The following is a 288,358-nucleotide window of genomic DNA, read 5'->3' as shown; positions in this document are numbered from 1 at the left end:
ACAGGAATCTCACCCAGCTTGGGCTGTTTCCTTGTCATGGGGTGTAGTTAACCTGTGCTCCCTGAGCCTAAGTGGGAGACCTGGGTTAGCTCCTTTAGCCACGGTACTCTAGCAACAAGTGCTGAAGAACTTGTCAGATGACCTGAGAATCCCATTGTGACCAGTCCTTCAACACTGAGTTAACTTTTGGCAAGTTTGATTAACTGGTCATCACTTGTGAGGTCAGGCTGTTTCTAATCCCAAATGAACGCACTGCCAACCGGGCAATTAGAAGGAGAGCCAAAATAACCAGGTATCCATTATTCTTATATTCATGAATCAGAATCTTGTTCTTTTAGACACACCTCCTAAACTGACATTTTCCTGTAAAATAAGAAGATTCTACAGACCGCAGTGGTCCCAGGGTTTTCCAATAACTCGGCTGAATAAGTCAAAAACTGAGAAATTCTCTATGTGTGGAATAGGAGAGTGATATAAATCCAATTATGATTTCTCTCTTTTACATAAATTTTCAGTGTTATGCTTAGCTTCAAACTGACATGTTCTCTTCTATTACCCTCACCTCTTCCAAAGAACATTTGTTTAGTGTTCATAATTCATAACTGCAAAATAATAAATAATTTTAATAAAATGATATTTTGGATCAAAACCAATAGATTTATCTTTGGTCATCATTGGTTTCTAACTAGTCATTTAAGCAGGTAGATCTAGTCCTGCTCAACGAGAATTTGCTGTTATGTCAAAGGATGGTCTAATCCCAGTGGACAAGTAAAACATGTGTGTTTTCTTTTAGGTTAATCTTTACGAAAAGTTGCAAAAACACAGCCCTGTAGCTCTTCAGATATACAAAGACGTGTCAAGGTTGTTTATAGCAATTGAGCTCTCAAGATCTTTTAATGACTATTTCAAGGGATTTAGCTTCTTGTCCCTTGACATTTATTATTTGTATATTCAACTTTAGTAACTCATTTGATTTACTCTGACTGGAGGCAATCCCTGTACTCCCAAACTGAATTATTTTCTGAATATCTAGTCAACAACAGGTCTCTATTGCAGAGAAAACTATGTCTTTTCTGACTCTAATTGAAAAAAATGGAATGTGCCCAGTAAATATGAGGAAACAAAACAATGTAGAGCGTACAAGTGATATTTTAAAATAATAAACTGGAGGAAAATAAAATGTTTATTCATTGTACTCCCACAAAGCCCATCTTTGCTCTAGAAAAAAAGAAAATCCTTTCATCTCCACTACTAAGTTGAGTAAAAGGCAGGGTTTCCTAGCAACATTCATTGTTGACCTTTCCTCCAATGTGAGAGTACAAATACGGTTCTGAAACTCATAAACATACATCATCCAGCCCAGTCCATTTCCCTGCCCAGGAAACACATTGGGAGAAACAGCCACCAGAACCACAGCTCTAAGAAAATAAACAAATCATCATCAATTGTATTTACTGAACACTTATTGTGTGCAGAACACTGCTAGAAGCACTTGGGAGAGTACACCACAAACACATCCCCCCAAAAGTCTAAACATTTTGATAAAAACTAAGGCATTTAAAATCAAACCCCAACCAATTTTGATTTCTAAGAAGCACTCTAACATACATCTAGCCAAGTTACAGATATTTTGGAGATCATTTATATTTTGAGAATCATATAGTTCCTGAATTTGGCTAGCCGCAACACAGGGTGAAAAATGTATACCGATCTTTCCAAGAGAGGTTTATTTGTTTAAATTTGGAAAGTCCCTGGAAAAACATTCAATCTCGAAGCCAGGCCGAGTAATCTTCTAAGCCATTATTACTTTGATAATGCTAAATCACTAGTCTATCCTGGCACAAATGGCTCACTGAATTCCAAATCGCGTCCATTGCCATCTTCTGTAAATAGTGATAGCAGGGCATCTATGCAAATCACTTCCATCTCTGTAACTTTGTTGCACTGTCAATTTCCATATGGTAAACACTTTGGCAACATTCCAGCAGAGTCAAGAAAACTACATTTTCAGAGTGTTTTCTTTGCAGAAAGGAAAAAAAAAGCCTTGCCCTGTTGCCTCGTGCATTGAGCAAGCAGTCTTATTTTCTAGCGTGTTCAATGAACTAGCGCCAATGTGCATTTTCTCCACTTCTATCCAGTAAATTCCTCCAAACGTTCATGTTTTGTGTGTCACCAGCACAGATGCTGGGTTTACTGAGTCTTGCTTATGCAAAATGAAAATAATTATAGGGAGGCTTTTAAGCCAGATGTTGAAAATCGTTAGAGACTTGTTTGGGTCAGCATGTTTGACAGAGTTTACAGAAGTGGCTACTTCAACTGGCAATTGACTGTGCAGTGGACAATTAGCAATATATCTTCCTTGTTTGCTAAGTATATATTTCTTTCATTTTAAATAATTGTGTCTGAGGCTAAGATGGCAATGAGAGTGATAAATTTTCTACTTCAAACCTTCTCTTTAGCAGGCCTTGTATATTAGAGAGAAGCTTAGTCAAAACAGTCACTCTGTAAGAAGAAAAAAAATAGAGATTTTATTCTCTCATCCATATCACATTTGCTTTGTTTACAAGTCCAGAGGATAATTTTTCCAACCACTAAATCTTCGATCCCAACCTGAGGGTTAACATTTCAGCTGTGTTTTGGATGATTCTCACTGCATTATCATGAGTAGTGAAGATTTGCTAGTGAGAGCCCAGCTGAAAACTTGGGTTTTTGAGATAATCAGCTGAACAGAATCCAGCTTGCTCTTCCAAGTTTCCACTGGCTCCACATGCCTCCCATTAATACCGGTAAATAAATTGGTCTTTGTATTGTTGCAGATTTCGGTCCTAGACAGTGTTTGGGGATTGAAAGCTACAGTGAAAAAAAAAGGGATTTGTCCAGACTGTTTCATTTCTCATTTCAGAATTTAGTTGTGAACTTGAGTACACCAAACTCACCAATAATTTTGACATAGCAAATGAAGCCAATCAACAACACTACCTGTTTTTTTTTCCTCTTGAAAATTCCCTCATCAGAAGAATTCTGCTTCATGGACTATTAAAGCATTTACAAATCTTCTAAAGCTTCTGAAGATTTCCCCACTGTCCTCCATCAGCAGATTTCCCTCCTCTGTTGCTTTGACAGCTAACAAAGAGCTAACAGCGTGAAGGGACAGTTTATGAATCTAGATATCTCTCCTGCCCTGGAAAACCAGGATTTTGGTCATAGCTAGGCTACTCTCTCTAGAGTCAACTGGAAATGTATGAGAATGTGTCTGATGATCTGGATGGGGATTACACAAATTCTGGTTTAGATGGAAAACGGCAGACTAAAGAGGTGTCGGGATTAAGAGTAGGTATCCTACCTAGAGCATGAGGTGGAAAGAGGAAAGGCCTTGGGGTGAGGAAGAATGTGGCTGTTTCTCGAGGCAGAGATTTTGTCTGTGAATTGTACTCTCCAAAGTGTCTGTACAGTGTTCTGTACCAAGTAAGTGCTCAATATATACCACCAACTGATTGATCGATGTGACCATAGGTCAGAAATACAAACAGTCCTTCACTCAGTTCATTGCCAGGGTATCTCAGCTGTGAGCTCTGGTAGTAACTAGGTAGGGAAGCCACGTGCTTGAGAGAACAAAAGTAGCACCCTTCATGAGTCTTCTCCCTTCCCTGGGGAAGTGTGAGGGCCAAAACATTTCAGTTCTGTGATCTATTATTCATCCTCCTGCCAATGGCTGGGCCTCTAAGAAATTTACTTTTCAATGAATTAACACCATGCTGCATTCATCATGTCCTACAGAACAGTTCCACTCCCATCATCCTACTGTATAGTCCTCTCCTGAGCAATAACTTACTGGTCTGGGTAAAGCTGGAAGAAGATTGATTCTACATTAGATAGAAAACATCACCTGGAGATCATAGTCAACTAGAAGTTGTACAAGAGATAACAAAAGAGTGGTATTGGATCTGGGCTAAAATAAGGAAGGACTAAGGCAGAATTCTTTCTCTACACGCTGCAGAGGTCACGCCCTTATTGAAGACTGCATTTTGGCCCCTTCTTCTAGATCAAATCAAGGGATTCTACAGGAAACAGCATAGACCAAATAGAGTGTCACCTTCCTAACATTGACCCAGGTATCATAACACATCAAATAATCAGGGTATGTTTAAATTCTTGGTGGCCTTCTGCTTTGTTATAGAATATTTCCAAGGAATATCTCTGCCCCCCCCAAGCCATTTCTACCCTAAAATGATAGAGTTTTAAATTAAACTTTTTTAAACAATGGAAATTGATATTTTGGGTCATAATAATAATCTTGGGCCAACTGTTCAATCTGTCTAATATTACCACGTGACCATATTGAACCATGGGAAAGATGATCCCATTTATGACCCATATCTTGTTCCCAATCAACTATTAGATATATGGTATCAGATTTAACTGTAAAGACTCTAGCTTCTTCCTTCTTTGGAAGCCAGAGTGAGCCGGAAATGGCTTATTATTATCATTGTTATTGCAGGCAAAAATGGTTTATGTGTAATGTGAATAAGAAATCTGGGCATCTTAATATTTTCAAATTCTTACTCTGCATTATCACTCAGTAGGAAAAGCAGCAGTTTCCAGAAGCAAATTCTACCGAGAGGCATAACAATTACTGTTATATATCTTAGCAATCTTCTAATAAATAATATGAGTCTTGTTTGCATTTATCAAAGTGATCCTTGAGCAAATATCCATGTGAGAAGGAAACCTTGCATATTTATAACAATGAATTTACATATAACTACACATAAAATATGCCATTCTTTTATAAAATACTTCTTTGTAATTTCCATTAAAATCATCACGTAATTATCACAGATACAAACCTAGAAAATTTTTTCCCTCCCTGTAAAAGGGAGTGCTTAACGAGGCAGAGCTATCTGTACTAATGTCATTTTTGAGTTTCAATTTCTGCTTCAGGGGAAAATAGAGGGAGGGTCGTCATGGGGCAGCATGGCCTAGTGGATAGAGCAAGGGTCTGAGAATCAGAAGGTCATGGGTTCTAATCCCAGCTCAGCCCCTTGTCTGCTGTGTGGCCTTGAGCAAGTCACTTCACTTCTCTGTGCCTCAATTACCTGATCTGTAAAATGGGGATTAAGACAGTGAACCCTTTTGTGGGACAGGGACCTATGTCCAACCCGATTTGCTTATATCCCCCCTGGGGCTTAGTACAATCCCTGGCACGTAATAAGTGCTTAACAAATACTATAATTATTACTATAATTTGTTATCATTGCTAAAGAATGCCTCATGTTCCACAAACATCTGTAACATAAGTATCAAAGTGTTTCACCCAACATTACATTTTAAGAGCCAAAAAATAATGAAAAAAGGAAAAAAGTGGTGTTTTAGTCTAAAAAATGGGAGTAGTGAAGTACCAGATTTGTCTATTGTGTCATTTGAAAAGAAACAAGATGCTAGTTTTTAAGGAACTCACTGCTCACTACAATGTAGAGGAACTATTAATAGTAATTATTAATTGCCCAATGCGTTCGATGCATTGTACTAAGTACTTGGAAAGTACAAAACAAAGAAAGCACAGGTGGTCTGGCCACAAGCACTTAGTACAGTGTTTGGCACAGAATAAGTGCTTAACAATTATTATTATCATTATTATTATTATTATCAGTATCATTAAGTAGCCACACTCTAACAGGGGAAGCAGAGTTGAGAAATAGAGAAGCAAAGATAAATAACTGAATACAATTAAATAAACATATATGCAGAAGTTCTGAAGGTGGGTATACTGATGATTAGAACAGGCTGAAGGGTGATGATGATGATGAAGATTATGGTATTTAAGTACTTACTATGTGTCCAGCACTGTTCAAAGCACTGAGGTAGCTATAAATTAATCTAACTGGACACAGTCCCTATCCCACATGGGGCTCACAGTCTTATTCCCCATTTTACAGGTGAGGTAAAGGAGGCACCTCATCTGAGAGTTGTGACTTGCCCAAAATTACACAGCAGACAAGTGGCAGATCAGGATTAGAACCCAGGTCCTTCTGACTCCCAGGCCTGTGCTCTATTCACTAGACCTTGCTGCTTCCCCATTGCACAGAGCCTGTGGCAGTTATGATTGAAGTCTGCATGGTTTAGTAGAAATGAGCACGGGCTTGGGACTCAGAGGGTGTGGGTTCTAATCTTGAGTCCACCACTTGTCAGCTGTGTGACTGTGGGCAAGTCACTTAACCTCTCTGTGCCTTAGTTACCTCATCTGAAAAATGGGGATTAAGACTGTGAGCCTCACGTGGGACAACCTGATTACCCTGTCTCTACCCCAGAGCTTAGAACAGTGCTCTGCACATAGTAAGCACTCAACAAATACCAACATTATTATTATTGTCTCCTCCCCTTTCCATTTTATTAAAGGATCCCTAAGCCCCTCCAAACTTCTCACTGAGCAAAGATCCTAAGCCTTCTCTTGCAAACAGAGGAAATCAAAGCTTTAAAGGCAAACAAAAAGTTAGTAGCTGTCCCTGACAATTCCTTTTTCCTCAACCACAATGGCTCCTAGGGATAACCCCTAATGATTCCCATTTACCTGAGGTGGATGGGAGAATAGCATGATGGTGACCCAGAGGAGACATCTCTAGTCACTGTAGAGACAAACCTTCAGAAAGCCCAGCAAGTCAGAGACTTCCTGAGGTGATGCTCCCAGAGAAACTCCAGGACAGAGAGGATCCTGAGAAGGCTTGTTATCTACCTACAGCCCAGTATAGTCCAATGAGAGTCACTCAGCTGAATCTTGGTGCCTGATTGCACTTTTGGAGATTTGACCCAGCCTGTAGTTGCTTTCCCTGGGTGATACCAGACTCAAGATTTCACCAATGACTTTCACAGTTTTTCTTGATCCATTTCTGTCAGCCTTCATGTTGGCTCACCAAAAGAGGAGCCTAAAAGTCGGCTGTAAGCTGGTTGCCTGGCTGGCTTTTGGCAGCTACAATTATCCTAATTTTACAGGTCAGGAAGGAATGGGCAGATAGAAATGGAAATGATATCTGCTGGGAATTAGGCTCTACTATATTAAATCAAGGCTAGGATGTGATTGGCATATTGCTAGTTGTGGTATTTGTTAAGCACTTACTACATGTCAAGTGCTGGGGTAGTTGCGATATTGAAATATCAAAATAATCAGATCAGACACAGTGCTTCTTCCACATGGGGGCTTGAGGTCTAAGAGAAAGGAAAGACAAGTGCATAATCCCTGTAATATAAATGGGGAAACTGAGGTATGGAGAAGTCCAAGGTCACTCAGCAGGCAAGTGATGGTACTGGGATTCTAACTCGGGTTTCCCAGGCATATCAGTGAGCATAGTGATGGGGTCAATAGCCCAAAAGAGCTACCCCTCTATCTCCACTTCAGCCAAGCCTATCCACTTTCCCATTTTCATGACTGCTAACCCACAATCTAGAGGAGCCTGTGAGGACAAGCCCCACAGTTTGCAACATTCACAAAGCCTTGATATCTCAATTAACAGCAAACAGAAAAAAAAAACAACCCCTGAAACATCTATTTAAGCACTGGCAGCAGAGCTATTCCGCTAAGCAAAAAAAGTGTGTGTGTGGGGGGGGGGGGGGTACCTTAGGGAAATATGGTACACTGGACAAAATTCAGAAAACATTTGGGAGATTAAAACCTTACAGGCTATAATTATACACATACACTGACAGGAAATCTAAGCACAAACAACAGCACTAACCATTATTCTTCACTTGCAATTAAAGGCAATTTAAAAACTTCATATCATTACTGAGCAAAAGGCAAGAGTACCAACTTCAATTTCAGCTTCATTATCAATAGTGTATAACACATTGTCAAACAAATGCACTCATCGTGCTGAGCAGTCTGCTCTCCCAATGGCACTTGGCAGTCAGAGCGCAGAGACGCAATCGAACTTCTCCATTTCCTAAACACAACAAAAGGAGAGCTCGCTTTTGTCGCTGCTCAGCAAAAATGCAGCATGCAGGAAGACCGGGGCCTTCTTCCTATTCTTAACCCTTCGTTACTGCTCAGATAAGGGGCATATACAACCCCTCTGGTTCCACAGACTTTTCCAATTCTTCTCCAAAATATCTTATTTTAGGTCAACTTACCCTCAGCAAAAAAGAAGGTGCCTGAAAATCGGTGCCACATTTCCTAGTGGTTTCTAAAACACCCTCTGATGTTAGCTCCTAGAGGCCATGTCTACTTTCTCTATCGTATTCTCCCAAGCATTTAGTACAGTGCTCTACACAGAGTAACTGTTTAATAAATATGACTGATTGATTGTACATCCTTTTAAGGGACAAGTTTGACCTTTGCTCCTTTAGTACATTATTTAGTATATCACTCTGCACACCATAAATGTTCAATAAGTATTGGTGATTTATGATTGATTAATTGGCCCATATCAAAAACAACCAGGATTCCCTTCCCACATAAATGCATAGAGGAAAATGAGTCCAAATAAACCCCAGGGGATGCATCAGCTAGCTTTTCCACACTTACTGTTACCTTGATGCCCTCAGAGGAATCATCCCTCTAGATTCCCTTTAAATGTAAAAGCAAACAAAACTGTATATTAATACAGAACATTTTTTCTCTCAAGCTTCAAGAACTGCAGTGTTTCTCCCATCCTTCTTGGGAATAGAAAAAGAGTTGACTATATTACCCAGTTCACCAAGTCAATCAGTTCTGGAAAGAGAATGTGGAGTTCTTGATTCCTAGATTGGGTCTTTAGAAAGGCCATTTGTTATTCCATTTATTTTCATTTTCATTCTCTTATATTTAGGGATCTGCATTCCTGTTCTAAACAATGCTTGTCCACATGCACACAGGTTATTCCCAGCCCAACAGGCACCACCAATCTAAGGAAGCATTTAGTACAGTGCTAGGTACAGTAACCACTCAATAAATACCTCTGACTGACAGATAATGGAGAAGAAATACTAAACAGCCTATAGGACTGATTCTTGTTTTCTAGACAATGGATGATTTAAAGGATGTAATGTTCAAGTACCCTTCATTTCAGACCACACTGTGGCATGGCAGAGACAAAGTCAAAAAGCTAAACTAATAGAATCCTATGCACAGCACCAAACTAAAGAGCGTTCTATAGCTGGAAGTCAGGTTATCCTCGCAATGTGGAAAATTTGGACTTGTCCAGTGTGTGGATGAAGGAGGTTAAGGAAAAACAGATTTAAGGAAAAGGTCAGTTGGAGTAGAATGTGCAGAATGGGTTTTCATGACCTGAGTGATCTCAACTGACTGCTTATTTGATCCAGATTCATCAGAATTTGTTGTGGAGCTCTAACCAAAGACTCCTCTTTGTTTATATTTGTGTTCATATCCCCACAGGCTCACATTGTCAGCTGCATTTAATAATAATGATAATAATCGTGTGGGTATTTGTTAAGCACTTACTATGTGCAGAGCACTGTTCTAAGTGCTGGGGGGGATACAGGGTAATCAGGTTGCCCCACATGAGGCTCACAGTCTTAATCCCCATTTTACAGATGAGGGAACTGAGGCACAGAGAAGTTAAGTGACTTGCCCACCGTCACACAGCTAAGTGGCAGATCTGGGATTCGAACCCATGACCTCTGACTCCCAGGACCGGGCTCTTTCCATTGAGCCATGCTTTATATGGGAACACACACCTAAAAGTAAAAGACACTGCCCTGACCCTCAGTGAGCTTAAATCTAATGAGAGACCAGCAAGAGAATGGCCAAACATATACAAACTAAAAGACTAAGAAAGTAGAAACCGTTGATGAGTAAAGGTGAGGAATGAACTGATTAATTAATTAGCAAATCCACAGAACCAGAAATAGCACTCCCTATAAAAATCTTTGCCCTAATGAAGTTATTACCTGTACTCTTTCTGAACCTTGCCAATTCTTGGCTCTCTCTGGGACACTGGGAAAATTCAGAAGTTTGGAAGACTTAATAAAAATAATTACAGCATTGCATTCTTTATGTCAATATGTGTTTTCCATCTGCTTTGGAATAGATTTTAATTCTGTGTTAACTTCTATTGATTTGGAGAGTTTCAGAAGCCATCTAAAACTGGCTGGAAACAGGAATATTTATTTTTGATTCTAATAAAAAAGTAGGATATCTAAACTAGGACAAAAATGTGAAATATTTCAAATACAATTCTACAGGCAAAAGGTTAAGAAGCCTAAAGGACTGCTGAATTCAACAGTTTTAATGTTTTATGGCTAATGCTTTTTAATCTTTAGACATGACACATTATTATTGCAGAAAAGGAAAACATAGACTTGGTATTTATCAATTCTCTCTATCTAATTCTGATTCTGAGAACTAAACATTATATTAGGATGTCAAAATTCAAGGAAATAAAGAGGCAGCTTTAAGAGCATTTGGATAACTTATCTAAAAGTAGCTACTGTTGAAACTACCAGGATTCCGGGATTTTTTTTTTCAAGTTGCTAGATTTTTTTGCACTTTACTATCTTTTCAGGTTTCACATAAGTATATAAGTGAGAAAAAAGAACTATCCATTACAGATCCTCTCAAAAAAATCATGTTTTGTTCATCTGCCAGACTTTCTCAGCAAATGTGTCCAAAATGAATTTCTCTCTCTCTACCGCTCCCCATCTCTCTGCTCTCTCTCCTTCGCTTTCTGAGAAAATACTGTTGGAGGATTGGCCTGAAAAATATTCCTTCATGTGCTGAGAGATCTGGAAGGCCAGATGAGACATACGTATCACTACTTAAACTGTGTGGGAAGAAGAAAATTCAGAAGAGGGTGACATTTCATTAAGACCAAAATATTAAATTTGCTTTCATTATTTTTCTAATCATTCCTTGTAATTATTGGGATACTTTCACAGATTCTCTTCACGGCCCTTTTTTAGTATACATTGGTATGTACATAATCATCTTCTGGGAATGAAAATAAACCTCTCTCAACTATCTCTCAGACACTTTCAAAGACTTGGATGCTTTGGGTCAGCAGAGCATAAGACTGTTGATCAGAAAATGTGAGTGACTGCTCCTTTTTTAGTCCTCTCTGCAGTCAAACATACATAGGACAAATATCATATGTAATCAGGCAAACTGCAGAATTGTTTGAAAATACTAAGGAGAGTTTCAGCAGATACCACCAACTGTTTAATGGTCTTGACATTCTCAGCATCATTTTGTGTTCAGTGAAAGGGGAATTGGTTTACATTCCTCAATACCTGATTCCTGGAATCATGTTTAATTAATAACTAATGACTGGAGGAGCCGGTAGTCCTGCCTTTATCTCTTCCACCTTCCTAGCCTCAACCACCCTGCCTCTGGGGCACAATCTGGACCTCGCAAAATGTTTTATAAGCTCTTGAGGGCAAAATCCAGGACTTTTATTGTTACTGTTGTCTCCAAAGTGATCTGCACAGAGTGGTCACTCAATCAATTTGAATGAATGAATGAATGAATGATGAGGGGTCAAAGGCCATATGAGCCAACAGCGTGGTGCTGGAGATTGGTATGGAGAAGTGGCAAAACCTGATATGGTCTTTTACTGATGACTGAATTCTTAGGGTGGGTGTGTAAACAGGGATAATATTATGAGCTTGCATATGTGATCCAAACACATGGGCATCTGGTGCCCCAGATGTAATTATGGATAAAATGTAACATTCTCCTGAAAAACTCAGGTGGGAATAATACGACTGCCTGGGAAAGACATGTTAAAAAAGAGGTAGAGGGTTAGTGAAATGGGACTGTGTATAGACAGCCAATTTAAAACAAAAGTATGGAAAGATGGCCAATAATAATAATCTTGGTTTTTGTTAAGCGCACACTATGTGCCGAGCACTGTTCTAAGCGCTGGGGTAGATACAGGGTAATCAGGTTGTCCCATGTGAGGCTCACAGTCTTAATCCCCGTTTTACAGATGAGGTAACTGAGGCACCAAGAAGTTAAGTGACTTGCCCAAAGTCACACAGCTGACAGGTGGCAGAGCCAGGATTAGAACCCATGACCCCTGACTCTTAAGCCTGTGCTCTTTCACTGTGCCACGCTGCTTCTCTGAGAGGTTTTTGTCTGGACTGGCAGTGATACGACTCAGTCCAACTTCATCAACACTTCCCTTTGCCAGTCCTTGATTTTGCTTTCTGCATGAGGATCTGGCTTATGTTTGAGGAATGTTTAAAATCAGCTAGATCTCCATGAAATGGGAGATAGAGGCCTAAGAGAAATCCTTGCATGTTGGGTTCCTCAATGGTAAGACAAAGGGATAATGCTAACTCTCCTAAGGACATTCTAGTTTTAGATTTGGTGTCCTCTCAGTTCAGGGTCTCCTCTGAAACTTCTCCCATTATGAAATATGGGAAATAGAAGGAGGATCGGAAGTTGTACCTCTCAATTGTCTTCTGCCTTGTTCTACAGACTGCACACGATCAGGAAGAGTTTGACCCCTGAATATGACTCGGCCTCATAGGTTTCTGAGCACATTTGCAAAACAGAAAAGCACTTATGGTTTAAAATAAAATTCCTAAACATCACTCGCATTTGTTATGTTGAATTCATCAACAGAGGGAAAAAAATCAGTCTCTTGCATCGAAAAGGAAGTATCTAAGCTAAATGTCTTTGGTCCCCTGCCAGATTTATCCACAGAAGGTCCCAACTATAAACAAACAGCTACTTACACATGTATGACCCTGGAAAGATGAATTGTTTTCGCCTGAGAGGGCACAAAAATGTTTCTCTTTGAGATTCTGCTTCAGTCATGGCAGTGGCAATCACAGTTCCCATCGCAACTTTGTTGGAGATTTCTGCCCTGGCTCTCTGGTCTAATATAGGACACATTAGACCCATCAGGTGTGGGAAAGAACCCTTGAAAGTGTGACATTCCACCATGTTTGGGACATCTGATCACCTTAAAACAGGTCTAGTGATTTCTGCAAGGCCCTCTTTAGAAAGGGTGGGCTTCCTTATCATGCTGATAAGCAAAACGAACCTCAGATCTCTGGATCACACTCAAATGTGTCTTTTCTTTGAATATACCCAGGGACCAGTTGCACCAACAATTAGCCAATAACCAGAGTAATTATTGTCCGCATCTTGTTTTCCCCTCCAAGCAAAACAACAAAACACTGTCTGCCCTAGGATATCCTTGTTGTTTTAACCCACCTGAGAATTCCATAATAATCATAGATGTCTGCAAATGAACTCTAAGTGACTTGGATTTGAAGGTGAATAGAAACTCTATTGGAACTCCTTATTTCATATGGCAGATTCCTATCAGGCTACGTGCAGCCTGAAGCCTGGAAAAGAGGGCTTTGAACTTCTTTTTTGCATCTCATCTGTAAAATGAGTCTTAATTGTCTGTTCTTCCTGCTTAGACTGTGAGCCCCTTGTGGGACAGGGATTATGTCCAACCTGATTATGCTGCATTTACCCCAGATCTTGGAACATTGCTTGGGAAGACTTAACATACTATTAATATTATTAATATTAATAATAAGTGGTATTTATTGAGCACTTACTGTGTGCAGAGCATTGTACTAAATACTGGGAGGGTACAATACAGCAGAGTTTGTAAACATGTTCTCTGCCCACACTCAAGAAAGGTAAAATATTAAAAACATTCAAAGTTGTCCAGGGAAAAGGGCCCAAAGGCAAACCTACTCTATAAAGGAGAGCATTGTTTTAATTAGGTGACCACCACCTAAATAACCAGACTCTGAAGAAGACTACAGAAGTTAAAGAATACAAAATAGGCAGCACGTTATTTGGGCTGGGGTTTTTCAGGGCTGGCAGCCGCAAGCTTGTCAGGCTACAGTCCTGGTATTTCTAACAATAATAACAATTATAACTGCAGTATTTGTTAAATACATACTATGTGCCACTCACTGGGCTAATCACTAGGGTAGATGCAAGATAATGGGGTCTTGAATTAAACTCTGACCCTGACTGCTGTAGCCCCAGTACTTACAGACTTAAGAACCAGCAAGTTAACTACTGTTAGCTCCTTGTGGGCGGGGAATGTTATCTGCTATCTCTGTTGTACAGTATTCTTCCAAGTGCTTAGTACAGTGCTCTGCGTATAGTAGGCACTCAATAAGTACAACTGATAATTGATAATTATGATGTTGATGCTATTTTCATCAGTTCCGGCAAGTCTTTCGCTAAAATTCAGGACCTAGCTAAGGGTGCAATTGACGTGAGCAAACTCTCGGAGCATATTCTAGGACATCAGCAGTTGAACTCCACTGTTTTAGGGGGGCAGTGTCAAATCTATGGGGAGAGAAAAGGAGTGGGGAGAAAGGAGAATAAAAATGTTAGGGGAGAGAGAAGAGGAGGAAGGAAATGGTAAGAATTTCGGCCTTTCTTTTGTAAGGTAAAGGTCTCAAGTATTTTCCTCCCAGATCTTCCTCAGGGGGTGGTTCGGTGGGAAAAATTCCAGAAAAAGGAATTATGGAAAGGTATGGCTCTCTCCCATGCTTGAGTTCACCCGCACCTGGAGACAATAGAGGCCAGGTCGTGGGCAATGAACTGTCAAGGATCTGTGTTGACTGTTGACATTTACCAAGCATCTCCTGCGAGCTTTTCAACTCAATAACAAAGGCACAGGAATACCATTCCAGGACATTCTTACAAAAAAAAGAGAAAAAAATCTCTGCTTATACATCCAATCAGGAGCAATTATTGGCTCAACAGTTTTGTCAAATTGTTCATTCTTTCTGGATGACCACTTAGTTGCCCCTGTTGAGAAGTCTCATTCTCTAGCTAAAGAAGCAAAATAAGATGACTAAGGATATTCTGTTAGTTACAGAGACTGGATTTCAATGGCTAGCACCCAGGAATCTTGTTGTGGCTACCAAATAAATACAAAAAGCTAAGTTGTTTTCATCCTTTTTGCCTTTTACTTTCCTGGCTTTCCCTCTAGGTTGTTCTTAGATGGCAAAACCAAAGAAAAGCAACATTCCAATCTCTCAGCCTGGATCTGGGCGAGTGGCTATTTGCAGGTTCGGTTATGGAATTCATGCTGTCATCTCAAAGATTGACTGTTTTTATACCCAATGAGTTTCTTCAAAGTTTTCTCTTTTCTGTTTTCGATACCAGACAGAAAAATTTTCAAATATAAGATTTAAGAACACCTTCAAAACACTTGAAATTTTAAAAAAAAGATGCAGATTTAAAAGAAAGGACATTCTTGTTTTTTGGAGAGAACAATTGCTAGCTTTGAAACTTCTGTTATGAAGATGAGATCGTTTCAGACTAAGGCAGACTTCTTATATGTGTTTCTTTCCTTAGAAATATAATAAGAAACCAGTTTGGAATTACTTTAATTGTGAATCTAGTGTGTTGTGACAGTACTATGAAGCTGATTTTTAAAGGATCTATTTTTATTATATTATCTGACCTTGATATAATAATTCTTTGAACTTGAAATGTGAGAACCCTAACCTGAACTCTGAATGGAAGAGAATGCAAGATCAGAGTTTCCTTTATGGTTCTGTCATAAAAGAAGGAGTGAAAACCATCACCAATTTCATATATGTTTCTGAAGAGGGATGATATACAATGACTTCACTTGGAAGCTAGCTAAATACAATTATTTTTGGAAAAACAAAAGGGCAAAAGCTTTTGAAGCAATTGTTTTATAGATAAAAATAACATACGAGAAGCTTTCCTGAATGACCAATTATATGAAATGGAAAGAAAGGAAATGAAGAGGCTCAGGAGCTTTATATACCATTTTTCTGCATCCTATGTCTATGTCTATAATATTTCTAAGATAATAGTGCTGCACTTTTAAAGGTATCACCGATTTATCTTTACAGCAAATCAGATTTGCTGTTTCAACCGTTGCAAGACATTTGATGGAGGTATCAGAAGATTGTACATGATGGAGAAAAACATATATGTGGGCACATCTTTGGAGAGGTTATCAAGATTAAACAGAAATCATTGTTTAGGCTGAATCTTTGAGGAACAACTTGTTCAGAGACCCACCCTAGCTCCACAATATAATAATGTTGGTATTTGTTAAGCGCTTACTATGTGCCGAGCACTGTTCTAAGCGCTGGGGTAGACATAGGGGAATCAGGTTGTCCCACGTGGGGCTCACAGTCTTAATCCCCATTTTACAGATGAGGGAACTGAGGCACGGAGAAGTTAAGTGACTTGCCCACAGTCACACAGCCGACAAGTGGCAGAGCTGGGATTCGAACTCATGAGCCCTGACTCCAAAGCCCGTGCTCTTTCCACTGAGCCACGCAATATGGAGCCCCTGCGTTTGTATTTTATGCACCTCGTCACGCTGAAGCTTTTCTATGCTTTAGGCAGAATGCTGGGGAACAACACTGCTTATTTTAGTTGACACCACTTTGATTTTCTAGGCCTCCCTCTTCCTAACGCAGAGGAGTACCTGTGCTTTCGACATCTTCCCTGCCTAACCATTCATTTTGGGTATTCATTTTGAAATACATATCATCAAGATCTCAGAGGAGGAAAGGGAGTACTTACAGCCAAAATTCAGGTCTTGCAAATGAAAGCTCATTCCTCACAGGCTTCGCTCTCTGTCCAATGCTTGCAATTCTCTAGAGCAGAGTATCGAGGCACATCTTGGTAAAACATATACGGCATTTATGTCAATTGCTCTAACTGCTTTATTTGGGATGTTACCACAGTACTAGTCAGAGGAGGGTCAGTACTTTAGTCTTATTGACTTGATATGGAGCTATTTCTAAAATCTGGACCCAAAACTGGGCTTCTATCAAATCATCTGGTAAGAAGTCACATTCTCATTAAATTAATGTGCCTCCTAGTAAAAAGTGGGTGCAGTTTTCTAAAAGAAGCAGAGATAAGCCTCTCCATCCTGACAGCAGCAAGTTCTGGATCTTTGGAACAGAACTGCCAGTTTCTAATTTTGAGTGTGGGGCAAGAAGTGAGCAGGAATTTGGGGGGATATGAGGACTAGGAGTAGACAGAGCTAATAGGCCAGAAAGACATCATTTTGAGTCATCTCAACTCTGACTGGGAATGCTCAGATCCTTTAATAGATCTGGGATGATCAAGTCGAGGAGTCTATCTAAAAAAACTAAGGGGGAAATCACCCCCATTTTCCCTGTAGAGTGGTCATCTTGAATTTAGAATAATAATAGTACTCTTAAATCATTTGTTGAGCACCCCTAACTTGATGAAGTGTACTAAGCACGTTGGAAATACAAAACAAAAAAGTGGCAGGCTGCCTTCCCTTGAGGGGCTTACACTTTAATGTGGAGACAGAAATAATTTTTTATACAAATAGACCTTGGTCAAGTCACTTAACTTCTCTGTACCTCAGTTATCATTTGTAAAATGGAGATTCAAAACCTGTTCTCCCTCCTTTCATAGATTGATATGAACATAATGTGAGAGACAGTAAATGCTGCACCTTTGAATATATCCACTGGACATCTGGCATCTGGGAGGGAGGATCAGTAGGTGAGTTGGAGCTGTCAGAAAAACTGGGACATTAACAAGAAAGACATTGATATTATCACAGATCCCTGCCATCTAACTCTGTCAGTCAGAACCGACATTCTGGAAACAGTTAGACTGTTTGATTGAACTTTGGATGCAAAAAAAAAATCTTTGTTAACCAAAATAGTTGTGAACTATTTTATAGAACTCTTGCAGGAAATAGGATTGTGAAATATTCTGGGACAAATTTTAACCAGGAGAATTCCATTTTGCATTAGTGATGCTATCAGTGTCAAAAGATACTGAATGTCATATTAATTTCCTTTTATCCATATTTCTTGCCCATGTTTATTGAATCTACAAGACAATGAACAAAATCCAGAATTGAACCATGCTTGTCCCATAGTTTTTAATCTAATGCACATTCCTCATATTTATTTCAAACCCTCCCATTCAATTGTCTGCACCCAAAATGGGATTAAAGAAGCAGCGTGGCTCAGTGGAAAGAGCTTCGGCTTGGGAGTCAGAGGGCATGGGTTCGAATCCCGGCTCTGCCCCTTGTCAGCTGTGTGACTGTGAGCAAGTCACTTCACTTCTCTGTGCCTCAGTGACCTCATCTGTAAAATGGGGATTAAGACTGTGAGCCTCACAAGGGACAACCTGATGACCCTGTATCTGCCCCAGCACTTAGAACAGTGCTCTTCACATAGTAAGCGCTTAACAAATACCAACATTATTATTTTTTTCTGTGTTTTTGGTTCTATGAAACAAGGGTCATGGTCACCTTTAAATTATGAGATAAGAAATGATTGCAATATATTTTAATCTGTCTGCGTCTAGAAAACATTCTCCAATTTATTTCCTCTACCTCTAGTTATCTCAACAGTTACCTTAGCACTTATGGAATTTATTGAGTGTTCAGAGTACTATTTTATCAGTAATGACAACATTGGTGAATTGTTCCTTAAATATGATAGTGATGGACCATGTGTTGAATACTCTGAATGGTTTGGGTATATTTTGTTATGTACAATTTTGTATTTTGTCATTCAGAAATTCTAGTTTTTGGGTGGTCATCTGAAATCTAGGGATATCTGGGTTTCAGAAATATTATTCAGTGCAGTTGAGTGAGCGGGTAATTTTTTGTCAAAATACTTGCCATTCTGTGGAGCACAGAGAACTTTAGATAAGTGAAGCTAAGAATTAGGAGATCACTCCAATCTTCTGTGGCAAATAGGGTGCAGGTGAGAGGAAGGTTTGGAACTGTTATTTTAAATGAGTAAAGTGCTGGTGAAAGGGACCACATCAACAACTCTGGTGTGTGAAAACTATTTACCCGGCAAGAAGACTTTCTGAAAGAATAACCACCCCGTGAGTCTTTCCACAGGAAGCCAAGAAATCATGACAAAACACTCCTCAATCCTCTATCTAACCTTCAGCTAAATCAGCTGGCTAGGTGTGCAACCATGTCCCTAAGCCTATCCTGGGCATATGTGCACCTGAGGGGCTCACAACATTTTGTTTGAACTGAGAGCTAAATGAGAATTGTGCTTTTAGGGGCCATTTCCTGGGCAGAACCCATGCTAAACATTTCCGGAGCCTCGGGGATTTGAGGAACAGAATGTTGGCCAATTTCTAATGGACACTCAGTAATTCTTTGCCTTGACTTTTGGAAAATGTGCTAGGTATCTTTAAAGAGTTCCTATCTTTGAAACTGCTGGAGTCTGGTCATTTCCCATGAGACACATCTCTCATTTTTTAACATTTTGAAGACTCTTCCTTTAGTTTTGTATCCCCATTTCTCCTGTTTTTTTTCCCATTTGATAACACATTAGTGGAAAATACCAGTTTTTCTATTCTGAAACCAAATCGTATTAGGGTACTTCAGTACAGATATTTAAGAAAGTCAGAAAGGGGGGTTAGGTAAATACATCAGCAGCTTGTTAAAAAAAAAGAGTTTCTCAAAACATTTGAAACCTGCACTTCTCAGATGACATATTACTAAATGCCTTTCTGAAAGAAAGTGGTCTGTATTTCAGAGGTAGCATACACAACATGCAATTTGGTAGTTGCCATAGTAACTATATATATTTTTTTATTGAACAGAAGAATAAATAGAGGTACACACTCTTTGTGATTTATTGAGCCAGTAATTTACAGCTGCTTTGAAGGGAGAGTACCTTTTCCCCAAAAAATTCAACTTGAAACAAATTTTTTTTCACTATTTAGTGAGTACAAATGCTCCTTTTTCCTGTCTTTCTTTGCCTACCCAACAGCTTTGGGAAACCCTGGAAATCCTTTCTGAGCAAACTGGGGAAAGAAAAGGTTAAGCAGAGCAAAACATCATTGAAATTCATTTCTCTTGCTTGATTTATGGCATTTGTTAAGCACTTACTATGTGTCAAACACTGTTCTTAGCTCTGGGGTAGATACAAGCTTATCAGTTTGGACAGAGTCCAATTAATTAGGGTAGGAATTAATTCCCATTTTACACTGAGGAAACTGAGGCGCAGAGAAGTGAAGTGATTTGCCTAAAGTCACAGAACAAGCAATTGGCAGAGTCAGGATTGGAACCCAGGCCCTCTGATTCCCAGGCCTGTGCTCCTTCCACTAAGCCATGCTGCTTCTCTTCTATAGAAGGGAACTGATTGCAGGCATATCTTGAGATGCGTTGGCAATTCAAGGTTAAGTTGCCATTTCCCCTTCAGGTTTTTCACAATCAAGTGACTGGGTGATCTTCCTTCAGAACCAGACTCACTGCAGGCTAACCCCAGAAGGGGAAGCTGAGAGGGGGAAAGGAAAAGGCCCCAGATCGCACTCTAAGCTTAACCCCCAATTCAGGCTGTGTGCCTAGGAGAAGTGTCCAACCCCCTCCCTCCAGGGTCACCCACCAACCCTGCCCCACTATACTATTGGTCCTATGTGTCTGCAGTCCCCCATTTCCACCATGAAAATAGCAGATTTAAATGTTTATCGGTCTAATCTACATGAAAGCCTCACGTTCCCTATTCCAGTTCAAAACAGGAGGGATGTAATGGCAATTGCTCTCAGGTAGAATGAAAATATATGACAATAATAACTGTGGTATGTGTTAAGGGCTCACTTTGTTCCAGGCATTGTACTAAGCACTGGGGTGGATACAAGAAAATCGGGTTGGATACAGTCCCTGTCCTAAATGGGGCTCACTGTCTTAATCCCCATTTTACAGATGAAGTAACCGAAGACCAAAGAAGTTAAGCGACTTGCTCAAGGTCACACAGCAGACAAGTGGCAGAGTGGAGTTAGAATGCAGGTCCTACTGACTCCCAGGCCTGCATTTTATCCACTAAGCCATGCTGACTCTGAAGAGTCACTGAAATATCATCATCACCATCACCATCATCATCTGCCTCTTCATGCTCGTCTTCACCTCCCTCATCGTCAATAACACGTGCTGACAGCCTTCTGTGGGCACAGCATTCCACTGAATCACTCAGACACTTGAGAGTCACACTGAAGGAAACAGAGCCAATCCCTGGTCTTGCAGAGTTTACAGTGTAGGACAGCGGACAGATATAAAATGATGACTAGATGGTAGTTCAAAGAACATGATGAATTAAATATTCCAAAGGATAACAATCAAACATCCGAGCTAGCCCTTTCCCTTCTCTGGTTCCATTCCCAGTTCACCTAGTTGTCTTAAGCGGCTAAAGAGGCTTACCGCTCTTGCATGGGCAAGGGGAGGGGGAGGATGCTTGAAGGTTTACTGAGGTGGCACATCTGGGATGGGGGCTGACACCAAGGGTCTCACATTTATTGACCACTTACTGTGTGCAGAGCACTGTACTGCTTGGGAGAGTACAGAAAACAGAGTTGGCAGACACGTTTCCTCTCTAAAGTCTTAATTTTCACATGAACTGCATGTCGACATGTCTCACCATATATTTTGATTACCCGAAGCCTCTCCCAAGTCTGGAGTCTTGAACCATCAAAATCCTTTCCCAGACCATGTCTTTCTAAAAGTGATGCATCTGTTTTAACTGAGTCTTGGAAAGCTGAATTGGGGTTTTGTGCTGTTTTCATGGTATTTCTTAAGCACTTATTATGGGCCAGGCACTGTATTTATAAGCAGGTTAGATACAAGCTAATCACGTTGGACACAGTCCATATCTCACAAGGGGTTCTCAGTCTTAATTCCTATTTTACAGATGAGGTAACTGAGGTATAGAGAATTTAAGCGACTTGCCCAAGGTCAAACAGCCAACAAGTGGCAGGGGTGGGATTAGAACCCAAGTCTTTCTCACTCCCAGGCCCATGCTCAATCCACCAGGCCATGCTGCTTCTGTTGCTAAGTTGTTACTAAGTAGCTCTGTATGTTATCCATTCCTGCTTCTAATATTTTTACCTCTAAGCAGTCTTCTTCCAAACATCTCATGTGTGTGAATCAATAGCAAACCAGGCAGTAAACACTTATCTGTGCAGCCTGCTGCTTTTCAACTTCTTATTTCTTGTTTCTTTGCTCTCACCACTCGCTTCTTCCCACTACCGTCTCTTCCCTTTTTTGACTGCCTTTTTCACTTTTTCCCCTCAGAATGGTCATTCTGTCTCTTTCTGTATTTCCAGGTGTATTTTGCACCTGATTTCTCTTTTCTTCTGTCACAAACTCTTCCCACTTACATATTCTTTTCTCTGTATTTTTCATTCTCCTTTGTTCCCTTTTATTTTCTTCTCTCACTTTCCTCTCACTTTCTTGTTTCATTGATACTCTTTTCCTCAGGCATGGAGCTGAACTGCTACAGGTCAAGACCTTGTAACAAGAGAGAAAGAGAAAACCCTAGAGAAGTCATTTTTCTTCTGAGTCAGCATCCCTTGAAATAACAGAATCATTTTTTCTCCAATAAAAAAAACCCATTCTTCCTCTTCCAAAATGCCTTCTTGACCCTTCTCCCCTCAAACCTTTCTGTTCTGTAGGTTCCCCATAAATTATTGGTTTGGCAACTTCCATTTTGGGACACTCCTGAACCTCTACTTTCTACTTCAAATTCTTCATGCCATTTCTTCACCTGAAAGTCCTGGCTCTCACGTGAAAGAACTCTCCCTCATCTGGGAGTAGATTTCATACACAGATGGGGACAGAAAAATGTACCTGAGGAAAATCTTGTTGATATTATGGCACCATATCTAGAAATGAGTTGAAAAGAAATACTGTACAATAATCTGAAATCATTTAACCATTAGGTTTTAGGGTAGGTCTGAGAAATGTCATGGGAAACTCATTCTGACATTCTGGATCAAGGCAACCTAATGGAATGAAAGGGGTCTCCTGGATCAGTTTCTGCTGTGCTCAGCACCAGGGCCTGAATGAGTCCATGTTTCCCATGGACAAAGGAATTCTGGGATCACGGATAAGAAGAGAGACAGGCAAGCAGTCCATAACAGATAGTCCCCAGCAGCAGGTCCTTCAGGGATCTCAGCATTTCTTCACTTCGTCCCTGCCAACACATAATCAGGTGAATAATTCTCACCCTTGCCTTGGGCTGTGGCCACCTAGGCAAATGTCCTCAATAGCACCTGTGCCAGCTGCTATAAAGCCAGGAAACTGTTGGCTTTTGGGTACTTCAAAAGACCTGGAATTGGTGTCATTGTTGAATTGAGAATCTGCAGGCACAAATATAATAAAGAGCTTTTAATCTTTACTTCTTTTCTAAAGAATGCATTCATTATTGAAGTAAGGCAGCATAGCCTAGTTGAAAGACCAAGGAACTGGGAGACAGAAATAATCTTACTGGGTGATCTTGGGCCTCAGTTTCCCCTCATCTGTTAGTACAGTGCTCTGCACCCAGTAAGTGCTCAATAAATGACTGAATGATTTCCTTATCTCTTAGGCTGTGATCCTCATAAAAGGCAAGGATCCATGTCTTATTTGATTATCCTGTATCCATTTTAGCATTTAGAACAGCACATTGACACATAGTAAGTGCTTAATAAAGCCTACAATTATTATTAATATTCAGATCTCTCTACTGGGCACTTAACGAGACATGTAGGGGAAGTAAAACAATATGCCTGTCCTTAAGAAACTCATTATCTAGTGGGGAAGACAAGATGACCTAAATAGAGACTACATAAATATTAAACATAACTGGAAAAGAAATCAACAACAAATGAATAAGTAGGTAAATACTGAAATGACTGAGGGAAGAGGTTGGGATTAATAAGGGAAGACCACAGGGAGGAAGTGGCTTTGTAGAAGGCCTTTGAAGGAGAGAAGACCAGAGGAAAGATTCTATAAATGGCACTTCATGTAAGGTGAATAGCAGCTTTTATTGTATCAGTGATCAGCATCCTGAATTCCTGACCATCTTCTGGAGGAAAGGTGAAGGGTTTTTTTTTTTTTATGGTACTTATCAAGCCCTCACTATATGCCAAGCACTATTTTGTATGGTGGGGTTTTGCTTTCACTTGCAAGGCTGGTTTGAGTTGGCTTTCCTCCATCAGGATGGTTTGGGTCCATCAGAGGTCGAAGGTTAAGTCCTCGGCCAATCTGACTGAGCCACTCCATTGGCCATGAGAAAAAAATTTCCAGGTAAAAAGTATGGTTTAGTGTCAGGAAGGGTGATGCTTTCTCTCTGATAAAGGTTGCCATTTCAGCACTCGCAGGTTTTCTTAGAGAAAATGCTGACAACTGTTCACAGCAGGCAGAGTCTGACTCGGGGATTGATTTTTCGCAATCTGAATTGATCCTCTTGTTGACGATCTTAAAACGTCCTGCTGTCCTGGACTTTTCAACTCCCGTCACAGAAGAGCAACAAGAATACTTTGCACCAACACCACTCACCAACTAATATCTTCTATAATCTTAGCACTGCTTCCATGTTCCTGTCACTAACAAATCACCAGGATTTGGGCAAAGCAGCAGACTCTCGATGCTTTACTCTCTAGCCAGGAGTCAATGTCAGCCCAAAATGCCTCGTCTGGGCTCATGTAGTCAACATAAAAACATGTCAAATGTTGAAATAAGGATCCAGTTACTTTGGACTTTGTAATTTTGTGCTATTAATAGACATCAGAGGGGTATGAAAGAAGCCATCTAGTGACTGCCCAGTTCGTTGTGGGCATGGAATGTGTCTATTGTTATATTGTCCTCTTCCAAGTGCTTAGTGCAGAGCTCTGCATACAGTAAGTGCTCAATAGATACGACTGAATTAATGAATGGATGAATGAATGAAAGAAAGAAAATACATAGATCAGGAGCCTTAATTGCATCTCCCATTTGTCACGTGCCTCTTTCTCACATTTTACTTGCCCATTCATAGTAACTGCCACCTCAGGAGGAACTGTCTGGAGCTGTTTGCAACAAGAGGAGAGGAAGAAGGAAAAGAAACAAGGGAAAAAATGGAGAGGAAAAGAGGAAGACTCCATTCCATTTTCCAGCAAATGTCCTTGGATAGGGCAGAATCCAAATGATTAAGAATAGGGAAAAGAATTGCAGATCCAGAGGGAAGTAACAATATGTTTAAGAGACTCTGGGTAAATTCATTAATAACTAGATTATAAGATCCTTGAGGGTACTTACAACTCTATTGTATTATATTTTATCAAAAGTTTAGTACAGTGCTCTGCACACAGTAAGTACTCAATAAATACCATTGATTGATTGATTGAAGAGTTTCTGTTGCCACTGTTGGAGACAGAATACTCAATTTAATGCATCATCGGTCTCACCCTGTTTGGTCCAGTATTCTTAGATATTCATGATATTTACTCTGTTACACTCTCTCCCTCAGGGTGGAATCTCATCTGCTCCCTCAGCTTCAGTTATCTCTTGGGTGTGGATGACTCCCAAATTTACTTCACTAGCGTTAATCTGCATCTTCACTACAATCTCATATTTTCTCCAGGATCTCTGCCTGGATCTACCACCAACATCACAATTTCAATATGTCTAAAACTGAACTCCTCATCTTCATCTTCCCAATCAAATCATCTCCTCCACCTCACTTACTCATCACAGTTGACAACACTACTATCTTCCCCTCCTTGCCTCTAAAGCCCTTATGTTGCCATTTCCCTTGATTTCTCCCTCTTTCAAGCTCCCTTCTTCAAATAAATCCATAGCACGTTCACAATTACTTGTCCAAGGGCACACAGTCAGTAGCTCTGCTGGTTTTGGAATCCAGTGTTCGGTCTACCAGGCCTCCCAGTTTTCATAGACTCTCTGAAAGAAAATTCTGATTGGTGGACACAGAATCATTTGTCTTGGACCTTTCCTAGCTTAAATGAAATCAAAAGCCTACCAGCAAGGAAAGAGCTATTTGACATCAAAACGTGCGTGTGGTTAAGACAGTGGTCTGCACACAGTTAAGCTCTCAATAAATACGATTGAATGAATGAATGAATGAATGAACAGACACATAAACCATTGAGGAGAGAAATGTTTATTCTCAAAGAGGATCTGGTGCCTTAGTTCTGCATCATGATAGACTCAAATGTCTTCTTATGAGAAAAGTTGTCCTCAGCAATGAATGTCCATGGTTTCACTGTGTTTAAAGGCAGACCTGTAGTATAATGGTTTAGTATAATGGTTTCATGTTGTTTCATTTTATTTTTTAAAATGAATTTGTCCTGAAATGGTAAAAAAATTGGAAACAGCTGTGTAAGACACTACTTTCTCTTCCATTTATAGCTTTGTCGACCAATATAAACTTCATCATTTCAGTGGCATTTCTCCCCCACATCCAGATGTTATGGATTTCTCAATAATCCTCAGCAAAATTGCCAAAACCAACAAGAAGTTTTAACATGTAAATTCAACATATTGTTTCATGCTCATCAGCCCTGTCCTCATCAGATTTCAGATGCTCTGCAGTTGACACAGCTTCAAGTAAGGGACTCTGAGTCATCATCTTATTGTGGGATGAGATCTTTTTAAATGTGTGGGGTTTTTTTTTTGTCTGATTCATGAACTGCTTTTTGAAATTCTAAAAATGGTTCATGAATTGCTTTGGAGCTAGCAAAAATTAATAATAATGAGCCCATTTGCAGTACACTGAAATGAACTGATTATCATTGCAAGCTGGGACTAATTTTGATTCCTGATGGCAGATAGGGTGGCATGAAGGTCCTTGGGCTCTCAACAGAGCTGATTTTATTGTATGAGAGAGAAAATATTTTAATGTCCTTCCTCCTCATTAGGTACGTGGAAAATTCAGGAGTCAGGTTATTATCATATTAGATCAGACCACTAATCTTCTTTGCTCAATGTCGTTTAGCAGTTGCAACTTCATTTTAAGCAGAAAATGCAGGCATGAAGAGTGGAATTCTTTGCTGATAAAGAACAGCGAGGGGATCGAACAACAAGGGAATCGTGTCCTGAAGAACAGTCCTGATAATCCTGACCTATTATCCAAACTAGAGTCTGACGCTGCCATCGTTGTTGGATTAGGGGCTACTCATACAGTTGAAGCCATACGATTGCTTCCCCTTATGGCTTCTTATCACTTCAACCCTAGGTAACAGTAGGGGACATTGTATGTTACCATAAAGAGTGAGTTATTTGGTCACACTTCATGGAAAAATATATATACAAGGACATGGAATAATGGTGCAGAGGACTTTTGATTCCTTTTTATTTTCATATAGACCTTCACTGTCCCCTGAAGTATCCCAAAAACCTAGGACCATTCTAGAAAATAGAGGTGATTTTTTATAGGCATTTTAAATATTCATACATCTATGTACATTTTTATTTTTCTAGTTCATGAGAAAGCAATAGACACATTCACACACCCCTAACAGACACACACACACACACACACACATGCACACACTGATAGATTCTTGCTTTCTCATGAGCTGGGGTAACCTGTGATACCCTTTTTCCTTTAGTTTTAGAAAACCACATATCTTATCCCCATGTTTCATGTTACCAAATCTGTTGGGTGAATGTTTGAAAGCAATACTCTGTGAAAAGGAAATTATTTTGATGGACAAAGTTTGACCTCATATAGCTGAGCACACAATAGGATGAAATTACTTGAATCTAAAGTTGGATTAGCATGTCCATAATGCTCCAAATAATGAAATCATCTTAATACTTAGAAAAATTATATGTATCCTTTGACATGCCATGGACTAAGGGAAATTTAAGAAAGCTTCTCCCTCAAACTATCTTTTACAAAGATAACTTGAGTTTGGTGGAGATCCCTTTCAGGATTGGAAGGTTTCCATTTAATGATGCATTCAGAGGGCTGCTCCCTCCTCCTGTAAGGCAAATATTCACTGATGTGCATTGTTCTCTGTGGAGTTGCATTTAGATGATTTATTCTTTTAGAACCAAAGCCAACAAATACACAGTTGCTCCAGAAGTTTCAAAATTTCAACTTCTCACTTGCCATGCTATAAGATAGCCGTGATTTAGTCAAAGCTTTTTAATTTTCATAAACGATCAGTGGCATGGAAATGCTCAATTATCACAGGAAGAAAAACAAGAACAACAATATAAGCAAGGAAATGGAAGACTGTCAAAAATAGAGCTGGGTGGAAAGGGGAGAAGGCAGACTTTGGAATGGCAATGGCTCCATTATTGATGGTGTGAAAAAATAGATGAAGGAGACTTAGTTTAGGCAAAGACATTCAACTCTTTCCTATTTTTTCTAGTTGTTGCCTACAGATTAAGAACCAGAAAATATCTTGAAAATGACAAGTTAGAGCAAGGAGTGATGTTAAGTCACTCTTTTTGGAAATGCATAGAATTCATAAATGCCAAATCTTACAACATTTAAAGGCCCCAAACTCACATAACAGTCAATGGGAGGTGTAAAATGTGAACTGAGACCAGAAATATCACATCATATAAAAGGAATTTTTTTTAAAATAGCAAAAAGTGAACTCCATACTGTTAGAAAAAAAGAACAGAAATCAAATCAAACAAAGCAGGCTCAGTGCATGCTATAGCAGAGTCTCATTGGGATGAGGACACTGCATCCTCTGGGTTGGGGTTTGGGGGAAGAAATTGAGAAGTCAACAATAGTACTTAATGATCCGGTAGGAATTCCAAGATCACGGCCCTCTTTGATAGACCATTGGATCAATGAAGAGGTGGACAGCTCTTCCAGCCCCTTCCTGATGGAGTAACTGAAGCAAGCCCACCTTGCCCCTCCCACTGTGTCATCTCCTGAATCCCCAGCAGGGTCATCGAAGCTGGAACTGGAGTGTCACTTCCATGAGGAAAACTGGAATGGTGTCCCCAGAACACCAAGATCTCTGGAGCCATGCCACAGTTCCCCTATAAAGTTACATGTCTACCAAGAAGATGAGAAGCAGCATATCTTAGTGGGAAGAACCGGGACCTGAGAATCAGAGGACCTGGGTTCTAATCCCTGCTCTGCCACTTATCTGCTGTGAGACCTTGGGCAAATCACTTCATTTCTCTGTGTCACAGTTATGTCATCTGTAAAATGGGGATTAAAATTGTGAGTCCCATGTGGGAAATAGATTGTTTCCAACCTGATTAGCTTGTATCTACCCAGTGCTTAATACAGTGCCTGGCACATAGTAAGGGCTTAACAAGTGTCTTTTAAAGAAAAAAAAAGAGGGTGCTTGGTTAGAGAATTTGTAATTATTCAGCCTGGAAATTCAAAGGCTGAAGATATCACAGTAATGATGATTAAAATAACAGATATTCATGAAACATTTATTTTTTGCTAAGTACTATGCTAAGCACTGGAGCACACAGTCCCTGTCCCACATGAAGAATAAGGGGGCAGGAAAATAGGCATATAATCCCCATTTTACAGATGAGGAAACTGAGGCACAGAGCAGTGTAAAGACCTGTCCAAGGTTAAAGAACAGACAAGTGGTGGAAGTAGAGTTAGAATAATACTGAACATCATCATCAGTTGTTCTCCATTTCTTTTATGAATGGAACCACATAAACGGGACTGAAATGCGGCAATGTCTAGGTGGATTGTCTAATGGAAGCTTCTCAGAGGAAGGTAGTACTACTTATTAAATGCTGACCATAAACCACATATACTGTGCTAAAATACAGAATAATCTGATCAGACACAATCCCTGTCTCTCGTGGGGCTTCCAGTCTAAGACTTAGAGAAAGCAGGAATTCTATCCACGTTTTCCAGACGAGGAAGTTTAGACACAAAGCGGTTAAGCGAATTGCTCATATAGCAGAATACTGGCAGTGCTGGAACAAGAACCCAGATATCCTGAGGAAGGTACTAAGGAGTGCTCTGACTCACCTCTCAAGTCTACTGTTGGCTCAAAACTGAACCCGATAATTGTGGTTTTGTAAAACGGATAGCACGACTCACCTTTTCCATAAGACAGCACCAAAGATCTTTTCCTGTAATAATCTGGAACTTTACACTCCACTAGGTGTATGCAAAATGCTCTTAACATTACCTCGTTCACACATAGATTGGGACCAAGCATAAACATTGGCCTTATGGGTCAATTTGGTTGGCTTGTTTGGTATCCCGGTAACAAGAAAGAGTCAGCTACGACAAAATGATTTTCTGCATTGGATTTCTCTAAGTAATTCAGGGAGAAAAGAAGCCTCAACTATCACCACTTAGTTATGTTCTGTGAGTTGTGTTCTGTAATTACTTTACTGGGCCTTGACATTTCAAGACCTAACAGGAATTTAAACAACAGCAGAAACTCAGATATATTTAAGTCTACCAAGGCTACAAAGAAATTTCTACACAGTTAGTCCGTGGAATAGACTTACTGACATTGCAAAAGAACAAAAAAGCCTTCACTCACCTATCGGACATTCTGGGAGTCTGTACTTATCTGTCAGTACATGCAGAGGAGCTGGGAGTAAAATTGGAAATATTATTTTTTATGGTATTTGTTGAGTGCTTATTATGTGCCAAACACTACTTTAAGTGCTGGGATAGATACAAATTAATCAGGTCAGACACAGTCCCTGTCCTTCTTCAGGCTCTCAGTCTAAATAGGAGGGAAAACAGGTATTTAATACCTATTTTACAGTTGATGAAACTGAGGCACAGACCAGGGAATGTGTCTGTTTATTGTTAATTTGTACTATCCCAAGTACTTTGTACAGTGCTCTGCACACTGCAAATGCTCAATATATTCGATTGAGTGAAAGTTAAGTGACCTGCCCAAGGTCACACAACGAGCAAGTGGTAGAACTGGGATTGAAATCCAGGGTGTTCTGACTTTCAGGCTTAGGTCTTTCCAGGAGGCAACTCAACTTCTCTATCAATTTATTGTTTTATTGCACTCTCCCAAGAGTTTAGTACAGTGCTCTGCACACAATCGCCTTGATTCTATTTAGTTGCCATTGTTTTTATGAGATGTTCTTCCCCTTGACGCTGTTTAGTGCCATTGTTCTTGTCTGTCTGTCTCCCCCGATTAGACTGTAAGCCCGTCAAATGGCAGGGACTGTCTCTATCTGTTGCCGACTTGTTCATCCCAAGCGCTTAGTACAGTGCTCTGCACATAGTAAGCGCTCAATAAATACTATTGAATGAATGAACAATAAGTGCTCAATAAATACAGCTGGATGAATGAATGAATGAATGAATATCATTTTAGACTACATGGGTAGGATATGGAATTTTAGGGTTTGGCCCAGTTTTTACTCACTCAACTTTCTTTTTAACTAAGACTAAATCAATATGCCCTCCATGCTATAATTCATGAAGAAAGTTTAGTTTTCCTCAAAATGTCATCCCCATTCTGCATTTTGGAATGGGAAATTGAGTGGCCAAATGGAAAGAGCAAGGAACTGGAAGTCAGGTGACAGGAGTCAGGTTCTAGTCCCCATTCTGTCACCTGCCAGCCATGTGACATGAGACAAGACATTTAATTGCTCTGTACCTCAATTTCCTCATATTTAAAATGGAGGTCAAATACCTCCTTATCTTCCCTGTAGAAGCAGTAGTCGTTACAGAAGTAGCACTGGAATCAACACGTGAAAAATTTGAGAAGCCCATATCAAGCAAGTGATACAGTCTCTGTCCACAAGGATCTTATACTCTGGTAGAGAAAAAACATATAAAAGCATATACCAAAAAGTAACCAAAATAAATAATTGAATGTACAATTAAACGAATAAGAGCTAAGGATGGAGGCAAGTAGATAAATAAATATTAATGTACTTTGTGTGGGTCAGAGACTATTTCCAATCTGTCTATTTTATAACTACACCAGTGTTTGGCACACAGCAAACATTTAATAAATCCTTATTGAGTACTAGTATTATTTTATCATTATTATTATTATTAATGGATTGTTTACAAAGAACGGTCATCTTAAAATGTGTGGTAAACAGCTTTTCTGGTATGGGATTTCCTTTCCAGCACTCTCTGAAGAGTCAGGAGTTTCCTTGGTAACTGGCTTCCTTTTCCACCTTCTTTATTTGCTCCTCATTTTTCTGCACTAATCAACTCACCCGGCTTGTTTCATCTCCTCTGCTATGTAGCTATGTCAGTGTTTATGCTTTGGTGGGCTTGATGTTCATTATATCAAACTTCTATGAATGAGGCCTGGGAGCTCTTACGTGCATAAGCATTCTGGGCATTGAACACCTAAAGTAAGTAAATAAATAAATAAGTAAATAAATAAATAAAGGGTATGGTCTTTGACGGTCTGAAGGACCGAAATGCTCATTAACTGCAAGGCACTCCACCCACCATGTAGCAGCATCTAAAGAAGGAAAAAAAGGTGTTAACGAGGGTAATTAGAGTAAGTTTGATGTAGTTAGTAGCTGAGGGACAGTAGTCCTCGTGCAGGAATTAATGTTGAAACAGGGCTGGCTTATAATGAAGTTAGCGTGGGTGATGGAAATTTTTAGAAGTGCAAAAATAGAAAGGGCACCTATAGTCAAGTAGAATTGACAAAACTGAAAATAGATGACATATCCCAACTTAAATAAGTTTTTGAAAAATTTAGATACCTATGTCCCTAACTACTTTTATTCTTCCAAACAAATTTGGAAACTTGTATATGTACATTTCCATTCTGGATGTAGATGACTTGGTGTTAAATTGAAAAGACGTAAATCAAAAGTGACAAATGGTGATCAGAAGATGGCTACCTACCTACTTTAGGTTCAAATATTTTCAAATACAGAAGAAACAAATGGAAGATAAATAATGTTGTAATATTACAGGATATGCAGTGTATGTATTTGTGTGTCTGTCTGTGGGTGTGTATGTATATGGTGCATGTGTGCATTTCTGAAAAGAGATTTCAAAATTTTAGGAATGATTTAATGTGACTGAGTTGGTTCTTCTTTAAAATATTTCAAATTAGACAAATATTTATAGATGAATAAAAAAAGAAATGCAATTTTAATTCTGGAGAAAGATGGAGGGTAATAAAATTGGGAAAACACACAGATACACATGCACAGACACACACACTCCCCTCTAAATATTAAGCCTTGCTCCTAAAAGCTCATAAGCTCATCAGAATTGTGCCTAATGTAATGAAGACCTCATCATCATTAGAGTGCAAGTCAGTTGGTGAGGATTTGCATACTTGTTTTGTAAATGTTACATGGGTGAAATTATTAATTAGCATCTAATTAATATTTGTGTTGCTGAGAATGTATTTTTTAAATCCTGGAACCAAGGATATATAGAACAGTTAATTATCCACCTCTGATCTTTAAAATTCCTAGTTGCCAAATGTATCTAATACAAGGCATACATTAATAAGGCTAGACCTTAAAGAATTTCACTTTTATTTAAATCAGCTCAGTTTGATTCTTTTCATTTTGAAACTTTGCTTCTCTGCTCTAGGTTTTTGTCATCACAGCAATTCTAACTCAGACAGATTATCTGCTTCTGGGCCTGTCCTGCATGTTGGACAAAAGTGAAAAAAAAAATCACTATTCAGTTGTCCAGTGCAATGTAATGCTCTACAATGTATATATTGAACTAATGGGGGTTAGGGGAAGGGGAAAGGGCAATATGGGCCCACTCCTTCTGTTATTGCTTGAAGTAAACAAATCCTTACTTCAGGAGAGGAATCACATCCCCGATGACAACAGTATATACTGTTGCCTTCTCCACATCTCCTCCAGGTAAATGATGAATTAAAGGGCCCAGGAGTAATGTTATAGCTGAGAACCACGCAACCCATCACCCAACAGGACTCAACAACCAAACAGGACTCTTAGTCTAAAAGGGAGGGAGAATGGGTACTGAATCTTAATTTTACAGATGAAGAAACTGAGGCACAGAGAAGTTCAGTGACTTGCCCAAGGTCCCAAAGCAGACAAGTGGCAGAGCCGGGAATAGAACCCCTGATACTCTGACTCCCAGACCCATACTCTTTCCACTAGGCCATTGCTGCTTCCCTAAAAACTCATTAAAATCACATCTCCTCCAAGAGCCCTTCCTTGATTAATCCTTCCTTTCCCCCTTTTCCTTCTTCCTTTTGTGTCATCTCTGCACTTGAATCTGTACTCTTTAAGCACTTGATATAATAATAATGGTATTTGTTATGCACTTACTATGTGCCAAGCACTGTTCTGAGCACTGGGGTAGATACGAGATAATCAGGTTGTCCCACATGGGACTCACAGCCTTAATCCCCATTTTACAGATGAGGTAACTGAGGAACAGAGAAGTGAAGTGATTTGCCTAAGGTCACACAGCAGACAAGTGGCAGAGCCAGGATTAGAACCCATGACCTTTTGACTCCCAGACCCGAGCTCTCTCCACTACGCCATGCTGCTTCTCCATCTTCACCCCTCCCTCAAGCCCACAACACTTACGTACACATCCTTAAGTCATTTATTTATATTAATGTCTGTCTCCTGCTCAAGACTGTGAGCTCCTTGTGGGCAAGGAGCATGTCTCACAACTCTGTTGTATTGTACTCTCCAAAGTGCTTAGTACAGTATTCTGCACACAGTAAGTGCTCAGTAAACACCACTGATTGATTGATTGATACTTGATTGATTGATACTACAGGACAAGTTTGCCTCAACGTAGAAGCACAGTTGCTTCACTGGGATGCAGAGGAATGTCAGCTGGATTGACTGTACAATCACCAGGGGCAAACCTCAGCAATCCCATTTCCAACCCTCTTAGCCCCATCCTTAAATATTTACTTTCCCCAAAAACTTGCTCCCCCGCCTCAAGACTGTAAACTCTTGGAAGGCAGGAGTCAAGTTTACTAACTCTATTGTACTTTCCCAACCACTCAGTAAAGTGCTTTGCCCATCTAAATGCTCGCTAAATACCACTGACGGAATGATTGAATGACTGATTCCTATGGGGCGTATTTGCACTCAACAATATTTATTAATACCGATGTCATGGATGAGAGACTTACTGAAATATGTAGTACAGTGACTAGAACGCAGTGTGCAGAATAGAGTTTGGAGGTATCTCTCTATTAGTAGTAGTGAGAGCAGCAACAGCAATTATTGAGCACCTACTGTAAGCAGAGCACTGTACTAGGTGTGTGGGAACTGTGCACTAGAAATCAAAGAGAAGGCCCCTGCCCATGAAGAAATTACAATCTAAATAATCCCTCAATCCTGCTTTGAGCCTCATACTCAATTTTATAGTCAAAGCAAAGAGTTGGGCATCCCTGGAAAGGGATATTACGGGAAATTTGGCTAAGGTCGGTGTAAATTCTGTGCCCTGAATGGAACCCTTTGCAACCACATGATTTTCCAAAGCTATCTTCAAGGCAGTGATAGGTCTCTTTAGATTAAAATCAACCACTTCAATGGTGTAAGTAGCACTGTTGAAAGGTAGCATTGTCCTATGGCCTCATAAGATTAATTGCCTCTTAGCTTCTGAAAAGCACGTTGGATGAAAAAGGGAAAACCTGATTGGTTATACGTATATATCTTCTTACTTTACCGGTTCCGAGAGGAAACCTAGATGCAAAAACCTAGCAAAAACCTAGATGCTTTGTTAAGATCAAATTCATTCAAGTCTCAACAGGACTGTTCTACATCACATGTAAAGAAAGTGTTTCTGCTATGAAAACTGCAGTATAGAGTGTATTTCAGGGAGCTCTACTACTGGTAAATATGTTGTTGCTGCATTATTTTAGATAACTCTACTTTATTCTTGAAGACATAACCCTAGAGGTAATCCCCAGTTCTCCTTTCTGCCTTGGGAAATGTGATCCCTTGGCAAAATTGCTGTTTTTCATTTGGTATTTACAGCTTGAAGCCACTGTAGAGAAACAACTTTGGAAAACAACTGACCTTTGGACACTCTCTGAGCTTATGTTTGTTAATGATAAAGAGGGCTTTGCAAAACAAATAGGGGATTGCCAGCAAACTTTGATTTCGTTTGCCAATCAAATGATAGTTATAAGGACACATGGCCAGCCTCTTACTGACAAGAGACAAGAAAATTATTCAAGAAATCTCCAAACTCCATTGCCAGATTCCTAAAAATGCTTTGTATTTAAACCTGAAATCCTGAAAGCAATGTTGTTTATAACACATGCAGAATAAAAGTATTCTTAATTTTTAAAAATGACAATTTTTTTTAGCTAAACCATGTCACATTTATGACAACAGACAAACTACTTATTTTGGCAGTTTATGACTTAATGAAGCATTTAAGTATCAATACAAGGCTTTATTAAATAGAAACATATGGCAAACGATACCATTATTTAGATATTCAAATGTTTAAGAACTGTTATAGTTTAACAATGTAAATAATACCTAGTTGATTTAGCACTTCATTGCTAAATTTCAGAAAATATTTAATAGATCATTGAACATCTTGTCATTGTATTTACAACCAAGATCACAATTTCACTTTGCTGGGGGTCACAGATTTCTCATGTAAAAGTTTCAGTATATGCGGAGCTCACTTGAAATCTGAAACTAATCTCAAGTGAAAGTGAGTTTTGTTGACTTGTTTTCTGGGTAATCAGAGGTTGTCCAGAAGTAAAACTCCTTCACAGTTCACTTCAATTAGCAGTTCCTGATCTCTAAGATAGGTAGGTACAATCGCTAATCCATTTTCAATAGACTTCAATATCAATAATGTTATCAGTGTCACCACCATTTAATGAGCCCAAAGCACTTGAGAAGCATACAAAAACACTCCAAGAGGCAGTTCATGCAGTCAAGGAATTTATAATCTGTGGGAGAAAACAGTAGACAGAAATCACCAAATATACCGTTGCTAAGAATGAGAAACTAGATATAGGTGTTATCAAGGCAATCAACTTAAGTGCTAAATGGATTTCTTCAATGTTGCCTCCATGGAAAAAGTATGGTACCGAGAACCAGGGGATTTGGGTTCTGATCCCAGTTCTGCCATTTGCTTGCTGTTTGGTCTTGGACAAGTCGCTTGATTTGTCTGTGCCTCAGTTTCCTCATTTGAAAAATGGGAATAAAAGACCTGTTTTTCCCTCTTAGACTATGAACCACAAGTGGGTCAGGGACTGTATCCAGTGTATCTTGTACCTAGTTTTTTGGCTTTTATTAGAAGCTCTTAATAAATACCACCAACCATAACCAATACGTAAGCGGATGAATACAGAAAGGCTAAGATGGTGATGGGATGGTAAGACTGAAAGCAGAGGAGATTCATCAGGGAAGTCCTGGAGGGAGTGTCTGTGTGCTTTGATATTTAAAAGTCCTGTAGTTAAGGTCCCTTGAATTTTTCTAACTTTCGGTGCCAGATCAGATTATTTGGTTCCAGATTCTCAAATCTGGTTCCGAGACACATTAGCGGAGCCATGTAGGTTCTTTGCAGAATTCCTGTACCCAACTCTTGCCAGTCATTCAGTTTCTCATCACCATGAGCCCCTGCTTTACCAATGAAAAATTTTAAAATAGTATTTTAAAAAATGTTTTGGTACAATGAAGGCAAATTATTTTCAAGATATAGACCTCTCCATGATTGCCAAATTCTTCACATATATGGTAATAGCATGTCTACACAATGTCCTTTTCCACTCTACTCACACTTTTTAAATCTTAACTAAACAATATTATATGATATAGTCATTAATAATGCTGAGCCTCTTTTAGACAAGCTATATACAAAAGTGTAAGAAATCTTGGATGAGGTCCAGAGTGAAGTGATTCTGCTCTAAGTAGTGGCTTATAACATTCAGTCTCATTTTATTTTGTATACTATCTTTCATACAAACTGTACTAAAACACGTTCCAGAGTTACTGTAAATAATTCAATTACCAAGCTCAATAATGGATGATAGCAGAGAGAAAGAAATTAAGAGGCAGAGGAGGTTGGAGAGACGTGTTTTCAGCTGAGAGGTGAAATGAGATAATCGTGAAGCAGTGTGGAGTTACTGACACTGACAACCCTAGTGGATACGGGACAGGAAGACACATGTGGCGTGATGTGTGATAGAAAGAACACAGTGGATATTGTGATGATGTCATACCCCCCATTTTGTGGTAGCCTGCCTGAGGGTCGTGGGAACCTAGAGCCTTAGGGAGCGACTCCTTAGCTCCCACTTCTCCAGCTTCCCCTGGTAGACAGGGAGATAGGACACACAAGAAAAAGAACTACTTTCAATGGGAGCAGTGTAAAATTCAGCATTCAAGAATTAAGAACATTAAATAAGGAGGTAAACAGCACATTGACGAAGCCAACAGGCCTTGATTAGGAATGGTCTCAGGCACCAGAACATTCTTCCAATCAGGAAGCCAGACTCCGGGTCGATCAGCACTCCAGTGGAAGGTCAGGCTACTCTCCTTCAATGTCAGAAGGACACGTGAATGCTCTCTCAGCCATCCCCTGAGGACCATAAAGCTCACAGTGGAGAAGTGAGACCTGGATTGCCTTCTGCTCCTGCAGAGAATGGGTCAGTCCAGAAAGAATTCATATACAATCTGAAGCCAAGATAGTCTAAAGCTGAGCCCCAGAGTGTGGGATTTACATCTGGCTCTTCACCTAACCGACCCAACTCAATGAGGAACTCCAAGGTCACGGACGCAGAAGGGACCTGCGTACATGAAGCATCTCTCATAGGCAGTCAGTCATCACTCACTTTCTTTTTTTTAAGTATCTGTTAAGCACTTATGTGTCAGACACTTCACTAAGCATTGAGGTAGATACAAACCAAGCAGCTTGGACACAGTCTATGCCCCATATAGGGCTCACAGTCTTCCTCCCCATTTGACAGATGAGGTAACTGCTGCACAGAGAAGATAGGTGACTTGTGTACGTTGTACGCTGTACAGCTCATGTACGCTGTACATGAGAAGCAGCGTGGCTCAGTGGAAAGAGCACGGGCTTTGGAGTCAGGGCTCATGAGTTCGAATCCCAGCTCTGCCACTTGTCGGCTGTGTGACTGTGGGCGAGTCACTTAACTTCTCTGGGCCTCAGTTCCCTCATCTGTAAAATGGGGATTAAGATTGTGAGCCCCACGTGGGACAACCTGATTCCCCTATGTCTACCCCAGCGCTTAGAACAGTGCTCGGCACATAGTAAGCGCTTAACAAATACCAACATTATTATTATTATTATTACGTTCACACAGCTGAAAGGTAGCAGAGCTAGGATTAGAACCAGGTCCTTCTGACTCCCAGCCCAGTTAGGCAAAGCTCTGGGGTTTCCATTAGGCAACACTGCTTCGCCAATCGCCTGGGAGCGACTTGTGGTCCTAGGAAATTCCCGGGGTCTTCCAAACATGTGAGGTGTTATGAAGTTGTATAGCAGGTTTAGAATCCCAAGGTTTGGAAGGAACTTTGGACCCTCTGGCCTGATAAGTCTTAACTGGGGAACTGAGGGAATGGTAGTATTCATCCACCTAGAAACCTCTGTGCAGCTCTGCCTGTCCTTATTCAGTCCTGCCCTCTCTAGGTTTTCAGGCTTAGAGAGGGGGGTGGTTCTGCAGTTTTGGTCAGGGGATGCACCTCAGGAAGACAGAGTGATATAGATATGGCCAGTTTTGGAGAGGGTTAAGATCAGGCAGGAAAGAAGGAAGGAACAGAGGAGAAAGTACAAGGTCAGTTGAGGTGACAGTAGGAGCCCCAGTGGGCAGTGTGGTTGCTGAAGAAGGGGAAGAAGAGAAAGATAATAATAATTAGGGCATTTGTTAAGCGCTTACTATGTGCAGAGCACTGTTCTAAGCACTGGGGTAGATATAGGGGAATCAGATTGTCCCTTGTGGGGCTCACATTTTTTAATCCCATTTTTACAGACGAGGTAACTGAGGCACAGAGAAGTTAAGTGACTTGCCCAAGGTCACACAGTAGACAAATGGCGGAGCCAGGATTAGAACCCACGACCTCTGACTCCCAAGCCTGTGCTCTTTCCACTAAGCCACACTGCTTCTCTAGGCTGGTGACTTCCCCTCCACTTGTCCATATTCCTGCTGCTAGGCTGCTGCTGGGGCTACTGACTTTCCAACCCCTCCTGACACCCTTTCACGGGACTTCAGAAAACAGGAACTACAAAAAGCGTAGACTAACCTATGTAAAATGGGGTGACTGAACCAAACTGAATACCCATTTTTACTTTTCAGAATCTCCTCTCTTACCCTGTCCCACAGTCCCCACTCCAACATCGTTGCCTTTAGATCTCTTGAAGTTCCTGGTTCTTTAATCGCTTTGCAAAAGTTAGTGCATAATTTGGCAAGAACTACCTGCCTTTAGTTGTTTAGCGTTCGCTAAATCAAACAGCAATTATTTTTCACCAAGCATGCGTCAGTCTCTCATTAGCAGCATGTCTTCAGCAATCCATAATTACAGATTGTGTATCTATTAAAGGTTTGATGGATGATTAATAGACTCATCTGCCAACAGGTTTACGGTCCAGGGTTTGCTTTGAAATGAGAGCAAATTTGAAAAACTGAAGCAAAATTCAAAATTCAGCTGTTTCCTACAGTCTTCCAGCTATTTTCTGTGAAGGCTGACTTTCAATTGCCTTCTCCAAAATGCTCTGTAAAATTATTTGAGTTTCTCAAATTATTCTACAGAGGAACACAGACTTGAAAGGCAGATCCCCAAATGCATACATGTATACACACACGTGCATAAACACACACAAACACACACACACACTCACATGCTCTTCCCAGCTGAGAAAACATTTATCACCTTCTGCTTTGGAGCACCCACGCTCTCCCGTTTTCTAAAGTGGGTTCTCTTCTTCTGAGGGATGTTTCTTCCCCCAAAGATGGGAAGATGGAGTGAAGAATATAGTTTGCTATAAAAATGTCATTTTGTAAACCTGGCAACACCTTCAATTTTTCCAGGCAGGCCTTCATTGTCAAACAAAAGGCTGGAAATTATGGCTGTCTGCAAATCTAAGATCGAGAGTATTAGTATGCAAACTGCTGGGTTATAAATAAAAGAGGCATTATACAGTACATAAGCAACGGGGCCATAACACAACATATAAAACCTCAGTTTTTCACTATTTAGTGGTCTGTCACGTAATATCATATGACACCAATGTCTCCCTTTCTGTCTTCCACTCCCAATACGGTATTTCTGTAACCCAGAACTATAAGGCTAAATTAAGCACATGCCCTAACTTTCATAAAAAAAGATCATGGTTAATGATCACCATTTCAGCATATTGTGATACCAAAGAAATACAGCTACAATTCATCCATTGTCTTCTTTGAAATCCTTGGCTTTGAATGTGTTCTCTGCTCTTGGATTTCCGCCTCTTCTACTGTTTATCTCAATCAGAGCATCTTCATGTTCCAAACCATCTCCCACCCAGTGTCCTTCAGCCCCCACAACTCATTACAGAACTACCATTTTAGCAGGAGGAAAACAAATCTTTATTTCTTTGGGTGGTTCCAATTGGAACGCTTTCTTTGTCAAGCTCAAAAGGAAAGTTCTAATACAAAAATGATGGAGGTGCCAAAGAGCTATCCCACCTCATCATTTAGGTTGTTTATTCTGAACAGGACACGACAGACAGAACTCCAGAAACAACCAAACATATAGCAAATGAGCAAGACTCTTTTCTCTAGCAAAGGATAGGTAGTTATTTAAAATTTAAACATCAGGATCTGGCTATGAATTTAACATTAGGCAGCAACTGATTCTTAACACAAGAAGAAATATCTATTCCTCTCTTGCAATAGGGTTGTTGTAAAGGAAGACTGGGGTCAAGTCACCTTGGGGAAGAAAGAGGTAATATCCACTGAAGGTGTTATTATCTTACCATACTTAGCGGTTGAGAATAGCCCAGTTTTTAGCTGTCTATTGAATTAATTTTCTGGACTCTGTTCCCTGACAATTCTGACTTGCGTCCCCCTATCTTGGTTCAGACTTTGGCAGCCAGTGAGAGAAAAAGAAATTTGCTTTACAAGAATTTCAGGCAGAGGAAGTCAGGAAATTGCTGGGTGAACAGGCTTGACGGACATTCCTTTTATACCTTTTGCAAAACTCCACAGAGCCTCCCACAGTGCTTTGCACACAGTGAGATCTCAGCATATATTGTTGGCTGACATTTTCCATTGGGAAGGAATTTGTCACCAGCTGCACAAGCCAGGTCTGAAATATTTTATTCTGTCCCACCACAGTGGGGAGAAAGCTAACATGTAAGCAGGTGCTATCGCTCATTCAGACCCTCAGACTAGAGAGCATCAGATTTGCTAACCCTTAATCTCCAACAACATGAATTCAGAGGCATCCTATTTCGTTCCAGATAATAAGGGCCAGATCCTGCCCTAATCATTGGTCTAATGTATCCTGACTTTTCCCCCTAAATCTTCTGGGTTGTCAGGATGCTGCCAAAGTCACTGAACACTATACCGTCTTCTACTGTGTAGCCAGTGAGCAGACATTATAGGGAGCTTATTCCACCAGCTGGAAACCTGAAGAGCATCTTTGGGTAATGATATTACAGAAAATTTCGTCACTGTCCAAGCACGCTCATGTTGAGATATTGGAGGTGGCTACGGTTTCTTAAACTGAAAGTGGGACAGAGGTCTGGTCTTCCAAGGCCTGGGTTTCCAGGAGGAAGAGCTTCAAGGGGAGGGTTCAAAGTGCCAACACAGTCAGGAAGAAAAAAACAAGAAAGGAAGACAAACTGGAGACCGAGAGACGAGACCGATAGACAGATGGTTACAGAAAGGACAGAGCTACAGACAGGGATGGACACAGAAGGAAGGATCAGAGGCAGAAATGAGCAAACAGAGGCAGTGGCAGACAGAATTAGAGGGACAGTCACACAGAAGGGGCGGCAGGTCCACTCACACACACACGTAAACACACATGCACATAACATGCACAAAGAAGTTACATCCTCACTGAGTTGTTGTCCTTGGCCCTTGGCAAGAAAGAGCAATAGGAGCTGAGAAAGGAAAACTGTAGCAGTGGGATGTGGCTTCACTGACTTCCAACATTTACCATCTCTAGGAAGCAATTCCCGGCCTTAGCTGACATATGACGGAAAAGGCAAGATCTGGCAGAGGTTGGCATAATAGTGGAATGCAGGAAGCACTAAAATGGTTATCACTTCACTATACTTGCTCCTGCATCTCTCTTTGTCCCAGGCTAGGTTTTCTGTCTCTGCCAACCATACCCCTCCATGCTATTCCTGCTGCAGCCAGACTTTGAAATATAAAAATGATTGTGACATTTGTTCACTATGTGCCAAGCACTGTACTATGTGCTGGGGTAGAAATGAGATAATCAGGTCAGACACAGTCCCTGTCCCACATGGGCCTCATGGTCTAAAGGGGAGGGAGAAAGGTCACGTTTTGTGGTCTGGCGAAGCTGAGCAAGGAAGCCATTGTAGGCCAAGGGAAGGGCATGAACAGTGGATGGAAAGTTGGAGGACTGAGGCTGGCTTGGGAGGAGCAAAGAACACAAATGAGAGGGTAGTGGGAGAAGAGAGCAGAACAATAGCAGGAGGTGAACTGATGGGGAATCTGTAAGCTAGTATTCAAGATTTTTGTTTTTCTACTTGGAGCAATCGGGTGCTATTGAAGATTTCTTGAACTCTTAGAATCTCTTTATTAGTGAATTATTCTCTGAATTTATTAGCCTGTGGGCAAAATCACTGTGTCTACCTCAAGCACAGTCAGGTTGGGATATTCAAGGTGGCTAAGCGCTTGGCAGATACCACAATTTTGATCCCCTGGGCTCTGAGTCCTAAAACTGATCAGATTGTATAGGTACCCTAGTGTTTGGTAAAATGCTCGGCACAGGATGTGTTAACAAATACCACAGTTATTAGTAAGAGTACTATTACTATTATTAAGTTCCCTGAGGGCAGGGATAGTGTCTACCTACTCGACCATTCATATTGATTGTTCAATAAATATCACTGATTGATTGAATTCCAATTATCTTTACCACAGCACTCAAATCACCCAGACGAGGAATTTCCCCATCCACATCCCCGTCTTCCTATGGTTCTGAAAATGTTTCTAGTCACAGGAGAAGGCACTGAGCGCAGAGCAGAGAGAACAATAAACAACCGGGACTTCGTGTTCCTCGTTTAAAAGTAAAAAAAGAAATTCTGAAATACCTGGCAGGGGCCGGGAAACAGCTCTGCTAAAGTTCTTATTCTATTTTGCATTCCCCAGGGTGTTGATTTTATGAAACAAAGTGACGGGATGATTTCTATCATTTGAGAAACTGTGTTAAAAAATTTGATGCATTGGCAACAGCAGAAATGTTATGGTAGGAATCAAATTGGTGCTTCCATGCTGGAAATGAGTGGAGTACTAGTGCCTGTCATTTCATTTCTGAGCCGTGCATTTCAAACTTTAATTTTTCAGGCTAATGGAGATCAGAGCTCCATGGTAGAAGAGGGACAGCACCTGAACTGTTGCTTATTTCTTTCCCGGGGGAAGAAAATCAGTTCTAGTCAGTGATTGTACTAATTAGGAAATCTGAGATAAATGGAATTTCAAAACTGAGTTCTATCAAAGAAAAATAATGTTTTAATACCAGTCCCTGATACTGTTAAATGAAAATATTAAGCTGAAAAATAAACAAAAACTTTCAAATAACTTTCAAAAATATCCCAGGCACCCATCTCTGTCAGTTCAAACATTCCAGTTCACAGTTGAGCTATTCCTTGTGAGGAACATCTGTCCCTTTTTTGGCCTCAAAATAATCTTTCTCAGGGAGAGAATCAATCAATCAATCCATCAATCAATGGTATCAGTTTAGTGCTTACTGTGTGCAGAACACTTCACTGTATTATTATTATTAAGCTATTGAGAGATTTCTCTGTCCTGTAAACTCACTGAGGGTAGGGAATGAGTCTACCCACTCTGATGCACTGTACTCTCCTAAGTGCTTAGCACAATGCTCTGCACTCAGTTCGTGCTCAATAAATGCCACTGATGGTAATGATTTGATAAATTAAGTAGACAGGATTCCTACCTTCAAGGAGTTTGCAGTCTGAAGGGGAATATGCATTCTTCACCTTTCAACCATTTCAGGGGCTGTTAAAGGAAAGACTGGAAAAGCAATTCAAGATTTAAAAGTTCCACTAGGTTAAGAAAGGGAGAAATGGTGGCAATTGGTGGGCTACCCAGTGTAAGAGCTTAAATTGGGTTCTCCACTAAATATGCAGATTTTATGACATTGTAAAGCCATCTTCAATACTGCTTATTATTTTGCAATTCAGATTCATTCTGGGCTTCGATCACTTCATCTCTTTCTTCAATGTTCCTTTGGGCTGAACATTTCTATCCTTGATGTCTATCCAACGATGGGGTAACAGGAGGCAGAGAAAGTACAGTGAGTTCTGGAAGAGGCAAAACAGATATAGGCTATGAATGGATTTTTAGGAGGCTGAAGCCAGAGGCTAAAACAGCATGGGGTCTAAACTGGGTGTTCTTCCAGAGTCTTTCCATGGGGCTCCAATTCAATAAGCAATCTCCCCTCCCTGGAACGACTAAAACAACAAACGATTGCAATATCAAATGTGAGACTGGACGATGTAAGCATTTGCCACTGCTTGCCTGGGGACTTGGGCTACCTTTCCCATGGCAGAGGCGAGAGCAGACCTCCGTGGAGGAGCTCCAGATGTGCAGGGCTGGTGAGCTTTCTCCACTTGCAAAGCCACTCCGTCCACCCATGCGTTCCCCTCACTTCAGCCTGCTGGGATTTATTCCTCAACTCTTTCTTTTCACATTAAACTCCTAACTATTCACTCTAATGTGCACTACCAGCTGTCTGACTACAACCTACCCACTTTCTTCTCCTGTGACAGGCCAACTTGTACTCTCTGCTCCTCCCAAACTAATGCTCTAAATACACTCCGCTAGCCATCCTCCCAACTGTATATCAATAGGGAGTCAGACCATCATCAGGTTTTATATTCGATCTCCGACAGAGGTAAGAGGCTGCTGGGAGGAACCACATAATGACTGACCTTCACAATGGGCTGCAGTATTAGGGCTAGATCACCTAATATCCATAAGCTGTTCCTCTCCTTTCCTAAATCTACTAGTAATTAATGTTGGTATTTGTTAAGCGCTTACTATGTGCCGAGCACTGTTCTAAGCGCTGGGGTAGACATAGGGGAATCAGGTTGTCCCACGTGGGGCTCACAATCTTTATCCCCATTTTACAGATGAGGGAACTGAGGCACAGAGAAGTTAAGTGACTTGCCCACAGTCACACAGCTGACAAGTGGCAGAGCTGGGATTCGAACTCATGAACGCTGACTCCAAAGCCCGCGCTCTTTCCACTGAGCCACGCTGCTTCTCCCATGGATTGCTCTCCTATGAACTTCAACTTGCACAGTTTGCTGAAGTAACGCCTTCCATATGCTTGCCGTCTGATATCTGAATAAGTATTTCCTTTAGTTTTGCTTAGTTTTAGTTTTTGTGCCTACATCTTCAAACATCTCTTCCGTTTTCCATCCTGAAGGATCCCAGCCTTTTGGTGATATTCATGTCCCTTTTCTGTAGTTTCTCCAGCTCTATTATGTCCTTCACAATGTGTGTCACCACAGTATTGTAGGTGTCAGGGTGCCATGGTTCTCTCTGCTTTTCCTTTGTTTTCATCATGCTTCCTGAGGCTGAATTTTATTGGCTTCTTTGGTTGATGAAGCAGGCATATATTGAACATGCTTAGAGAACAGTAAAAATGACTTCAAGATTCTTTTCTGAGCTGTGACTGGTAGTTCAGAGCTCAGGATTATGTATTATTATTATTATTATTATTATTAGCATATGTTGAGCATTTCTGCCAAGTTATATACTAAATATTGGATAAAAATACAAGGATATCATTTAGCCATGGTCTCTGACCTACTGGTTAGTAGTGGGGAATAATAACAGACACACAAAGAGGCAGGATAAATAGAGCAGAAATAATAAATCAGCAATAATAATAAAGAATAAGTGTGGCCTAGTGAAAAGAGTAGAGGAATGGAAGCCAGGAGGCCTGGGTTCTAATTCTAGCTCTAGTACCTACCTCTTATGTGATTTTGGGCAAGTCCCTTAGCCTCTCTAGGCCTCAGTTTTTTCATCTGTAAAATGAGGATTGAATAACTGTTCTCCCTCTCCCATATAATTGTGAACCCCATGTGGGATTGGGACTGTGTCTGATCTCATTGTATTATATCTACCACAGCTCTTAGCACAGTGCTTGGCACACAGTAGGTGCCTAATAAGTAAAATAATTATAATAATAATGGTTATTTTATGATGATCATTATTAATAACAAAAACACTAACGGAAAGAGCTGGCATATATTACTCTGAAGGGAAGTTTGCAGTTTTCTCACGGTGCCGACGAGGTCGTCCCCAGTCCAAACACACTCATAATCGTTCCAAGGGACAGCTACTGCTTGCCCCCTTACCACTGGGTAAGACTTCTCAGTCTGGTGATTACCTATTTCTCAGTGGACACTGAAGACTCAGAGAGGAAAGACTCCCGGGCTTTATGGCTGAAGCTCCAGCTTCCTGGACATTCAGATCATCTTTCATCTGTACCCGATGCTTTCTGGCTTATTTACGTTGTTCAAAGAGATCTTTCTCCAGTTTACTTCTATTAGCAAAGCATTTCACCACCCAGAAAAGTTGTCTGCAAATCTGGAGAACCTTTTCATCTCCAGTTCACTTATAAATATGTTAAACAAAGCTGGACCTAGCACTGATCCCTGAGGAAGCAACATGGTCCAGTGAGTAAAGCATGGACCTGGGAACAAGAAGACATGGGTTCTAATAGTGGCCCTGCCACCTTTCTGCTGTATGACCTCAGGCAAGTCACTTCACTTCTCTGTGCCTCAGTTACCTCATCTGTAAAATTCAGAATAAAACTGTGAACCTCATGTGGGACATGGATGTTTTATTTTTTTCTTATCATATTGGTTAAGCACTTACTATGTACTAGGCACTGTATTAAAGCTAATCAGGATGTACACAGTCCATGTCCCATGTGGAACTCACAGTCTTAATCCCTATTTTACATATGATGTAACTGAGGCACAGAGAAGTTATGATTTGCCCAAAGCAGTAATAATAAGCCAAGCCAGGATTAGAACCCAGATCCTGCTGACTTCCAGACTTGAGCTCTATCCATTAGGCCATGTTGTTTCTCAACTTGTGTCCAACCTTATGAGCTTTATCTACCCCAGAATTTAGTATAGCACCTGGCACATAGTAAGCATTTTACATATTTCGTAAGAAAAATAAACCCACCTGTAACCCTTCTCCATCTTGAAAAGCGGTAGTTTATCCTTATCCTCGGTTTTCTAGCTCTTATCCAGCTTTCTATCAATGGCAGAACATTCTTTTCCAATCCATGATTACTCATTATTTAAGCCTTTGGCGTGAACCTTTATAAAAAGCCATTTGAAAATGTAAATATATATTCCCACTGATTTCCCTCTATTCATATGTTTTAACCCCCTCAAAGAGCTCCAGTAGATTAATGAGGCATATTTCCTTTTTCCGGAATCATGCTGTCTTCCCTCCGGCAGGCTGTTTATGTAAGTACTATTTATCTTAAACTTCTATAGAATGCTAGATTTCCAGGTTTAGAAGTAGAATTCACTGGCCTATAACTCTCCAGTCACCACTCAGACCCTTCTTAGAAATGATAGGAACAAGGGTCTCTCTCTGGAAACCGGGACAAGCTCTAGTCTGCACGACTGAGGAGATTCTATCCTTTCCTACATTCTGCCACCTGGGGCAGGAGAGGAAAAAACACCCACGGTGGGAGACCTCCACAAAACCCTGGGAAGGCTGGTGGCTGCTGAAGTGGTTGCTGTAGCTACAGCTGTGTCTTGGACACTGGCGTCTGAAATTCTTCTTCTCTACTGGTTTTTTGGCTTATTTTGTATCTTTCCCCTTTTATTTCCAGATATTTCACTGTTTAATTGTGCATCTGTCCTTAAGGATCTGTCATCAGTCTCCTTATATTCTTACATTTTTGAGACACTTGAGCACCAAGAGCTATGTCTAATTTCCATTTGTTTATTCTTTCCCAGAATTTAGTTTAGTGCGGTCAGTGCTTAATAAATCTTATTATTATTATAACTACTAATACTACTACAGTATGGCTCATGGAAAGATCACGGACTTGGGAGTCAGAGGTCATGGGTTCTAATTCAGCCTCCGCCGCTTGTCAGCTTTGTGACTTTGGGCAAGTCATTTCACTTCTCTGGGCCTCAGTTACCTCACCTGGAAAATGGGGATGAAGACTGTGAGCCCCACATGGGACAACCTGATCACCTTGTATCCCCCCCAGTGCTTAGAACAGTGCTTGGCACATAGTAAGAGCTTAACAAATACCACCATTATCATTATTATTATCTGCCAGTCTTCCAGTACAATGGTGATTTGTAGTGACTGGTCACATATTCGTGTTCTCTGACTTCCCTTAATTCAACTAATCAATCAGTGAGGAATATTCACTGAGCACCTCCTGAATACAGATGATGTACTAAGTGCTTGGAAGAGCATAATAGAGTTAGCAGGCATTTCCTGCCAGGTGTCCTTGGTTAAGTCACTTAACTTCTCTGGTGTCAGTTTCCCCATCTGTAAAGTGGGAATTAAATACCTGGCCTCCCTCCTACTTAGACTATGCACTCCGTGAGGGACAGTGGCTGAGACTGATTGGCATATACTGTATCTTCCTCAGCGGTTAGTACAGTGCTTAGCACATAGTAAGTGCTTAACCAATACCACAATTATTATAATTGCTATTATCATCATTATTTCTAGTATTACAATATAGAGGGATAGAAAGATACTAAAATAAATTATGGATAGGAGGAGGAATTGGAGAGTGCTCTCTGGTCCCAGTGATGCCTGTGGGATTCTGGTCCGGTTCTTCTGACCAGATCATCAGTTATTTGAGGGGGGGGCCAGAACAAATGCACAAGCACCCCCCCCATCCACACACACACACAAAACACAGACACACACACATGCATGAAGTTCTAAGCGATTCCAAATTATAAAGCATAAATTCATAAGAGGTCTAAATTAATAGGTACTGGAAGACTCCACAAGACTAGGATAAATATTAGCTTCATTTGTCTTGGGGGATTCAACAAAGAAAGATGAGGCCCACACAAAGCCCTAATCAATGCTCCCGGTTGGTAATGAGAGCGAACATGGTGTCAGACTATTATTATCAGGGTGTCCGTTGCTGTCACACGTCCACTCTAATTCCTTGGCTGGAGAAAACAGGCCATAGTTGGTAGAAGATTGCAGACACTCTGCTCCCAGGCAGAAATTGAGTGTTAGAGAGTCGCGTGTGGCAGTCCCGGCTATTAAAATCCCTAGTTACGGATAATCATGCAAAGCCCCCGAGCAGTAGAGAAGCAAGCAAAATAGCATTCGTTCTATAGCATGGCTCTGATATGGATGCGCCAAGGATTCCCGAACATGTGGCTTCTCCTTGGGGTGTGCGATGAAACCCTGAAATTTGAAATCTGGAGAGGGTTGGGAGGGGAGAGTGAGCCCCATAGAATGGTACTGCCTTGGAGATGAAAATTCTAGGTTTTCTTGCCTGGCTTAAAATGCACACAGGCAGCCAGCTCCCTGCTTGTTAAAAACTCTAATTGGTGTTTTTTCAACTTGCTGCTGAGCTGGTTTTTCTTTATTGATTGCATTTTGGGGGTTTGTAGGCTGCCATCAGAGCCCTTTGCCCAGTTTGTTTGGAAGCTGGTTTTCCATGAAAATGCTTTGACGAAAAAGGGTATTGCACCACCCTGCCGATTTTGCTCAAATAAGCCTGCCCTGTTGGCAGTGATTTCCCACCGCTTTGGTGCCCTCTGTCTCAGTTGCTAAGGGGAACCCTGTGCTACCTTGGCAGCGTGACAAAGGGTGGGTAAAGGATGAACGCGCTTTGTTGCATTAGAAATGTCTGAGGAGACAAAAGGCAAGCGCAGTGCTCGGTGAGGCCGCCCCAGGCGACAAGGAAACACAAACCAGATCCGTGATGGGAGCTTCATCCGCTGTCCTCTACAATTCCAATTCCAATTCCAATTTCAATCTCACTAATGCCAAAAATTCACCTTCCTTTCTTCTTCACCTTCAGCCGCCAACGCAAGGGGGGAATCTCTTTTGAAGCACTAGTTTTGGGAAGAGCTTAAACCATCGTTGCTGAGAAACGTCACAGGAAACTTGCAGCAGAGGAAGGGGGAGCACTTTCCTTCAGTTTCCTTCAGAGACCAGGGCAACCAGAGGATAGGGACTGGTTCATTTATCCCGAGCTATGTTATCCCAGCTGCCATGCCTCCACTCACACCCAGTTTTGATGCCAGTTTAATGTCTCCTCTTTAACCGGGAAGATAATTCCAAATGGAGAAGCAGCATGGCATAGTAGATAGAGGACAGGCCTGGAAGTCAGAAGGTCATGGGTTCTAATCCCAGCTCCACCACTTGTCTGCTGCATGACCCTTGGGCAAGTGACAACTTCTCTGTGCCTCAGTTACCTCATCTGTAAAATGGGGATTGAGACTCTGAGCCCCATGTGGGACAGGGACTGTGTCCAACCCGATTTGCTTGTATCTACCCCAGCGCTTACTACAGTGCTTCACACATAGTATGTGCTTAGTAATAATAATAATAATAATAATAATAATAGTAATAATAATGTTACTATTTGTTAAGTGCTTACTATGTGCCCAGCACTGTTCTAAGTGCCGGGATAGATACAGGGTAATCAGGTTGTCTCTAGTAAGGCTCAGTGTCTTAATCCCCATTTTACAGATGAGGCAACTGAGGCACCGAGAAGTTAAGTGATTTGCCCAAAGTCACACAACTGACAGGTGGCAGAGCTGGGATTAGAACCCATGACCTTTGATTCCTAAGCCCGTGCTCTTTCCACCGAGCCACGCTGCTTATTATTAATAGTATTTATGGAGTGCTTACTCTGTAAACACCATACCTAAGAGTTAGGGCAGGGTATGAAATATGGCATGAAGGGTCAAGTTGATATATTTAGTTTTTGTACCAGGACAGTCTTTGAAAATCTCCACATCCACTTCAAACTTTCTGCTTTCAATTCCAAGAATATCCTTAGCTTCCTTCCAAGAGGATCTTGGGAACTAAATGGAAAAGGTCTTTCTTTTTCCTTGATGAAAGGTTTGATATAAAGGGAAAGCATTGTTAAATTGCCAACAGAGTAATAAAAATAGCACATGACAACCTTGAATTACCATTATCCACCCTCTAAAAATGAAAAAATGAACATCAAAGACCCATTTTAAAAACTTTAGATTCAAAGGCATTAAAACCTGAAGGTAAGAAAAGCAGGTTGGGGAGACTGCTGGTACAACCTCTGTTCAAAATAAACAGATCCAAAGAACACACGTAAATGACCTACTGGAACACAAACTACATTGAAAAAGCAAAGCAACCCGATCAAGTAGCTTATGGGTAAATAACAATGCAAAATGTGGGGCGAGGTTTAAAGAAAAATAAAACCCATTCAACATTATTTTCAATTTATAGACAAAGTTAAAAAGAGACATCAAAAAAGTGAAGTATTTTCTCATCAATATTTAAGTTCTATACAAAAGAAACTGAAAACAAAGCCCAATCTTGTGAATTTTTACAAGCAATATTTCTCCCTCTCATTCTCCCTTCTACTTCGACGGTGAGCCCCATGTGGGCCAAGGACTGTATCTGGCCCGATTAACTTGTATCTAACTCAGTCTTTCAAACAGTGCTTGACACACAGTAAGTGCTTGATTAATAATATATAATTAACCTGTAGATGGCAAACAGAAGGTAACCTGTGCTATGAACACTCATGATAGGAGATAATATAATTCATTTTTATGTCGTACTAACACTAATGATAAATAACACAGCCCAATAAAGCTCTCATTTACGCACGTATGATTTGACCAGAACTGTGAGTCCTGTATTGGTCTTTTTACACACACACACACACACACACACACACACACACACCCTCCCCCCACCATAGATGAACTTCGCCAACAGAAGCATCATCTCTGGATAGGAAGAACAACTACACAGCTATTAATAATACAACTTCGGAAGAAATTATGTAAGTGGACAGATTCAAGGTCCATGTAAATGCCTGGGATGTATCGTAAAATGCACCAGCTAACCGTTGTCTGCAAAGATACCCCAGCATGGTTTTCAGCAATCAGATATTTTAGGATGGCTATTCTAGGGATGAAATTTTGGGAGCTTAATTTTCAAGAAATACAGTAGATGAGGGCACATTTCCACAGGTAAATGTGATGTGTGCATACTGTGGAAGGAACAGTTTTAGTCAGGGTTACAATAACCACTTTCCTGAAGGCTTGTAGGAGGACTGCAGAGAAGTCCCAGAGAAGGTGGGAAGCAGCAGCACCTTCTCCTAGCCCCTCCCTAATGCGGTCATTTCAAAAGTCACCAAACACCAAAAGCTTCAAAGCTCTGCTTAGTGGCCTGGCATCCTCGGAATTTAGCAGGCCTGACCCTTCTCCGGTGTCCACTTTTGTCCCCAGGTGTAGATCTGTTTATGTGTTATTTATTCATTTGATTGCTTTTGTTTTATCATCCATGTCTGTGCTCTCATTCTTTGTATACTTGGAAACTTGTGTCTGCTTGTCTCTCTCCACTTGGGTTGTCAGATCCCAAGTGTCTAGTATAGTGTTCTGCCAAGAGGAAATGCTGCTGATGAGAAGCTGCATGACCCAGTCGATAAAGCACAGGCCTTGGAGGCAGAGGACGTAGGTTTTAACCATGGCTCTGTTGCTGGCCTGTCGGGTGACCTTGGGCAAGATACTTTAACTTCTTTGTGTCTCAGTCTCCTTATCTTTAAAATGGGGATTCAATATCTATTATCCCTCTGGGTATCCTGTATAACAAACAGAATTGTTCTTTGACACCATTTTAGAGTTTCCATTTCCAATAATTATGGAAGAACCAGGAAGGGACTGTGAGATGGCACATTGAGGGCAGCACTATGACTTCCCCTCCTTCCTCAGGTCTCGATTATTTCATCAGTTTACTCACTGTACCTGCCTTCAAGCTGCTTTCATACCAGCTGAGAGTCTGCCTTTGGATACGTGCTGTGAGTCGAACTGCAGATGAGGATATAATCTCTTGCAGCCCAGACTCTTGCTTTGGACTCAGGGACTGCTGAGGTTTATGTTGGACTCTTCTGTGCTGAAGCAAAAATTCCAAAGTAGGCACAGTAATCTGTTCCAAAAGATAAAATCCTAAAGGCAAAGCATGAACATTAGACACCCCATCCCAAATAATAATTCCAAAGAATTGAATAAGGAACTGTACAGTAAGCTCCGTTACATTTGTAAGTTTCTCTAGGGTGGTTATCATGTTTCCTTACTCTATCGTACTCTTCAAGTGCTTAGTATAGCTCTCTGCACATGGCAGACATTCAATAAATACCATTAATTAATCAATTGATCAAATGACTTCCTTATAATTTTGTTAAAAGTCATTTTTCCTTTTGTAACTATGTAAATGCAGCTGAAATGTAAAGTTAAACCACATTATGATGAAGTAATAATAATAATAATAATAATGGTGGCACTTGTTAAGCACTTACTATGTGCCAGGCACTGTACTAAGTACTGGGGCAAATACAAGCAGATTGGTTTGGGCACAGTCCCTGTCACACGTGGGGCTCACAGTCTTAATCCCCATTTTATAGATGAGGGAACTGAGGCCCAGAGAAGTAAACTAACTTGCCCTAGGTACACAGCAGACAAGTGGCAGAGCTGGGACTAGAACCCATGACCTTCTGACCCACACCTGTGCTCTCTGTCTGTCCTTTGCTCTGCTTTATTGTGTTCTAATACTGACTTTGAGCTTGTGCGACTTTCTTTCATTGTAGCCGGACTGTCTCTTCCCCGTGTCTCTGACTCAGTACCTGGGAAAGTGGTGTAGCGTTTCAATCAATAAAGAAAAGTGCTGCATCTTGACATGCTGACCGAGCACCACAGAAGCCAGGCCAACTGAGAGTAGCAGCTTGAGAATTTAGAAATTTCCTTCCCACTGGTAAAACATATTCAAAATGAGGGATCCTTTTCTGGCATCAGAGGGCAGAGTGATAAACAGGACACTGCAGAGGCTGAGTTTTAAGCCAGGATATTTGGGCTTATTAATAGAACGGTAATTTAATTATCTATTTGTGGTTAGAAATATAACAACTCCAGGTAGTAGAGTTTGATTTTTCTAAAAAACAACTGCTAGACTACAAAATTTTCTCAGGTCTTGGGTTTTGCATGCTGTTCTTCTGAAGGTCGGCCAGTTTCGTATCCTCCTTGTCACTGTCACTATCATCATTATTATTACTTGACTGAGTGCTGTCTGTGCACAGTATTGTGTTAAGGCCCTTAGGGGACATACAGACAACGTCTTCCCTCAAGGAGCTTCTGACCTAAAGGACAAGGTAAGGCGTTACCATTTGGCAAAAAAACACTGTTGTTTATGAGTAGAAAAGTAAATGTAAACAATAAACATTGTAGGATAAAGAAATTTGTAATAAATAATAATAGATAACAAAGAAGCAGCGTAGGAGTGTCTGGGGGGCTGGGAAAAGATGGTAAACAACCAGAAAATGTCTTCTGGAACAGGTGACTTTTGAGATAGTTTTGCAGGCTGGCTAGTGGAAAGAGTATAGCGCTGGGAGTCATATGACCAGGGTTCTAATCCTGGCTCTGCCACTTGCCTGTGCGTGACTGTCGGTAAATCATGTAGCTTCTCTGTGCCTCACTTTCCTCATGTGTAAAATGGGAATTAAATAACCATTCTCTCTCCATTTAGTCTATGAGCCCCATGTGGGAGAGGGATTGTCTGACCTGATGAACTCGTATCTACCCAAGAGCTTAGTTCGGTGCTTGGAATCTAGTAAATGTTTAACAAATACCACAACTGCTATTGTGTTTGGAAGGAGGGGGGGATTGGTGAAACCTAGATGCTCTCAGCAGGAGGTGAGGGGGTGCGAATCAGCAGGGAGCAATGGGGATAACCACTGGAAGTGTTTGAATGGTGTGCTCTGTCAGACCGGTGTTGGAGCAAAATGATCTATATAGTTGTTTGTCAAACAGATTGAAGAAGGAGTGGCTGGCCAGCGAGATCAATTAGGAGACTATTAGAGTGATTTTATTGGTCAGTGACAGCAGCAGGTCTGGCTCGAAACTACACCTGTCAGTCAAGGTAGGGAAAGACTTGATCTTTGCACTGGTTCCTTCACCTAAATGATTTTGAACGCCTTGTAGGAAGTCTAATATGAGTGAAACGGAAACAGATTAGATTAGTGAAATCTCTTCTACCGGAGTGGGCTATTTCAATATCATATGGGTCGTCCAGGTGATTGAAAATGAAGGGCTTTCTTAGAACATATCAGAAATACCCCAGATTTTACAAACCTTTTGACAGTGTGGCTAATCTAAGGTTGATATCCTTTCTAGGACTACTGACATTTGGTTATGGGGACCACTACTGGCATTTGAGAATATCGGATACTGATAAGCATGTGACATCACACCTGTTACTCTTGGTGAGAGGGTTTCCCCTCTTCTCTCAGCTTGCACCAGGGCCACTGTATTCCCTTCACAGGTCCCTTCCAGCACCACTTCTGATCCACAGAACTCCATGTCAAGAGTCCAGGTGAAGTGAGGCTGGTCATTAAAAAAACACAATTTAAACACAATTTAAACACCAGACATTGTCATCTGAAGTTGTATCCATACTAGACAGGGCACAGAACAGCTTAAAACCCAACTGTCCATTAAAAGTCCTTTGGGAGGCTGTTAATAGTAGGTTATTCTACCTTTGGCAGAGTCCACCATTTACCACAACATAAAACTGGCCTCCTGCTGTCATTTTGGATTCCCAGATCTGCCTCATTATGAGCCTGGTTCTATGACCTCCTTCTTACACTTAAAAAGCTAATTTATCCCAATCTCCTATTGCTCTTCTTCACTTTCATTTCCATGAAGTCATTGTGTAAGGCCTTTTTTGTTCTTTCATTTCCATTCTGGGTTTCACCATCTACTTGAAGCTTCCCATTTTTTTTTTAGATTGAGCACTGTAGCTTTGGACATTAAAACTTCCACATTATCATTTTGAATCATAGAGCTGTTTTATTGGCCTGCTTTACAGGATAAATAAGTGTCTGTTGATCCTCATTAGTTTCAAACCCATGATTTGAGATTCTTTTAAATGTGCTAAAATTAACAAGTCTTAACAATGTGGTACAGAAAGCAACAATGCAAAATAATAAGGCATGCTGGGAATTGGACATCTGACAGAGCTTCAATTTTGAATCTGGCCTCCCCGATTTGGGAGATTCTACTTTGAGGCAACAGATCTGAAAATATTTGCTTGTCAATGAATCTAGGCAGTTTCTCCACTACCGCAGACCTGGGTAGCCTGGAATTTGGAAGGTAATGCCAAGTCAGAAGAATAGATAGGAAGAATATGATTTGATTTTCTAAACCGTCGATTGATTTGCTAATTGTAGTTTATATTGGCAACTAAATTCAAGATGGCACTGTTCTGTACCCCATTGAGGTCAGTGATTTCTTTATTATAATTATCTGGGGTATCTTTCCAGAACGTCTGGAGGAGCGTGCTATATCTTGATAGCTACAAAGTTTTTGGATAGCTAAATTTATATAGATATTTATATAGATGTCCAAACGCACACAAGCACTCGTCTCTGTGGAATTCACCAGTGCAGTACACTGCCCCTCATTCCCAGTGGGATCTGAACCAGTTACTAAAAAACATTTTTAACCAAGCCTCTCTGAATCTTATTGTTGATTTAGCCTAAACCCCAGCTCACCCAACTTTGCAACAATAAGAAAATAAATCTTTTTTTTAAAGTACAAAACATTTTTTAACTTTCAAAACTTTTATTTTATTTATAGAATAAAGCATACTAAAACTATCACCACAAACCTTGTGATTAATGTTTTCCATATGTGAGGAAAGAGCATGGGCTTTGGAGTCAGAGGTCATGAGTTCGAATCCCAGCTCTGCCACTTGTCAGCTGTGTGACTGTGGGCAAGTCACTTAACTTCTCTGGGCCTCAGTTACCTCATCTGTAAAATGGGGATTAAGACTGTGAGCCCCATGTGGGACAACCTGATTCCCCCGTGTCTCCCCCAGCACTTAGAACAGTGCTCTGCACATAGTAAGCGCTTAACAAATACCAACATTATTATTATTATTATCTTAATTTTCAAATCTTTTTAGCCTCCAATTCTCAATATCAGCCCAAAAAGGACCATGTGAAGCAAAACCAGGTTGCTGCATTATATCTTTGACCATCTTAGTCTTGTCTCTAGGATGTGTCGATTGTGATGGCTTATCTAGATGAAATGGGAAATCAGTGTGTTTATCAAATACATTCACTGAGTGTTTACTGTGTGCAGAACACTGTACTAAGTGCTTGGGAGAATATAATAGAGTAGGTAGACATGATCCCTTCTCTCGTGGGTGAAGCACATTAAAATACGAAGAGGGGAAGCAATAGGATATCTCCGTATCCTTGTATTACCAGTTGTACCTTTATTTTTCATTTTACTTGCACTGCACGCATTAAGTTTATATCGATTTGCCAACTAGATTGAAAGCCTCTCAAGGGCAGGGAATCGTATCTTTTACTTCTCCAGGAGTCTCCCGGGGCTTAGTACAGGATGTTTTGCTCACAAAACTTGTTAAATAAATTCTACTGAATGAATGAATGAATGAGTGCAATATCCACAATAACTTTGCTGCCCTTTCCAAGTGGGTCAGGAAATCAGGCTATGGTCATTCTGTCCCTGATTGCTGATCGATCCCAACCCCTCCTAGTTGATTCTAACCCACTGGCTGATTGCAGTCTTTATCCTCTCACTTTTGCCAGCAAAACTCTGATGGAACTATGAATCCCCATCAAATTATAAACCCCTAGAAAGCAGGGACCCTATCATTTGCTTCTGTTACTCACTTCTAGAATCTCAGATCAGTTTGGTTTTATTTCTATTTTACAGAACCTAATCGAGAAGGCTAACAAATCCTCCTGGAGGCTGTCAAAGAGTGTGGAGGCAGTGTGGTGTCAGGTTTCAGGGCAAATGAAAGGTCAGGAGAGCTGGGGCGCTATCCAACCTTCTCTGTGGCCATAAAAGCCAGGCTTCCCCTAGTTGTTACATCCAACTACTTGAGCTGTTCCACCCGCATCATTTACGAGCTTCTTTCAACATCGAGTGGCAAATACGGTAATAAAAAATGAAGTTCTAGAAGGAAGTCAGTCTCTTAGCATTGAAGCTATTTTCACAGCAACACTACTGTGCTGGATGTGACATTTGAGGAGAATGGATGACAGCAGGACACCCAAGCAGCTGTTGTACGGTGAAATGAAATTGGGAACTGAAAGCAAGGATGGCAGAGGAAACGATACAGTAAAACAAAGTCTCAGACCATGTGGCATCTCGTGTCCACTACAGGGCTCAGCAGATAGTGGTCATTCAGTGTGCAGTTCTTGAATGCAGCTGGTCACTCTCTGTGGCTCTCTGCACATAGATACTGTTGAAACCCATTATAATGTTCTGCATTCACTAAGTGTTCAGTACACTGCTTTGCACAAGTAGGCACTCAATAAATACTTATGATGATGATGATGACAACTATGGTGATATTAAGTCTGAGCCCGATAAAACCCCAATCCACTCATCCTAAAAATATGTGCAAAAATGGCCTGGATTTAATCTTTCAATAGATTGCCAGTGCTTCTTTTCACTCCCATCTTAGATAACATATATTGGAAAAAAAACACACACCTGCCATTCTAATGCCTAATTCATGTTATAGAATTTACATCCATATTTTGAAAGGTGTGGATGCCAACAGGGATTGGGGAGGGGACTGAAAACATAGGGAGAAGTCAAAAGTGGGTCATTTTGCCTAGTGATTTTTCTAAGCTGAGAGAGTGCTGCTCTCCTCACGGTTTTAGCTGTTGTTCCTCCTACTCATTGTTCTTTTATATAGTGTAATTATTTCCATTAGTTAGTCTTTTCTTGCTAGTGACAGTTGCCTTCTGCCAGCTGGTGCAAGTAGAAGTCCCTTGGAGTTCCTAATGTTGACAAAAAATCCCTTTAATGTCACACAGGTTTAGGTTGTATGAAGGGCTTATTGTCCCCACTACCTCCATCTTTCACAGGAAGGAATTCAGGCTTGAGTGGAAGCACATTACTTCTTCCGGGCCACTAGGGAACCATTTAGTTCACAGCTGCAGGAGTGATCAAGCAACACCTACTGCTCTGGAAGAGTGATGCACTTCAAGTGATAATGAGTTAGTCTGTTCTAAAGCAGGGGTACTATGACCTTAAAGAACCTCACAGTAAAGATAACTTGCATCTGGGTGCTCACGCTATGCTATGGTCTGTGCTTGCCAAAACCATGTCTCCTGACAGCTCATCATGATGTATCCAGATGGATGCACACTGTCAGAAGAACATTTCCTAGTTCTGCAATAGAAGATTTTTCAACAGCCTTTAGTTTCCCCCATAAATCACAGATAAAGGCACTGTCCAGTTACAAAGATCTCAAGATGAAGAACCTGCACCAAAGAATGGATTCTAGAGTTAATAGTTTGCATGATGCCACTCGCGTTCTCTTACCCCTATCAGGTGTGTTCCCAAAGGAGGGTGGGGGCCAGCACAAAATCCACTCCTATAAGTCACTGAGTATTGGCCGGGTAGGCCTGGAAGCAGCCCAGCTTTTCTGAGATCTCTTCAAATGGGGAGCCTCTAATAACTCCCTTCTCAGGGTTGCACCTGGAGGGTTTCCAGTACTCTACCAGTCCCGACTACGGGAGGAAGAGTCAAGCGGAGGCCTATCCATTCCATTCCTAGCTTGCGCAGTGGCTAGAGAGTGGAAGGCAATCTGCTACAAGTCAAAGCTCACCTGTGCCGGGCAGCAGCGGCATGGGAGACAGTCAAGGGCGGAGACTCAAGTTTACTGTGTGGAAGGAGGCAGTGATAAACTACTTTGGGATTTTTACCAAGAAAACTCTATGGATACACTACCAGATTGAATGCAGATGGAGGTGGGGCATTCTGGGAGAGATGTTTCCATGATGTCACTATGGGTTGGACACGACTCGATAGCGTAAGACAACAACAACCAACTCAGTTGTATTTTTTCCCTAGTACTTAGTACATTGCTCAGCACACAGTAAACCTCCAATAAAAACCACTGATTGATCATTTGATTAAGCCAACCAAGCCTAGAACAGACTTTAAGGTAGGCTGCTAGTTGGATTGCACTTCCAGCCTTGGGGAGACGTTCAAGAGAAGCCCAGTGGAGCAGTATCCACAATCTACTTGAATAGATCTACTGGAAATATCAATCTAAAGAACTGTTATAACCATGACTCTATTCAATTTTCTCTTTGACCCAGGGGAGAGAACTTGCATTAAGCAGTGCCATCTGTAAGGTGAATTTGTAAGGTGCATCATGCCATTTAGCCAAACCCCAACTTTCTCTGGAAGAAAGAAAATACTTGGGATCAGAAAGATGTGAATTTGGATAGACCTAGTCCATTCTATCTAAATTATTGATATTGATATCATTTAAAATTTTTCTATTCCTGATTGCTGCAGTTTAGCTAAACATACGTCTTAATTTCTTTAGCAATCAACCAACCTAATCTTATTTATAATCCATGCATCCCTTTCAAGTTTGACTCTCAAATCACTTACTATCTTGAGATTTGCACATTTTCATAATAATATATTGAACTTAAAGACAGTGCTGTTACTTTTTCCAAAGCACTTTCACATTGCTTAATTCATTTTGTTCTCATAGGGTCTGTCAAGTAGGGAGAGGCAGGCACTGTACTTCCAGGGCAGTTGCGACTTCTTTTTTAATGGTATTTGTTAAGCACTTACTATGTGACAGGCACTGTTCTAAACCCTGGGGTAGATCAAGGTAATCAGGTTGGACAAAGTCCCTGTCCCACACTTGGGACTCACAGTCGTAATCCTCATTCTACAGATGAGAGAACCGAGGCAGAGAGAAGTGAAATAACTTGCCCAAGGTCACACAGCAGACAAGTGGAGTAGCCGGGATTAGAAACCAGGTCCTTCTGACTCCCACACCTGTGCTCTATTCACTAGCCATATTGCTTCTCGACTTGCCTCAGGTCAGAGAGCAGGCCAGCAACAGAGCTGTCTGTATACCAGATCTGTACTCTTTTCATTAGACTATACTGCCTCTCCTCTCTAACATACCAATAAGATTTGCGATTGAGTTCTACCTGAAATAATGAAAATCATGTAAATAGGATAATAATAGAAAATGTTCACTATAATAATGCTTCACTTCTCTGTACCTCAGTTTCCTCATCTGTAAAATGAGAATTAATACGTCTTTTCCCTTCTTCTTAGACTATGAGCCTCTTGTGGGGCAGGGACTGCATATGACCTGATGAGGGCTTAGTACAATGTTTGACACATAGTAAATATCACAATTATTATTATTACGAGCATCGTTACTATCGGTTTGTAATCATTCCATCTGGCTTTCGTATTAATGAAAGACATTTTTTAAATGATGGAGAACTGATAGTCTGAGAACTCATGGACATCTGACTCGATAAAGAATAATAATGATGGTATTTGTTAAGCACTTACTATGTGCCAAGCACTGTGGACAGTTTTCATGAATGTTATGAATGAGCCAGGTGACCTTATGTGTGTTACTCTTCTTAGCAGACATTCCCACCATCTTAACCAGGCCGCATTTGTAGCCATCCACACCAACAGAACACAAACTAAAGTTCCTATGTAGTCAGTATTTGTAGTTACACCAATGTTATGGTTACCCAAGGTGGAAGAGAAACCATAGGTCAAGTCAAAGTCAAAGTCAACAATAAGGGCTAGTGGTTTTTTTCCATTCACCTCCTCCTTCTGCTTCCCCATTTTCTATAGTGTCTGCAAGAAGGAGAACATTCCAGAAAGTAACAGATGATGGGCTACATGGGTTCAGCTGTACATATTGCAATATTAGAAAAATAAACAGGGGAATAAATATCAAGACAAAAGGATCAGTAATGATACATCCTAGATTGTGCTTTGTTTTCTGTGGGAGCCATTTTGTTAAAAATTAGCTATCTCCTCTCCCCCTCCCTGCCATGAAATAAAAAAAAGAAGGATTCCAACACCCAAAAATCATTTGAAAAGCATCATTTCCAGATAATTTCCCCCTATCTGGCAGTAGAGTTCAGAGGCGTGAGATACCATGAGAAATTATCATCTGGTCAATGAATCAAAATTATATATTCACAAAAACTCAGTCCCACACGGGTAAACGGACTCCTCACATTGTCACTTGGATGCCATGGATCCAATATACCAGCCAAAGAAGATGGTCTCTTAATTTTTCCCTTGGTAACAGAGCTCAGCAAGAGGAGGGAGGGAACAAGTATCTGAAAGCCCTTCATATTGAGCCATTCCCCATTTGTAATTCCCAGACAAGCTGTCTTAGTCACCAGACTGCCTGAGCCCCCCCAGAGAAAATTACACTTTTTTTTCTGAAGTCTCTCACATGCCCCAAATAAAATTTACAGCCACAAAATACAATAGGTGCTAACTAACTAAGCCAGTGATGTATCTTCTGTGGAACTGCAATTGAAATTCTAGACCTGAGGTGCAAGCCTTGAATGTGAAGGCACTTGAGAGCCTCACATAGTCCTCGAGATATTTAGAATCAATATCCTAGATGGAGAAATCAAGCAATTTATGATCCTTACTAAACCTGTAAATTAAAAACATTAACATCTTCCTTGGCACCACATGGTTTTCAAATCTATATGACATCGCTTGGCTCCAGTTTTAGTCAGCATAATTTTGGCTTCTCTTTTTAACTGGACTGCAGCCAACTTCATTTGCTTCCATGTCCAATCCTAGCATCTTTGTTTAGTTCCTCGACTAAGTTTCTGTTTGAAATGGCTTGCGACGTAACTGTAAAGAGAGATAATTTTTTTCCCAGCATTCGGAGGTCTCTCTGTCAAATCAAATCGCTCTCATTTTGAGCTGTGTTTTCCTTTCCACCATTTAAGCAGGGAGGCTTTCACTCTATAACTTACTTGAAAGTTCCTCTGCGAGCCTGCTCTGTAAATTGCTTTGATTCATATCATTTTCTCGGCTGTTTTCTCTACTCCCATTCTATGCCCTCTTTGATGAGTGAAAATAGTGACTAGGTATGTCCCAAGGGTTAAACTTTTCTGCCTTTTCAGTAGCAAATAGCTTTTAAAGTTGGATTTTTTTATACATGGCAGAACATCACTAATAGAGGAGCACTAATTTCCTTGTCTAAACATTTAGCATTTTATGCCCAAAGACTTGAGGTTATTGTACTGAAGTCTTCTGCTAATAATGCCTCCAAGCATTTCCTGATATCTTTTGAGATGGATTTCACTCCACTCTGACCATCTAGGTCTTGGTGGCTCTGTTTTTTTTTTTTACTCTAACAGCTGATTTACTCTGTTTTATTTCATGTCCTTATCCAGGCAGAATTTTGCCAGTGAATCTCATTTTACTGCATAATGCTAAAGAGGCTTCTGTTTAATGTATTTCTGTATATTTTCAAAATCTCTATCATACTCTCTGAATATTTTTTGGTAAATTGAAAAATGATGACAGATGGAACATCTTCTGAATTTTGATGACTTTTTTTTCTTTGTCTAAATATTCAACAATTTAGCAAAAGTTTATTTATAATACAGTGCGATATTCAGCTGTAGATACCAAAGAACTGAATAAACGCTGCACAGAGGGTCTCACAGATCAGGGCACAAACTGAAATTCAGTCTATTATTTAAATCGCAGGATCTCTAAGTATATTTTACAATACTATTTGGCATAAAAGGGCTTTTTTTCCTCCTTCATTCCTGGGGAGAGGCAAGTCTCTACTACCTCAACGTGTATCTATCTAAGCCCTTAGAACAGTGTTTGATGCATAGTAAGCACTTAACAAATCCCATAATTATTATTATTGTTGTTCTCATCCACTCTATTCCGTCAGCTCATTGTGGGCAGGAAACATATCTGCCAACTCAGTTATATTGTAGAGTATAAAGATATATACTTAGATGTTACAAGGGGTTGTGTCACCTAAGTGGCACAGAAATGCTGAAATGGTATTTGGGGGGATATTGGTGGGTAATTTAGAAGGCCTCCTGGAGGAGGTATGATTTCAGTAAGGCTTCGAAGATGGGAAAGCAGCGGTTTGTTATTTGTGAAGGGGGAAAGAATTCCAAGCAGGAGGAAAGGTGTGAGCAAAAAGTAGGCAATGAGAGAAAGAACAAATAACAATGAGTAGACTATTTCACTTATTTTGTATTTACGCCAGGACTTACACAGCTCTTAGTAATTGCTTAATAAATATGGATATTGCTACTACTCAAATTCCATGATGGATCTCAATGAGCTGTAAAAAGAAAGAACTCATTAATTTTATTCTTATTTGTGGGATGGGAGTAGTTACTTTTTTGTTCTCCAAAAATGTCTCTGGATCCTCATCTCCTTTGGTTCATCATTAGGAGTAGAGAAAGGAGTAAGTTTGAACATACGAAGTGAAATTCATAGTCTGTGTCAGTCTCAGTAGGTAAAGCATCAAGAGAATGCATCTTCAGAGAACTGATCCAGTAAAGCCTCCTTATGTTGTCCATACAACAAACATTTCATGTGAAACCCAACATCCCATGTTTCAGAATGCCTTTTAGGCCTCCTACCTTGCCTGATTCTACTTTCACACTTCACAGTTCTCCTGAAGTGGAATCAAACATTTCTTGCTTGATGTCACACTGTCTTAGGGGACATTGTATAATTGAAATGAAGTTGGATTATCAAAGATTTGTACCATAGTCAATGCACAGGTCTTCTTTCCACCCCACTCCTACCCAAAGCTCTTCAATCATAATCTATCTGTAGCAATAGGGTCACTGATTCCTTTAGAAATTAATAGATATAAAAAGTAAATTCCTTCTGATGAGACTTCAAATGATCATTTTCCATCAAACTGACATACTGTCAACAGTAATATGACTGTTTTTCGATATGAAATGTAAACTGAAAACATCCCAATACAAATATTCCATTTAAAATTTTATTTTAATGATAGCTGAAGGTGCCTGAGTGACAACCAGCCTCTAACTGCTGAATAGATAAAGTACTGAAAATTGTGCCTTCCTCCTCTTATTATGCCTCCTTTCTGTGATATCCTGGAATGCTAAATTTCCATTCATTCATCATTTCTCAAGTAAGACCCTGTAAGTAGATTATGGGCAGGGGAACGTATCCTGTTCAATGAAAAGTAGAAGTGAAAAATAAAATAATAGCATTTATTAAGTGCTTCCTGTATGACTGAGCATTGTGCTAGGATAGAAGCGAGATAATCAGGTAGACCTCATCCCTGCCTCACTTGGGGCTCAATATCTACGAGAGAGCAAGGGAGAGCAGGTATTTTATCCATATAAAGATGAAGATACTGAGTAATAACAATAATAAAGGTATTTGTTAAGAGCTTACTATGTGTCAAGCACTGTTCTAAGCACTGGCAGAGATAAGTTAAGTGATTTGCCCAAGGTCACACAGCAGGCTAGTGGCAGGGCTAGGATTGCCAACCACTCTGACTTTTAAACCAAACTTATCACCAATATATTCACTCATACTTTCACACATCCACACAAGCCTTCATCAGGACCAAAGTCTAAAATGGCTGAAGGTAAACAGATGGTCAACTAGACCAGAGATAGGGGTATCTTGGTGAATAGGTCCCTTCCTTAGAGAATGGGATGCCCCAGTGTGGTGGTGGGAAGAAGATATTGGCGAGTCAAATGGATTCCCTTCCCCTTGACTGGCCAACATTATTTTCCTCTACATAGGTGCATTTTACATCTGGGCATGATCAGGAGGAAGGGAACTTGTTCCCTTTGCCTAAAAATAAATGAAACAACATCAGTGTTTATAAGCAAGTCTTCTATTGGGTTCTTTTCCCAAACCAATCCACCATGGTCTCTAGTCACTCTGGGAAATCTTATTTGTGTTTTCCATCCTTGAGCACCAGGATTCCACTTTTCATACTTGTCATGGGCTTCATCACATGAAATAGTGTGCAATAACAGATACAACAACTGGGAAAAGTTAGGAGTCATAAAATAAATCTCTGATCCATGGGTGAGCCATCGATTGCTTTTATACTCCCTAGATTCATATCTAGGCCCGAAAACAGATCCATTTAAGACTCGGATTTTCTCAGATGTTAGGCTCAGTAAATGCTGAGTATTTCACACTTAAAATGACCAAATAGAAATATTGTCCAGGGTTGGTCAGGAAGGAAGCCTCAGACCTGACTGTCAGAATAGGCTTCTCTGGGAGAAAGGTAGGCTGCTCTGATCGCTGAAGTTTGCCTTTTCTTGTTTGAAAAAGCTGATGGACAGGTGGCAGGAGTGATGCCAATTAACATTTCGAGGGGAAAAGAGCACCAGTGTGCCCGGCAAATCATGACATAACGTGAGAAACATGAGGTACAGTCACAGCTATTCAATAATTTCTTCTTCCGTTCTTCTTCCCCTCAATACGACCATAATAAACCTAATGCTGATTGACCTGGAATTGATCAGGAAGAATTCCGGTTCACACATCCCAGATGGTCTCAAAATTTCTCTGCCACCGTCTTGCTGATATTCCGTCAAGGAACCAGAGTGTTTCCATTATTTGGAAAAAGCATATAAGTGAGACTTTGGGTAGAATCATGGCTAGGAAAAAGGAAAGAAGGTTGAAATCGAAGAGAAGATGTGGGGAAAGAAAATAAGAGGAGGAGAATTACAACACGATAATTCAAAAAAGCTAACAAATGGAATTTTACTCTTGATGCTGGTAACCAGATGCGTTTAAAGATTAAGTTCAATTGTTTCTATTGGAAAGTTGTTTGTAAAACGCTAAGCTTTCCTGGATGTTGATGGCTGAAACACGACAGCTCATATGTACTTTTGAATGCTCTGACAGCATGAAAAAAATTCACTGGCTCTTGGATGTTTTAGCTTAATGTACCTACAAGTGCCACATTATATTACAGTTTCTTCACCCTTAAAAGGTTTTTCATTGTTGTATGGGACAGTTCTGTCTGGTTTCACCTTATGATTTCCTCATTGGGGATTTTACCTCCATCAATGAAGTCAATTATTTTTAGACTAAGCAGTCAAAATTACAGCCTTTTCATCAGCGTAGATACATGGAGTGATGTATTTTTATCTATCCATTTGGTTTACTGCAGCTATTTAAATGAAGAAGTTAAAATACTATTGTAACCATTAAAGGTTTCTTCGAGTTGTTTCTTTATGGAAGTGAAGTATGAAGTTTTTCCTACTGACACCTCCTTGCAAGAGGAAAGGTTTTCGAGATTCTGTGACTCAGATAAGATGGGTTGAGATAGCACCCGTCATCTTCCCTCTCCCCATTGATCGAACTTCCTGCTATTCTTTTTCCAAAGCCCAACTCCTCCCGCTAAGAAATGATTCTGGAGAACACAATGGAATGTAGGATGACACAGAAAAGCATCTGGCCTTTTGCATTCTTTTCCATTTTAGAATTTGGCAATAGGACCTTAGTAGGCAAATGTAATAATTAAATTCTGATATATAGTCCCCACCCCTCCTCAACTTACTGCCTAGAATGCATGAATGGGCTGGCACACGGGCAGATAAATAAAGATCTTTGGTTGTCTAGCACCAGTCTCAGCGCGTCTGAAAGAATGCAGAGGCACTTTCCTTCTAAGCAATCTCATCCTATGTGTGATGGCAAATAAGAGGCGACAACTCCTCAGCCTGAAAAATGGCATTTCCTTCAGCTGTTTCTTTTTACAGGTTGCTGCACGGATTCTATTTCTAAGACCTCTCTCCATATTTCCCCTTTCCAAACCTCCACAATCCTCAAGAACGCAGATGAAAGGAATTCATTATGTAGCGCCACGTTAATCAATCCTCCAGAGAGGAGGAAAAAAATATGTCAGCCACACAAACTTAATTTCAGTCACTTTATTTGAGGTGTTTTGCCACAGTACTATAATCACTTTCAGAGTACCTGACTTTATTCTTAAAGCATGTTTTTAAATTTGTTCTTTCTAGTGGCACTAGCAGCTTCTTTAAAAGAAAGTATTTGTTAATGGGGAAAATGATGACATTTTCCTTGAGATTTCCAGAACTCAGTCAGAGACTGGGTGAGAACCATTTTAATGGAGGTCAAAGCTACCCTTACCTAGGAAGAAAGATGCTGGGGTAGGGAGTCATAACGTTTTGGGTTAATCCTTTGCCTCTTGTCACTGGGAGATACCATTAAGCAGAGGTGTCTTGTCCAATCTGAAGCTCTACAGGGAGAGAGGAGAAAGAGTTGTTTAGTTGAATGTGGAGGTCTCTGTTGTAACCTTCCAAGGGCCTGAAATATGGAAATGCGATTGAGAGTATACATTTTGTGTTTGCCTCTCTCCTCTAATAACTTGTAAGCTCTTTCAAACGTGTCTTTGTGTCCCCAATCCTAAAAAAACCCTGTCTTGACTCCATGGCTCCCTTCAGTTATCACCCCATCTCCCTCCTACCGTTTCTTTCCAAACCCCTTAGCCAGTTGTCTACACCTGCTGTCTCAAGTCCCTCTCCTCCAATTCTCTCCTTGACCCACTCCAATCTGGCTTCTATCCCCTTTAATCCACAGAAACTCTTTTCCATCCTAATCCTCCTTGATCTCTCGGCTGTCTTTGCACTGTCATACTTCCCCTTCTGGAAACATTTTCCAATCTCGGCTTCACTGACACAGTCCTCTCCTGGTTCTCCTCCTATCTCTCTGACTACTCAGTCTCAATCTCTTTCACAGGCTCTTCCTTTGCTTCCCACCTCCTAACTGTGGGTGTCCCTCAGGGTTCAGTTCTGGGTCCCCTTCTATTCTCCATCTACACCCACTCCCTTGGAGAACTCATTCACTCCCATATCTTCAACTACCACCTCTATGCAGCTGTTTCTCAAATCTATGTCTCCAGTCCTGAGCTCTCTCCCTTTCTGCAGTCTCGCATTTCCACTACCTTAAAGACACATGTACTTGGATGTCCTGAGGTCACCTCAAATTTAACATGTCCAAAATAGAAATCCTCATCTTCCCAACAAAACCCCATCTTCCCCTGACTTTCCCATCACCGTAGACAACACCACCATCCTTTCTATCTCACAATCCCACACCCTTGGCGTTATCCTTGACTCGTCTCTCTCATTCAACCCACATCGTCAATCTATCACTAAATCCTGTCAGTTCAACCTCCATGACATTGTTAAAATCTGTCTTTTCCTCTCCATCAAAACTGCTACTATGTTAATCTCAAAATTTATCCTATCCCACCTTGATTACAGTATCACTCTCCTTGGTGACCTCCCTGCCATCTGTCTCTCCCATACTTTACTTTGGTTTCTGGATCATTTTTCTACAAAACCTGTCAGTCCACCTTTCTCCACTACTCAAGAACCTCCAGTGGTTGCTCATCCACCTCCGCATCAAGAAAAAACTCCTTACCATTGGCTTTAAAGCAATCACCTTGCCCCTATTTACCTCACCTCGCTATTCTCCTATCACAACCCAGACCACACACTTTGCTCCTCTAATCCCAACCCACTTGTTGTACTGTGATCTTGTCTATCTAGCTACCAACCTCTCACCCATGTCCTGTCTCTGGTCTGGAATGTCCTCCCTTTTCATATCCAACAGATAATTACTCTCCTCACCTTTGAAGCTTTATTGAGGTCACATCTCCTACAAGAGGCCTTCCCTGTCAAAACCCTCATTTCCTCTTTTTCCACTCCCTTCGGTGTTGCCCTAACCTGGTCCTTTTATTCACTCTCCTCACCCCACCCCACCCCCACAGCACTTATGTACATACCTGTAATTCATTTATTTATTCATTTATATTTATTTATTCATTCATTATATTAATGCCTCTATCTCCCTCTAGACTGCAAGCTTATTGTGGAAAGAGAATGTGTCTGTTATATTGTATCCTTCCACAAATTAGTGCTCAATAAATACTATTGATTGACTGATTCATAAGTAGCAGAATTGATGACCACATTCACAAACTCCTTACAATTTTCAGTGACATCAGTGCAGAGGTTATGCAATCAGGAAAGTTGCCATTTTCTGGTTCCTTTTGTTTAGTGTGTGAAGGGTAATTGTATGCTTTATTGTTGTTCTCCATTGTTTTTCATTGTTTTTTTTTCCTTCTTCCCTGTTTTTTTTTTTTTTCAATAAAATGGCTTACTGAGGCACTTCAGTTGTTCTACTCAACAATGGCTTAGGTAGTAGGGGAAGTCTGATATATATGAATTCTCAGATATTCAGCTTCATGAACACAGACTGCTAGGTATCTTGTGATTTGTGACACTCAGCACAGGGAAACTGGGTTTGAGAGTGGGAATGCCTCAGGGCAAGCCATCACTCCTGTAAAAACAACACAAGTGCATATCCTGCTGGCAGTAGGAAATACTTTTTCTCTATTCACAATTGCTGTCTGATCAATGGTCACCTGGCACAGTCAGAGACCTGAAAAATTGCACTATTTACTATACGATTCATGGGCTCAGAGTTCAAGTATATAGAAAATACTCTTTCAATGATGCTCACACTCCTGGACATAATCTCAGAGTCAGCATTACTATCTTCAGTTTCAAACTGAAGGGACAACTTCAATTTATGGCCCCATAAAAATCATGAATTTCTGAAAGCCTCCACTTCTCTAGAAGTAAAACCTCTGAAGAGTGGATCTTGGTTGATAAGATTAACCAATAAAATTTCCTAAGCAAAAGCAAGTCTTTGGTAAAGGCAAAGACAAAGACAAAGGAAGAGGCAACATTGCCCAATGGTTAGAGCCCAGGCCGGGAATCAGAAAATGATGGGTTCTACCATATTTGTGTACATAGCCAGGCATGAAGGCCAGAATTCTAATCCCAATTCTACCACTTGTCTGTAGTGTGACCTTGGGCAAGCCACTTAACTTCTCTGTGACTCAGTGATCTCATCTGTAAAATGGGGATTAAGATCGTAGTCCAATGTGGAATATGGACTGTGTCTAATCTGATTACTCTGTATCTACTCCAGTGCTTAGAACAGTGCCTGGCAAATAGTAAGTGCTTAATAAATACCATACAAAAATGTTATCACATAGCGCTTGTCTTAAGCAGGCTTAGGAACATTTGTGCCATTTAAATCATCCTCTTTTTTTATAATAGCCTAGTGATTGTCTTTCTTTTTTTCCCCAATCTTCCCTTGGAATTTTACATTAAAATAAACTGGTGTGATCATTGTATATATATCCACAGATAATCAACTCAAGTATAATACATACCTAAGGCCAGAAAACTTTGATCATTTCTTAAAAGTTATTCTTGTCTGCCACTATTTAAGAAAACAATGCATTTTTAGAAACCGCTGTGGATTTTTAAAAGCCGTAAAATAAGTATGATTTTCAAACTGTTTTAGAACTAATTAAAGTGATGCACTCATATCCAGAGTTAACAATGATAAAAGTTACAATTAAAAAGCTAATCTATTTAATATAATGAATTATGAAGCACTAAAATGAAATAAAAACAATAAACATTAGGGGGGATACATCCAGTACTGTGGGAGGGTTTTCATGTTGAGCTCCTGGGAGAAGCAGGAAAGAATGCTGTTGGGAAATTGTCTGTATCTTGAATTGGAGACAGCGCTGTATGACATCTTGCTAATGGTTCTGGAGTCAAATGGTATTCACCTACCACTGTGTACTGTACTTTATCAAGACAAGAGAAAAGCATTCCCTTATTTGTAAATGCCATTGTACCAAAGGTTTATTGGATGGATGCACTGGCAAATTGAGAAAAACCTGTATGTCCATTTCCCCTGGAAGAAATTGGGCTCTGTCTGAACAGTGGTTAATGTCTTCTGGCTCAAAGACAGTGTTCAAATTTTCTCTCAGCAGCTGCCAAGGTAATTGAGTATTTCACTAGCAGGGCATGGCCCTAACTTCTTTCACCTCCACATCACCAAAAACAGCTAAAATATTACAAGACTTGAATCTTTAAAACAAGCTTTTAAATGCCTTGTGCACAATATGCTTTTTGATTATTTTAGTATTTTGCCTCTCTGCTGACCTGTGTTAAAGTTTATATAATCTAAGAGAGATTTTACAAAGGTACCATACTGCATATGTTAAAAAAATTCTACAGATATTTCCTAGAATTTGTTTCAAATAATTTCCAATTTTTTGTATAGGCACAAACCAATAATTGAAGGCAAAACTGGGGAGAAACCTGCCCTGGGTAAACTGTATTTGAAATTTCAGGTGTGATCCCTTGTTTTTTTTAGAATCCAAAATAAGCTGCCATGTGCGTGCATGGACTCTACTGTAATATTTTGCTTTATCTGAACCTTTAAAGTCAGAGCAAAAAATGTATTGAAACATGACTCATAATAAAGTGAGTAGAAAAATGGATACAAACTAAGCATTTGTCTCAAGAGAAGACTAGGAAGTAGTCTATATATCAAGGAACTGAAGGACAGGCTTTGGGACATTAGATCTTTTGCAATATGCTGCAAAAGGGATAGCAGTAAAGTGCTAAGGAAATCTGATCCTAAGTTTATTAATAAAGGTGAAGTACAGGCTGGCTCTCTAACTCATAAGGCTTTCTAAGAGAGTCTTAATCTTCTCAGGGCATCAGTATTGCTGCTTTAGTCCAGCCAGTAATATCATCCCATCTCTCCTCCTATTAGGTTTGAGCAGGGAACTTTAGGAAACACTAATAAAAGCTGGATCTCAGAGTAGTGGGGCCTATTTTAAAACCTGATAAAGAGCTGGAAGGCTCATTTTGAGCTGGACTCTGACATTAACTAGTTTACTAATAATTTTCCTTAGGTGCTGAATCTCAGGCGTATTTTCACTATTTGAAGACTGGATATAACTTCTGCTGAAGGTCACTGAGTCTCCATCTGGAATAGGGACTGGACACAATCTTATCATTCATTCAATTGTATTTATTAAGCACTTTCTGTGTGTAAAGCACTGCATTAAGCACTTGGGAAAGTACAATGCAACAATAAACTGTAACATTCCCTTCCCACAATGAGCTTAGTGGAAAGAGCCCAGGCTTGGGAGTCAGAGGTAGTGGGTTCTAATCCCGGCTCCACCACTATCAGCTCTGTGATGTTGGGGAAGTCACTTAACTTCTCTGGGCCTCAGTTACCTCATCTGTAAAATGGGGATTAAGACTGTGAGGCCCATGTGGGAAAACCTGATTACCTTGTATCTGCCTCAGCGCTTAGAACAGTGCTTGGCATATAGTAAGCGCTTAACAAATACCATAATTATCATTATTATTGTTAATAAATATACCCCAATGCTTTGTACATAGTAAGTGCTTAACAAATACCATAATTATTCATAAATGTGACTCCAAAAAATATTAGGTGCAATTCTTTCTTTACTTATTGATAACAACAACATCCCAGTAGATACAAACTGCCAGGATTTCTTAAAACATGAATTAAGAGCAAAGAGCACTTGTTTTTACCGGAGAGAGAGAGGATATAAATGGGACTTTGTATTTCATGGGGTCACTTTGGTTCATTCATCTTCCTCTCCCCTCACCCCCCTCCCGGCCTTCACTAGATTGTGAGCTCCTAAGGGGAAGAGAATGTATATCTTCTTTTTTTTTTTTACTTTCCCAAGTGCTTAGTGCAGTGTTTTGCAGTAAGTAAACTCTCAATAAATGACAATGATGGAATGATTCATCAATCCACACAACATCTGATTGAGCTAGGTTAAAATGAATGTTCTCCTTTATCATCAAAATAAGAGAGACACACAGTTAAGCAACATGGTCTGGTCAGTCAGCTGTTTCAATAGTACAAGCAAGCCTGAAATTCTAAGTTCTAGGAGAAGGCCACGAGCAGATTGGCTTTTCAACATTGACAGCAGCTGTGGTTGATGTTTCCCAAACTCTTGCCTCTTCCACAGGCCATCCAACATCTCTACACAAATCCCCGGTCTTCCATACAGTGAAAATTGTTTTTCCAAAATAGATGTGTGGAGTCAGTCTATCAAACCTCTTATCCACTAGGTGGAGTAAAAGATTAATGCCACTGTGTTTAAATTTTATCAACCAAAGTTCACATTCTGAAATCTTTTTGATTCATCATTGATCAACCCAATCCTTTTAAGTGAGTAAGTTATTATCTAAGAGTTAGAATCAGGCAATTTAAAAAGGGCAATCATTTGTTCAGGCCCTAGAGGACCACATAATTTACTATAGCTGCCACACAGCACTTGCTTATATACAAACGTATCGATAATTATATTGTCTGCTTACTTGTTTTCATATGTATATATCTATAATTCTATTTATTTGCAATGATGCTATTAATACCTGTTGACATGTTCTGATGTGTGTCTCCCCCTTTTAGACTGTGAGCCCAGTTTGGGCAGGGATTGTCTCTGCTGCTGAATTGTACTTTCCAAGTGCTTAGTACAGTGCTCTGCACACAGTAAGCACTCAATAAATACGATTGAATGAATGCTAGACATCTCCAGAATATTTTGAAATAGTGAATACCCGTCCCAGAGGGTCTAATTTATTCCCAGGGAATGAATGACTGAGAGCACTGAGAGCCCAAGGTGCTCAACACTTTACAACATGAAAAAGGCATGCAATCCTGCCTACAAGAAGTTTCTCATCCACCTGACCGCAGTGAAAGATGAAAGGTAGACAAGGAAAATGTGGTTAAATAGGAGCTTATATCTAAGTCCAAGAAAGCAATCATTTCTGTCAGATAAGTTGACATGCCTTTAGAGAGTCATGTGAGAAGCTTGAATGGCCTCTTCCTGCATTATGCCTGGTTTTTTAGCTGCTCAGTTTCAGAATAGAATCTGCTGTTCCATAGAGTCTTTCATAATTAACTCTGGAGAGTCCAAAACAACAAAGTGCCCGATGGCTTAGATGCCTGGTTATGTAGGCAAATATGGTAACACGATAGCCTGTTTGGTCAAGAAAAGGAGAGTTTGTTGGGACCCAGGGGCTATATCCCCTGCTTTTGAATTCTGAGAATATTTTATGTCCCACTATTGGTTTCCTGAAAAGTAATCATTTAGCTTTTGAATTCCAAAGTGTCTTTTTTTTTCAGACGAAATACTCTTGCTTAAAATGAGCATCTTTGACCCGACAACAGTGATCAAATCAGTTGGAAATATGAGGTTAAATTTTCAGCCCAGCTCATGAGAAATCAGATACCCCACCTTGCTCTATTCCTAATGGGGCTTGGGAGCCTAAATCTCTACACACCATTAACAATTTACTGCAGAGGGAGGGAGCCCAGGTGGATTGAATGCTGCAGACATTACTCTTTATTGTTTTATTCCAAACTTTCTGCAATTTAATTCCATGGAAATGGGAGGTGAAGGGAGACAGATTCTCCTGAGTATAAAGCCCTTGGGGTCTCTGTCAGACCGGCTGATAAACGTGTTTCAGAAGTGCAATGCAACAATGAACAGTTATACCGACGAATACCGACTTTGCTTAGCTAATAAGTGTCACATGCTTAATGAGCCCAAGGTTCATTCTTAAAAGGATAAATCCGTTTTCAGGAACAGATTTGACTGTTCCTTCAAAACAGTGCACAGCTGCAGTGTGGTAGACGTGCTTCTACTTCCTGGGATCCCCAAACTCTCCGGAGAAGATTTCACTTTCTCATAATCTTATGTATAGATAGCAATTCCATTTTGACAAGCTTTTTTAATGTTGAGAGCTCCCTTCTCCCCCATATTAATGTGTACATGCATTCTCTCTCGAAAACTAGATAGCCTAACCTGGCAATAATATAATGAACGCCAGCATGCAATTTGTTTAAATTAGGCATTTTCAATTTCAGGAAACTCACATGGCCCCACTTGATCTGTTTTGGAACTCTAAAGAGAGGAACCAGGAACTGCTAGCAAAATGCTAAATTAAATGTTTAAAAATAGGTTTGCTGAATTTTGCTTTGAAATACCTGCATGTGTACTTTAAAAGATGTCTAAATGATGTGTCATGTTATGTTGAGTATCTTCTTTCAAAATAAATCCTGCCCCTCAAGGATATCTATATCCAAAGTAGCTATGCCGTAATGTAGACTATAATAGTCCTTCTGTGTTAAGAAGAACAGGGATAGAAATAGATACTGTATGACTAAATGCTGATTGACAGTTCCATCACAGGTTGGTTCTTCTTTAACTAAACTGCAATAAAAGACTTCATATCACACTATTCAACAGATAATAAAATAGTGTAAACAGATGTAACCTTGTGGAAGAAAAATTTTCTACTCGATTATAATGATAACACACTGAACAGTTATTTTTCAAACATGTTAGGCAAAGATCACTGAAATAAATGTCTATTCACAAGGCAATTCAATTACCCATTAAAATGTTGTTTCTCACAGAACAGTGCACTAAAGTCTGTTACTGTGTAAATACTTAACAGACAAATATTTTCTTAGTTCATAGAAAAGTTTTTTGGGGTTTAGGCTTTTTTTTTTTTTTAAGTACAGAGACACTGATTGAAATGTCTTCCAGGTTCACTAATAAGACAGCTTAAAAGCTCTTATGAAATGAAACCTAGCTTTTGAAGCTGTCAAAGTTTACAGCATTGGTACATTATTGCAAAAATCTTAAGAATTCCTTGTCATCAAAAGTTCTCTAAGAAATAGCAGTTTATCACAAGCAAAGAGCTGCACTCTTAGAGGTTCCTGGTTTGCCATCACACACGACAAAGAACGGCATCATTCCTGGTAATAACAGATGAGGACTGAAACCAGAGCCCCCCCAGACAACCAGAAGCTAGATATGACTCAGTTATACTACCTGGACTCTTTCTATTCCATTCAGATTGCTGGATGATCAATGGTTGTTGTTCCTGAATTCGCCATAGAAAAAAACCTCTTTTTAAAAAAATGTCCAAGAATGGTTTAAAGAATATTGTTTCTCCAGACACATCTGTGAGACTCAGCCTGAAGGCAGTTTAGTGTGAGAATGCAGACATCTACAGAGTCCTACAGGACATATAAGGATTTATGAGTCTTCAGCTATAGGAGGGAAGCCAAGACTTTGACTGGAAGTCCTAAGATTTGTAAATCTTAAGCCAGTTTATTCAGCAAATTGTATTGAAAACTTGCTGAGCTTTTCATTTCTTATTTCGAAATGGACTTGTCTGTAGCCCAGGAAAGAGACCTCATACTTAGGACTAAGAGGAGGAGGAGGAGAAAGAAGAGAAAGAGGAACCTACTCATGGCTCTCAAAATTAGTGATTTTTTAGTAATGTCCTGAAATTTTCCCTTTAGCAGCCCATTTCAGATCTCACTCATGGATCCAGCCAAATGTTTCCTGAAGTAATTGACAGCTTCTGTCTGCACATCTTCCTGTAGAAATGGGCTTCATTCGCTTACCATTTGCTCAGAAAAAAAGTTTTCCTTTGGTTTGTGTTGGTGAATTAAAATTTCAGCTCCACCCTTTTTTTACCCTTCATGGTTTTGTAAACTTTCCTTACCCTCTGGATTTCCAGATTTTTTTTAATCATGTGGAAGCTTCTCCATTTTCTGATAATATTAGTTTCCCTTCTAGTTACTCTCTGTAGCTCTGTTGTACAGTTTTGTGAGGCCCAGTAGTCATAACTGCAGGTGGAATTCCAAATGTAGATATAGCCTAGTTTTAGGAGGAAGAGAAGGAGAAGGAAGAGGAGGAGGAGAAGAAAGAGGAGGAGGAGCATACTGATGATTCCCAGCATTTGACTAACCATTTCTACTGCCTTCACCTGTTGGACCCACAGTTTGAGGGAGGAGTTAGCAATTACTTGAAATCTCTTGCCTGAGTCATGCCTGGCAGCTCAACAGCTCCTATTCCTCTACTGTTGATCAGTGCTCTGCCTATTGGTGGTGATGATGATAAAGATTTCCAGCATTTGATTGGCCATTTTGACAGCTTTCACACATTGTACCCATAATTTCAGGGAACAGTTTCTCTTTCCTGAATGATGATTGGTAGCACGGAGAACAGCATCATGTATTTACCATTTGGATTATTTTTCCCAAGGCACATTACCATACCTTCAGTGATGGTTAGCAACAACATTTCCACCCACTCCCTCCATTCTTCCTGCAGTTTATCCCTGTCTGCATGGCATTTTCCACCTGAAAGAGCAGTGTCATCTGAACACCTGAAGATTTCACTCATTCCTTCTTCCTAAATTTGCATTTAGTTTTCTTTAAAAAAAATCAACCAAGAAAAATTATAGAGATTATCAATTTCCTACTTTTCCCATTTCCTGCACCTAGATAAGAGGAACTGGGTAGAGAGCACAAAGATTAGCCCCATGTTTTTTCACCATAAAACCTCAATCTATGTAAACCACCCAAGCCTGCTTAATTGGTGCTGTATCATCAATCTACCAGGGATATTTATTGAACAACTTCTGCATGCAGAGCAATGTTTGAAGCACCTGGGACTAAAGTTACGTGTTTGGAAACTTTATGTAGTCTAGAATTTACTATCTCGACTTTATCCTTTTCACTTTCAGAAGGAAGGATTGTTTCGAAATGAAACGCTTTTCCCCATCTTCTTCTTGCTTTATGGTTATATTATTGTGAAATGCAGGCTGGTCCCTCAGCATTCCGTGTATCATTCCAAAAACAGTACAGGAAACTGCCTGGACAACTACCAACCACATAATTGTCTGAACTATGTCCCAGAATGTATAGTTCAGGATATAAACTGGAGCATGATCAGTCTGGGCCTCAGGACTAACTTTACAGTGGATCTGGGCTTACTTCAGAATCATTAGTGTTCAGCCAGGAAAGCTGCCAGTCTTTATCTGATAGAACTGAAAATATTCTAGCTGTAAGAGTAGCAAGACAACCACCTGGGCAAGAATTTTCATTTTCATCTATAATAATAACTTCAATAATTTAACTTATAATTATAGGTTCTGGAGGAGACAGACAGGATGCTGGCAAAGCCTGGCCCACTAATAATAATAACTGTGATATCTGTTAAGTGATTACTAGATGCCAGACACCACACTAAACATTGAGGTAGGTTCAAGCAAATCAAGTTGGACACAGTCCCTGTCCCTCACTGGGCTCATAGTCTCAATGTCCATTTTTACAGATGAGATAATTAAGGCACAGAATAATAATAATAGTATTTGTTAAGTACTTACTGTATGCCAAGCACTGTTCTAAGCACTGGGGTAGATACAAGGTAATCAAGTTGTCCCACATGGGGCTCACAGTCTTAATCCTCATTTTACAGATTAGGTAACTGAGGTACAAAAAAGTGAAGTGACTTGCCCAGGCCACATAAAAGACAAGTGGAGGAGCCGGTATTAGAACCCAAGTCCTGATTCCCAGGTCAACACCAAACCACACTGATACCCACATTGACAGAAACACTCTGTCGGTACCTTACTTGGTTTCTCAAAGCCTTTCACTTCTGTGGCTTGTAGAATTTCTAGGAGAACGATAGAAAAGGCAAAAAGTTTCTGTGGCACAAGAATTCTAGTAAAACAGAGAATGGAGACTGGGCCCATGAAGTACCATCCCTGTCTTGTCCTGGGTCACTGCTATTTCCCACCCATCAATCACAGCCAAGTATAGGGGTAACCAGAACAGAGTCGAACCTGGACTAAATCCCATACTATCTCTGAGAAGAAGTCCCAAAGATTGCAAATCTGTCCCACAAAAAGGCGAACAAGAGTCATTTGCAAAGAAAGGGCCCAAAGAGGTCCGGGATTTCCCACAAAGTGCCTGCTGGTAGCTGCTTCAGGGAGCAGTAGAATATTTCTTAGCTGCAAACAAGTCTAACAGGTCTTCCCAGTCCCCAAGCAATCAATTAGTGGTATTTACTGAGCACTTACTGTGAGCAAAGCACTGTGCTAAATGCTTGGAGAGTATAACAGAGTTAGTTGACATGACCCCTGCCCTCAAGAAGTTTACAATCTGGTGGGGAGACACATTAAAATACATTACAGAGAGGGGAAGCAACAGAATGTAAGGCTATACCTATAAGTGTCTCTCTCCCCACTTAAGTTGGGAGCACAGAGTCTGATTCTCTTAAGGTCTTCCCGTTGAGCACTTCACAGTGACTTCTCCCTCCAAGAGAATCCTCCTGGCTCAGACTTGTCAGCTGCAGTTTCTCGATAACTTCCCACTGAGGCTCCTGCCATGGTAGCTGGCAATGCTTTATCCAGGCCATTAATTCTGTGTTTACTCAAGTCAACAGTCATGACCTGCCTAAACCTTTTCTTTTGGACCCTGAGCCTTTCCTTTGGGGGGGAACCGGGGCGGGGGGGGCTCTAAATCCTCCTCAGGCAGTCATAGGGAGCAAGGAAAATGTTCAAGGAGAAACCTAAAGAAGGGTTAAACTCTGACCCCTGGATGGTTTGAAAACTCTGCCCACTTCCAGACTCACACAGAGAAAAACGTGGAACTTAAGGGATAGCATTTGATATAACTTCTTCTTGTTTGGTCATGCGCAAGGATAGATTAGAGCTAAATATGGCCTGGATCAATCAGAAGCCTAGGGCACTGAAAACTCATCTTTGGGAGATTGGTGTTGCTAATAGGAAAAAAAAAAAATCCATGATTCGAGAAACATGCTGGAAAAAAAGATAAGGAAGAAGGTGCCAGTAACATGATGTTGAGACCCAGAGGTATTAACTGGGGTCATGAGGGAGGAGACAGTGATAAAGGGGGAGGAAACATCACTATAGATATTTGAAGAATTTTCAGTGACCTCGTATCAGAGCAGAAACAACTTCTTCTTCTGTTTGGTCTCTAATCTTTTCCAGTTTGCCCCCAAGGAACCTGCTGAAATCATCCATATCCCATCCAATGTGTCTTTTAGTTTCCAATTATAGTTTGCATAGCAACTGAGAGTAAAGGATAATTGTTTAACATCAAGCCCAGTAAACAACAACAATAATAACTGTGGCATTTGCTATGTGTAATGACCACACTGTACTTCCTCTGGCCTACATGGAAAACTAATTTCCTTGCTCACTTATGTTGTCTTGGCAGGTGTTACATGACGAAAGCAGCCAGCTCTTCATTTGCAAAATGTAGCCAGTGCTACCTCAGGGCTACTTCCAATGCTTTCTCCAAGACTAACACCAGTACATCCAGTTCTATCTATTCACTGAAAGAATGACTGACTGCACCGTTTGGGAATCTCCCATTCCTGTCTGAAAGTCAAAGTAATAGTGCAGTGTTATGCACATGGTGAGCACCAAATAAATACTGATGATTGACTAATAGAATCTCTGCTTAGTGCTTTGTCCATGTGACCTCCTCATCCTGAATAATCCTTGCTCCCTAAGTATTAAGACAATGCTTTTTGAATTCCAGCAAACTCTCCCAACCAAGAGCCCGGAAGCCATGTCTCAGCCTTCTGCAAATGTAAACATTCATCTTTGAGTTTATCTGGTGTCATATGAGTAAATAAGGAATGTGTTCATCCATCTATTTACATTGGCAGCTCAAAAAAAATCACATCAGCGATGACTAATCTTTCTATTCAGCTGATGGTAAAAGAGTATCCAATTTCTTTCTCGACTAAAGATGGATTACACATATTCTTCAAATTTGGACATGAACCAAGAAGTATAGCATAAGTTTTCACACATCAAAAAACCCAGAGAATATTTTTAAGGAAAACACGTATACTGAACTTATCCTAAAATAGCCAAGGCAAGGAATGAGTGTTAAGTTGCACAACTGAAATGCCTTCCATAATCAGTTCTGCATTTTTTTTTTTTGTTTTGTTTTTTGGAGGTTTTTGAATGTGGCTTCTAGAAACCATTTTCCAACAGCTCAGCACAGTACTTGAGCTTATGACAAATGCTTCCATTGGGAATTAGTATTTTTGAATCTGGAGTAGACAAATGAAAAGATTTCCAGCAAACATGCTTGTATTTTCAGTTCATTTCTGGGTTTACTCGACAATTTGTAATTTTCACGTATCTATTTGTGGATCATTTTCTCTTGTCATTATTATGGACAGAAAACCTCATCTTCATAAAATCACCTCTAGCAGTTTTCTACATGTACAGTAAACTATTTCAGGAATCAATTCACTCAAGCTCTTTGTTAAAATTTGCAAATTATCTATTAAAATTCCACAGCTTTTGTCAGGCAATGTTCTTAGCAACCTAATAAGCGTTTCTGGAGATATGTGTGTAACTTGTCAAAAGAGACAAAAAGTGTACAAAACTGTAAAATGTCAGCAATCACGAGATTTAACAGATTTTGATCAATTTACAAAGGAGGAATAGAAAAATTTTATATTCATACATTGTACTCCAAAAAGTGAAAGGAAGAGAATAATAGTGATTTTTTATTTTCAGAAATGATTTAGAAATATAATGAAAAGTATATTAAATTGATTATAGATAATGTATGAAATTTAGGCATATTAATTCATAAAGGAAATCAAATGCCCATATATCATTTTATTGGTTTAATTTAACGACAGAGAAGAAAGTTAAAATATATATTCCTTTGAAATAATCCAAATAAGTAATGTAAATTTCTTCATGGAAATCTCAAGAAGTTGGTAGATTAATTTCCCATGTAAGTACTGTAGCAGAGGATGAGATATATTCTCCGGAAATCTCAAATTCTAGAATTTAATTGTCAAGAATATACCTCAAGTAATTTAAATACTGGCACCAATTCCCTCCCACTCCTGCAACCTTATGCAACTCTGCGTTAACGGAAGGTCTATACTTAGAAAAGAGTAGCGGGGGATAAAAACTGAGGAGGTGAGTTTCCCTTAAGAGTGAAGAGAATTCTTGAACTGATATAAAATTAAACCAAAGGACCACTTGTAAAACATAACATTTTGACAAATAGATTTCCTTCTCCCCATCATTTTTTTTTGCTGGTTGAAGGGGAGATGCAAATGATCAGTGATGTAAAGATATAACGTCCTTTTATTCAAAATATTCTATTTGCACTGTCATAACCATCTTGTGTCACATCTGAACTGTAATTTCAGCTGTAAGCTTGTCTTTTTTTAATGTCTATTCTCCCGAAGAAAATTAAGCTGCAGTCATATAAGAATAGAAGGGAGAGAAAGTTCAAACTCCAGAAAACCTTACTTACTGTGTTTTTGAGAAAGGGTCTTCAAATGAATCTTCAGTACAAGGTCAGAAGTAACTTATGAAAAAAGTGATACCAGCTAACTAGAGAAGGCTCATAGAGAAAATAAAATTGGATCATTTTATGTAGGGAACTCTAAATTTTATGTCTTCAAAACTCATTACTACCTTGATACCTGTTATTGGTGTCTCAATTTTTTTAAATTTGTCTAGTACCTTGGTAGTCCTGATTAAACCATCCTTAGATAAGTAGAATTCCTCTGCTGTTCATGTTTGAGAAGAATAATATTCAATAGTATTTATTGAGTGGTTACTATGTGCAGAGCACTGTACTAAGCGCTTGGAATGTACAATCTTAGGTATATAAAGTACCTTTCAGTAAAAGAATCCAATAGTAACCTTAATCGATTCTCATTTCTCAGAACTTCCTAAGCCATCAAAAATATTTTTGATTCTGAGTCAAGGTGCCAAATTATCTTCGGGAAATGCTATTAATTCTCCCCCTACACCACTAGATTATAGCTTCTGTGAGGTCAGGGATAGAGTTATCGACTCAACTGTATTATACTCTGCTAAGCACTTAAACAGTGCTCAGCAGACAGTAAACATTCAGTAAATATCATTGACTGACTGATTGATTGATCTTTTTCCCTTTGAGCTTTCCTGCCTAAAGTTTGCCTTTAACTCCAGTTTCTTCTTTTCTGGCTCCAAACTCACCCAAGTCTCTCATACTGAAAAAAATAGTCTTCGTATCCTCCACCTCCAAGATCTTTTATCTCTTCTACTTTCTTCATTTCTTTTCTGTACTCACTGACCTTAGTAAAGACATCCATAGCTTCTCCTTCTCCTCCTCAAACTCTCTTCTGGCTTCTTTCCATTGTGAATTTCCCCCTCCTCAGTCTCCTGAGACAGCATTTCCCAAGGCATCCAGTCATCTTTTTTTGGCAAAATGGATGGACTCTTCTCTGTTCTAATCCTTGACCCTTCCACAGCTGTTGGTACTGTGAGGTTGGGACCACAAACAAGTAAGGAGGCATGGGAGGACCAAATTAGCTCTGGGAGAGGTGGTTTAAGGATGAGAAATTCCCTTGAACATCCCCCCAGATTCAGCTTCAGATTCAGAGGGGTGGAGATGTCAAGGCAAGTGTACATTAAGAATGCTTCCACTCAACCAATTCCATCTACTGCCAGGCCAAAGGTGTATGAGTTTAAACCACATAGAACTCTAAGTACTCAAGAAGTTGATTTATGGTTTGCTGATAAGAAACCTTCTGTGAGAAGCAGCGTGGCGCAGTGGAAAGAGCACGGGCTTTGGAGTCAGGGCTCATGAGTTCGAATCCCAGCTCTGCCACTTGTCAGCTGTGTGACTGTGGGCAAGTCACTTAACTTCTCTGTGCCTCAGTACCTTCATCTGTAAAATGGGGATTAAGGCTGTGAGCCCCACGTGGGACAACCTGATTCCCCTGTGTTTACCCCAGTGCTTAGAACAGTGCTCTGCACATAGTAAGCGCTTAAAAAATACCAACATTATTATTATTAAATGAGCAGGACACTCCTCTGGCTTTACTAGTGATTTGGATCAACACAATCAACACAACACATAAACTATATTGGGTTATTTTGGTTATCATAAATAATGAGGGTGAAATGATTTTCCAGGATTAAAATCTGAACAAAGATTATATAACATAAAGGGAGAATTTGAAAACAATGGAAAGGGTTGTTGAAAAGGGACAGATGTAATTACCATGAACAATCTGAAAGGAATGAAGACATCTGCTACTAAACTAGAACAAAAGTCTTGCAACAAGAATCTCCTCGGGCTTTTTAGGGGCCTCCTCTTGTTCCAAGACAGTTACTTGCCATTCTCTGGAATGGGGGCAAAGCCCAAGTTTTATCAAGAAGAAAGTGCAGCCATATCCAGAGGGATGGGATATTTAAGGGGATTTCTTGATGAACCATCGGTAACAGGATTAGGAGGCTTTAAAAGTTCCAAACCTCATTATCTAAGTGTATTTGTGTTAAATCAGTGTAGAAACAGCCTGGATTAATAAACTTGATGAATAGAGAACCTCAGAACAAGCCTGATCAACACTTAATTACTTCTGGTAACTAACAAGTTATCTCGATATGTCAAAACCGACTAATTGTTATTCCTGTTCAGATGAACATTAATTTCTTCAAAAGAAATTGGGTTAATCCTTTAGATATGTGTCTTCAAGTGGGTTGCATTACTCAGTGCAAATCCTTTGCTTCTCCTAAGAATTATTTAATAAAACTTCCATGATCAAGGATATTGATAATTTGGTAACTACCATTAGCTTAAATCTGATCATTATCTGATATTCTCGTTACCATTTTCAGAATTATGAAACCACCATTAACAAATGATCATTTTCAAAGTAAGTATGGAATGAGTCATTGTGGAGCAAACTATGAAGCCGATAATTTCCTCAGCTCAGCTAAATTCATTCATTCAATAGTATTTATTGAGCGCTTACTATGTGCAGAGCACTGTACTAAGCGCTTGGGATGAACAAGTCGGCAACAGATAGAGACAGTCCCTGCCGTTTGACGGGCTTACAGTCTAATCGGGGGAGACGGACAGACAAGAACAATGGCACTAAACAGTGTCAAGGGGAAGAACATCTCGTAAAAACAATGGCAACTAAATAGAATCAAGGCGATGTACAATTCATTAACAAAATAAATAGGGTAACGAAAATATATACAGTTGAGCGGACGAGTACAGTGCTGTGGGGATGGGAAGGGAGAGGTGGAGGAGCAGAGGGAAAAGGGGAAAATGAGGCTTTAGCTGCGGAGAGGTAAAGGGGGGATGGCAGAGGGAGTAGAGGGGGAAGAGGAGCTCAGTCTGGGAAGGCCTCTTGGAGGAGGTGATTTTTAAGTAGGGTTTTGAAGAGGGAAAGAGAATCAGTTTGGCGGAGGTGAGGAGGGAGGGTGTTCCAGGACCGCGGGAGGACATGACCCAGGGGTCGACGGCAGGATAGGCGAGACCGAGGGACGGCGAGGAGGTGGGCGGCAGAGGAGCGGAGCGTGCGGGGTGGGCAGTAGAAAGAGAGAAGGGAGGAGAGGTAGGAAGGGGCAAGGTGATGGAGAGCCTTGAAGCCTAGAGTGAGGAGTTTTTGTTTGGAACGGAGGTCGATAGGCAACCACTGGAGTTGTTTAAGAAGGGGAGTGACATGCCCAGATCGTTTCTGCAGGAAGATGAGCCGGGCAGCAGAGTGAAGAATAGACCGGAGCGGGGCGAGAGAGGAGGAAGGGAGGTCAGAGAGAAGGCTGACACGGTAGTCTAGCCGGGATATAACGAGAGCCCGTAATAGTAAGGTAGCCGTTTGGGTGGAGAGGAAAGGGCGGATCTTGGCGATATTGTAGAGGTGAAACCGGCAGGTCTTGGTAACGGATAGGATGTGTGGGGTGAACGAGAGAGACGAGTCAAGGATGACACCGAGATTGCGGGCCTGCGGGACGGGAAGGATGGTCGTGCCATCCACGGTGATGGAGAAGTCTGGGAGCGGACCGGGCTTGGGAGGGAAGATGAGGAGCTCAGTCTTGCTCATGTTGAGTTTTAGGTGGCGGGCCGACATCCAGGTGGAGACATCCCGGAGGCAGGAGGAGATGCGAGCCTGAAGGGAGGGGGAGAGGACAGGGGCGGAGATGTAGATCTGCGTGTCATCTGCGTAGAGATGGTAGTCAAAGCCGTGAGAGCGGATGAGTTCACCGAGGGAGTGAGTGTAAATGGAGAACAGAAGAGGGCCAAGAACTGACCCTTGAGGAACTCCAACAGTTAAAGGATGGGAGGGGGAGGAGGCTCCAGCGTAGGAGACTGAGAATGATCGGCCAGAGAGGTAAGAGGAGAACCAGGAGAGGACAGAGTCCGTGAAGCCAAGGTGAGATAAATCCCCCTAAACAGATTTTTTATAATTAATAGAGTGCAATTCAATTACAGATACCATAGAATCTTAGCTAAAGCAGCTAAACAGAGTGGCATCATAGACTGGCAGGCGGTTGCCAGGGTAGCTGCCTCAGTAGCCACTGTGGTCTTCACTGCCCACGTTAGCTAGCTATTTTCAGGATTCCCGCTAAGCCTGTCCCACTAGGCAAGATGCCTTAGACTGTTGTTTGGTTAGAAATATTCACTAGCAATGGACTAGCCCCAGCAGGCATTCCCCTGCTCCCAGGTTGTCCTCCCCAACCCAAAGTTGCAATGAGGTGGGGGTCTGACTTGTTAAGGGAAAGTACCACAAAGGAAACATTGAAACAATGGAAATAACACTGAACTGCAGTCACTTCAACCCTAAAAGTGTTTTGCAATTAAAGTCATTGCATGAAATTTGCATTGTCCTGCTCCCCTGATGGCCTGCTCACTTGTTGCATCCAATAACTCGGTGGGCACACAACTGGCAGGGGGGAGAGTGTGAGTGGTGTTGCTCAAACGATTAGCTCTGTAACCATTTCCTTTGTACAAGTCCTCATTAAATACTAGTTTGCCTGGACTTCAGACTTCATGACTGGTTCATCATCAGTTACAGAGGGAGTCTCTATCATCATCAAGCACTGCTATAAACCCAGTCAGTCCTCTGACTTGCTCCCTTTATTCATTCATTCATTCATTCATTCATTCATTCGGTTGTATTTACTGAGCGATTACTGTGTGCAGACCATTGTTCTAAGTGCTTGGAAAGTACAATTCAGCAACAAATAGAGACCATCCCTGCCTACAACGGGTTCAGAGTCTAGAAGGGGGAGTCATATCAAAACAAGTAAACAGGCATCAATAGCATCAATATAAATAAGTAGAAGTATAGCTATAGTCACATCATTAATAAAAATAGAATTATAATTATAAATATGTACTTGTATAAACAAGCGCTGTGGGGTGGGGAGAGGGGTAGAGCAAAGGGAGCGAGTCAGGGCAGTGGGGAGAGGAGAGGGAGCAGAGGAAAGGGGGGGCTTAGTCTGGGAAGGTCTCCTGGAGGAGGTGAGCTTTCAGTAGGGATGATAATGATGGTATTTGTTAAGCGTTAGCTATGTGCCAAGCACTATTCTAAGGGTTGGGGTAGATACAAGGTAATCAGGTTGTCCCACGTGGGGCTCAGAGTCTTAATCCCCTTTTACAGATGAGGTCACTGAGGCCCAGAGAAGTTAAGTGATTTGTCCAAAGTCACAGAGCTGACAAGTGGCAGAGCCGGGATTAGAACCCACGACCTCTGACTCAAAAGCTCAAGCTCTTTCCACTAAGCCATGGTGCTTCCCCCAGCCCCACAACACTTATGTACATATTAGTAATTTGTTTATATTAATTGTCTGTCTCTCCCCTCTACACTGTAAGCTCATGTGTCTGTTTATTGTTATATTGTATTTTCCCAAGTGCTTAGTACAGTGCTCTGCACATGGTAAGCTCTCAATAAACATTATTGACTGACTGTAAAAATGAATTAATGATGATGATAGTGATAATCAGTCAATCAATCAATGGTATTTGTTAGAGAAACAGCGTGGCTCAGTGGAAAGAGCCCGGGCTTGGGAGTCAGAGGTCATGAGTTCGAATCCCAGCTCTGCCACTTGGCAGCTGTGTGACTATGGGCAAGTCACTTAACTTCTCTGTGCCTCAGTTCCCTCATCTGTAAAATGGGGATTAAGACTGTGAGCCCCACGTGGGACAACCTGATTCCCCTATGTCTACCCCAGCGCTTAGAACAGTGCTCGGCACATAGTAAGCACTTAACAAATACAAACATTATTACATTATTATTGAGCAAATACTGTCTGCAGAGCACTGTACTAAGAGTTTGGGAGAGTATAATACAATAGAGTAGGTAGAAGTGATCCTCACCCTCAAGGAGTTTACAAAACTTTCTATTTTCTTGACTATTCATATTTCAAAGGTGCTGTCATAGTTCTTAGTTAACATGACATTTGCTCTCAGAAATCATGGCCAAATTATTTCACTGCTTTATCTAAATAAGGATGTTAATGTAATATTACATTATTTGCATTTATATAGCTCTCCTAATTTTCCCTTCTCTCATTTTGCCTTCCTGATATCTCTGGGAAGAAGGAGAAGTAGAGTGGCTCAGTGGAAAGAGCACAGGCTTGGGAGTCAGAGGTCATGGGTTCTAATCGTGGCTCCGCCACTTGTCAGCTGTGTGACTTTGGGCAAGTCACTTAAATTCTCTGTGCCTCAGTCACCTCATCTGGAAAATGGGGATTAAGATTGCGAACCCCTCGTGAGTCAACCCGATTACCTTGTATCCCCCCCAGCGCTTAGAATAGTGCTTGGCACATAGTAAGTGCTTAACAAATGCCATCATCATCATCATTATTATTATTATTGGTTATCCACATTCCAAAAAGTAATGAATTTGACAAAGGTCACACAAAAGGGCCAGTGACAGAGTTGGGACTAGAACTGGGATTGCCTATCTGCTAGACCTATACCCTTTTCATTCAACCATGAAGCAGCGTGGCTCAGTGGAAAGAGCCCGGGCTTGGGAGTCAGAAGTCATGGGTTCGAATCCCGCCTCTGCCACTTGTCAGCTGCGTGACTGTGGGCAAGTCACTTAACTTCTCTGTGCCTCAGTTACCTCATCTATAAAATGGGGATTAACTGTGAGCCTCACGTGGGACAACCTGATTACCCTGTATCTACCCCAGCGCTTACATTATTATTATTATCCCATACCACAGCCCTTTCATCACCTGTCATTCTGGCAGGATGAGTTGGGTCCCCTACTTTAGCAGTTCTTTTTGGTGCCTAGATTGAACCCACAACCAGAAACCCAAGACAGTGATTGGTGTTTAGCTGTCCTCAACATACAAGTCTACCCTAAAACAGGATTTAGAGGAATTTCAGCAGGATTTCTGGAATGAATCCCATATTCCCTGTTATCACAAAGCAAGAAGCTCAATTCCATAGTTACAAACCCAGAATAGACGATACAGTTTCCCAGTTATCCTTCAAGTGCCTGCCCAGAAAAAGCTCACCCTCCAGCTGTTGACAGCTATGGAAATGTTCTCTAAGTAGCTCTTCCTTTCTCAAGAGACACATCCAACTTTCTGCACTAGCAGCTAGGATCAGAGGGGCAAGTCCCCATTCCTCCCTATTGAATTTGGTGCTATCCCTGACACAAGCAGTTCTTTGCACAATTATTCCAGGCGTGAATTTTAAACCAATGCCTGAAGGCTACTGGAACTATTATCCTGAGGCTGTATATTGTTCACATGGGGCCTACAGTTATCTTTCCCTGGAAAAAGTCCTGTTACCCTGCTATCATCACATTTTTCCTTGATATCAAATTTAGACTTCAAGCCCCACCAAACAGGTCCTCATCTAAGTTCCCTTTCTGTAGATAAGTTAATCAGGCAGTCGATTCATAGCACTCACTGAATACATACTGTGTGCAGTCCATTAAGCTCACTCAGGAGAGAACAATAGAGTTAGGAAACACAATCCTTGCCCTCAAGAAGCTGACAGTCTAGCATAGAATATCAGCACAGAGTTGGCATATGTTCAATAAATGAACATAAGATTATACATGGATTCATCACTTTGACAACAAGACATCACAGGGAGAAAAACAGATTATCTGAAAACAGGTGTTGCCACCTAGCTGATCTGCACATTGGAAATAAACAAAGGAAGGATTCTTTTAAATTAAATTCCACTAGCTGGAGTAGCCTAAACCGCTGATTGGCCATGCTGGGTGAATTCCTTTGAACTGTATGGGCTTGTGTCAGAAATATGCGGTGTGGGCTGAATATCAAGCCTTATATTAAGTTGTTTTGTGAACACACTAGATTCCCTAATTTATTTTGCTTTCAGCTTTATTTCTTTGAAGATCTAATTTCAGCTATCGGATAACAAATGCTATCAAGCTATTGATCCTTTCAACTTCCAAGTCTCAACATTTGTTCTTCTGTTGTTTCTTTGTCACTGGTAGCTATTAGGGCTGTCATAGCACAGTTCTACTCTGATACCCTTATGAAGTGGTGGGTATAAAGGAAGGTATTGTTTAAAGGAATACAGCTCAGACTGGTTGGCCCAAATTGTGACTCCTCCACTCTCTTAAAACTGTTTGTCAAGTCCATGCGACTCTCATGAACCTTTCATTTAGTTTTCAAAGTGAATGTCTTGGTTTTCTTTTAATTAATGTTCTAAGCCCAACCTCTTGATTGACCCTTCATTTTACAGAATCAAACAAATTGAAAAAAGAAGGAAGAAAATTTTACAATTTAGGTGTCGGGTAGTTTACCTCAATCTAAAATTGAATATAAAATATATTTTTATGCAGCATTCCTTTCTGTCCTGATTTTTAATGAATCAAAGTCAGAAATATGATTAGTTTTCAATCATCATCATTATCAACAATTTTGAAGATTAAGAACCTTCATTTGCTAGCTTATATCTAAATTAACCAAGTTTTCACAGGTTTAGAAAGTCATTGTCTTGATGGCCAAAAATAGAAAACTTATTACTGAAGCATATTCCTGTGTCCCCCGCTAGATTACAAAATCCTTTAGATCAGGGCTCATGTCTACTAACTTTACTGTTCTCCCCTAAGCTCTTAATATGGTGCTCTGCACAGAATAAGCTCTCCATAAATAGTAATAATAATAATGATAATAGTTAAGCACTTACTATGTGTGAGGCACTGTAGATACTCTGGAGTAGATATAAGCAAATCGAGTTGGACACAGTCCCTGTCCCACGTGGGGCTCACAGTCTCAATCCTCATTTTACAGATGAATTGATTTTTTCTCATCCTTCCCATGGGGGCCAAGACTCCCTCAATTCATTCATTCATTCAATCATATTTATTGAGCACTTACTGTGCGCAGAGCACTGTATTAAGTGCTTGGAAAGTACAATCCAGCAATATAGACAATCCCTGCCCACACCAGGTTTACTGTCTAGAAGTGGGGAGTGGGGGGAGTCTGAAGTCCTTGTTCCATATGGGGCTCACAGTCTAAGAGGGAGAGAGAATTATTTAAATTCCATTTAACAGATGAGGAAACTGAGGCACCGAGAAGTTAAGCTATTCATCCAAAGTGACAAGTGGCAGAGCCAGGTTTAGAGGCCAAATCTTCTGTCTCTTCGCCCTGTGTTCTTCCCACTTATAAAGGATGTATTTTGAGGATCGATCAGTGAACAAAAGCACTAACAAAGACTAAACAGTTTATCTTAGTTTGTCATGAAACACTATTAATCATAGAAATTCAGAATTTCCAAGAATGCTATGACAAACTAACTTTTGTAAATTCTGAGAAAATACACTTTGCATAAAGTGCTCCTTTTAAGGTGTTTTCAAGAACATTATCCTTTTAAATGGAAATTCTCACCTCTCTAGACAAGTCAATGTATATTCTATACCTAAGCTCCTGGTGGGCAGGAAATATTTCTACCTTCTCTGCTGTATTGTACTCTCCCAATCACTTAGTACAGAGCTCTGCACATGGTAAGTCCTCAATAAATACCAATAAGTGATTGATAAAATCAGAAATGAATACTGACAGTAAGATTTCTAAGATGTATCAAAAAAAGTATTTCCTGCTTTCAACCATGTATTTACATTAAATTTTCCTTTTTCTTTTAGAAATTCATTTAGGACCCTAGATTTTACATCTTAACTGAACAGCTTTATTAGTAAGAACAATAAGTGATATTTAGTACCGATATATTCATTTTCAAAATGTCCTACTAAGGATAGTGGGGAAAATGGCAGGAGACTCAGGCAACTCCTGTAAGGTGCACTGCAAGCTGAAAAGATAGTATAATTAGTTTTAAAACACTGCCACTGAAGACACTGAAAAATAGCAAAGTGGGAGATCTTGCAGCAGGGCAGACTAGCCTGGTGAACAACGCTTGGAAGAGGAACTGCCCTCCTAGAGGGCAGAATTTCCAAAGGTCAGAATGCCAAGAAGCAGATTTGAAGCAGATCCTGAAGGTAACAAAGGCATCAATACAGCAATAGGTTATCTTTACATATGCACAGTGCTGTCTGCTAAGGTCTGGCTGTCATTTATTGGACTTTTCAGCCACCCCTGGAGGGGCAATGTAGCCTTGTAGAAAGCTCATGGACCTAGAAGTCAGAGGAACTGGCTTCTAATACTGACTCTGTCACTTGCCTGTTGTGTGATATTAGGAAATCACCTAACTTATTGTGTCTCAGTTTTTTCATCTGTAAAGTGGAAATTAAACTGTTCACCCTCCTACTTAGACTGTGAGCCTTATGAGGGACAGAAACCGTGTCTGATGTGATTATCTTGATTATAACCCAGGGCTTAGTATGCCCCTTGGCACATAGTAAGTCCATAATAAATATTAATTCATTCAATTGTATTTATTGAGCACTTACTGTGTGCAAAGCACTGTACTGAGGGCTTGGGAGGGTACAATATAACAATAATACCATAATTATTACTAGTGCAGTTCTCGGCACTCAATAAATACCATTGATTGATATTATTGAATTATATGCATGGATAGGACTTCAACATCAATACCATCATCTTTTGAAAATGAGGAGCAGTTACTCACATATAATTTATAATGTTGACTAATGATTCATCTCCTCAGCTTCCTTGTTAGGCAGTTAAACATTGCTTTTCTCATGTTCTACATATCCAACTTTTAAGGGGGGAAAAAAATCTATTGGTGTTGTTATGGACAATTGGTTAAAGACCCATTATTTAGAAGTTGCATTATTTAATCTATAGAGGGTGACAGCTGTGTATTACATGAATATATAGTTATGGACTTTAGAACATTTATTATTTGCTTGAGAGTCTATAATGGCTCTGAATGGTCTACTATGTAAGTATATATTTAGTCATTTTGAAAAATGCATATTATTTACTTAGGAAACCCTGTACCAAAGCATGAGAGAACAGATATTGTTTACTCAGTACCATTCTGAGGCAGTGGCAAGTTTTCATAAGTGATTCTAAAACATATATTATTTACCAGTACTAGGTCTGGAGGTTGGTATAAGTGTTTTTAAATGTGAATTACTGCCCTAGCCCTATTTCTTTACAAAAGACTTGCTGGCAACATTAGAACACAATTTACTCCATTAGCTTCCTACTCTTCAGATACTAACTGTACCTTAGAATACACCCTTTAACCTCTTAGTTCTCAGAAGTTCATCTTGACATTGGATGATTATTTCATTTTTGCCATATTTCCTTCTAATTTCTCTCAGCTACTACAATAGCCTTGCTCCATATCTACCTTTGACCTCCTCCCTTACAGTTTAGCCTCCCGAAGTCTCGGCTTGCTATTTGTAGGTTTTTTGGACTCTAGAGTGGGTAAGAATTTCCTAGTGTCTACTATTTATCAGGCTAAATACAAGGAAACTGTTATTAGCAAATTTTTTGGAATAACATTTCCCAGAATCTAAACGTCCATTTGTAGAAATGGGTTGCTATTGATTTGTTTCCATGGAGAAATGAAAGATGATGAATAGGGTAAAATATATTTCAATTCTATTTCATTTTCTCATTTTTAAATACAAGGCAATTTGAAATAGGTTTTTATAGTGAAAACAATGTCAAATCCTTCTCTCTGGCTTAATTATTACATTAAAGTGGCCACTGTGATCACACAAAGTTGTCATATTACTAATATAGACTTTCTCACAGTTAAAGTAAATTACTATGATGTTGATGGTACTGGCAAGACTAAATATACTTCTCACTAAAAAAACCCTGACTTTTCTATTAATTTCAATGTGTAACTGTATATAATTAACTGAGAATCAAATTTCACATTTATATCTTGACAAATTAGTTTAATGCTGCTAAGGAGATAATATAAACACAGCAGTTTGATTCTGTGTTGCCTTCTCAAATATAACTATATAAACTAGCATTTACTAAAGGCACTGGAAATTCACTTTACTCCTGAACACTCCTCTCAAGTAAAAGTTCTGGAATTTAAGAAGCACTTAGTTACTGCATTAGGCCATTTAGGATGCTTCCACATCTCAATTGACTGTAATTCCAATCTGCTCAAGTGCCCTGCTAATGACCTTCCATCTCCAAGCGAGCTGAGGAATTTGGTGTTTATACTTTTTTTACTATACCACAAACAGACAGAAGGACAGGCTCCTTTCATTCTAGCTGTACCACGATAGAAGGATGTAAACTGTTACCACTTCTTCAAGTGAAAAAGCCTAACATTCGTACCTCCCAATGAAAGCCCTCATTGACAAAATGAAATCCACTGACACAGGTAGAAGGGAGCCACTTAAGTGTTTTCCATTCCTTATTGTCCAACACCCGGTAATGATATTCACAGGAACTAAACAAGTAGTAAGGTTTACCTACATTTACACACTTTAACTTTGGTAACGTACGATATTACTCCAGGAAGAGATGAGATTTTCCTGGAAGATTCTATATCACTTTATGTGTGTGCATGTTTTGTGTGTGCGTATGTGCGGATTCAGATATATGAACGAATATGTTGGGGTCAAAACAGTTTTACCTATTGATTCATTAAATGATTCCCTTTTTGTTCATTCACTGAAATTATCAACCCATATCATAAGATTTTCCATTTTGCCAGAAAACCTGCGTAGTCGATCCAGTGCTTATCCCTGGTCATTGTTGCATCAGCCCAACAAAAATGGTGACAAAATGTACTTCCACTTTTCCTAAGTAGGGTAAACAGATGACTGTTGGGTATTGAAATTTTGTGTAGAGCGCTATTGTGTTTCAGAATCAGGTTGAGTTACTAAATTTAATATAAATCTCAAATGTCAAGCTCCAGGCACAAGTGTCATCTTTCTTCATAAACCTCAAAGAAAAGCATTAGTGTTTCCTAACATATTTACTCTGAAAATCTTTTGTTGCCAGCAGGAGCCAAAATGAGCTATTCAATTTTCCAGTCTGTAAGAAAATGAACCAACTGTCTTTAGAAGACAGCAATTTCAGTGCTCAAAAGAGAAAACCTCTGATGAAAAACACTGCAGAGTGGAAAGAGCATTGGAATGGAGACAGGAAACACACATTATAGAGCCTGAGTCCCATCTTCCACACATTTTGCTGTGGGGCCTCGGCCAAGTCACTGAACTTCCCTGTGCTTCAGTTTCCTCAACTGTAAAATTAGAATGAAATAAATACCTAGACTCATGGCCTTTTAGTCCTTATGGTACAGGGGCTATGTCCGATCTGATCACTTTGAATATACCCCATGCTTGGCACACAGTAAGTCCTTTACAAATATTATTATTTTATTATCACTATTATAAAAGTCCAAACTCAGCAATGTGGTATACTTAAATAGCTCAGAAATGTTACCATTTTTTATAGTTTCAATATTTGGTGAAGGAAAGGAATTATCAATTGATTTCACATTAAAAGAGGACCTGAAAGATTTTATTTAATTCTCAGGTTTTCAGGATTCCCCACACTCCCCACTACTCTGCAGGCACCTTTAACCCAACAGAAATGAAGCTGACAACCTGTTAAAAAACCATCATTTGAACTGTAGGCTTTTTCAGCAAAATTACCACATCGATTCATCAGCACCCAAGTCTTTCTTAGATCTCCCTCTGAGAGCTCCATCCCAGTTCATGTCTCTGCTTTCTCTACTGTCTTTCTGAATTATTATGGACCACTCCATGGAGGAACTCAGTCTTTATAGAGACATGAACAAAGGCTTGCTAATATTGGGTTTGCCCTCCTCTTTCCCATAGTCTCTCTGGTCCATCTATCTCCCCACCCTTTCTTTTCTCAGGTTTGATTTGTGGATCAACTAAGTATGATGAACCAGAGCCAGAGTGGGATTCATCACTTGAAGAAAGGGAAGAGCATCTTCAGAAACAGGCTTCTCAATAAGGGAGGCAGATTTTAAAGTAGACTCTTAGGGAATAATTATATTTTGTATTTTATCTATTCTCAGCATATAGGATTTTCATTTGTATTTTCAATCGCTCTAAGACTGTAAACCTGTTGTGGGCAGGGAATATGTCTTAGAATTCTGCTGTACTCTTCCAAGAGCTTAATTAAGTGCTCTGTACACATTAAGTGCTCACTTAGTATAATGGTTGATTGATAGACAAATCATCTATTCTGCTACTATCTTGATGCACTTAAATTGTTTTCCATTATGTCTTCTAATGCACATTATTTGTAAGTAATTTTTGTTCTTTACTTTTCTTTCTTTAGACTGTGGAATCCTTGAGGGTAGTGATCCTGTGTGTTTCTTCTCTTGTACTCTCCCAACCCCTTAGTACAATGCTTTGTGCCCCAAAACCAATGACATTGATGATCATAATAATAATAATAATGTTGGTATTTAAGCGCTTACTATGTGTCGTGCACTGTTCTAACCGCTGAGGTAGATACAGGGTAATTAGGTTGTCCCATGTGAGGCTCACAATCTTAATCCCCATTTTACAGAAGAGGTAACTGAGGCACCTCAGTTAAGTGACTTGCCCAAAGTCACACAGTTGACAGGCGGCAGAATTGGGATTAGAACGCATGACCTCTGACTCCTAAACCCGTGCTCCTTCCACTGAGCCACGCATGATGTTGATCGACTAATTAGAACAAATACATTCACAGGGAAATGATATTTGCACGGTTCTAGGAAGGTACCCAGGAAGAAGAAGAGAAACAGAGTAGCCTAGTGGGTGGAACACAGGCCTGGGAGTCAGAAGGACCTGAGTTCTAATGCTGGTTCTGCCACGTCTGTTGGATGACCTTGGGCAAGGCACATAATAATGTTAGTATTTGTTATTTGTTAAGTGCTTACTATATGCAGAGCACTGTTCTAAGCGCTGGGGTAGACACAGGGGAATCAGGTTGTCCCACATGGGGCTCACAGTCTTCATCCCCATTTTCCAGATGAGGGAACTGAGGCACAGAGAAGTTAAGTGACTTGCCCACAGTCACACAGCTGACAAGTGGCAGACCTGGCATTCGAACTCATGACCTCTGACTCCAAAGCTCGTGCTCTTTCCACTGAGTCATGCTGCTTCTCTCTGTGCCTGTTAGCTCATCTGTATAATGGGGATTAAGACTGTGAGTTCCATGTGGGACATATCTCATGAGGGACAAGGACTATGTCCAACTTGATTAACTTGCATCTACCTGGCACATAATAAGCACTTACCAAACACCTTTAAAAAAAAAGCGGGGGGGAAAGTAACCTAGAATGGACTTGGGAAATTCTAGTATGCCTGGCAACAAAATAAAGAGGAAAACAGAAGAGCTATCTCTCGATTACCTGAAATGTTCGTACAAATGTGGAATAAGGATGGGGAAACGGGCATGAGTGTCAAGGGGAATCTGGCTGAGGACCTCCTTGATATGCTGAGGTGGAGTGTGTTAGCTTTCTTAGCTGCTGTCCTCCACTAGAAGATTTAAACTGTGTAGGAAAAGTAGGAAGGAGGAAAAGGGAGGTGGGGTACATACCCTGCCCTCAAGGAACTCAATACCCAGCTCAAATGCCTAGAACAGGAGAGTAATGATGATAATGGTATTTGATAAGTGCTCACTATGTGCCAAGCCCTGTGGTGGGTACTTGGAATTGACACTTAAATGTGTCACATGGGCACAGTCTAAGGGGGAGGAATAAAAGGCATTTAATCTCTATTTTACAGATGAAGAAACTGAGGCACATAGTAACTAAAGTCACAGAGAAAACTAGTGGTATAACCAGGATTAGAATCCAGATCTTCTGACTTTCAGGCCTGTGCTCTCTCCAGTAGGCTAACCTTCCCAAAAATGCTATCCACCTCAGAGTGGATGAATGTCTGGAAAATAAGTGAGGTTTTTGAAATGATTTCTTTGTAAATGAAGAATCCATTTATGGCAAGGTGGATAGAGCACGGGCCTGGGAGTCAGAAGGCCATGGGTTCTAATTCAGGATCCTCCACTTATCTGCTGTGACCCTGAGGCATGTCACTTCACTTCTCTGGGTTTCAGTGACCTGATCTGTAGAATGGGGATTAGGACTGTGAGCCCCACGTGGGACAGGGACTGTGTCCAATCTGATCTGCTCGTATACACCCCAGAGTTTAGTACAGTACCTGCCACATAGTTAAGCTCTTAACAAATACCATAATTATTATTTTGGCCAGAATCTGCACAGAAAAATGAAATCTCTGGCACCAAACAACTGGATGGATAACCTCTTGCAGACCAGAGAGCCATTTCCTTACCCAACCTTGGTATCCTATATTGATTAGGGTAGGCCTGCTTTCCCCTTTCTATCTTTTGTTAAATCCTCCAGGACTTTCACCTCAGAGTAGGGAAAATGATCAAAATGTGAAGTTATAAAGAAACCTCTAAGACACAGGGAAAATATGAGGAACATGAGCTTTCTCTCGAGAGGTAGAAGGCCAGAAGGCGCTTTAGAAGCCCCTGGGGCAAAGAAAATCTGGAGCACCACAGGGAATAGAATTTATCAAAAATGTAAATTAGAGACCAATCCACTTTTCCCATTCTGAAGGATACTGCCCTGTGGCCACCCACAGTGCTTCTCTTGAAAGGTAATACTGTAGCTTTTAACTGTTCTATTCTAAAGCTACAGAATCTCAGTGTAACAAAATAGTCACCATGGTGAATGTAGAAAAAAGTCTCAAGTTTTCCAGCCCTTTTTGTTCTAAGGAAGGATGGGAGGCTGGAAGAAATAGATGTGAAGTGACAATCAGACAGACTTTCACGCCAATCAAGAGTCAGACTAGAGAATGTAGCCAGAGGGGAAAGACCCTTCTTCCTGGGCTCAAGCAAACAGGTTTCAGAGAAACCCAGGAATATGAAAACAAGAGAAGTATCTACAAATGCTCCTGCCACATGATTGAACCTGAGACGGAAAATGTCAGTGCAATTAAAACCACTGTGAAATTGTGCTTTGTTGTTTTGTTCTGGTTTTTTAATGAAAATAGATATTACTCATACAGACTGGGATCAATGTGAAAACTGTAAATAACATAGACATTGATAATTCTAGGAGTCTCCGACCAGGAGCAGAATTTTTTCCCAGATTTTCACCAGTATTGATTGAGACATAAATTAGCAAATGTAAAAAAAAAGAGGGAGTCAACCATTATAAATCATAGACGTATGGAATAAATAACAAATAAATACATTAATGAATAATTATTATTACCATTATTATCATGGTATTTGTTAAGCGCTTATTATGTGCAAGCACGGATCTAAGAGCTGGGATAGACACAAGGTAATGAGGTTGTCCCACATCGGGCTCTCAGTCTTAATCTCCATTTTACAGATGAGGTAACTGAGGTACAGAGAAGTTAAGTGGCTTGCCTAAGGTCACACAGCAGACAATTGGTGGAGCAGGGATTAGAACCCATGTCCTCTGACTCTTAAGCCTGTGCCCTTTCCACTAAGCTAGGCTGCTTCTGGATGGCATGACAGGAAAAGAATTGGAAGGAGCATGGCCTAGTGGAAAGCTTGGCCTGCAGTTTGATGATAAATAAGTCACTTCTCTGTGTTTCAGGGTCCTCATATGTAAAATGGGGATAAAATATCTACCTCTCCCTTCCTGTGTTTGTATCTTTTATGATTATCTTGTATCTACCCCAGCTCCTGACACAGTGCTCAGCACATAGTAACTACTCAATAAATGCTATTATAATAATAGTCATCATCAGGAAATGAATGTCTCCTGGAAGAGAGGGAATTTTAAGAGAGCTCTGAATGGAGGATGCTGTTGATGATTTAGGGGAAGGGGAAGGGTCATTAGTTGATTGGCTATATTTACCGGCATATTTGGGAGGTCTGAGACTAACGATTACAATTCGGTTCCCCAAAAGTATCATTTTCAGTGAACAAAATTTTTGCTTCATCACTACAGGTCTTTGTTTTAAATCTCTGTTCTACTGTTAACTCAATCAGTCACTCTCCTAGATCCTTTAAATCTCTCTGAGCCTTTCCTTCTCCTATGGATGGAGTAAATAATAGCAGCTCTGTACATTACTCAAGTCTTCATTTATTGTCTAACAGTAATGAGTAACAGCCCATCGTTTAAGTTTGAAAGAAGAATCCCTACCCAGATGAAACTAGCTGTAGTTGGAAACCAGTTTCCTACTTCTTTTTTAGATATGATCTTTGTCCACATGTTGGTTAGGTATTGCAGTCTTCCTGCTCTACTTGTTTCTGTTGCTGGATTAAGTGCCACCATTTTTCCCATGACTCATTGCCCTTCTATTTCTCCTTCTTGTACCACATGTGATAGTAAGATTCAGTTGAGTAAGCAGGAGACAAAAAGACATCCACGAGTCCTAATCAGTCCATCAATCAGCGAATCCGTCAGTGATATATATTGAATGCTTATTTTGTGCAGAACACTATACTAAGCACATGGAAGAGTTCAATGCAATAGTCTTGGTAGGCACGATCCCTGCTTACAAGGAATCTATGGTCTACAGGGTGAGATAGACATTAAAATAACTTTCGGGTGTGGGAAAGAGGGGAGAATATGTATTTGTACATAAGTGCCACAGAACTGATGGTGGGATGAATATCAATTTCTTAAGGGGTACAGATCTGAGTACATAGGTGATGTATAAGGGAGGGCGAATCAGAGAAGTGAGAGCTAAATCAGGGAAGGCCTCTTGGAAGAGAAGGCTTTGAAGGTGCTGAGAGAGGTCATCTGTCAGATATGAAATGCGATGGAATTCCAGGCCAGAGAGAGGATATAGGCATATCCTCTCGTATATATAGGCATATATATGTTTTTCTTTCCCTATGAATTTGAAGAGCAGCTCCTAAAGCTTTCATCTAATTTTAGCCTTAAAGAGTTATTTGTCACTGTTAAGACAAGAGCTTAAACCGTGACTATTCTCCTAAGGTATCTAAATAAACAGTGAACCAAACACATTTTCTGTACCATGGATATAGTCTGTAGCGAGTTTTGATCTACTTTGCATGCCTTTGCTCTTTTTAATGTCTGTAGCAGAGATCAGTTTAGCTTCTTATGTTTCTTCTTTCAACTATCCAGCAATCTCCTAAGCGACCACTTCAGCGTGATAAACAACTTAATCCCAGTCATTCCAAGTATGTAGTGCAGCACTTTTCTCTGTTTATTTTTTTCTTTTTTATGTACAAAACAATTCAGATGACATGAAAAAGTAGATACTTAGAGTAAATTTGTTGGGGGAAGCATAATTAGTTTTTCTTCAACTTGTACAGCTGAAGTAAAAACCGTGCAAAGAAATTTTAGGAGAGTGAACGGAATATGACTTTAATCAATCAATCATCAATGGTTTTTTTGAGCACTCTCTGAGTGCAGAGCACTCTACTAAGCACTTGGGAGAGTACAATTCAACAGAAATGGTAGTAGATACAATCCCAGAAATTGAGTCTCCATCTCAAAAATGACCAATAACTTTTCACTGAAATTCAACATTAGGCTTAAAGACTTTTAAAAAAAGGATCTTCAGCTGCCCCAAAATGATATACTTAATAGATGGATGCTTAGCCTACAGTCTTAAAAATGGCTTACTTTTATTGGGGAACCCAATGTCACAGGCTATGGCAGGGCAGTTTCTTAAAGACAAAGATACTTGCCATTTTGAAATAGGCTCAATACTATGACATTTGCATTCTTGGAAATCCTTGCATAAAGGAAAATTAGGGTTGCAAAATTGGGATTACCATTTTCCCCTTATGCTAGGACTACACAGCATAAAGTGATGGATTGACAATTATTTATGAGGGCAGTCAACCTAATAGTCTAAGTCCCAAAGTGGCCTTCAGGATCTAAAGGTTGTCATCTGTCTACCCTGCCCAAATTTGCAAGATAATTTTGGCTTCTTCATTGTTTCTCTGCAGGCACATGACCTACAAAGTCCTCCACTATCCAGGAACAGTAAGGCAAAATGTAGGTAACAGTGTTGCATATGTTGAGTGACCTCAGAAGACAACACAACAAGGGAAGGATGTATAACTTGAAGTTAAATTATGTACACAAATGGCCGACAGAAGTTCACCTTTCATAAATGATATCATCCTATAGAGAAGAACTATATATTTTCCTTTCTTTGCCAGTCTGTTTTGGCACACAGTTTGAAGGACTAGCCCTTTTCATTACATTGGAGAGGAAATCATTATGACCCTGTGGAGTCTTTGCTATGTTTACAGAGTGAAAGGCAAGCTGCATATTAAATATAGTTTGGAAATTGCATCAACATTCTTTAAACAGCTGTAAACGCACATCACTATTACAAGAACATTAAATATAACCAAAATGATCACCATGTATACAAATACATAAATGCCAAAACCAGAGGCTTTTCTTCTAAAATTTGTTACTAAAAATATGCAGCAAAATGAAAGGAAATTAATATTGTGGAAAATTCTTTGAAAACTAAAATCTCAGTTCCATGGTAACAATGTATTATAACGTTAGGCAGCAATCACATGTATAATTAGAGTGGTAATTATATGCATATTTATAACATCAATATATGTTCCTCAATTTGTTTATCATAAAACAGATAACATCCTGAAAATGATTAATTCAAAATTTTCTCATTTAATACTGAGCTAGAAGACCCCAAAATTGTGATTGGTAATTTTTAAATGGAAAAAGTATTTGGTAGTGGAGAGTGTTTCAGAGAACATAAAATATTAACTTTGCTTTATTTCCAACGATTTGAGGGAATGAAGCATTGGCATTTGAATGTGAAAATTACCCATAATTTTAGGCTTTTAAATAAAAAACTGAAAAAGAGAGAATGCAAACTTGAAGAAGTATCCACAGGAACTGAAATGCCTCTTTATATTTTGACCTTTTCTGCACCCAACATCAGCACAACCAAGTCAGGAGCTGGGGTGCTAATGTGAATCCTAGTCTTTGACCTTGACACCTGGGTCACGTGATCTAGAAATGGGGACAGGAACGGCAGGGTTCAAGTTGTCTTCCTCTAGAAATGGGAAACACCATCCCCTTCCCCCCCTCCAATGATGAAAGCAATACAAGGCTAATTAAAACTCCGGTTCATCTCCAGCATTACATCAGAACTCGAGGAGAAGGTTCAAAGGGAAGAGAAGCTAAAAAATTGGATTAGGATTTTGATATAGTCTCTTCTTCCATTATTGTTATATTTGACTCTTCCAAGTGCTTAGTAAGTGCTCAATAAATTTGACTGAATGAGAATAATTCAGGCTTCCAGAGATCCAAGTCCAGAGTTTAGCACAGTGCCTGGCACATAGTAAGTGCTTAACAAATACCATAATCATTATTATTATTATTATTATTCTAGCTCTACTAAGGGTCTGCTATGTAACCTTAGGTATATCATTTAACCTCTATGAGTTTCAGATTCATCATCTGTAAGAATGGGGATAAAATAGAGTGTAAGCCCCATGTGGGAAGGGGCTATACCCAATCTAATAATCTTGTATCCAGTCCAGTGCTTAACACATAGTAGGTGCTTAATAATTACCAAAATTATTATTTCGAATAGCCTGGTGAAGCTGTCCTGTGACTTGTATTCCCAACCTGGGTGGTCTCTGCATTCATATATTGACTCTAGTAACATTTCTGTTGCTTAGTGGCATCTGATGGGCTCATTGTTGTATTTTTCATCCTCTCGATAATAATAATAATAATAATGTTGATGGCATTTGTTAAGCACTTACTATGTGCCAAGCACTGTTCTAAATTTTGGGTGGGGGATACAAGGTAATCAGGTTGTCCCACGTGGGGGTCACAGACTTAATCCCATTTTGCATATGAGATAAATGAGGACAGAGAAGTTAAGTGACTTACCCAAAGTCTCACAGCTGAAAAGTGGCCAGAGTCGGGATTAGAACTCATGAACTCTGACTCCCAAGCCCGGGCTCTTTCCACTGGGCCACAGGTGTGATTTATGAAATTCAGATTTCCCTAGGGGAGAGTTCTGGATGGATTTAGGGTTTTTTCCTAAGGATTTAAAGGTTCAACACAGGCATGTTTTCTCTGTGAATGGGAGACACAATATTCGTTACTTGGTTGCACGTATTTCTGAGTATTTCACTGTGATCCGAGATCTGTTGTTTATGGTGTTATTGATTATGAAGTTAGAAAGGAATTCAGGCAGAGATCCAACTGTTGAGCTAATTGTTCTGGCTTGGGTGGTCATCACTGGTCAGTCTCTGTAACTGGGAAATAAGAATGTCTACTACCTAATGGCTCTGGGGTTCTGGATGATGGACTCAGAATTCAGGATTATATTGGTGTGGATACAGAGAAGCAGCATGATCTAATGGAAAGAACGTGGGAGTCAGGGGACCTAGGTTCTAGCCTGGGCTCCTCCATTTGCCTGCTGCATGGCCTTGGGTAAATCACATAACCTCTGTTTTCTTATTTGAAAAGTGGAGCTACAGAGTCTATTCTCCCTCCCTCTTAGACTGTGAGTCGTTCTCTGCCAGGATTTTCAAGTATTTAGCTTCCAATAGCTCAGGTAAGAACAATTTTCTGGACAGCAAAATTCCAATATCTTCATCATTGATTACATTTCAAAATGCATTCAAGGGATTCATCTATACCCCAATTTACTGCTATACTTGTTGTTTGGCCTCAAGCATTTCTGTAGAAAACAATTTCTCAGAAGACTTGTATTTCATCCCTTAGATCTTTTTGTTAATTCTAATTCATTTCAGAAAATGTCTAAAGTCTTTAATGAAGTACTATCTTAATATATTAGTACACTATAATTTGGTGAACTTTAGCAGTTGAAAGTGGAAGGATGACATAATCAATTATAATTGTTTTAGAAATGTTTTTGTCTTATAAGAAAAAAGCTCCAAGGTAATGATAGACTTTTCATCTGCAAAGAGACTTACAAACATGAACTAATAAGCGGAAAAGGAGTGTTCTCTGGTGGATAACCAGAGGCAGAGACCGTGCCTCTATGAGAATGTTTTTATGCATCCATTGCTTTGGATACATTACTCTGGTCATGATATTTCAGGATGAAGAACCTGGCAAAGGAATTTCTTATAGTGGAAGTGTCATACACAGTGACACTCACATTCTCTTGTACCAGTCCTCCATGTTACTGCCGGGGTACAGAGAAAGCAACCAAGTGAGTGGACATACAGAACCCATTTATGGGCAGGTTGACCACTGTGTAACACTGATGCTAAAGCAATAGTATCATAATCCAGTAGGTAATCTTCTCCAATAGATTGTTCTCCCCTACTAGCCCACAAGTTCTTTTAGGGCAGGGATCCTGTCTACCAAAGCTATTGTATTATGCTCTCATAAGCATTTACTACAGTGCCCTGCCCGCATTAAGTGCTCACTGAATACCACTGATTAATTGATTGATTGATAGCTTCTGCTTTCTTCACACCCATATTAGCCCAACACTTTTCAGAAATCATGCTGGGCCTGTCTACCTTCCAGAATGTCTTAGATGGTTCTTCAGTCAGAAATCTGCACCCCTTGATTGGTATAGTCCTGGATGGTATTCCTCTACTTGCAGAACTGTAACTAAAACTGAGGACTGGTTCTCAGAATACCTTTTCAATATCTTCTACTTTACCTTAATTCCTAGTCTTCATTCTTCTCAAGGTAACCTACTCGCTGTTCTGCATTCTCATCCTGGAGCTATTTGCTCTGATATAAATCCAATAATGCTGCCAGATATAATCATTCTCCAAGATTTTAACATCATACCATTAAAATTGGGTGCAAACCACTTTAGATACACTGCTTGACTTGATGTCATTTGGAGAGTATTAAGTGGTGGCCAGCCAATCAGTCAAATAAGTGATGATTACTGGAGCACGTATTGTGTACAACTCACTGTACTAAGTTTTCAGGATGGGAAAACAGAAGATGAGGTTAGTGAAAGAGGTGGTAATTATGACCTTACTTTATTCCACAAACAGGACTAAGAGTTGTAGCTGATTCTTCAGCTACAATGAGTATCATTGCACGTATCAGCGAACAGATCAAAGGTTCCTCCCCAAACAAATGAAGCAGGTCTCATAACTTGAATGAGAGGGCTGTAGCTGCAACTGAAACCCCAGAATGATTGAAAACAACAAAAAGCATCACTAGATGAACAATCAAAGCAGAAAGAACATCTTCTGCACATCTGAAAACAGCTGAGATTAAACTAAAAAGACAGTACTGTAAGATGAGCTCAACAACAGATGTTCTGGTCTCCAACTGTTCTTCTGAGGAAATGACAGGCTGAGTGATAGGAAGAGAATGCAGAAGGCCAGAAATCCAAGATAGTAAAACCCAACTAGAATAAAACTCTGACTCTTATCCTGACTCTTCAGTGTTCAGATGCCTAGAATGAAAAATAAAATGGAAAGTTTCAAAAATATGGGACCTGGAAAATCAGTCTGGTCTTCACAAACAACCCTAGCTTACTTTGCTTCATAGGGTATAGGAATGGGACATTTTCATCATTCGTAAGAGCTGTACCCTTATACTTAGATTTGGGCCCTTTTTACACCCTCCAGCACTTATGTACCTATCCAAAATTTATTTAGTTACTTAATATCTGTGTCCTCTCTCTACTATAAGCTTGTTGTGTGCAGGGAAGGATCCTACTCTTTTATATTGTACTCTCCCAAGCTCTTAGTATAGAGTTCTGCACACAGTAAGTGCTCAGTAAATACAATTGACTGATTGATTTCAGGCCAGTGAGAGTAAATTGTCACTAGGAAATACCATACATTCAAATAATAGTGTTAATGGGGGCCTTAGCCACATAAGAGAAAATATTATTAGGCTGGAATGAATGTTGTAAGAATCATAATGGTGCCTCTCTTCTGTCAAAATATGGTTTTTAAGTAACTGCATATTAGCAAACTTTAAAAAGTAGAATGGAAATAACGCAGTATACCCAGGAAAGAGCCCAGGACTAGGAGTCAGGAGACCTGGGTTCTAGTCCCAACTCTACCACTGGCCTGTGGTATGGCCTTTGGGCAAATCATCTTACCTCTCATGTTCTTCATCTCTAAAATGGGGATAAATTAGATTAAGTAGGATAGGGCATGTGTCTGAGTGAGTAATCTGGTTTTGATCCCAGTGCTTAGCACACAGTCATTGTTTAATAAATGTCATAGTTATTATTAGAGGACTGGTAATATACCTATCTTCTCTATGAAGAAACTGAGGAAGAATCTGGACAAGTGACTAGTCCCAAATCACTCAGCTAATTTGGATAGGATTCAGGGCTAGGATCAGGAAGCATGGACTGGCTAAGGGAAAAAAAAGAAATTGGAATTTCCGATTGAAAATAAATAATAATAAATGGTGTTTGTTAAGCACTTACTATGTGCCAAACACTGTTCTAAGCACTGGGATAGATAACGGTTATCAGGTTGTCACTCTGGGTCTCACAGTCTTTATCTCCATTTTCCAGATGAGGTAACTGAGGCACAGAGAAGTTAAGTGATTTGCCGAAAGTCACACAGCTGACAAGAGTCAGAGTCGGGATTAGAACCCAAGACCTCTGACTACCAAGCCCGTGCTCTTTCCACTAAGCCACTCTGCTTCTCCAACTAGGAATTATATTTTCACTGAGCGATGACCCAACTGATAGTCTGTGGTATTTCCCAGAGAAGGAGCAGAGGAGTGGTAAAAGAAGAGTTTTAACGGAAATACTGAAACACTAGGCCGTATCGCTTTAAAAAAATCTATTTAAGGGAAGCAGTGAAGTAATCTGTGTGGATTAAAGAATATATATTAGAAGTTAAAGGGACAGGAGTAGGTGTTTGGTTGGATCTTGAAACAGGGGCAATCAATGCACTCCAATTTAGAAGAGAGCCCATTTAATTTAGTCTTATAAGATTTCCAGAAGAACAAGACAAATATGGTTAGGCTAGAGTAGCAAAAAGTGTAAAAACAGTGAACAAAAATATGCTAAATAAAATCTGTTATTTATATTAACACTTAAACAAGGAAAAAATTGTTTTACTAATAAAGACAAAGGTAACAATGCATTTGTGACAATCAAGTTTTCGATATGATTTTCCACCATTTTAAATGCCATTCATCTAGAGCCCCATTAAGATGAATGTAAAGGTAAACTAGCAAAAATAAGGGCAGTAAGCCAGCAGAGAAGACAGGGATTGGGTTCTGAGTTCAGAATTTAGCTCAGTCGCTCAGCGTGGTTCAATGGAAAGAGGCCGGGCTTGGGAGTCAGAGGTCATGGGTTCTAATCCCGGCTCCGCCGCTTGTCAGCTGTGACATTCGGCAAGTCACTTCACTTCTCTGTGTCTCAGTTACCTCGTTTGTAAAATGCTGATGAAGACTGTGAGACCCACGTGGGACAACCTGATCACCTTGCATCCCCCCAGCGCTTAGAACAGTGCTTTGCACATAGTAAGCACTTAACAAATACCATCGTTATAATTATTAATTTACTGTGTAACATGGGACCCAGTAAGATGATCTCCTTGGTACCTCGGTTAACCATCACTAAAGCAAAACTAACAACTCTTTTTTTTCTTTTTTCATTGCATTTGTTAAGCACTTACTATGTATCAACACTGTTCTAAGCACTGGGGAAGGTACAAGTTAATGAGGTCAGACAGTCCCTGTCCCCTATGGGGCTCACTGTAGAAATAGGAGGGAGAACGGGTATCCTCATTTTGCAGTTGAGGAAACCAAGACACAGAGAAGTTAAGTGACTTGGCCAAGACCACATAGCAAGCAATTGGCAGAACCGGAATTAGAACCCAGGTCCTTCTGACTCCCAGGCTCCTGCTCTCTCCTCTAGGCCATGCTGCTTCTCACTCCTTATTCTTTCATTAGTTGTTACTAAAGTGCGTTGAGCCTATCCATTAATGTTCTACTAGGCACTTAGGAATGTAATAATTAAATTCATTTATTTTAGTGCCTGTCCCCACCGCTAGATTGTAAGCTTCCTGAGAGCAGGGATCATGTCTACACACCCTTCTGTACTCTCCTGAGTGCTTGGTACAGTGTTCTGCACAGAGTGATTACTTAATCAATATTCTTGCTTGAGTGACCATAATCACTGAAGTGCAGTCACCAATGGTACGATACGACTGTGGATGTTGGGGGTCCACTGACACAAACCAGCCTTGGTTCCACTGAAACAGACAAAGCAGCCTGGTGGCAGTAATCAGAAGAGGGGTGGCCCTCTTTGAGCAAAGGCTTCGAGAAGATGGGCCTACCGAGAGGCAGGCGGAAAAGTGAAGACAGGGCCTATCTGAAGCAAAGGCATTAATGCAACAAGATTCTGTTCTTAAGAGGAAACAGCAGACCAAAATTTGTCAATCCCTCCAGTCTTGTCAGCCCCACTTGCACACATGAATAGGATCTTATCATCATTAGCATCGGCTTTTGAAATGATGATCGGCCCTAGGTTTTATGTCGATCTAGTGGAAAGAGCATAGCTTGGAGAATCAGGCAAGATTCCAGCAGACTACTCCTAGCGCCATCCCCTTGATCCAAACAGTCACAACCTTCCCAGTTGAGGATTTGACCAGTAGGATTGCTTTTGCTAATCACTTCAGCTCTGCTGATCATCTTGGGCAAGCCCACCAATGACTGAGCAGGTGAGTAGTCAGTTAATTGTATTTATTGAACACTTACTGAGTGCAGAATACTGTACTAAACTCTTGGGAGAGTATAGTATACCAGTACACCAGACACATTCTCTGCCCACAACAAGTTTACAGTCTAGAATGGGTGAAGAGGACCTGGAGCAGAGAAATCTGAGGTTGGCAAGTCGGCTCACGATGCACCAAACACTGCACTAAACACTGGATGGATATGAGGTAAACTTTTCTTGTCCCATTCAAGACACAATCTAGGAGGCAGGAAAAATACACATTCTATCCCCATTTTCTAAATGAGGAAACAGAGACAGAGAAGTTAAGTGACTTATTCAAGGTCACACAGTAGGCAAGTCACCAACCTGAGAATAGAAACCAGGTCTCTTGATTCCCTGTCCTGTATTCTCTCCACTAGGCCATACTTTCTTCTATTCACCCAAGATAAATCCTAATCTCCACTCGTAGGGCCTCCTACACTTTCCCTATGCCTATCTTGATCTCCCGATTCACACCTGACAACTTCACATCTCTTCCTCCAATGTCACCAACATTAAAGAAGATATCTAGGAGGGAGGTGGAACTATTATGGTTGCCTTAACTAACCCACCTTGCCCTGGTTCTAAACCTGTCCTGGCCACTCCCAGGATTTAGGGATCCCAGATGCCACAGTTAGCAAGGGAACCTTTATGAAGGCAAGACTACTATATATATATTTATTGTTAAAAGTCAGAGCAGATTCTGATTTCAGGTCACGGAACTAACCTGATGGAGAGGATTTTGGGATAGAGAGGGTGAGTCAGCTTAATGGTGGATCAAGGAGACATAGGAGCTGGGGGGAGGAGGGAATGGGTAGATTGGGGACGAGGGTGGACAGCAGGCTAGTCTTATATTGGATGATCCAATTTTCAGCTAATCTGCTCCCTGTCCAAAATGAATTTGATGACTGATTGATTGAATTTGGTACTGGCTGCCAATATTTTTATTAAAAACTCCCAAATTCCCTCCTCTACAGCTCCCATGTCTGGGTTTGGCAGGTCAGTGTGGCCAGGAAAGGGAAGACATCTTGTCTCTCCAGTTTCCACCCGCTCACTCACACTCACCCTCGGGCTGCTGTGGATTACTCAGTAGGAAATCTTTGTCAAACTGCAGATTTGAATTTGCAGAAAATAGCCCAGAGAGTAATAACAGCATCACCTTCAAATACAGAGGGTAATGTTATATATGTATGTATATATGGTATTATGTATGAATAACTAAGCATTGCTGATTGTCCTTTATAATGTATAAATGCAGTCAATGCATATTTGCATAAGGCACCAAGCTGTTTAGAGAGGCATGAATTCTATGCGGGTTTGGAATATGCTGTGTATTCCCTGGAAGGAGTTCATATGCCCTTCAGGGACAAACCCTAGTTTGGAAGATAAGAACCGAGAAACAGTGAAAATCCATTTTTAATGCAATGAACTATTCAAGCATTTACATTCCAGGTCCATAAACATGCTAGAAGAGAGGAGATATTCTGGCTGGCATCAAAGTGTTAACTAATCATTGAACATGGGAATGTTGCATCACCACCTAGGGCTGTTGGTGACATGATTAATCACTTTGTTTAATGATGTCACCCACCTGCTCTGGGGGCAGAAAATGAACACTTTTGTAAAGTTGTGCTTTTAAAAGAATCAGAATTGGAGGAGAAAGCACAGAGAAATATTTTGAAGACTGTATTTTGGATGGCATCCTTTGCTAGCCCTTTACATTTCATACATTAAGGGAGGAATCTGGGCCTTAGCCACTGACTCACATTGCTTTTCACCAAATGAATATAAGATTTAGCTGAATATAAGATTTAGTTGAGTGCAGAAGTGCTCTATCTTGTGCATAACCAACCGATTCCCTTGAACACCTGAAGAATCCCTAGTTAATAATTGTGGCATTTTTTACGTGCCTACATATTTTTATGTGCTTACAGATTGCCAAGCACTGTACTAAACTCTGAAGTAATAATAATTATGATATTTGCTAAGCACTTACTATGCAACAAACACTGTACTCAGCACTAGGGAAGACAGAAGATAATCAGATAGGACACAGTCCTAGTCTCATATGGGGCTCGCAGTCTTAAAGAGGAAGGAGAATGTTAGTTAATCTCCATTTCCCAGATGAGGAAACGGAGTCACAGAGAGGTTAAGTGACTGCCCAATTCACAGAGCAGGCAAATGGCAGAGCCAAGATTGGAACCCAGGTCCTCTGACTCCCCCTATATTCTTTCCACCAGGAAAAGATGCGGCTCGAGGTTGATGTAGTATAAGCAAATTGCACATTTATTTGGGGGGTTTGCATCACTCAAAGCTCAAGCATTTAATCCCCCACATAGCTGCTTGAGAGATTAAACATGGAAGGCCTCCTAGATTTCTCAAGAGCCTTGGAAATGTGGAGAGCTCTGTTTACCAGATACATTTTCCTCTGATAACAAAGTTCACTTTAAGGATGAAAGATTCAGTACTCAAAGAATAGTTTCTCTTACTAAATTATCATATTCCTCCTTGGTCAAAATGGTATCCTGAGGAAAAGACTTTCCCAAAATACCTGCCTGCCCTACAAGAATAGCTTAACCTTGGGTTACAGATAGACATTGGGTCAAAGTGAGGAAGCAGATATATGCGGGAGTGACTCAATTAGCATGATGGGAAAAGCCTTAGTGAGCTGATAGTTTTCCTTCTCACCTTCATTTTCCTGTGATCCTTGTTCTGATGTCAACTCTTTGGAGAGTACTGCCTGCGTTGTTTAAAATTATACATTCAATGTCAGCTTTATGCTCTGAGGAATATTTAATGGGAGACATCATTCACTTTGCATAGAAATTAGTTCTGCAGTGTGAAAACTGACTTCAGGTGAATTCTACTTAAAATCTGCACATAAGAGCAGAAAGAACATGAAAGCAAACAATATCACCATGAGGAAAGTGTCTAACCCACATCATGAGAGTGTATTTACTAAACTGCAATGAGTGTGGGTCATGAGAAAAGAAATCTTTGAAACCCATGGGAAACCCATGAGCTCTATTTCTGATTTTTTTTTCTTTTAAATCAGCACCTAATGAATGCCAACTGTGAACAAACCACTGTATATAAAGCAGTTGGGACATAAAATATCTGTAGAAAACCCAGTCCCTGCCCTCAAGGAGTGTCGATCTAATGGGAGAGACAAAGCGGATGTACAGTGCAGATCACACCCTTACATGAAAGAGTAATGCAAATGATAAAAAGCACAAGCAATTAAAGGAATAGGGAATAATTGAATGAACAGAAATTCATTTGAGGGCTAGGGCAGCTAATGAGGTGTGATATATCCAGGAAGCTGGAAAATTAGCCTGGAAAGGTAATCTGGAGAAGGTAGCTTTCTAGGTTGGCTTTGAAGGTTGCAGGGAAGGTGGTTTGGCAGACCTGAATAAGAAAGGGATTCCATCTAGGAGAGGGAGCATGAGCAACTGATCTGAAACATGAAGGTCACAAGCAAGGTCCAGATAGAGTAATTCGTCAAGGCAGAGAGTGTGTTAGGATGTAGCAGGAAGAGAGAAGGAATAGATGAAAGAAAAACAGCTGGTTAAAGCCTTGAAACCAGTGGCTAGGAGTTGTTTTTGGCAAGAGACAGTGACTAGCCACTGGAGGATTTTGTAGAGGGGAGTGATCTATTAAGAATAGTACTTTAAAAGGATGATGGATGCAACTGTACATAGGTGACACTAAAGCAGGTAACAGCTTGAGGCCGGGTATTCATTCATTCATTCAATAGTATTTATTGAGCGCTTACTATGTGCAGAGCACTGTACTAAGCGCTTGGGATGAACAAGTCGGCAACAGATAGAGACAGTCCCTGCCGTTTGACGGGCTTACAGTCTAATCGGGGGAGACGGACAGACAAGAACAATGGCACTAAACAGCGTCAAGGGGAAGAACATCTCGTAAAAACAATGGCAACTAAATAGAATCAAGGCGATGTACAATTCATTAACAAAATAAATAGGGTAACGAAAATATATACAGTTGAGCGGACGAGTACAGTGCTGTGGGGATGGGAAGGGAGAGGTGGAGGAGCAGAGGGAAAAGGGGAAAATGAGGCTTTAGCTGCGGAGAGGTAAAGGGGGGATGGCAGAGGGAGTAGAGGGGGAAGAGGAGCTCAGTCTGGGAAGGCCTCTTGGAGGAGGTGATTTTTAAGTAAGGTTTTGAAGAGGGAAAGAGAATCAGTTTGGCGGAGGTGAGGAGGGAGGGCGTTCCAGGACCGCGGGAGGACGTGACCCAGGGGTCGACGGCGGGATAGGCGAGACCGAGGGACGGCGAGGAGGTGGGCGGCAGAGGAGCGGAGCGTGCGGGGTGGGCGGTAGAAAGAGAGAAGGGAGGAGAGGTAGGAAGGGGCAAGGTGATGGAGAGCCTTGAAGCCTAGAGTGAGGAGTTTTTGTTAATGAGTTTGGGTAATGAGTATACAGAATGTTGCAGTAAGTAATCCAGTGGGTAAGTCAATAGGGTGGTGAGGTAGTAAGGACAGAGAGGAAGGGGAATGTCTGGAAGGTATTATAACTGAAGAATCAGCAGGATTTAGAGGCCAACTGATGTAGGAGGTAATTGACAGATAGAGACACACTGATCTTTCAAATAAGAGCATGCCTGCAAGACATCTCCCTCTGGCCCCAGCTGCCAGAGGAGAATAGAGATTCAGCAGAGAAAAATGTCAACATGGTATCTATTTGCTTCTGCCACACCTCACATGGCCCACTTCATGCTGTGCCTCTCTGGAGAAGCAGGAAGAGTAGTTGGGAGAGAAACTGCCAGGCATCAGAGCCCCGACCTTGTCCTTGGTGGGAGGAATAGTTCAGTTCTTCACACATAAAATGTCTCTGAAATTGGCAGTCATTTTAGGGGGGAAATTGGCTCTCTAAGATTTACGTGGAGTCTTCTTTTTTTATTCTTCTCCTTATGAGAAGGTTACTTATTTAACCCAGTGTTCTGCATGGACACAAAGAGGTTGCAGAGCAGTCAGTGAACATCCAACAAGTTAAGAGCCTGGAAAATAGGAGCTATAAGGAAAGGTGAAAAGCTCTGAGATCATTTCACCTGGAGTAAAGAAGGTGAAGAAGAAATTTAGCTAAAAAGGGCATTAGCTCTTCAAGGATACGAAGTTCAGCTATAAAATTGTAAGCTCTTTGAGGGCAGGGATCATGTCTTTTCCCTCTGTTGTATTTGCTCAAATGCTGATTACATACTCAACTCTCCATACATGTTCAACAAGTCTGCTAATGGAGTGATTAGAGGATAGTGACCAAGCTCTTACTGACAACACAGCAGTAGAGGACACATGCAGTTGCATAAAAGACTAAAGGGAGATCTAAAGGAAAAATTTCCTCATGGCAAATGGATGTTGGAGAGAGTGTGGGGAATTTCTTCTTCTGAAGGGTTTTAAAAAGTAGAAGTTTTGACAGGGTTGAATTATAATTAGTATTAGCAGTAGTACTCATAATAGTAGTAATGGTAAGCACTTAACTACTATAATTATTGTTACTAAGCATTATTATATATAATACAGTTATTTATTATTGATATTATTAAAGTGTTATCAATAATCAAAATAATTAATATATTACCAATAATAATTATTAAAATAATAATAATAGTAGATGTTAAGGGTTTACTATATGCCAAGCATTGGGGTAGATACAAGATAATCAGGTCCCACATGGGGTTCACTGTCCAAGTAGGAGAGAGAATAGATATTGAATTCCCATTTTGCAGAGGAGGAAACTGAGACACAAAGAAGTTAAATCACTTGCCCAAAGTCACACAACAGACAAAGTGGTGGAGCTGGGATTAGAACCTAGGTCTTTGGACTCCCAAGTCCATGCTCTTACCAATAGGTCATGCTGCTTCACCCATAAATTTGGAGAGGAATTTGGAGAGGACTTCCCTATAAAGTTCGCTAGGGTGAATTTTCTGTGCAAAGCTACACCGACAGTTCCACTAAAAAGTTTTATCTAACTCTAATAAAGCAAGCAACAAAAGAAATAACCCACACCCTTTTTTTCCCCAGTGGGACCTTTTGGGAGGTTCTTACTTGGATGAGGCAACTGTACTTATGTTACCTAAAAGTTTTCTGAAGTGAGACTGGGAGGATGTGATTGCTATATGGTGCTTTGGAAATGTGGGGCAGGAGGCAGCAGTGGAAGAACTCATGGCTAGGAATCATAGAAAGGGGTTTAGCTCCTACATTCTGGACACTTTTAGCTGTATGATTTTCCCCAAGGTCCTTCACATTTCTGGGTCTCAGTTTCCCCATCCCATTCTTAAAGGAATAATGTGAGGATAAAAGAGATGGTTTGTATCCAAGTATTTTTAAAATAGTGGCACAACATTAGAATAAATTATCATTGTTATTAAAAATGCCAATTAAAATCATTGTTACAAAATTACTGTTATCTTTTTTGTTTGAATTGCATTGTTTTAGTGTAAAAATTGTAAATTTGCCCAGAACCCTAACAGCTTCATAAAATAATTAGTAAATAAATAAATCTCTCAGAGATAACAGAAGCAGATAAGAGAAGAAGAGAGAAACCCGAGAAAGGAAATGAGGGAAAGATAAAATTGAATATGGAGCTTTGATAAACTGACAGTAAGGTGAACAGTTGTGCATGTAGCAGGTAAGTACATAAGTGGATGTTTCCCGTACTACAGAACTGCTAGCAATGGTTTGACCAGAAATGCAAAGGGGAATGGAAACACTTTTTAACCAAAAGATCTACTCAGGAATAAAGGAAGCTCCACAAAGATATAATGGCAATAAAACCAGGGATTATTTTTATATGATGCATATAGAAAGACAGAGACTTTTAACCCCATTTTGCAGATGAGGAAACGGAGGAACAGTTAAGTGACTTGCCCACGGGCACATGGGAGGCGGTTATCAGGGCTTGGATTCAAACGTGGGTCCTCTGGCTACCAAATTGGTGCTCTCCCACCCCACTCTGCTGCTTCCCCTGATAAATGCCTTTCAGCTAAAGGCTTGCCTCCCTCTGTGATGGAGCAACACTGGATCCATACTGGTGGACAATTGAAGGAAACCACTAATATCTCTGATCCTTCCTTTTACTACCTGCCAGGAAAGAAAAAGAGAAAAAATAAAACAAAAATACTGAAGGTGCAACAGGAGGGGCCCTGTGGAAGCTGCAGCCCCTCTCTTCAGTGACTAAACAGACAAAGGATCCACAAGAAGGTTAGGAATTTGTGGAGGTTAGGGATCAGAAGGGAATTTGGAGACTTTTACTCAAGCACAGAAGTTTGTGAAATCTGTAGGATAGACAATAGAGGAGAGTTATTGCAAAGTTGTCATTTGGTGGCATTGAGTCATAACTGCAGGAGCTATTGGTTCAGGAATAATAATAATAATAATAGTCACCTACATATATATAAAACAATAATAGTAGGAAAATTGCCACCATCGCCCATCATTAACCATTTACAGTTTAACCCGGAAAAGAACCTCTGGGGAAGCCAGGAGCAGGCTTCACTCAATCAATTCCTCGTATTTCTTAAATGCTTATTCTGTGCAGAGCGCTCTATTAAATGCTTGGTAGGGTACAATACAATAGAGTTGGTAGATGTGATCCCTGCCCTCTAGAAGCTTCCTTGGAGTCCTGGAAAGAAGAGCCCAATGTCCCTCATCATCTCTCCCTCTCAAGCAAAGATCAGCTTGTCCACTCTGGACACACAGCGTATTTCTTTCCCCACACCTAAAATGTATAAATGAATCAGATTTAACTCATGAGATGTTATGAAGCTTGTAACTGAGGCTATAATTTTATCAAAATACCCACTTGGGATTCAGACTGTTTTGAATCCTAATGCCATGTTGGTGTCACATTCTCTCTTTGAATCCTCCAAGGGACACACTAGCTTTCCCAGATCTGATTCCTGACATCTTTATTGTCCTTACATCATCAGACAATGAGCTATCTAAGTAGCGAAATTCAGTGAGATCATTCAACTCTGCTTCAACCAATGTTGATTCTTAACTCTGTTTGGTTTTGCCAGTTGGAGATTGGCACATAATCTTGGTCTTCTTCAAATTCATCATTGATCCAAAGCACTTTTTGGTTCTGAGAAACAGGTCACAATCATCTGCCTATCTTTTGTACCTGTGGGCTCCCGGAATGCAGTCATCTGTGAATAGGAGCCCCTGTTTGAGTAACTCAGAAACTTCTAATGATGCTCTCAACCTGCTGAAGGATTGAAACTGGATCCTGACAAATACAAGAGGACTTCTGGTACACAGCCACATTTTTGAACAGGCCTGGCCCCAGACTGGCCCTGATGGTGAGGTTGTGGTGTGGTTGCTTTGAGTCACAAATTGGTCTTATTAGTTACCCACCAGCACTAATGAAAGCTCAGCTTTTAGAGTCATTTTCCTATATGGATAGTTATATCATTATTGTTATGATTGTTGTTTTCATTCATTCTTTCAGGATTTAGAATCCCAAGAACTATCAGCTCTGGTATTTAAAAATCTGTCTTCGTGTCTTTCTTGAAAATTAAGTTTAATAAGGCTAGCTCTAAAATGACTTGAAAGCACAAAAGGACATGAACCAAAAAAAATCTTTCCATCAATTCTTGTTCATTTTCTTTGCACATTTATTTAATTTTAAATGAATCTTGACAAGAGCTCAAAATTGGGGGCACCGCTAAGATACTTTCATTTTCCACTGGGGCCTCTCTCTGGGTTCATGTGCCACTTTTAACCATGGCAGCATGGGGGGAAAATCCTGCATTCCTGGAAAGAAGGGTTTTAAGCAAATCACTTTTTTTTCTTAATTCCTTTTTTCTGGCTATTTCCTTAATGTCCTTACTGATGTAATGCAGGATAATGTAGCTTGTAAGCCCTGAACAGGTAGTTATGGACTGATCATTTCAAAGGTCAGAACATTCGGGGAGAACACTCATTAGACTGTGCCCATCATATTTTATAATTTCTAATAGATCTATACATCTATCTACACACTAAAGGCAGTTGCTGCTCTCTGCAGAGATTCAAGGAAATCTCCATTATAATACCTTGCCTTCTTTGCAAATGCTCTACTGTGCCAGAAGTCTTCACTGTATTAGCTGAAGGCATCCCAAGGAAATTTAGCCTTGTCTAAACTGCTCTTGCAACGACACCAGTATGAAAAGACACATCATAAGGAGCACTTATTAATATCTAACAATAATTAGATAAAACATTGTTTTGTCTGGAAGATGGCATTGTTTGAAAAACTGCCCTACCATATTAACTGAATTTCAACATGTTCTATACTTTCAAGAATATATTTTGAAAGGAAAGCTAGTTAACTCTTTTCAATGGTTTTGAAAAGTGGCTTAGCAATTGTCATATATTACCAACCAAGCTTCTACATGACTCTGTTTTTATAAATGTAGATCCAACTGAGCCCAAAATTTCAACTGGAAAATGAATATTAATTAGAATGAATGGAGTCCTTCTGTTTCCCTATAGCCAACGCATATAGTGCTTGGCACATAGTAAGCGCTTAACAAATACCATCATTATTTATGAAGTGGAAAATCTTTCCAATATGGTCCCAGGATGGAAGGACAGAAGAGGAGGAACTTCATCACAGTTTCTGGAGAAGATGCGAACATAGAACAACAGGGGATTAAATAGAGAAACCCAGAAACTCAGATCTAGCAAGATGGCACAGCAGAGGAGAGGATTCAAGGTAGAAAAATTGCTTAACCAAGCAGAGAAATTGGATTAAATCAATGGGGTCATGGTAGTGGGAGAAAAGGAGCATAGAATTGCACTGTCCACATGAAGGTGAAAATACCCAGATAGTTTTAAAATCAAGTGGGGGAAAGTGCCTTGAATCACTGAATGAGATTAACACAGAGTTTTTCTTTTGCCATGGGAAAAGATAAACAGGATGCTCTGTGATGAGAATAACAGTATTGGCTTTAAAATGAGTAAAACCTCTGTTGCATTTTAGCAAACCAAATATGGAATTAACATTGCAGCTCCGTTAAGAAGCCACATGGAATGGCTACCACCTTCCTCTGTAAAGATTTTCCCTCCACCAAATGAAGAAGCATAGACTGTATGTAGGTTCCCAGTTATAGAATCGCTTTTCATTTGAGACATCCTGTTTGAATAGAAAGGGTGTAAACAGAAACGGCTGAGCTACATAGACAGAAGCACACCTTTACACATGAAATAAACCACAGATCATTTCTGAGTCGCCCAAGATTCCAGAACTAACCCAGCCTAGTCATGATTCAGTGGATTTCCAAAAGCTGTGAATTCACAAATTTATTTGAGGATATAAAATGAGTTGAAACCATTTTAAGTTAAAGAAACAATATTAATTGACATGTATTGCACCACTCTATAGAGTGTAAGGTGAAGAGTTACACTAAGTGTCTGTGAATTCATTTGTCAGTCCTGTCACTTCCGTTTTAAGATGTGTTATATGCTATGATTTACAGGTACAAAGGGACCAAAAAGGAAGACATCACCATTTCACACCAAGAAATGTTCCAATTATACCCTGTTACCTGTATTAGCAATTGACTATTGCAGATACGCAAAGGAATGGGTCTATATTTCTATGGCACTAATTTATATATGTGTGAATATGCTAATACAATTCACAATTTTTAAGATTCTTAATGAGGGCTGGGGCTCCAATACTTATTAATTGTTTATATCTAGCAACTACTTTGAAATAAGTTAGTAGATCTTAAGCTGGTACTTTGATCATGTAAATATGGTTTCCTTTATGGTTCCTACACTGTAAACAGTATTTAGCTCTTGGCTACATATGTCAAAATGAAGCAATAAAAACAAACAGTACAGAGTAGCCAAATGAATTAAAGTGATCTATGGGAAAAATAATCAAATATAATGGCATGTCATCACTCATTCATCAAGTGTTTCTTTCCCTTTTTACAATGCAATAGCCACAGAAATTCTGAAGCAAATGTTACCATTCCGTGGCTCTCTATCCTTTAAGGCCAAATTTTCAGTGCTATTTTAAAATATCAAAAGCAGTGGAAAAAGTCTCCATTTAAGGAAAAAGTACTGACATAAATTCCCCTTCATCATTTAAAATGAGGAATCAGGCCGAAGCTGTTTTTAGTTAATAGTTTCATGTTTTCTCCTCTTAAGAGTGTTAAGCTCCTTTGTGGCAGGAAAGTTGTCACTTCTTTATTCTGTACTTCTTTATTCTGTATTTTATTAGTAGCAATAATAGTAGTAACAGATTCAATATTTGTTGCTGCTTCCGTTACTACTATTATCGCTACTAATAATAATGGCTTTTTAAACTTTATAGAAAATGGAAATTATCACTCTTTATTTGGAGGGTGTAAACATTCCTTTAAGTCAGTCATTTCCCATTTTAATAAAGTCAGTGTGGAAGTAGCAATGGAACATGACACACTGGGATAAGCTCATTTCTATTTTTGAGTATTTCATAGAGCCATATAAATCACTGGTGGTTTGATTCCCAAAAGGATATAAATTGTGACTTTCCCCAAAGCTTTCTATTTCAGTAGAAAGTATTGGTCACTGGAAAGATCATTTTCTTTATAACTAAAACCTGGTAACGTTCTCCAGAATCTTTAACAGTGCCAGACTTCTTTAAAGTGCTCTGTAGAGAGACTATGTTGACCATCTTGAGTTGCAGTAAATAATTCGATTTTAAATTGCTTTGCAACTGTCATTAGCAAATTAGGCAGGCATGAGATGAAGGGAAAGTTTTAGTACAATAAAGTCTCATTCAATGCTAGAAGTACTCTGATCTTTTACCATTAGAAAAATATTTAACCTGATATTAACATTAGTTACTTAAAGTCAAATGATTTATTTTCTTTGGTAAATTGCCTGACAACAGATATATGGTCACTGTTTTTATAACAGAAGAATTTGTGGTGGGGGGTTGGGGTGGAGGGGACTCTGCATGTGAAACCTATTGATGATAATTCTAACGTTTACCCCACTCTTACAGTGAACTATTTCCCGGAGGCCCTCCAAAGATCTAGCAGAATTACTGGGATTATATAAATCATCTTCTTCTGCTTCAGAAGAGAGAGGTCAGAGAGAAAATAAAATGGCTATAAAATCACTTGCACAGCAAGTGGTTATGGAAGGAGGGAGACAAATGAGGGAATATTTTCTGTTGATATGTTCAAGTCTCTCATTTGAAGAAAAAACATTTTATATTAATTGGAAAAGAAGTTGCTGAAAGGACACTATAGATTACTTAGTGATTGTCAGACACATGGATAGATGTTTTCATGATCTTTAAAGCTAACTACTAGTGAGTTTAACAGGAAATAGAACAGTCTATTTATTAGCCTAACTAGCATAGACATTTCAGGAAGTTGTAGAGGCTCAAAGTATCAGTAGGTTCTAGAAAGGTTGAGTTACAGTTATGGACAAGTGGTCCATAATGGTTACCAGAGGGAACGTTAGTGATGAGGGAATGTTAGGGGCATTAGATAATCCATCCGTAACCATTAGAATGGTTGCCAAGGAAGCCAACCATTGCATACTTATTCCAAAGATCCCATTGCATAGGAGACAGAATATTCGACTGGATAGACTGCTGACTTGACAACAACTGTCGTGGTCTTGTGTTCTTAAAATAACTAGACTTAAGGAAATCAGTGACAATGACAATGACAGTGACAATGAAAATTCTTAAATTCTTAAATTTAAATTGCTTCAATTTCTTAAATTAGCAAATGCATGATCAAAGAAGAAAGCTGCTTAGTAGAGTGTAATAATAGTAGTGGTAGCATTTATTGAATGCCTACTTAGTATGGTGCACTGTATTAGATGCTTGGAAACTACAGAATGGCCAAGTAATGCACTTTCTGCCCACAAAGAGTTTACACTCTCTCTAACAGGGGAAGATAAGAATAACAATATACACAATTCCGTCAAGATAACTAAATTAATCAGACATATACACAGGAATGCTAAAGAGGGTATAAATCATAGAACAGAGTCTATGTGGGCAGGAAGACTCCCTGAGGGAGAATATGGCCAGGATTAGGCAGGGGGAATGAGGACAGCCTTTGCCCATTGGCTCCATGCATCAGTGGAAGCAGTGACTACATTCCTTTACCACGTCTGGCCTTCAGAGACTAACCATTAAGATGATCAGAATCCTGGTCACCTTAGGTGGGGAAGTTGCAAAGCCAAATGTGAGTTGCCTAAAAGTAAGGGAATCAAAGAGACACAAACAGAAGAAAGGAAGATGGCGATAAGGAGGAAGAGAGGGAAAGAGGTGGAAGGGCAAATGGTTGAAGAAGACCAAGATGATCCAGGTCTCCAAGAGTTAATGCAGCTCAGGGTACAGAGTCCATGAACCTGGCCCAGGGGAACCAGCCCATCTTAGACAAGGGCTCTCAGGCTGTTAGGGTGACCGCTTTACAGCTTGGTAAAGATTCAAATATCATCTGTCCATCAGGCATGGGGTCCTGATATCAGAGTTCCCAGGACAACCACTTAGAGAAGATAATGGTCTGTGATTCCCAAAATAGTCTCTCCTCCCAGAATGATCTCCACAAAAGTTAGTTTTGCCCCAGTAATTAGCTTTGCCTCATGTCAGAAGAAAATTTTCACATCGCTTGAAAATTCCTTTCTAAAAATATGCCTGGCCTCAACCCAGCCAAAGTCATCAAGTCATTCTTATTTTAAATTTTGAGTCTTCAAGCTTCAACCATTAGACCACATAGACATCTCGATTTGAATGTCATCTTAATGAAATAATCAGTGTTGCTTACTCATTATTTTCATGTTTCTTATTGATATTTATCATGAAATTTTGGTGCCCGAAAAGATATATATATATATATATTCAGGCACCAGGTATATATATATATACCTGCATGTTTATATAGAATAGTGTGGAGAAGGGCTACGTGTGTTGAATATACAATGATGCAATGGAAAGCAGCATAATCAAACCCTAGTCATTTCAGTCTCAACCACGTGTATGGCTAGGATCTCACCATCAGCAACAATATCTCAAGTATGAAGAACTACAATGCTTTCATTCGACTGAAATAATACATCTATAATTTACTTCAATATCTGCCTTCCCCCTAGACTGTAAGTTCCTGGGGGCAAGGATCATGTCTACCAACTCTATTTCATTGAACTCTCCCAAGTATTTTGTAAAGTGCCATGCACCCAAGAAGTACTCAGTATATACCATAGCTGATGACTGATGAAAGCTTGAGTTCACTGGACACCTACTATGTGCAGACCATTGTACTAAGTGCTTGAGAAAGTATGGTAGATTTAGTTAGACATGATCCTCAGCCCCAAGAAGCTAACCTCCTAATTCATTAATTTAGCCTCACTTAATTCAAAGGTGTTGGTTTCTTTCAAATATTCAGGACAAAGAGAAATGCTGAGAAGTATAGTGGCCTAGTGGAAAGAGAGTGAGCCTGGGAGTCAGAATTCTAATCCAGGCTCTACTATTTGCCTCCTAAATTAATCTTGGGCAAGTCACTTAAGTTCTCGGTCCCTCAATTTCCTCATCTGTAAAATGGGCATAAAATATCCTGTCTTTCTTCCTCCCTAGACTGTGAGCTGGAGGGACAGGGATTGGGTCTTTTATTGTCTTGCATCTAATCCAGTGTTTTGTACAGTACTTGACACAAGGTCAGCACTTTCCAATAATAATAATGGTTGTTGTTGTTATCATATCATTATTATCCACCTCAGCCCCAAAACATTTATGGTGTCTATCTATAAATTATATAGATATTATATTATACAGTGCTGTTCCCACAATAAGCACTCAATGAATAGCCCTGATAATGATTAATGATAACGTTAACTCATAAACAGAAGTTGAGGAGGCTCAAAATTGCACAAATAAACATTACTAAAAGGATGGAAAACAGGTCAAAGGAGGAAAGCTAAAGAATTTAGGTTTTAGTTCAGAAAAGGACATGGAAAACTAATAACAATAATAATGCAAAGGGATTTTATGGGGAGGATACCAAATAGTTATTGTGATCTAATGAGGAATAAGTAAGCTTCAACCAATGTATCAGAATTATTTATTGAGTGTTTACAGTATGCAGAATGCTTAAATAAGCTCTTGGAAGAATACCATAGAGTTAGAAGACATGATTCCTTCCCTCAAGAAACCACCATATAATGGGGAAGAATGAATGTAAGAGAGTTTTCAGTTGGGCACAAGGAATAACTTGACTGTCAGAGTGATCAAACACTGGACATGCTACCAAGAGAGAAAGAGAATAATAACAACAATAATAATAATAATGGTATTTGTTAAGCACTCACTATGTGCCAAGCGCTGTTCCAAGCGCTGGGTAGATACAAGGTCATCAGGTTGTCCCACATGGGGCTCAGTGTCTCAATCCCATTTTACAAATGAGGTAAATGAGGCACAGAGAAGTGAAGTGAACTGCCCGAGGTCACAAAGCAGATGAGTGGCAGAGCTGGGATTAGAACCCACGTCCCTTGACTTCCAGGCTCGGGTTCTTGCCACTAGGCCATGCTGCTTCTCATAGCATTTGTTAAGCACTTACTATGTGCCAGATACTGTACTAAGTGCTGGGGTGGATGCAAGCAAATTGGGTTGGACACAGTCCCTGTTCCATGTGGAGCTCACTGTCTCAATCCCATTTTAGAGATGAAGCAACCGAGGCTCAGAGAAGTGAAGTGAGTTGCCCAAGGTCACAGAGCAGACAAGTGGCCAAGCTGGGATTAGAACCCAAGACCTTCTGACTCCCAGGCTCCCAGACTCCCAGGCCTCTTCTCTACCCACTAAGCCATGCTGTTTCCCAGGAGAGAAGTGTCTCTATTCCTGTAGTCCTTTAAGATAAAGACAATAGACATCTATCGGTTATAGATGGTCTACCTATTCACTTTTCTAGAGGAAGGGGGCTTTGTCAGATGATCTCTCAGGGACCTTCTAGACTGAAAGATCGAATGAGTCTCCAGAAGTCCATATGTCTTCAGTATATGAATCTGCCAATATACTGAATTGCCACTTTTACTCATAAGCAAAGAGTCTGATCAAATGCCTGAACTCCATCACCAACTCTGTGAAAATTCATATTTCAACCATGCTTCCAAGTCCTAATCCCAAATACCATACCAACTCTTGGGCAGACATGGCCACTGCCTCTCTCTTTCTCTAATTTTCCATTCTATCTTGACAACCAAGACACCACCTTTAGGGCTTTGCCCTACTTCTGTTCTGATCCCCGACTTCAGCAATCTCACTTCAAGCACTAGGTTCTTGGGGAATCTGCTCCAACCCATATTGACCCACGGGGTGAAGAGAATTCTCATTTAATGTCTTGAATATTTCCCTGTTCTCTCACTGATCCTTCCTGTCCACTATCTGACTTCATTCTTGCCTTCCACCTTAAGACTTCTGTTTTTCATTACCTTTCTCTCTGGGTGTCATCTGAGAGAGAAATGTCATAATAATATTCTCAAAAAGACAGTTAACAGTCACCCCTGTACCTACGTAAAATAGATGTGAATTTTTCCTTGTATAATACATTTCATTTTTTCCTCATCTTTTCCTAAAAGACTGAAAAATTGCTTATTGACTGACAGAGAAATATATATTAATTCGATTAGGATGGTTAGCTGATGGTTCAGGAGCTTTTTTCTTCTACTAAAGCTTGCTTTCCTCAAAAGATTGCAGGCAACATACAGAATTGAAGCAAATCTTATGATAAAATTACCTCTAAATATCTTTGAGCAAACAGTACTCACTGTGACTTCATGTTTTCTCTTCCTTCTGTGTCCACAGACAGCAGGAAGCCCTCTTGTTGTCTATGACAGTGTTTGATAATAACCTTTCTCTCCTCCTTGTATTTCTTGGAGTGCACATCGTTTGAGATGTATAATGTGTTGGGAAGCTCCCACAGTCCACCTCAATTGGCCGGCACCATACCATCCACATCCTCTCTGCACGCCATTTTCTAAAATCCAATTTTCCAGCTGAGTAGATTGAAGCACACACTATTTTCTGGTATCCCATGAATTTTCATCTATGGAACGAGCAGAAAAGTGTGTCCTGACCTGCATTGCTCCCTTTCCTCAGTTAGGGGAAAGATGAAACATCTTCATTGTAGATTACATTTTCCTCCATGCCCCCACCATCCCAAAACACTTCAGAAAGCTAAAATGACACCTGTGAAATAATGGAAATAAAAATAGAGAGAAAAGCCAAAGAAACCAGAAAGGAAATTTAGAAGCAAAAGTCTCAGAAGGACACTCTTTTAAGATGCAATTTACGGGACTAGTGGATGGATGAAATATTCTGTCGTTGGTGGGTACAGTGCTGAAATCTGCATATTAAGACTAATGAATTTTATGAAGAGAAAGGAAAGAGCACAGTTTTTGGAAAGCAGGTGGATGGCTAGGGCAATATGAAGAAATTAAATCCAAACCCTGGAATTGAGTCAAAAAAATAAGTGGGATGATTTGACACGAGGACAGTAACCGATTACAACAACCCAAGTGCAGATCCTGTTAAAGATAGCAAAACCTAAAAAAGTCCTATGAGAATAGGTGATTCAGAGAGTGAGGCAAGAGCAGCATTTTTGGTAGCATCCTGGATGACTGAGCAATTCTATTTGGGTGAGCAAATGGAGATGGGGAGGCTTAGAAAAGAGAGCACAAGCCTGAGAGGCAAGAAACCTGGGGTCCTAACTAAGCTCTGCTTCTTGCTTGCTGTGTGTGACCTTGGACAAGTCACTTAACTTCTCTGCGACCGTTTCCTCATCTGTAAAATGGAGATTAAATATCTGTTCCCCTCTCACTTAGGCTGTGAGATCTATATGGATCAAGGACTTTGTCTGATCTGATTGTATTCTCTCTACCCCAGCACTTAGTACAGTGCTTGGCACATAGTAAATGCTTAACAAATACCATAATTATTATTGCTATTACTTCTATTATTGTTGTTGAAATTATGTCACTGGGGACACTTCAAGCAGCCAAACAGGTTTGTTTCCAAGAGGATTATTCTGAGATCAAAGAGTTACTTACCACAAAGCAAATCCTACTCCCTCACAGTCCAGTTGAGCCTCATATGAGACTGGTACTGCATCCAACCTGGTAACTTTGCAACGTCCCCAGTGCTTAGAACAGGGCTTAGCACATAATAAGTGCTTAACAAATACCACAAATGTTAATGATTAATATACACATATATGTATATATATAATTTTAATTCCAGGGACAACTAAATATAATTAACACTTAACAAACCCCAATCACAGTAATTATCCTAACATCCCTATTTTCCATTGTATCAAGTCTCTCTGCCCAAAGCAGCTTACCCACTATTTACTAACCCAACCAGTCAGGTAAAATCTGTCCGATATTAATTGGGTAATGTCAGAAAGGCATGGTGAAGATAAAGCTGCTGATGAAAGTGACAGTAATATCACAATTAACAGCTCCAAACAGATTTGCACTGCCCTGGAGTCAATGTTCTTTTCCTCTTCATTCTGATAGGCAGATTCACTACCACTTGAGCAACCACCTCATTTCCCCAAGGTGTATAATTATGGTCTCTGACAGCCATGACCCTCTCATTAATGAGCAAGTCAAGGAAGTGAACAGGTCCCAAACATTCCTATTAGAATTTGATAGTATGCTTACATTGAGAGGGAAGAATACTTTAGTGGCGACTAGACCCAGTAATCATGTGTCTTGGGTGAGTTAAGCAGATAGTCATTCATTCAATCATATTGATTGAGTGCTTACTGTGTGCAGAGCACTGTACTAAGGGCTTGATGTTAAATGAAAAGCTAGTCTCCATAAAGAAGTACTCCAATACAAACATTCTTTTATCGTCAGTGAATCTCAGAATCATCCTTGATTCCCTTTCCTTGTCTCTTCATGCCAAATCCTGTCTAATCTGTAAGCAAGTAATCCTTTCTGGACCACATGTATATCTGTTTCTTTTTTGTCATTCCCAGGGCAGATTCTTCATGTTGATTTCTACATCTTATATTGACTTTACTGCTGCAAACTACTTTTCCAAGCCTTCCCAAGTCAAAAATATTTCAAACAAGATATTCAGCATCAGAATGATATCTTGCATGTGTGGAACACTTTAATTTTTTTCAAGTGCTTTCGGCATTTTATTTTCCCAACATTTCTGTGACAAAGTGGCACCTAGTTATTTTGATTTACAGATTAAGAAATGGAGTCACAACAAGGTTAAGCATCTTGTCCAAAGTCACACAGCAGGCTAGAGAGCAAGTTGAGACAAAACCTTATATCTTCTGATAAAGATTCGGTCTCTTTCCTCAAGACCATGTTGTTGCTTTTGAATATCCTTTTGTCTTACCCCTCCTCAAATCAAACATGCTCGACTTCAAGTCTCATCACCCGCCTCTATTTATTAACTTTTTCTTGCTCATACCTCCTTAGTCTTCTACTCAAAGGTATTAAACAATCATTAGGGTTCAAAGATGCTCTGAACATGGAAATTTTTAACTGGATATGTGGGGTTGTGGACTGAAAATCTGTATCACATTCATATAAAGATTATTCCCTGTTACACTATTGCACTTATAACCTACAATGCTAGTTTTCACTTCTTCTTCTTTGTGGCAATCTGCTAAAATCATCTGCTGTAGAGAGTTACCCCATTTCCCAATTTCTGGATCTGTCTACCCCTCATTTATTCTGCTCAAAAAAGGTGTGGTTCGGTGAGCATTGATTCCTTCAAGTAAATGCCATTATAGCATTTTGTTGTATTGCTGCTCCTCCTCCATCATAGTTTCACTCAGGACAACCATTTGTCAGTATTCACAAAACTATCATGGCTTCGTAGTCCACCTCCTCTCAGTAGTCTTCTGAATCATCCCATTCTGAGGTCAGTGGGGGAAGGTACAGGACAACATGAGTGGGGAGTGAGTCGTCTACTTTTTGCAATGGAAAACAGTCTTTACTCCATCATCTGCTAACTCCCCTCTCTCCCCTTGACACCGGGACTATATGCTTCCCTCTCAGCCTTGGTTTTGGCCCAGTGTTTAGAGCACTGCTCTAGTCTCCATTCTGCCTGGGTTGGCTAGCAGGGCTGAAGACAATATAAACAGTTTACAAAAGCAATGGATTGGGGGCAGGGGACGTGTCTACCAACTCCGTTGTTGGCTCTTTGCTGGTTGCTTTAATTGATTCCTCTATGCAGTTTCTCCATCCTAAAGTCTCAGAACCAAAGCTCATCAATCATTTCTGATGGTCAATTCCATCTGCAGTTGTAGCTTGTCCTCATTTCTGCTCTCTATTGGTCAACCATGTTGCCTCCCGGGGATCTCTCACCATCTCTCTTCCATGTTATTCACAAGCCTCCATCCCATGCTTCCTTGCAGCACCCAAAGGAAAAGAGAAAAACAGACACTGCAAGGGGCTTCCACAAAAGCTTGGGAAGATGGATGGCTGCTGTAATTGTTGCTGTGGCTATAACTTGGTCTCTGATAGTGAGTTTAGAATTTTGCTCCTCTTGCCACAGTTCCCTATTGATTTTTCTTTCTATTTTGTGTATTTCTCTTTGACTTTTATGTTATTGTAGTGTTTTATTATTTCCTTACTTACATGTCTGACACTAGTCTCTCCCTCATATTCTTAGATTATCTCCTTCAAGACCGGGGACTGTGCCTAATTCCCATTTGTGTAGTCTTTCTCAGCCTTCAGTACAGTGTTCTACATATTAAACTTTAATAAATAGTAGCAATAATTATTACTACTGCTAATACTTAGCATTTAAATTCTGAAAAAGCAGAGATGTTTGAAAGGATTCTAATTTCATTCATTCATTCAGTTATATTTGAGTGTTTTCTGTGTGCAAAACACTGTACTAAGCACTTGGGAGAGTATAGTATAACAATAAACAGACATATTCCCTGCCCACAACAAGATCCAAAATATTGTCCCCTTATGGATGTTGGAGACAAATGAGTACTGACTAGCCTGGGACTAGAATACAGAGGAATGACCTTAATCTTATTCCTCAGGTCACTTATAGAGCTAAACAAAGAAAAGCACTACCATTCTGGAAGAAGCAAGTGGGAAGAAATGCTGAGAATTCAAAGAGAAACAGAGTTGGTTAGAAAAAATTCTGAGCAAGAAAAGGCTTGGACTCATATAACAATTTGGGAAAAAAAAAGTCTCTTCTGGAAAAAAAAAGTAAAGAAATCTGTGCAATTGAATCTTCCCCACAGAGGTATTGAGCACTAATTGAGGGAAAGAAAGAGACAGAGAAAACAGCAGAGAGAATCATGAAGAGGAAAAGTTAAGTGCTACTTTTGGCATAGTTTTAGTTATTCAGGTAATTTCTAGGTCAGAATAAGTAGGTTGTAATGTATAAATCTTAAAGATCCTTAGTCCTTATTGAGGTAACATATTTGACATAAAGGAAGACCAAAATTCAACTATTTATGTCCTGTTCTTCCTGAAATAAGGTTTCTTTCCTTTTAGTTTAAAATTGTCTCACGCTTCTTCTTTACAGTTTTAAAATTTAGTCTCCACAAATAATATTGTATCAAATATCCCACTTCCATACTATTAAAAGTAACATCATTTCATCTAGATAGTAAAGACTTTAATCTTTATTGGTGTTACTCTATATTTTCATGTCTTAAGCTATTGAAATTTAAAAAGATTATGATTCTGATAACTCCAGTTTCCATTTCTCTTTCCACATGAAACTGATTCAGAGCCTCTTCTCTTTTCCTTATCGACATGATATTTTCCTCCACGTATGAACTGCAGCCCCGTACACGCTATCTGCCAGTTTCAGTCTCCGCTCACACATATTCCCTCAGCTGCCTTCTTTGAAATGCCATTCAATTGATGTGAACACTCTGAGTATTAACAATTTGGCTCTCTCCTTCCGTGTTGATGTGTTTGCTATTTGTTTGTTGCTACTGAAATTTGGCTGTTACAAGACAGAACAATAACCCTTAAGCCTTAGTTCAAGAGGTTATTCATTTTTGTCCTCTCAATTAAATTGGATGGAAGAGAATGAGCCAGTTGTTAATGCCGCACTGATATTTTCACTGTAAAATATGATTTCCCCCATAAGTTCCTTTTGCAAATTCTCCTCATTTGAGCGTTCTAGTTTAATCTTTTCTATCAGTCACAAAAGCTCTTGTTCGGAATATTGTGATGTAATGTTTTGAGAATGCCTGCAGTGTGCTATTAGCATAGAGAAACTACTTCTTCCTCATTTTGATCCCACCATCCTTGCTGTCACTCTCCACTAACTCTTAGTCAATCAATCAAACCATTATATTTAAGGGAATTATATTTAATTCCCTCATAGGCCCATTTCTACCTAATTCCATTCTCACATAGAAAACTGTGTGCTACCAGGAAAATAGACTGCATCCAACCTGATTATTCACTCATTCATTCAATAGTATTTATTGAGCACTTACTATGTGCAGAGCAGTGTACTAAGCGCTTGGAATGTTTGTAATAATAATGTTGGTATTTATTAAGTGCTTACTATGTGCAGAGCACTGTTCTAAGCGCTGGGGTATGCAAGGTAATCAGGTTGTCCCACATGAGGCTCACAATCTTCATCCCCATTTTACAGATAAGGTAACTGAGTCACAGAGAAGTTAAGTGACTTGCCCACAGCCACACAGCTGACAAGTGGCAGAGCTTGGATTCGAACCCATGACCTCTGGCTCCCAAGCCCATGCTCTTTCCACTGAGCCGTGCTGCTTCTCTGGTATCCACTTTATCTGCTATCCACCCCAGTATTTAGTATGGTGTTTGGCACATTTGTTATTATTAACTGCTGACCAAAAAACACAACTACAATTATTACTGTTGTCATCACTGTTATTATTATTATTGCTACTGAAATCACAATATACCCTCACATCAAAGTACAGCACGGCAGATACGATCTTTGAAGTGTAATAATAATAATGGCATTTGTTAAGTGCTTATTTTGTGCTAAGCACTGTACTAAGTACACGAATAGATACAAGATAATCAGGTCCCAAATGGGGCTCATATTCTAAATAGGAAGGAGCACGGTTATTGAATCCCCATTTTGAAGATGAGGGAACTGAGCCACAGAGAAGTCAAGTGACTTGACCAAGATCACACAGCAGGTAAGTGGCAGAGTTGAGATTATATCCTAGCTCCTCTGACTCCCAGGCCCATCTTCTTTCCTCTAGGACATGCAACTTCCCAGTAGGTATGAAAACAGTGCAGATACACACTGAGATGCCTGTGCTGAAGTCATTGCTCTTACAAAGACAATTGATATCATCATCATTCCCAGGATCTGGAAATTGCTGAATTAATTCAGCTGTCCCAAGACGTTCACCAAGATCCTCGGGCTACAACACGGCAGAAAAACTGGTAGGGTTGTTTGGAGCTGAAGGTGCCACATCTGATCCTTTCCCAGCCACAACTCAAGTGAAGCATCGCTATATAGGGGGCCAATCCCATTCAACCTACTTTATGCTCGAAGATGCAGCAACAGATCTATAAATGGGAATCAAAGTGCACTCATTCATTCATATGAACACTTACAGTGTGCAGAGCACTGTACTAAGTGCTTGGAAGAGTACAATAGAACAATAAACAGACATATTCCTTTCCCACAACAAGCTTATAATTTAGCTTTCCACTGAGAAATCTTCCCAACTCAATATGCTACGGGCAACTTCAAAGGACTCTCATATAGGGTTTTACACAGATAAACTGTGCTTTAGGGGTTCTCACACATGAAGACATTAATAAATCCTTTTAAAGGTGCAGCATAGTGTCTGACTGGACAATAAGTGTGAATAAACAGAAGTTATATACCAGCTTGGGTGTTCTCAAGGAGAGGAGTGGGAGAGGGGGTGGATCCTGTTCTCAGTCCCCCAAACAATTGTCCTCTGCCATCTCACTTGCACTCCACTGCTCTTTGGAACCTTGCAACAGGGGTGGTAAAACCCGGGCTCCCTCATGCCTATGCCCATGAAAGATGCCACCCTCATTATTCCCTTTGTCCCAATTCTGAAGAACAGTTATGAGTCCCCTGACTTGGTATTGCGAGTGCAGAAACCACTTCAGTAATGATGCCAGCAGCCTTTCATATACACAACCTCAACATTGGGTATTTCCAGCTTATGAGTACCCTCCACCTAGTTGTGCCAGTTCTTAAGAAACAACAGGAGCAGTTTTTTCCATAGAAAGGATAAATGAAAGTAAATTATTAAAACTCTAAAACATTTAATCACTTGGATATTTGGGCATTGTCTTTTTATTGGCACTTTCTTAGATGAAGGCTTATGAGTGATGGTGGTTGAAAAATAAGTACAATAATGACCACTGAATTTTTTGTTCCACCCTGTGGGAATTGAGGGGTTTTGAAAGAAATCAAAGCAATCTGCATTACAATACCTTGCATCCCGTGGGGGGAAACTCACAGAAAAATAATCTTTATCCACCCTTACCACAGTATGGAAGAGTATATATACAGTAGATGAACAAAGTAGTTTGAGTCTAAATCATTAGCCTGCTATTTCTGGAAAACAAAAAAAAAACCCTCTTTCTAATTATTATGGATAAAGCAGGGATCATACAAATGAATTATAATAGGGTCATTTTAACTTAAGAAGTGAATTTTTTTGTCATTTGCTCTTTTTTTCCCCTAAGGAAAATACATGCAAGTTCTCATTACAATCCATTTTAGTTGAATGTCTGACTTCTTTCTGTTTGTATAATTGCGTTGTTCCAAATTCTAATAGTATCTCCTAATCCCAAATGACATATGCAATGGGTGCACTTCATCAGCATTAACCAGCGTGGAAGCGTTCTCATGTGGGCAGCAAGAAACTGCATGCAGTTGGAGATTGTGTTATCTGGAAATTTCGTATCATTTATTGGCCCTCTCTGAAGATAATAAAAACGAGTCAAAGGATTGAAACAACATTCTGGCTAAATAGCCCAAACAAGTAAGTCTGGGTCCAGATGATCCGGATTGGTTGCTTCTCTTGAACAAACTCACCAGATAATGAATCAGTCAATCTCATTTATTGGACACTTACTGTGTACAGGCCTCTGTACTAAGCACTTGCAAGAATACAGAATAACAGAGTTGGTAAACCCTTTCCCTGCCTACGATGACCTTACAGTCTAGATGGGAAGACAAACATTAATATAAATAAATGAATTATGGATAAGTACGCAAGTGCTGTGGGGCTGAAGGAGGGGTGAATAAAGGGTGCAAATCCAAGTATAAGGGCAAACCAGGAGGATTGGAAGAAGAAGAAATGAGAGAATAGTCAGGGTAGAGCTTTTGGAGGAGATGTTCCTCCAATAAGGCTTTTAGGTGGAGTGATCATCCGTCAAATATGAAGAGGGAGGGTGTTCCAGGCCAGTAGTAGGATGAGGGTGAGAGGTTGGTGGTGAGACAGACAAGATCAAGGTATAGTGCGTGGAGTGAAGTGTGTGGGCTGGATTATAGTAGGAAATCAGGGAGGTAAGGTAGGAGGGGGCAAGGTGTTTGAGTACTTTAAAGCCGATAATAAGGAGTTTCTGTTTTATGTGGAGGAGGATGTGCAACCATTGGAGGTTCTTGAGGAGTGGGGAAACATGGACTGAACAGTTACGTGGACCAAACGTTTTTGTAGAAAAATAATCCAGGCAGCAGAGTGAAGTATGAACTGGAGTGGAGAGAGACAGGAGGCAGGGAGGTCAACAAGGAGGCTGAAACAGTAATCAAGGCAGGATAGGATAAATGCTTGGATTAATGTGGTAGCAGTTTGAATGGAGGGGAAAGAGTGGATTTTAGCAACGTTTTGAAAGTAGGACTGACTGGATTTGGCGAAAGATTGAATATGTGGGTTGAATAAGAGAAATGAGTTGAGGAAAATGTCAAGGTTATGGGCTTGTGAGACAGGGAGGGAGGATGGTAATGCTTTCTGAAATGACAGTAAATTCAGGAGGAAGACAGTTCAACTTTGGTTCTCTTTTTCTGGTTTAACATGGGGAAAATGGCCTTACGGTCACAGAGGAAGGGAGGGTAAGGCTGGGTCTTTCACTCTCTTTTGGTTTAAGGGCTTAACATCATGAACTTAAAGGCCTTAGAGAGCACCAAATATTCATTTCTTACCTTGACTGTGGCTATATCAGATACCCCAACATTTCATTTCTACAGAGAAGAAATTTGAGATTCAGTGATCCTTGTTTCAACACCACTGCCCATGACCCAAATTCCAGGCAAAGATCTAGACGAGAAAATACCAAGTCTGCATACTTATCACAGCAGAGTTGCATTCAACTATGCAAAAACCCCTGCTCCATGCTACATAAATAGCCAAAGAATTGTCCTATAGAAGAGGATCCACATGCGTTCTGCCTCTCCTGACCTGTGAGTGAGCGAGACTGACTTAGCCCAAATCAATTGTTATCTGTGACTACTCTGAGTCCATTTGAATTCTTGGATTCTTTTGTCCTCAGTCACTAATGCACAACTAGCCCTTTGGATTTAAAAATGTCCTTTATTTCTATGTTGTCATTTGTGTCAGCATGCTGTCATTTTCTGAAGGTTTGGCCATCTGATAACTCAAGCTTATTTTTCTGTGGACTCCAAAGCTAAAACGTCCTACTTATTTTTCCTTTCAGTGACAACAGGAAGCGAGGTTTTGTTAGTTTCAACTTGATTTGCGCTGACTCACTTAGTTTCTCCCATGTAACAAGTAACAACCCATTCAGCACTTCTGGGCCTGCTGTTAGTGTTAAAGCAGAACTGGTCCATTTTATTTGGGATGTCTTTTCCTTACCAGTTGGAACTTTTATATGCTTCTGCTGCTGACTTCATTATCAGGTTCACTGCAGCTGAAAACACAGTAGCCTTTAATATATAAACTGTCATAGTGCCCTTTTGTATCATCTGCCCTTTTTAAGTGTGAGTCCTATAATAAATCTCAGGACAATTGCTTTATAATAGTCACTTATCTGTCTCCACACCACCCCTCGTTTTAGGCACCCAACTAGTTTCGGGTTTTGTCCACCAACCTATCAATCCTAGTTTTATGTCTTATTTTCTTCATTTCCTCCTCTTTCACTTATTTAAAAAATAAGTTTCAGTGGCTTCTCTCACCTTAAGCCTCAAAGCTGCTTAGAGAAGCAGCGTGGCTCAGTGGAAAGAGCATGGGCTTTGGAGTCAGAGGTCATGGGTTCAAATCCCGGCTCGGCCATTTGTCAGCTGTGTGACTTTGGGCAAGTCACTTAACTTCTCGGTGCCTCAGTTACCTCATCTGTAAAATGGGGATGAAGACTGTGAGCCCCACGTGGGACAACCTGATTCCCCTGTGTCTACCCCAGCGCTTAGAACAGTGCTTGGCACATAGTAAGCGCTTAACAAATACCAACATTAATTAATTAATTAAATCTCTAGGTATATTTGTTAAGCACTTACTATATACCAAGCACTGTAATAAGTTCTGGGAAAGAAATGATATAATCAGGTCCCTATCCCACATGGGGCTCACAGTTGAAGAGGGAAAGAGAACAGGTTTTTCATCCCCATTTTACAGATGAGGAAACAAACACAGAGAAGTTAAGTGATTTGCCCAAAATCACACAGAAAATTTGTTGCTGAGCTGGGAATCAAATCCAGGTCCTCTGACTCTGGGTCCCTTCTTCCACTAGACCAAGATGCTTCAATTTATAAGTGGGAGTATGTGGGAAATGTTCATTTTTTCTGCTTATATTTTCAGGTACAGGGAGACAAGGCTCAAAGTATTTTTGAATCCATACCAGGAGGCAAACTGAGATAGCTTCTTCTAAAGCTTTATATCAGAATTCCTGTTTTGAGGAACCTAAGAAATGGGAGTTTGAGAAAAAGGATTTTATTCTAGCCAAATGTTTCTGGTATCTCATTAGCATGGAGTGTGGGGGCTTTCTTTCAAAGTATCCCCAATTTTAAACCACAAAGCCTGGAACAGAGACTTACTGGTTTGTAGCGGACTTGACTCTTAAACACCCTCTACAGATAATATTAATGATATGAGAGTTGAAGGTGAATAGGGAAATGATTAAAGACAATTGATACTTTATGTCATCGATAGATTTCCTGGCTTAATTCCATCACTCATACCTGTGTAAAGTTCATAACTTGTACCTGGTAATTAGAAAGATGTTTACTGGATTTATCCTGATGAAGCCAAATTCCCCCAGATCCCTTTTGGGTGATTATATTTTAAAAGGAATTTACAGGACAGAATATTTATACAGTTTTCTTAGAGAAATTATACAAAATTAATATCTTATGATTCCAGAGCTCATACACTTTCCAGTTTGTTTCAAGATGCTTGAGAGCAGCATGAAATTAAATTCTTAGCAATATAAGACTACTTCAAAATGGTGGGGAATCCAGAAAAGAGATTGACTGGTATAAATTGAACAAATTACATAAAGGAATTTCATAAACAACCAGCACGAGGTTTGGTGAGGAAGGTGCTGCCAAGTATATTTTCTCTGTAGAGTGATATTCAGTCAAAAGTTCCTTTTCAGTTGTGGCCTCTGACATGGGCTGCTTTGGCTAGAACTTCAATGTCAGAAGTGGTAATGGTATTTATTGAATTACTGCTGAGAGCAAGTCATTATACTAAGCACTTGGGAAAAAAACAACAGAAATATGAGCCTCATTCCCTGTCCATAGGGAGTTTACACTCTAATGGAGGAGAGAGGCATAAAAATATTGATAAATAGAGAAACTGAATATATAGGAAAACTAAAAATACCAATGTTTTCATATTGGAAATATATATTCCATATTCCTTGATGGTACTGATAGAGACAAAATATTAGCCTGCATTAAGGGTCTAACCCAGAATGGCATTGTTATGTTATGATCTTAGAAGTATGTATAGCTCAACACATTTGAGTTCTAATTTTTAACCCACTGTATTATAAAATATCATTCTGATCCTCATAAAAAGGTCTTTTGTCTTTATAACAATCACTGTTCCAAAATGAACTTCACAGGGTCTCATTACATCAAATTACATTAGGTCATTAAAGTACCAGAGCTGTATTGATCATCAAGAAAAGCACTTTATCACAGAAAATTGTTCCACAGTGAAATACCAATCTATCAATCTGTGGTATTTATTAGGCACCTATTTGTGCAAAACACTGTACTACAGTGTGGCTCAGTGGAACGAGCAAGTGCTTGGGAGTCAGAGGTCACGGGTTCAAATCGCTGCTCTGCCCCTTGTCAGCTGTGTGACTGTGGACAAGTCACTTAACTTCTCTGTGCCTCACTTCCCTCATCTGTAAAATGGGGATTAAGACTGTGAGCCTCAAGCGGGACAACCTGATCACCCTGTATCTACCCCAGTGCTTAGAACAGTGCTCTGCACATAGTAAGTGCTTAACAAATACCAACATTATTATTATTATTATTAAGTGTTTGGAACAGTACCTCAAAGGATAAAAGCAGGGTCCCTCTCTTCAAGGTGCTTTCAATCTAATAAGAACTATAGATCCCCATTTGAAACCTCCCTTCCCATTACCTTTTACTACAGAAGGTCCAGAAATTTACAATTAAGCTACTTAATAGAGAGGCTTCTCCACTTCTTCGCTCTATCCCCTAGTGTATTTGCCACTTGAATGTAAATGATGAGTTTAAAGAATGGTATGTTTTCCAGTGACCTGGTCCCCTTTAACAATGATTAATCATCATTGCTGTAAGGATAATCTTAGTGATGGGACCTTGTCTTTTCCCATTTGTCTTGATTAATGGGTTTTATGGCTGAGATGCACAAAGTGAAGGAGAATGTGAAAAGAGAATAATCCAAGGCAAAGGACAGAGATTAATTGTCTGAGCTCACACAAGAGTAAACAGGTAGGAAAACATACTCCACCAGGAAAAATGACTGATAATGCTCCATACTTTGGAGGAAATAAGAGCCAATCCATTATCTCCTGTTTGTTTTGTACAAGCCAAAGATCAATGAGAAAATTATGCTCCATTAGTAAAATGAAATTCTTCCTTCCTCCTTTCCTTCCTTTCCTCCTCCTTCCTTCCTTCTACATTTCCTTCCTTTCTTCATTCCTTCTTTCCTTCCTTCCCTCTTCCCTTCTTCTATATTTTCCTTCCTCCATTCCTTCTTTCCTTTCTTTATTCCTTTCCTTCCTTCCTTCCTTCATTCCTTCCTCCCTTCCTTCTTCCCAGAAATGCATGCTCCATCATTCATAAGGAGCTACCCTTATCCACTGAACACCTTTTCATCCACAAGGTGAACTTATCTTCTTACTTTATTGGCATTGAGCACATTGGCACAACTTTTAAATAGAGACTGACTGATGGCAGCTTTGTTAGCTCCTGATCACTCATTGCAAAATAGGTTTCCCTCTTCAAACCATCATCTGAGACTAAAGAACAGTCTCAATGGTATTAAGAGCTGCAAATAGCAAAAAGAGGAGTTAAATTATTTTTGTCACGTCTTTGGCAAAGTCTTAATTAATGTCTTGTCTCTATTCTTTTTACAATATGACAGTTAGCCATCACTTGGAAGGATCAAACCTCTCCTGACTGAATTTGCAGATTTGTTCACATCATTTTCCATATATTTTGTATTGAAGAGTGTTTTGTTATCTTTTCTCTGGGCACCATGTGGAAGAGATTGCACATCAGACAGAGCATTGACCTTATCAGCCACTCTCTCACTCATGAAGAAAAATCTCACCATCAGTAGTCTCATCTTCAAGCCCAAAAAACAGCTATATATATTGAAATAAATTGTTCATCATCTTTCTTTCCTCCAAATTTCTTGTCCAATTGATATTTGCAATCCATTGGCAATCAATCTTCAGGGACAAGTTGCACCCATTCATCTTTCATATTCTCAAATTCATCAGTGCAGAAGGAAGTCCAGATTTGAATTGTCTAGTTGCTCTAAGCTGATACTGTGCACCAGCCTGAATGAAACATCAGGAACCCAGGAAATTAGTCAGGTGTCAGTATTTATTTTGAGGGTTTTTTTATTAACTGTTAGGTCTCTTTTAGTGTAAAACAATGATCTAGTTCTCTACAGCTCTGTAAGTGTTATTTTTATTCTCTATTCTGAGTTAGTTCATCAGAATGGTGCCCTGCAACCATTTGATTAAGAGTTGGTATGAGCATGTCTGAGGCTGGAAGTTTATTATGTTCCTGAAGAAAGATTTGGTTTGCTATCTGAAGTCATACTGTAGGGATAGGGAAGGAGTGGGATAAGGAAAATCAATCAATCAGCGATATTCATTGAGTGCTTACTGTGTGTCCAATGTTTGGGAGAGAACAGTACAAATGGAGTTGGTGTGGGTTAGAGAGCAGAATGACTTGGTGCAGTTGGGGGTGGAATTTGGGGGGATAATCCCCTCCATTTGCAAACTTGTAATAGGATAAAATTCTACGTCTATTATGACATGAAGAATCCATTTTTTTTCCTTTTCTTCTTCTTGTGCCTTGGCCTCTTCCCTTCAGACTGTCAAGATTATGTTTATTTGTATTATATCTAGAGCACATTTGGTCACTGTTACATGAAATATCTTCTTAGTTGGTTTAATTAATGGATTCCAAATATTGCTGTAAGGAGTAGTATCCCAACTTTTTGGATGGTTAGCGTGAAGGACATTCTTAACTCTGTCTGAAGCATTGGATGAAGGCATAGCAGAGGCAGGTGCTGCTGAGTTCATACATGGATCCTTGATAATAGACTGTAGTTGCTATTCCTACCAATCAGCTCTCAGAGTGTTCTGTTGACCGTTGAGGAACCATCTGAGGGAGAGTGATGATGACTCAATGAAACCCACCACCACTACTGGAAAACTTTTCAAGGACATGTCTCGTTAATAGTGAGCCACAGTCAAACAGACCACTCAAAATTATTTTAGGGTTATGGTGTGCAGTCAGGACAACCAGGACTCATCATTCAGGCTATAAATTACATCCATTATGACTCTATGGTCAATTTACTGCTTCATGTAGCAACACAGAACTTATAATTAGGTTTAAGACTGGACTTTGTCAGCATAGGACAAAATGAAAGGAGGGAGGGGGATTCATTGGCCCAAATTATCCAGTTTGGAAATCCTCACAATTAAAATTAACCTGCTCATCACCAATTCTTCCCTTCACTTTAAACAGAGTCAATGTCTCACTCTCATGAAATGTTGGGAATAAAATATCAGGGCCCACTGGGCTTTCACAGTGATTTGCAGAATTCCAAAGATCCAAATTCAAACATGGAAAATAAAAAATCTCTGCAGGTTGGTATATAATCTTTTGAATTTTGCCTGATCAGAAAGGCCTTAATGAAGTGGAGTCAGAAATTCCTAGTGTCCTGATATTCAACCAGGGGAAAGCAGATTGTTGTCCACCAAGAGCCTTCAACTACAGGAAAGAAATATTCTTCTTCAAAATTTCAACTTTCCCTGTGAAAATACTCCTTTGGCCGTGTTCCCAAACAACTACAGTCATATTCAGTTTCTTTAAAGAAAGCAAAAATGTGTAAAAACTTCAAGGGGAAAGTTTTCTAGAACAGACAATACACACCTCTGGCTAACTAATGCGTTTTATGTGGCTACTTCCTTGGGAAAATATCCCACTCAAAAAAGACACTGAGTGCATTTTAAAGACAGTGAGAGCAATCTGTACTGACAGTAGATACCATTCCAATAATAACCTGAGACAGAGTGGAAGAATAATGAACAGGAGTGGTCAGGATACATGATTGCAGCAAGTCCTAGAAATGACTTTAATCAAGTGTCTGTGACAGACAACTCAACCTATCATAGATGTCAACTCCATGGGGATGAGGAAAGCCACGTCCCTCCCTCCCCACCTATTCACAGAGACGGAAGCACAAAAATGGATTCCCGTATATGGGGCCTGAAGCTAATGTTTGGACTTCCACCGTGTCTGAGACTAGACTCTTGGCTTCACAAATCCAAGGCTTTAGACAAGATCTGAGAGTTTCCAAATGGAGCTAAGGATTTTGAAGTAGGAACCCAAAATTAAGTCACTCCAATACATTAACTCTTCAAGTCCCATATGTCATTCTTATATCCTATCCCTCTTGGTCCCCCACGGAATTCAAGAATCACCTCACTTTTGCCCTGCAACTCAAAATGAAAAATGGACACCAATGAGCCTAAAATAAGGAATAATAGACTCCATAAAATAGAAAGAGCCATTGTCATCATTATAATAATTATCATCAGCATCATTGCCACTAATAATGGTTACTATAATAATGATGATGATCAATCAAACAGTGGCATTTATTGAGCACTTATTGTATGCAGAGCACTTACTAAGTGCTTGGGAGAGTATAATACAACAGAGTTGGTATAACCATTCCCTGCCCACAAGGAGCTTACAATCTAGAGGGGAAGACAGACACTAATATAAATTTAAAAAATTGTGGATCACGATAATCAAGAGGATAATAAATGACCTATGGAAAGCAGGAGAACCATCTTCCCAGCAATCAGAACAGTGCTTGGCCCATAGTAGGTGCTTAGCTGTAAGATCACGTCTACCAACTCTACTGTATTGTACTTTCCCAAGCACTCAGTACAGTTCTCTGCATGCAGTAAGTTCTTAATAAATACTATTGACTGATATGTATTAAGTGCTCTGGGAGATTAAAAGATAGATTAGTCATCATCTCTGGGTTCAAAATCAAAGAAGGATTCCCATTTTATAAATGAGGCAGCTGAGTCCCAGAGAGGTTAAGAGACTTGCCCAAGGACACACAGCAGGTCAGTGGCAAAGATGGGACTAGAACCCACATCTCCTGATTTACACCCCATGTTCTTTCCACTAAAATATTAGATTTGGTAAAGCACTGTGCTGCTATTGGACTTTACCAGGGCCACAATTAACTCTTTTAAGTGTAGCTATCTTTCATTTTTGAAGACAATGCTACTGAAGCAAAATCCTATCTTTGTTTAGAAATGTGGCTAAAAAGACTGAAATACTACCAACCCTCCATTTCACACTGTGTGCATGCTAAAATAGTCCTTGGCTGCTCCAACAAACACTCTAGAAACAGCAAGGGTGTGAGAAATCACTAGCAGTTGATCTTAAGCCTCTCAGCAAAGAAAGATAGAAGCTCAGAATGCACCACCAAGGGCACCCTGCTTCCTCTTTATTACAGTTTGTCATTAGAACCCCTACAATCCCAACATTTCCACACCCTCAGCTCTTACACTGCACATCATCTTTGATTGTGCCTGTTGCACTTTAAACTCATTCAGAACTGAGCTTAGAGCCCCAGACAGTGCGCTCACAATAATAACAATAATAATAATAATAATGTTGGCATTTGTTAAGCGCTTACTATGTGCAGAGCACTGTTCTAAGCACTGGGGTAGATACAGACAGGATAATCAGGTTGTCCCACGTGAGGCTCACAGTCTTAATCCCCATTTTATGGATGAGGGAACTGAGGCCCAGAGAAGTTAAGTGACTCGCCCACAGTCACACAGCTGACAAGTGGCAATATGTGCAACAAACCTCAGGGACTGTCCTTCCTCCCTTTAATTCTGCCCTTAGCTATACCTCCATAACTAGCAAGCCAGTTCCACCTAGGCATTCCGGTGTTTTAGCTCACCATCAGTGTACGAGCTAATTGTCCAGCAAAGCTACTTTGATGTGGGTACCCTCTTACTTGGTGGTTTGGATATCACCTGTGACGCTCTTCCCTTCTTCTAAACACTATAGGTGTTGTATTTGTTTGTGATCCTGGCGCTGTTCCATGCCGCTCACTTATGCCCTATCAGCTTTTCAATTACCTCCCCAAAGTGGTGTGATGGCTGAGGTTTTCAAGGGTCCCATGAAACAGAGTAAATGACTGGTGAGCAGCAGCGTGGCCTACTGGATAGAGCATGGGCCTAGGAGTCAGAAGGACCTGTTTTCCAATCCTGGCTCCGTCATGTAGCTGCCGTGTGATCCTGGGCAAGTAACAACTTCTCTGGGCTTCAGTTACCTCATCTGTAAAATGGAGATTGAGATTGTGAGCCCCATGTGGAACAGGGACTGTGTCCAACCCAATTTGCTTGTGTCGTTTCCCCTCCCTCAGTGCTTAGTACAGTGCCTGGCACACAGTGAGCGCTTAACAAATGTCACAATTATTATTATTAAGCACTTACTAGGTGCTGTGTATATGCTGAGCCCTGTGGTACATATAAGAGAATCAGATTGGACATACAGGTTCACAGACAAAGAGGGAGGGAGAACAGATATTCTATCCCCATTTAACAGAGGAAAAACCTGACACAGAGAATTTAAGTGGCCTGCCCAAGGTCACAGAGCAGGCAAGTGGCAGAGCCAGGATTGGAACCCAAGACTCCTGATTCCTAGTTGGGTGCACTTTCCACTAGGCCACGATACGGGGCAGCTTCACCCCATAATGGGGGTTACCCCTGCTGCTTAGTATTTCTTATGTATCTCTCTCATCTTAATGGATTTTAATGGCCACTAAATGCAGGGATTTCACAAGGAAAGGCATCTGACAGAGTCTGTTCATTTATCAGAGTTAGTGGATTCTAATGAGGTGGCATAATCAAACTGAAAAAGACGGGGGCTTGGATGTCGGAGCAGGTAAGTGAATAGCCTGAATATGCCATTTCCTGAAGTTAGCAGAACTTTTTTTTTCTTTCACTTTTTAATCCTGAAGGCATTACTTCCCTGTGTATACATTTATGCTAATCATATACCACCGCCGTGGGTTCTTCTATCAATATGAAATGTTTTGTACTTGCTGTTTTTGTGCATCTTGTATTGTTATGTGCAATATACAAAATAATGTGTCTAACTATGCCATTTATGCTTTTGAAAGAAAAAGCAAATTACTTACTGAAGAGAATGGCATTTGCATGCATGTGTGTCAGCTTTCAAGCCATTTCCTTCTACAAAATATTGCTTTCTACACTTAGAAAATGCATCCATCCATCAGTTACAAACCATTTCAAAGCACTTTATGAATCTACAGAGCAAAATGTACTTATCTTACACTGGCAGTGTCCCAGCTGTTACAAAATTGCTATTGTCCTAATACTTACAAGGCAATTTTAGCATCAGTTAATAATTTTACAGGATAGATAACTTCTAAAGCATTATAAAATGACAGACATTAAACAATAGCAACTTAGCATTTTTTGAAACAGTTCATGACAGCTTAAAAACTAAAGTGATTTTAATGTATAGTCTATGCAGTTTTAGTTTCTCATTGACAATTCCTTTAGAAGATAAAAATGTGAAAATCCTTTTAAATAGTGGGTGAAAGAATAAAACAAATTTATCTTTAAAAGATATTCAGTAAAAATCTCAATTAGGAATAATGTTTCAAATCTTCCCATAGAGATAGTAGATGACAAGAATTTAAATTTATTTAGGCAGAAAAAAATGATGGTATCATTTAATGGTAGGGTACCACAAAATAAAAAGGCATATCTATTCATTAGGTTGAATACAAAAAGAAAAATACAGTGAACAGCATTTTATATAAATCAGTATGCATTATTTCATCCTGAAAACTGTTTTCTATCAATCTTACTTTAAAAGCATCAGTTCAAGGCAAATTCAGGTTAAATTCGTATCCATTTTTTCTTCCCTTTTATTGTCCTTGTTTCAGGTTCCAGCCTAACTGCCTGGTCAGTTTTTGGCTAGACATTCAGAATTTACCTTTGGTAACTAAAGACTCGATGCTGCACAAAGCCAGGGTGATTCAAAACAAACTGATTAATTGGCAGTTCAATATTTCTGCGAGTAATCATTTTAACGAACCAATGTGAAGCCCAGTGGCTATTTTCAGAAGTAAAACCAATTATTCTATGTATCACAAAAACAACTAATTGATCCCTTTATCAAACTCCAAATCCCAAATCCCCCAGTAGCCAATTTCCAGCTAAACTATGAAGTAGCCCGTAAGGCATCATTTTCTATTAGAAGAAATTATTAGTAGGTGGTGGTAACGCAGCTGTTTTCAAAATGTGGCCAGTCTTCAAAAGTTGCAATTTCTTTCAAACAGGTTTCATTTTGTTATGAATGATTACCTATCCCAGAGTGTAGAGGCCATAGACCATTGTGAAGTAGGTTGTGCAGAATAAAAAGTTCTTGAGATCTTTTTGTAGTTAATGGCATTTTACAAAACTAGCCTCAATAAACTAATTCTATGAATAAATCCAAAGGTTTCCCAGCCTATCCATGTGTCAGAAGCATTGCTGGAAATATTAAGTATTATATTAGAATATTTTTCACTCCATCCCAAATGAATTATTTCTTTCCCAGCAGGAATCAGCAGGCAGGTTTTTGCAAGATTGCCATAAACGAATGCTGATCATTGAATGTTCACTTTTTCAAACTAGCCTAAATTAGTACAGACTTTGATGCCTAAATGTAAAATACCCAGCAAATCAGGCCAAAGGTCCATGTTTGCTGATTCTTCAAGGACCTCCAGTGGTTGCCCATCCACCTCTGCATCAAACAGAAACTCCTAACCATCAGCTTTAAAGCACTCAATCAACTTGACCCTTCCTACCTCATCCTCCTAGTCTCCTACTACATCCCAATATGCATACTTCATTCTTCTAATGCCAACCTACTCACTATACCTGATTCTCACCTATCTTGCCACAGACCTCTCCCCTACATCCTGCCTCTGGTCTGGAATGCCTTCCCTTTTCATATCGGACAATTAGTCTCCCTGCCTTCAAAGCCTACCGAAGGCACATTTCCTCCAAGACGTCTTCCCTGACTATGCTCTCATTTCCTCTTTTCTCCATCCCTTCTGCTTCGCCCTGACTTGCTCCCTTTATTCATCACCCCTAACCCCCAGCCCTAGAGCAGTTATGTACGTATCCATAATTTATATTCATGTCTGTCTCCCCCTCTAGACTGTAAACTCACCATGGGCAAGGAATGTGTCTGTTATATTGGTGTGTTGCACTCTCCCAAGCGCTTAGTACACTGCCTTGCACACAGTAAGTGCTCAAGAAATATGACTGATTCATAATGAGGGAAGTGTCAGCATGAAAAGCAAATGCAAAATTTGCAGATCCCATTTAAAATTCTTCTTCTTTCATGCAGTGAGTTAGGTAATAAATTTGGGAAGAGTGGGGTTTTTTTGATCAACTCAAAATTATCCTCTGGATAATGGACTAAATTAACCCATTATGTGTGAACTCACTTCGCAGCCAGTTGATGAACGTGTTCCTAAATATGGAGAGAGTAGGAATTTCGTTTAGTAGGGTCTTATTTTAGACTTGATCATGCTAGGCAGTAAACTGCAGACTAAGAGTGGACCCAGTTCCTGTCACTGAAAAGCCTACATTTTAAAGAAATCTATCCTTAGAATAGATGCCATCTGCACAAGTTAAACATATTTTTGAATGTTTGACTCTTTAACCATTCAACCTTTACTCCCTTGGATCCTGGAACAAAGCCTCTCCCTTTCCACCAGCTACTTTGGTGGTAGAATTCAGAATTATAAATCCTTGCAAGCAAATGAGAAAAACAAACAGGCTGAAGTCTAACACCCTACCTTTCTAGGTGACCTTTACTTCCTGACAGCACCACCAGGTCACACGGCCAGACCCTGGAGCAAACAGAAGCTACACTTGAGTAGGCAAATTCATAGTAGATTCTAAAATACAATAGAGTTTAGCGTCTCTATATGCATGGCATATAACTGGGTCAGTTATAATAATAATAATGGTATTTGCACTGGGATGGAGACAGCAAATCAGTTTGGACATAGTCTTGATCACACATGGGACTCACAGGCTCATTCCCCATTTTACAGATGAGGTAACTAAGGCACAAAGAAGTGAAGTGACTTGCCCAAGTTCACACAGCAGACAAGTAATGGAGCTGGGATTAGAACCCATGACCTTATGACTCCCAGGCCTGTGCTCTATCTACCATGCCATGCTGCTGCTGCAATTTTAGAACTATCTGAGTCTTTTAGGACAGAACAGAATGTCATAGGATATTTTCAACAAACTCCACTGGCTCCCTTGTCAGGACCACTACCTCAAGATGACATGAATTGCTCAATCTGGCCTCAGTACAGGGGGTAGTGTGATGTATCCTAGGTCTGCTGAACATCTTAGAGTATGGAGATATACTGAAAGACTTATGTTGGGAAATTTTGACATATACATGGAGGAAAGCATAAGATTTTTTTGACTAGACGATAGGATAGAGTACCTCCCTCCAGTTGCCTTTCTCCATCTTTCAAAATCTTCATTCCCCCTCCAAACCTACTTTCAGAACAAAGAATATTATCACCACTCAATGCCTGCAAATGTTTTTTGGTTTATAGTCACAAAACAATTAGGGAAAGTTTTTGAATGAGTTGAGTAGCTTCTAGTACCTGAGTCTTCGTAGTTCTTAATAAAGTAAATTTCCTATTGGCAGTTTACATACATCACTGAGAATATTTTCATTACTATACAAGGGAATGGTTAGTTAAGTCAGTTGAAGGTACCCCCAGTGATTCTTTCAACCTCACTCCAGGGTAAAACGGTGCTTTGTGGGGGCTTCATACTGTTCAACATTTTCTAAGCTGTCATGATTGAGACTGTAAGGAGAGTACCTTGAAGGTGGAGTCAGAAAACAACTCCAATCTATTTAGGGACTCTTCTGAGGATTATCAAGAGTCACCTGAGAACTGCTTTATGTTGATGACTGAGCTCTTGAAGCACCTACACAAGAAAACATGCAAAAGATTAAGAATCATATTGCAGAGGCAGTATAGAACTATGGACTGAAAAAAAATCTGAAAAGAACTGAGATTATGTACAAGCCCAAGTCCAAGAAACCCTACAAACTATTAAAGATTTTCAATGGCAAACCAGAATATAATGTTACTACCAAGTCCTGTGACCACAACAGTACACTATGCAATGAGGTAGAAGCAGAAAACAGAATCCCAAAATGCCAGGATAACTTTGTGGAGATTAACAAACAGAGCTTGATGGCCCTCGGACTCTGTCCTCTAAGGGATTCATAATCTGAGTGAGCCCCTTGTGATTAGCCCTTCAGTCAGTGCTTTAAACCTGAAGAGTAAATATCTGTTCCCTATTCCCTTATCTATTCCATCTGAGAGCACAGTCTTCTGCCTTTCTCCTTGAACCTACCTACTTAAAGGACCACAGTAGGGAATAAAAGCTTCCAGATCTGGACATTTACCCCACTAGATAGTATATATAATTCCTGTTCTCAAAGATTTTACAAACTCTACTGTTCTCATCCAGGTAGTTAGTACAGTGCTCTGGACACAGTAGTCAATACTGTTGATTGGTTGATTATGAGACCATCCACCCACTATCTTTAAATCCCATTTCAATTAATCACATCCTAATAAGGTCACATCCACTCTGACTGAAGTACTGTCAAAGTTTAATATCCACAGTGAACAAAATCTTGGGTTTGATCCAGACCTCACTGAAGATTACCAGTGATTTTCTACTTTCAAATTATTGTCATCTCACAAGTAATCTAGCATAGTAATGCTTTTTGCCCTAAGTTTTCAAAGTTATCCTATATTCTCTCCCCTCTTTTCCCTTCCATAGATTCCCAGTTATTTTCCAATTTCACATTTTATACTGACTCCATTTTCTATCTTCTCCAAGTCCACAAACCCCTTCAAAGATCCTCTGAAATTCTATTTCTTCAAGAAGTCTTTCTATGAGATCAAAAGATTCTCCTTACTGCTCCTCCAATTCTATATTTTTCCATACTCACTTTTTAAGCCCAGTTCTTTGGTAGCTGAAAGGGGTTTCATGTGTTCTGACAAAGAAAATGGAATATATCTCTCATTCTAAGTTCTTAGTTTCACGATGGTGGTTTCTTCTGCCAAGAATGATAGACGGTTATCTCTTCAGGACCCAAAACCTGTGCAGTCAACATAAGAACATAGGAACAGTAGACTTGTTATTAATAGGGTCAATCAGTGATCCATCCAGCCCAATATTCTCTCTCCCACCATGGCAACAGGAAGCCAGCTGTATGTTCTTAAACACATTATTTTACCTTTCTAAACATTTTGCTCTGATTCAACAAATGTTTCTCTGAGCCACAATAAACTAATCACTTTGACTCTCATTATTTCAATCCTTGGTACTGAAAACCAAAAACAGAGCTAATTTTGAATTTGCGTTCACACTTTAAATAAAAATTCCCCTTCAACCTTAAATTATATTAAACATGTCCACACAACTCTACTAGGTTTTGATGGAGGACAAAGTTACCTTCTTCAGGTTAAAAATCAGAAGAATGCTCCTCAGTTTAAATTCTAGCTTCTAAGGTAAGAGAGAGCTGGTGCCTGAGTGGCTGAATACCTAAACTTAGTGAAAAGTTTTACTACTTCAAGTTAGAGGGAAAGTTACTTCTGTGGGGAACTTTCAGGCTTTAAAAGAATGGGGTGAGCAATTTCTGACAGTAATTCTTTGTCCTTAATAAGGGAGGGACTGACCTCTTCAAAGTAGACATTAACAATGCAGATGCTCTTTGAAAAGCTAAAAGTGACTCCAATTACATTTCTTTCATGAAGGATACATCCCAGCCTGGAGGAAGGAGATGAAACTTGAGTGAAACTTCTTGGGTCTGTTCAGTTTCACTCAAGGAGGAAGGATTGAGGGAAGGGTGACCCGAAGAGAGGCCTACACAAATCTGGGTAGGTAATAATAACAACAACTGTGGAATTGATTTATCTTTTACATTGTGCCAAGCATTGTACATCACAGGATAATCAGGATGGACACAGTCCTTGTCCCACATGGGGCCCACAGTTTAAAGGAGAGGGAGAGCAGGCATTTAATTATCATTCTACAGATGAGGAAACTGAGACATAGAGAAATTATATGACTTGTCCAAGCTCACAAAGCAGGAAATTGATGGACTGAGTTTAGAATTCAGGTCCTCTGAATCCCAGGGCCATGCTCTTCCAACTAGGCTACATTACTTCTTGGTCTGGGAGGAAGGGATGGGTGAGGAGGGAGGCCCTCTAAATCTGTAGTTCACCCATTTATAATTGAGGCAGCTGCTCCAGGTGCCATACCCACAGGGGGTTAACATCCCCTAACCTTCTCAGGATTCTACAGGGACTTTTCAAGAAAGCACTTCCTACCTCCCTCCACCCTTTGACTCTGCCAATGCCACTGGCTGGCTAAAAATAATGAAAGGGAAATGCACTGCGGGAAAAGAGATGGAGGAGAGAAAGGTTGATTAAGGAAGCCTGCATGGGTTCAACTTAGGCTAGTAGGAAAAAGTCCTGGATTCCACTGTCCTAGGTCCACCTGAGCCTTTATCTGATCCTGACTAAATGGATTCCCACACCTTGAGGGTCAGACCACTGCACAGGTGCAAATTCCAGACAAGGAGAGTAAGAGCTCTAAGGAGGAAACATCAGAATAATCTAATGCTGAGAGGCTGCATAACAATGGAAAGAGCACAGGACTCGGGGTCAGAAGATCATGGGTTCTGTTTCTGACTCTGCCATTTCCCTACTGTGGGACTTTTGGAAAATGACAACTTCTCTGTGCCTCAGTGTCCTCATCTGTAAAATGGGGATTAAAAACCTGTTCTACCCCTCCCTTATGAGCCCCTGGGGGAGAAGGGCCTGTGTCTGATCCAATTATTTTGTATCCACCCCAGTCATCGACACATAGTATTTGGTAATAAATACCACTGTCATCAATAAAAATAATATTAATCATCCTTAGAGGAGAAAAAAACACCTTAGATCTTTGCAATGAAATCTGTACTTTCTAGAATGGTTTTGTTTACAGCTAAAGTCATCTCAGGTTGACTTAGAAGCCAGGAGAACTTGATTTGGCTCCCTGTTGTCAATTTAGGATAACACTTTTTTCCGGGAAGGTCTGAAGGAATACAAATGGAGGAAAGCCACTTATGGGCAAGAGGGTTGAGTGAAAGCAAAAGCTGTAGCCTTCCTAGCTAACTGAGTGAGCAAATGTCAGTCACTAGTTCCTACTGAGAGTGGGAAGTGAGTGAATGAAAGGAGGCTGATCTCATTCTGCATTCCGACAATGCCCCTGCTCTTGCAGAACTACTTTCTCACGTCTCTCATTCTCATCTTGTCTTGTCTTACTCCATCAAGTCGTCTCCAACCCATAGCGACTCCATAGGCACAACTCTCCCAGAACACCCCACTTCCATCTGCAATCGTCCTGGTAGTTGATCCATAGAGTTTTCTTGGTAAAAATATGAAAGTGGGTTACCACTGCTTCCTTCTGCGCACTAAACTCAAGTCTCCACCCTTGTCTGATGTCTGTCTCCCTTCTAGACTGCAATCTCCTTGTGAGCTTGGTACCAACTACTAAACACTTAGGTCAGAACTCTCCACACAGTAAGTGCTCAATAAACAGGAATGACTGATTGGGAAAGTACAGTACAACAGAGGTAGTAGAAGCATTCCCTGGCCACAAGGTGATTATAGTATAGAGTGGGAAACAGACATTAAAATAAATTATGCATATGTGCTTAAATGCTATGGGACTGAGGGTGGGATGAAAATCAAGTCCTTAAAGGGCACAGAGGCTGGTACATACGTGATGCAGAATGTAGAGGAAGTAGGGGAAATGAGGCTTACTGGGGAAAGGCCTCTTGGTGGAGAAGTGATTTTAATAAGGCTTTGAAGGTGGGGGGAATGGCATTATACTGAATATGATGGTGGAGAGAATTTCAGGTCAGAGGGAGTTTGTGGACAAGGGATCAGTGGCAAGATAGATGAGATTGAGGTATAGTGAGTAGTTTGGCGTTAGAGGGATTAAGTGTGCGGACTGAGTTGTAGTAGGAAATCAGAGAGTTAAGGTAGGAGGAGGACAGTTAAGTGCTTTAATACCAATGATAAAGAGTTTCTGTTTGATGTGGAAGTGGAAGGGCAACCCTGGAAGTTATTGATGAGTGATGAACTTCTTTTATTTTTTAGTGAAGTAAGGACTGGGGAGAGACAGGAAGCAGGGAGGTCAGCAAGAAGTATTAGATATAGATTATTTTGATGACCTGCTATGAAATGATTTTGATAATGCCAACATCCTCCCTTGTTTTAAACACTTTTAGATCACATGCATGCAGTTTCAGTCTGTTTAAAACAATAAATAGAATGAAGTGTCTTCAATTCGTTTTCAAGAGGACAAGCCAGTATTAAAACAACACGATTCCATCAGAGAAACTTGATTATTTTTCCAGCATTTTAAATTATGCATATGACTGGTGACACAAATACATTTTAAGTGGTTGCAAATTTAAAAAATCAATATTCCCAAAGAACTAAAATTATGCCCAATCATAAATAACAAATTAATTCACCTGCATATTTTGATCTACAGCCTACTGTACCAAACATGAAGCTTTAAAAAAAAAAAGATACCTATCATCTCATCTCGGACTCATTATACTATTTCATACAAATATAATTCAAATCTAACCCAAGCCTTTTGCTGAGGAAAAGAGAAGTGAAACCGACAGCATGTCCTTTCTTCTGCCCACATGATTCGGTTTGAGATGGGACCGCCATATTGCTCTGAACCCGCAATACCCAGGACCCATTGTTTTCACGGGAAATGGAGACTACAACCGGACGAAAGTGCACTCGCAGAGAACGTGGAAAATAGTGTGTGTCACTACTGTACGACATACACAGGCAATTATGATTCAACTGTCTAAATTGTAATGAGTTCGACAAACGTCCACAACTCTCTTCATTCTATTTTATATTTTCCCTAAGACAAGACAATCACACAACCAGACAATTCCATCAGGGAAGCTTGTTAGCTGCTTAGTCTGTTAAACCCTGGTTGCCATAGCATCTAGAGTTGAAAAAGCTGCAGATTGGCATGAAAAAGCATGTCGACAATTGCCCTGTCACAGCATGCAAGCCAGGTCTTCTCAAAGGCAGCACACTACAAGTTTTCTTTCCCAGTTTGCACTACCCCATGCTGTTTAATAATATCCATTTACTGGTATTGGGATTGATCTAGCACAGTGTAAAATCCACATCTGGTGAGACTTTGCTATTCACATGGAGTGAAATTCTTTAACAAATGAGAACATGGCAATTAATTTAGAAATGTAATACTGTATATATGTGTGTGTGTGTATAATATATCATAAGAGAAGTATATTTAGATTTAATAGAGGAACAGTCTTACACATTTTAACTCATAGTGCTTCAGCGACCTAAACAGTTGCACAGGGCTTTAGAGAGCTAAACAGTTTTACTCGATAATTTTTCAGGAGACTTTCAAATCATTTCTTTAGCCTGGTTAGTCATTTTTCAGGGAAAGCACAACAACGCATTACATTCCAAATTCAGCATTATAGTTTTAAACATATTTTAATCATACGGAAGCCTGTTCTTTGTGGACATAGTATAATTTAATTAAGCATATACATTTCCTAAATAGCTATAATTTAATTAAAGATTAAAGTCCTGCAGTTTGATTGAAATCACAATCTGAAGAGCAATGTGCAACAAAATGTTTTCAAAAGGATTACCTAACATAGTTAACAGTGATGAATCACAATGCATTAAAAGTATATTTCTATTTTTAAAAGTGCTCTAGCAGCATGCTAACAGTTCACATGTTATAAAAGAAGAATCTCACTCTGGGGAAGATGTATTTACTAACTGAAACTGTAACTTATTGGGCTTACCCCCAGTGAAATGCTGTCATACAACTAGTGGAATTTATAAAACTGTTTCTATTAAAAGTTTACACTAGTTTCTTTAGACTTTCCCTTCCATTCTCACCTTCGAATCTGATCTGTCACTTCATTTTACTTTTCCTTCAATGTCACAATGAAAGAAAATCTTAAACTACACACTCAAGAGCACAATTAACCTGCAAACCCATGGTTTCCTGGCACAGGTCTTTATCTACATTTTCCCACCATATTCTGCCTCCCATTTTATCCTGTCTGTCATACCGGCATGTTTTATTAAAATGTAACAACTGTGTCATGATCATTTGTCTCACCTTTTCCAGTAAAGCTCCTGATAAATAGTTAAAAGCAAGAATTCAAGTGGAGGTAATGTTTACATTGAAATAGAAAGCTATTAAAGTACATTTTAAAAAATTATTTTAGTATTCATATAACTTGTGATTCACTCTTCTTCCAATGTCAAAACTTTTGGCTTTAGAGTCACATTAATTCTGTAATTTGTCATGCAGAATTCGAAGTGAAATTCTTTGAGTTACCTATTTACCATGAATAGGTCTGTCGACATTAGTGTTAAAGCACCAATTTTCCTGAAATTCTTCAATTCTTCCTAAATATAAAGATTGAGTTGCAACTTGATATTTACAGATATAATACAGGAACATATTTTCTCATATCGTTTTTTTTAGAGCAGATCTTCCTTAAAAATAAAAGGGAAGCTATTTACTAGCTAAAGGTCTTTTTATGAGCTTCGATGACTCAAAAACACCTTCAGCTTAACATATGAAATTTGGCAAAGCATTAAGCTGTGTTATGATTTGCACATCTCTGATATTTTGAAAAAGAGAGAATTAAAAACAACTGAGAGATTTGGACCAAAATGTTGTTTCTTCTGGGTTTAATATCATTTTTCATGCATTTTTTATTCTAGGAGGACATATCAAGGCTCTTCAGCAGGCCACTGCCACAACACCCCAAGCCCCAATAGTTTGGAAAGATTCACACTAGAGGGAGTAGCTCAGAAAGAAAATCTAGGTACCCTGTGGCCTGACCAGCCTATCTGCTAGACCATCAAAACTTCCAGGGAGTATCACTGTAAAGGCTAGCCAGAGGTTGAAATCACTAATCTTGTCAAAATGTCCATCCAAAAAAAATATATATCTTTACTATATATAGGGTTTTCCATTCCTTGTAACTAACAAGATGGAGAAAAATTGGGAAATTCAAAAAAAACTTTCAAAATAGCACTGAGTCTGAGAAGCCCACATAAAGAAAGAGATTCAGGTTCAGGAGAGACGCTGATTCTTGATCTGACCTCCTGGTCCCCGAAATTTCAACTCACTTAAGAAGAATCCCCCAAACCAATCAAAGTTTGGAGACCATATTACTGAATGGGCAGGTGGGAGAGGAGTTCATACTTTACCTTAGAATGAGTTTGCTTTTGTAGGGCTAAGTCATATCCTTGTCATGATCCAAATATCACCTTTATCTATGATTTCAAAGAAAATGTCTTCATCCTTACAAATCCATGGCCTCACCATCATTCATTCAGGGCACATTTTTTAAAAATCCAATTAAATATTTAAAAAATCCCTTCTCCTCTCCCCTAATTTTAAAGTTTACTCCAGTTCTTCAAAGTGAGTAACGGTTCATGACTCTCACTGGTCAGATCATGCAATATTGTATAAATCTTTTCATTTGCCACCATGATTCCTATCTGGGATAATGCTATTCCTTTCTATTACTTGAATTATAGCCAAACTGTAGGTGAAATCAAGCAGGAGAATATCGGAGACTTGAGATCCACTAATGAATGAAAATTGGCATTACGGTAGCAAATAGGCAATCCACAAATTCTGCAGCAATGTCATTAGTTCTCCAAAAACCCACAGAGTAAATGTCATGTATCACAGAGGATATCCAGTACCTGTTTTGTTCCAAAAATAAAAGCTTCCTAGGCAAGCCTTAAGAGAAATATTAACCTACACAAAACTTTAAGTTCCATATTCACATTAAATTACTTGTTTGAGATAGTTCAGCCTTCTTGGTGAGATTTTTGCCTTTTTCTGAAATTTTCTTCAACTGACTGAAAGAGCATTAACTGCTAGATAGGCGTCACACTGCTGTCTGCATGCTGCAGCATACAGCCGTGAATTTGCTACGATCTGTTTAATCAGCAGTGTATTGATTTTCCGCAGCTTTCCTTCATTTTAGCCCCATAGCAGGCTTCTGTAATTTCCTTTGGACAAAGTGTAACCAAACTGTGCTAAGTGATGTTGATTTGCAGGGAAAAGTAAAGGGGTAAATATAAATTAACAAGCTATAAACATTTTACAAGTGGGGAGTCAATAAAAACAGTGTCTGCAGTTCTTTAAAAAAAAAAAAAATGATCCGAAGCAGATTGTTAACAAAGGTGTCCAGAGAAACTGACATGAGTCTGAGAATATTTTTTGCGCTTTGTGATTAAGAATTGATCAGTCTAAAAGCCTCTGATGCAACTGAATCACCCATAAGCGGCTGGACTGAAAAGGCTCAGCGGGGGCTGGTATTTGTTTGTTAAACTCCCATGATTCCAAGTAGATAATTGGTCTGTGAAGTTCATGGCAGAATCTGAATTTACTTTCTTGCTTCCCAGCTGGCTGAGCACTGGTTTATAGACTTCTGTGTACAAATTTAGCCAGCAGCAAACCTCATATCTTTAATGTAAAAGGTGTTTTGTTGTGTTTTTCAGGTGCTGAGTGGAAAACCCACACGCCAGAAGCTCATTAAAAGAGCCAAGTTACAGTACAGGTTTATTTCTGTCACAGCGTTTCTGAAAACAGTGACAGGGATTAATATGTTTCTTTGGTACTGGAAAAACCCTGACACAATCCCTTGTGAATTTGATCATCTGTTTCATTGCCTGTATATGATTCAGTCTCCTATTATATCCTGTCATTACAGCTGTAAAGGAACACCGGTAAAAATTCAGAAGATGCACCAAAGGCTTGGGGCATGCTATTTGTTTTATTAAACAGGAACTTATTTATTTATCATTTATTTCCTTTGCCTCTCATAGACTCCTCTCCTCTGATCTTACTTGAAAACCAGTGCTAAAACTCTGCTTTGTCAAGGCTAAAAAACCAATTCAAGACAGGTAATAAAGTTGTTTCCAGTATCTTTTGAAAAGGTAAACACGCTTTGCAGTGCCTTCTCAGTAAGCTACATGTTTTCTTTTTGCTACTGTCGTGAAGGGAGGTGTACAAGTTTTCTTCTCTCTTTTTTTTCATATACATCTGTTCCTTTATTCCTTTGAAAGGACTGCTTTGAAAAAAAATTATTTCTATGTAGGGGAAAACACTCACAAGGAGAAACATTCAATTACCCTAAGAACAAAAAGTGCTCTCTGTCTCAGCCATGACATCTGTAAATTTACTCATTCTGATGCAGAGAAAATAACAAATTGATAATTTTGAGTTTCAGAATTAAATTGACATCTTAAAAGCTCACGAGGTCTACTACTAGGGAGCAGGTAGAGGGGACGGGATGGCTTTGGGTGCATCGTGTCTTTGTTCAAAACCCCAAACTTTATGCAAATGAAACACAGAGCCAACATAATATTACCTTGAAACTCATACCAAAAAGTGAGCTTATTCAAAACTAACAGGACCGTAATAAACCTTTGGGCTGCAGAATGAGATAAAGTGAAATTTTCAGACTGCTACTCTGGAAATTAGGCAATAAGCCTCCGTGATTCTTAACAGAAGTTGTGTGCTTAATTCCCTATGCACCACAGACATTTTAACCCATAATAACTGATTGCAAATACAGTGCACAGTTAGCTAGAGTCCTATTTACACCTGCCAATTTGCTGCCCTGCAGCACTAAAAACAAAAACAAAATGGTAGCAGAAGAATGCCAAGCCAGACACACTCTACCCCTCAAATGTGCAGTCCTGTTTCCACAAACAAAACCTTTGGCTCCTTGTTTTCCATCAACAAATTCAACTTCAGAATTTAAAAAGGGACTGAAAAAGATCTATTTTCGACAAGAGTAACATAAATATTAAAATATTTCTTTCATGGAAACACTTTTCTCCCTTACAAGAGTGTGAGAACCACAGGAGAAGTATGGCACCTGTAAAGGAGACAGAATACTTGCGCAGGGGAATGCATATCTTGGAATATGTTGGAACCACAAAATCTGCACCAAGTCCTGGACATAGATGAATGGCTTAAAAATGTTATTCATTTTCAAAACTCATATCATGGAAATCTCAGTTGGAAAGTCACCTCCCCTATTGTTCCTGCACCTCAAATGATCCTCCAATCCATCCTACCTGTGGAAAATCTAGCAGCCTAATTATTTATGTTTCTATTTTTTCAGCAGTTTACAGCATTTGACAACATTTTAGCAGAGGTTTCCCTACTACCTTGATCTAATGAAAATAACTGCTGCCAAATGCTAGCCATTATTTTAATCTTCTCTAGTGGAGAGTAATGACTTGCATTATTGTTGCATATATTAACAAACTTGCATCTATTATAACGGCAACATAAAGCATATAATAATTACTTGCATACATTACAATAACAATCATGTGCATTTCATCAGTACCAAAGAGCTCAAAGCACTTTATAAACACAAAAGGCCCCACTCACATTCATTCGATTCATAGTGACTCAGTACTTAGAGGCTGCAGCCTACTTCCCATGATCTTTGGAAGGCCATTAAACAGAGTGCTATCCCTCTCTTCTAGGCAGAGTTCAATTCTCCGAAGCCTTGATTGTGGCATACCATTTTTGTTTGAAAGTTCTGATAACACCATCACTCCTTCAGTGGGCTGATTAGAAAAAAGTAAGAGCTGGGTGTTATTTTATTGTTAGAACTAAGATTTATTAAACACTTGCCCTGTGGAAAGCACACTGCATTAATTTCATGAAATTCAAATGTAGACATGCTCCACGGATGAGACGGGGCTCACAAGTAGGAGAGGACAGACACATGGAACAAGAATATATTCCTATGAACAATGAAAGACTAAAATTCAACAATTCTAAAATATCAAAAGTAAAACATATCAGTTTTACTCTTTGTGAGAAATCCCCAGATCATACCCAGAGTCCTTGAAGCTAGACAGGACCTCTAGACTGTAGAGGTCTAGAATCTAAGCTCGTTACGGACAGGGAATGTATCTGCTAATTCTATTGTATTGTACTTCTTGTCTGTCCGTCTCCCCCGATTAGACTGTAAGCCCGTCAAATGGCAGGGACTGTCTCTACCTGTTGCTGACTTGTTCATCCCAAGCGCTTAGTAGAGTGCTCTGCACATAGTAAGCGCTCAATAAATACTATTGAATGAATACTCTCCCAAATGCTCAGTACAGCACTCAGCACATCGTAAACTGTCAATAAATATCATTGATTGATCGACCTTCTGCCCATTCTAAGCTTCTGCGGAGGGTGGGTCTTGTTTGCTGTGATTTCAGAAAGAAGAATAGGAGAATCTGGAGTGCACTATATCCCGTTAAGACCATGCCAACGTCTTGAATTTCATTTAGTTCTTTTCCTCAGGAGAGCTCAAACCAATTCCATATGCTGTGCCTCAGGGAAATAAATTGTGGCAAACATTGTTATTCCCATTGTACGGACTGAGGGCTTCGGGCACTCACAGAGAAGAACCTCGTCTCAGGGCACCCAAAGAATTGGTGGTAGAACCAAGATTGGGAGAATGCCCAGTTCTTGGATGATGATCGAGGTGAAGATGATGATGACGATGACTTCTTGAAATACCCTCTCTTCATAGATCACACCAATGAGTTATGGTACTAGGGACATTTGGGAGCTCTGTTGAATTGTGATTTTCCAGCCTGTATTGCCATGGTTGAAGTAAGTAAGCATTGTACATGTAGAACCTTCAGCTCTGTGTTTGAACCAGAGATTAACTCTGTTGTACTGTTGGGTAGCAGCATCGCGTAGTGGAAAGAACATGGCCCTGGGATTCAGAAAACCTGGATTCTAATCCCAGCTCTGCCACTTATCTGCTTCCTGACCTTGGACAAGTCACTAAACTTTCTCTGAGCCTCCGTTACCTCAAGTGTAAAATGGAGATTAAGACCGTATAAAGCCTGGCACATAGCACTTACCAAATTCCACAATTATTATTGTACAAACACAGTGGTATTGCCCTCCCTCAAACCCTTAATGCAGTGCTTTACTCACAGTAAGCACTCAAAAAATACCACTGATTGATTGATTTAGCTGATTCAGCCCTTTGGTAATGAGGTAGCTCTGTTATGGGGGTAGGAGGCAGTGTGTCTAGTGGAAAGAGCAAAGGACTGTGGGTCAGAAGGCTCAAAATCTAGCCCTGGCCATAAAACTTGTCTGCTGTGTAACCCTGGGCAAGTCGCTGAACTTTGCTCTGCTCAGTTTTCTCATTTGTGAAAGGGGAATGAAAGACCTGTTCTCCTTCCCTCTTAGATCCCAAGCTCCTTGTGGGACAGAGACTGCATCCAGTCATTGTTATATATCTACCTCAGTGCTTGGCACCTACTAATGCTTAATAAATGCCATTATTACTTTGAGGAACTATTTAACAATGTGGTAGTGTCCTGAAATTAAGAATTGAAACCACAAATTCATTAGCACGTCTTCTGTTTTGGGAAAGTCATAGGGGAGGGTTGGAGGATGAGAGATTCTCGAACCAAAGACTAGTCTATCAGACTACTTTCCTTTCAATATGTTTCCTTTCCTTTCAGTAAGGCAACCAAATTATGACACCAAAAGGGACTCAAGATTAGAACCAATTTGAAGGTTTACAGAACAGTTGTGAATTTAACCTTAGTGCTAAGTGCTTAGTACAGTGCTCGGCACACTGTAAGTGCTCAATAAATACCATGGCTATGGGACTGGGACCTACTAGAGACCCATACCTCTAGAACAATTCCACCAAATTCAGCTCTGGACAATTCTCAACATTAAGTGTCAACGAAGGATTACAAACAATGTCATTCTGGACCAGAATCAAAGTGGTACTTGACATAGCATCACTTTACTGGATGAGCTATGTAAGGAGACTCGACATCGGCAAGTAAATCAGAAAGTGGCTATATGATGAGCTGAAATGGAGTGATTGTGATGCAAAACCTTGTCAGAGTGGCATTGCCAAGGACAGTTGGAAGATATTGACAAAAACTAGGTCAGCGTCATGTATGGCAATAAGAAATGGGGTGATTTCCTTGAAGCAGAAGCTTCAGGAAGATCATGTGACCAAGAGAAAAAAAGGAAGCAGTGTCAGTTACTGTGGGTAGCAAATACAACATTGCAGCTGAGCTGAATCTTTACATCCACCCAATATGGAAAGTAATTGGCACCCACCAATCACACTTGTACACATAAATACACTTTTATGGTTAGTAGCATCATCAGAGCCTGAGGGACAGATGTATAAATATATGTATAGATATATATATAGATATAGATAGATATCCACACAAAGATACAAAGAGAGAAATAATGGGTAAATAATATCAATCAGTTGTATTTTATTGAGCACTTTCAGGGAGCAGAGCACTGTACTTAGCATTGGAAGAGTACAATACTGCAGAGTTAGTAGACACATTCCCCGACCACAGTGAACTTACAGTCCATAGTAGGAGACAGAAATTAATATACATATAGGAGGTTGAGAGATGATAAATAGATCTATAGAAAAAAGGTAGATTGGCTAGATAAACAGATGAATGATAGATGGCTAGATAGTAAGATAGATAATGTGCTATCCCTAGAGAAGAGGGTATATTGAATAAAGCAAAAACTCATCCTCTAGACTGTAAGCTTGTTGAAGACAGGAAATGTGTCTGTTATATTGCTGCATTGTATTTTCCCAAGGACTTAGTAAAGTGCTCTGCACTAAGTAAGTGCTCAATAAATATTCTTGATTGATTTTTAGCATTTGTTTAGTAATCATGATGGCGGTTATTAGGTTCTTACTATATGCCTAGCACTGGAATAGATACAAGTTAATCTGATCCCTATCCCAAAGTGAGATCGCAGTCCAAAAGGGAGAAAGAAGCAGCATTTTATGTCCATTTTACAGATAAGGAAATTGAGGCAAAAAGAAGTTAAGTGACTTGGCCAAGTTTACACAGTAAGTAGGAGAATCAGGACCAGAACCTGGGTCTCCTGACTCCCAGTAGCAGGTGCTTTCCACAAGGCCATTCTGCCTCATTTTTCAGGTGTTCTACTCTAGAAAGTAATAATGAAGATTTTGTGGGCTATGACGGACATAATCATCTCACTTGGAATGGAAGGGCAAAAAACAAGAAACCTATTTAGAAAGGAGGGGAGAGGTGAGCACTGGAAGCCTTCAGGGTAGTCTGGGAATAGTTGGGAGGAAGGAAGAAGAGGAGGAGGAGTCCTGGAGGCTTACTTCATGGTCCACCCTCAATTTGTCAACCCTGCTCACCCAATGAAAATAGCAATTAAAAATATGAAATACATTTCACTTGTTTAGCTGTCTGATTTGCCTAGGCAAGCCAACATGATTTTCTATTCAATGGGAAAAGCAACACCACAAGAAAAATTAAGAATGATTCTGTTTATTGAATGTCCTTTTGTGTCATTAAATATACATTTGGGTTTCTTTGACTGACTAAACTAAATACTGCAAAACCTTACTAATTTGGACTGGAAGAGGAAGAGGGGGAGTCCTGACTGAATTAGAGCTAAATTGGAATTGTTGAAGTGTTCTTACTGCAGTTTTATTCCAGCAATGATAGGTGTGTTTGTGTGTGTGTGTGTGTGTACGTTTGTCCATGTCTTTTATCTTCCTGGTATCCACATGGCTTTGTGCCCCTTGGCACCCTCACTGCCCCTTTCAATTTGCTCTAGCTCAACTGAGTTCTCCAAAATACTCTATATGCTGAATCCCAGCTTTCATCAATTAATCAATCATATTTATTGAGTGCTTACTGTGTGCAGAACACTTTACTCAGTGCTTGGGAAAATACAGTAGAACAAGATAACAGAGTTGGTAGCCCTGTTCCCTGACCACAATGAACTTTCAGTCCGGCAGGGGTGGCAGACATTAATACAAATAATACAGATAAGTATGTAAGTGCTGTGAGGCTGAGGGAGGGGTGAATAAAAGGAGAAAATCCAAGTGCAAAGGCAATGCAGAAGGGAGGGGTGTAGAGGAAATAAGGGTTTAGTCAGGGAAGGCCTCTTGGAAGAGATGTGCCTTCAATAAGGCTTTGAGGGTGAGGAAAGGAATTGCCTGTCAGATGTGAAGAGAGAGGGTGTTCCAGGACAGAGGCCAGGGTGGGGTTGAGAAGTCATCGACGAGATAGATGAGACCGAGGTGAGTAGATTGGCTATAGAGGAATGTAGTGTGCAGGCCGAGTTTTAGTAGGAGAGCACCGAGTTTAGTGGGGCAAGATGATTGGGTGTTTCAAAGCTGATGGTAAGAAGTTTCTGTCTGACGCAAAAGTGGAAGAGGAAGAGGGAACCACTAGAGTTAAAGGAAAAGGAAGGGGTCCTGTGCCCTGAATGAATTATCACAAATCTTCTATTAGTGGGTTCTGAGTAATTGAAGTTTATTACATTTTTAGCTTGCCAAAACTTTTTAATAAGAAAAAACTACTCTTATAGTCAAGTGGAAGTATAACTCACAAGTATTGCTAACTCCATGTAATTCAACTGAAAGAGCAAGGGCTTGGGAATTAGAAGACCTGAGTTTTAATTCCAGTTCTGCCACTTGCCTAGTATGGGACCTTGGGTAAGCCACTTAACTTTTCTGTGCCTCAATTCATCAATCAATTGTATTTATTGAGCACTTATTGTGTGCAGAGCACTGTACTAAGCACTTGGGAAAGTACACTACAACAGAGTTGGTAGGAGTGATGCCTGTCCGCAAGAAGTTTACAGTTTACAGAAGAAGACGGATATTAAAATACAAAAAAGGAATAAATAGAACTGGCCTCAGTTACCTCTTCTGTAAAATGGGAATAATATACCTGTATCCCTGCCCTTTTAGACTGTGATCCTCATGTGGAATGGGAACTGAGTCCAACCTGATTATCTCAGACCTTCCCTGTGTTTCCCAAGAAGCAGCGTGGCTTAGTGGAAACAGCACGGGCTGGGGAGTCAGAAGTCATGAGTTCTAAATGTCGGCTCCACCGCTTGTCGGCTGTGTTTTACTTTTGGTGAGGCATTTCACTTCTCTGTGCCTCAGTTACCTCATCTGTAAAATGAAGATTAAGACCGTGAGCCCCACGTGGCACAACCTGATTACCTTGTATCTACCCCAATGCTTATAACAGTGCTTGGCACATAGTAAGTGCTTAACAAATAGCATCGTTATTATTATTACTATTTAATAGAGTGCTTAGCACATAGTAAGTACTTAAATACAGCAATTAATATTATTATTATTCCTCACAATTCTAGGGATTCTATTTTTCTTTCCTTTGATACACTGTCTCTTTCTGAACAGTAGGCATGAAAATAAATTCTCTATGTGACAGAAAGAAACTAGAAAGCATGATTGAGGACATAAAATTAATAACCATAATGTCAACCAGATATTGAAAAAGCAATGCTTATCATTTAGTGTTATTAATTTAGTGGTTATCTGACGTCTATATTGATTCCTCTTCACAGTTAAGTGGTGGTCTATTAAGCTTATTCCACTTTGTGTTTTGGTAATACAGCTCTGTACTGGGAAATGAATTTCAAGTCTTCATTTATCATCCATTTAACCTTCAGATTTTGTTAAGTAGAAGGGATGCTTTGTTCTTCCATGCCCTTTATTCTGCATCTACAGCACCTTTCCACCTCTTTTCTTTATGTTCTACTGTCAGTAAAAATATTCCAGTCTCAAAATTAGACACATACTGTATTGTTCTGAATGCTGTCGATGACCTCACGTCAGGTAACTTTAGAAAGTCAAAAGAAGCTAATGATCAATTGTCCACAAATAAATAGTAATGCAGATCACAGTAGGATTTGCACACATGCAGTTCAACAATGGATGTTTTTATTCCTTCATAGATCACTCTTTTCCAGCTAAACTGAGATTCAGAAGCTTGGGGGCGTCAGTGTCTTTCCCCCATTCAAAATATATAGTTTCATTTGCATTCTTTACATCACTGTGTTGTGGAATGTGCTTACTGGTAATATTAAGTCAGAGCGGGAAGTGACTCATTCAAGCAAATTTTATCACTGAAGGAGCGAGTGGAGAGAAAAGAATCAGAGGAAAAAGAAAACCAAACGTAACAGTATCATTGTTCCCAATAGTTCCCATCACAATGCCATTAAATTGGTTTCTCTAATTAAACCCTCTTCAGAGGCTGCCATGATCTTGTTTCAGATTGAAGGTCCCAAAAACAGACCCTGATGAGAATATGGTGAATACAGCCCTTTGCCTCGCCCTTGAGGGAAAAGGAGTGTTCAATCATTCACTCGATTGCATTTATTGAGCGCTTACTGTGCGCAGAGCACTGTACTAAGCGTTTGGAAAGTACAATTTGGCAACAGATAGAGACAATCCCTACCCACCAACGGGCTCACAGTCTACAAGGGGGAGACAGACAACAAACAAAACAAGTAGACAGGCATCGATAGCATCAAAATAGATAAATAGAATTATAGATATATACACATTATTAATAAAATAAATAGAATAATAAATTTGTACAAATATACACAAGTGCTGTGGGGTGGGGAACGGGGTAGAGCAGAGGGAGGGAGTAGGGATGGTGGGGAGGGGAGGAAGAGTGCTGCCAGTAGAACCCCAGTTCTGTAGTTATCATTATTATTATTATTACTAGCATAGGTGTTTATTAAGTCCTTGCTATATGCCCAGCACTGTTCTAAACACTGGGGTAAATAAAAGGAAATTAATCAAGACAGTCCCTGGGTTCTCTGGATCTAGCAGTTCAAGGACAGATATACAGAATAACAAGAATGAATTCCAAACAATAGGAGCAGATTAGCATAAAAAATCCAAATGAACCCTATTTTAATAGAGAAAAATCAGTACTTGGAGGGGATAGTCCTCACACTCCTTCCTACTCCGGGCAATGGATTATGGTTCCAAACTGCCACATCTTGGTTCCTCAAAGTTGTTACAGACTTGAGTCTCAAGTTGATGGTGTCAGACTGCCCTGCTGTAAAACTGGCCCCCAAGCAGGAACCGATGATTTTTTTTTTTGCTTTTGGGATACTCTCCTAAGGGCATAATACAGTTATCTGCACAGAATAGAAGCTCAGTAAACACTACTGAAGATGAAGATAGTGTTGTCCTTTTCGAGGAAATATCAGTCCTGATATTTCAGCTTGGGAGAGTACAATGCAATAGACTTGGTAAACACAACCCCTGCCCTCAAGGAGTTTACAATCTATTGAGGGAGCATGCAATTTAGTGGATAATCCATGTCCACTTGGGTACTCTGTCAATATAATAGGCGATTCCCGAGAAACCAAAGTAACTTTTTCACCTCTGTCCACTAGAGTTTGTGGGATTTTATCAAGATACTACCTTTCCTCCAGCTCTGACTGCACCTTCCTCCAGCTTTGTTTGAAACACAATATGAAATACAAAAGAAACACTCTTTACCAGTTTGTATTAAGTAGCTCTATTTTGGTTAAGATATATATTATCTACTGCCTGGTATAATGGATGAGGAGAGGGGTTTTTGGTGGTATAAAAAGAAGAGACAAAATCCCAGCCCAGAAGGGCTTACCATCTAAGCATATGCTACTAGTTTAAAAAAAAATTATTCCTCATCACATGATTAGAAGGATGTCACATAATCTTTAATAGTCTCGCTTTTTGAGATTCCTTTAGCTTATTTTTAGCATATTTACAAAACTGCCAAATTCCCCCCTCTCCTCCACAAGTCTCTTGGAGAGTAGATTTTACTGGCAGACTTGGTTCTTTGACTTTTTTAAAGAATTGCTTTAATATGGTGATCTTGTATTTATTTATTTATTTTTAAATTCCAAATCAATCGGCAAAGAAGGAATCCCACTTGAATTGGGTTGGGGGCCGGGGGCGGAGATGAGTCAGTAAAGAGAATGAGACTAAATCGATTAATAGTCATTAAATGGCATTTAACAAGTACTCACTGTGTGCCGAGCCCTGTACTAAACGCTTCCTAAAGTCCAAGTGCAGTAGTAAAGGATAACTCATACAATCAGAGAGACTAAGACACAATGATGTAAACTTTGGTCTGTTCTCCATTTTCCCTGATCATTTCAAATCAGCATCTTGTGAGCAGAGAATGTTTCTACCAACCCTGTTATATTGTATGCTCCCAAATGCTTAGTACAGTGCTCTGCATATTGTAAGTACTCAATAAATATTGATTGATTGATTGATCCAGGACCTCCATTAAACCTAAACTAATATAAGGTTGGGACTTTAAATTCAGGTACCAGGACTAGATTTCCACACTGCATTTCCCTCATGTTTGAAACTGAATGTTACAAAATTGCTTTAATCAATCAATCTTATTTATTGAGAACTTACTGTATGCAGAGCAACTGTACTAAGAACTTGAGAGAGTACAACAGAGCAGAGTTGGCAGACAAGTTCCCTGCTCACAAGGAGTTTACAGCTCCAGCTTGGGAGTACTAGCAATGGGAGACCATGGATATCAAAGACTCTGGTGTGAGGATAGGCACTGATACCCCTTGAGTGTCCATTCTAAGCCATAAGGAAAGAAATGGAGACTGAGAGTCATGGGGCAGCTGTTCAAGGTCCCTCACCAAATATCAGAGGTTAAGCTGGCAAAGGAAGTCTCAGATTGGCTTCATCCTGCCTCCCACCCACTGCCCCACAGACATATCAGCCCAGGCCGGGTTTCCCAAGAAGATACCCTGCTCGGGGGAAGGAGGAGGCCCAAATAAGTAACTCCACCGTGGGATGGTGGAGTGGTCAATGTGGATGCTGCAGGGCCTCCCCTGGGGTCAGAGTAGCATTATTTCCAAGGCGAGCCTATTGCCACAATCCAACGACTAGGGTTTCCACCTCAGTTGCTGACTCCTTTACCTCACCAGTATCTGGAAACCTTTCCAAAGGTGGAATATTTTTTTTTATAGTATTTGTTAAGCACCTACTATGGGCCAGGCACTATACTAAACCCTGGGATAGATACAAGTTAATCATCTTGTAAACATTTCCTCACCCACATGAGGCTCACAGTCTTGATCCCCATTTTTGCAATTTTTGCAAATTTTTGCACAGTCTTAATCTTGGTAGATAGGAGGAAAGAACTGATAGGCAGTGCAGAACTGAAGACAAGACTTACCCTGCCATACCTATCACAACATCACCATTTCAGGCTCTTGGGGGAGTTCCAGTCACCACTTCTGGACAGAGCCCATACTCAGCAGTGGGGAGGATTACAGGGGCAAACCAGAGGACTCCTTCCATCAGAGAAGTGACAAACACAAATATGCAGATACAAAAGCAGTGCAAAAGGATGTCAAAGGCAAAGAACAAAAAAGGTGCATGTGTAACACAGCACCGCTTTAGGTCCATAAAGAGGCACCCACTCAATTTCATAATTTTATCATCAGAAATCTAGATTCCTAATTGGTCTCATTGTATCTCTCAGATCTCCCCTAATCTAGAGCTAGGCTACATTTCCACCTTCTGCCCACATCACCAGAATAATACCATTTTACCCCTCCAGATTCCAAGTTATATCTTTACCCAGTGACCCAGAGTAAAATGCATTTCCTCTCCTTCCTTAGAGCCAATAGCCAGGAGGTAAAGAATTTGGGAAAACATTTCATTGGGACCCAGAACCCAGCAACAAGTTGGGAATCTATTCTATACTAGATGGAAGAGGGTGAGAGACCTCTCCAGAATAGACGGCTACACTGAAGGCTAGGAAGGACAATTGGCCTTAAAGGATGGCAAGGATGGGCAACTTATTATAATGTGTCCATTGTGCAGGAGGACTGGTGGGTCACCAAAGTAACTTCCAACTCTAAGGAGGATTTGAGCATTAACATCAGACTTTATAGAGAAGTGTGCCTTTCTTTTATGCCTATTAAACAATAGTATCTCTAATAAAGTTTTAGAAAAACACAATCCAATGGACACACCACCACCATAGTTTCACTAATCTGAAAAGGTTCACTGAACAGGTCAATGAGCATGAGGATAAAGAGGTACCAGTACATAGAATATTAATTTGGACTTTCAAAAGCATTCATGAGATTGGGAGGAATCCTTGTTATGGATAGAAAATACGTGACATTGAAAAATGTAAGCAGACCCAATTCAGTTTTGCTGTATGGTTAGAATATTTGTGGCTTTCATTTTCATTCTTATTTGTACAGTTTAAAAAAAATTGCTTCTGTATAAATTGCTTCAACTTAAAGAAGGTCAAAATGAATTAATACAGAGAAAAATTGTTAAATACCAAGGAACTGGCTACTTGGGGGAGAAGATTCAAATGACAAAAAATAAAGTCAATCAATCAGTAGTATTCATAGAGCACTTAATGGGAGTAGCACAGTATGCTAAAGCAGTTGGGAAAGCACACAGAATCAAAAGACACAATCCTTTCCCTCAAGAAACTTACATTCAAAGTCATTCAAAAGAGATTCTTATTAGGTAGTCTTAGAATTTGGGGATGGCTCAATGGAGTAGGTGAGAGAGTTTTCTAAGAGAGGACCTTTCTAAGTTTTAAATAACAGGCTTCTGAAAAAAACCCTGAAATCTAGACATCTTTCATTTACATTGTAGGGTTACACTCAAAACATTGGACAGAAGGACCTGCTGGCTTTCTGAAGTGATGTCACCTCATTACTAAAAAACCCAGCCATGACACAAGGGGCAGCCTTCCGAAGCACTTAAGAATTAGCAAAACAGTAATTCTTCCAGGCTCTGATGCAGAATCACTTCTTAAATGCACCATAAAATATCTGTATCCAGCCTAAGGACTATATACCAAGAGACAGGTCAACCAAAAGAAACATTAGGAGATGTGGAGGATATTTCCCTAAACACCGGATTTAAATGAATTTATTTTTTTATCCTGTACTAAATTGGATAAACATAATTAATTCCACTGGGACTGCGGAGAGGATGCTGAACCATGTCTTAAATGAGAAATTAATCTTAATACCTGCACTTAACAATTACCCGGAACACGATTTACAAAATTCTATAGGCTTTTCTCTTTTACACATCTACATTCTCCCCAAAGCATCTGTAGGCTACAGAATATTATCAGACAACTAATACATCCCAATCAGAGTGAATTTATTTATAGACAACGCTCTTTTTGCAATGTTAGATGCCTCATTAACTTGATTCAGCTTGCGCATAGCAAAAATATTCCCTCCCTCTTCAGATTTTTGATAGAGTGAATTATAATTTCTTGTCTCATTCGTTATAACCCTTAGCTTGGAGGACATTTCAGAACTGGATAATGCTACTTTATATGAATCCCAAATTACTTGTCCTGGATGATCTACACTCCTCTTTTTCATTCCTTTTATGGAGAGATATGAAATGATAGAGTGACCTTTCTCACGTAATCCATGGAACAGTCAAAGTTTTCTCCTAAAAGATTTATACTGCTATGTACTACTACTTCTAGCCACTTTTGCTGGAAAATTGAAATCATCAGGCACTATGTAAGTAGGAAAACCAAATTAAAACAGTACACTGGATCTGGTTCTATTTGCATTGTTGTTCTTATTGCTTCTGATTTTAGAAAAAAGTTGATTTTCAAAAATTTATTTGAATGCTAAAATAACCTATTGAAGATCCCCTAGGTTCTCCTCAGAGCAGACTCCCTTTTCTTTCCTGGAAAAAGAACTCTAAACCTACCCAAAACAGAAGAATGCCTCTATCCTCAGGTCTCTTCACATTTGGAAGGGGAATCCTGTAGATTCAACACATTTGCCCCCAGAGACATTAATTAACAGAGCAGAGCTCTGGGGGGTAGGGGAAAATCTTGCTGGATTTTCATCAAGAAGACTGGGAAGATCATGTAGATTCATCACTAGCAGTGTCTTGTTGTTCATCTCAAAGGATTCTTCCAGGGGTACTCAAAGGATTTTCTTCTAATATAGGCACTTCTTATACTGTCAACCTCACAGCTCAAATCCATCACCGTAGCTCACCTTGAAAAGACCAGAGAAATGCAAGGTAGATCTCAACCACTCTGCCTGACTTTGCCCACGTGGAAACTTTCTGGAAAGGATGGACTATTTCACCAGACAAATCCTGTTCTCATGCATGCCACCTCCATCTTTTTCTATGACTGTGTCCGTGTGTGAATAAAGAGAAAATAAAGTGCCCTGTTTTCGAAAATGATCCTGGGAGATATGTTTCTGCTCCTTGAACTTTTAAGAAGATAATAAAGGCTTCCTATATTCTACGTTTGGAGTACAGATGAGATATTCAGATCAGTCAGTCCCTTTCCCACATGGTGCTCACAATAAAAAAACGGATGGAAGCAGGTATTTTGTCCCTATTAAATTGACCTGCCCATGGCTACACTGCAGGCCAGTGGCAGAGTAGAGTCCAGGACCTGATTTTCTCAGTTGTACTGTCTCCTAGATCCCGTGCTCACCACTTAGCTCTGCTGCCTCTCTTTTGTTTTCTAGTTCACCCAGTTCTCATGCAATATTGGGGTGCTCTTGGAGAACCACGTATTAAGGGAAATTTGTGTTTCGTGCTCACCCCATATCTGCTGCTATATGTGCCCACAGTACTTCTTGTGTGACCAGGTTGTGCCATATCCAGGCAGATGAACCCTGTTGGAAAAATGTTCCTTTAGACCACTGCCAAATTCTATCCAAAGCACACAGTGAAATCACATGTTCTGTCAAACTGGCTGTACTTTGGGCCATCCAAATAAATCATGCTCCTTAATTTCAGCATAAGAAGCCGGGTCACCTAGTGTATAGAGGGAATCAGAAGGACCTGGGTTTTAATCCTCGCTCTGCAAATTGTCTGCTGTGTGACCTTGAGTAAGTTGTTTAAATTCTCTGAGCCTCAATTACCTCATCTGTAAAATGGGGATGAATACTGTGAGGCCCTAGTGGGACATGGACTGTATTCAACCTCATTAGCTTGTATTGATCTCAGCGATTAATACAGTTCCTGGCACATAGTTAGTGCTTAATAAAATATCATAAAAAAATATTGCCTACCAGCACTGTGATAAAATTGACCCCTTGTGCATTTCGGTGAATGCAGGTAATATATCTGTTTATAGTAGGCTACCACCAAACTAAATCATATTCCATATAAAATATAAATAGTTCTTATGCCAGCCTATAGTCCTATGGCAATTTGCTCATATAAATGTTATTCCTAAGGATTAAAGTAAAAGAGGTTGTTACCAACATGGTAAGGTATCTGAGTATGTGTGAGCCTATCAAGCAGTGTTGGGGATTTCGGATGTTTTGTATGTTGATACCTGAGAAGACAGTAGCCAGTGTTGGTTCTGCAAAGAATCACCAAGATGGTCTCACTACTTTTATGAACTCATTTTCTGAGCAGCAACTTCAGAAGCAGTGCTTAAATAAGAATGATTTTGTCCTTGAATGAGATCACAGAATTTTGGAGACAGTGGGACCCAGTGGAAAGAATCTAGTAGCACAAGTCAGAGGCCCCGGGTTCTGGTCTCAGCTCTGCTACTGACTTGCTGTGTGACTTTGGGAAGATCACAACTTCTCTGTGCTTCTGTTTCCTCATCTGCAAAACGGAGATATTATTACCTGCCTCTCCTCATATCATAGGGATGTTGTGAAGGCAAAATGAGACAAAAAATGTCAAAACTGCTTTGCAAAAATGAAAGTCTCATTCAAATTCTGGATATTAGGAACTTCCCAGGGACTTCCATGTTGGATTTGATCATCTCAGATTATTTGTCCACTGTTGTATCCTGGAATTCCAGTTCACTTCCCATGGAGGAAAATGAAATGCTGGCTTTGACAGAGCATTAGGGGGGTTGGGGTAGTTAATCAGTCCATAGTCTTTATTTGGGGCTTACTTACCGCAGAACACTATATTAAACACTAGGGAGAGTACAGTAGCTTAGTAGACACTATCCCTGCTCTCAAGGAATTTACAATCTAGGAGATTTTAAGATAAATTTTAAACAATATAGTTTACAATCTGGTGGGGAAGAGAATGTGTTCTGGACTTAATAGGTCAGTTTCCCCGTTATGACTCCTTTCTAAGTAGAGATGGGTGACTGACCAGGAAGCTGGTATTGGTTGGCAGGGTAAGGACGTGGATCTGTGTGTTTGTTTTTAGCTTTGATTCTTGCTCCTTTTGTACTCTCCCAGTCACTAAGTATTTACAGGAACAGCATGGCCTAGTGGAAAGAGCCCAGACCTGGAAGTCAGAGAACCTGGATTCTAATTGCTGCTTTGCCACTTGTCTACTATGTGACCTTGGGCAAATCACTCAAATTCTCTGTGCCTCAGTTCCCTCATATTCAAAATGGGGATTCAGTATCTGTTGTCCCTCCTACTTAGACTGTAAGTCCCACGTGAGATCTGATTATCTTATATCTACCCCGGCATTTAGTACAGTGCTTGGCATATAGTTAAGTGCTTCACAAAAGCCATAATAATTATTATTACAATGCTTTACAGTCAGTGGGTGCTTAATAAATACCACAGATTGACTGATTTACCTGTAAAACCCAACCAGTGTTGTTTCAGCCTGCATCTAGCAATTCAAATTCAGAGGACAAAATGCACGGTGACACCCTGTAAGAATCCATTCATTTCAGGTGACCTTAGTGCCAGATCACTCTAAGATCAAGCTTCTAGGATTCCTTCAAACTACAAAGTTTGCCATATCCCTGACCCAGAGTGTACCACTTCTTCTTATCCTGGTTCTGTTCAGCTGTGGGAGGCTGCTTCCCTTGACTAGCTTATAATCAGCTTGAAGCATGCAACTGACTCATTTCTGGAAATGTGGAGGCTGCTCTGTCTCTTCTTTTAGTACCTGATTGCTTTGGACTTTCTCTGCTGCCTCCTTTCTCCGTGAGTTAACTTTCCTGGTGTTTCCTTAACTTTAGGCAACATAGAGCCCAGTTTATCCAAAGCCTCCTTTCCCACTTCTAGGCTTCCCAACAAGCAAACTGTACTGCCAACACACTTCTCTTGAACTCCCTTAAGCATTCAGTGCAGGACTCAGCACACAGGAGGTGTCTAGTACACAGTGTTTTGCACCTCTGCACCTTCAGGTGTGCTCCTAGTAAGTTCTGAGTTGTGTCGTAACTAGTAGATGTTCAGCCCAGTTCTCTGCTCATAGTAAGCCTTTAGTAGAGCAAAATGCTGTGCTATGCAAGCAGTAGGTGCTCATTAAGTTCTACTGATTGATTTTTCAAGGAACATACACATGCTGCAAAATTGCACTAGAAGGAAGTGAACTGGCAACAGAGATTTTTATCAATTTCTCGACTCATCAATACCTCTTTGGAAGTCACTTGAGACTTCTTTCACTGTACCTGAAGGGGAAGGTTCATTTGCTCCCTGAAATACTATTAATGGATCACATACTCCAGAAGTGAAGCTTCTTGAAGCTCCTAAACTGCATACTTTGGGGTTTTATTTCCACCTTGTAAATTATTGTTCTACCAAATTAAGTACGCTCTCCTTTCCTCCTCTCAAAGATTGCCTTATGCTTGGAATTTCCTGTTCCTTGAGCATCCTTGAGCATTGCTATCCTGAATGAACTTCCTGAGAATTCCATCTGGGGAAAAACCCTACAGTTCTGCTTGGTTTGATACAGGAATTATCGGTCAATAGGCAACTCTCCAAGGTCATATTGGTGGAAGAACAAAATTACAGTCTAGGAGCTATTTTTGTAGTAACTTAAAAGGACAAGGATAAGGTTTAGCCTCTTGAACTCCATTCTTAAAGAAGATTTAGTTCAGGAAGGAAGAGAAGATGAAAGGAGAGGGAAAAACTACAACATGCCTACCCACCCTGAACTGGAGTGTAGTTTCTCTCCCTAATAATGCCTTTAGAAAAAAATCTTGGCTTGAGGGATGTCATGATCCCATTAAGATTGTTATACCTCCTGACCTTTTCCAGTTCTTGTATTTTTAATGTTAAAGATATAGAAATTAAATGTTTGAAACAATATTTGCTCTAAAGGTGTGACTAGAACAGATTATTATTTTTACTGGCATCATTATCATTATTAGTACTAACATTTATTAAGCCCTTACAAATGTGCAAAGCCCTTTGTTCATCTATTCATAACTCATATTCATAAGGGCACATATACTTCCAGGAACATGTGCTTAATATCTCTAGCAGCACATATGTAGAAAGATCCTTTTTGCATGTTTTAATAAACATTTTTGTACCTGGTACAATTAGTTTCATCTGAACCATTACTTATTATATATGACATATATATGCATGTCTAGAACAAAGAAATTAATCACAAATTTCAGTTCTCCACTTGAAAAATATTTTATTGCAAGAGTCATCCCAGGTCAGGCTCACAGTTTTTATTATTTTGAAAATTTGTCAAAAAGATAAAAATTTTGGTTGCTTAATGTAATGAATAGGTGACTTGCATAATGCAATTTTCACAGATGAAGGAAAGCATAAGTTCACATTTTTGCATTCAGAAAAAAATATGAGCTAACTCAATAAGGATAAGCAATATTAACTTTAAGGAGTTAATCATCAGAGTGAATGAGAGAAAATAGTGTAATTAGCAGTATATGAAGGTAGTCATTAAGGTGAACCAAGACACAAAATATAGTTTGCAATATATTGTAAACAAAAGTCAAAGTTCCCATAGCAACACAAACTTTCCCCCAATGCACAAAATGGTAACATTTTGAATTACCAGTTAAGCATTTAAATATACACTCTATATGTATGAATGTGTCATTTCCGTGAGTTAGTGTTGCTCTAAGAGCATAATAATAATAATAGTATTTGTTAAGTGCTTACTATTTGCCGAGCACTGTTCTAAACACTGGGGAAGATACTTGGTAATCAGGTTGTCCCACATGGAACTCACAGTCTTAATCCCCGTTTTAAAGATGAGGTACTGAAGCACAGAGAAGTTAAGTGGCTTGTCCAAGGTCACACAGCAGACAACTGGCAGAGCCGGGATTAGAACCCACATCCTCTGACTCCCAAGCCTGTGCTCTTTCCACTGAGCCACGCTGCTTCTCTAAGAACATTATGGGACGGCAATGTGCGTGCTAACTCTGTTGTACTGTATTTCCCATGCATTTAGTACAGTGCTCTGCACAATGTAAGTACTTAATAAATGCCATTGATTGGCTGATTAAGGATTATACATGTAGACTTCTGAGTGTCTAAATGTGCAGCTCTCATATCAAACTGTTGGTGTTACCTAACCTTTTAGGTACTTATTAATCTTCCTAATGGCTGGGTTTATAAGCGTATTTATTATTTAAAGTTGTATATTTTATGACTGATGATAGATATACTATGTGGTGCAAAGAAATTCATTCTTAAATTCTTAAAACCCATGATAATATAATCCATTGTTATCAAATTTAAGGGCTTAAAAGTTAAAGGAATTAAAGTTTCGGTAACCACCTTGGCCCTAATGCTGATTCTTTTCATATACGTAACTATCAGTACATACTGTCTTCTTGTATTTTCTTCTGATATTTGTTCACTCAAATTTATACCTAATCACTGCTTAAGCAGATTTGCTCTAGATTCTTGCTTGAACGTTTGTTTACAACCTAATTTACAGTTGCTTTGAGAGTTCATCCTCACAACCCCCTTGTGAGCCCAGTGGTGGCTACTATTATTACTCTAATTTTACATCTAAGAAGTAAGCCACAGATTTCCCCCACACCCCCAAGGTCACACTGAGGAAAATACCAAAATTGGCCCTTAGGGCAGTTACTTGAGGCTGTAGCTACGTAACCACCCTCTTCTCCGGATAAACAAAGAGAAAGCGCACTTGAGTTCGTTAGCATATTTAGACTGCTTATCATCTGGAGAAACTCTAGGACTCTGGAAGGAAAATTAAGAATAGGTTTTGCAGCAAATTTGGATTCTACCAAAATCCTGTAGGTTCTCTGTTTTAAATGGAACTTGACTCTCTGGAGGCTTAAATTATTGACATTTGACAAAACACAACCCCATTGTACATTGGGCGGGGAAGAGGTTTATGGGGGCTTTCAGGTGTTCCCAGGCCTCCTGTAATTTCAATGTTCTCAAGTGTTTATCTCCATTGGAATTGCATTCCTGAAAAGATGCTGGATCAATTCCTAAGTTGGGGTAAGTGTGAAGTTTCAAAAGTAAGCCACTTCAGAATTATCAAGTCATCAGATGGCATGTGAAAAGACTCTCAACATGTGTTTGAGTATGAACATGGTGGGTCATTTTCCTATATTCAGGGAGTAGACTAGAGAATTTGGGTCAAGAATGTCAGATTTCGTTTTGTAGCATACCCACTGAGGAGGCATTTATGTCCCAAAAGAAGGGGAGGAGAGGTGAGATGACCTGACACCCAGGATAAGGGCTGAAACCTCATCAAAAGCAGTGACTGTTATGTAAGAGGTCAGAGTAATTTAAACTTCTCACTTTTAAATGCCCCAGAATTAGATCCTGGGGGGTTAAATGGTTTCCTTCATATTGTTGTTCAAATGGGAAGTAAATAATGCCAGAATATATGGCTTTACCCCTAGTTAATATGTCTGATTTCAGGGGGAAAAAATCATCCCTCTAAAAAATGATAAAATATTCAAGTTTTCCTCCATAAAGGTAATATTTTTTGTCTGAGTCAACATACTTTACCATTTTTAAACTTTCCTCATCATATTTTTGACAGCAGGTTTTCCAATTTTGACAGCTTTTAAAAAGTAATTTTAACAGACGAGTGATTTCTCTTCTAAGCAAAGTCAGATTGTGTGAAATGTCAATGTAAAAACTATACACTCTGACACATAATCATTTTTATTTGAATTTACTTATTAATTTTGCTTGCTCTTGCTAATAAAACATAAGTGCTTAGCTAATTGTGTTGCTTATTGAATTTTTTAAGAATTTTAAAACTGTATTCTTATGACTTCTATCTACCAAAATTGGTTAACCTTATTTAGAGAGTTGGGGGAATTAGCATCACAATTGGTAATGTCAGCAAAATGGCCAAAGTAGTTCTGAGGATCCCGAAGAAGCTGCACAACTGAAAGAAAGTGAAGATGTGGCAACTTCTCTTACAATTCAAACAAATTCTCCCTCCCTGCTTCTGCTTAAAGGACCTGGATCCCTCTTAGTGAGAAACATTGCTTTCGTTTCCCCCTTATACTGGTTCAACCCTTCTTTGTGTGATAAACACCCTCCCCTTAGCCCTGAAAGAGTTTCCTGAGAACAAAGTAGTTCCCGGAAAATGCGGATAAAAATTCCATCAATTCACTTTAATAAAAAGCCTCATCTATGACTTTTCTGGAGAAATCATTTAAAGTCCTTTTGGGTCTGACACTACATTGAGGATGCTGAAAATGAGTAATTTTTATCAACTCTCAGTGGATGTGGAACAAGATAGGGAAGATTTAGAGAGAAAGCTTGAAATCTCTGTTTTTATGGGATCCTTGACAAGTTGGTTAAATAAAAAACGTTTTTCCCAGATTTAGTGTCTTACATAATCAACTCTTTCCTTTTACTGGGTGGAGCTGGGTTTTCTGGCCTTTCAGGAACCACAACTCTTTCTCCACTCACTCCTCTGAGTCAGAGGGAAAATGTCACTGTAGACAGGTCATTTCAAGGCAGCTGGTATTACTCAGTAAATCAGGGATATTCTGCTCTGCTAGGGATTTGTAGTGATGAATCCATTTAATCTATATCCATATCATTCAGTCAAGTAAATCATTTTGTTTCCTGAATTTCCTAAATTGGTTGGCTGACTAGACAGCCCCTACTGGTCAGCCTAGCCTGTAGAGATGTGCCTAAAGCTTCAGAATGTCAATCTATTATATTCATTAAGCACTTACTGTGTGCATAGTACTGTACTAAATGCTTGGGAAATACAATTGTTGGTTAAATTGTAACTGTTTTTAAAAGAAGACAGTGAATCTCAAAGAATAGTTACAGTACTTCGGGTAGGATGCTTTCATTTCTAGCTCAAACCCAGTTGAGTTTGAGAGACCTTGCAATACCACAGGCTCAAAGGATGAACCTTGGATATTTTACGATGGAAAGAGAGAGAATCACATCTTGCTTGTCATGATAAAAAAAAAAAATGGTGTGAAACCCTTATCCCAGAAATGTGTTCATTTAAGTTTACTCTTCTCCCCTACCAAAAAAATCAGAGTCTTCAGATCTTAATGGGGAAGGTAAATAGGCTTCGTTCTAGAAAAAGGGAAACTGGAAATCTCAGAACCAAATTTTGGAGGGTCAAAAATGAGAGAAGGCAACTCAAAAGGAGAATAAGATGATTAAGCACAGAAAAAGAAATGGAGAGAAGGAATCAAAGCTGGCTCAACCATATTGACAAACTCAATGATTACCTTTCAGTTAACAGCACCTCCCTTCTCCTTCTGACTCCTGTTTTTCACCATGTAGTTCAGCATGCGCCCATCTGCCTTTTACTTCCTACCTCAGCTTTGCCCAACAGAAATACCATGGCTCTGATACCAATCATAGTTTCTACTGTAGGACCCATTATCTCCTCAAATTACCACAGTAAAGTTCAGCTGATGATACTGTGCTGTAACACCGTCACCCAGAAGGCAGTTGCTTTGGGAGTGGATGTGGCCTTCTCTCTCACATTAACCAGTTATTTCCCAGAATTCCTGCTGGCACTGCCCATTTCAAGGAATTCTCTAGGTGGTTCTTTGGCTAGAAATCTTCATCCCAGATAGCTTAATCCCAGCAGGCATTCTTCTACTTGCAGATCCAGAAAAAAAACCCAAACCCAGGTCTTCTGATTCCCAAATCTGTGTACTATCCCTGGATCAACAGCAGGGGTACTAAGCCACATGGCTTCACTAAAGCGGTAGAGGCCAGAACTGATAAAGGCCAGGTGATTAGACCTAAATTATAAACTCCACTGGATTGTAAACTACTTGAAGCAGGGATCACATCAACTAACTCTACTGTACTCTCTCTAGGGCTTACTATGGTGCTCTGAACAGAATAAAACACTCAATAAATGTTCTTGATTGATTTGGAGGATAAGTAAAAAGTAACTGTAGTTGATTCATAGAATGAGCAGAAGTCACTTAAATCCCTGCCTCCCCCTGGGTCTGTTTGTCCTAACTGGAGAAGGCAACCTCAGTTTACCACACTTAGTGCTGGGCAGTGGCTGGAGTAGGAGACAAGTCGGGTGGACAGAGCACAGGCCTGGGAGTCAGAAGATTATGGGTTCTAATTCTGATCCACCACTTGTCTGCTGTGTGACCTTGAGCAAGTTGCTTAACTTCTCTGTGCCTTAGTTGCCAGATCTGTAAAATGGGATTAAGACTGTGAGCCCCACAGGGGATATGGACTGTGTCCAACCTGCTTACCTAGTATCTACCCCACTGCTTAAAACAGTACTTGGCACATAATTAGCACTTAAAATACCATAATAATAATAATAATTAAGGATCTGGAAGAACAAAGTGATGTGGAAGAACAGGACCGCCATTGAGGAGAAAACAAGAGTCTAAAGAAAGAACCTGGGCTCCCTGAGAGATAAAGTTAGAGGAAGGTGGAGAAAGAGAGATGGAATTTATTTTGCATTGGAAATTAGCTCCAAGTTTGCCATTGGTCAGGTCACTGTTTATGAATCTTTGGAGAGGGATGTTTTAGGCAACAGGGGGCAAGTGGCACGTAGATGGAGAGTTAGATAGGACACACAATATTTTATAGTCATACTATACAACTACATTCTTAGAGCCTCAGAACTGTTCTTAGAACATGATTGCCTCTTAGAGACCCCTGGCCACCACCTGAGGTAACATTATGTCCAATTGCTAGTCCAACTGGAGTGATCTGTGAATGTTTAAATGACCCTTGCAAGACTCCATCAGGAACAGAGGTAGCAATTAACTTCATTTTTGAGGTAGGGAAGGAGAGATTAAATGTTTCTACATCTGGTGCTTTTCCCACCAAGCTGGACTACATAGGATACACGTCTTTGGGGGAGTGAGGTGGCAGGGGCCGCTCTTGGACTTGATAATATAGGACCCAGGCAATTAGCTGGAAATTTGAACTTGGTTAAATGTTATTTTCCAAAAGAAACATTTCTTCATTCATTAACTGTCTAAATTGTTCTTTTTAGCTCAGGAATCTCAGAGACCGGTTCTTCAGTCCATTAAATCCATGAAATCACCAACGCAGGGTAATTCTCATTTACTGCAGGATGCTTCATTTCAGTCACAAGTTCTACCAAGTTCTGTGATGCCCTAATGGGCCCAAATGATGGGAAGGACTCTATGAGTACCCTCCGGAATATTTATTCCTTAAAAACTGGTGTTGCTTCAGATTTAAACTTTGTTGTGCAAAAGCATATCTATTTCCCTCTTAGCCATAAGAGTTGCCTGAAGGTGGGCCATTCCAGCAGAGTGGAAAGTTTAAAATGCTTAAAATTAAAAGCGATGAATCTAAATTATTCCTAAGAGTGCACATAATTCAGTTCTTCATTAACTTAATTGTTTTCCAACAAAAGTAAAATGAGAATATGCAAATGAAATATTGTGTCAATAGTTGAAAGAAATATTCATTTAATGTTGGAAGAGTTTCCCAAGAAATCTTGTTCATTTATGTTGGGAGATTTTTTTTTGTTTGTCTCTATTTGTTCAAAACATAATACAATTGTGAGACCCACTGCCTGCTGGCAAAGTTGGAATAGCTGTCAGCAGGAAATGGCAAACTAATAATAAGTGGTGGTAAAATATTTATATTATAGTTTACTGGAGAACTGAATGCAGTTTTCTATTTCATTTCTGCTTGAGGCACTCCAAAGAAATATATTTGTGCCCCAAAATGAAAGGATAGAATTCTAAGCACTAGGACAACTTATCTTTCAGCTCTCCTCCAGAGAAATCAAAGATTAACAATAATAAAGTCTTCAACTAGTTCCAATTTAAGAAATTTTAACTGAGGTACAGAATGCAGTAATTAGCAGCATCTCACATTCAGTGTTATTGGACACTAGTCTGATGGATCAAACACTTTTGTACGTGGCCTTTTTATTTAGCTGCTGGCTCATAATTTTCAATAACAGTGCTGTTCAGGCAGAGGGAGGGGTGGTCTAGTGATGTTCAAGTACAACACTGTGTTTATGTACTCCCCAAAGTGTATCAAAGCTCAGATCCACAGAAATAAAAGAAAAGTCAAACAAAACAAGCATTAGACTGCGTAAAATAAGGTATGGACAAGGCAAACAGGTGAGGCATTGTTTAGGTGGCTAAGGTAGATCAATATCTATTCTTGCAAGGCAGGAATCCTGCCTGCTTTCTTCTGGCACTACGCAGATCATCTTACGGCTTGCAGACAGACTGTCGCCTCAGCCCAACTGACAGACAACCTATTTCACCCCTGAAAAAATCATACCCATCTTCATTCTTTGTGGTTCACTGGGGGAAAGAAAATGCCAACATGAAATAAAACAGAATATGCACATCAAGTAACAGCATACTTGGGCAATTATCACAGAATATATTTTAAGTTTTTCTTGTCATATTAACTGAATGAATTGCAAGTATATGCATGTGTCAATGTGTGTGTGTATCAATGAGGACGATTGAGAGAACATGGGTAGGTACGTATACAGATGCCATTATCAGAAGATAGCAGACTGCCTTTTAGAGCTTCTGCAAACATATATCTGACGTGTTGCTTCAGTTGTTCTGCCCATCAGTCAGGTTTTGAATAAATTACAGAGCTAGGAAATGGATGTTGATGGTGGTGGTTGACATAGCAAGCAACCATGTACATTTACAAACTTGATTCCAGGTTTAAAGAGGGCCGCTTGAAAATTATTTCATAAATGTGTTGGGTTTTCTTATTGGACCATGAAACAAGAGCTAGGTGGTGGGTTCTCAGCCCTGAGTCGAGCAGCTCAGCCACCTTTGCCTACCAAGAGACCTACTTGAGTAATGAATCATAGCAAACTCCCATTCACTTTAGGCTATCTAAGAAATTATATTACCCAGGCCTGTAGGTTCTCTTCTGTGATCTCAGGGAGGAGCCCTGCTCGGGATTTGTTCTTTAACTAAAGCTAATATTGTTCCCATTGTAATTCTTCATCTCATATACATTTCCAAATATCCTGCATTCTGTCCACATTTTCACGTGAAAACCATCTGACCTGTTTCTATTTTACTTTATATTCTGAAATGATTTACTTACAATTACATCTTAATATGAACAGTTTTAAAATTCACCTCTACATCCTTATTTTAAAGGCGGTAGTAAAGCATTCTGTCTTAATCTCCAAAGTGGAAAAGGTCACCTTTTGTATACTGATACATATCATATCTCCGAGTATTGAGAACAAGTGTGTTTTCCTCAGTGCTATGGCTGAAGTTAAACTTATATTGTAACCATTTTTTTCTACCTACCTCCTTATGGTGGAGGAAATGTAATTTACTTGTCAGATTGAAATGTTTGATATAAATCTTTATCCTTTCTTTCAAACAAGTATTTCTGAAACATTATATTATAAACAACTGGCATGTTTAATTAAACAACCACTTTATTCCCAACTGAACAAGAGGGTATGATTATATTAATTTAATAGGAAGACATGTGACCAGATTTTAAAGAAAACATTTTCAACTCAACAAGAAGGTATGATTATATTAATTTAATAGCAAGACATGTGACCAGAATTTAAACAAAATATTTGAAGCTTCTATCTTTACAAATATCAAGAAGAGTTTTCTTTGGAAGATTTTGAAATTAATCTGATTTACAAAATATTCCTTCCCATTAAAATTTCTTCTTCAAAGTACTAATTGCTTAGCAAAGCAAAATTAAAAAGTCATTTAGCAGTTTACTGTGATGCTGAAAATGTATTTTAAATAAACAACTGTAATTTTATCAAAGCATTCATTTTCCATGTTTTCCTACCTGCTCTTCATAACTACAAGATAATAAATCTTAAGTGTATTAGCACTATTTGATTTTGTAAAGAATGATTAAACAGTGGGGTAAATTTTGTGTCTGAGCTACTATAATGTGAAAGAGATTATTAATTGCAAAGAAAGCATTGCAGAGTCATTATCTGGTTAAAAACAAATGGACATTTTTTTTTCAAAAGTTTCACAGTGAAATCAATAGTTTTGCTGTAATATTTCTATTAAATGGTTGGAATCAGACAAAATTAAAAGTTAAGAATGGAAAGGTACTGACCTAATTAAAGTCATAAACTATTTTTAGAACATGTGTTGGGTTAGGATTCTAATTATCCTTATTGTCTTTGTTTATTGTGTAAACAGATGAAAAACTTTTGATCCAGATGTGACCATTCTATTCTGTTATTCACCTTCCAGGGATCATTGTTTTTCGTTTTTGTTTTTTTTTATCACAGTCTCTCAAGGACCTTCATGTTTTCATTAGAAACCAGTAGTTGAGAAAATACGTCAGATGCTTACATAAAATCTACCATGCAGCAACATGGAAAACTCTAACAACTGTTTTGGATGAAAATGTCTTGAAGTCAACCTACATATAATCGTAATTGACTTGCCGGTGAATTTTAATTAGCATTTAAGTTACACTCTGACATGATTTCAAATGCTAAGAAAAACAGTTTCTCCTTTAGCTACCATATAACTCAGTAATAAAAACAGATATTTTGTCAGATATATTTAAAACTTCACTTTGAAATATTATTCGTGTGTGATAGTCTGTGATACGAACAATTTAGGAGACAAAGATATAGAAGCTATTACCCACAATGAAGTAAACTCAACTGACCCATTAGGATAACATGCCTTTACAGCAGTGATAAAATTACAGGTTTTCTAGAACATTTAAAGTTCTTTCCATAATCAATGTGCTACTCAAAATTACTTTATACAGATGCAAGGCATTCTTTATAATAATTCTGTAAACAAGCAATAATTTATACAGATGGATAGATTATACACTTTTAATTTTAAATTATAAACTACTTGAATTTAATTTCAATCAAAAAGTTAAAATTATTTTCAACTGTTATTATAGAATGGCAATTGTTTTCTATTAAAGATATTTCCATTTTGTAACCACAAGACATCTTTAATAAAAAACAATTACATGTGCTTTTACAATTGAACAAAAGCAATTAACATTAGACAGTATACATCAACTAATTATAAAGAATACAAATTAAATTACAACCTTAGCATCTTTTAGTAGTTTTCAAGTACCCATTGGATATAGATCATTGTTAAAACTCTCTTAGACATCAAAAAGAAATTCAACATCACAGAGTGCAAAAAAGCATAAAGAATATCATAGAACTTAGACTTCAGTTTGTAATAGGTCATACAAACACTTAACTGTGATTTGATTGTAATGATGTATAACCAATTAAATTTGGTGAATTTTTGCAGAATCTATTTGTTTATTGATATATTCTGAGTATGATAGTAATAACCTGAGAAATGGAGTGTCATTCCTTAGACCACATTACTTACACCCTTATTGACAATATATGTGGAATCTTTATATTTCTGTTATTAAATCAAGTATAAGCAGGGTTAACAATATAAACTACTGGGATGCATATTATCTTGAAATTTGAAACTGATCTTTGCTCTTTGCAACCAGATAATTATGTGAACATAAGATGTTAGGCACTAAACAAAAGTGGCTTAGAAATGCACATATTTATTGGCATTATTAATTAGTTGTAAGTGGACATACTCTCTAAGTGGATATAACTTCAGCTGTGACCTAAAATAATCACTTTAGGATGTATTTTAATAGTGGATGATACCCCAAATAAATTGCTTTGATCTGGATATACTCCAAACAGATCACATTGTAAGTTTTTGTTATCCCTCTAATGAAAGGCATAAAAACACATTGCTGCTCATAATTTCACATATACAGATTATTCCATGTAATAAGAATGTTAATCATTCATGACCATTATATAAAGTCCTGAAATTACTCATAAGGGGACTTTTTTTGCCTATGGTATTTTTAAGCATTTACTATGTGTCTAGCACCATTCTAAGCACTGGGGTAGGTTCAAGTTAATCAGGTCAGACACAGTCCCTGTCCCACATGGATCATGGTCTAAGCAGGCAGGAGAAAATGAATATTGAATCCCCATTTTGCAATTGAGGAAACAGGCACAGAGAAGTCAAGTGACTTGACCATGGTCACACAGCAAGCAAATGGTGGAACCAGCATGGCCTGGTGGACAGAGCGTGGGCCTGGGAGTCAGAGACCTAGGTTCTAATCCCAGATCTGTCAGTAGACTGCTGTGTGACCTTGGGCAAGTCACTACATTTCTCTGGGCCTCAGCTACTTCATTTGCAACAATAGGGATTGAGACTGTGAGCTTCTTATGGACTTTGACCATATCCATCCTGATTAGCTTGTATCTACCCTAGTCCTTAGGACAGTGCCTGCACATAGTGAGCACTTAACAAATACCAGTGGCAAAAAAAAAAAAAAATGGGAACCAGGCTGTGCTTTATCCCGTAGATAATGCTGCTTCCCTAGCCAAGCCCACAAGGCTTAGTCCTGAATGCTCAACCCTTTCCGACCAGGTTCCTGATCTAAATCCTTCCTAGGATGATTGCCACTGGATGCCTAAAGTGATGGGTTGAGAAATAAATTGAATGTCTAAATCTAGTTCCTCAAGCAACAGAGCAACAACACTGAGTCTCAGTGACGTTTTTAGTGGTTGGACCTGAAATGCCCACCAGCTGAGAGGTCAACTCCTCAATCAGGTTTGAGGCTCCTTTGTCGTGGTAGGAAGAATGTTTAACAAGCCTCATAATTCCATAAAAGAATTTCTGTTTTGAAGACTGTTGATTCAGCCCTGTTCATGGAGCACAATATTCACTTAAAGAAATAGCAAGTAATGAATCAGTATTATTCAAAGCAAGAGCATCGACTCACATCTTCAGGCCTAACTAAGCATTTCACTACTCACAATTTACAGGAATCTGCTCTCAGCAAATATGTGTGTATGTATTACATGTTATATTATTTATATGTGGGAGTATATTTATACATATTAAAGGAATGTAAGGTAATGAAAGAAAATGATAAAAGCAGGGGGAATGTTCATTTGGGGATAATATTTGACACCTTTTCCTGCTCCAAAAAGCAATGAAATGAGATCATTGGTTTGTCCAAGGGAAAAATGAGCCCAGTTTTGCTACTCCATGACCCGCTGTGGACTCCCACAGACTCAAAAACCACAGAATCCGACAGAATCTTCTCGGCAGGAATCCTCTACATGAATGGCTGGCCTGCAGCAGGACGTCAGGCTCAATCTCTGGTTATTAACCATCTTTTCTTGTACCGTATGTGGCGGAGAGATGGCACCTACCTGTTTTTCTGTAAGGTTTGCTAAATGGTCTCTACATTATCTGGGACCGAAGATGAAAATGTTGAAAGGCATCATGAGGCTGCATTTTGGATAAAAGAAAGAACACGAAAATGAGAACTTGCGTAGAGGGTAGAAAAATGATTCCACATGGAGTTAAGTTTCATTTTAAAACCCAGCACAGTCTGAGGCTGCTCCCAGGTTCCAGAAGTCCTGAGTCTGCAGGAGAAGGAGCCTGAAATCATGGTGGGACTAGTTTGGGGGTTCACTGACCTCCAAATGTCCTCTCACTTTCTGTTTTAGGGGTTTCAGGACAGTGAGGGCTACAGTGTTTTGCCTAGGGTTCTATCGCAAGTGTATGCGAGTTGGTGTGTAGGGGTGTGTGTGTGTGTGTGTGTGTGTGTGTGCGCTTGCATAATTCCACCTTTGTGTGGTTGCCTCAAAGACCACACACAGGTATGATGGTGCCCATCAGATGCCCTTTGAGTTGACTTTAACTTGCATTTCCACAAATTTGGCTTTTAAGTGGTGGGGCCAAATCATGAACAAGATTGGACCAGGATCATGTGGATAAGGCCAGACCTGTGTAGAACCCTATATCATCAACTTTTCTGAGTGTTCCCTTCAGTTTCCAAGTCCCATGCTGTCTGAATTATCCCTCAAGGCAAGGTGATGTAATGTGAGGCTGAAATCCCAAAATAGCTCCCTGGGTGCTGCCCTCCCAAGGAACTCAGAAAGGGAAATGTAAATTGACTAAAAAACAGTAGGAGGTGATTGGTAGAAAATCAGGAAGGGAGGTTCAGGAAAATATCTGTAAATTTCAAGGTTTTTGAGGGAGGAAGCAATAGCCCTGTGTAGCTTACCACTGATTCATCCATACTACTCATGCTGGGTGGCCTTAGCAAAGATTTGTTCTCTGGGATTTTCTTTCATCACCACGACTATGAATGGTATAATAATAATAATAATGTTGGTATTTGTTAAGGGCTTACTATGTGCAGAGCACTGTTCTAAGCGCTGGGGTAGATCAGGGGAATCAGGTTGTCCCACGTGGGGCTCACAGTCTTAATCCCCATTTTACAGATGAGGTAACTGAGGCACAGAGAAGTTAAGTGACTTGCCCACAGTCACACAGCTGACAAGTGGCAGAGCCGGGGTTCGAACCCATGATCTCTGACTCCAAAGCCCGTGCTCTTTCCACTGAGCCATGCTGCTTCTCAATGGTATTATTTATAATACTTAAGTACGAAACTCTGTACTAAACACTGGAGTAGTTACCCCCGAATCAATGAATACTGAGCTCCTAGCCTCCAGATGGCTGGGGTGGCATTCCTCTAGCTTTATACTAGATAATCTGGTGTTCAATTAGTCAGTCCCCTTCCCTGAATTGTGGGCACTTGTATTCTTGAGCCAGTCTACCAGAGACTCAAGTTTGAGGGAGAGAAAAGAACAGACACAAAGAACTTTAAAAATGTAGTTCAAGTAACAATGAAAACAAGCTAAGATTCAATTATTTAAAATGTCACTAAATAAGATGATTAAATAGTACTTGGAAGGTACAGTCTTCAGATACCTCAACACTCCAAGAGAACAGTTCTTGGCAATGAACTGCAGCAACTGTCCCGGCACTAGACAAACTGTCCAGGATTCACTCCTGCAGTCTCCAGAGTTCTGATGATATATTTAGGTCAAGCTGATAAAGGAAGTATTATGTATTTAAAGATAGGAAAATAATTGGCAAGAAAGGCTAGATTATTATATCACCCTCTCTTGGCCCAAGTTCCTATAAAGTGGCTATCAAGGTAATTTCTAAATAAGGCAGTTTGCTCTACATTTTCCAGCAATGCTATGATTTGAGGTATAAAATCTTCCCAACCAACAGCTGATTGGAAAATGCAATTCAATCATCCTCTGAGCCTGACCCAGGTTTTTGTGGCTGGCAGTGTTTCTTCAGGATTTACCCTCCCCATTCCTATTACCATCCCCAGATCTTCTCCGGGAAGCCTTCCCACATTCCCCTGCTCTGTCCAAAAACAATGACAGAAAGAGAAAAACTCTCTCTCACTGAACTCCATTCCCCACCTCCTAGCTCCTCTCCACATTCTGAAAGTGTATCTAAGTAAAAGACTCTCTGAGTGTCTACAGGATGGTGGTGAAGGGGTCAATCAATCAATCAATCAATCAATCATATTTATTAAGTGATTACTGTGTGCAGAGCACTTGGGAGAATGCAGTATAACAGAGCTCTCATTTCCTCTTCTCCCACTTCCTTCTACTTTTTCCTAGCACTTGGATTTGCAACCTTTATTTACTCCACCCGCAGCCCCACAGAACTTACGCACATATCTGTAAATTATTTATACTAATGTCTGTCTCTCCCTCTAAATTGTAAGCTCACTGAAGTCAAGGAACTCGTCTACCAACTCTGTTATACTGTTCTTTCCCAAATCTCTACACACAGTAAGCACTCAATAAATATGGTTGATTGATTGTTAGATACATTTTCCCTGCTCACAAGGAGCTCCCACAGGGCAGAGACCCTTCCAGGGGGGAACCTCAACAGAAATACCGTCTTCCAGGACCTTGCCTAAGTGTCCCAGCTGCTCCCCTGAGTGACCTTTCTTTCAGTGGCAAACCTACCCTGATCAGTAAAAACAAGCAGCAATCATGTGCTCCAGAGCACAGAGAGAATCGGTCAGGAATAGCTAGGATATTTTAAAAAGTGATCAAAGATTTGTTTTGCTTGGTGGCAATGCTGGCTTGCTTCGTGGAGGGGAGAGATAAGAGAACAACCCACTCTTTCACATCCTATTTCACAGAGTATGAAGAAATCCAACAGCGGTCAGCTGGAGCTTTCTCAGTGAGGATAATGAGAAAAGTTGTCTTCCTTCTCCTGTTAGGAAGATTCTCCCTTTCAAACTCCTTTGTGCATCTACCCCCATAGTAGCTGCTCTCGTTCTTTGTGGCAAATGGTATATGAATAACTATTTAGCTAAATAAAATTAGAAGGGGTCACCCCAGTGTGAAATGGGTGTGAGTTTGGGCAAGCAAATTGTGTACAGTGAGAATTCTGCCTTTGGCTTAATCACTGCCCTTTAACAAGTCCCCTCCAGTAACTGAAACAGGACTCAATCTTCCCTTCCTTCCACCCCAGTTTTGTGAAGTTCTAGACATTTCTTAACCCAAAAAATGTGTGGCCTAGGTAAAGGGAAGCTTTGACCATCAGGATTACAGAACTCTAGAATATGTTCCCCTTTGTGTGTTGGGGGTGGGTGGTGGTGGCGGTGTGTGCTTGTGTTTTGCGGAAAGGAGATGAAGGGAGGGGTCATGAATGTAAATGGCAATAGCTAAGGAAAGTAGCTTGGGGCATCCAACATCAAGCTGAAGCATCTGGGCCCCAAGATACTCTGGATACTTAGGGATAATAATAATAATAATAATGAATAATAATAATAATATTGTTAAGTATTCACCATATGCCAAACCACTGTATTAAGTGCTGTGGTAGCTACACATTAATCAGGTCCCACTTGGGACTCACAATCTAACTAGGAGAATGAACAGGTGAAAATCCCCATCTTACAGATAAGGGAACCTAGGCACAGAAGTTAAGACTTGCCCGAGGTCACACAACAGACATCTGAAAGAGACAGGATTAGAACTCAGGTCCTCTGACTCCCAGGCCCATGCTCTTTCCACTAGGCCACCCTGCTATTCTGTCAACATCCATCCCCAGGCCAGAAGCCAAAACAGCCCTACCAAGGATAAAGAAAGATTCAATTCATCCTTGCGAGACTGCTAATCAAGGACACACCATTATATTTGATCTGCAATGTTCAATGTTCTTTATGTTCAGTCGTGTCATATGCTTTATGTCTCAATCTGACCAGCTTGCTCTCAATCTTTCATGTGTATATTTTGCTGCTTCTTGGGGCAAATCTCAATACTTCATCCATTTTACCACCTGCGAGTTTCAAGGATTCTACCCATTTGTTAATAATGGCTTGATCTTGGTTTTTCGGGGTCTTTGTTAACATGGGAGCGACCACATTTTAGTTCTTCCCCCCATTTACATGAATGAATCCCCCCAGGAGGCACATGAGAATCTAGCAGTTAGGCTTTCGTGGGACCCGTCTTGCCAATACTCTGATGCATCTACTTCTTCTCTGTAAAATTCTTCTCTAGTCCAACTGTGTTTGCCCACATCTGAAATTCTTGACTGTCTTGTGTGAAAAATTACAGTCATCAGTGAAAAGCATTTATGTGTTCCTTGTCATTAAAATTGATTCCCTTTTCCCAGTTGAGTTTGCACTCTAGCAACTTCAGTGTAGGTGTATACAGTGTCAGTGAAATTGTATCACCTTGTTTGAATCTTTTGTGTAGGTTAATATAAAAGAGACTAGTCAATATTTCATTTTACTAGGAGGTGGCAGGACCTAATGGAGAAAGCATGGGATTGGCCGGAAAAAGATTTGGATCTTAATCCCAGTTTTGATACCAACCTGCTGAAAGACCCTGGGTAAATTATTTAGTCCCTCCTTACCTCAGTTTCTCATTGATAAAATGGGTTGAGAAAAAAATACCTCCTCTTTCTATCTCAGATCTTTTGAGGTCTCTGTGGAGCAAGCACTGTGACTGATATGATTTTTTTTAAATCTACCTCGGGGTTAAAACAGTGTTTGGCACATAGTAAGCTCTTAAAAAATACTCTAACTTTTTATAATTGTACATTCCAAGTGCTTAGTACAGTACTCTGCACATAGTAAGCGCTCAGTAAATACGATTGAATGAATGAAGAATTGCTGCTCATTTACTTTATGTATCTCTACTATCTCTCTATAAAAATAGACTTGATTCCAGTTTCATTCAGAACACTGAAACAGTTTTGAAATCCACACTGAAGAGTTTTTTATAATTAGTGAACATACACAAAAAAGTGGTATGGAATATTCTCTGCTTCTTTTCTGTAAACTAGTAGAAGAGGTGGGTCTGGTTAATTAGGTTTTTGAGAGCCTGGCTTGTTTTCTGCTGGTTTTTCTGGTATCCTGCAATGTGAGGTGATTCCTCATGTGATTTAGAATGACTCGTGTTCAGTCTTAAAAGTAGGTGTGAGAGGAGAGTCACATCTTCTCACATCAATTGTACTGAACATCTTCTGTGTCTCCTTTCTTTAACTACAGTGTTGTCTTCATGTTTTTCCAGGCACTTAGTCCCCAGTTTCTGCATGGATTGTGCAGTAGATGCAGGATGTGACTGACTCATTGCCTACATCCCACCTCTGGCCTGGAACTCCCTCCCCTTCATATCATTGTCCCCAATATCAAAGCCTTATTTAAAGCACAGCTCCTCCAAGAGGCTTTCCATGTTTAATCTCTTATTTCCTCTTCTCCTATTCCCTTTGGCATCACCTTTATGCTTGGATTTTCACCCTTTATTCATTCCACCCTCTGGCCCACAGCACTTATGTACATACCATAATTTATTTATTTATATTAATATCTACTTCCCCCTCTAGACTGTAAGCTACTTGTGGCCAGGGAACATGTTTACCTACTCTGTTATATTGTACTGTCCAAAGCACTTAGTACAATGCTCTGCACACCCTAAGCACTCAATTAATATGATTTACTGATTAATAGATTGGTTCCAAGAAGACTTTTATTGCAAGCTGAATTGTTTCTGACCCAAGGGTGAGCTAGAGTTCTTCCCAGTCGCGCACCAAGCTGCACGTATTCAAAAACACACTCACTCTGCCTACTGCCTTGGGCAAATTCCTGGAGTGACAAACAAGAGGATGGACCATCCCAGGGGCAAGGATTCTGGGGATCATTAGTGTTCTGTGACATCACTAGAGGGTGGGGCTCTAGGTAGGTAAACCATGGGTAACCAATTGGGAAGATTGTCACTTCTCCTAATGTCTCTGCTGAAGTAGCATGGCAGTAAGAAGAGTGTGGGAGAAATGTCTGAGCCACAGTAAAAGTCCTGAAGTCTCCAGAGCTCCCAGCTTATCATGGATCCAGATGGTCTGATGGGCATTTCTCCAGAGTACTTAGCCATGGGAAAACTGACAACCCAGATTAAGGAGCGCCCATATAGGGGTGTTACATGTAAAGATCCTTGCCAGGGGTGGGTTATGACCCCTTTGGAATGGGTTGGGAGGGACGGTGGGTGACACTGTTACTCATGTTCCTTGCTCCCACCCCAGAACAACTCCTTTATGAACCTCAAAGAGTCACTTTGGAGAAGGGTGACAGGAGCAGCAAGATCAGCAAAGATGCTCTGCTTGGAGAAGACCCACTGCTTCCAAGGAAAGATAAAGAAGAGAACAAGTAAAATGGATTTGCTTCTTGTCACTCCCAGAGGCAATGTTCTAAAGAAGAACCTTCTAGACTATAAACTGTGGGCAGGGCAGGGAACATTCCTATGAGCGTCTTATATTGTGCTCTCCTAAGTGCTTAGTACAGTGCTTTGCACCCAGTAAATCATCAGGAAATGCCACTGACTGAAAAGAATCAAGCTGAACAAAGAACAGAATAACAGAGCAGTATAGGGGAAGAATAAGAATTGGAAATCTGTGATCTAAGAAAGAATTGGATTAGTTGCACCAGCATTTAGAAACAGCTCACCAGGTCCACATTAGCAAAATAAAGTAGAAGATTATAAATCTCTTCTCTACAATTCAAGCCACAATACCACACTTTCACCTGAGCTATCCATATAATAATGGCAAAGGCGATTTTGTTGCTTGACTCAACTAGATAATTGCCTCAGTTCTCCACTTGATGCTACCAGAGATTATCAAGTCTACAAATATTAAACCTGAAATCAATAAATAAAACAATAATCAATAATTAGGAGATTCTCAATGTTTGAAAATGGATTGATTAGCTGAACATAGGGAAAATCTCCAAAAAAATAAAGAAAATAAAGAAAAAGAATAAAAATTGAAAGACCTGAACACAGGCATAGCAAGGTCTGAAAGAAAAAAAGTGCATAATGGAGCAACACTAAAAAAAAGGAAATTAAAGTGTCAGAGTGGCTTGAAATAGTTTGGAATGGTTTGAGGGAGTCAGTGGATTATAAACAAGAATGTCAAAGGATCAATACTTGTGAAAGTGAAAGAATCAAAGTCTAGAAGAGCTGATGGAGGAGTGGATATGAATCTCAGGGAAGAATGTTGGGGAAAAATAAAACAAAGAAAACAAATATGGTCTGCAAAGTCAAAGGGAGTGAAAAGACTAGTTAAAAAGACAAAAACAGGTGGGAAATCTGAAAAACACCTTAAGGAAAGAAACTAACCTTTACTGCCTCACTCTCTCCTTCATGTCTAAGTGGTGGAATCTGACTTTGCCTTGGACCATGACTCCCAAGAGACACAGGTTATCCCTTTTCTCCCAAAGGTGAGATCTACCTGTTGGAGATCCTCAATTATTTCCATGGCATAATAAGAAGGAAAAAAAAACATTTTCTCCAGAAAACAAAGAGGAAAATAGCAGGAAATGCAAGAAAGGATAGTGAAAGTTCTATCTCTGCCCATCCTAAGAAGAAGATACAGAATGGAACTAATTACTTTTAGAATTTTAGGGAGTTTCTTCGTGAGTGGTTTCTAGAATTAGGTTGTGAGATCCTTGAGGTCAGGGGCTGTGTCTTCCACCTTCATTGGAATCTCCCCAGTCCTTACTACAATAATCTATACACAATAGGAGCTCAGCAAATACCAGTGATGAGGGTGATGATGATGATGATATGATGATGAGGGAATAGGAAACCTACAGTTAGTTACATGAAAGCCATTTTGCTTGCCTCGTGGAAAGCAGTGGCATGAGAGAAGATATAAGAACAAAAGTTCTTGCCTCCCAGACTTTCGTTTTTCCACAAATTGCCTATCCTGTTTGCTAGGTGGCACCTGTATTGCCTACAAAACATCTGTGAGGCCCCAAATCAGCCAACTGTTAACTAAGGATCATTTCCCTTCAAAATGATTGATGACCCACTGTTAAAACAGCTTATAAAAATAACTTCTCCTTGAAAATGGTGCTGCAGGTTTTTTAAATACATCTCACCATTATTGCTGACTTGAGGAATGCCGGAAACTTATTTAATCGGTAATATTTAAAGAAGAAATACTTGAAGTCCAGATTCAAGTGATCTATTACCTTTTGGGGACAAAATATTATCAGTGTTATTTTAATTTCTGTTGTAGCGGAAGGATAATGTCCATCGTTAGCTTTTAAAACTGTTAATGAGTCCTGGCAGTGTGAAAAAGAGATGGATTAGGTAAATGTAATGAGATATGATTAAAAAGTGCAGGCACTGAAGAGTGTTGGAGAAATTACTTTCAGAAAGAGTGTAATTAGTGTCTGATAGAAGCATTTAGTAGATAGGATTTTTGAAGAAAAAAGGTTAAGATAAACACATGCCAAATGATAAACCTTCTTAATTTTCCCCCTTTGGTGTTCTTACCTAGTCAATAATATGTTGAAGTTTCATACATAAATAATGTTTGTGGAATACTTGATGAAATTCCACCAGACAATTAGAGGGATTTAATTGCCAAATACAGTGAGTAGAAAATGTGTTGATATATCTTATTCCATTTCCAGGACCCATTTCTTTGTTGATTTATGTAATGCAGCTAATAATATGCAACCTACCCTGCTTTTAAACAAACAAATGAACTTCTAAAAAGCCAGCTTTCTATAAGTTGCCTAGCAACTTCTGAAGCACGTTTTCATAAATTAAGAAATAGTGCTTAGGTGGCCAGGGAAATATGTTACCTAAAGGAAGATTTCAAGCTTTCCTGCATGAAAGGGTGAAGATTCTTGGTTCTGGCATCTCATCTGTGCCAGGCTTCCGCTCCCATGAATATTCCTGCTCCAACTCCCTGAGTCCAGCAGAAGAAGAACCCCTATAAGTCAGGCTTCCCTCTCTCCCAAAGACAAGGAACCACTGGAATGGCAGCACCAATTCACCGGAGCCCCTCATTCCCAGCACTCTCTGGCTCACTCTCTATCTTCATTCACAAGCAGGGGCAGGGGCAGGAGGAGATGGGAGATGGGAGAGTTGAGAGGGGAGAGAGGAGTTTAAGACCCGAGACAGTCAAACCTGACAGAAGCAGTCAGTGAAGCACTGTGACCTAGTGGAAAAAGCACTGGCCTGGGAGTCAGTCGGAAGATCTGGATTTTGCCACTTCAGCTCTGCCACTTATCTGCTGTGTCACTGAGCAAGTCACATAAACTCTCTGTGCCTTAGTTTCCTCATCTGTACAATGGGGGTTAAGTATCTCCTATTTAGATTCTGAGCCCAGTGTGGGACAGAGACTATGCTCCCTGATTATCTTATATTTACCACAGTGCTTAGTACAGTACTCGGTACAGAGTAAATAATTTTACGTTATTATATATTGGTGAATTGCTTATTTTGAATAATTTTAAATACCTTTCCCCAGAAAGCCACCCCTGAGCATATGGGTCTGGACAAGTACTGCTCCTAATAGTAGCAGTATTAAGCACCGACTATGTACAAAGAATGTCAGCTCCTTGAGAACAGGGATTGTGCCTACTTACTCTATTCTATTCTCCCAAGTGCTCAATACAGTGCTCTACAGTGCTCAATAAATAGCACTGATTGATCGATTTGTAGATAGCAAAGTGCCGAACTAAATGTTGGGAGTTAGTTCCTGGCACATGATACTCACAGTCTAAGAAGTCAGATGTATGTGGGGAAGGGACTTTCCCAGTAGAAAATTCCAGTTAGGACTCAGTCCTATCCAGTACCGTCAAATCGTATGTAGGAATTTTGGAGCCAGCATTTCTGGAGTCTCAAGTTCTGACTCCCGTCTCACATCTGCCATGGATCCCTTATGTCAGTCTAGCAACCCATCTGACAGTGATCATTTTGGACTCTTCCAGTCCCTAACCCTGTACCCTGCTGCCAACCTGAAGAGCCTCAAGGTACTCTACAATAATTTAAGTTCTCGCTGAAAAAAAAAAATAAGCTTTTAAGATGCAAGTGAATCTGGGCCATTGATTTGATTTGCTCTAATCTCAACCCAATCAGATACAGGTTCCTTTATGATCTGCTGCTTTGTGCAGATTGTTTAAGGAATAGAAAAATGTCATATATGCCTGAGCTTTGAGCAGTAGTTGTCTAATAATCCTGGAATGGTGGGACCTGGGACCTCAGCAAGAGATCTACTAATTCCCCCCTTCAAGGTTAGTTCAGTTTTCTGAGGACAGACCTAGCAATAAGGTTGTGTCCAAACATATGGGCAGATCCAGGGCAAGAAAACCCAAATACTGCTTAGAGAAATGGCCTTTTCTCCCCCATACCCCTTCCTACCATCCTGCTTCAAAGGTAATCTAACCCTGGAGGGCCAATTATCCCAGATTTGATAGAATAAGAGGAAAATCTAAAGTGAGAGAATATGGAGCCAATAATACCTATGACCAAGGCAGCTCAGTTCCTCACCTGCTAGACCCGGTTAGACTCTGTTTGACCCGGTTTCCATGGAGATCAAGCTGTATTCATCAATCAATCAGTGATATTTATTGAGCACCTATTCATGCAGAGCACTGTATCTAGTATTGGGAGAGTATGATAAAAGAGAATATGACTATGATAGATGGGATTCCTGCCCTGAAGGAACTGACACTCTTTCCCTTTGCAGTTCAGTCCTAAACACACCTTCCCACCAACGTGGATTCAATGTGCTCTTCTCACATCTCTCGCCCCCTCTCTCTGGAGAACACATTAAAAGACAGGCAACCTGTTAGAGCTATGACTCTAAATCCCTCACTAGAATGTAAGTTTTTTTAAGGTAAGCAAATGTCTACCAACCCTATTGTGCTGAACTCTTCCAGTTGCTTAGTACAGTGCTTGGCACACAATAAGCCCCTTATAAATGACATTGATTGATTGATTTAAAGTCCCACATCCCTTTACTGGAGACTGTGAATTACTAGCAAGACAGAGTCTTTTCAGGAAAACTTCAGGGACTGGGGACTGAGTGGAATAGGGAGCTGGAAGGAAGTTAAGGCCCTCAGGCACCTCCGAACACCACTAGCCCCCATCCAGGAGTGCCAATAATGACCAACAACTCCCAGTAAGCCTCCCACCTCTGCCTGCGCCTTCCTCTGCCTTCTCTGTCTCCATCATTCTGACTCTCTGTCTTTACCTATTCTCTACCTATTAGACTGAAAGTCCCTCGTGGGTTAAGAACTGGGTCCAACCTGATTATCTTCTATCTACCCCAGAGCTCACAACAGTGTTTGGCACGCACAGTAAGTGCCTAACAGATGCCACAAATGCTATTATTATTATCATGATGATGATGACTGCTCTGTCTCTCTTCCTGCCACTCTCTCTCTGCATCTCTGCCCACCTCCCTATCAAGCTCTCTCTCTCTTTCTCTCTCTTTCTCTGTGTGTATCTCTATTTCCAGAGTTGTTCCTCTACCCTGCCACTGTCTCTGCTACTCCATCGATCTCTGCCTTTCCCACTCTGCCTCTGTCTCTCCCTTTTTATCTCCCTGTCTGTCTCTGTCTCCCCTCTATTACCACCGCCATCTCCTTCGCCCCCCCCACCCCGCCTCGACACTGGATTATTTATTTACATCACGATAGAGAACGAATAGTCTCTTGCTGATCATCTTACAATAATTAAAGTCATCACTCCTGGGCCGCTTCGCTCTCGAAGGCGTGGGAGAGTGCGCTTGGGCTTCTCGCTGACAGTAAATAGGGCTTCCCATCATGTTTGTATTTGATCATTTTTAAAGGTCCCCCTGCTCCCTCCTCCCCAAGCCTCCCTCCACCTCGCTCCTCATCCCAATCCAGGTCGGAAAACCTTCGCCCTGGTGACCCGGGGACCCCGCCCAAATTGAGAAGGAGAATTCAACCAGGGCTTGGTCTGGGGAGACGACGGAGTTGCGTTGGGGGTGGGTGGGTGGGTGGGCGAGCGGGGGATGCGACGATTGGGCAGAAGAGGGAGGGGGGAAAAAAAGCCGTTAAATTCGTTTACACGTTTCCTCTGCGGAACAAAAAAGTCCCACCATCAGCAGAAGAAGTCGCTTTCTCCAAAATAGCAGTCGGAGGGGGAGGTGGAGGGGATTGCATAAATCTCTTAGCTGCCTGCGTTCCCAGCCGCAATTCCCACAGTTTGAGGTCTAAACGGTTCGTTTAATCCAGCCTCGGACCTGCGTGTCTCTGGCCCTCGACCCCCGCCCCTCTTCCCATCAGAAAATGCAGATGTCCCCCGGGACGGGCCTTCTCTCCCTTGTCACCGAAAGCTGCTGGCGCTCGCATTGCGGGGCCCCTTGGTTGGTCCTTATTTTGTTGAGCACCTCTGATTGACCCTCTGGACTGCAGTCCAGGCCTCTCTGAGAGCAAAGCGGGGCGACTGGGGGGCAGCTAGAGGCTACTGGGTCTGCTGGTTTCGTTGAGACGAGGCGTCCGAGGAGCGCGCTCCCTGCCACCGAATAGAAAACTGGAAGCCGGACTCTTCCACCCTCCTCCCTCCCGGCCCGGGATAGGGGGGGAGGGATCAGCGGGATCCCGCCCCAGACCTGGACAACTCGGACACATTCCCGAATGTCTGTCTGTGCGACGGGGCGCGTCCCTTTCCACCGCTGTCCCTCTCGGGCAAAGAAAGTGTCCCCTCCCTGCAGGTTGGGCCCTCTGAAATCCTGGGAAAGAATTCAGCCAAGTTCTTTGAAAGATCTCTCCCTCTCCGCGCTGCTGGCTACAACGCCCCCATTTTTCGGCAACTCTAAATATTGTTTCTGGTGGAATCTTTCCATTTTAAATTGGAAAGCGGGAGGTGACATTTTAACGAAGTGAAATCAACACATCTTGGTCGATTCGGATTGATCTTAAGGGTGCATACATAAACACACATACAAAAAAACACACACATACAAAAACACACACAACACACATGCAAAATCACATATAACAAACACATACAAAAACATAAGCAGAAACACCTCTATCTATGTAGAAACACGTTTACACACACACGCACACACACACATACACACATTACCTATCATAAACCTAATTTTTCCAAGAGGAAAACTAAGGAAAGGCATGACGCTTCTGATTTTTAACCCCCTCTCCTATGCAGAAGTCAGACTCCAAGCAGAGCCCAGAAATGGTCAGTGAGGTTAAACTACGGATTATGCCGATTACAATTTTTTGTTGTTGTTCTTCTTTTATCTACCCCTGAATTCCGTTTGTGTACAAATCCTCTATCATCTACAGTACGGATCCAAGTTCTCGCTGGCCAAAGACCGCTTTGGGGATAGCCCAATTCATTGCAATTTTCAGGATCGGGATTTTTTTCCTCGTTAATAAAAGGCGTAAAAAAAGCCCGTGCTCAAGTATACTTGCTCGAGTGTGTCTGTGTGTGTCTGTTTGTGTGTGCGTGCGCACGCGCACATTGGATATTGGTGTTTTCTCTCATTTGGAAAAAAAAAATTCCAATTGCATACGTGTTCTAATTATCTTCTTTCAGCATACTTTTTTCTATTTGACTTCCAAGTGTTTTCTATTAAGACTTGATTAAAATGTAAAAATAAAACTCAATATCTCTATCTCGCTCTGTGTCTGTCTCTCCCCCCACACTGTTTATTTTCTATTTCTCCGCCTCTTTCAGTGTTTGCAGTTTCTAGATCAAATGCTCAATTGGGGAATGCGGGGAATTATTGTCATGAAAAGTAAAGTATTCTCTTTGTTGCTAGAAGAGATAGGAGTGAGGAAGAGGAGGAGGAGAAAGAAGAGAAAGAAGAGGAAGACGAACTAAGGACGAAGAAGAAGAGGAAGAAAGGATAACGACATTACCCCCTCCTCCTCATCCGAGCAGGGTGGCCCCCGGAGCAGAAGCACCTTATTAATTCATTCATTCATCCATTCCGTAGCATTTATTGAGCGCTTACTGGGTGCGGAGCACTGTATTAAGCACTTTGCAAGTACCTTACAGCAATAAAGAGAGACAATCCTTGCCCACAAGGGCCTTAACTTGGGTCTCCTGGATCAGAGCTCCGCGGGCCAAGGAGCCAGAGGGTTAGTGAGCAAGGAGCCCAGAATTCGTTGTCTCTCCCCTTCCTGCTCCTGTCCCTGCCCTGTCCAACTTCTAAAACTGCCCCCTTCCCGTTCCTGGTCCCTGAGAATTTCCCAGCTGCAGACAGGAGGCCCGCCCAGCCTGGTCAGTGATGCACCCACATTTAGGGAGGAGGGAAGGAGTTGTTTAGTGTTTGTTTGTTTGTTTGTTTGTTGGGGCCGTCTGCTCCCCGCCCCCATTCCCACTCCACCGCCACCATCACCACCCACCTCTCTCTCACTGTGTTTCTTTGTGACATGATGAGGACTAAGTAGTCCGGATTTGGAGCCAACGTTCTGGGAAGGACAATGAGCGTTTTGGTACTCGACTTAAAAACATGTTTACTTATTTTCTGGAGGCCACAACGGCAGGTCCCTCTCAGGAGCCCTAGGAGTTTGAAAGGAAAACAGCTGGGAGTCTCTTTCCCCTGTCCCGTCCCCCTCCCCATCTTCACAGGTCCGTCCCCCCCAATCCCACCTTGCTTTCCCCAAAGCTGTCTCGACCCCCGCCCGCCAGCCGACACACCACTCTGACGAGGAACACAAGTCAAGAATGATTACCCTGTCCGCTGTCTCTGTCTCTACTTTTCTGTCTCTCCATGTCTTTATCTTTCCTCTCTCTCTGTCTATCTCGGTCTGTCTCTGCATCTGGGACTGACTCCATGTCTCTCGATTTCTGGGCCTTTATCTCTGGCGCTACCCCTCTATCTTTCTATCTCTCTATCTCTCTGTCTTTCTTTGTCTCTGTCTCTTTCTCACTCGGTCTCTTTGTCTCCTTCCGTTGCTCTCTGTCTCTGAGTTTCATTTCTTTGGCTCTTCCTCGTCCCTCTTCTCTCTCCTCTCCTCCCGCCCCCCCCCAACTTCCTTACAGAAGGGTTTCCTCCCACCAGACAATTAACCAAACGCCTGCTTGAATCCGGACATCTGCTGCGAGATGCTAGTCTTATCTTCCTCCCAGTATTCATTTTCGGGGGGGGGGGGGGGGCGGGGGGCAGGAGATGGGAGAGAGGGGAGCACTTAAACTCCGCCGGGCCCAACTAGCTGGCGAGGCTAGTACCACCAAGGCTCAGGCCTCTTTGGCCCCTGACAACGATCCCAGCGGGGGCGGAGACGAGATGCTGATCGCTGTGGATAGGCCAAACCGTTCCCTTTTCCTAGTGTTAACATCCCCGGCCCTTTCCACCACTAACAGTCCCCTCTGCACTTACCCCTAGCAAGACCCCCCCAGTCCAGGGCAACAGGGGTCCCCTCCCACCCTCATCCACCTGGGCTCCTCCTCCTCCCTCCTCTTCTTTCTCTTTCTCCTCCTCCTTCTCCTGATGTGCCTCCAGTTCCTTCTCCCTTTTTCTTTGGAACACTGGATCAGAGGAGCATCCACTGTGGCCAGACCCAATGCCTCTGCACCCCTCCCAGACAGCCGCCCCCCCCCGGCCTGCTCCTTTTCTCCCCTAGTGTCAGGGGAGCAGGGGGAGGCGGGGGGGGGTGGAGGAAAGGAGAGGTGATGGGGGAGAAAGGGGGTGCCTGAGCAAGAGGAATATAGGAAGGAGGAGAGAGGGCTGAAGGCCTCATCCTTGAAGGAGAGGAACCCCCTCCGCCAAACCCCCGCCCTCCCAGGAACCCAAATCAAACCTCCTAGTCTTCCAGAAACGACTGGGAATCTAATCTCTGGTTTCCCCTCTCTGGCTCTAACCCTTTCTTCCTGGCCGGACCCGGAACGAGAGCCGCAAGAGCAAAGTGGGGATTTCGAAGGGAAACGGAATCCGGGTCCAGACGGGCCTCCGCCTCTCCGCCTTCAGGAATTAGGGCTGGATCGATGCTGTCGCCCTTGTTGCATTAGCATCATCACTAGCGTTGGGGGTTCTGTCGGGGCTATTATTTTATTATTGTTGATATTGTGGTTATTAGCCACATCAACAAAAGTTGGGGAAGATTAGTAAATCGGTTTAATTAGTTTGTTGGTAATTTAAAAGCGAAAACCAGTAATTACGCTAAAACCTAAAAATGATCCGCGATGATTCATACGGGTGGTAGGATTGGAGCAGGGAGAAATGTCATTTGGGGACGTGATACTTGGCAGCCGGTTCAGAAATAGGATTTGAGGCCGAAAAGAGACCCCAAACCCTTAATTGAAACGTTTTCAGGGAACCCCACTGCCGCAAACTCAGCTTAGACCGCTTCGGGAATCCCGGCCCAAGGGGGGGAAGGGGGAAGGAGGGTGGGGGAAATCCCGGTTTGGAGCTCTGTGGAGAAGACAAAGGCCCGACATGCATCCCTCCTGAGATTTTACGTTTACGTTTTACGTTTCGCGTGGATATGCCCCGCGACGGCCACCCAATTTTGGAGTGAAATCTCCCTTAGACAAGCTCTCCCCGACACCACACACACACACACACACACACACACACACACACACACACCCTCATGCTCCCGATGAGGTTCAACTACTGCGACGGTCGGTGGGCATTGATTTCAACTCAAATATAAATGCAATAGTGCACGTCTCTGGGCTCGTCCTCGGTCTATTTAGAGGTCGGATCGCGGGGTTTTGATCGCTCAGACACCCGAGAAGCACCCCGAGCAACACACCGCAAAGCACATCCCGAAACTCACGTAGAAACCTAGAAATATATCTCCAACCCCGCCCGAAATCACCCAGAAATACATCCCGAAACTCACCAGAAATCTCCCCAAAGTACTGAGACCCATACTCTAGAAGTAGATCCAGAAATATATCCGGAATCTCACCAGAAATATCCCAAACACATTCAGACACATACCCCAGAAGCACACCCAGAAATACATCCTAGAAACACACCCAAACACATCCAAAACATACCCAGAAACACACCCAGAAATACATTCCCCAAACGCACTTAGAAACACCTCCCAGAAACATTACACCCAAACCCATCCAGAAACACATCCCGAAACTCACTTAAAAACGCCACGCCTATACACACCCAGGAATATACCCAGAATTGGATCCCAAAACTCAGCCAGAAATACACCCCAAACACATTCAGACACTTACTCCAGAAAAAAAAAACACACCCCCAAACGTCCCTAAATCACCCCTTTCCCAAGGAATTACACCCTGATTTTCATTATTCTCTGAGGCGCTGAATGGGCTTCAGGAAATCCGAGTGGCTGATTTCCCAGCCCTCAGTCGGACAGAGCGGACAGCAGAAGAAGCATCATCGAAAAGAAGGACTCTTTCATAGCCTTTTTAACACACTCATACACTCCTTCACCCCCTTTTTGGGAAATAGCCCAACTGTAGTATTCCCGAATGGCTTCGACAACAGTTCATATTTTCATTCTCTTTCTGTCTCTCCCTCCCTCCCTCTCTCTCTCTCCTTCTCTTGCTTTGTCTCTCGTTTTCCTTCTTCCCTTTTCCCTCCTTTTCTTTCCCGAAACCCGCGTAGACGACAATGACTAGACTAGACGCCGTTGTTTAGAGGGCAAATCTTCGCCGTATTCCCAGAATATTACTTTTCTTAGGCCCCACAAAGACGCGGCCTCTGAGTCTCTGGGAATGCGGGATCAGGAGAATGAGTTTTACTGAGTTTTGGAGAGAATTGCAGAGAGCTGGCAACGAGAGAATAACTCGGTTGTCTATCTACAAGGGCTCATAACATACTGGAACTGATTCCTACACAAGTGAATGCTAAGTGTCTCTGGGTATGCCTGTGTTTGTGTACACGTCTGCGTGCACCTGTGAATGCTTACGAGTGCCTGGGAGTGATCGCATGTGCCTGTGAGTGTGCATGCGTGTGTATACGTGTGTGTTCGTATTAGTGTGTATGAGTGGTTCTGTGTGTGCCTGGGTACGTGTGTCTGTGTTTATGCGCCTATGTATTTCTGCTTGCGTCTGTGCCTGTCTGTAAACTGACCGTAAGTGTGCTTAAATATCTGTATGTGATTGTGTATGTTCATAAATATCGGGGGATGTCAGTCTATGTGTGTCATTGTGGGTCTGTGTATCTGCGACTTTGTCGCTGTGAGTGTGTGCGCGCATCATTTTACACATTTCTCGGACACTTCACAAACATGCCGTTAAACGGGGATAAGACAGTGGAATTGGAAAATTCTTGTAGCCTCTTTCCGTTCCCGTTCAGGTTTGATTTCGAGGTCGGAGGCGGATAATGAGAGCAGATCTGGACCTCTGGGCACTGCAGCCGTTTTACTAACCTCAAATCCTCTCCTTTAAGGAGGAAAAAAAAATAATTTCTCTTTGGGACAGAATTTGCAAACCAATAGGAAGGGGACATGGAAGCCCGAGCTCGGGTCGGTCCCACCCCGATCATCCGCTGAGACGGATGATCCGCCCTTCCGAGCTGTGTCTGTCAGCTCTCCTCTTTGGTCCTGTTTCCGAAAGGTCCAAGAGGGGAAAACAGATCAGGTTGTTTCTCCGTCTTTGCCTTTCTCCCTCCCGCTCTCTCTGCTTTTGTTTTTCATCCTTTCCCTCTCGTCACTGTCTTCCTCTCTGGGATCCTGCCTCCATCCCTCTATATCTTGCTATATCTATAACCCTCCGACTTTACCCTTCTCTTTGCAAGTAGCTGCCCCCTTCTCAGTCTCATATCATTCATTATATGTTGTATATATTGCATTATATGGGAGGAGGGAGGAGGGAGGAGAAAAGTGTAGAGACAGAGCCCTCCATCCGCAAAATGGAAGAGCGATTTTAGCCAGAGAACAGGAGAACAGTTGTGAGGAGCCTCCTGAAGGGCGGTGAGTGAGGACAGAGTGGTTACACTGCACCTTCAGAATCATATGACCAAAAGTACAGCGCCAAATCCTGATGGTATCGATCTGGTACAGCTAGGAAGTATCAGAATTCAAAGAAAAAAGCAACCACCAAAAAAAAAAGGAGGGGGGGGGGACTCCGTGTATCTGCCTTGCACACGGGCTTTGTTCATCCCGGACCGACATTAAAAGAAGATCATTCTCGCGCTCGGGAAATATTGTTACTTCTCCCTAATGGGGACCCTGGGCCCGGGCGGGCGGGATCTGGGTCTTTCTGGGCGGCGATGGGAATCGGGCTGACACCACTTTGCACTTTGACAATCGGATCCCGTCAGGGTACAAGTTGTTTGTTTAACCCGACAGCTTCGGGCACCCCGGCGCACGCTTCGCAGCCTCATTAAAACGATTAGTCACGACTCGTCCGGGGGTTTCGGTTCTTTCATAGGAAAAAGACCTCGAGCGAGGAGCGATTCGGAGTCAGTCCGTCCTGTCCCCATCCCGGCGCGTAGGGGAAGCAGGGAAGGGGGAGACAGAGAAGAGGGAAGAAGAAGAGAAGGAAGGAAGAGAGGGAGGAGAGGGAAGAGGAGGAAGAGGACGACAGAAAAGGAAGGAAGAGGGAGACAGGGAAGAAGAAAAGGAGGAAGAGAGGAAGAAGGAAGAGGAGGAAGAGGAGAAAGAGGGCGATAGAAAAGGAGGGAAGAGGGAGACAGGGAAGAGGGAAGAAGAAGAGAAGGAGGAAGAGAGGAAGGAGAGGGAAGAGGAGAAAGAGGACGATAGAAAAGGAGGGGATGGAGGAGGAAGGGAAAGAGAAGGAAGAGGGGACTAGAAGGGAGAGGAGGAAGAGGTAGAGGAGGAATAGAAAGAGAAAAGGAAGAGAGAATGGGAACGGGGTGGGAAGAGAAGGGAGAAGAAAAGGAGGGAAGATTAAGAGAAGAAAAGAAGGCGGAGGAGAGGAAAAAAGAGTAAAAGGAAGAGGGGAAGGAAAAGTCCGCGGAAGAAGAGGAGAAAGAGGAGGAGGAGGAGGAAGTGAAGATTCCCTTGAACTTGGAATCCCAAGAAGACGCTTCAACATTGTGCAGCTCTGAGTTGCAAAGCATGTTGGGACCCTGATAGCCCGGGCGGGACTCCTTGAATTTGTGCAGCTCGGACTCAGATTTCAGGTCTCACTGAACTGCCCCGCTCTTGGACAGGAAAGATCACCCTCTGCCCCCTCCTGTAGTTGCTACAAGCGAGACCGCGGGGTGAAAGAGCTGGGCAAGAGGAGAATGTATTTTCTGCCCTCAAATGATAATAATAATAATAATAATAATAATGTTGGAATTTATTAAGGGCTTACTATGTGCCGAGCACTTTTCTAAGCGCTGGGGTAGATACAGGGTAATCAGGTTGTCCCACGTGAGGCTCACTGTCTTAATCCCCATTTAACAGATGAGGTAACTGAGGCACCGAGAAGTGAAGTGACTTGCTCAAAGTCACATGGATGACAGGTGGCGGAGCCGGGATTAGAACTCATGACCTCTGACACCTAAACCCAGGCTCTTTCCACTGAGCCACTCGGCTTTTCTACTCCCTCCCCACCTCCATCCCCCCAAAAAGGTCTCCCCAAGCAGTAAAGAGTATAATGTGTGTGTATGTGTGTGTGTGGGTATTAAATTGGGAATTAAATTGCTATCCCTGGAGGGGCTTGTACCTAATGAGTTTTCTCCCCTACTATCACAAATAGGCAACTCCTGGCAGGTGACGGCAAGCCCCGTTCGCATCTGTAGCTAAATAAGCTACAGGAAATAGCTTGGTGTCCGTTATTTTTTTTTAAATCCACTTTCATCTATGTATTTGTGAGTTGGAAAGAAAACACATTCGTAACAGTGACGTTTCAGGAAGCACCCGTTTTAAAACTAATTCTCGAGAAGGCGAACGGGATCCCACTACGAGATGTCCAGGAGCAGAGTGGAGCCCCTGCACACTTCCACGGACCCACCACTTGCCCGCCCCCCACCCAAAACCAATGCTAACTCGTTCCACGTCGCGATCTGCAATCGATGCCTGTTTCTATACCCGAACAACGCTCCGACTGCAATCCCGTGACTCCAGTGGCTAGAGGAAAACACCTTAGACCTGCAGCAGAAAGGCCAGTCCCTCCCTATGACATAGTATTTGTTACAAAATCAAGCTATCGCTGGCTTTCCCTAAAACTCGCAGACCTTCTCGGGACCCCCAGAGAGAAAGATTGAGACCGAAAACAAGTCCCAATTGTCGGAAGACAAAAAAGAACCGGAAATTACTTCAATAAGTTCTTGGACCACTAGGAGGGATAGAACAAGTTTATATCCAACCCGACTGACTGGAATAACCGGGAAACAAAACGGGCTAGAAAATCACTGAGACTCGGCCTAAACGTCTAGAGATGCCCGCACTATCGACGAGGAATCTGTCTCTTTAGCCGCTCCAGCCTACAATCAAAGATGCTTATGTGTGATTATTTTTATAAACGCATCTGATTCCACATCTCTTCTTCCTGGTCTTGAAACACCAAAACCTTTGGCAAACTTCGCTCAAAAGAGGGAATATTAAAACCTTAATCTGATTTGGAGAAAAATTTCTCCTTTCGTCATTATTTATTTAGTGTGATTTTTTAAAAAATAGGCCATTGAGAAAATCACAGATCATTCACCCTCTGAAAATAGTGCGGGAGTTCCGGGATTCGCAGGAGAATGGTGGAATTCTAAAATCCTTGAGGCCTTTTGTGACAGTCCAAGCGGGAAAAAAAACATTTCCCGCTGTCACCAGCCCAAAGAGCCTTTCCCTCGCTCCCCACGCTGGCCACCTGCACTCTCGAGCAAGATGCACGGAAAACCAGTAAAGGATCAGTATCCCGGCACTCGGACCTCCCGGAGAAGCAACGCGAGCACTTTTCCCCAGACGGGAGAAACAAAAGTCTCGTTTTCTTTGCGGAATTTCCCCGGGGCGGCTCCAGAGGAGAGAGATTTGAGTACCTAAGGACGCGGAGTGGGGAGGGGGAGACTTTCAGATCCTTGATCGTGTATTGAACAATTCAAAAACCATTTCCTTCCCCTTGCATTATCCCACGGGCTTAACCCCGAATAAAAACATGCGTCTACCTTCACCCCGTAGCCCGAGTGACCCGTGGTCGCCTCGGCAGTGCTTATCTTGGCTTAAGTCTATTTCTGATCAAATTGCCCCAACTTTTCTGAAAGGGATTTCCAGCACATGCTGCTCCTGTACTTAATTCTCCTTTTTTTTCCCTTCTTTCGCCTCACCTCCCACCCTCACGCCCCAGAACCCAGCCCTCCCAGGAATAGCGGCTCTTGGAATGGAGAATTCAAGGAGGGAGGACGAAAGGGAGACTGCTCAGAACTGGTCCAAAGTAATTGAACAGATCACTCCCCTCTCTCCATACCGAATCTCAGCACAGTCAAATCCGTCCACAGCGGGCAGAACGGAACGACCCCTGGAAATTTCCTATTCCCCTCCTTCCCCGGCCCTACAGGGCTCCAGGATTCGAGTGCCGGGAGGAAAACGAGAGACGCTGGGAGAGGAGGGGGCGAAGGACACAGCCACATCAAGATTAGGACGGAAAGTCCAGTGCGATTCGAAGCCCCAACCCCAAAGGAAACCCTCCACCCCTGAGACCCCCGTCGGCCTAGGATCCCTGCTGATCCCGTTCCCGGGCACAAGACCTAGAGGATGCCGAGAAAGAAATTACAAACTAGAAAGTGTTGTCCCTCTCGCCTAAACCCAGCTACCGCCCTGTGGATTCATTCCACCGTCTGCCTGCACGGTCACTGTTGGGGCTCTGGATTGCTGGGCTTGTGTTGCCCTCATCCCGACAAGAAGGCTGGAGGACGAGGGGTGGAGGCGGTTCTGAAGAAGCGGGAAACTTGGAGGGAGGGAAGGAGGGAGGGGCTTGGAATAGGAGAAGGGGAGGGGAGACTTGATTTTGCCCTGTCCACTCTCTTAGCCCCTGTCCCGTCCCCCTCGATCACCTCCTTACACCTGCCAGGGCCTCCCCCCATCCACGGGGTCCCTCCGTTCGTTCCCACTCCCACTCCGGGAAACTTCCAGGGTAGGTAAGGGAGTGGAAGGAGTGAGGAGCAGGAAAGGAGAGTGGGAACGACGGGGGAGAGAGAAGAGTCTATCCCGGAGAAAGCGCCGTTTTATCAGGAGATGACTGTTGAGCCCTGACACAGGCACCGGGTAATCAGTGCGGATCGACACAATGAGGATGGACTTTTGAAACAGTCTCTCTCTCTCTCCCTGGCGCTCCTTCTCTCGCTCCCCCTCTTTGGCGCAATCTCTCCGCGACTCTATTTAAGAGTAAATTCCCGACGCCGCTGGCCTGCCCAGCTCTCAGCTTCCCGGAGCAACAGCGCCCTCTTCCTGCGGCCCCGGAGCAGAGCAGCGCAGCGCAGCGCACCGCAGAGCATGGCAGCGCCCTCCGGCCCGGCCCTTCGGCCCCGTCCGGCCTGGCCCGCCTCAACCCGGCAGCTAAAGCCGGGCCCTCCGCTCGGACTACACAGATCTCTCTCTCTCCATCCTAAGGCTCCTAATCTGTGCAAAGGCCCGGAGCCCACTTCCACTCTCTTGCCAGCTCTCTGCCTCTTTCCGCCACCCTCTCTGTCTCTGCCACCGTCTCCGGCTGTGCCCTGCTCTGCCCCTCGGGGGGCCCCGCTGCCTCCAAAGAGAACATTAAGCATTAAAAATCAATTATTAGCCAGGTATTCCCCAAACCGGAGCGGGGGAATCCCACCGGGACCAAGCGGGAGCTCTGCTCCTGGGAGAGAGGAGGGGCCCAGTCCGCAGGAGAAGTAAAGTCTTAGGTTTGGACGCCGGGTAGGGCGAGGTCCTTTCTCCCTCCTCCTGACCCGGCCCTTAGACCGAGGTGATGAGTAGGGGCGGGGCCTGAGGATGATTGGGGGGAGAAGGGGGCGGAGGAGGGTTTGCACTTTTTTTTTAAATATCGGGATGGGGGTGAGAATAACGTTCTCTTCTCCAGAGAAAGCCCTGGCCCTAGGCCTTCGATTAGTTTGGGGCTGGGACTGGAATGGGGTGGGGTGGGAAGCGGGGGGAGGAGGAAGAGAAGAGGAGGAGAGGGACGGAAGAGAAGGAGGGAAAAGAAGGCTCTTTCCCTCCCCCAAAGCCCCCCGGCCCAGGCCCCCACCCCCCACCCCAGCAAGCCCCTACGGGCCTTTCTTTTAAAAGTCGAGTTGTGGGCCGGCCGAACTACCAAGCAGAGTCCCCATCTCCTGCCCCAGCCGCTTCTCGCACCATCTCCACCCCCTGCCGACGCCGCACACCCTCTGGGAGCTCAAATACGAGTGAATGAATGAAGTCAGGCTTTGGGGAGAGAGGAGGGACCCACCACCCCGCCCCCACCCCTTACCCCTCCCTCCACCCCACACCAGGGGCATTCCGGGCATCTCTGCTCCGGATCGCCGGGCGCCGTGCCCTCGAGGGTCCTATTACAACTCGTTTGCCAAGCCGCAGCCACCTCCACACTCACCCACCCACCCACCCGACAAGCCTCCGACAGCGCCGGGACCCATCCACTTACCCCTCCGGTAGCCGGTCCCTTTCCAGCGCTCGCCCGCTTTCCACGCGTGTTTCGCGGGAGACGCCTCGCCCCTCGCAGCGGCTTGCAAAGACAGACAGAAAAAAAGAAACGGGGGTAGGGGGTGGGAGTGGGGGGAAGGATGGGGAGGGGGAAGGGGGAGAGAGGAGAGACATGAGAAACCGACCCGAGCCTTTACACCGAAACGAGACCGAGTGAAACAAGGCTTCCTCCCACCGACCGCCGGCGGGACCAGGGTTCATCAACTAGGATAACTTACCTGCAGCAGAGTCTGGACGGGGGGCGGGGTGGGGGGGGGGATGGGAGATGGGGGCGGGGAGCTAGGGATGGGGAAGGGGGGGAAGGGGTCTGGGAATAAAAGAAATCGTCTAAGATGCCCATTCAAAAAGCAGAAGTCCCCCTTCCCCCGCCCCTTCCCTGGAAGAGGGGCCTTCTCGCGGCTGCGGGAGGTTAAGTGGCTAGGGAATGCGAAATGGGGCATGGGGAGAGCGGTGGTCCTAGCTTGCCCCCATCCCGGTGGGAAGAGGAGGGGAGGTTTGCTTGCGTTTCACCTACCCTCCTGGGCGGGCGTCCTCCCCGCTGCCTCCCATCTGCCTAAAAGACGCCGAGGGCAGGTGAACCATCCGGGAGGAAGCAAGGCCCTTTCGGAACCCCGCCCCCTGGCCCCAGCCAAACCCTCAGATCCACGGGCTCCCAAACCTTCACCCCCACCCCGTCGAGCCAATTTCCCCCCAAATCGCTCGTCACTGACATCCCCTCTCTCGGACCGCTCGTTTTCTACACTAGATCCTTCCCCGCGATTCCCTGTTCGGCCGGGGGAAACGGCGATCGATCCCTCGCGCGTTCTCGCGTCCAGCTGATCTGGGTGAATCACAATAATCACCAGAAAAGCCCCAATAAGACCTTTAAAACAAAAACCCGCAAGACTGATTTCCCGCTTTCTCGTTGGCCTCGGACAAGTGATAGCCACAGAAGAGTTGTAACCAAAAATCTACTTGAGGCCACAACGAGTCCTGCGGGAAAATCTTTCTATGTGATTGTTTTCTTTTTATTCATTTTAATTACCGTCATTGCAGAGCCCTGCGAAAAACAGTTAGGGAGATTCCTTTCCTAGGGAAGACTGATCTTTTCAAAGAACACCAGAAAAGAAAAATGATTTGATTTTTCCTACGAACCAATCTATTCGAAGATTTCTTGACACCGGGCCGTGTTTCTGAAATACAAAAAAACATTTTATCTTTGAAGATTAAAAGGACTATTTGGTATTTCATTTTATAGTTTTTTTCTCTAATTCCTAGATATGAACTACCTGGTGAAATGAAGTACCCTGACTTTTCACCTCAGAAAAAAAAGCAATAATGTTACCCTTCTTGAAAACGAGGACAAAAACCAACAAGAAGAAACTAAGGACAATGTACCCGAAATTTCCTCTGAGAGAAAATAACGTTTAAAAGTCACCGAAATAAACGTCCGAAGTTGGACTCCGGAAGCCGACATGGCAACGATAATCAACATGATTTTACTTTTTCTTTGAGGTGACCGTGTCTCAAAGTCCATCACAGTCTTCCTGGGTAAGAGGGAGAAAATTTCGGTGTGAGAAAAGGGTACTTTAGATTGGTGAGAGAAGAGACGAGGGACACAGAGGAGGATCTGGGATATTTACGTGCCCTCAATAGGCCTGGTTTAAATCTGAACATTTTGGGGTAAACGTTTCTCCTCTATCTGCCGAGACCACTGTGCACCGGAACACAGTGGCGGCCCCAGCTTTCGAGCCCCTATCAGTCAGCGCCCCGAAACGCCGTGTTTCTCCTGAAATCACAACTCCTCTGTATCTCCCTTCCGCCCGAAACTAGCCGTGCCACTTTCTCCATCTCACCAAGAATACTTACCTAAGGTACCCGCAAAAGAGTGATGGCCGGTTAGGCGGGTGGGGGTGGGGGTGGGGGTAGGCTGATCTGAAGTTTTAAACAGTCTATTCGTTTCCTTTCACTCAGTGGCGGATCTCGGGGCTGGGAGAATCTCTGCCCGTTTAATGCTTTGCCGCCAAAAGAGACACCTTTCATCTGTCCCAAGAGCGCCACATCCAAGTCCATCGCAGTTGCTAAATAATACACCACCGTCATTGTCAGCACCAACAGCTGTCCTTCCGGACTTCGTCCGGTTCCACAGTATCCAAAGGGGCCTGCGTGGCATTCCAATATTCCCAGATCTGGCCAAGTTTGACACACACACACACACACACACACACCCCAGGGGGGTGGGAGGGGGGGATTTCTTGTTACTGCGGAGACTTTTTTTCCCGTTTGGAGGTCGGAGGGATGGAGGTGTCCGGGAGCACGGCCCCCGCTGACACCAAAACACCAGTCTCCACCCGAATGGGTCAGTGAGACTGGAAGGGGATGGGAGACGAACGGTCCCGTCTCCGGTCCCTTGCCCGTTTTCTGCGGGGATGGGAAGTCCCAGGGCCCTTCTCCCCGCCTGCTCGACTCAGCAGTCCGAGCTTTGGGATTGCTGAGACGGTCGGTCAGGGCCCGTCCTCCCCATCCCGCCCCCATTCCCTCCTCCCCCAGCTGCAGCATCCTGCATTTCCAGTCCGGACCCGACTGCGGCGGCTTCTCCCTCGTCCCTTTCGGAGATCAAGCCTTTAAGTGTTTACCGATAAGATCTCCGGGACAGATTCGTTTTCACCGGGCCCATTGTGAGGCCTATCGCCTTACCGCCGAACCCATTTCGGACTCCACGGCTGAAACAAATGGAATCCGTCCCGCGCGGATTTCACCGCGGTTTCAATTAACTCGGCAATCTCTGGCTCAAGCTTTCTCATTATTTTCCGGAGTTGGGGTAGCTGGTTTCCCTGGAATTCATCGGGACGCCTTTTTGTTGGTCGGTCGGTCGGTTGGGTTGGATGGGGTTTTACGGTTCCAACCCGGACGAAAAGAAGAGTTATTGCTCTTGACGAGCCAGGCCAGCGAGCGCCCCGAGAAGATACTTACGTACTCGTCAAGGGGGGCGAAATTTACCCCGGGGGTGTAAAGTCTAGCCAAGGGCGATCTAGGCTGCCTCCCAACTGCTAGGATCTTAAATCACGAAGATTAATTTGGAAAGAAAGATAAAGGTTATCTGCAAGTCATTACATGAGGCGATCACTTCAGCAAAATCTATATTGCAACTTCAGCACATCTTTATTAGAACTCTTTCAGTGTGGGAAAACAGCCACAAAAATAAATGCTGACTTAGAAACTATAAATACAAATATTTTTAAACAAAAATGTTTGCAGCATTAAAAGCGCACATTCTCCCTGAACTGAGGAGCTGTGTGTGTATATATGTCTTATATTTACCGCTATCTAACCATATACATATACATATATATAGAGAGAAGCCAAAGGCTATAAATTAAATACCTGAAACAAGGTGGGTAGAAAAGTAAGCATTCTGTCCATTGATTTGAAAACAGAAATGAATTAGTTTGGAAAATAAACACAGAGTAAATACCTATGCACAGATCTATATATAATAAGTATTTAAATATCTTTACATTATCTCCGTCTACGCTGTGTATCCACATAAATCGAGAGACCAGCTGAAAAAGTCGATAATAAAAAGTAACTAGAGTTAAATAAATAACCTGCTCCTTGAAAAGCTAGACTCCTTTTTTTTGTTTTTTTTTTGCAAAAATAGAATACGATTTTTTTTACGATTATTATTTCTTAAAAAAAAGGTTTCAATTGAAATCTAAGGAGCATTCGGCTTTGGGGCCTATACGGGCCATCTGTCTGAATTCTCGGTCACTTTAGAGTCTTTCTGGCTGATTAGCTCTATTTAATAAAAGAGACGAAAACTATCAAGGTATATATGAATTTAGCCTAGTTTTTTATTTCTGTGTGTTCATAGTAAACATTTTTTGTAAGTGACAAACACGGGCATATGACCACAGTATCACAATCAAGAAATTTTTAAGACGACATTAACAATCACTCAAATTTATGCGGCATCTGCGCAACACAGGTTACATATTTGCAAGGTTTACCTATAAGTACAATAGGTATTAACATTTCACTACATTTAGAAAAAAATAAAATAAAAGTGACCTGTTAGTGACCACATACATCAAAATATACACAACACAAACTAAAGGCAATCGTTCGTTTTGTCCCCTCTGGTTCGTTAGAACGGGCAGTGCTGCCAAACTGCAACAGCGTTACCTGTTTTCGGTGTTTTGTCTTGTTTTGTTTTGTTTTTGTGCATTTTTCGAAAACCCAATCTTTGGTCTAAAAGTAAACAAAAACCAGTTTCCTTAAAGAAAAGGACAAAACAATCAAGGGCCAAAATGTTGTTTCTTGGGTAGTATCTTGACGATTCTGCTCTGTCGAAATACAAATTACGACCGCGATCTCTCTCTCTCGCTCTCTCTCTCTCTCTTTTTACTCTTTTCCGTAAATTTAGTGGGCTTTTAAAAAAAAAAATTTTTTTTTCTTCTCCTCCTTCTTCCCCTTAAGGTCTGCCCCCACCGTCCCGATCCATGATAACTTATAATACTGCAAACATGGAAACGTGGCGGTCCTTAGCGATCGACCCGTCCTGTGGGCTCCAAATCGCGAAGCAGTCACTGTTGAGATACACATTCTACGAAAATTGCGACTTCCCACCTCGATAGCCTACAATGGATTCTCCCCGCATTGCACCTCGCTGACCCTCCCCCACCTCGTTGGAATAATAAACAACCCTAAAAGACCGAACAAACGTACAGGAAATGGGGACTTAAAAAATACCTGGACTTAAATCTCGTTTTCTTTTTGTTTTTTTTTCCTTTTTTCTTTTTTTCCCCCTCCTCCTCCTCCTCCTCCTCCTCCTCCTCCTGGTCCTCGTCCTCGTCCTCCTCCTCCTCCTCCTCCTCCTCCTCCTCCTCTACAATGCAAACGTGTGTAAAATGTTCACTTACAGTCTGATCCGAGGGATGTTAATGTATTAAAGGGTTGGAAGAAGACCCCTGATTTTGATGTGTGAAATAATCAGACAGTCCTCCCGAGAGTCCCGTGGTGAAGCTGGGCAACGACGGTCTCAAGGACTCGCAGGGCAGGGTGGAGGGGGCCTGCGGCGACGTGGACGAGGAGGCGGCCCGGGCGCCCATCGAAGTGCTGCTTTGGGAAGTCATGGAGGGATGGGGGACGTGGGGGAAAAAGTAGCTGGTCTGTCCCGCCAGCAGGTTGACGGAGCAAGGGTTCAGGGAGTAGGTGCCCGAGCAGGGCACCGACAGGCCGCAGGGCACCGAGGCGGCCAGGGCGGCGGCCGTCAGGTGGTGGGTGGCGTAGGGCAGGTCGCCGTTGACCAGGCGGTCCACGCTCAGCCCGTTGGACGTGGAGAAGGAGTGGTTGTTGCCCAGCGAGTTCTGAGTCAACACGGAGCTGTAGGGCATGGGGTGGCTGGGGTAGGCCGACGCCGTGCCATTGTAACTCAAAGTGCTGCTGGCTCGGGGGTGGTGCAGGGAGAGGAAGGGCGACATGGGCCAGTACAGGGAGCCGGCCCGGTCCATGAAGGTCAGGCCGGTGGAGGTCAGCCGGGCCCCGCGCTTGAAGGCCAGCTTGGCCCTCGACGTGGTGGACCGGCGGCGCAGCTTGCCCGTGGTGCCCCCGATGAACACGTCGTCGCTCGACGGGTCCAGCATCCAGTAGTTGCCCTTGCCCGGGTCGTCGTAGTGGCGCGGCACCTTGACGAAGCACTTGTTGAGCGACAGGTTGTGGCGGATGGAGTTCTGCCAGCCCTGCTTGTTCTCCCGGTAGTAGGGGAAGTTCTTCATGATGAACTCGTAGATGCCGTTGAGCGTCAGCCGCTTCTCCGGGCTCTGCCGGATGGCCATCATGATCAGCGCGTTGTAGCTGAACGGCGGCTTCTCGTACTTGCTGTTCTTCTTGTCGCCGCCCTCGCCGGCCTCCTTGGCCTCCTTGCCCGCCTCGCCGCCCGCTTTCTTCTCCTCCACGCCCAGGCCCTTGTCCTTGTCCTCCTGCCCGGCCGGGGGCGGCGGGTCCCCGGGACCGGCGCCCGGCTCGCCCTTGCCCCCCGGCCCGCCCTCGCCCTTGGCCCCGTCCGGCCCGGGGGCACCGGAGGAGGAGGAGGAGGAAGAGGAAGAGGAGGAGGAGGAGGAGGAGGAGGAGGAGGACGAGGAGGAGGAGGCCGAGGCCTGCGGGGGCGGCGGGGGCGGCGGGGGCAGCAGCAGCTGCCCGGCCGGGGGTCCCTTGGCCTCGTCGTCGTCGGCCGGGGCGCCCCGAGCTTGGGGAGGGGGATGCTGCGGCGGCTGCTGCGGCGGCTGCTGCGGCGGCTGCTGCGGGGGCGGCGGCGGCGGCTGCTGCGGGGGCGGCGGCGGGTGGTGGTGATGGTGGTGGTGGTGGTGGTGATGGTGCGGATGGTGGTGCGGAGCGTGGTGGCCGCCCGGGTGGTGCCCGTGGCCGGCGTGGTGGTTGTCGCTCTGCACCGCCTCGGGCACCAGGCTGTTGATGCTGAAGGAGGACTTGGGGAGCATCTTCGCCTCTTTCCTATCTCCCATGTCCAACATCACCCTCTGCTCGCGGGGGCGGCGGCGGGGAGGGAGGCCGGGGCTGCGCGGGAGAGGGCGGGCGGCGGGGGCAGGGGCAGGGGCAGGGGCAGGGGCAGGGGCAGGGGCAGGGGCTGGGGCAGGGGCAGGGGCTGGGGGGCGCGGGCGGGACACGCGGCGGCGGCGGCGGCGGCGGCAGCGCAGTTGGACCGCAATCTCGGGCGCTGGCAAGTCATGTAGCACGAGCGGCAACCACCCCTCAGGAATAGAAAAAAAAAAAAAGAAAGGAAGGGAAAAAAAAAAAAACCGGGAGAGACAACCACCGCCCCGAGGGTGAAGCTCTCTCGCTCCCAACTCTACTTCATGGTCCCCCCCTCCCCCCTCCCCCCCTTGCTTCCTCCTCCTCCTCCTCCTCCTCCTCCACCTCCTCCTCTGCTGCCTCCTCCTCCTTTTCCTCCTCCTCCTCCTCCTCCTCCTCTTCTTCCTCCTCCTCCTCTTGCTTCTCTTCCTCCTCCTCCTCCTCCTGCAGCAGCCGCAGCGTCAGGCACAGCAGCAGCGGCAGCAGCAGCAGCAGCAGCAGCAGCAGCAGCGGCAGCAGCAGCAACAGCAAGAAGGGGGGAGATCCGGGCCCGGCGGGCGCGTCCCGGAGCGGCGGGCGGCGAGGTTGGGGAGACGGCGGTCGAGGTGGCTATGGCCACAATTAATTTCCCGAGCTACAGGCGCACACTAGGGCTGTAAAAAATTTTTTGGTTTAACCTTTCCCACCGGACGGCCAATCAGAACCCACGGCGTGCCGGAGCGTCTTTCCCTCCGCCGACCAATCAGGAGGGGCCTCCCCCCTCCCCCCCATCATCATCCCCCCCCCCCCCAAAGCCCCCCATCCCATCCCATCCCATCCCATCCCTTTCCCTCCCTTGGCCTTCCTTCTCTCTCCAGCTCCCATCTCCTCCACCCCCTGCCTCCGCCGGCGCAGGGATACCAGCGGGAGGACGCATCACCACAGCCCCTCTTCGTCCTCCCCCCTCCTCCATCCTCTCCCCTCCACCCCCCTCACCCACCCCCAGGCCCCCAAACCGGTCCTTTCTAATTCTCATCTTTAGCCCCGGGAGCTCAGACACCTTCCTGCCGGCTCCCTCCCCACGCTCCTGGATCGCTTTCGTTCCATGCGTCAATATTTTCTCTTATTGATTAAAGTGGGTCTGGTACCTTTTGGGGGGGGGGAGGGAAGAGGGAGGAGGGATGGGCAGGGGGAAGGAGGAAGAAGTGGAGGAGGCGGAGGAGGAAAGGAAGAGGAGGAGAGAGAGGGGAGGAGGAGGAGGAGGAGGAGGAAGAGGAGGAGGTGGCGGTGCTGTTTTCCAGGGACGGCGCCGCTGGACCTTGCGGTTTGGCCCTCGGCCGCAATGGCTTAGACCTCCTGGTGACCGGGCGGGGAACGGTGCGGGGGCTTGGGCGGGGCTGGCGCTGCGGGCCCGGGTGGCAATGAGGGATGGGGGCGGGAAGGGGGAAGGTGGTAGGAGCCAGTCGTAGCTGGGGTCCGGGCGGCGGGGGAGAGGCGGCCGGCCAGGCCGGGGCCTCGGGGCCGGTCTCCGGCCTCCGGCCGGGGAGCTGCGACCCCTGGCCTGCCGGCGACCGGGGGGGGTGGGATGGGGTCGGGGAGCCGGGAGCGCTCCTAAGCCAAGGGTCCGCCGAGAAATTAGGGTGGGAGGGGGCGGGGAGGGGAGGTCGGTTGGAGAAAACCAAAGCAAACACACAACAAACAAATCAGGTAAAAAAAAAATAGTGGGGGTGTGTTTGTGTAGGCGTGGGGCGTCTATTTGTGTGTGTGTGTGTGTGTGTGTGTGTGTGTTGGGGGGGTGACGCCCCCCTCCCCATCGCTCCTGCACGTGGTGGGGATTCTCCCTCCGCCCTGTCTCTTCCTTCCTGTCTCCTCTGTCCCTCTTCGCCATCAGGGTTCAACCTGCCTGCGATCGGAAATGGGACCCAGCAGGCAGGATCTAGGGCAAGGCTGGGCCATCGAGACTTTTTCTGTTGGTATAGGGGGAGAGGGAGGGAGGGTCTCTTTCTCTCCCTCTCTCTCTCTCATTCCCTCTCCTTTTCCCTCCCTCTCTTCCTTTTCTTTCCTCTCTCCCCCCTCGCCCCCCCCCCCCCCCCACCTCCACCACCTCCCCATAGCCGTTCTCCCTGGCTCCCTCCCGGCACAGCTCGGAGAACGGGAGCTGGAGTTCCTGGGGTCGCGATCCAAGAGCCGGGGAGGGAAAAGAAGACGGGAGCGGGTGGTAGGGATACACTTGTATTCGGCTAGAGGCTTGATTAATCACGGACATCCCTAACGAGACGATGAAGGGGGATCCACTGGCCGAGGCGAGGTTAAGGTCCTGGGACTCAAATGGTCACGAAACACCTAGCCTTTTACTGAGACGGTGGAAGGGGGTGTGAGGGAGAGGGGGTGAAGTCCTGAATGGAAAGTGTGTTTCTGTCTGTCACGTAAAAATAACAGTCACGTAAAGTGAACGATAATTACCCCCAAGGATAAATAGCTGCCATTTTCTGAGGCTGGGCACGGAGAAAAACGACCAAAGGCGAAAATTATTCTGTAGAGGGATGTGGGAGACTTCTGACCCAGTCTACAGCACCCAGTCCATGGAAACACAAGTTAAGAGAGAAGTTTCCCCAGTCCTATCCAAGTGTGTGTGTGTGTGTGTGTGCGTGTGTGTGTGTGTGTGTGTGTGTGTGAGAGAGAGAGAGAGAGAGAGAGAGAGAGAGAGAGAGAGAAAAGGACAGACAGAGACAAAGGGCGTTTCGCAAGAAAGAAGGCAAATAATAAAAACAATTACAACTGGCCAATGGAAACAACACCTGGCAGTGTCACCGACTCTTCCCATTCAGTTAACCCCCGAAAACCTTATCTAGTGTATCTGTCTGTCTATCTAAGTTATAGGAAGGATTATATAGAGTATGGAGAGATGATTTTCTATATATGATTTTTGAAAATACTCTTTTTATTTTATAAAACCCCAAATCAAGTTTCCAACAGTAATAGCAATAAGCAACGATCCTTGCTCTTTGGTCGTCAACAGTGACACCCTAATGACGACAAATATTGACTTTAAAAATTGTTGCAAGTAACTTGGTATCTGTTGCTGGGATTTTTCTTGGTTGGGATAGGGTAAAAGACTAGGTAAGGTAATATATGGGACCTCCTCTTCTCTTCTTTCCTTCTCTTCATCTCCTCTCCATTTTCTCCCTCTTGCCTCTACCAACCTCCTCCATCACTTCTCCTTCTGGCCCTCCTTTTCCTCTTCTCCATTGCTTCCTCATCAACCATTTCTTCCTCCTACTCATCTTTCTCCTCCTCTTCCTTGCTCCTCACCCTCTTCTACACTTCCGTCCTCCTATTCATCCTTCTCCTCTTCCTTGCTCCTCTCCCTCTTCCTTCTCTTCCCCTCCTCCTCTTCTATCATCTACTCTTCCTTCTCTTCTTCCTCTTTCTCCTCCGTTTCTTTCTCCTTCCTCTTCTCCAACTCCTTTCTTCCTTGTTTCTCTTCTTCTTCCTCCCCTTCCTCCTCCCCTTCTTCCCGCCTCCTTCTTAATTCCCTTCCTCCTCCCCCCTTCTTCCTCCTCTTCCTCTCCCTTCACCTCCTTCTCCACCCTCTTCCCTCTCCCTTCCTCCTCCCCCTCTTCCTCTTCTTCCTCTCTTTAAGGGTACTTAGGGCCTCCTCTGAGTTGGACTGGCTCGGTCCGTTGACGTACTTGGTCTAGCGTGAAATGATTCGGTGTAACCGGATTCTTGGGAAAGGACAGGTTACGTAAACATTTACTGATGTGGAGTAACTATACTATTTGTACTCTGATATGCAGGAAGGAAAGTGTTGATTAACACAGAAGAAAAAAAAGCGAAATTAGCTGATTGCATGCTCATAAGTGCAAGCTGTCATTGAACTGCTTTTAAAATAGACACAGCTGGGTGTTTGTGTTGAAAAATTTCTTGTGTTTTTGCTAATACTGAAATAAGCATGATTTTGTATACCAAACATTTTCAGATCATTAAAATTTGTAATCTGTGCTGGTTTTAAACACAAAGAAAAGAAACAGAATCATTTCGCTGTAAAATTTGCTGATATTATATTAACTCAATCAGGTCTGTACAAATTGTGCATTGTGCCTTCTAAAATCTGTTTGATCAATTTAATACACAAAGTGCCAAACGTGGGCATTGTTTGTTAACATTGGGCATTTTATTCCAATCCGAGCTCAGCAACAAACTGGAGAAGCCTTCTCTGAGTGTAGCAGTGGCACTGCCTGCTGAATTTTTAATGCTTTGAGGTGTTTCTTAGGTCAAAGCTGCGTTTTCCGTTGCCTTGCAGTGGGATGAGACGGCAGCGAGGAAAACGAGATTTTTTTTTCTTCTTTTTTCTTTTCTTCCTGCCTAGGTCCCGAGCAGAGAAATGCGAGATCCCATAGTGAAGAAACACACTTTTAAAATGCACAATAATTCCGTCTCGGCCTTCTCTCCCTTCATTCATCTGGCCGGGGGAGAGAGCTCTGGGCCCAAATTTAGGATTCGCTCTTTTGTTGTTGTTGTTGTTGTTGGTTTGGAGTGCCAGAGACACACACTTCTCCCAGAAAAGGATCTTGATTATATTTTCGGTTCTCATCAAACTGGTAGTGCAAGGTTATTCGCTGTTGGTAGGAGAACGTCCATTTGAATCTCAATCAGTGATTTGAAGCGAAATTCATTTGGAACCATGTCTTTTTTCTCTCTCTCTCTCTCTCTTTTTTTAGGTTTCACTTCCCCACAGAAACTTACTCGACATTCCTGAATAAATTCGAGGAGTTACGATCCACGGTTCCTCGAGAGGAAACGGTTTCTAAATCGGAAGCCCCTTTGCGGGGTGCCTTGCGGGTCGCACGAAGTCCGGCGCCTCCCGATCCCATGTAAATAACAACATCCCAAATTAAAGATGCCTCTCTGTGGAGCCTGATCGCTGGGGTTGGGTGGATGAGAGGAGGGGACCGGGCCCTGGGAAACGTTGACGGGACCGATCTGGGATATTTACCCACCCCGTCAGCTAATTGCCGGAGACTTTATTCCGCTACAGACCCCCAGTACTTTTCACATCTTTCACCGACTCTTCATTTACTCAGAATCGGTTGGGTTTGGACACTGCCTCCCCCCACCCTTCCCACCCCCACCCCATCCTGTCCTACTGCCCCGTCCACAGACACTCTCCGCTCCCGCCCCAGGGACTGCTCCTGCTCCCCGTGTCCGGCCGGGCAACGGCGTAGGCTGAGAAACGGATGATTTTGGGGAGCGCCAAGACTGGGGGCTATTCTGCAAGTCTGCGGGTAACGGTCTACGGCGACACATTAAATGCCTTCGGGAGCCCCGATCTCGGCTTCTCTGATCTGTTCCGGGTCGCCTTCGCAGTGAGCGAAAGTTGTGGTGTTTGTGTGTGCGTGTGTGTGTATGAACAGCTAAACACCCACATCCTTCCTCTGCTGTCCGGGACGGCTCTACCCACGAGGGTTGCGTGTCCGCAGCCCCCTTTCGGGCTCTCCAAAGCCAGGGACAGTGACCAGGGCATCACCGCCCACCACTGGGTCCTTCCCCCCTCTCCAGCCAAGAAGTCGGTTCTAGCCGGGGGGCCGCCGGGGCCGGGGCCAACCCCGACTGATGATCACCAGTCTTCGCTTGGGCGGGTCGGAGCCTTCTTCGGGGGGTTTTAGTTACAGGTTATACGATTAGGTTGGCGAGAACAGTGGTGAACTAAACTTCCCAGTAAGAGGTCTTCACACCAGGGAAGTGTTGCTGTGCCGCGGCAGCGCGGCCTCGTCATTCATTAGGGAACTGCAGGTTGTCAGCGGCTGCTCTCCGTGAGCGCACACATCCACATCCACACACACACACATATACACACACATGCACGCACACACACACACAGAGGTGGGCCCACATACACATACAACCAGAAACACGCACACGGGCGTGTGCGCAAGGACAAACCCGCGCACAGGCGCACACACATACACACATAGACACACACATACACACACACACACACCCCTACCGCACTAAAACTAAATTAAGAAGCCGATGATTAAGACAAGCGTCTACGAGGCCTGTCATTTCAGCATCCTTCCATCACAACATTGTGGCACAGGTAATTTTGCTTGAAAACCCTGGAAAAATGGCTCTGGGAGAGTTGCCGTGCTTGCGAGCGGGAATTTTTTCTCCGGCCGGGGCTGGGGAGCCCTCCGGAGCCAAGAATCGGCCTCAAAGCGGCAAGAGGGTCGGTCGGCGGGCCCGGGATCCGGCTCTCCGGCCGGGACTAGCTCTGCGCCTTAAGGCAGGTACGTGGGCACCGCCCGCTTCCCCCTCCCTCCTGGATTCCGGATCCCGCAAATCCTCGGGGTGTCCTGCCCGGGATCGATCCCAGGCCACGGGGTGGGGTGGGGGGGGGGTGGGGGGGAATCAGTCTGCTGAGGCCCTCGTTCCGGAAAATGCAAAATTTAATTGCTCAGGCTTCTCTCTCTCTCTCCCTTTTCTCTCTTTCTTTCTCTCTCTCTTTTCTGGAGCAAGAGGGATTACAGTTCTCGAAAGGAGCTGCAAGGACGGGAATTATTTCTCCACATTCCCAGTGAACGGGGATGTGGGGCATCTCCTCCTTGGGGACGGCGGATGGGATAAAGACGCTCGGAAGGTGCTCATCTGGCCGTCGGATGGGGGGAGGGAAGGAAGGAAGAGAGAGGGAGGGAGAGGATGTCGTTTTAGGGGCAACCGGAGATATGTGTCAGCCGAAAATATTTGTCAGTATAAAACGATGAAATTAATCTCAACCTGAAACAAGTCAGTGAAGAATAATAAAGACCAACCTGCCCAGAAAATACCGATATTTTTTTCTCTTCCCGCCTGGCCAAAATTTATAAATGAGGTTCCAAGAGATTTTTAAAGGCCACGACCCGACCAGCCAGCTTCTTCGAGCTGGATCGCCCTGCCTTTGAGCTCGGGTTTAGTTTCAACGGATTGCGGGGTGGGTTCGCTTCCTTGGGGAGCCAGAAGCCGGGACGGTGAATTTCATGTCCCGGACGCGGGATGCCAGCACGTGTCTCCAGCCGCCCGCGACTTTCCAAATTTCCAGGGAAGCGCTTACCAGGAGTAGAGAGAGGAGGGAGGAGACCGGCCATTAACTAGTCCCCGCGCTCCACGAAAAATCCGCTCCCAGGTTGGTCTCCCGCAAACACAGACATACACGGAGACGCGGTCGGTTACACGCCGACACACGAAGACACACGAAAGCACAAACTGAAACAATGAGAAGAAATCAAAACGCCCAAAGGCACCAACAGAGACTCCCACATTTAGGCACAAAAACCCATAAGCACAAGCTGAGGCGCACAGGCATTAGTCGATCATATTTATTGGGGTGTGTGTGGGGGGGTCTTCCTGTGTGCAGGGCACTGTACTAAGCGCTTGGGAGAGGACGATACAACCATGTAACCGACTCGTTCTTTGCCCACCTCGAGTTTACAGTCTAAAGGGACGAGCTGACAGCCTAGAGGCATTGACACACGGACACACCGTCAAAGACCAACACACCAAGCCGCAGATGGACGCTCCAGGCTGCCTCAGACCCACATAGGTCCAGAGGGACACATGCAGACACATACGGTCACACGGTGAATCCCCAGACACTCACCGACCCTCGGTTCTGCCCCCAACCCACAGACGCCCAGACACACACAATCCCAGACACCCCCCGAGTTAGGGCTGTGAAAACGCCGGAGCGGACAGTTCCCTGCCTTTAAATCAATTGTTTGCTCCCGCAGTGCAATCGTTAGCGCGGAGAAGGGAACGAGGTTGGGGCAGCGACAGAACTAGAATATGGGTCCGGGGACGCGGAGCTTCAGCCCAGTGGCCCGGGAAGCCTTCGGCGGGACCTGCCGTCCCCCCCGAGCCCTCCAAGCTGGGGAAATAAAAAAAAAAAATCTGCGATTCCGAACGAGACCCTGCCCAGCCCGAATAGAAGCCGTTCTTTTTCGGATGAGTAAATAAAGCCAATCCCAGCTCTTTCTCCCTCCTCCCGCCTTCCTCCATCCCTTGCCCTCCCTCTCTTGCTTCTTCCCCTCTCCCTTTTTCCCTCCTCCCTCTTTCCTCCTGCCCTCTCCGCTCACCCCAGTGTGTCGAGACCCCCCGGACGGGAGGGGATGGGCGAAAGGACCCCCTCCCCACCCCTTCCCCCCCATCCCTGCCCCCCACCTCTGACTGGCAGGACCAGGCAGGAGAAGATGCGGGGCGGGGGGGGGGGGGCGGGAGGGAGGAGGGACGATGGAAGGACAGAGGGAGAGGCCGTCGCAGAGGGAGGACGGTGGCTTTCGACCTTCCCGCCCCTTGTCCCGGAGCTCCCGGAATCGGAGGGTTTTCCGCTTTCCCGCTTTGGGGAATGAGGATCCTGGATTTTCCTCTTTCTCCAGGCTGGCTTTTCCTGGAGGCCCGGCAGCCGTCCGCGGGGGCCCAAAGCGTCCCCAAGGAGGAGAGGAGAGGGTGGCCTTGGGGGCGGCTAACCCAGCGGCGAGAGGGGCTGGGTCGGGGGGCGCTGCCGGAGGAGACCCTCCCTGCGAGAACCCCTCAGCCCCACCGGGAGCGGGGGAGGGGGACGGCGAGGAGAACATCGCCCCTTTTTGCCCCGCCCCGCCCGCAGCACACCCCAAAACACAACAAAGGACAGACAGTCTGACCTCTTTCCTAATCTTCTCGAAAATGAATCTATTTTCAACGGATCTACAAATCTCTCTCTAGGACGGTCCCGATCAATTGCTCAAAATCCCGCCTGCGCGGGAGGGGAGCCCGCATCGTTTTCTCTCTTCCTCCCCTCCCCCCCACAAAACACACACACAACACACACACACACACTCCAGAGCGAGAACTTTTGGCACTTGTCACGGCGACAATTCGGCGGGGCGATAGAGGAAAAGGCGATTTCCCGGGGCCAGAGCTGGATGACCTGTTGTGGGCAGGGATTGTCTCTATTCGTTGCTGAATTGTACTTTCCAAGCGCTTAGTACAGTCCTCTGCTCTCAGTAAGCGCCCAATAAATACGATTGAATGAATGAATGAATGACGGCCCGACAGTTGGTCTGGGCCAGCCGCTGCTGCGACTCAGGGCCGGGTCAGCGCAGAGTTTAGCGCTCCTTCCCTCCCATCCTCCGGGCTGGGCTGGGTCTCGGGGGGCGGATCTTGGGTTTCAGGGAGGCAAATAGTAGCAGGAATAGCTTCTGCAGGCCACACCGGTCCCGACCCCAGTTCTAGATGCTCCCTTTCTGGGCCTTTTTTTGGGAGAGGAGCGGGGAGAAGCCGCCCCGGACCCTGACCGGTCACCCTCTCTCCCTCCGCTAAGTGACCGGTCCGAAACAGGCAGAATTCGAGATCTGACCGTCCCGGGCTGTTGGTTTTCACTGGAGTTACTATCCATCGGTGCCCCTCCGGACAGGTCTGGTAACCATAAATAATCCGAATTCACTTCTATTAGCTCCCGAAGCTGCATCCGCCCTTTAGAAGTTAACTTAAGGCCGGACGCTTACACTCTTCTCCCCCAGAAACGATATGATTCCCACCACATCCATGGACCACGCCCACCCCCAAGTATCTTCATTAATCTCTGAGGTCTTGCCCCAGTTCCGTCCAAAAGGGCGAGAGAAAGGTACCGGTGTCCAGACCCTCGCTCATTCCCTTTCCCCGGAACCTGGGGTCCTTGGCGTGACTGGGCCGTTCAGGGATGGAGACCCAAGGTTAGGTCACGACCGCTCACTCCCTCGCCCAGCCCTGGCCTGCACCCTCGGCTTTCCCGAAATCGCAGCCCTTGACGCCAGGTCGCCCGCCCGGCCGGCTCCTGAATGGGTTTCGTTCATTCGGTCCTATTTATTGAGCGCTTCCTGTGTGCACAGCCCTCCACTAAGCGCTCATTCGCGATGCCGACTCCCTCCCGCTGTTGTGGCCGACGGCTCCTAAAACACGGTTCAACAAGCCCGTCTAAACGATGGCCTTGATGGCTGGCTGGGCCCTCCGGTTTCCTTAGTTTCCTGTTGACCCAAAGCCAGGAACCTCTGGACCCTTCTCGTTGGGCAACCGACCTCAAAAACATGGGCGAGCAACCAATAGATAATTTGGTTATCTTTAATTGTTGGGAGGAATGTAATTGTAGATTCATATATATATAATAAGTTTAAAAACATACACATATACTGTTATCCTGTCTACACTCGTTCTCCCTTGATAAATACGCACACACACACACACACATACACACGGAGCAACGTTCGGCTTGTCTCGACATGTTGGAAGCTCAAGACGCACAACAAAATCATTACAGGAAAGTGATAAAGCCTCCTGACTCGACGCAGGGAGGATGGTCTGTTTGGGTGTCTGTTGCCTTTCTACTTTATCGTTTAGTGAAGCGCAGACACACAAACACACACATATACGCACACGCCGCTCTCGCTTTTTCCCCTCTCTTCCTTCACCTCATCTCTCTCCATCCATCCTCCACCCCTTGCACTCTCGCACTCGTGTTCCTGGATTTAAAAAAAATCAGTTTCTCGACATTTCCTAGGGATTCTATTTATCAGTGTTACCGCAGTGTATGTTACGGGAGAAACATCCAAACACTCCTAGAGCTGCAATTTTAAAGGAAATAGTATCCCCAGATATAAAAATAAAAAATGTAGAAGATGAGATGTATAATTCAATCAAATTACACAAAATTGCTCGAAAATCCAGAACGGTAACTATCCATTATGCCTCTGTTTTATTAGTGACAAGTACAATTACTCTAAAATAAAGAACACTGGTGAATATATAATTGGCTGTAATCCTGTTAGTGTTTGAATAAAAATGACGGGAACATTTAACACTTTGACAACAAAATGTTCAGAAATAACTTATTTATTCAAACAGTTTTTATTTCCCAGCAAGTGGAGGAGAAACACAGTTCACTTAGGAAAAATCAATGACTTTCCACCGCGATAAATAAATATCTAAAAGGGGAGAAACATACCTAGATATTAATTTGATTTTGAACCACCAAGAGGCTTAAGGCAAGTCTCGCAAGGGAGCGCGCCGGCCTGTCGAGGTCGGTACCCACCGAGCGCCACCTTGAGGTCGGCCCGCGCATCGCCCCCGACGCCGACTCCATCCCAGTCGCTGACCCAGGGAGTCGAAGTTAATAATAATAATAATAATAATGGTATTTGTTAAGCACTTGCTATGTGCAGAGCACTGTTCTAAGCGCTGGGGTAGATACAGGGTCATCCGGTTGTCCCACGTGAGGCTCACAGTCTTCATCCCCCATTTTACAGATGAGGTAACTGAGGCACCGCGAAGTGAAGTGACCTGCCCACAGTCACACAGCTGACAGGTGGCAGAGCCGGGATTCGAACCCATGACCTCTGATTCCCATGCCCGGGCTCTTTCCGCTGAGAAAGAACGGGCAGGAAGGAGAGAAGGGGGAAGAGGACGGAGGAGGAAGAGGAGGATGAAGATCCAGCGCTTAGAACGGTTGTTGGCACATAGCAGTTGACAAATACCATCATTATTATGTGGGGGTGGGCCCGGAGAAGGTGACACTTCTGCCCCTATTCTGCCCCTACAAGGTCTGGATCTGAGTCCAGGAGAAGAAGGCCCAGCCTGACCAAACCTCTTCCCATCCCTACCTCTTTCTGGCCTGGGCCCTGCTCGCCTCTTTACTCATTTGTGTTTCCTGGGCCCGTCTAGCCTGCTCCGCAAGAAGAAGACGACACCGCCTTGGCGTCCATTTCGGAGGCGCTGGCATCATCTAGGGGGGCCCCTCTCCTAGACCCATGCAAGAAATAGCCCCTCGCCCCCAGGATCCGGTTCCGCGGTCCCCTGTGGCCTGAGGTGCAGAAAATGCCGATCTGGGTGCTGAGGGGACAATGTGGGATTCAGTCTAATCAATAAGAATAACGTGCAACAACAACAACGACGAGAATAATAAATTCGTTAAGCACTGCCTGTGTGCCAAGCACTGTACTAAGCACCGGGGTAGATATAAGATCATCAGGCCCCACACGGGGCTCACAGTCCTAAGTAGGGGGGACAACGGGTATTGAACCCCTATTTTACAGTTGTGGTAACCGAGGCTCAATGAAGTTAAATGACTTGCCCACAGCAGACAAGTGGCAGAGTGGAATTAGAACTCAGATCCCGACTCCCAGGCCCGTGCTCTTTCCATTAGGCCATGCCGCTTCCCCCAGAATAATAATAATAATAATGATGAGGATAATAACTTCATCTGGCCCAGTTTCAGACCTTCATTCTTCCCACCAGTTGGGTGACTTCTGCCCAACAGCGGTGGGATCGCCTGAAACGGGGAAGCAAACAAGGAATTTTCGTTCAATTAGCCAAACTGCGGGGAGGGGTGGAGAGGGTCAGGAGTCAGGGCGGGGGATAGTAACAATAATGATAATAATGTTAGTATTTGTTAAGCGCTTACTATGAGCAGAGCACTGTTCTAAGCGCTGGGGTATATACAGGGTAATCAAGTGTCCCACATGAGGCTCACAGTCTTAATCCCCATTTTACAGATGAGGGAACTGAGGCACAGAGAAATTAAGTGATTTGCCCACAGTCACACAGCTGACAGTATGTCAGAGTCCACCCAGGATCAGCGTTCGTAGATTATTTATTTGGAATGGGGCTGTGACAGGCTCCGCCCGGCCTAGGAACTGGATTTGGGGCTGGGGCTGGGTTAGGGTTTTGGATAGGGATAGAGCTGGGGCTGGGGCTGAATTGGGGTTGGGGTCGGGCAGGGGATGGTTTGGAAAGGGGAGTGTCTACAAACTCTTCTGTACTCTGCCAAGCGTCTTGCTCAGTACTCGGCACACAGCAAGCGCTCAATCAATTCCAGGGATTGATTGATTTCCGGAGTCCAGGGCGGCTGAGGGTCAACGTGCACAGAGATCCGCATCATAATAATAATAACTCTAATATTCGTTAAGCGCTCACTATGTGCCAAACGCCGTACTAAGAGCTGGGGTGGATACAAGCAAATCGCGTCTACTTCTACTGAGAAGCAGCGCGGCTTAGTAGAAAGAGCCCGGGTTTGGGAGTCAGAGGTCGTGGGTTCTAATCCTGACTCCGCCACCTGTCCGCTGTGTGACCTCGGGCAAGCCACTTAACTTCGCGGTGCCTCAGTTCCCTCATCTGGAAAATGGGGTTTAAGACCGTGAGCCCCACGTGGGACAACCTGATGACCTTGTCTCTACCTCAGTGTTTAGAACAGTGCTTGACACATAGTAAGCGTTTAGCAAATACCATCATTAGCAGCGTGGCTGAGTGGAAAGAGCCCGGGCCTGGAAGTCAGTGGTCGTGGGTCCTAATCCCGCCTCCGCCACTTGTCAGCTGTGTGACCTCGGGCAAGCCTCTTCACTTCTCTGTGCCTCAGTTACCTCATCTGGAAAATGGGGATTAAGACCGTGAGTCACACGTGGGACAACCTGATGACCTCGTATCCACCCCCGCGCTTAGAACAGTGTTTGGCACACAGTAAGCGCTTAGCAAACGCCATCATTAGCAGCGTGGCTGAGTGGAAGGAACACGGGCTTGGGAGTCAGAGGTCGTGAGTGCTAATCCCGTCTCTGCCACTTGTCAGCTGTGTGACCTCGGGCACGCCACTTGACTTCTCTGTGCCTCAGTCGCCTCATCTGGAAACTGGGGATTAAGACCGTGAGCCCCACGTGGCTGACCTCGTCTCCACCCCAGTGCTTAGAACAGTGCTTGGCACACGGTGAGCGCTTAGCAAACACCATCCTTAGCAGCGTGGCTGAGTGGCAAGAGGAGTCAGAGGTGGTGGGGGCCAATCCCGGCTCCGCCACTTGTCTGCTGTGTGACCTCGGGCAGGCTGCTTCGCTTCTCTGTGCCTCAGTTCCCTCATCTGGAAAATGGGGGATGAAGACTGTGAGCCTCACGTGGGACAACCGGATGACCCTGTATTTACTCCAGTTACCTTGTATCTACCCCAGCGTTTAGAACAGTACTTGGCACATAGTAAGCGCCGGACAAATACCATCAGTGGCATGATTATTACTCAGGAGGGGACTTCCATCCCAGCTTCGCTCGGATGGGGGTCTCCTTTCCACCCCTTTGGGGTGGGGTTGGGCAGGGGCCTCCCTCCCAGAAATAATAATAACAACAATAATAGATAACGATGGTATTTGTTAAGGGCTTCCTAAGTGCCAAGCACTGGGGTAGATCCAAGGCCATCGGCTTGTCCCACGTGGGGCTCACTTACAGTCCCCATTTTACAGTTGGAGTAAGTGAGGCCCAGAGAAGTTAAGTGACTCGCCCAAGGTCAGAGAGCAGACCAAGCAGTACGGGAGGGGGGGGGTCCTCACCGTCTTTCCTCACCCCTTCTCCCCCGGACCCCATCCTCCCTCTTCTTCCAGCCCGCCCCCACTCTGTCCCTTGGCCCACCCCCAAGTTCAGGGGGAGCCGGCAGGGCCAGCCGGGGGAGAAAGGAAGCGCCGCAGAGAGGGGCTGCCATCCTCTACCCATGGCCCCGTCTTTTCTTTTAGAGAAGCAGCGTGGCTCAGTGGAAAGAGCCCGGGCTTGGGAGTCAGAGGTCATGGGTTCGAATCCCGGCTCTGCCACTTGGCAGCTGGGTGACTGTGGGCGAGTCACTTCGCTTCTCGGTGCCTCAGTTCCCTCATCTGTAAAATGGGGATGAAGACTGTGAGCCTCACGTGGGACAACCTGATGACCCTGTATCTCCCCCAGCGCTTAGAACAGTGTTCTGCACGTAGTAAGCGCTTAACAAATACTAACATTATTACTATTTTTTCCTATTCTTTTCTTTTTGTTGGCCAAGATGCTGAGCTGTGCCGGGTCCCTGGCTGGGCGGCGGGCAGCTCATCGGAACGGCAGCAGTGCCATCTAGTGGCAACAGAGCACACGTGCACCCAGGTTTCGGAAGCCCGCCAAGTTGTTCGCTGTTGTTATTATTATTATTAATAATTATCGTATTTGTTAAGCCCTTAGTATGCGCCAGAAAATATATATCTTCCCCAGTGTTTAGAAGAGACTGAACTCTCCCTTCTCCTCCTCCATTCCCCACCCCTCCTCCCTCCCTCTGCTCTTCGCCCTTCCCCTCCTCACAGCACTTTAATAATAATAATAATATTAATGATGTTGGTATTTGTTAAGCGCTTACTATGTGCTGAGAACTGTTCCAAACGCTGGGGTAGATGCAGGGTAATCAGGTTGTCCCACGTGAGGCTCTCAGTCTTAATCCCCATTTTACAGATGAGGGAACTGAGGCCCAGAGAAGTGAAGTGACTTGCCCAAAGTCACAAAACTGACAGGTGGCGGATCCGGAAATAGAACCCATGGCCTCTGACTCCTAAGCCCGTGCTCTTCCCACTGAGCCATGCTGCTTCTCTATTTATTACTCTAGTTTATTAATGATGTGTATATACCTGTGATTCTATTTATCTTGATGGTATTGATGCCTACTTGTTTTGTTTTGTTGTCTGCCTCCCCCGTTTAGACTGTGAGCCCGTTGTTGGGCAAGGATGGTCTCTATCTGTTGCCCAATTGTACATTCCAAGTGCTTAGTACAGTGCTCTGCACATAGTAAGCGCTCAATAAATACGATTGAATGAATGAACAATGCCTGGCACATCACATAGCAAGCGCTGAACAAATACCATTAAAAAAGAGAGAGAGAGAAATTCAGAGAGATTGGAGAAAGAGATTTGGCCCAAGACAACTCACTGGCAGCATCGAAGCACCATTTATGGAGGATGGAGATTTATTCCACCCATCTTCTTCTTTCCTCTACAACCTCTTTTTTTTACTTAATGTCATCAACATCATCACCGCCTTTATCCTATCATCAGCCTATTATATTGTACACTCCCAAGTGTTTAGCGCAGTTTAGAAGACTGCACATAGTAAGCACTCAGTAAATGTGATCGATTGATCAACAGCACTGCTATCAGTGGAATCTGGAGGGGAAATAGGAGATCCATCTAGAAAGTACAAATTTAAAAAGGTGACAGGAGGCATTCCCCGAAAGCAAAGGGAGCACCAGATCCTAATGGTCAACTAGAGAAATGGCAGCCACTAGTTATGAGTATTAAAGCAACAAGAGGGAACTCTGAATCCCATGGGGCAGGTAGGACAAGATTTCAGCATAGACCCAATCTCTGAACCCAAGGTGGGAGCAATTCAATAGAGGAAAGAAGACAGATCTGTAAATGACATAATCCACTTGACAATAATCCTTATTACACTACTGTACTTTTCCAAGCAATAGGCACAGTGCTCTACACGCAGTAACTGCTCAATAAATACTATTGCTTGATTGGTTCGTAGACTGGGTTGGGGAAAAGTGTAGGTTGGAAACTTCCAGAGGAAGTGGTTTTTGAACTGCTATAAAAAATAAGGTCGACTATCACAATATTTTAACGGCATGATCTTATTGCCCATATATTTCTAGAAGGAAAACACCCTGTGGACTTCACCCACCGATGTCTGGGTCTGTCTCCTTTCTTGTTCCAGTGAACACATTTGCAACGATTAGAGCGAACCCATTACTGACATGCAAGGATTTTCCGTTTATTCCATTTTTAAGCAACGAAGCAATTGGAGCATTAGAGAAGTCACGTTAATACTTGAGCTCAGATGAGGCATCTTTGGATTTCCACCCTTGAGGACCTTAGCCCTCCTAAAAGCCTTTCCTCCTGAAAACAGGAGGAGCTCCAGTATCAAGCCCCAACTCTTACCTCTTTGTACTTCCCAGCAGATGGGTACGTGACCCTCTCCCCCCTCCCACCCACTGACTCTTATAGCTCTGATTTCCCGATTGCAATGTTTTGTGGGAAGTCCTAGTAGGGTCGACGTTCAATGCAAATAAAGACCTTGGCTCATCACCATTTACTAGCTCATCAGCATGCATTCAGTCCCTCCCTCACTGACCTTTTAGGAAGCTCTCTGGGAGGAAAGAACTGAATGAAGACAAAGCTGATGCAGCTGTATTTGAGGTTCTCCCATGTGTTCCCATGTTGGCTGTGCTCATTTTCTTATTGCCACCATGATCCTAATCTTACCAGAAGCTGAGCCAGATTGTTCTGCCTGAAAACGGCCCAACTCTCTTCTGTGTTCTTCCTCTGGCTAGATTCCTTTGGGAGACAAAAGTTAAAAATTTCCAGTTTTCAGAATGTGGAGCCTAGAGTCGAGGCACCTCCTCCTATGCTCTCAAAGCTCACGGAGGGAAAGGAGCTCATCTTGCCATGTTGAAGAGGGGACTCAAGGTTCATATTTAACAGGAAGGAGTCACAAGGATATGGCTTCATGTGTACTGGGTAGTCATGTGATTTTCATCACTTCCCTGATCCTGTAGGCCTCCTCTTTCCTTAGCCTTTCCATTTAACTTGGATAAAGGGACCCCAGTTCTCTTCTGTGTTCAGAGAAGTGCAACCTGTCATTTATAATTCATTCATTTGTATTTATTGAGCACTTACTGTGTGCAGAGCACTGTACTAAGCGCTTGGGAAGTACAATTATAATGACAAGGATGATGGCAGCAGGTTTATCTCCTGGGGTCCTCAAAAGCAGAGACAATGCTTTTTGGTTCTATTGTACCAAAGGGCCTCAAACTGTACTTTCTGAGGTTGATGATGATGAACTTGTAAGATATTTGAGGGCAAGAAACGTGTTTTGTTTCTAGTCTACTCTCCCAAGGGCTATGTATAATGCTTTGCACAAAGGAGAACTCAATGATTGTTGAAGAATTGGAAGGGAGGGAGGGATAAGCAGAGAAAAGGAGAGTCAGGTGAGTAGGTCTACATTTCCATAAGCCACACACGAACTGCATTGCTGCTTTGGAGTGTAATTTATGACTGGATCCATGAGACAATAGTAAGTTTATGTAATGTCACCCTCCATCAAAGTTATGCCCACAATAACTTCAGTCCAGTTCGTCTTTCCAACCACAAATGATGGTGCTCTGGCCTGTTCGTTTCTACTCCTGGATATCTCATGTCTATTTCCATGACCTATTGTAAACCTACACGAAACAGGGATTTTGCCAATTCCAGCTCTCTAGATGAGGGTGTAATCGGGGATACTGACATACTGGCCGGGAAGTTCAGCAGTATGCTCTACAAGGAGATTTAGATCATCCAGTTAATCTGAGGTTGTTCACACTTCTGACTTCCAAATGGGAAAGTGAATGGAGTTAACAGTGGCACGATTTTGCCGATTTGGATATTAAACCAGTGGTTTTGGAGAATTCCAGAACAGCATAAGGTCAGATAGAGCTATACAGAGACATGCTGGAGCCGATAGGTGAAACCAAATGCTAGGAAACAATTCATATACTCCTATCAGTGGGCTCAGAATGTTCTCTTCGGTGGACTAAAACTGTGGGTTAAGATTTCTAGCTGGGTCTGGTCTCCTAGAAGACAGAAACAGTGACTCAAATCAGTTCTCTGCTAGGCCAAAGTACTAACCAAGGTGCTGAAATAAATTCTGGAAAAAGGAGAATCCTTGAACTCCTGGAATTTACAATAGATAGGGTGTAGTGTGCAGGGCACACATCATACTTCACAATACAAAAAAAACCACACGCTACAAATTATATAAGGCTCCAAACATGTGAAAGAGTGCTCTTTTCTCTCTTCACTCTTCTGCTGAAAGATCTCAATCCTCTAGACTATGAGCTCACTGTGGGCAGGAAAAGTGTCTACCAAATCGGTAGTATTGTACTCTCCCAAGCACTTAGCACAGTGTTCTGCACACAGTAAGCACTCCGTAAATACGACTGATTGATTGACTAAAACTTTCACTTGGTTTTCCTGTAGATTGTTGTAGATTTTCATCTCCTTCCCTTCACATCCTCACATTTTCCCCTTGTTTTAGAACAGCCCTAACTGGATGGTAGGCCAGAATTTGAACTCAAAAGATCAAATAGCTTGATCTGCTCATCTCCCTCCTAAAACCTTCTCCTCTTCTTAACTTTTCTATGACTATTAATATCTCTAAAATCTTGTCTTGCAACTTGTAACCTTGCTGTAATTACTGACTCATCCCCAACATTCACCTCCAACATTTAGGCAGTCTCTTAACTGCTGGTTGGTTCAGTATAGGATCTCCAAGATCTGTCTCTTCTCCTCCACCAATACTGACACCACCTAGGTTCAAGCTCTTAAAGCCTCCTTGATGGATGACTAATTCCTTTTTACTGATCTCCCTGAATCAAGCCTTTTCCCCCTTCAGTATATAATTTTTATTTGGTTTGACCACTGATGATAAGAGTGTCTCTGAGGGGTTGAACGTCACATTACGAATCTCCTACAAATTTGCACACTGTGGTCTTGAAATACAACAATGCGACTTTCTGGCCTCTTGCTTTTTGGGGTGAGCATTGCTCAGACACCCGTGGCAAAGAGGAGAAAGGTAGCTCGTTGTCAGCAGGGCATGGGCATGGGCTTGAGTTGTTTTAGCAGTAATCGTGATGTTTTCCTGGGAGCCGTCCAAACTCTACACAATTCTATACAACGACATACAGCTTCCCATATCATCTTTTAAAGATGTCAGTTAGACCACACTACCCCTCTTATCGGAAGCCTCAGATGAATCTCCATTTCTTCTCCTGGGAAGTAGCTAGTCCTAATGGAAAGATCATAGGCCAGGGAGTCAGAGGGCTTGGGTTCTCTCTGCCTCAGGTACCCCATCTGTAAAATGGGGATCAAATACTTATTCTCTCTCTGTCTTATAGAAAGGGACGGGGGCTACATCCGATCTGATTATATGAATCTACCCCAGCGTTTAATGTAGTGCTTGGCAAGTAGTCCACACATTATTATTAGCATTTTCCCATTAAATAAAAACTCTTAATCATAGGTTCCAAGGTTCAACATTGTCACAATCCAGTTTTTGCAGCTCACACTTTTTGTTTCTTCCAAGTTAACATTATTATTGGGGAGCTCCTTTAGGTTTTCTGTCTACTACAGAGCTTTCCTACAGTAGGCACCCAATCAATACTGATGATGCTGTTACTGCTACTCCTGTTTGAACCACTTGTTTAACCACTTGGGCTACAATGGGATGTCTCCCAGTGTGCAACACGACACAGGAACATGACCTCCAGCGGAGAGCTAAAAATAAGGGAGGCAAGGAGTGAAAGAACGGAAAAGAAAGAGGGAGAGGGAAAGGGTGAGCTAGAAGCAGCATGGTGTAATGGATAGGATATGGACCTGAGAGTCAGAAGATCATGGATTTTAATCCTGGCTCCATCCCTTGTCTTTTGCCTGACCTTGGGTAAGTCACTTAACTTCTCTGTGCCTCAGTTACTTTAGCTATAAAAAAAATGGGGATTAAAAGTGTGAGCCCAATGTGGGACAGCGACCGTGTTCGACTTGATTAACTTGTATCTACCCCATGCTTAAGACAAACAGTGTTTGACACACAGTAAGCCCTTAGCAAGTACCATAATAATAATAATAAGGGAGAGAGAGACAGAAGCAAATGGGAAAAGAGGGTGAGAAATGAAGGAAAAAAGGGGGGAGGAGAGGAGAGGTAGAGCAAGGGAAGAGAGGAACACAGGAGAAAACTCGTTTTCTGTACTAACATCTTCTTCTTTCTCTGCTTCCCTCAATGCCAATGCTTCAACACGCCACCGCTGCCCAGACACAGCAGAACTGCCCCTTCCTGAAGAGGATTGGTGACCTCCTCATCTTATCTTCTTCCCTGCTGCCCTGACGTCACCACTCCTGACTCCCTAGATTTCTCCTTTTGCTCTTTTGTATGGCAGGGTGGATCATCTCAAAATATCAGTGCTCCCAACATATTCTGAGTTCAGAGGAAGTTTATCAAATTATTTTTTTGCCCTTTAATTTTGCCATTAATTAATTTTGCCCTTTAGCTTTGGCTGATCAATGTAGACTAAATTGTGCCTGGAAGAGTCAAAGGGACTATTTCCAAATTAAAGCTAATGGTGCCACGCTGTGAACTAGAAGATCTGTTTAGTCCAAAGTGCACTGAGTTCATCTCCAGATGAACTTAGGTCAAAAGCCTGGTTGACATTTAAGCTGCAGTTGAGGATAATTTTTAATATTTAATTGTGGCTCTAATTTCCCTGATGAGATTTGGGAACAGAATTGGAGCCCTGTTAGAAATTTCTACCTATCTTTCAAATTGGCATCTGCTACGGATCTAGGCACTATTTTGCAGGAAGCAACTGGAAAAGCTACGTTGGACAGAAGACTCCTTGTTATAAAGATAAAGGAGGGGAAGAAGGGGGCTTGGTTGGTGTGATATGGATCAAAAGCCAATACTTATCAACTTCATCCAATAGTGTCTTTCCCCTGTTAAACCCTGTTTTCCCCAGCTCCATCTCCCTCCTGCATGACTTATGCACTGCAATCTGTGACTTTGGACATTTGATATTTGCCCACTCCCAACCCCACAACACTTATCTACACATCTTCAAATTATATCTTGTAAATTACTTTTTTCACGTTAATGTCTGTCTCCCCCTCTAGACAGTAACCTCGTTATGGGCAGGGAATGTGTCTGCTAATTCTCTAGTATTGTATTCTCCCAAGCACTTAGTATGGTGCTCTGCACATAGTAAGGGCTCAATAAATACGTTCAATTGATTGATAAATAACGATGCGCTCAAATTTCCGTGTCATCTTGAGGTGCAGACAAAGTCAAAATACTGACTTTAGTCACTGCAGTTTAGTATTACAGTAACTTAACGAGCTCACTCTCTTTAAGTAACTTCCTTTAAACATTCACATGAGCATGAAATAGGCAAGTTAATATGATGAGCAAATTCATGGCTTAGTGGAAAGAGCACTTGCTTGGGAGTCAGAGGTCTTGGGTTCTAATCTTGACTCCACCACTTAGCTATGTGACTTTGGGCAAGTCACTTCTCTGTGCCTCAGTTACCTCTTTGGTAAAGTGGGGATTAAGACTGTGAGCCCCACTGGACAACCTGATTACCATGTATCTACCCCAGTGCTTAGAACAGTGTTTGGTACATAGTAAGGGCTTAACAAATACTATCATTATCATTATTATTATTCCTGATTTCTAGGAGCATAAACTGTCCTTGATCTCTCCCAGCATGCTCTCTTGACAGTTGAAATCAGTCCACGGTCTTATGCTTTGAGGAAGCATAGACAGGATGTCTCAAGGAGGGTTTCTAATCCTAACTGGACAAACTGACCCCCAGAAATCAGTGACCTGCTGCTTCTCAGTAGAACCCACTGGGTCCTCTATGCAAATTAAAGATATGAAACTGAAATTAAAGAATGCACTTTACCACATTATCCAGCTAAGGATAATGGGATAAAGAGGTGGACAATAGGATAATCTACCAGTAATTGAAGGAATGGGGAAAAGGGACAGAAGGAAAAGCAATACTAAACTGAAAGAGATAGACTAAGAGTATGGCAGGACTTTCAATTGAGAGGACAAATGAGGATTTTTTAATGGCGTGCCTCCTAAAATCGGCAAAGATCCATAGACCATAAAAAAAAAATCAAAGGTTGAGTGAAGATTGGCACTGCTATGTTGATGTACACCAGAAAACAAGCACAATGTAGGGGTGCATCAATGGAGTACACTCAGTTGTGCCAGAACGCAAGTTTTCATCATGCAGTTGGGATAGATTATGATGGCAGAATTAGGGAACAATTTTCTGACAACAATGCGACATGATGCTGGAAGAAATTATAGTGCTTATGTTCTTGGTGACAGATACAGGGAGAGTATTACAACACACGTTTTCCTTAATGCAGGATTCTTCAAGAGCATGACCCTGAGAGTCCGAGGTCTTGGGTTCTAATCCTGCCCTCTCATGTGCCTGTTGTGTGATCTTGAGTAAGTCACTTGACTTCTCTGTGCCTCAGTTTCCTCTATTGTAAAATGGGGATTCAATATCAATTCTCCCCCCTCCTACTGAGATCGTGAATCCCAGGTGGGAAAGGGGCTGTATCTCACCTGATTGATTTGAATCTACCCCAGCGCTTTGAACAGAGCTTGGCACAGAGTATGTGCTTAATGAATGCAGTAAAAACCCTGAATTATAAGAGAACTAATAAAACAAAGCTTTCAAACTAATGTGCCCACTATATTGTGCACTGATGGAGCCCACTGCAGATCACGGTGTCGGCTCCAATCTGTGGCTCACATTCAAAGGAAATAGAAAATAACTGTGTTTGTTAAGTGCTTTCTGTGTGTCAAGTGTTGCACTGAACCATGGGGTAGATACAAGATAATCAGGGCCCACATAGGGCTCATGGCTTAAGTAGGACAGAGAACAGGTAATGAATACCCATTTTGCAGATGAGAGAACTGAGGCACAGAGAAGTTAAGTGACTCACCCAAGGCCACACAGAGGGAACGTGGCAGAGATGGGATTACAACCCAGGTTCTCTGACTCCGAGGCCTGTGCTCTTTCCACTAGGCAAGGCTGCTAAAATGGAACATGTACAAAGGAGAGCGGTAATCAAGATCAAAGGGTTATGAAGCAAGAGGAAAAAGTTGGGATAGTTTAAACTTCCAAAGGAAGCACATGAAGGATGGCATCATAATGGCCAGAGGCTCCCTAAAGTCTCTGCAGAGGATATAATCAACCGTTTCCCAAGCCCACTGAGAATCATGCTTTTAATCCAGATTACATGCCAGCAAACGGAAGTTTAGGTTAAACCTGAAGATCAGCTTTCAGAAAGGTAAGGAATTAGATACTGGTTATCGAAGGATAAGTAAGACTTGCCCCACCACCATGAAAAACCTTTAATCGTTACTGAAGCAACCTTTCACCTGAGAGGGTTAGGTGCTGCCTGCCCAGTGACGGAAGGATGGGCTGAGATGGTCTTTTAAGGTCCCTGCAGACTACTGTTCCCTGATCTCTGTGTATTGGTTACGAACCTGAGCACTTGATCCAGACTTAATAATACTTGAGAAATATAGAAAGGTCAATAATAGAATGGATGGAATGAATTATGCACTTTGGAGGCTATTAAGACGAGACATAATAAGTTCAGAATGGATACATTTAAGAACTTTTTGATAGTAATGATGATAATAGACCTGTGAAACTGTTAACTGTTTCCCTAGCAAGGTAATTATGGCTCAATCAGTCAAGGCATTCAAAGCAAGGTTAAGTACATTTGGGAAAGAACAATATTCAGTCTTCCCATCGAACCCAGTGGTATGATTTAGTTGAAGGAGATTCTGGGCAGATCCATGTGTTAGAGCGATAAATTAGAGGAGCACTTGGCCAAGTTAATGCCATAAATCATAGGCATGAGGTGCTGATCCATGATATGATTTTAAGAGTCACTTGGTTGGTTTGCCCTGCCCAGGGCAAGTGAGGAGTTGAGAATGAAGATTTCTCCTTGTTTCCTGGGATAAAGGTGGGACGGTAGTATAATCTATGGATTGGCACTTATTTTCAAGAGTGGCATAAAGATGTCACAATTACATCCTTGTTCAAGTTACATGAACATTCCTCTTGTATTGCTTTCTGATTTTTATTTAGTTTTTTAATCTCCTGCCTCAAACATGCATTCTGAAGAAATCCATTGATTTGGAGTAAGGCGGCAGGCCATCTCAGAACTGAATAGCCCACAATTTTTTTCTGAAACGTGCAACCGGTGCAGTTATTTTATTACAGAAAAGTCATTCTTTCCAGAATAGCTCTGATTGACAAAATTACTGAACAAAATGAGAGTAACAAGCTTTCATTCTCATTAAGTATGTTCTAAAATATTTAATTAAAATTAGATTTTCTATCTGCAGCACTTTTTAATATAATGTGCAAAAGTAGCAACAGCAATTTATTACAAAGAATAATTGGATAGAATCTAACAAAGATAGTTTGATTTGAAAGAGTAGACATCTGTGGTGTTCTAATTGCTAATACAGTATTCCGATGCAATAATAAACCGAACGTGACCAGTGTCATTTATTGTTCTCTAAACTAGACAGTAGTCTAACATAGGTAGGATATTGAAGAAGCTTACTTATAAGTTGCATCGTTTGTTCTAATGAAGTAAAAAATAGGCATCAGAAACGAGATTTGAGTGCTCAGGCCTACAAAAGTCATGGTGAATCAAACTCTTCCAAAAACACTTATTTTAACCTAGTGGAAAGAGAATTGCTCTCAGAGTCAAAAAACTTGATTCTAGTACTGCTTTTTAATGGTATATATTAAGAACTTACTGTGTGTCAAGCACTGGAATAGATACAAGTGAATCAGGCTGGATACAGTTCCTGTTCCACATAATAATAATAATGTTGGTATTTGTTAAGTGCTTACTATGTGCAGAGCACTGTTCTAAGTGCTGGGGTAGATACAGGGTAATCAGGTTGTCCTATGTGAGGCTCACAGTCTTAATCCCCATTTTACAGATGAGGGAACTGAGGCACAGAGAGGTTAAATGACTTGCCCACAGTCACAGCTGACAAGTGGCAGAGCCGGGATTCGAACCCATGACCTCTGACTCCCGAGCCCGGGCTCCTTCCACTGAGCCACACTGCTAAATAGGAGAACAGATATCGAATCACCATTTAGCATTGGAGGAAACAGGCACAGAGCAGTTAAGTGACTTGAGCAGGTCACACAGCGGGCAAGTGACAGAGATGGGATTAAAACTCAGGTCGTCTGGCTCCACTAGGCCATGCTGCTTCCCATGATGCTGGTTCTGCCTGTAGCTGGTTATCATGGGCAAAGACCAGATCTCTTCTGTAAAGTTATGCCACCCAGCCTACCTACCCACTTGTTAAAAAAAAACTCCGTGACCCAGCGGGAATATAACTAGGAGAGACAAGAATGTCAGTGGCGACGTGCAAGATATTAGCACTATTTCTTCTGTGTAGGTTTAGGGAGGGGTGCAAAATTGGATGGGAAAAGAGAGTTCGAGAGGCACCCATTATGTTACATATTGCACTAGAAAATCGACTCAACTGCTCCTACACATAAGTTTTCTTTTGAGGGCAAACCAAGATTATTATAAGGGAAAATCCTCAATAAATATGATTGATAGATTGAGCAAAGAAACCCAGCAGATATAATTCAATGTGTAATATGTATCCCGGACAGATTTTTGGCTCGATAATTTTTCCTAGTTGACACTATGTGGATCAATGATTGCAAAGGCACGAGCCAGAATCGCTGCTGGGAAAGATTTCAGAAAGGCAGAAAAGTGATGTTTAAATATAAAGATCTGTATGCAACATGGTAGGGAACCAAAGCAGTTAAGGAAGATAAGAAGGGAGAAAAGGGGGTGATGGATTACCTTTGATGTCCACTTTCCTCTGGTCCATTTCCATTGATTCTATGGAAAAGAGAATGTCTTAGTTATAGAAATTCAGTTATCCATTTCTTTGAATTTTTCCTCCTCACTGTGTGATCACTTCTCAAGAATAGCATCTTATGCTATGGAGTTAAGACCTATCAAATCTGTAATAGTTTTGTTGATGGATTCATCTCCTCCAGAGAATAAGGTGCTTTCCACTTTCTTTAAAATGAGCCATATTCCACATTAATAAGGCAGGCACATTGCATAAAAAGGCCAGGGAAGTAAATACCTCCGTTTAAGAGCCACTGGAGAAACCTGGGATAATCTACCTCAGGCCCTGAGTGACAGAAAACAGAATTTTCTCAGCCCAGTGATTTTTCAACAGGTGACTAGTGGGGGGTGAGAAGTGTAACGTTGACAATGAGTTTGGATTTTTTTTTGGTGTTTGTTAAGCGCTTACTATGTGCCAGGCATTGTACTAAGCGCTGGATAGATACTAGAAAATCTAGCGCTTAGAACAGTGCTCGGCACACAGTAAGCACTTAACAAATATCATCATCATTATTATTCCCAAGCAAGACTGTAAGCTTGTTATGGGCAGGGAATGTGTATTGTTATATTGTAATCTCCCAAGCACTTAGTACAGCGCTCTGCACAAGTAAGCGCTCAATAAATACCACTGAATGAATGAATGACTTAGTATAGTACTCCACACAGAGTAAATGGTCAATAAATACCACCGATCGATTGATGGATTGAGGCTTCCTCTCCATGGGTTCCTGCATTATTCTGGCCTGCTTCCACCAGAATGGTGGGGAATCTTCAGCCATGCTATGCCTTGTGAAGGTGATGAACTGGAAAGACTCTCGGGGAGCCACTGACCCATATCTGCAAGGCAGGACTGATGAAATGGCACCTAAAGGGGAGGCTTTTTGGCAGAGAAATTGTTTTAGCAAGCTAAATCAATGAAAAAAATGCAATTCTGATTACTTTCAGCCCAGAAACCTGATACAGGCTTGTAGGTCAGCTCATAGGAGACAATTAGCTAGCGGGAAAGCAGGAGCCGCTTCCTGAATGGATATAATAAAGCCACTCAGTGCTGGAAGAACGTAAAGCTTCCTAATGAGTTCTTGGGCTTTAATTAGGAGATTTACATTCTTAGGCAGCTAATGTTGATTTCATGAAATGGGGTAGAAACCTTCCTAGGAAAGAAATGGAAAGGAAGCACACATCAAGGGAAAATAATCAAGAGAAGTGGGAAAAAATGGTTTATCTGCTGGAGCCGGTTGGATGACAAAGAGTCCAAGCAGTGGACACAACTCACCCTTTGAGCATATGCTACCTAGGTGGTCAACCCCTCCTTCATTCAAGATATCTGACAAGACTTAAAGTAGTCATAACAGTATTTTAGTGTTTACTTGGTGCAGAGCACTGGATTAAGTGCTGAAAATTGGATGCAGTCTCTGGCCCTCAAGGGGCTCACCATCTGAGAATAAGAGAGAGGAAAGCGGAAAAATGACAGACACATAGAGAAGGTTCAAATAATAAAAACACACAAAAGATGTCACAGGCAGTGATAAATTCAAGAGGGATAGGGGGTTATAGGCCGAGGAACAGAGTTTCGGGCTCCTCACAATTCAGTGTTAACTTGCTAGCATTCTCCAAAAATAATGATTTTCCAAGATGAATAGAAGGTCAATCAACATTTTCAAATGACGTACATATGTATCATTTCTCGTTAGAGCATGTTATCCAATTTTTTTTATTTTTTAGTTGTTTTTTTAGTTTCTAGCAGGGACAGATTGACCAAAAGGCAGCAATTTCTTTAATCAAGAGGACATCATGATTCCTTCCAAGCTCTGGTGAGGGCTCTGAATATCATCAGTTTCCCTTGTCTACTAGTAGTGTTGCATATTTGGTGGTTCTGAAGGAGACAACATCTGTAGGATGGAAACAGGCCTAAAATCCTTTTGGTGAAAGGTCAGGGCAATGTTTTTTGCAAATAAATCCATCTAATATTCAATAGACAGGATTTTCAAGTGACTCGGATAAATGTGTATTCTAACAACCAGAATAGAAGGGTTATGTCTCTGATCTTCATTCTGTTATAGGCCCTCGATTCTTGTCGTGATGATGATTATACAATAACTATGCTCACACATCCCTGTAAAAAATAGACAGGGTTTTCCTTATGCCTTTAAAGCTTCTTTTCTCTCCTGCTTTGTTTGTTGTCAAGGGGTCAATAATCTCTCAAAGTCCCTTCCAACTATCTGATATCATGATTCTGTAACCCTGACTCCATAGAGCACAAACCCATGGAATCCTTGGGGTGCAATGAGAGAAGCAGCTTGGCTTAATGAGAAGAGCATGGGCTTGGGAGTCAAAGGTCGTGGGTCCTAATCCCGGTTCCTCCACTTCTCAGCTGTGTGGCCTTGGGCAGGTCACTTAACTTCTTTATGCCTCAATTCCCTCATCTGTAAAATGGGGATGAAGACTGTGGGCCCCTTGGGGGGCAATCTGATTACCTTGTATCTACCCCAGCTCTTAGAACAGTGCTCGGCACATAGTAAGCGCTTAAATACCATTATTATTATCATTATTATTATTATTATTATTATTATTATGGCCATTGATTTTAAGGCACATAATCAGCTGTCAATTAATTAGTTTTCCTCTCTCAATCCAAGGCATTCTTCATTCCTCTCCGAATCACCTTATATCTAAACTTGTTCTTGACTCTCTTGCCTTGGGCCCCTTGCTCTCCCCTTTCTGCCTGTCTGGAACTCTCTTCCCCTTCAAATTTGCCAGACCATGAGTCTCCCATCTTCAAAATCCTCCTGAAATCCCATTTCTCCCAGGAGACATTTCCTGAATAAACTCAACCTTTCCAGGATGCTTTCTTCCAAAATCCACCCTCAGCATGTTCATATGGCCTAGCACTTCTGAGAGTTAGTCTTGACTGAGAGCAACTTGCAATTACTTATTCTTTCATTTACTCCTTCATTGAAATGCAAAATCCTTGAGGGCAGGGTCCATGTCTACTAGCTAAATAGTACTCTCCCAAGTATTCAGTACAGTGCTCTTCACAAAGTAGGTACTCAGTAAATACTACTGATTGGTTTACTGATGACTTAATATAGTGCCCAGGCAGCTCTCTAGTCCGCCCTTTAGTGGACCACATTACAGAGGGGTCCCACCGCATACCTGTTGCTATTGAAAGGCTGTATTATCCGACGAGCTATCTCAAAGAAGCTGCTAACAATTCAATTTTCTACCTTTCAGCGAGTTAGAAGCATGGATAATCATAAATACCTGAATGATCTGTCAAAATATGAAATAATACAATTTAATGATACAGCTTCAAATGGCCACTTTCAAATGAATGTTGAAGTAATTGGAAGCCCTAGTGATATCAGTAATCACTCTTATCATGCTGCTTATTCTAAGTTTCCTGAGTGATCAGAAAAGCATTATTTTCCCCCTTTGATATAAGTTCATCAATCTTCCCCTTCCATGTTCTTAAATAAAATGAAAATATTTTTTTTGAACTCAACACACCTGCATTATTTCTCTACCCTTTTTGAAACTAGAGAGCTCTGATATCAAATACTCTATGTTCTCATTCCCTCCTAAGACCGTAACTCATTTGTGGCATTTGCTGGTAAGGTTGCTAGAATGCATTGATGATTTTATCTGCTTTTGGCTTTTAATGCAGAGGAAACCAATTTATCACAAATAACCATGAACTGAGAAGAACAGTGTACTGCATATGAGTTGAAAGTATCCAATATAAGCTTTCTTCATTCTTTCAGGAAGCCTTATATTGTTCTCTTAGGATTATCTCAGAACCAAATGTGCCTCATTTAGAAATGATAGGATCATCTGTTTTACTCAGCCAGCAGACATTCAATCACCCATTAATATTATCTCATTTCCCATTCGGGGGTCTTAAGAACATCATCCTACCTCCATCTTCCATAACTACAAGAGAGGATACTGAAGCAAGATGAGGTGACTTGTTCTGTAAGGTGGAATGGAATGGTAAATAAATCAAAAACCAGAAAATTAAAGGAAAAAAGAGGCCAGTCAAAGGAATCAGACAGAAAAATGAGGTATGTTCATTTCTTCTCCAGCTTCTCCAGGAAAACATGGATTGGTTCCCCACAGGGCCTTACCATTCTGTTACTTTTGAAAGGATAATTTCTGTAGAAAAAGTTAGAAAAGCTGATGGCCCATGTGAACAAGGAAGCAACTTTCCTTTTGGAAAGACAAAAAAAATCCAAGGACCCGATTTTGGAAAACCTAGTTATTAGAGTAATAGAGGACTAGTTAGGATAGGAGCATTTATTGTACACCCACTTTGTGCAGCACACTGTAATCAATCGTATCTATCGAGTTATTACTATGTCCAGAGCACTGTACTAAGTGCTTGGGAGAGCACAATACAATTAGCAGACACGTTCCTGTAGTAGATACTTGGGATATACGACCATAAAAGAAGGTGCACTATAATGAACTCCTTGAGCAGTTCCACCAATACTCAGTATAAAATTAGCAAGGTAGGATTACAAATAACAAAGTCCACCCAAGCAGTAGTCTCCGAATCACACCTTTTCTGGACAGGACAAATTAGGAAAATGGGCAACAGAAGGATACCCAAAACATCGACTCTGAGGTAAAGTGAAATGGATAAATCGTTAAACACACGGTAAGCGCTCAGTAAATATGACTGAATGAAGGAATGAATAAACGGGTAGACCATAAAAAGAGGCACATTCTCAGAAGATGTGGCACAATCACGGGAATCTGGGAGAGCACTGCCAAAGACATCTTGGAGAGAAGCAATCAGAAAAAAGTTAACCAAGCTGGAATAGAGATGTTAAGAAGATTGGAATCCCTAGAGGGAGAAACAAAAATGTTACTAGGCAATGTGGGAAACAAACGCAAAAGGACAATAAGGACAATCAATCTTCACATACTTAGAAACAAGTCTCCCTTCAGGTACTGTGGACAAGCCTCAGGACCACGATCTGCACAGAAGATTATATTGCTAGTGATTTGTGCCAAGTCACTCACTCCTCTAAGCCAGTCATGTTCACACTGGGGCATGGAATGCAATAAGCAAGTAGAGGAGCAGGCATCAGTCAATCAATGGTATTATTGAGCACTTACTGTGTGCAGAGCACTGTACTGAACAGGTAGAAATGAAGCATCTTGCAAAGTACATGCCAAAAGTTTTTATAAACGGGACCCATTCAGGACCCATTTAGGACTGAAGTGACTGCAGCGTAGTGCTGATGCTATGCCATAGTGTCTTGACCCAGCAGGTCGTTGCCTTGGTAACCAGTTTTTGCCACCTACAGCAGCCAGTTGCTTTTCTTGCTGGGCTCATTCACTTCATGGAATACTTCAGGCGGTTCTTCAGTCAGAAACCTTCACCTTTTATGCAGTAGCCCCAGGAGGCAGAATCAGGCCTTGCTCATGAAAACATGAAGACTCAATTATGTCCAGCAAAGGGAAATTCACTAGTCAGCACTTGAATCTTACCTTCAGAGCAATAGATACCTAAAACCAGACACCTAGAAATGAAGAGGATGGTCTTTAATTAGTGCCTGGATTGAGGTCCTGATGGGTATTGACTCTGTACATTTCATGGATTAGAACTTGTGTTTCTTCCATTTGGAGGCTACGGGACCATGGTTTTAGGTAGCTCAAGATAGTTTTTGAAAGGGTTAATAAGGACACTTTCCTTGCCCAATGGTAATGAAACAAGTCATTGTGCAGGACACAGTTAATTGGTTTTGAAAGTATTTGGAATGAATATGTATGGAAAAAACAATATGCATACATCGAATGAGACCATCTAAATGTGACACAACTTGTGACTTCAGTGTTTGAACATCCCATTCTACTGTTCTAGTGTTCCACAGTTAGTCTTCTCTACCTTTAAAAATTCCACTGCATCAAGGCACATATTAAAAGAGTGTAAGGAAATGAAAATTCAGACAATAAGAAATTTAATGTCCCAATTATTTTAAGTTTAAAATCTTCCACATAATGAGCACAGCCTAAGCCATAAAAGACAAATGATAGAGAAATTAAAAGCAATTATCCAAAGAATTATCAGTAGAAAATCAGATTTAAATTAATGCCTGCAGTTAAATCTTCTCCTCTTTGTCCCTCTTCACTCTTTCTTCAACCCACTTTTCATTCAGAATCCTTTAACTCCACCTTCTCCTTTCTCAAAGATAAGATTGCTAAATCTGATTGATTGCCAGCAAGAATAAGAACATCAATTCAGCACTGCTCTGGTACACTTCTTCCAGGAGAGCAACACCGTTTCGTTCATCCTAGCAAGGTATTTTTACTTTAAGGAACTTGACAATCATACATGAGAAAACTTCAGCAATCATTTTCTTTTTTGGGGTAAAGAATTTTCCATTTCAATGAATTATTCTCTTGTAATCACCTTTCTTTCAGGTGTGAATCGTGGTCCCAAAGTTTGGTATGCAGAAATAAAAAAAAAATTGGAACATAAAACAATGGACTTTAACTCAATGAGCTATACAAACAAAAGAATTCCAGGTGCACACATCTAATAGAATGGCTAATAGAACACCCTGCAAAAGGCATCAGTGAGGATCACAAAATCGCCAACTTGGAATGGCATCAAATGCATCTGAAGTCATTGACTGCCCCAGCCCATTCAGCAGAGATTTGTTCAAGTGGGATTTTCCACCCCTGGTTGGAAGTTTTTGTCCCTTGGGGGTGTCAGAAAGGTAAGGCTATGTGAAAGACTAGTTTTCAGGATAAATTGTGAGTTTATTGTGGAGTGGACCACACACAAGGACTGTGCTTATTGTTAACCTCACTGGAGGCTAAATCCTGAGATTATGTGCTTTTCCAAAGTGGTTGGATAGAATTTCACATGATTTTTGTCATGCAATATATCATTATTCTTACATTTCACTGGTGATTGTGTCCACCCTCCTGACCTCTTCCCATCCATTACTTAATCCATCTTGAGTTTTCAGTCATTCTTGTTGGTCTGTGAGATTACTCTGCTCACAGTTCCCCATTTCATACTGTAACATTGGACAAGTTTGTAAATGTCTTTGCTGTCCACGTACTCAGCTTTTTGTATTCCTGCAGACCCTTCATCTTATATTTTAGAGATACATCATATCTCTTGCCTCCTACTTCTACCATTCTGTTATCTTCGCTCACTCTCTAAGTCCATTTCCTTTTACCATGTTTTATGTTTCACATTTGAACTGCAATTCCACTTACTCTCTGCCCTCAGTTGGAGGGGACAATGAGGGGAGGGCCATAGTCTTCTGAAGTAAACCGGATATTTTAGCTAAGATCCTTCTCAAGTCTTCAACCAGTCTGTACTCCCCAAGCATCAGAGAAAACTACCACCCCACAACAACTGCCTTGAATCCTTTATTCAAAATTCAAAGTTGAACTCAACTCTTTTTCAGGTCCCATATGATGAGGGGTGGGGATAGAGGACAAAATTTAAGCCCTCCTGTGGAAAAAAAGCCCTGCATGTTACCAAATATCTTTATTGGCTATGCAGAACTTACTGCTGTCACTGAGGCACAGATAAATTCATGGAATTGAGGTTCCCTTCCTCTGATACATAATGATCTGTCCACACCAGAACCTATATTTCTCTGCTTTCTGCCTTCTCCGTAGATTCGGTGCTTGTATCGATTTCTGAGGACCATGATGCAGGGAAAAATTCTCTGTGGATCCAAATTATTTGAGGTGGCTTTCTAGGGATTATCTTCATCATTAATAGCAGGAGCAAACCATTTTACTCTTATGACATGCACTTTCTTACCCTGGGAGTGTTGAGGGAGTGCATATTTTTCATCACTAGAGTGGAATGATGCCCCTCTGATGATTTATTTAAATAAAGCAAATGGTGAAAGAATCTATTAACAAGTTTCTGTATCCAAACACTCCCTCAAGTTAACTTTTCATCTGGCTCAATAATATTTTGAATTTCATGTAAGCTCTTCATTTCTGATGCTCTTTTCATGGAGACATCTTCCAAGCTTGGTTTCATCACAGACCAAAATGAATTATACATTATAATGCTCACATTTCTCTTACAAAGTCATCAGAAAAAGGGACAACAATTGGCATTTCTGATGCCTCTAAAGGAGCATGAAACTGTCATGTGCTTGGTTTCCTTTCACTGCTTTTCTTTGTTTAGTTTCATTCATTCCATTCACAGTACTGACAAGCCATACCCAACTGAAATATGTGAAATGAAAAATTAAACATTTGCATCTCTCAGAAGCAAGCATTGAATCAGTGAATGGTTACAAGTTAACGACGTGTTAACACATATTAACACCAAAATACATGTCAACTATCAGTTATTAAGGGTTCGGTCAAAAAAACTGCAAATTAAGCACAGTCTTTGCTCTTTTTTCTTTTTCTCTTCCATCCAGCTTTTGGTAATTGCTTAGCCCAACAACCTCTACGAGTTTAGGAATATATATACATCCTCAGTATTAATATTCATATCAGTTTATAGATCAGTCATATTTATTAATCTGCATTTGCTACACATTTATTCACTTATCCATAAATTTGTTCTTTCCATACTTTTACTGCTATGGGGAATAACCTTGGTCTTTCTCTTGTTCCCACTATTGGTAAATTATTTACGTTCTCCTCTCTCTCATTTTATTGTGAGTTCTTTGAAGGTTGGGACCTTGTTTTTGCTTCTTTTGTACTCCCGCAGATGTGCAGTACAGTTCTTTGCACAGAGAAGGTGCTCAATAAGTGCTATCGATGGACTGATCAAAGAACCTGGCAGGAACCTGGAAAGAAGGTTAAAGTCAAATTAGCCTATTTTCCTGTTGTGAGTAATCCAGGTAAAATGGTTTGCAGGGAAAAAGGGTATTAAAACTAATGTCTGAAATTAGACTTTTAGATTCTCTTTACATAAAGCTTAAGCAATGCATTCTAGGTCAGACCAACTGGAATCTTGAGCTGTCTATGAGACTAGGTTAGATAGCATAGAACTGGACCTAATGGGTTTGGATCAGAGTATCTGGAAAGAGCACAGGACAAGTCAGAGGACCTGGGTTCTAGTTGTGCTGCCATTTGCCTGCTGTGTGACATTGGGCAAGTCATTAGCATCTTTGTGCCTCAATATCTTCATATGTAAAAAGGGGATAATATACCAGTTCTCCCTCCTCTTAGTCTGTGAGCCCCATGTGGGAGAGGAACTTTTTTCTATTCTGATTGTCTCATGTAAATGATTAATAAATACAATCTGTATTAAATATTCACTATTTTCCTTTCTGTTCCTCTTGCCAACAAGAGCTTAAACTTCTTGGACAATAAAGTGGCTACACTGCCCCAGAGGCAGTTAACATATAATTAAGGTTCATTGGGGGCCAGTCCTAAAAATATTTAATTTCTCTACAGTTTGGGCCAGAAAGAACTGGAGACAGGTCATTCATTCATTCATTCAATCATATTTATGGAGCACTTACTGTGTGCAGAACACTGTTCTAAGCACTTGGAAATTAAAATTGAGAAATAAATAGAGACAATCACTGCCCACACCAGGTTTACAGTCTAGAAGGCGGAGAGACAGACATCAAAAGAAGTAAACAGGCATCAATATAAATAGATAGAATTATAGATATGTACAGATATACACAAGTGCTATGGGGCAGGGATATGGGGGTAGAGGAAAGGAAGGGAGTTGGGGCAATGTGGAGGGGAGGAGGAGCTGAGGAAAAGGGGGGCTTAGTGTGGGAAGGCCTCTTGGTAGAGATGAGACTTTAGTAGGGCTTTGGAGAGGTGAAGTGTGATTGGCAGATTTGAGAAGGGAGGGCATTCCAGGCCAGAAGTAGGAAATGGGCCAGGGGTCGATGGTGGGACACTCTGTGTCCTAAATATCCAGTCCAAACAGAGGCTTGACTCCTGCCCTCAGGACACAAAGTAGCAAGTTCAGGCTGGAAACAGACACCAGAGAAGTCTGGCAAATCAATATGGGCAATCCACTGTCTCTTCTCCATCACGTCTCCATTTGCAACCTAAAGCATAGAGCACTAAAACATAGAGCATGAGCCTGGGAGTCAGAAGTGGCTCTGCCACTTGTTTGCTGTGTGAGCTTGGGCAAATCACTTCACTTCTCTGGGCCTCATTTGCCTCATCTGTAAGTGGGAATTGAGGCTGTGAGCCCCAGGTGGGACGGGGACTATATCCAATTTGATTTGCTTGTATCCACCCCAGTGCTTAGTACAGTGCCTGGAACATAGTAAGCACTTAACAAATACTGTAATTAATAATTAACTTTAATTAGTGCTTTTCCAGTGTATCCCCTTCCCTCCCTTCATGCTGCTTATTTCTGATCATTACATTTCCATAAGGTGGGGATTAGGGAAAAGAGAAAATAATAATGATAATAATGAAAATAACATGATACCTGCCAAGTACTCTACTAATTGCTTAGATATAAGATAATCAGAGAGTTTAAGTAACTTTTCCAAGGAGGTAAATGGCAGATCCCAGACAAGAACCCAGGTCTCCTGACTCCCAGGCCCAGCTCTCTCCACTAGCCTATGGCCTTTCTATTTATGTGTTCTCACTGAGATCTGGACCCAAACTCAGGCAAAGCAAATAGGGAGCTACAATTTGATTATGCTCCATAAATAAGGTCAAGATCAATACCTCCATCCAGTTGAGCCAGAGTATTTTGTGAAAGGCTAGTTCATTTTTACTAAATAAACGTTTTACTAGACTGGTAGCCTTCTCTTCTAATATGGTTTGTACAAATGTGGCCCAAGGGTAGTGTGAGACAAATAAGAGATCATTATTTAGTTTTTAGAGAACCTCCGGTGTAGCATTTATTGCAATAGCTGCTATTTCAACAATGGGAGATTAGGGAAGGCACATTTTTCCTCCCATTTTATGGATGGGAATACTGAGGAAAAGGAGAGGATTCATTTTCATTTTAATGTGTGTTCAGTCACCATCTAATAAGTCCTTGGTATGGTTCGAATTATTATCAGTTTTTGTAAAACTAGCAGCTAACCAATAGATTACTGTCATTCAGTTGAAAAGGAAAAGGAAATGGAGTGGTGATTAGAACTATCTCTACTGTTTGGTTACATTTGTAGTGGTACTGGAAAGGGCTTTCAGGGGAGAGGCCAGTGGTCCAGGGATGGTGGCAGAAAAAAGATGGAAAAAGGTAAGACCAAAAGGGACAGGAAGAGTTGGGAGAGACTGAATGATGAGGAGACAGAAACAACTGCAGAGGGACTCCTTACCACTGACTTCAAGTCACTCTATTGCTTGCTCCCTCCTACCTCATCTCACTGATCTCGTACTACAGCCCAGACCACTCACTCTGCTTCCCTAGTGCCAGCTTACTCACTGTGTCCTGATCTCATCTATCTCATCACCGACCCCTTTCCCACATCCTCCCTTTAGTCTGAAACTCCATCCTCCCTCCATATATGCCAGACCACCACTTTCCTCAGCTTCAAAGAATTATCAAGGTCACAGCTCCTTCAAGAGGCCTTTGCTGATTAATCCCTCTTTTCTCCCGCTCCCTCTGCCTTCTTTATTGTCTATCCACTTTCATCTGTGATCTCTGGGCTTTTGATAGTCATCCCATCCTCAATCCCAGATCACCTATGTTCATATCTTGAAACTATACATTACCAATTAATTGTCTGTCTTCCCCTCAAGACTGAAAGCTTGCTGTGGCAGGGAATGTGTCTGCCAACTCTGTAGCATTGTACTCTCCCAATTGCTTAGTAGAGTGCTCTGCACATAGTAAGCAGTCAATAAATATCATTGGTTGATTGAATTTTAGGAGAGATAGAGAGAGACAAAGACAAACAGAGACACAGATGGAGCAGCAAAGACAGTGATAGAGGAAGAAACAAAGGGGCAGAGACTCCGAAGGACACATATGAAAGACACAGATACATAGAGGAAAAGAGAGGAAGAAATACAGGGTCACAACATGAAAACGTAATGCTCTTAATAAATCTCACTTGCTAATACACATCCAGAGCCCCAGGCTCTGGGTTTAAATTAACCCAGATCTGTGGACTTTGGCCCAATAATAGGAAAAAGAGACTGAGACTGTGGAGAAATGGGTTTAAACTTCAGTGAAGCAGACTAACTTAGCCGTAAGGAAGTACTTCCAGGCAGTGAGTATGTCATATGAGCAGTAAACACATTTTTCCATGTGATTCAAGATAGATAAGGTTAAAACCTATCACTGGAGGACTCTTCTGCTGTAATTCCAATGTGCTGGAGCATAGGAAATAAAACACCACTGTATTATTGAAATGCTTTAGAAAAGAGAGTGCATTTTAGATAAAAATACAGCTTTAAGAAAGTACAGTTGTGCTTACAAAGTATTCAAAAACTTGCAGCAATAAATACACTTGTAACCTTGATGGTGTAAAGATGCTTGTCACTAATTATGTAGGGCATTCAGCGAATATAAGACTCTTTTCCTTACCTTTGCAGTGTATAATTAACAATCCTCTCTACATCTATTCATAACAGAAAATAATAAACCACTAGTAAATAATGGTAGTCTGGTATTCTTTAGATTTTAATGCTAATAATCTGAATTTGGTTTTTTTTTTTGTGCTGTTATACAGGTGAATTTTGGAGTTGCGACGCAGGGATATGTATCATTATCCATGCTAGAGTTCAATTTTCTAAAAATACAAATGCGCTAATACAAAAAGGGAAAGGCAACAGAAGCCCTATCATTATGAAAGCCATAGTCCATGGGGATTAAATTAATATGCAATTTTAAGAAATACAACATGGGTGATAGCAATTAAGTGAAATCTGACTCCATTCCAGGGGAAAAAAAATTAAGACAAGTTTTAGGTGTCAAGCCATTAAATCAAATGTTATGGGAGCACTTATGTCTTGACTAATGCATCAACCTCTTTGCTAGCCTCCCCGCTCCCTGTTTCTCCTCTCTCCAGTCCATACTCTGCTTCACTCTGCTGCCCGGATCATTTTTCTAATAGAATATTCAGTCCACATCTGCCCATTCACCTCCATATCAAATAGAAACTGTTTACCCTCGGCTTTATGGCACTCTATCATCTCTCCTCCTCCTACTTTTCCTTGCTTTTCCTTACTTTTCCACACCAACCCACACACTTCACACCTCTAACACCAACCTACTGCCTCTATCTCGATTTTGTCTGTCCCACAAATGACCCTTTGCCCACCTCCTCCCCCTGGCCTGGAATTCTCTTCTCCTTTGTATCCAACAGACCACCATTCTCCTTCAAAGCCCTCCCATAATCACATCTCTAAGAAGCTTTAACTAAGCCCATACTTTCCTTACCACCACCCCCCGCTTTGCCTACCCATCCTGATTTTAAGCACTGATAGCGACATCATCTTCAGCCACCCAGCATTTATGTATATTTCCTTACATTCTGTAATTTCCTCGATCTGTAATTTATTTTAGTGCCTGCCTCTCCCTCTGGACTGTAAGCTCCTTGGGGGCAGGGATCGTATCTAGCAATTCTATTGTATTATATTTTCCCAAGAGCTTAGAACAGTGTTCTGCACACAGTAAATGCTCAATAAATACCATTGATTGATTGATGAGGGAACATAGTACATTTCCCATGCCGTGGTTGGGTAATAGTCTACCCTTTCATTTGTGATATAACAGTAGCTTGCTGTGGAACTCTAAAGGAGAGAAATAATTTTGGAAAATTTATGAAAGGTATAACTCATGAGACAAATCATTTCAGAAGATAGCTTTTGCAATTATTGAACCCAGTTCTTCCAGGGCTTAGTTAAGCTGAGGCATAACTGAAGGCAATAAGCTCTGGACTGTAAGCTCACTGTGGGCAGGGAATGCCACCATTTATTTTTGTAATGTACTTTCCCCAGTGCTTAGAACAGTGCTCTGCACACAGTAAGGGCTCAATAACTACAACTGAATTAGTAAAGTTCCTCAGACAACCAGGGGGCTGCTTAGTGGCTTGAGGAATTTTAGGCCATTACTTGATTTAACCTGCTTTCAATTACTCCACTCCCATTCATTAATTTTTTTAAGAAAAATTTACGGGCAAGCCCCAAAATCTCTCCCAAATTTAATCGAAAACCTTAGTTACATTTTTCTTAAGACATTCCCTGTCACTATAACTACAGGTCCCTTGGAGTGGAAACTGTGGTGATAATGAGGATGGTATTTGTTAAGCACTTACTATATGCCAAACATTCATTCAATTCATTCAATAGTATTTATTGAGCGCTTACTATGTGCAGAGCACTGTACTAAGCGCTTGGGATGAACAAGTCGGCAACAGATAGAGACAGTCCCTGCCGTTTGACGGGCTTACAGTCTAATCAAGTACTGGGGTAGAGACGAGGTAATCGGGTTGTCCCACATGGAGCTCACTGTCTTAATCCTCATTTTACAGATGAGGTAACTGAGGGACAGAGAAGTGAAGTGACTTGCCCAAGGTCACACAGCAGACAAGTGGCGGAGCAGGGATTAGAACCCATGTCCTCTGACTCCCAAGCCGTGCTCTTTCAGTCAGTGTCTTAGGAAAAATGTAACTAAGGTTTTTCCCATGTCGGCAAAGGTGATTCAGGGTGTGCCAGGATGTAAATGCTTGGGGAGAAGAGTATCAGTCTTTTAATTATGATCGTAGTGTGGTCTAGTGGAAAGACCACACGATCCTGCCTCTGCCACTTGCCTACTGTGGGACCTTGGGCAAGTCACTTTACTTCTCTCTGTCTCAGTTTTCCAGTCTGTAAAATAGCAATTAAGTACCTGTTTGCCCCCATACCTCCCCACTCTTTAGCTGAGAGCTCTATACAGGACAGGAACTGTGTTTGACTTGATAGTCTTATATCTACCCAGCACTTACTATGATGCTTGGCATATAATCGGCACTTAACAAATGTCACCACTATTATGTTTATTGCAATGTTTATAATATTTATTACTACGTGCCAAGCACTGTGTCGAGCACTGAGGCGGCTATGCTGTTTGGCCTCTTTACTGCAAAGGAGAAAATAGAAGACACCTACTAAATTTCCAGATGTCGGCCTCTCTTAATCATTATGGCATTTGTTAAGCGCTTACTATGTGCAAAGCACAGTTCTAAGCACTGGCACTGTTCTAAGCACTGATGATCTTCTCCCCGGTCAATCAAATGTAGCTTTTCTACTTTCCCTTTGAACATAATGCCGGTCTTGCTGATTTCACTGCCAATGGGCCATCCGTTGAGGAGGGATGTTCGTCAAGTGTTTTCTACTTTGCAAAGCTGTGTTATGCCAAGCTGACCTTTAGCAGTTCACAGACTGAACAGATGGGATAGGATCTAAATAAACATGCCTACGAAAAAATGGAGTCCTAAAGATAAAAACAAAAAGGGAAAAAATACATATCAACAGTCTTGAACTGCTTTGTTCTCGCTGGTGTGTTAGGTAACATAAGTTGGTTGTGGGGTTCCTTCATTAGAGCCAAGGATAATAAAAATGATGATGATGATTATAACAATATTTGTCAAGCACTAATTATTTGCTAAGTACTGTATTAAATGCTGGGGTAGAAACAACATTTGTACGTCACATACAGTCTTTGTCCCATATGGGCCTCGAAGTCTAAGTGGGATGGATAATAAGTATTTAATCATCACTTTACAGATGAAGAAATTGAGGCACAGGGGAGTGAAGTGACTTACCTAAGGTCACACAGCAGGTAAGTGTCAGAGTCAAACTCCTCAGCCAGTGCTCTTTTCCCTAGGTTTTAAGGCATCTGCTCTGTCCACCTCGCCTGTGGTTATTCCATTTCAGCTCACCATATCACAGTTGTTTGACTGTCCTGTTGTCCATTTGCCCTGTGCCTAATTGGTGATCATAAGGCTGAACTGCCTTGTGCGGCAGTTGGGATGACAGCAACGGAAGACAGTTCGGCCTGGTATTCTGCAATTAGTCATGGGGTCATTGCTTTAGAACAAAGGCTTTGAGAAGATTATAATATCAAGAGGGAGAAATGAAAATAGCGTCGTACATTGTAGATAGCAAGACCAGCAAGGTTTAATTGTGACATACGCATGATGTGGAAGCAATTATCCCTCATGCAAGATGAACATCTTTTCAACCACACTTTCATTCATGGATAGGATTTCACCATCAGTGCAATCCTTTCTTAAACCAAACCACCAACCTCTACCCCACCATACACACACACACACACACACACACACACACACACACACACTTCTTCCTTGGAAGAAAGCTTAGGAAGAGAAGATTTAGAAAATCACTGAAGAAAAGGAGGCAAGGGGCCTTGTGGAAATGGAAGCATCCGGTTTAAGAGAGAATGGGGATGCAAGGATATGAGTAGGAGATTAGCTTAACCAGTCAATCAATCAATGGCTGTGTGCAGAACACTCTACTAAGTTCTTGGGAGAGTGTAACAGAAATATTAGCAGTGATCCTGACTCCCTAGGGTTTGTAATAACTGAAATCTCTGAATTCTAAAGAAGCTTGATGATTCTGGGTACCTTGGGCCTGCTTGGGGTTGGGATTGTTTCTGGAGGCTTCCTCTTCCTGTGGGATTCCAATTTGGGGGCATTTCCCTCTACATAGAAACTCCTTACCACTAGGTTCAAGACTACACTCCATCCCTCTTCATCTTACCAACTGGCTCTCTTCATCCACTGCTCCTCAGGTTATATGTTTCTAACTGATTCTCACTCTGGCCCTTTACTCAAACTATTCTCTAGCCTGGAATTCCCTTCCCTTAAAAGCTAGCAGGACACAGCTCTCTCCCCAAATGACACTCACTTGGCACTTACTATGTGCCAAGCACTGTACAAACATCCACTGTAGATACAAGATCATCAAGTCAGACATGGTCCCTAACCCACATGGAGTTTACACTTTTAGCAGGAGGGAGAACAAGTATTTAATTCCTGTCTTATGTAAGAGAAAACTGAAGCCCAGAAGAGTTATTTCCTCAAGTTCTCACACAGCAGGAAAGTGGTGGAACTGGGATTAGACACCAGGTCCTTTGACTTCCAGGCTCATGCTCCTCCCATTTGGTCATGCTATTTACTTTATGAAGAGCACTGTGTCATCTGCCTACTAAGGTTTGAATCAGGAAGGAGTTCATAGAATCATGAGATTTATTTTATTTCAGCATTAACTATTATTGTTGACACCATCATCATCATCAATGACCCAGTCGAGGATTAGTCTCCTATCATCTGGTTGAAGTCGAACACTTAATAAGTCCCCCTTAAGGCAATATGAATGGAGGGACAAAGGCCCCCCACCCCCACCCCCGTTGATCACTCTATTCCCTGATCCCAAAGAACATTACAGAAATCAGGAATAGGGAGCTATTTTAGACCAGATCTTCAAGAATATTTTGACACCAAGAAATATAAATGAAAATGTGTCAGATGCAGGCAACACAGGGTAGAAGAGGCAATCTTGACATATCCACGTCATATAAGGGATTTTCAATCATGCATCAATTTTATCGATCAGGCTTGCAATGCTCTTTAAAATCCCATTATTGCTATGGTCATCTTTGAATGCTGAAGGATATTTACACACAGGTGCCCATTCACACACATACACACACTGCACAACCTAAGTTTGAAAGTTGGAAGGTTGCCTGCCATTTATCTTGTGAATTTGGGTGATGAAGACAGCCAAACTGAATAGTTTTCTCCCCATTAAATTAAGGATGATATTCCTGGGTTCTGAGGAGCAGACTAATAGTCTATATTGAATTTCTGTAGTTACTGTGTCCTCTTCCAGAAAAGCTAATGATTAGAACAGGGTCAGAGGGCTCCCAAAATCAATCATTTCCACTCCAGCCATGGAAATAAGGCCTTATTAAAATAAATGTTTTAGTCTACAGCTTCTCCAATCTGGAAGCCAGAGGAGCAAAAATAATTTGGCATTTTTGACCCTGAAAAGAAGGAATCTTCAGGCAAAATTAAAATTGTTAAAAGCGGTCGAAGTTACGGGAATTGTCTCTGTCCCTTTTCCTTCATCTTGAGACCTTTAAAAGAGAAGAGAAATCCATCTCAGGTGTCGTGTTGCTTGGAGGCAAAGAGAAGGGCTTGAAAGTTACACTGAACAGCCCAGTGAGAATCACACTGACTCTAAGCCTCCTTTGTTTGGATCCAGAATCACAGATAGCACCCCAACCAAATGCATAGTGGTGAGGTTTTTATTAGAGGAGGTTTGGAACCTCCAGGTAGTCCTTCCTTCTTCTTATAAAACCAAGTCAGTTTCACTCTTTTATACAGATATGAAGACACCAATCTCATTAACTGCCAGTAATTTACCTTGCTGCACAAGGCTGATCATTCTGCCAGGGCTTGCCATGACAGATTGAAAAGCATTACTCACCATGACTGAAGTGACTCATCAGGCTTATGACCGATGATGAAGTCTGCTGTGTGGTTGCATAAGACTGTAGTTATTGCTAAACACGTCTTTTATCCAAAATAGAAGGTGATTCATTTCATTAAGCATTGATAGACTGGTGACTATTAGAGATGATAAATGAGTTGTCCCCCAACTGCCCACAAATGGGAACAGCCTGTTTCTTGAACTGTCCTGTAGTCAAATGAAAATCAAGGTAAACTAAACCCTTAGCACCTCTCTCACAGGTCACATCTGTCTAGATAGCTCAGGAGACATCGCCTACAATTTGATCCTGCCTTAGCCTGGTATGATCTTGAAAACAGTGTTCAATCACCCATGACTCCAATGAGCCCAGTGGGTTAGATATGCTGATACTTTGTCCTATGAAGTGTGTTTATAATTAATTCATTCTTCTGAAGCAGAATGAGATGATCAAAGGAATTACAGATGTCCAGCATGAGCGCTAAAGGTTGGCATGAAAACCATTTTCTATTTTAAGTCGCCTGCCAGGACTAGTCATGCCAAATTCTTGGGAAATTTCCAAGAATAGGAAATGCTGAGAGACCCAGAGATTGGGCTATCACTCAATGTCACCATTCAATGTTCATAGGCTCAAGAAACACAAATCAAACTAGTGAGAATTGGAATGCAATTCCAAATGAAATCCAGACTCAGTTCCTTTGCAGTGACCAGACTGTCATTAGCTACTTTATTATTCATTAGTAAATGCAGTCAAATCTTCTTGCTATGCATTAACCTCTTTGAAATACAGGAAAGCAACAGGAAATGCAATTGTGGAACTTGGCTCCATGAGGTTAGCACTGAAAAGGTCTCTGTCATGATTCTTCATACAAATCTTGTTAATTTCAGACAGTAAAAAATTTTTTTCTCTGATAGCAAAATGACACAGAACAACTCTAGAATGATGTTCCTGATACAAGCGGAAAGTATAAGTCTGCTGTATTCTGCTCATCAACCAGCTGTTAAAATTTCAGAACTCAGTAAAGCGAAATTCCAAGCCTTACAGGAATATTTGTACAGGATGACCATCTCCCAGGAGTATTAATAGTAGTAATATTATATATTAAGCACTTACTACATGGAGAGAGCTGTACTAAGCACAGCTGGCAATTGGACATGATCCCTGTCCCTCGGTGGCTCACAATCTAAGTCAAATTCAAAACCTAAGTCATAATCACAGTCAAAGGTTTTTTTGGTACAAAATATGTTCAAAAATTCTGCCCAGGGTTTTTGCAGTTTGAATCTTTAACGAGGGAAGTGCTTGCTATTAGAGATTCAAATAGATGAGCAAATTGATTATTTGCAGAATAAATTGGGTCCAATATCTCAGGGCTCCAAAATTGCCTTCTCTGTTCCCGCTGATCCAGTCAGTAGCCTGCTGGGAAAGTTACACTGAAAGCAGCTGTCATCCTGGCTACCCTGGAGTAATATTTATGATGAATGTTGCCTATTTAAGAGGTACACAAAACAATTGATTTTCACCTAACCTTACTGATGAATCCTGGATCCAATTCTTCAAGAAGATGCTAATGCTCTTCTTGCCTAGATAGTTTGGCAGATATAACATGCTCTCCTATGTCTGTGCCAAATTAATATTCATTAAATAGTAGGTGGATGGGCAGCTATTGCTATATCACTGTAATTGTCAAAACTCAATATCACAATAAGCCAGTCTGTATTACCTTCAAGAATGAGTGACTTTATCAATCATCCTCTACAAGGAAAATGTAAGGTCTTCAGGAGTTGTTGAATAAGCAATAGCTTCCTTATAATGCCAATTTTTTAACTTTGCCTGGTATTTTTAGCAGTATCTCCTTCTTGAATCCCACCCCTTGATCTTCCCTATGAACACTGTCTGTCTAAACTGGCAACTCTAACTTACAGTAATTTTAGAATCTCCATAGATTCTTAAAGTAACATGCCTCACAGATATGCAGACAATAGGAGCAGCGTAATTCTAAAGGTGATTTTCTACCATTTAATTTAGCAAGCTTGACAATGGACTTAGCTCTGAAAAGTAAGCCGCTTCAGCTTCCTTGTCTTGATCTTTCTATCAAAGTCAATTTAATTCACCCCTTGCTTGAGCACCTGAACTAAAATCTCTAAACTGTGGACTTAAATCAGGGTCACTGAGAATCTCTGGCCTATAGTGCTTGAAGAAGGAGGACGATGTAGGCGACAAGCGAGTTCTAGATTTTAATTCTGAAGTAGGGAGATTCTGGAAGTTCAGATTTTCCCACCGAATGTCTATGAACTGTTAATAGGTGCAAATGCAGAATCTCCCTTTGTGAAACAGAGATACTATTCTCCCTGGGTTCCTTTTAATGACTCCATCTGAGCTTACAACTCCAGTAGAGTTCTTTGAAATTCAGCTCCTTCTGGATAGGGAGCAAATCTAGTGTTTCTCTTGTACTTTTCCACCCACTTAATACCTAGGCACTCAATAAATACCATTACAACAATTATGTTCAACCTTATTATCTTATACCTACCTCAATAGGTGTGAAGAATCACATACAATTCCTTGCCCAGATAGAACCTAGATGAACACTCTGATCCCAAAAAGAACTTAATAAATGCCATCAGTTAATGGGCATAGTTTTCTAATTGATCATCTTCACCTGAAAATGTCAGGTGGCTACTGCAAGAGGATGTAGTGAATGTCTATGCATTCTCATTCTCTGAATTACTTTTGGATGGACAATGCATTGCTAGTGTTTCTGCATGCCTTGACTGAGGGGAAAAATCAGTAGTCTAATAGTTTTCTAGAATGTAAACTTGGGTTTCTTTTGGGGATAATTAAAATGACAAATGATTAGCAGATAAGATCAGAAGACAGAACTAGAATGCTAATAATAAAAATTGTAGTATTGGTTAAGAATTACTATACGTCAAACCCTGTACCAAGCATCAGGACAGATACAATATAATCAGTCCCTGTCCCACATAGAGCTCATAGTCTTAGGGTGGGGGAGAAAGGGTCTTTAATCCCTATTGTACTATTTAGAAAACTGAGGCAAAGAAAAATTAAGGGTCTTTCCCAAGAGTACTCGCTGGCAAGTGGTGGACCTGGAATTTGAATACACGTCCTCTAACTCCCAGGCTCACGCACTTTCCACTAGGCCATATTACTAAGATGTCAATTAGTTTGATTCCCAAGATAATAAAAATTACTCAGAAAAAAAACAAAAAGTGAACTCAACCAAATGGATTTTATCTGTGTGCCTAACTGGGAACCAAAAGATACTAACTGCTGAGTCTAACTTTATTCATTTGAAATCAAGGCTGCCAATGTTTGCACCATTATGGAACGATGGATTTTGTCTGGGTTTTTCAAGAAGATATTTGTTTTCCTTGTGAAGACTGGGCCAATATTTCATTATCCAATATGATTTATCCGTGAATGAATGATATCCCACTATGACAAGACTATTAGGCCATGTCACTCACAAAGCCACCAAAATTCGAAGCACCTATAAACATAGGCTGGAGAGGCCTATCTTAGGGAACATTAATTCATTCTTTCAAGGATTTATGTTTGATCCTAATAATGTCATCTTTCAGTTTCTTGTATGTTGCATTTTTCACAGTCTAGGAAGCTTCCCCAAATTTCTGGTAATCTCTTTTTTCAAAGCTGCACAAGGTTGAGGAGAGTTATAATATATCTACATTATATAATGGTACTTCTTAAGCACTTACTGTGTGCTAAGCACTGTACTAAGTTCTGGGTTGGATACATGAAAATCAGGTTGGACACAGTCCCTGTCCCAAGTGGGACTCACAACTTAAGTAAGAGGGAGTAGAATTTAAACCCATTTTTCAACTGAGGCAGTGGAATCACAGAAAAGTTAAGTGACTTGCCCAAGATCACACAGCAGACAAGAGGCAGAGACAGCATTAGAACCCAGTCTCATGCTCTTTTCACTAGGCACAGTTTTCATCTTCTTACATCATGGATAGGCTCAGGTACAGTAATATGAAAAATGGAAATTCCCACAAATACTAAAATTGTTTTATTATAAGAGCAGAGAGCAAAATAGTTCTGGCAATACTTTCTGAAGCTCCTATTGACTAGGGGTATTTATATTCAGACAATGAAAAAAGCAGTTCATATTGTTATCACTGCAAATTGATCCCAGGCCTGGGTAGCTGTAGCTGGTAAATGGACGAAGTGCTTCATCCCTGCACATTTACTCACTTGTTGTTCTTCAAACCCCAGTGGGAACACTACTGGCAAGGGCTAGAGAATGCGAGTGGGGGTGCAAGCCACTAGCACTATAATCAATTCCTCTGTGTGAATCCTGAGTTATCTATTCTGCCCAACTGGCCATTATGCTAAAGTAAGCCTTGAGTGTTTCTTCTAGTGTCTTCATCCTCATCACTAACAAATACTCCATCACAGGTCTAAGTGCTGTGATGACTTCAAAAAAGATTTTCCTTATTCTGAGATATAACCTTGACCTTCTCGAACAGAATAGCTCCTTCTTCCAGCAAATGTTCAACCTTGAGCTGGTTACTTTCTTCCCAAGGGAATATTTAGGCTCTTTTATCTCTGGAGAAGTCATCAGTTTGGGAAGAGACCAAGTATATTTCTGGTAACCAGTCCCCTGGACAAGCTCTGAGTCCACATCTGGGGAAATATTAGCTAACTCCGCAGGAAGGAACCATGGTTAGATTAGACTGTAAGCCCGTCAAACGGCAGGGACTGTCTCTATCTGTTGCCGACCTGTTCATTCCAAGCGCTTAGTACAGTGCTCTGCACATAGTAAAGCGCTCAATAAGTACTATTGAATGAATGAATGGTTGGGTGATGCTGAGGATTGGTTGGAAATGGTAGTGGAGTGATAGCTCTCATCACACAATAAATCTATGGAGTGTTTGGCACAACATATAGATTTCACAAATTAAATTGGTGCAACAAGACTCTCCAACCTATCTGAGAAGGCAAGATAAGAAAACTCTAAACCTAGGATAGACCTACTTATCATTTACTTTTGATGGTGAAGAATTTTCCAACATTTTTGATCAGCCTATTTAATTAAAGCTACAAAACCCAAGAACATTATCTGTGAATCCAGAGGGTGCTGTATTTGGTGAGAGTGGTGAAGGGTCTCCTCTTAACTATCCTGGTGCTTTTATTCACAGTAGATTTGAAAAAGGACTGGATTAGTTAAATGAAAAGTTGGAAAGGGATGGAAACGTACAATAGATATTTGTAGGTCCATTGTAGATCTTGAAAGAATCAAAGGTTTTACAATCCTGCTAAGCAAGCTTCATGCACGTTCATCACTCTTAGTTCATCTTAAAACAGTATTAATTGGGTAATATAGAGTAAACTCACTTATTATAAAAGTGATGCTTTGGAAAACGTAAAACTAACAGTAAATAAACTTCCCAGGAGTGTTGTAGTCTTTGCAAATTGTTTGGAATTAATTTGTTTTGAGTAAACCAAAATTAGTCTGTTAAATGATGCTTACAGAGAAAAGATTTCGAATGGGTAGAGGAGAATCTCGCCGGGACTGTTTTTGTATGAATCAAGAGCAGCAGTCTCTGTTCTGATATGGTCGTTTCAACCTGGTTGCATCTCATTTCCTGAGCTCTGGGTCTCCCGAAGTGACACCAAGATCTGGAAAAACACAAACATATTTTGGAGTCTACTCATTAACACTCTGAACTCATCTATCAGCATTGATTGACAGACCGAGACAAAGTAATTTTGCCTGGTATACAAGTACTGAAAGGCTTTCTGTGGGCTATAATGTAGCACACCTGACAGATGTGTGAGTCATTTGACACAATGGGAGGTGTTCATGAAGACTCTACAGGCTGGTAATCAACACGATACTGCATATTCTTTCTTCCAAATTCCTTTCCTGCACATCAAGAAGAGGTGAAGCAAGACTGTAGCTGAAAGATGGGGATCAGATCATGACTATACACCCTCCCTGATGGTTTGCAGATCTGGGCATTACCTGAATGTGTATTAGTAGAATGATAGGGACTTTCTGACTTGTATATGAAAGATAAGCTTCTCTTGTTCACACATTAAATGGGTTTAGTAGAGACTAAATGACTTCTAGAAGGTTACCTGCCAGGGGAATATAGATAATTTGAGACCTCTAGTTCCTTTACTCATATTGCCTTTAAATAGCTGTGAGCTTCATTAAGTCTTCCTTACCTTTTTGCATAAATATGGTCAGGGTGTAGAAGTCATGGGATCCTAGTACATCTCAACAAGACTACTTATAAAAAATAATAATGATGCATTTGATAGAAAAAAAGTAGATAGGCAGAAATCGTTGCATACCACCTGTAATTTTTCAAATTATACTCTATCCTCAGGGATGGAGATATACATTATTGTATTAAAGTTAGTGTTTGGGGGAGGAAGAAGCACGGTAATCTTGAAATTGCCTTTATTAAAGTTCCCGCTTTAGCTCAAGGCACTGCTTGGCAAATGGTTATGGAAACAAATGATCATGGAGGTAGTTCATGATAAATATGTTTGCTAGGACCTAGCCCTTCTAGGGCAAATTTCTTCACTGGAGGGATCAAGGTTTCCATATCAGTTGACCACACAGCTCAGTTCTCGTCAGGCACCACTTGGTCTCACAGGGGCCGGTACCACGTTTGATTCGATCCAGAAGGGAAGTTGCTGAGGTTAAACAATTAATACTCTCTTTCCCGCACCCCATGATGGTGAAGCTTGGATTTTCTGGGGTTTGGCAAAGATTGCGCTCCTGCCTGAGTCTATATGGTAAGCTCCTTGAGGGTAGGGATTATGTATGCTAATTTTTATTGCACTCTCTCAAGGGCTTAGTGCAGTGTTTAAAAAAGGTTATTGATTGAGTGAACTTCCATTCTCCTGTCTCTCCCCGCTCCAGTCCATACTACATTCTGCTGCATGGATCATTTTTCAACAAAAACATTCAGTCCACGTCTCCCCACTCCTCAAGGATCTTCAATGGCTGCCCATCCACTTTCTCATCAAACAGAAACTCCTTACCACTGGCTTTAAAACACTCAATCAGCTCACCCCTTCCTACCTCACCTCACTGATCTACTACAGCCCAGCCCGTACACTCGACTCTTCTAATGCCAGAGTACTCACTGTGCCCTGATCTTGTCTATCTCGCCATCAACCCTTTTCTCACATCCTCCTCCTTGGCTGGAACTCCCTCTCTCTCCTTGTAACAAGGCCACCACTCTCTCTGCCTTCATAGAATGATTAAGGTCACGTCTCATCTGCAAGACCTTCCCTGATTTAGCCCTCTTTCCCCCTGGCTTGTTCTCCTTTCTTCATCGACTACGCACTTGGATTTGCGATCTTTGGGCATTGGATATTGCCCCACTCCCAGTCAACTCTTATGCAGATATCTTTAAATTATATATTATAAATTACTTTTTTATTCCTAATAATGTCTCTCTCCCCCTCTAGACTGTAAGCTCCTTATGGGCAGGGAATGTGCCTGTAAATTCTGTTGTACTCTCCCAAGTGCTTAGTACCGTATTCTGCACATAGTAAGTGCTCAGTAAATATCACAGATGGATCGATTGAGTCTGGTCCTTGTTGGTTGTGGAATTCATCTACCTCCCAAGTGGTAGGGTAGGATGTGAGGTATGACTCAACTTGCGTCAGTGGCAGCCACAGTGCCATTTTTCTGAGTCCCCACTAAGACTCTTGGAGAAGCAACAGTGTTGAGAGCAACTGGGAAAAATAAATAGCGTTCTGCTTTTGTATTTTAAAATGAAAACCCCTAGAGGGGAGAGGCCATGTTTTTAGCATTGCATGATTCCAGAATCATATAAATATTGAACACATTTACTGTCTCTATAATGAACCATGAAGCCTTAGGGGGAATCAATTTAATCAACAAAAGTAAAGATATGGTGAAGGTTTTGAAAGGGATAAACCCTCCTTCACTTCCTAGGGGCAGCAGAATGGTGGATATTTAATCCATTCATTCAATCTGGACTGAAAGTAGCATGGCCTAGTGGATAAAGCATGTGCCTGAGAGCCAGAGGCTCTGGGTTCTAATCCTGGCTTAGCCATTTGCCTGCTGGATGACCTTGGGCAATTCAATTCACTCCCCTGTGTCTCAGTTTCCTCCACTTGCCTGCTAAGTGAACTGGGGCAAGTCACTTCACTTCTCTGTGCCTCACTTTCCTCAACTGCAAAATGGGAAAGTCGTTGCCTCAGAACAATCATAATCTAAGATCCTTATTGCCTTTGAAATGAGAAATTTACTCTGGACATTGCAATTTAGCCAGGTAACAAATAATAGACCCAGAGGAAGAGGTCTGAAGAGCTCCACCTTCATCAGAGAGTTCTGCACCTCAACCAAATCAGTGGATGTCTTGGTCATATGCCAGTGCTGGGTTGCCACTCAATTCCAAAACTATGATGACCTCATGGTGTCATGTCTCAGTGATGTCATGAATTTGGGTCCATATTACTGGGAGAGCAGGCTGGATGAAGACGGAGTCTTAACTTCTAGTTCATATGGTCTTTCTACATAAGGCCTGCCATTTGGAGTTACCTACCAGTGAACTTGGTTAAACCTGTAATGCAGACATCTGAGACTTTTTAGAGATGCTCCATATCAGCCTTTTGCAGAGAAGCAGCGTGGCTGAGTGGAAAGAGCCCGGGCTTGGGAGTCAGAGATCATGGGTTCGAATCCTGACTCTGCCACTTGGCAGCTGGGTGACTGTGGGTGAGTCACTTCACTTCTCTGTGCCTCAGTGACCTCATCCGTAAAATGGGGATTAACTGTGAGCTTCACGTGGGACAACCTGATGACCCTGTATATGCCCCAGCGCTTAGAACAGTGCTCTGCACATAGTAAGCGCTTAACAAATACCAACATTATTATTATTTTTATTAAAAGTTCGAACTTACACGGGAAGAATCAGTGAGGGTCTCGAAACACAAGCTGTAAGTGTGGTTTACTGTTGAGTCGCTGGATGGCAGTATATTCCTTTGTATTTCCTTCTTTTTTTCCCTCACTTTATCCTGTGGCCGAGTTGCAAGATCAAATCCAATCTTGAAGCAAAACTGCCTGGAATTGACCCAGGGAGCGAGTCAGGTGCCTGGATAGGGAACACAAATACAGGCAAAGCTCAAAGACGAAAGGGGGTTGCCACAAAGTATATTCCTTGAGGTCTGAATTCACCCTTATCTGAAGAATTCCTGCTGTTTACCTTGTGCTAAATAAGCCTGGGATAATGCCGTTGTGGCAAAGGGTGCTGATTTTTCATTTTAGGGAGGGGAGTGTGGTGGATAAGAAAGGGGAAGAATTCACAGAGACAGGGATCCAGATAAACAAGAACTCAGAGTCCAAGGAGGTATCCACAGGGATCCAGAGATTAATAATAATAATAATAATAATGGCAGTATTTGTTAAGTGCTTACTATGTGCAAAGCACTCTTCTAAGCCCTGGGGGGATACAAGGTGATCTGGTTGTCCCTCGTGGGGTTCACCATCTTAATCCCCATTGTACAGATGAGGCAACTGAGGCACAGAGAAGTGAAGTGACTTGCCCAAAGTCACACAGCTGGCAAGCAGCAGGGTTGGGATTGGAACCATTGACTTCTGACTCCCAAGCCCGGCTCTTTCCACTGAGCCACGTTGCTTCTTCAGAAAGAGAAGCAGAGGACAGAGAGGCTTATCATGGAATGGGACCAAGATAGAACAGCGAGGAGGAAGGCAGAGCAGAGCCAAATTCGGGAAGGAAATGGGTGTCCCCTCCCCTGACCTTCCACACACTTTCACTTTTTTGCCTACCTCACTCCTATCAAAGGGACAAATTGATGGTAATTTCCTCCAGGGAAAGTATTGTGTCCTTTCCTTCTTCTGAATGCAACCCAAGTTTTGAGTTCTACTACAGAAGACACCCAGTTTCTGGAGCAGTTTCACCAATGTTTCCTATAACCATAGGAAACAATATTCAGGAAAAGACTAGAACAAGCCCAGGCTGCTTCTAAGACCGTTACAAGTATCCCATTTCTTGACTATCAAGCATGATTTGCTTGGGATATGTTTTCAAAAGGCAGGAGTTGACATCTTCTAGGTTCTTGACCCAAGAGAGAGCTTATCATAAAGACACAACACTGCATTCTAATGATGTGAAGAATTCCGTCTGATGATATGCTCAGTTCCTGAAGTTCCAATCTTTCCCATCACTATTTCCATGCTTAGAAGCATTGTGTTATTTTCATTCATCCCTGAGCCTTTTCATTCATTTTGAAGAATGTGGGATTTCATAACCAGATCTTAATCCTCCACATATCATTGTTTTCTGTTATTTTGGCCAAGATTGGGCCCAGAAGAATGTCTGATACTTATTACTTTTAATGTGAGAATAATCTTACATTAAATTTATTTTTCCACATCTATGTTTCTTTTAGTTGCAGTTCAAAATGCTGATAGTGACTGCAAAATTCCTTATAATCTTCTAAATGATTATAATCTATTTTTATAGAACTTCCCTATCACTGCTCACTATCCGGATCTTTTGTACCATTTGTGAACAGTGTCATTTGGTAAGTGATGCTATACTGATAATATAACTGAACAACTGTTTTGTTATTTTGGCCAATTTGTTATCACTGATCTAAGTGACGGTATTCAGCTTGAACACAATTCTGTCTTCAGAACTTCACCTGTCCCTCTCTCTAGAGAGTGTTTCATTTCAAAATTTGAAATGTGGTGTACTGATGTGCTAAAACTCTACTAACATTCCCCACAAAGGCCAGATCTTTAAATCTGCTTTTCCAGTCACAGCTGCATCCATGAAAAAGATCACTGGATTAGGATATGAAATTTCTTTCATCCCGGCATAGATACTAGAATTGTTGGGGATATCTGGAGGAAGAAACTGATTATATCATCTTTGCCATGGTCCATCATGTCACCTCCATCATCATGAACATCACATCAGTATTTGTTGAAATCCTACTGGGCAGGGATGTTTGATTCCAAGTTCTAGTAGCTCCCAGCTACCCTTCTGTTGACTTTTTTTTTAACTTAAGCACTTATTTTGTAATAAGTGTTGGGATAGATTCAAGATAATCAAGTTGGACACAGTCCCTGTTCCATCTGGGGGACAAGGAGGTTAAGTTCCTTGCTCAAGGTCACACAGCAAACATTAACAGAGGCAAGATTAGAAGCCAGGTCTTCTGACATCCAGGCTCATGTTCTTTCTGCTAGAGCATGCTGCTTCTTTATCTCAGAACCACAAGGCTACCCCTTCCTGCTTGACCTTGCAAAGAGCTTTAAGGAAGATATTCAAGTCACAGAGTGCAACCTTAAAATGCCCTAAAATGTTCTTGGTAAAAGAAATGATATCCCTTATGCCCCGGGAATCATGGTAAAATTATTAGTAGGTCCTGGTTGCTATTTCAATGTATTGATTTTTCTGATTCTGTGCTTGGTGCATAGTAAGTGCTTAATACATTCCATTAAATAAACTATGGTCTTGAGCCATTTGTGATCCTGCAATAATCAGATCAAGTGGGACAGGTTGGGTTTCCTTTTTCCTGCTTCTATTGGACAGTTCCAGATATTCGCTGGACTATGTTTTGAAAATGGTCTACAGGTAGGTTGCCCAAGAGCTCTTTGTCTTTTTCAGAAGGTGAATAGTAACTGAATAGTTGGTGGTCTCATCTGGCCTTGTCTGATAGTCTGAGAAATTCCGATAACATTTTTGGCAATTCTTTTTTGCTCAGAGCCCTGATATGTAGAGTTGATTCTACACTATCGCTTAGAAGATTCTTTCAGTGTCAGAAGCTATGCCTCAGGTCTCCCTCTAGCATCACCTCTTTCTTTCCTTCTCCAGATAAAGGATGAAAGAACAAGGGATCTCCCAGAAAACTGTCGACTTGCTTCAGTGTAAAGAGTTTCACCTTTCAGATGAGTTTAGGGTGGGAACCTAGAATGAAAATTACCTTGGGAAAAATACATCCGTATTTGGCATTGTTTAGTTGAGAGCAGATGAACTGAAAGTGTGTGCATGGAATGAATCAAAAAATCAACTGTCAGAGGAACAAAGTTCCCTCTTCTCAATTCCCTCCCTTGTTGTGCCATGTATAGGCAGTCTTGCTTCTCACCCACTATGTGTCCTTCCCACAGCTCCTCTCCCTGGCTTCTTCTTCCACCCCTTATCCTCCGTCACCCCACGGGCATGAGGAGGGTCCCCCAGACTCAGACCTACTCCTCTTCACCTTCCCCGGTGCCCTGAGAGATGAAGACAACACTTCTCCAGTTGGTGAGCAGGCAATAGTATAAGAGAATGGTGTTGGGGAGCCCTCCCTGCCACCCCTCAGTCCTCCCTCCTCTTCTCCATATCACCACCTGCTCTCCCCCATCCCGCTCAAGGCTCCAGCTTTTTGCAAGGATGGTGAGACAGGGAGACAGGCGTGGAGTGAGGGAGATAGACCAGGAGAACAGGGCAGAGCTTCTCTGGCAAATTCACTAAAGCAGAGCTTTGAACTTCATATCTTGGCTTGGTTATTGTATCAGCCTCTTCACTTGTTTCTCCTGGATTCAGCCTCTCCTCTCAGACCCAGGTGCTTCCATCCTCTTTGCCTTCCACACTCAAAAACTTTCAAGGATTAACTATTCATCTTCACATCTAAGAGAAGCACCTTGGCCCATTGGGAAAAGCACACGCCTGGGATTCAGGCAAGCTGGGTTCTAACACCAACTCTGCCACTTGCCTAAGTGACCTTGGGCAAGTCACTTAACCTCTCTCAGTTTCCTCATCTGTAAAATGCATATTAATTGCCTGTTCTCTGTTTCCTTTAGGTTGTGAGCCCCTTGTGGGATTGCTTCAAATCGGATTATCGTACAGTGTTTGGCACATCTTGCCTGCTTAAAAAAATACCACAATTATTATTAAGAGAAACACCCGACCTTTAACTTTAATGCATTCCATAAACTCTCATTCTTATCGATCCATTGTCTTCGTCTGCTACACCCTGCCTCTCACTTTCTGTTTCTCTTAAGCTCACTGTGTCCTGTTGTCAACCCTTTCACCTCTACCTCATACCCTTCCCCCTTCCTGAAACTACCTCCCACTTCCAGCCCATCAGACCACAACCCTCCCCATCTTTGTGACCCCTCCGAATTCCCACCTACTCTAGAAGTCTTTCCACAATTCTATTTTTTTCTTTCCCTGAAGTGAACTCCTCCCTAGCATCATCTCCTTACTTCTCCTTAGATCAATCAGTCGTATTTATTGAGCCCTAACTGCGTACTCAATAAATACGGTAATGTTTGCTCTGATCTAAGTGTTTGGGAGAGTGCAGCACAAAAATATGAAGAACATTCCCTGCCCACAGTGAGCTTACAGTCTAGAGGGGGAGACCGCTATTCATATAAACAATGGATATGTACGTAAGTGCTTAGAACTTTGACTCTCACTACTTGCACTTTCGAACACATCAGTTCACCTATTCAACTATTTGAATACTTCCTCCTCTTATGTAATTCATTTTGTCTATTCCCCCACTAGATCGTGACCTCCTTGTGGGCTTTCTCTGACCCTCTCCCAAGTTCATTTATTCAGTTGTATTTATTGAGTGCTTCCTGTGTGCAGAACATTGTGCTAAGCGCTTGGAAAGTATGCTTATTACAGTGCTCTGCAAACAGTAGGTATTCAGTAAATACTGTTGACTGATTAAATTACATAATCAGGACAGTCGCTGGGAATATTAACAGTGATGCTTTTGAAACCAATTAGAATCTCTGAAAATTCTGAATTCAAACATTATTTGTGATAGAAGATGAATCCTGTATGTCTCTCTCTCTCTCTCTCTCTCTCTCTCTCACACACACACACACACACACACACACTCTCACGCATTATTCTTGCAAAAAGTTTCTATTAATTGGCTCCCCATGTTTATCTGACATTATCCTTCCCTGAGGAAGAGCTTTTGATGAAAAGCTCAGTTTTAGGTGAGCTGATATAATTAAAAATTAGGGGGATTGCTTTTACCGGCAACTTTATGCTTTGAAACTGCCATTAATCAAGTCATAAAGTGTTTTTTCTTTACCACCTTGGCAGGGCTGCAAAGAGAAGATAGTTATGAACCCTGAAACCAGGATTAGGCTGAGCCCCTGAGGAACGGCATAGGTGATGACTCTCCACATAAAGCACTACTCCATAAGAGGGAGGGGATGGAAGGGCCTGCCATTTCTGGGGCATCACTCGGCAAGGTGCAAATGAAGTATGAAATGAAAAATCAGTACCCACTCAACGTGAGCAGAGAAGGGGATAGCGCTTCACAGGGCTGCTGGGCTGGGGTTTTTTTACTGTCAGAACCAACTCAGCCCCAGCAGAGAGACTGGCTGAATCTGGTGGCCCCTGGCAACGCTCCCCCCGTCCCCCCCATCCTGCTCCCCAGCTTTTTCATTTTGGGGGATGCTCTGGAGAGCTGTGTGCTGATTCTCCTCCCTAACGTTCCCTGTTTATCAAGGTGAAGTTGGTGCAGTACTTAGGATAGGGATAAGGAAATGAAAGAAGAGGGAATGAAACCAACTAGGAGACAAGATAGCAACAGGGGGAATCAAATATTGCTTCAACAAAAAGTAATGCCATAAGTAATTCAGGAGGGACAATTTGAATTGCGGGCAAGGATCTAAAAGGAAAAAAAATAAAGTAATACACAAATGAACTGTCCAGGAGGAACAAGAAGAAAATGTCCCTGATGCTTTTTACTGGATTTTAGAGATAGTCCTGAAAAAATCCAGAGGTCACCTCCTTATTAATGATTAATGGTACCCAGGAAAGGATGGGATGGATGTTTAGAAAAGTCAGTTTGAAGAGCTGAATTTGGACCACGTTTTTCCTAACTCTACAAACTGTTTTGTATTTCTGGGAAGCTAGCTAGGTTTGGAACAGACCTTGAAAATGGCCAGGAGAACAGGAGAAGGATGCTTCTGGTGGCATTTTTGACAGAGGTTTCCTGAGGGAGTCAGTTCTCTATCAATCAATCAATAATTTGGTGGTATTTAGTGAGCATCTCCTGAGGGTGAAACACTATACTAGGCTGAACTGTCGAGCAAGATATATTTTCCCTACCCTCAAGGTGCTGACAACACAGTGGTTGATCCAGACAGACAAATGTATTTACACAAGATAAATATTTCAATTTGATCAGGATGAGATAGCAGAATAAGTAATTTAATAGTTCTTAAAAAGTTTAAAATAGGGATATTAATATCTCTGTCTATCTAATGCTATCATCAATCATGCAAATTAGCATGAGCCATAGAACTAACACAATAAATAAATTAGGTTGATTAAAAAAATTAGGACAGAAACAAGGAAGAATTTCAGTAAAAATTAACAATAAGAATTCTAGCCTTCTCTGTGTTTTCTATGGTTACTAACATACTCTGTCTGAGTGCCTTCTGAAGAGGCACTAGTGAACATATTGTAGGCTGGCAAAATAATTTATGCATCACAAGATTCTTTTGAATAAATTAGCAGGGTGTCAATATAGACATCAGCACTGCCTGGCATAAGGTACCGGGATGGCATGAAGGTCATTCTGTCTGGCTCTGGCACAGCCACTGTATGATTTCTTCTGGGGGTATCCTGACTTTCCCTTTCCCTCCAACAACTGGGTGGAAGGGCCCCAAAGGCAGAAATCAGATGCTTGAATATTTGCTCCAGAGACAGGAGAATTGCACAGGTGGAAGAAGTAAATGCTGCAGAGTTTGATGCCAGGGATGAAGGGAGCGTTTCCTAGTGGTGATAAAAATCTACCACTCGGTTCCTGGAGACAAGACTTCTCTTGCTCTCCACGCTTCACTGGAAACCGAAAGGCAAAGAAATCTCTTCCTCATGCCTGCTGTGGTATTCTTATTGTCAAGACAATCTGGGTTCTTCACCCACTCCTTTTCGGAAGAGGAAATGTATAAAGCCAGCGATTATTCCAATAACATAGGATTATTATGTATCATATCATTTATTAATAAACAATAATTATGCTATTTACTGAGTGTATTCTGTATGTCAAATGCTGGGGTAAATATAGTAATGATCAGATCAGGCACACTCCTTGTCCCGCATAGGGTTCACAATCTAAGGTGGGAGGGAGAAGAGGTATTTAATCCCTATTTAGCAGATGAGGAAACTGAGGCACCGAGAAGTTGTCTCTCACATGAAGCCACACAACAGGCAGTGGGCAGAGTTGAGATTAGAACCCAGACCTCTTTGTATAATATATAACTATTTATTCATCCTTAGCCCCTCATAGGTGTTTGCTTCATTTAGACTGTGAGCCCACAGTTGGGCAGGGATTGTCTCTATCTGTTGCCAAACTGTACATTTCAAGTGCTTAGAACAGTGTTCTGCACACTGTTAGCGCTCAATAAATATGACTGAATGAATGAATGAATGACCTACTTTTTTCAGATGTTATCACCAACTTACATCTAATGATCCTCTCTTCACTCATTCTAAATTCATATCCTTCATCCTCTTCTTTTCTGTGGATCAGGTACAGATGGTTTCTCAGATCCCTCTGGGACCGTCTTAGATCTGTGTAGGCTAAAATTAGATCTTCTCAAGTCTTCTTACTAGGAAGAGCATAATTAGTTCCTGGAAGACTTTCCTACAAGACCAATTTTCTCCATTTTGAATTAGTTAATCCACTTCCTTGAAATGTTCTAACATTTTTTAAAAGTCCTTTCTAAAGCTGGATGACCGATACCAGAGAATGGGCATTGACACAGACACTCCAGAAATGAGGCCTTTCAAGGACTTGGGTAATGGTGTCACATATCTTCTTTGATTTATAACTATCATTAGCTTCAGCACCTTGCGAGCTATTAGCCTTATAAGTAATTCTCTTGGGCCAGTTAGGAGGTTGCAGCTAAAGGGTCTCCACCCCCGAGGGCTCAAACGGAGAATCGAAGGTTGCCTGTGCCTGGATTTATTACAGCATCGCATCCCTCCACAGTGTGCTCCGAAGTCCCCACAGTCATAGACTATAGACTGGGGAATGATTCAAGTCTGACAAATAAGCTTGAAGTCGGAAAGCTCTGAGGACCTTGACTTCACACACTGCAGAATCCACTTATGGCTGAGGCAACTGCTGCACAGGGCCCGTGCTGTGTCTTAGTGCCACGACATGAAATCGGTTACCTTGCCGGCGTGAACTTATCAGGATTCCGGCTGGAACAGTTCTTCAATCAGAAACCATCATCACTGATGGTACAGCTTTAGTACACAAACTGGGACTAGAATCCGGCTCTCCTGATTCTGTCAGCAGGACTCTTTTGCCTGGACCAACAGAAGGACTTTCATAGACCATTTAATGTGCCGCAGCATTATAGGTACGATACATACAAATGCCCTTGATGGTCCCCTATTGGTCTGAGAGAGTTAACACTCTCCCCAGAGGACCTGACACTTTCAGGGAGTCTTGTATTTGTAGATCTTACAGTACTACTGAACACCATCACCGTATTGAAGCTCTAAGGACAAGGGTCATATCTATGCATTCTATTGTACTCTCCCAAGAGCTTAGGACAGTGCTGCGCATAGAGTGGGCACTCCATAGCTACTATTCATTGGCTGGTTGATTGGCACCTGCTAAGCAAACGTGGTTGCCTGGAGAAGTGCACCAAGACCTTTAGACACTAAACAGCAATATAGTCGGAAGAGTCAGGGTTACCGCATCACCATTAGAGTTCAGATGGCTTGTGTAGCAAGTCCAATCTTCCTCAACTCACTCTATGCTCCCTTGCTTAGGGATGCAAAGAAGAACCTGAATCTGGAGATAAACTATCTTTCACCACATAACTCTTCCTCCTCAATGGACTGTGAGAGTTGTCCAGTGGCTTTTAATCAATTGCATATTTATTGAGCACTTCCCGTGTGCAGAGCTTGCATGACAGCATGATGTCGTATAGTGAGCTGGAATAAGGTACCCATAAGCCGGGGGATCAGACAAAAAATAAGGAAATGGTGAAGCACCCTTTCAAGCATTGAGCTACAGCTGCAGATGGATGGGAAACAACAGCAACAGACAAGGGTGAAGCCATCAGGAGTTCTCCTGGGTGAATCACATTAAGATCTGTTTCACCAAGAGAAGCAGGGGGTTGAAGAAAAGATCCAGAAAATTGAGGCAAAGATTCCCACTTTGGCCAAAATTACCGAAACGCTTGCTGGGCAAGGGTCTGGGTAAGACTATAGAAATTTAACATACAAATCTCTTCTTACCATCTCTCTCCAAAGGTGCATTTTAAATATTGAAGTTGGCTTCCTCCTCAATATCTTGATGGGTAACATTAGAGAAGGAATAGATTTTTGATCTATTTTTTTCCAGTCTTCTGTTTAGAGTGGGCATTTTCCTTAGGAAGCTGTGAAGGCTGACTTTCAGTCTTAGTCTGTTCTTCCTAGGAAACCCCTATAAATCATTATCATGAAACACAGTCCTCACTGTCCTGCCTGTCTATATTTATGGCTTGGAAATGCATCCCCACAAAATAAATAGGTTCACAATTTGCCAACCCCAAATTTATGGCTGACTTTATTATTACAGAATTTGTCACCAGAATGATAGGGTGACAAACCCATCAGAAGAATGGATTTTGTTTCTTAAAGTGGGTCCTTCAGTTTCATCTTTTCCCAGGGAAGATTGCTTTGGAAAGGCACTTGGAAAAAAAGACCTGGAAGTCTGTGGGGCACCAGGGTCGTGGTAAGGAAATGCATTCTACAATTATGTATTCACCATTGCAGCATGCTTTCTATCCTGCTGAAATATCCATGTGTTTTCAACCATTTAGGTAAATTAGCAAATATTAAGTAAGTTTCAACCCAGGAGGCCATATATCCAATCATTCTTGAGGTAGCAGAGAATCCTTCCTCTTAAAAATCTACCCTCTCCACCAAGCCTCGCATCTCATCCCTTCATACTTAATTACAATGCTTGTCCCGTCTCTTCATCTGCCCTTCTCAACTGTCCACTCTCTAATGTTTACTTCTCTACTGATTTCAGTCACGCCCATGTAGCCCCAGTGCTAAAAAAAAAAAAGTAAAAAAATCCCCCCTCACCCTCCAGTTAATTATTGCCCAATTTCCCTCTTACTATTCCTTTCCAAACACCTCTGAGAAGTGAAAAGACAATTGCCTAATGTACCAGGGAACATAGAGGCTGGAATTGTCCAAGAATACTGAAACTGTCAAGAAAATGCACAAAACAACAGTTGGAATGTCAAACCAGATCTGACTATCTGCAAAAGGATGACACCAAACAAAGGGAAATATTATTCCAGCACTTGTTAGCTTTCATCCGGAATATTGCATTAAGTGCTAGTCATTTCAGCCCAAGAAGGATGATTGTTCTAGAGGCAATACATGAAGGTAGTGAAGAGCCCATGCTTTGAGTCCTGAAATAATTAGCTGGGTCTTATGTGTAAGATCAAAGGGTTTAGGAAAAGGGAGAAGCACCCGTATTAGAAAGTGACGTCTTTGACTCATCTACCGAAGAGGAGCAGTACCGAGGTCCGACTTTCATCTACTGCCCTAAAAAAGGTGCTTTTTACCATTGGCCTTGATGGGAGTTTTCCTGAATCAAAACCTTTTTCTTTGCGTCTGGGGTCACCGAGCACACGTTTGGCTCCTAACAACCGCTACCGGATTGGTGGTGAACCACTGGTCCTAAAGATCCACCTCCCCTTGGTGTTAACTTCTTCCAGAGCTGGAAGGAACTTTCAGAAGCCTGCCCTCCGTGCCCAGGCAGGTCAAAACGGTTCTTTTTTCCCCTCCAGAGTGAGGCATAGGGGGTCAGAGCCCTCAAATTGAGCTCTGCAGGGCTTTTGTGTTTGTGATTCCTCGGGCCGGGGGCAGTAGATGGCGCTCCGCTTCTGTGGAAGGGTGAAGGGAGCTGGAACAAAGAAAACTGCCTGCTTCTCTCTCCCTATTACCATTCATCTAAGGCCAAAACGGCTTTCAGTGGAAATCTTTGTTAGACTCAGAGTCTCTGCATCCGAGAAACATAAAAAACACACCCCTAGTTTATTTCAAGACTAGTTGGGAACAGCTAGGTAGAAGGCAGCTTAACTCCACCTCTCAAACTGTCATTCATCTTTGGCTAATTGAAAATGCTCGGCTGCCTCACATCAAACTGTCAATGCTTTTTATACACCAGTTGGAGGGACGGCTGATATTTTAATACACCTCTTAGAGGAGAAGAAAATGGCTGGCCCTCACTGTCTTTAGCATTCGCTGACTTCATAAGTCGAAGGTATGGATACTGCGGTGTTTTGCTGAAGCAGACCCAAACAAAGGAGCAGAAAAGAATGTTTTCGGCCCATGTTGCCAGATATACTTCTCAAGCGATTGCTGGGAGCAGCCGATGAAGCTTTTAGCTCGGCTTTTTATTTATTCCAAAGCGGATGATGCTATTTAATTTTTTCACACACAATAACTTTTCTAGCCGAAGACTAGATTCCTATTACTAATCACGGTTATAGAAGAATCTCAAAAGGAAACAGAAAAGAAGGTGTTCCCAAACCAGATTGTAGTTATTTCTGCAGGTTCAGAAAATTCCCAACCCACACCAAAAGTAATTGTGTCGCTAATCTCACGGTATTGCTTTAGCAGGAGTCCGCATCGTTCTTAGCCTACACGGAAGCCGCGTGGAGGCATAATGGATGAAGTGATGGATTAATATCCCTGAGGTACTAAAACTGATAACAATGCAAGAGAGCTTTTCTATGGCCACTGGGTTTCCTGAGTTTGTTATTAAATGTGATTCTGGAATTGCCTGCTGAGTGGTAGCCCCCGGTGGAGGACTGGATCCATGATACCTCTCCAAATTGGAAAATAGTATGTGCAAAGGGAAAATGGACCATTGTGTGCTGTTGTTTCATTTAAATGGAGCCATGAACCCAATAGGCAGTGCAATGGATGAATGACACTCAGCCTATGGCTTGATCCATTTCTGGGAGTCCCCAGAGTGTTCCCATGCAACATCAAACCCACCTCTGATGGAGCTGCTTAGCCAAGCTCTTATTCCTGGGATGGTGCTTCCTACTATTTTGGGGCGCCTCGTTGCTTAAACACATCAGGACGGGGACGAGTATTCTCAGTCCTTCCCTTCGAACGAAAAGATGGTTTGGGGAAAATGGATTTATAAGGGAAGAAAATCTCAAAATGGATTGAATGATGTCCCTAAGTCTCAAATTGGAGCTGTATAAAGTAAGACCAAATGTATTGTTACTTGACTTCTTTTTTTCTTTTTCATGCTTTGATTTTGTTGTGTACAAGGAGTTTGAAAAAGTGTTAAAGAACAGGGCACGTAAGGGTGTGACCAGGTGACAGACAATCAGAAAATTGTTTCGCTACAAGATCGAAACAAGTAGCCTGAAACTTGATAGTAAAAGGAAAATAATAAAAAAAAAGTGAAACTGATTTGGACACTGTTCCCGTAATTACTGAGGGGGTGGGAGACTTCAAAGATGGCATTAAGCTATGTTGCTGAAGAGAATTTGAGCTGTGTGTAAGTTTTCCCGAGGCGGGTTTGAAAATAGCCATGGTTTCCTTCAGGCTTGTTTCCATACATGCCCAAAAGCCATTTAAGGATTATGTTAAAATACTATCCCCCATATATTTTCCTATTCATTACCTGTGACCATTTTGTCTCAGAAACAAAAGCTACTTTTGACTGCTTGGTTGCAGTCTCGAAATCAACCCCTTAAAACCCATCTCACCTTCCTCATCTTTTCCCCACCCACCTTCCTCTCATCTGGGATGGTCCGTTCCTCCGAAAGGCTAGAT

The 288,358-nt window shown here is 41.7% G+C and overlaps 1 protein-coding gene, 3 long non-coding RNA genes and 1 other non-coding gene across 8 annotated transcripts; 2 read left to right on the top strand and 3 right to left on the bottom strand.

Annotated features, from left to right (window-relative positions):
• Nucleotides 1-39,691: 39,691 nt before the first annotated feature.
• On the bottom strand, nt 39,692-48,570 carry LOC120638792. The gene is made up of 3 exons (XR_005660740.1): nt 48,020-48,570; nt 44,745-45,111; nt 39,692-40,687 (listed from the first exon to the last, which is right to left on the bottom strand). It is a non-coding gene; the product is annotated as an uncharacterized LOC120638792 (long non-coding RNA).
• Nucleotides 48,571-60,570: 12,000 nt separating this feature from the next.
• LOC114816864 lies at nt 60,571-60,708 on the top strand. Its single transcript, XR_003764668.1, has one exon. It is a non-coding gene; the product is annotated as a small nucleolar RNA SNORA7 (small nucleolar RNA).
• Nucleotides 60,709-66,394: 5,686 nt separating this feature from the next.
• LOC120638825 lies at nt 66,395-215,290 on the bottom strand. Of its 2 annotated transcripts, XR_005660804.1 has the most exons (4): nt 215,209-215,290; nt 152,377-152,526; nt 69,073-69,181; nt 66,395-67,574 (listed from the first exon to the last, which is right to left on the bottom strand). It is a non-coding gene; the product is annotated as an uncharacterized LOC120638825 (long non-coding RNA). The 2 variants fall into 2 exon arrangements; XR_005660805.1 differs by lacking the exons at nt 66,395-67,574; nt 69,073-69,181 and adding an exon at nt 150,642-151,334.
• Nucleotides 215,291-220,103: 4,813 nt separating this feature from the next.
• Nucleotides 220,104-221,831, bottom strand: FOXG1 (forkhead box G1). The gene is made up of 2 exons (XM_039914126.1): nt 221,415-221,831; nt 220,104-221,324 (listed from the first exon to the last, which is right to left on the bottom strand). The coding sequence occupies exons 1-2, from the start codon at nt 221,774-221,776 to the stop codon at nt 220,187-220,189; spliced, it is 1,500 nt and encodes a 499-aa protein (XP_039770060.1). The 5' UTR covers nt 221,777-221,831; the 3' UTR covers nt 220,104-220,186.
• Nucleotides 221,832-222,844: 1,013 nt separating this feature from the next.
• LOC103168341 lies at nt 222,845-226,737 on the top strand. Of its 3 annotated transcripts, none has more exons than XR_003764196.1 (2): nt 222,845-222,948; nt 226,538-226,737. It is a non-coding gene; the product is annotated as an uncharacterized LOC103168341 (long non-coding RNA). The 3 variants fall into 3 exon arrangements; XR_003764197.2 differs by lacking the exon at nt 222,845-222,948 and adding an exon at nt 223,081-223,172; XR_485396.3 differs by lacking the exon at nt 222,845-222,948 and adding an exon at nt 223,081-223,190.
• The last annotated feature ends 61,621 nt before the right edge of the window (nt 226,738-288,358 follow it).

This window comes from Ornithorhynchus anatinus, chromosome 14, assembly GCF_004115215.2.
Source record: "Ornithorhynchus anatinus isolate Pmale09 chromosome 14, mOrnAna1.pri.v4, whole genome shotgun sequence".
NCBI lineage: Eukaryota > Metazoa > Chordata > Mammalia > Monotremata > Ornithorhynchidae > Ornithorhynchus > Ornithorhynchus anatinus.
Note: the sequence above shows the minus strand (reverse complement) of the source record. Positions and strands in the feature narration are given on the sequence as shown.

What these genes read in the sequence shown, in the direction of transcription:
- FOXG1 (XM_039914126.1), bottom strand. Translation starts at nt 221,776, where the DNA reads ATGTTGGACATGGGAGATAGGAAAGAGGCGAAGATGCTCCCCAAGTCC. An exon ending in CTGCCCCCGCCGCCCCCGCC is followed by an intron (nt 221,325 to 221,414) that starts GCCCCCGCAGGC and finishes CTCCTCCTCCGG; the next exon opens with TGCCCCCGGGCCGGACGGGG.